The sequence below is a fragment of the Acanthochromis polyacanthus genome, chromosome 6 (genome assembly GCF_021347895.1).
Source record: "Acanthochromis polyacanthus isolate Apoly-LR-REF ecotype Palm Island chromosome 6, KAUST_Apoly_ChrSc, whole genome shotgun sequence".
In the NCBI taxonomy this organism is placed as follows: Eukaryota; Metazoa; Chordata; class Actinopteri; family Pomacentridae; genus Acanthochromis; species Acanthochromis polyacanthus.
This window is the reverse complement of record NC_067118.1, coordinates 41,838,689-42,055,140: the sequence shown is the minus strand read 5'-3', so window position 1 is coordinate 42,055,140 and position 216,452 is coordinate 41,838,689. Positions and strand designations below refer to the sequence as shown.

The 216,452-nt window shown below is 40.2% G+C and overlaps 10 protein-coding genes and 1 long non-coding RNA gene across 17 annotated transcripts; 4 read left to right on the top strand and 7 right to left on the bottom strand.

Moving 5' to 3' along the window:
• Positions 1-6,529: 6,529 nt before the first annotated feature.
• Positions 6,530-10,065, top strand: LOC127534505 (uncharacterized). Of its 2 annotated transcripts, XR_007942664.1 has the most exons (5): positions 6,530-6,555; positions 6,844-6,905; positions 7,671-7,831; positions 8,340-8,429; positions 9,256-10,065. It is a non-coding gene; the product is annotated as an uncharacterized LOC127534505 (long non-coding RNA). The 2 variants fall into 2 exon arrangements; XR_007942662.1 differs by lacking the exon at positions 6,530-6,555 and having other exon boundaries at positions 6,781-6,905.
• A 1,254-nt stretch (positions 10,066-11,319) lies between these two features.
• Positions 11,320-12,912, top strand: LOC110954318 (transcription factor HES-2-like). The gene is made up of 4 exons (XM_022198772.2): positions 11,320-11,572; positions 11,678-11,773; positions 11,893-11,980; positions 12,088-12,912. Exons 1-4 carry the CDS (start codon positions 11,483-11,485, stop codon positions 12,408-12,410), a joined length of 597 nt encoding a protein of 198 aa, XP_022054464.2. The 5' UTR covers positions 11,320-11,482; the 3' UTR covers positions 12,411-12,912.
• A 745-nt stretch (positions 12,913-13,657) lies between these two features.
• Positions 13,658-95,415, top strand: acot7 (acyl-CoA thioesterase 7). Of its 3 annotated transcripts, XM_022198801.2 has the most exons (10): positions 17,907-17,938; positions 18,841-18,944; positions 24,277-24,394; positions 28,075-28,231; positions 42,167-42,258; positions 42,576-42,690; positions 43,895-43,981; positions 61,431-61,547; positions 74,281-74,465; positions 94,916-95,415. In XM_022198801.2, the coding sequence occupies exons 2-10, from the start codon at positions 18,880-18,882 to the stop codon at positions 95,012-95,014; spliced, it is 1,035 nt and encodes a 344-aa protein (XP_022054493.1). In that variant the 5' UTR covers positions 17,907-17,938; positions 18,841-18,879; the 3' UTR covers positions 95,015-95,415. The 3 variants fall into 3 exon arrangements, with proteins under 3 accessions (XP_022054494.1, XP_022054495.1, XP_022054493.1); XM_022198802.2 differs by lacking the exons at positions 17,907-17,938; positions 18,841-18,944 and adding an exon at positions 13,658-13,965; XM_022198803.2 differs by lacking the exon at positions 18,841-18,944 and having other exon boundaries at positions 17,844-17,938.
• A 9,347-nt stretch (positions 95,416-104,762) lies between these two features.
• Positions 104,763-150,185, top strand: LOC110954341 (probable G-protein coupled receptor 153). Of its 4 annotated transcripts, XM_022198807.2 has the most exons (7): positions 104,763-105,264; positions 127,239-127,862; positions 130,798-131,227; positions 140,617-140,806; positions 143,031-143,060; positions 146,187-146,206; positions 147,204-150,185. In XM_022198807.2, the coding sequence occupies exons 2-7, from the start codon at positions 127,489-127,491 to the stop codon at positions 148,050-148,052; spliced, it is 1,893 nt and encodes a 630-aa protein (XP_022054499.1). In that variant the 5' UTR covers positions 104,763-105,264; positions 127,239-127,488; the 3' UTR covers positions 148,053-150,185. The 4 variants fall into 4 exon arrangements, with proteins under 4 accessions (XP_022054499.1, XP_051805222.1, XP_022054498.1 ...); XM_051949262.1 differs by lacking the exon at positions 143,031-143,060; XM_022198806.2 differs by lacking the exons at positions 143,031-143,060; positions 146,187-146,206 and adding an exon at positions 143,611-143,795 and having other exon boundaries at positions 104,764-105,264.
• Positions 150,186-153,689: 3,504 nt separating this feature from the next.
• Positions 153,690-155,134, bottom strand: her3 (hairy-related 3). The gene is made up of 4 exons (XM_022198774.2): positions 155,014-155,134; positions 154,817-154,912; positions 154,621-154,702; positions 153,690-154,485 (listed from the first exon to the last, which is right to left on the bottom strand). Exons 1-4 carry the CDS (start codon positions 155,059-155,061, stop codon positions 154,040-154,042), a joined length of 672 nt encoding a protein of 223 aa, XP_022054466.2. The 5' UTR covers positions 155,062-155,134; the 3' UTR covers positions 153,690-154,039.
• Positions 155,135-163,393: 8,259 nt separating this feature from the next.
• LOC110954321 (taste receptor type 1 member 1) lies at positions 163,394-168,982 on the bottom strand. The gene is made up of 6 exons (XM_051949260.1): positions 168,801-168,982; positions 168,248-168,545; positions 167,396-168,121; positions 164,875-165,078; positions 164,646-164,766; positions 163,394-164,322 (listed from the first exon to the last, which is right to left on the bottom strand). Exons 1-6 carry the CDS (start codon positions 168,980-168,982, stop codon positions 163,394-163,396), a joined length of 2,460 nt encoding a protein of 819 aa, XP_051805220.1.
• Positions 168,983-178,063: 9,081 nt separating this feature from the next.
• LOC127534500 (taste receptor type 1 member 1-like) lies at positions 178,064-179,397 on the bottom strand. The gene has a single exon (XM_051949764.1). The coding sequence runs from the start codon at positions 179,204-179,206 to the stop codon at positions 178,064-178,066; it is 1,143 nt and encodes a 380-aa protein (XP_051805724.1). The 5' UTR covers positions 179,207-179,397.
• A 1,005-nt stretch (positions 179,398-180,402) lies between these two features.
• Positions 180,403-183,869, bottom strand: LOC110954322 (taste receptor type 1 member 1-like). The gene is made up of 5 exons (XM_022198776.2): positions 183,854-183,869; positions 182,511-182,613; positions 181,878-182,193; positions 181,024-181,740; positions 180,403-180,670 (listed from the first exon to the last, which is right to left on the bottom strand). Exons 1-5 carry the CDS (start codon positions 183,867-183,869, stop codon positions 180,446-180,448), a joined length of 1,377 nt encoding a protein of 458 aa, XP_022054468.2. The 3' UTR covers positions 180,403-180,445.
• Positions 183,870-186,712: 2,843 nt separating this feature from the next.
• LOC110954323 (taste receptor type 1 member 1-like) lies at positions 186,713-187,645 on the bottom strand (the record flags this gene model as incomplete). Its single annotated transcript, XM_051949763.1, has 1 exon — positions 186,713-187,645. A coding segment is annotated over one exon (933 nt), but the record flags the coding sequence as incomplete, so codon positions are not given.
• Positions 187,646-197,103: 9,458 nt separating this feature from the next.
• Positions 197,104-201,313, bottom strand: LOC127534499 (taste receptor type 1 member 2-like). Its single transcript, XM_051949762.1, has 2 exons — positions 200,677-201,313; positions 197,104-197,156 (listed from the first exon to the last, which is right to left on the bottom strand). Exons 1-2 carry the CDS (start codon positions 201,311-201,313, stop codon positions 197,104-197,106), a joined length of 690 nt encoding a protein of 229 aa, XP_051805722.1.
• A 5,656-nt stretch (positions 201,314-206,969) lies between these two features.
• Positions 206,970-212,947, bottom strand: LOC127534498 (taste receptor type 1 member 2-like). Its single transcript, XM_051949761.1, is given in 4 exon segments — positions 206,970-207,165; positions 207,168-207,545; positions 207,829-207,924; positions 212,938-212,947. Coding segments are annotated over 4 exon segments (636 nt in total). The 3' UTR covers positions 206,970-207,013.
• Between the last annotated feature and the right edge of the window lie 3,505 nt (positions 212,948-216,452).

The following is a 216,452-nucleotide window of genomic DNA, read 5'->3' as shown; positions in this document are numbered from 1 at the left end:
CTCCTGCAGAATGAAACACTGTATTGATGACAGCAGTCACGGGGAAATCGATAGACTTGTTGAGCTGACAGAAAGGTTACGGTACCTCAAACAACCACGCTGCTCGAGTGCTGTGACCAAAAAGAAAAAGCGTCTCTGAATCCACATGTCAAGCCTCGAAGCAGACGGTCTACAGCAGCAGGCCATGAGGGGTTCCACTCCTGAAGGAAAATCTGAGGCTGTAATGGGAACATGTGCATGAGGAAAAGTAGTTCAAATTTTACTTTCAAAACCTGCTTTACAAAAGAGAAAATACTTCATAACTCAACCTCAAAATCATAAAAACAGATCCATCTTCAACTATGACTAAAAAAATTCAAGTGAGTTTATTGACTGGACTTCTCAAGGAGACCATAGGACCTAAAGGATAGAAGGTGTTAGTAGTTCACTGAAATAGTCTGTAGTAAGATTCTGTAAGGGTCCATAGACTAGGATGACGATCGGAAATTGCATTCTAAATTAATTTGGAAGTCAATTGCATCATCAGAACTGAGGTGAGATGACAGTAAGATCAAGTCTTGCTGCAGAGTTATGGACTAACTAATTGGATAACAGCATCCTGACTTCAGTGGGAACTGAAGAGCATTGCAAACCTCTAATTAGGAGGACACAAAACCATGATTACCCATTTCCAACTGGTAGGATAACATAAGATCTAATGCCATGTTTCTCAGGTCAAAATAAAAGGTCTGAATAGCTTTTTTGGCATGTTTTTCGATAATGTCGAATAGATAGATAATGAACTAAGGATTTGGAAGATATTAGTTGGGATATGACCTGGGGCCAAAACCATAACTTTAATTTCACTCTGGTTGATTGAAATTATGAGACATCTGGTTACTAATGTTGGGAGACTGTTCTTGAAAAAATGACCACATAGGTCGTCTGTACACGTCCTTATTACGACCGAGTGTTACGTTTTGAAGTTAAGCGACCTCTAGCAGTTGAGTAAATATCGACACTCCGGTGTCTCAGCTGAAACGTCACCATGAGCAAACTTTGACCTAACACTAACCCTAACCCTAAACATAAACCTAAACCCATCTTGCGAAAGTGAGGGAAAAGCCGTTTCGCGAATTAAATCCCATAATGCCTTCCTGTCCCTCGCAGGGGCGCCAACCTAAAAACGCTGTCATGGGTCGTATTTCAGGGGCACGTACGTAGGATCTGTGTGGTCGTATGAGTTTGAGGGCTTGTTGATGTTGGCCAGACAGTTGTGCAAAGAGGTTGATTTGAGTGGTCTCACCCATAAGTAGAATTGTGTATCATCAGCATAACTCTGATAAAACACTTAACCCCATCGGGGGGCATAGACGGATTGAAATGAAATGGGTCCAAGAACTGACCTCTGTAGAACCCTAGAAGTCATCAGAGTGCAGGTGGACTCTTAACAAAAAGTCCTTCAGTGCTACATGGAACATCTCAAACCATTTTTCTGACTGATTGAGTAGAATATTGTGATTGATCTTGTCAAAGGTCGCAGACAAATCTGAACGAATTTTAATGCTGTTTTCACCACAGCCTAATTGCACAAGTATGTAATTTGTAAATCCAAGGAGCGCTTTCTCACAGATTTGTTTATTTCGCTTTGTTTTTATCAAATGTGTGTTTTTGTTCAAGCAGTTGCAGAATTTGCTTGCAGACTAATTTTTCTCAGCTGTAAACGAAACGAGGAGCAGTTTCTTGAGAAAAAGTTGAACTGAGACCACTTTAAAGGATTCAGGAGCACAGCCTGGTGAAAAAGACTGGTAAATATTTAAAGTGGTATAATAGTCCAATAATGTGACAGCGAGTACAGGACACAGCATCAGTCAATACACTGAGAGAGATGGGAGAGCAGCAGTGGAGTGGAACAGATGTAGGACGGCTCGGTGTGGGGGTTGGGGAGGCTTGGAGGCGTTGGACATGATGTGGTCTGGTGTGGTACATTTCTGTTTGTTCTGGGTCTCCCTGATGATCAGTTTAGATTTCATTGTTAACAACAAGTCTATGGATTGTGGTTTTTGTCAGCGGTCCATTCTGGTGATACCACTGTCATGGTGAGGGGAGTATTTTCTTGTCATAGTTTTGGGCCCTTAATTCTCTTCAGTCATGGTTTGAATGTAATAACCAGTCTGAGTATTTCTGCTGACCTTGATAAGACCACTATGGTTCACAATGTATGCACTGAACAGAAAAAAACACCCTTCAATGTCAAAGTAGAAGCAGATCTCACCAAATGATCTAAATTAAGTCAAACAGTCGACTGCAAGTCTTGAAACCGAGTGTTATTTTCATCAGATGTATCTTTGGTAGTAAATCCAAGTGTGAATCTGGGTAGACACTGTGTTTTCACCATTTTTCTTCTCTATCAGCGAAATCATGAGTGAACAAAGTTTTTAAGCCCAGGCACACATTCTCAGATTGAGACCTGAATTCTGGCTCTACAGCTGGAGCTTTATTGGGCTCATTGTCTAACTGAGAAACATCTTCTCTGAGTTGTTTATCTCTTGAAGGGATCCTGAAGACGCTTAACTGCATCCACACAAAGACAGTCCATGATTTCTGCAAGCGACATGTAGTATCAAATCTGTCATCCACCCAACCTGACTGCAAATACTGTCCACAGTATAATTTACTGTATGAGCAGACTGTTTTCTAGAGTCACCCCAAACATGACCTGGTTCATTGGCCCTGTTCCCCTCTGAAACTACCCCAGATGATCACTGACCCACCTCCATGTTTTGCTGTAAGTATTAAGGTGGCTTCAGTGGCTTAATACTACAAGTATTAAGGACTCAGCTGCACTTTTTTGACACGTTCATTGTATTCTTCAGGTAATAAACCTTTAGTGGTACCAGGCATTGGAATGAACAAGAAACTGAAGAAAACAAGCATGGTCTAATCATTTTCTCCATGACTGTATGTAGTTGTGGTTTTACAGCATACTTTTTAATTTAGCTAGCTTGTATTTTTTTTACTTGCACCATTCCTCTGAGACACTGGTGGCCTCCCACAGTGTATCTTGGAGGGACACTCAGCTGAGCTTTAATCCCATTGTGGCGTTTGGGTTGTTTTCTTTGTCTACACCATGCGTTGCCTGGATACCAGCTCATCAATGTTTAGGTCTGTCAGATACACACCCTGCTAAAGCCCTCTGACCACACACAGGTGATCTACATTTAACTCATGTAGAGGCTTAATATGAAAAAGATGCATTTTATATTATGTCAAATTTGATCCTTTAACAAGATCAGTTCTCACTTTGACATCAAAGGATTGCGGTGAAGGCACTTTAATTCAGCGTTGTAGACAAATAAAACATGGAAGCTTCCTATAGGGGAAATATTTACCATAAGCAGTGAAAAGACAAACATCCAAATGACCGAGTTTGTTTTTATCCAACTAAATAATAAAATAATTAAAAAAAGAATTTTCAATCTCTGATATTATAAAACACAACATTTTTCAGTTTTCAGTTTGAATTGATGAAGTTCATCTTGCTTTGTTGATTAAATGGAGAAAACATAGATCATAGTTTAAAATACACCTTATTTAAAAGGTTCTAAGTAACACCCGGTTTGAGGGTCTGCTTTCAAACAGAGATATTAACGCTGTTAGATTGTTTGTAACAATTTAATTATAACTCCTCTCAAGCCAGGCTTTATGCACCTGCAAACTTCTTCTATTTTTCTAATGCATTTCAGTGATATTTTTATGTTTATTTTAATGAGAAGTGATTATGTTTCATAAATCCAATCTAGCTTTATTTATATAGCACTTTTACCAACCACTGACTGACCCAAAGTGCTGTCCATACATGTGCACAGAGCAAGGCAAATACAATATAAAAATACACAATCGATGCACTAAAGGCAACAGAAAATAGATCAGTTCGACTTTATTTCTGTTGATGTGAACTTTATCGAATGGAAATGGCTCGAAAATTCTCCAGAAGATCAAATCTAAGAGATCGTTACAAAGAACATCCAGCTGAAAACCCACAGTCCCATTAAAACATTATGAGAAAGAGTCAGAACATCCTTTTAAAACTGTTGCCTGTTGTGATACACTTTCACAAGTCTACGAGGAAAATATTCTTTCCAGGTACAAACATTTCACCAAAATATGAACAGATCTCTGTTGGCCTCAGAAGCTAGCAGTCCTTTTTGCAGAAGTGGCTTCTTATGTTGTGCAATCAAAAACCTTTTATTTGTGTGTCTGGATACCCAGAGGCGTCCTCCTGCTCCTCACCTTTATGTTCACTGACAAAAGGTTTTTTTTTTTTTTCTTCCAGGCACACCTCCAGCACAGCTCAGATCTCTTCCTGCCTTTTGAAGCAGCACTTTGAAACCAACAGAGTTAACCGCAGATCTGGGGAGGAAATGTTGGTTTTCTTGGTGATTGGGTTTGGCATCACAAGAGCTGCAGTCGGCAGCCCGTCCAGGTGACTTTTTTTATTACGTTGGAAATCAAATATTTTAAAATCCTGACTCACTGGCAAACACAGCCTTTTTCTGGAGGCCTTAGTGAGATCTTTAAACATCAGCACAGGGGCATAAATCACTTAAATAGCAAAGAGAACCAGATCTTAGATGTCAGAAGTTAAAAACACAACAACAAAAAACTGCTTATGGACACCTTAATGAGCAACCACTGAATGTAGATTTTAGCTTTATGGATTCATGGAAGGTGTGCTAAATGACTTTCATGTGACTGAGCTGCTTTTTTTTATGAATCTAAATCATAAGAATAACTGCAAAATGCCAATTTATGTGCTATTGGTTTATGTGTGTCACATTTATCTGCAGGCATTGTTTAAAAAAAGGTTAAATCTTGGTAAACGAAGCTTCACTTTCTCTTGGATGTCCCACAGAAGCAGCGCAGAATGCATTGCGCTCACATCACTGCTCTGTCTGCACATCGAGTAGAATGAGGGATGAACACTTTATCAACACATTCTCTTTTGCTTTTGGTGACTGTAAATCATTGTAGACGTGTTGGCGGCCATGTGTGGTGATCGAATGTGCGTAAATAGCAGCTGGAAGCGCTAATTTCCTTGTTTGAAGACTCTCAGCTCACATCACGCTGCAGCAAAAGTCACAGTTTCTCCCCCATCCCAAAGCTCTTGTTGATTCCCATGAAGTGTCGCTGCATTTCCAGACAAAGCTCCCTGTTATCCGGCCTGCACAGATGGGTTGCCGACGCCGAATTTGCTTGAAAAGACAAAAGAGGACTCTAACCGTAAGCGCAGAACAGAGAAGAACCCCCCTTTAGAACCCCTCCATCCCAGCGGGGCGGTGAGGGGCGCGTGCAGCAAGTGTGCCTCTCAATTTCAGACCAGCGCTTGGCTTCGTGGATGGACCAGAAGTTCACATCCACATGATGCTGACGTCCAAATTTAGACTCTGAAGTGTTCATTTGTTTGCACATTTACTCACATTTCAAGTTGTAGAAACATTCTGAAGACACATACAGGTGCATCAATGGTCCTAGAAGTCCAGATTTGATCCTATTTTGCCATAGAAAGGGAATAAACCGAAGTGCACGATTTGTGTGTGACTGGAAAGCTTTTATAGAGGACAAAAATATTACTTCAAAGACTTACAAGGCATCTTATTGTTGCACTTGTCTTTGCAAATCTATATAGATCTGATTATCTGCTGTTTTCTGCCGCAATGACCCAAATTATGAACGATGTGCAGAAGTGTTCCTTGTCCACAGTTTCATGCAATACAGACACACATCTTTCATCTCCATCACCAGGCTGAGCATAATGTTTCATCACCACCATGTAGTTTTAAACAAGCATTTCATGAAAGCTTGGACGCCAAAGTATCCAGGAGTCAAGCTGAAGGAGACAATTAGGATGCAGTGAAACAGGGGGGTTTCAGTGGCTCGTTTCGGTTGGACACTAACAGCATTAGAAGCATGCAGATGGGATACCCACGCCAAACCTGCGTGGAGATCATGTGTCGTGCGTGTAAAGTTTATTTTTAAAAAAGAACACGAGCATATGCAGCAGTCTCTCTCTCTCTCTCTCTCTCTCTCTCTCTCTCTCTCTCTCTCTCTCTCTGTGGGGGGGGGGGGGGGGGGGGGGGGGCGCATGGATGCGAGCTGGATGGATCCACGGTGGGATGCTCAGGAGGAGAGTGTGGAGGTGGGGTGGGGGGTGGGGTCGGACACGGAGGGTGGGGTGGGGTGGGGAGCTCTGTAACAGACAGCCATCTGGTCCCCGTGGCGCGTGCTGTGCGCGTGGTTCCCCTGAGTGCAGTGGCATTTGATGGGCTGTCATGTTTCTGTAGTTTTTATTCAAAATCTGAAAATCCCTTCTCTGTTTGTTTCGCTCTGGTTTGTTTCACGCGCTCCTGCAGTGCGCGATGCTCGGTGAGTAAACAGGAAAACATTAAGTCCATCTCTCCAAGTGAAGTTATATTCACAACGCTTCATGAGTTACAACAAGGATCGTTTTATGTTTGCTGGCCTCTATTGTGATTTCCAGAACATTCACCCACACTCTAAGAAATGATTCATGGGGTTAGTAGGTAGAGCTTAAAATTAACAGCTTTTTCTGCATAAGAAATTAAGTTTGCTACATAAACACATTATAATTAGTTGATAACTTATTTTAATAAGTTGCTCTAAATGAAAATACAAGAAACTGTCTTAACTAAATAATATATTGATTTTGAACAGACATTTCTGCCTTAGCTTAACATAGATGTGTAATCAGTTAGCACAGCTTAAAAATTTTGTAGTCTTCCTTAAAAAGCTGAGTACAAGGGATGACATGCCTGGGCATGTTTTGTTTTTCGACCACACCAGACTCGACACGCAGAGGAGCAGAAAGAAACGTCGTTCATAAAATTGTGAAACTTTAAGGCTTGGTAAGTACAATTTTGCTTGTTTTACAGCAGCAGGGTCGCGTTAATTGTTATTAATTTGCATAGAATTTCAGTAGCAGTTGTTTTAGCCCTGCAAAGACAGAAGACACGTTGATGTGAGTTGATGTGATGAAAATTTAACCGCGGCAGAAGCTGCATCGCTGGACCGTTTTACATGACGTCTAAATGAATGTAGTTTACCGTGTTGTTTAAAGTCAACGTCTTTTGATGTTACAGAGCTCGAATTATTTTCATGTGAGTTTTAGGTTCGTTACTTGATCCATGAACAGTCTGTGTCAAAGTGCAGTCAAAGAATGCGGGAGTGGAAGCGAACGTCATCGTGTGCAAAGCTTTTTTAATGACATGGTCATTAAGGGTGCATTGGCATGTAAAATATTTTTTGCCATTTTGGGTGTTAATTACAAACAGCACAGTCACTTTGGGAAAATATCTTTGATTTGAAAATCATTTTTAGATAGCAATGAGTAAAAAGGTCTTTTTCATTCAGAGTTTGTTAAGATAAGTTAAGACTACTAATAAAACCTACACATATTTTTGACTTTTGATTTCATAAAGATCACATCAGTTTTTGATAAGACTATAGTTAAAAACCTTAAAATATTTCATTGTTTGCCCAGTTCTTACAGCACTTTGAAAGCATTTTTTCACAGTTAAAAACAGTAAAAGTTTACAGTAATGCTCATGTGGCATATTTGAAGTGTTGAAAACATTAACATGTTGTGTCTATTTATGCCTTTTTCTTTACAGATAAACCAAGAATTCAGAAGGATCACCACTGTTGCCCTGGAAACCACATTTATGGCAAAGCTGGACCATTACTCTCCGAAATTGATGTCCTTGCTGTTCTCAAGGGGGGGGGGGGGACTGCAAAAACGAAGATTCAGCGCATCCGTAACATGCTGCTAGAGGTGTGAATGAATAAAATGTACTTCATTTCTTCTTTTTTTTTTTCAAAAAGTAATATTTATTTAATCAAAACTTTTACTTCTCAGGCTATCCATAGTCCTTTGCTGTTTGGTGTAACTTGAGTGAATGATGGACCTAAATTTTACAGGTTGCTAAAAATGCAATTTCACAAAGATTGTTCATTGTCTCTTTGATGTTGTACATGGTAGCTGTTTACAGCATTAGATTAAGAGAATAATGTGTTGGATTATTTTTTAGGGCTTAGTATAATATATATTGAACCTATGAATATGGAATAACAAAACAGAGACAAGGCAGTGTTTTTTTTTCCCACTTTGATTTTTCAAGATATTGCCCCTCTTTGAAATGATGTATTTATTTTGATTATCACTGGAATTGGTTCAGTTCAGGCTTCATAAACCTCATCCTTCTGTCATTTTCTTTTTTGGGTGTAATTATCAAAAACCAATCCTCCTGAAAGAGCACTTGTACATTTTTTTTAATTCATAGGATGAGTCTGTGGAGACAAGGAGAGAGGCTGCTATCCGTGGCTTGGTGGTGTACCTTAGGGAAAAGGAGGAGGATCTCTTCAGAGAACAGGTAAATCAGACACTACTGAACTTTGTGTTATAACTGCAACAGTTAATCAACTAATCAATTATCAAATGATAACTATATTACTTGTCAGTTGTTTTGATAAATCAATTGGTTTAAGTAGTCATTTAGAAAAAGGTCAAAATTCTCCGATTTCAGCTTCATAAATATAAATATTTTCAGTTTTTCTTGATTCTCTATGACGGTACTGAATATCTTTGGTTTGTGGACAAAACAAGACATTCGATGATGTCATCTTTAACTCTGAGAAACATTGACATTTTTCAACATTTTCTGACATTTTGTGGGCCAAAGAGAGGTCCATCAGAGTTAATATTTTTATTATTTTTGGTACAAGTTTAAGGTGACCCATAGATGTATTTTTTTAATGATAATAATACATTTTGGAAATGTTCAGAGCTTTATCTTTGTCAGTTTGAGTTCAGAATTTGATTAATTGAGTCACTTTTTTCTCCTGGACTGCAGTATTTGATGCAGCTGCTGTTCATTTAGAGCAGTGGTTCTCAACCCCGTTCCTCAGGACCCCATGTCCTGCATGTTTTAGATGCTTCCCTGCTCCAACACACCTGATTCAAATGATCAGCTCATTATCAGTCTTCTGCAGAGGCTTGATGACGAGCTGATCATTTGAATCAGGTGTGTTGGAGCAGGGAAGCATCTAAAACATGCAGGACATGGGGTCCTGAGGAACAGGGTGGAGAACCACTGGATTAATTGATCTTGAAAATAATCCTAAATTGCTGCCCTACTTTGTTAGTCTCATGTTTAAGTATGATTACTTAAAACATTTTTCTTGGTTCTGACCTACCAGGATGGTGACGAGGACATTACAAACGATGTAATGAAGATTGTGGTAACCAGAGGTGCCATGGTGTCTAATCCAGCCACCGCAACAATAATTCTTGAGGGAACAGAAGTCCTGGCGGACCTGGATGTACCCAGGGCCTGTGCCTTGCTCATGGGGCTGATATACGCTCTTAATCTCAGCTACCCAAAAGAACTGAAAAATACCTTTGAAGTGTTTCAAAAGATATTCCTCGAGCTGGATGATCTCAAAGCAAGCCCAAAGGTAATGTCACTGAAAAGTAAACTGCTGTTCTAAAATAAATGTGAAGGGTGAAGTTATCCATCAAAGAGTTGTTTGCAAAGTTGAATGTTGTTTACAGTACCTTGTGTTACATACCCTACAGAAGGAGTAAAGCTAAGTTCATTGAGCTTAAAATGCATGTAGCTTAAAATAGTGCACTTTTTGCAAGTTTGGCACAAAAATGCAAGTGACTTTGTTATCATTTATTTTGTTTTTTTTTTATTTGGGTTATATGACATTTTCAAAATGAGTGTAGTACACACAGAAAACAGTGTTCAGCTCGCTTCACCTATGGAGAAGCAGAAGCAAAAGTCTTTTTGAGTTTACTTTTTTTTTTTTTTTACACTTTTTTATGTGTTATTTTTCAATAAACATATTGCAAGTTTGGCACAAAAATGCAAGTAACTTTGTTATAATTTATTTTGTTTTGTTTTTTATTTGGGTTGTATGACATTTTCAAAATGAGTATTACACACAGAAATATGTGTTATATGTGTTATGTGTTATTTTTCAATAAACATATTGATTATATAACTGGAATTGTAATGTGTTATTTATTCCAACATAGAAAAATAAGTTAGTCGTACTAAAAAAATTAAGGTAACAATTTGCATGACTTTGACTTTTTTGAATAGAATGAAAGTAAAGAAATAAGTTAGAATAACTAGCTGGAGTAGTTTTTGCACAATTAAAATTAAGTTGGCTCAACCTAATTAAAGTTTTAGGGTGTAAAGAAAATTATGTTGTTTGTACTAAAGAAATAGAGTGCCTAACTAGAGTAGTCTTGTGGCATTTACATTAATGACTAAGTTGAAACAACTTAAAAAAATTGATGCAAATAGTTACATCAATTTTTTTATGTTGAGCCAGCACATCATTTTTTAGGGTGCACCCTCTGTTTTCACCCCCCACCCCTCCCTGCGTGAGGCGGTGGCAGCAGTGAAATCCACCCTACAGGTACACACTCCCCCCGGGCAGAAACAGCATAAAAACGTCATATGCAAAACTATTGTTGTCAAAATCTAACAGCAGATGTTATTTGAAAGTAGCGTGGCTTGGGTTTGTGATTGGAGTCTGCATCTATGTGGACACTGTTCCACACACGCAAGCCTGACCCCTATGCCAGCACTGCCTGTATTGCATCCTGCTGTTCAAAATGTGTATATATATATATATTTTTTTAAATATGCAGCATTATAAAAAGCATATACATAAATAAGACTTGGGCTGATTACAAACACAATAAATTACATTAGAACAACTGGGGAACCACAACAGCAAACTTGACAGCCAAACAAATCTTAACAACAAACAGTTCACACTGATTATTTGTTGTTGTGACTAAACTATTATGTTTAAAGTGCAGCTTGTTATATTTCATAGTTAAATTAGGAAATAAACGAACACCATATTGCCCAGATTTTGTTTCCAGTCACGCCTAAGCAATGCGTAATTACGCACCAAGTAACCAATGCAATATTTCAAAAATAAAACTGCAAATGACTCCATCAACTATATAAAATAACAAATCCAATCTATCAAAGTACGTATAATAATCTAAGGTTAACTTTAGAGTTAGCAGAACTGATATTTGGTGTATGAGCATTCGGTGTATCCAAACTTTAAGCTTCTTTACACACACATTTCTCCAGCTTTTTGACGCGCATTTAGTTTAATTTTGTGTATGGATCATAACGCAGACACGCCCTGCAGCTAGGCTTGGATTAAAGTAGAAGACAGATGGTTATCTTGCTAAATGTGATGCTTTTGTGTTGTTTTGATCGAACTCGGGGACAGTCCAAATCGTTTTGTTTCGGCTTGGGGGCGTACCCGTGACGCACGGAAACCGACGCCCCAGATCTGGATAAATACCGCCGTTCTCGACCGTTATAGACACATCTTCACCGATTTCGGTTTTGAACACTTCTCTGACACAAAGACGACGCTGAAAATGTCTCCAAACATGACCTGTGAAGCTCTCCAGTCTTTTCCTCCACGACTGACTGTTGCCAAACGGAAGGAGGCTCTTGAGCTCAGAAAGGTAAGCCAAGTGACTGAATTCTGCTTTATTATCTTGAGCATTTTCACTGGTTTCCTCTGTATCATGCAGTGAATGTATACTAACTGCTCCGTGTTCTTTTTACAGACTATGAAACCGCTGATGGAGAAGAGAAGGCGAGCTCGTATCAACGACAGCCTGAACCACTTAAAAAACCTCATCCTTCCCCTCACAGGCAGAGATGTAAGTCATTTAAATGTGTGTGTGTTTTTTTAATATATGCACTTGGCAGATGTAACCTACTAGTAAAGACAGCATGTATGCCCATTGAATTAACATTTGCTTTTATTTATTTTCTCCAGAAAACTCGCTACTCCAAGCTGGAGAAAGCAGACATCCTGGAGATGACTGTGAGGTTCCTCGGTGACATTCCACCTGGTAACAGCAAAAGTGAGTTCTATCTCTGCTTCTTTATCATTTTTTTCTACTAAAAACTGGATAAACATTAGATTTTTATGGTTTTGAACAACAAAACTAAATTTCCGATGCTTTTCCAGACTCTTCAGACAGCTACAGAGAAGGCTACAAAGCCTGCCTCCAGCGCGTCTCCTCCCTGCTTCCTAAAACCAGCCTGGACCAGGACGCGTGCCAGCGGGTCAACGACTTCGTGCAGCAGTCCATGTCTGCCACAGTCACCCCAACCTGCCTGAACTGCTGCGCTCAGAGCTCCAGGACTTTCCCTCAGATCCAGCAGAGGCTCCTGAGCCTGAAATCCAGCTTCAGCTCCAGACCAGAGCTCCAGTCCCGCAGCGCAGTGGCTCCCAGCAGAGCGCAGTCAGGCCCGCAGGCCGGAAGCGCCGCGATGTGGAGACCCTGGTAGACTTCAGTGGCTGCTCCTTCTAAAAGCCGCGAAAAGACTTTACTATGTTTGATGTGTAGAAAACGTATTGAGATAGCACCACTTGTAAATATGAACGGTGATCTACTGATTTGTTTTCGTCGCTGAAAACCCGGATTTCATCCTGATTACGCATCGAGTATTATATACTCCGGTTCTGCGCACGAGTCTTTTGTCATGAGTTGACAAGTTTAGACGGTCGTATTTTTTTTTAAATCTGCATGTATGTATACGGTTAATGTATTTAGTCCTCTCCGTGGGCTAAGTGATTAAGGGCCATTAAAACAGCCCTGTAAGACCCAAGGGGTCATCTTTGTATGAATTTGCACAACAGACATCAGAGTCCTGAGTCTGTGCAGATGAACGTCGTAGACATCAAATGTCTCAGGAAGTATCTCTGTTGGGATGTGTTATTTTTGCTATTTGCAGCAAATATTGTACATATTTTTTTATACACAAATAAAACTACGTTGTCGTGGTTACATCTGGTGTTGTGTCCTTTGTTCACATTTTATGGTGATTTGTCAGAATATTGGCGCCAACTTTCAGCCATAAACGTCTGTTTGATCCCCAAAAAATCCCCAAAATACAAAAAACTAAGCAAACAAACAAAAAAAAACCATAATTGCTGGAGAAAACAGTTGAAATAATTTACCATTTTCCAATCCTTCAGACAATTTTTTTTCTTTCAAATAATATCATGTATCTGTAAAATAATATTTTTGGCTCGTTTAATCTGATAAAAACTGTTTAATTCTGTCGCCAAATATGGCAAAAGCATAAATTATTTCTTAATATACAGTTCGTTGATGTGGATGTTATCTACAACTTTGTCCTCCTTTTTAAATAGCTAAGATGTAAATTCATTTATTTAGGGAAAATTTGACTTTTAAAAACATTTTATTTGTTTATTTTTATTTAATAATGTGTGAAATACTTTCCCCCCCATCTTCTCACTCTCTTTTCCATCCAATATTCGGTGCGTAAAAACTAAACCGGAACTGAAACCTGGTGCAGCAAACATAATGTAGTGTTTTTTAATAAGGAAATAACTTCTTGTTTAATTAACAGAGACCTGTAAACATGCGCCAGTCATCTGAGCACAATAAAAGCGGTGTAACTGGGATACATGTGGAGGTAAAAAGCGCACAGCAGCGTGCGTCATGGAACATGCTTGGGTCTGTTTGGATGAACGCGGTCTCTGTTGCCCTCTTCTGGCTGCTGCAGGAACTGTAATTTCTATTTCATCATGTCTGGCTGAGCCTTCCTCTTTAAGCCACTGCATGCAGCCTCAGCTCCATGGCTCCTGTTTGGCTTCATGATGTGCTTCATGTAGGATTTAGCGCATTTTCTGTGGAACACTTTCGCAATTCCAGTGACGCCTCTGAATAGTCTTCCTCTAAATGAGTCATTTGTTTGAGCCGGTGTGATCCGAGCAGCAGCAGCAGCAGGATTTCCTTTACATCACACGCGATCCCGAGAGCTTCACCATCACCACAGCCATGTGCGAGGCAGCATCATCCCCCCAGTTATGCAGGTAGGACGCATTAAACGGCACATTAGAACACATGTCCGGGCAGCTGAACGGGGCTAAACGACGGGAGCGGCGCGGTTACCGGCGTCTGTGCGTGAGAGCGGCTCTGGATGAAGATAACCCAGATAATCCGCTGCTGCCGCTCCTCTTATCACCGAACATTCAGTCTGTGGTGCTCGGTTGGGTTTATTCTCAGCTGCTTCATAATAAACAGTACGCTATTTTTCTGTTTGTTGTGGAGGTTCAGCCCGCCGGTGTGCGATGACCTCAGCGCCGTTAGGACACATCCGACCGGCCAAGGACGCGTTACATCCGCCTCCATTTGAAGGAAACTTTAATAAAAGTTTAATTATAGCGGTCACTTGTGGGTAATCTAAGCAAACAGTGAGTCTTGACTGGTTACCGGTGATTCGTCCTTTATTTATTTCCCAAATGATAATAACGAGAAGAACGGCACCGAGAACAAACAGCCGCCTGTTCCTCATAGCGCTGCAGTGACTGGTACCTACTAAAATCCCCTTTCAATGAGTGCACTGCATTTCCCAGAAGCATGCGGGGTTGTGTAGTACCGGTTCTCACCTGTAGGTGGAGTCACGGGTCTCCGTTGAGCTGCTTCTTAATGGAAGTTTTAGTGTTGTCATAGCAACGTGTCAGAACTGCCTGACAGCAACATTCCTCAAAAACAGACGAATCAGGAAAGGTCAGAAATGACACAAGGACCAAGTGTTTAGATTCTGGCAGTGATGCGGCTTATAGTCACAGCAATTTAAAGGCACACATGTAAATAATTGTACATGTATGTACAAGTGTCGTCTTGAAAACAGTGATTGTAACGTTTCTGTCGTTTTGCGTCTCATTTGTGTAGTTTTGTGTGTCATTCATGTTGCTTTGTGCCATCTGTGGAGCTTTATGTCTCATTTTTGTCACTTTGCACCTCATTTATGTTGTTCTTTACCCCTTTTATGTCCCATTTTTTATCATTTTCTCATGTTTTTGTCCTTTAGTTTCTCATGCTTTTGTCCTTTTGTTTCTCATTTTTGTCCTTTTGTTTCTCATCTTTTTCGTGTTGGGTCTTTTTGTGTAGTTTTGTTTCTCTTTTGTGTAGTTTTGTGTGTCATTCATGTTGCTTTGTGCCATTTGTGGAGCTTTATGTCTCATTTTTGTCACTTTGCACCTCATTTATGTTGTTCTTTGCCCCTTTTGTGTCCCTTTTTTTTTTTATCATTTTCTCATTTTTTTGCCCTTTTGTTTCTCATTTTTGTCCTTTTGTTTCTCATCTTTTTCGTGTTGGGTCTTTTTTGTGTAGTTTTGTTTCTCTTTTGTGTAGTTTTGTGTGTCATTCATGTTGCTTTGTGCCATTTGTGGAGCTTTATGTCTCATTTTTGTCACTTTGCACCTCATTTATGTTGTTCTTTGCCCCTTTTGTGTCCCTTTTTTATCATTTTCTCATTTTTTTGCCCTTTTGTTTCTCATTTTTGTCCTTTTGTTTCTCATCTTTTTCATGTTGGGTCTTTTTTGTGTAGTTTTGTTTCTCTTTTGTGTAGTTTTGTGTGTCATTCATGTTGCTTTGTGCCATCTGTGGAGCTTTATGTCTCATTTTTTGTCATGTTGCCCCTCATTCAAGTTCATCTTCATGTTTCGTGCCCCTTTTCTGTTGTGTGTCTCGTTTTTATGATTTTATGTCTTGTGTTTGTCCATTTGTGTCTCATTCATGTTGTTGCGTTGTGCCGTTCTTGTTTTGCTTCGGATTTGGATGACACTTTTAGGGAAGGTCAGAAATGACACAAGGAAAAAGTGATTAGATTTTGGCAGTGATGCGGATTATAGTCTGGATCCACGGATTGGTTAAAGATTTCTGTATCATTGCCAGATAGCAGCATGACGGCACTGTAACCATGACAACCAGTGAACAATTCAACTGATTGTGATCCTACTACAAATCCACCACTGAGGACTTATCCGTCAGAAATGACACAAGGAACAACTGATTAAATTGTGGGGGTGTTTCTGAGTCCCATCAATTCCTGCCACCTGCTACGTATAACGTACACATGCATAACACACGCCTGCACTCAGTGCAAGGTCATTTTGTTCATGGTACGTCTAGATTTCTACTGCTTGAATTTCCCTCAGTATTAATAATTATCTATCGATCTTAAAATTAGATGCATTTAATCTGTCTATCCACCCATCCATCCATCCATCCATCCATCCATCCATCCATCGTAGTGCCATGATTTCTGCCACAGATTTTTTTTTTTTTAAGATTTCATCCGTCAGAAATTATTTGGTTGATCAGCCTCGGTGGAGTGCTGCTGTGTCTGAGTTTTACAACATTCACTGTATTAGATGTTCAAATATGAGCAGTGAAGTCCTAACAGTGTAAAGTCAGTGCATAAGCTTCCAGGGATGGAGACTTCAGAGGTTTGGAGGTTCACTTTGTCCTGGGATCGTGTTTGACACGATGCTGCTTTCACCTACTTCCCTGAACCTTCCTTGTCTGAGCCAGAAAAAAGAACTCACACAGCGACCTTTACCTTCACTTCAAACAATCTGAAAAGTTACTAGTGACTGTATGTAAATATTAGTCAGTTGATTTGTGTATAAAAGGTTATTACAGTGGCTGCTGACTCAGCTTTTCGTTTGTCTGTAGCTGCTTTGCTGAAGCTACTTCAAAGGTGTGAGAAATCACATAATCCTGGGTTTAACTCCACTCCCTGGATACAGTAATTATATGCAGTAGTGAAAAAGAAAAGCACTACAAAACAACAATTATGACCCTGAAAATATAAGGCGTTCAGCAAGAAGTCATTTTAAAAGTCTTTAACTGGGGGATTTACACGTGCATTGTTTTTATTTTTTAAAACTAGACTGCACTCTGCTTCAGCTCAACAACGCTCATCATGTCTTCTTGTTAATATATTAGTTTGGAGTTGTTTTGTTCAGACATCAGGTGAATAGGTAGATGTTGATCACCTTCTTGACAGTTTCGGTGACAGCTCTCCTTCATCAGAAGCCTCTCACTGACAGCGTGTGATGTGTCAGCCGGCAGATTTTGACAGCCCCGACCAGGCGTGAACTAACCGTGACGTCACCCGTTGGTTTCAACGCCGAGAAAATGAAGCCCGGATTTTGCTACTTCCTGGTCGCCATCTTAGATTTTTTGGCGCCAGTGACGTAAAAAGCGTTATCAAACAGACTGGACCAGAGAGCTACTCGGGGCAGGACTAGTCAATGGGACTGTCTATCAAGTATAGCCACGCCCCCTGGCTCCGTTAACTTTAACGATTTATTACCGCCCGGCAAAACATCGTTTTCCAGGAGGTATTGTTTTGAGCTGCATGGTCTTGGTTGGTTGGTTGCTTGTTTGTCTGTAACACTTTGGTTTCCGTGCGATAACTCCATGAAATATTGCTGTAGCCTCACCATATTTGGCACACATGTGTACCATAATAAGATACAGGTCAAGTTCGAATTTGGTGGCCTTGACCTAATTTTCAAGGTCACAGGGGTCATCTTTGTAAATGTGGTTGCCGTGACCTCGCGGGGCGGTCCAAGTTTGGTAAAACTTCTAGTTTAAAATTCAGTATTGATTTATTTTAAGATCGGCCACCTGATCTCTTATTTTGACCATGAAAACTAACGGGAAAAAAATCCTGAGCTGTAGAACATCAGTCTATCAAATTTTATTTTTTCCGGTGATGAATTGGGGTCTATGGAGAAAAAGCTTTTTGGAGCCAACCCTAGCGGACGGCGTGATATTGCAAGTTTTTGACACTTCCGGGTGGGCTTCAATTTTGGAGGCAGATGCTACGTCCATCTTTATATACAGTCTATGGCCCCGACATGCCGCTACGGAGTGGGCGTGGCTGTCCCGGCGGATCCGGCCGCTCTGCTGAACGGCTGTCAAAGTCTGCCCGCTGACACGCTGTCAGTGAGACGCTTCTGAAAGCCCAGAGCTTTCGCCGAGAAGAAGGTAATCAATATTTATCTAATCACCTTATGTCTGAACAAAAGAACTAAAAACTAACATGCACTCTGCTTTGGTGAGCTACATCTGACAAGTTAAAACTTTTCTTTGCTGAGCTTATTGCTGGTATTTCACTTCCTGGATCCCTGTAGTTGGTTCAGTAAATCATTAATTACACACCTACATAAACTTTGCTCTTCTCTTTTCCATCTGATTCTCTTTCTCTTGGCTGCACATTTAAACATTAAATCACTGTAGGATGCATTCTGACAAGCAACAGCATTAAAACCACTCAACAAAAACCCCTGACTTTGCTTCAAGCCACCTTCTTTGCTGCATGTTTTTCTCCTAATTTAGCTGTATTAACTGCCCATTTTATGATTTTTTATCTTCTTATCAAGGATTTTTATATGTGTTTTTACTCTTCCCATACATAAAACTAGAAGTAAACACAATTTAACACATCTGAGCTCTGAAAAACTTGTAGTTTTAGAGTGCATTTTCAAACATCTGGCTTTGAATGTAACTTTATTGTCACTATTAAAAGGTTCATGGCTGTAACTCTGCTTTTCCTCCTCTGTTGTTCTCAGATTGCTCAACTCTTTTCTGCATGACTTTATTAAAATATATCTGGTTGATTGAACAAAAAAAACTACAAAATGCTTAACAAGTAAATCTACATATTATTTTAGTTTTCAGGAAATGTTCCTGCATTTTAAACAGTCTCTTTGAGGTGAGATTAGCTCCCTGGTGTTTTTCCTGCAGTGCAAACATTCAGTTCTGCATTTGTTAGATGGAGATGTGAGCGTGTTTGACAAATGCCTGACTCTCCTGGTGATGAAACATTGTGTGGCTAAAACGCAGTCTAATCATTGTTCATGAAGCTCATTCTCCTCCACATCTACCAGGGCTTTGCTGTGCTCTCGCTGTCGATCCTCTGGAGAAAAATGATGCCAAGATATGATTTTGTGAAGCTAATCGGTCGTTTTCGTCGCTCGTTTTGTCACTCCAGGTAAAGGTTTGTTTGTTTGAACACCCAGAAAGAATATTTTGATTAAAGTTTTGGTTGTTTCATTTAGTTGAAAGCTGTATTTTAATAGTGTAGCTGTTTGAGATGGTGCTAATTCTAGTAAGAAATCAGAGGGAATGTCAAAAAAGGGTTTTATGTGTGGATGCTGCAACTTTGTATAGACAGCTGGAAATGTTTAAAAGTTTGAAGTCACTTAGAAATGTCCTTATTTTTAAAAGAAAGGCAGTTTTCTTCAGTGGACATAGCATTAAATGAATGATAAATCCAGTTTAGACATTGTTAATGTGGTAAATGACTATTGTAGCTGTAAACAGCTGATGTTTAATGGAATATCTCCATAGGGGTACAGAGGAACATTTCCAGCAACCATCACTCCTGTGTTCTAATGCTACATTGTGTTAGCTAATGGTGCTGAAAGGCTCACTGATGATTAGAAAACCCTTGTGTTTTGTACTCGTTCCATTTATCTGACAAGAGAAATAGAAAAACACGTAAATGAGAGAAGTTTTTATTGGGAATTAAGCTGTATGAAAATGTGAGCAGGAGAGAAGCTAACAGAGCTTAGATCGCTCTGAAGCACAACAGCTGTCTGTTGGTTTCATATTGCTCTGAAAGGTTCCACCATCTCTGAACGTCTCCACAGAGCTCTGATTTTCCTGTTACTGTGGTGATATTACTCTTAGAAATGTAAGTCATCAACTGGATCTTCACTTCTGCAGGTGCTGGGAGTGCATGAACACTGTCATGTTCACTCTATAATCCGACAGCAGAACATCTGCCGTGTTTTGCTCGTGGCTCTAGAACTGGAGTACCAAACTCATTTTAGCTCGGGAGCCACATTCAGTCCAGTTTGATCAACAAAAAACAAGACAAAATGAGACAACACGAAACAAAGCACAAAAAAAAAGAGACAAAAAATTTGACAGAAAAGTTAAGAGAGACAAAAAATGACAAAGGCGAGAAACAAAACAACAAAAAAGTAGACAAATGGCACAAATGAGACAAAAAACACCCCAAAAAATGACACACAAATCCACAAATAAACACAACACAAAACGAGAAAGAAAGCGACAAAAACAGGAGACGAACAACAAAGTCAGAGAAAATAAGACCAACAACAAGACAAAATGTTACACAAATGAGACACAAAAGAACAATAAACAATCCAGTATTTTACTTTATGATGAAAACTACTTGTGAAGGTCTACAAATTGTTTTAAATTTACAGTTTCTCTGTAATTTTTACTCTTTACAAAGTCGTTCCGTGGGCCGGATTGGACCCTGTGGAGGGCCGGTTTTGGCCCGTGGGCCGCGTGTTTGACAGCCCTTAGCAGAAGCAGATGTAGCAAGTAAACAAACCTATGAGGCAGCTTCTTTTTCTGAATGACTCAGTTGTTGGAAGTAGCAGGAAATGAGAGAGGAAGGATTATGCAAAATGTGAGCTGGACGACCATTCATTTGTTTGCTGTAGTAGCTCACTGGAATTGTCACGGCTTGGAAAGCTCATTTTCTTCCAGCATTATTAGCAGCTTTTGGAACCAGTGACTTGTTAGTTTGATGTTAAAGAAATGCTTTTCCTACAGAGGAGGAAGCAGTTAAGGCTGACGGTTCCTGAAACGCAGCGAACATTCCCAGGGCCGGCCCTAGGACTTTGGTGGCCCTAAGCAATATTTTTTTGTGTGGCCCAAAAACATGCACAGGGCATCTACCAAATCACGTGCACAGCTTCTAATTGGGTTGAAACACACATGCACATGATTAACAGCATTAACAGATTTACGTTTTATTGGAATAAAGACAGGGACAAAATGCGAATCACACACTTATTGTGGTGTGGCCCCCTCCAGTGGATGTGGCTATAAACAACAGCATAGAGTGTTTATGCCAGCGGCCGGCCCCGAAAATTCCTCCTGAAGGACATTATTTAACCCTGAAGTGTTGCTTCTCATGCGTCACCTGGCAAATATGTCTGAGATGTGTCCTCTTCAGCTGTGACACACAAACCTCGGTGTGTGTCTGTGGGTGTGCTGCCATCCAGTTTGTCCAGTCATGACACGTAAGGTGGAGTCAGCGGTGACATCAGCAATATAAGAGGCCCATGATTTTAGACGTTATGAGCGTACAGATCATCCTACAGCAGGGGGTTGTGTTGGTGAGGACGGTTGTGTGTCAGCAGCGGGTAAACATGCGTTGCTTTATGCCTCGGAGGAGCAGGATAGCGGATGAAGTGGATAAGCAGGGCACATATCAGCTCAGCAGGTACTTTACTTCTGCACACATCTGGACTTCTTCCATCTTTCTGCAGACACTCATTGACATAAGACAGGGGTGTCCAACATGCGGTCCGCGGGCCAAAAGCGGTCCTTTTGATCATAAAGTAAAACACTATATCATTCAGTCCCAGGTGACTAAATGTTGTGTTCCTTTGTAGACACACTGTGATCTGGAAGTTGTAATGTGGAAATGATAAACTGAGGATGAATGTTGATGAAATTGAACGTATTTTTCTACAGAAATCCCAGGTTGTTGATGATGTTTTGGAAACCTGAACTATTTTGAGTTTGATGCATCACTAGACGCTAACCCACAACTAATCCCAACCCTCACTTAGAACTAATTCTACTATTAAGCATTTATTTTAGTCTCAAGGCTCAGAACCTAGAACATCTAAAGCTGTAATTTTTCCTCACAAAGATACAAGTGATGCACATAGACAGAGATGCAGGACACAGAGAATGACTCCTCATTTCTCTTTCTTTAACACACGCATAGCAGTTGTTACAATCCTAAGAAATCCTCTAATATGAAATTAATACACTGAAATACTGATTTTAGCTTTTAGAGATGCTGTCTTTGCCTGCTGATGACGTTGCTGTGCTGCTGTGGATTACAGTGTAATTTTTGAGCTGTTTTTTCTAAACATAAGTGTTTATTTTCCTGCTGCTGTCCTGCTCTTACTGCAGGTGTTAATCATATGAACCATCACACATTTAGAGGAAGTTCTAGAAGAAATCCTCCGCATTAAAAACAAGGAACATTAATTATTTCACAATGACATCAGCTGTAATCTTCAGATGGGGATTTTTTCTTTGTGGTAAACATGAGTAATGAACAGTCTATGGAAAACAAGCTTCCTGAGAACAAAACTAGATTACTAATGCTCTCAAAATGTAGACTTTCTTGCTTTTTATTCTACATTCTTAGCTGTGAATATTAACCACTGGATTAGTCAGACCACAGTGCAGATTTTTGTGGTTGACGCTTGAAGATTGTAACTGGTAGGACGGGTTTAACCCAAACACTGAAGAGCTGGACCCTTCTGATGCACAGCGATAAAGGCACCGTCTGTAGATAATGATGCTGCATGTGGACTACAGACTGTACATGATGTGAACACTCAGATATGTACCTTGTTTTGTGCACAGACCAGGACATTTGTTCCTGAGCAACTATCTAGAAGAACATCACAGCCATTATGTTCCCAAATAGTTCTAACAACAGCAAACATCAACAAACATTTCAGATTCTTTTCGTTGTTTTTTTTTTTTTTTCACAGATAAAATGTCCCCTGAGAAATACTTTAAAACCTGTTTCAAGGAAGCACAAACCTGAACATGTCAGCAGATTGAAATGTGCCTTGTAAATGCTGATTGTCGTAAACTGAAAACACACAACCACGTGCACATTTTACTAACCTGTAATCGAGCTGATGAACACACCGTCTGCCTCCTACAGCTCTCGTCTGACTCAGGTTTTTGGCTTTTTCAGGAATGGGTGTAAATGTAGAAAAGGTCACCAGAGGAAGGCTGCATTCTTGTCGTTACCTCAGCGAGCTTTTGTCGCGAAAAAATGTATAAATTAGTCGAATTAGATTGTGTTGTTTCCAGTCATCATTTACTGGTCCAATTTTCACTTTTATTGACTGATACTATTTATGTGTCACTTGGAAATGTCCTTATTTTTGAAAGAAAAGCATTTCCCCCCCATGAAGATAACATTAATGAGTGATAAATCCAGCTCTACACTGCAAAAATTCTAAATGTTACCAAGTGTATTTGTCTTATTTTTAGTCAGAATGTGTCATCCCACTCGATTTAAGATGAATTCACTTAACAAGTGACATTCCAGCAGATGGAGGGACTTGTTTTTCTTAATTATAAATAGGCGTTGTTTTCTTAAATATCATGTTAAGTCAAACAGTTCTGAAATTATCTTGCTATAACCCTCGTGTCGTCCTGCGGCTCACATTGACTCGTTTTAAAGTTTGAAAATGTCGAGAAAAAATTCACAGTAAAAACTTCCACATTTTTGGGAAATTTTTTAACATTTTTTGATGGAAAAAAGAAGAAAAAAAATGTTTCTTTAAGAACACTCTGAATTATTATTATTTTTAACCAAAATCCAGCAAAATTTGCTTGATTTTGATTATTTTTTTCCCCAAATGTTCTTAAAGAAAATATAAGTTTTACTGATAAATATGTAATTACTTTAGATATTTAGGATTTTTTTGAAAGATTTTTCTTAATTTTTTTTTAAAAAATTACAATTTTCTTGTTTAATTTTTTATTTCTTGCCAAATTTGGGGATTTTTTGAAAAATGAAACTTAACGGAAACTTGAGGAATTTTCTTCTTGAAGATTTTGCAAATTTCGATAGACTTGGGGAATTTTTTGCTGAATTTTTATATTTTTTTTCGGACAAGGAAACAATATTTTTTAGTGCCATAAATGAGGACAACAGGAGGGTCAAGCTTAGGTATCTTAACAATCCTGGTAAAATATAGCTTCAAATAAATTTTCCCAGCTAATTTTAAGATCTAAATATCATATCTTAATTCAAGAAATCTTACCAAGCCGTTTTTCACTTGTTCCATTGGCAGATTTTTTCACTTATTTAAGGTAAAAGTTCCTTGAAATAAGTTTTTTTTCTTGTTTTCAGAGGGGCATTTTTCCCAGTGTAGATATTATTTACGTGGTAAATGACTGCTGTATCTGTAAATGGCTGATTTTTAATGGAATATCTCCATAGGGGTACAGAGGAACATTTCCAGCAACCATCACTCCTGTGTTCTAATGCTACATTGTGTTAGCTAATGGTGTTGGAAGGCTCACTGATGGTTAGAAAACCCTTGTTCAGTTATGTTAGCACATGGATAAAAGTGGGAGTTTTCATGGAGGACATGAGTTTACCTCCAAACTTTTGAACAGTGGCGTATATATTTATAATAGAATACCAGAAACAACATGAAGTAAAAAAACAGGAAGCCACACATCCAGATCCACTGCCACGCTGACGTATTTTCTCTTTCCTGTAGGCTCATGCGGCCAGACGATGCCAACATCGCCGGAAACGTCCACGGCGGGAACATCTTCAAGATGATCGAGGAAGCTGGCTGCATCGTTGGAACGCGGCACTGCAACCAGCACAACGGGGTGAGAGACCACAAAAACATTCACCGTCTTACTGCACTGCACAGGACATGTTGTTGAATTTTCAACAGCAAAACATGCAAAATGCACATTAATCCAATATTAACCTTCTTAAGTCCAAGCAGCCTCTGGGCGTTTATTTGCTCCTGCCGCATTTTTACTCACATTTTTCTGAAGTCCTGCACCTCTAGGAAACAGAACAACCATGACTAGAAGTGGAGAAAACCCAGGAATGTTTTTTTGTGCAGCGTGACAAAGCTACAACGCTGTCAATCATAAAAAAGGAAGAAAGTTGAGCCTCTTTGATTGTTTATTTTTGAAAAGTTTACAAACCCTTGACTTAACATGTTCAAAATGTTTCCTGGAAGAACAAACAGGGACAGACCTTTCTGTTTTTTTATATTTATATTCAGTTTGTCTCCTGCCTGCTCTGAGTAAACACAGACTGCTGTTCATCTGAAAACTCTTAGAATTTTTGTCACATGACTGTTGGTCAGATTTAAGTCAGGTATGCATTCCCAGTCATACCAGAGCATATCTCCTCCTAAATTGGAAATCTACAAACACCCCATCTGGTACACTCTGGATGAGTGAAGTCATGTCTTTCTTAAGACTAGAGAAAATAAGGTACTCCAGACAAGATAATTTGAACAAATTTAACACAAAGTGGCAACCGTTCATTTTATTTTTTAACATTAGTTAGACCCACACTCCTCCAAAACTCTTCCTGTGAGTTTTTTTTTTTCATGTTTTGCTTTTGTTCTATTTTGTAATTTCCTTTATCTTTTATTGTATTTTTTTTTTTTTTTTTGGTTTTGCTTTCTGGGGATTTAAAAAATTGAAAAAAAGATGTACACATATGTGACGATCATTTATACAAAAATGTATTCATTGTTTGATGTATACATGCCAATAAACATATGGAACAGAGTCATACCAGAGTATGCAGAATTTTAGCTTTTTACAGGATCTGTTTAGAATAAATGGTATAATTTTGGCAGTGTTTAGAATGAACCGATTGCGATTTTAAGCTTTGATGAAGTATTTGGGGATTCAGAGAGAACTGTTTTATGTCAACACCCGAATAAACCAACTAAAATAGAAAACTCTTCATAGTGTTCAGATAATGAATACAGTAAATGTAAAATAAAACGACAAAGTTCCTCAGTTCACCTTGTTTACTTGAACGTCTTTTACATTTCTTAAGTTCAAACTGCACGGCTGAAATATTTAGCTTGCGTTTACTGTTGCCTCACCCTTTTCTTTTAAGATCACCGTCTTGATTTGACTTTTCACCTGGTGAACTTTAGCCGACTTTTGATTTCCTCGTCAGTCATTCAGCTGTCGTCTCACCTTCTCATCACATCCTGCTGATGTCTTGAATTTCATCGTTCAGATAAGACATTAAGAAAAAAAAACATTCCTGACTCTGGGATTCTGTTGGAAACTCCAGCGTACCTTTGCGGAGACACATAAATTTTTTACGTCAAGAATAAAAATCGTGTAAAACTTCTAAGTCACACTGAGTTCAGATTAGCTGTAGTATGTGTATGTGCAGGTAGAAGTTTCTAGTCACTGTTAGCGTCACACATTTTGCTCATTACACTAATCCCATCAGAGAAATTGTGAATCTGGGTCAACAAGATTCTCCTGTGATTCACTGATTCTGAAGTATTTTCCGTTTATGACAGCCCACAACAAACAACAGCATTGTGTTGCCTCACACTATGTATTACTCCAGTCCCTGCACCTTTCTTTCTTTTTTTTTTTTACGAATTTTATTCATCAATCAATATAATGTTGTTCCTAATTTGATCTCCAGTGGACCGCACCAGTAAAACCACAGCATAACAACCTATAAATCACAAGTTTTATATAGTATTTATATAGTATTTTACTTTATGATCAAAATGACAAAAAAAGGTGGACTTCCGGTCATGGCGGCTTGTTGAGGAGATGCGTTTAAGTCTGCGCTGCTACTTTCTAAAAAAAAAAAAAAAAAAACTCAATTCGTAAGCGCCATTCAGCCAAACTACAACACCAGCGTTACAGAAAATACCGATGCCACAAAAGAAGACAAATCGTGGCCAAACACAACAATCCAACCTTACTAATTTCGCTAAACTGACGGTTAAAGCCAAGCTTACCGCTACCAAGGCCATGGAGGCTAGCGTCGATGCTAACACCACCGCTAGCAATAGCCCCGAGGAACAGTCAGAGGGAGACACTACTACTGCAAATGAGGAGTCTGGTGCCTCTTTGTCCGTAATACTGGCAGCTATTAACTCCATGAAGTGTGAGTTCTCATCCAAATTTGATGGCATTCTCACTGCGATTGAAAATGTTAGGAAAGACATTACAGACTGTTCAGAAAGACTCGCACAGGCAGAGACGAGAATCTCAACAACAGAAGACGACGTGGCTTCGCTCCACGAGAAAGTGAAAAACCTAGAAGGGAAAAATAAAGGCCTGGAAGAGAAAGTATTGGACCTGGAGGCTCGGTCACGTCGCGTCAGTTCAGATTTTTTCAAAAGTTATTCCAGTTTCTGGCTCTGATAAATGATGTAATTTATGGAAATTTAAAAATCATAACATGCCTTTCAAATTAGTTGTCAGACATTAGATTTCTCATTTGAACGCTTGAATAAACAGAATAAAATATAATCTGCTAAATAGTGTGTAAATTCCCTGTACAGTGAATGTAAACTAAAAGACACACCTGAGAGAATTATTCTTAGTTATACTCAACCCTTTAAAACATTTTAAAGAAGAAAGAAAACATGGTTGATTTGTTTAATTTGAGACGGTTGTTGAAATAGAAGTTTCCTGTACAGTAGATATAAACTGAAACACACTAATAAACGTTATATTTATTTTTATTTCTTTATTTGGTAGGGACAGTGCACATTAATGAACGCCTATTTATAAAGCAGTGGGCGTAAATATGCCGGATTATAGCACAATGCTAATTTACATCCACAGTCCTTAGGTCAAAAGAACAAAAGACATAACAGTAAAACATACAACAATAAAAGGATATTGCAGAAAGTACACAAAGAAAAAACAGTGAAGCATACAATAAAACATAGGACAACGGGTTGCAATAAAAAGACAATATAATATTAAGCATTTCTTCTAAAATGATGACATCACCACAGTGAAAGCATGCTTGATTTATTCAGTTTGTCTTAAAAATATGTCGACCACGATGGAGCTCCTCAGTTCACTTGTTTACTTGAACATTTTTGTAATCTCTTCCGTTCAGACTGCATGCTTGAAATGTTTAGTTCAGGTTGCCTCGCCCATATTTGTTTTCTCCGTCACCATCCGTCTTGATTTAACTTTTCACCTGGTGAACTTTAGCCGACTTTTGATTTCCTCATCGTTCAGTTGTCGTCTCACCTGCTGCCGCGTTCTCAGCTGTCCATGTCCTGAATTTCAAGTTCAGAGAAGACATTAAGACAAAACCCTTCCTGAACACCATGCATTCCTGCTGCTGCACAGTGAACCTCTGCCTTAGGAATCTGTCAGTGAGATTTTTATCCACAGATTCACCACAGTCAGTCAGCTGATGAGCATCTAGAGGGAAATTGTCGTAAACACTATATAATACTAACTTCCACCTTAATGTTGTCAATGTATACAGTATTTGCATCGGTTTAAAGTTTGCTGTTCTTGTACAGGAACGCTGTTTGGCAGCGCTGGTTCGTGTGGAGAAGACGGACTTCTTGGCCCCCGTGTTCGTCGGTGAAGTCGCCAGCGTCACCGCCGAGATCTCCTACACCTCCAAGCACTCGATGGAGGTCCAGGTCAAGGTCGTGGCTGAGAACATCCTAACAGGTGACTCACGCTGACATTTACTTTCTGCAATTCTACAGTTTCATTTAACAGACGCTTTTATCCAAAGCGACGCACATCTGAGAGTAGATCCAACACAAGCAAGGATCTAATCAGGAGGAAACAACCTGGATAAGAGCCATAGAACAAGTTCAAGAGTCATAATAGGACTGTAGTGTCTACAGGGAGTGCAGACATAGTACGATTTCTTATTTTTTAATTTAAAGACTGAGAGAGACTCTGCAGATGGAGCAGAGTTTGGAAACTCGTTCCACCACCAGGAACCACAGAGGAGAAGAGTCCAGCTATGGACCGGCCCTGTTGTGGAGGTTAGATCAGGAGCATTTTGTTGGCCGAGCGTAGTGAGATGGAGGAAGTGTAGACCTGAAGGAGAGAGTTCAGATAAGAGGGAGCCGTTTTCATTCTAGTTTTGAATGCAAGTGTCAGAGTTTTGGATTTAATAAAGCAACAGGAGGCCAGTGAAGCGACCTGACCAGTGGAGTGACGTGTTCTTTTTGACTTATCAAACAGACACATGCGGTGTAGCAAAGGCAAAATTATTTATATAGCACATTTCAACGAGTCGATTCAAAGTGCTTTACAAAGACATTAAGACAGAAGATAACAATTATTAAAAGAAAAACAAAAGAAAACATTTATGAAATCATTTTAAAAAAAGGTCAGAAAAGTAAAAAGATCAAAAACAGAAGTTGGAAAACAAGGGCTGTTTAAAATAACTGTTATAAAATAAGAGTTAAAATAAGTTAAAATAGTTTAATCAAAAGCAGCTGAGAACAGGTACGTCTTCAGAATGGATTTAAATGTGCTGAGAGTTTCAGCTGATCTACAGTTTTCTGGGAGTTTGTTCCATATATATGGAGCACAGAAGCTGAATGCAGCTTCTCCGTGTTTGGTTTTTATCCCCCGCCGGCCGTAGGCACGGAGGGGGGTATTGGCGTGGGCACGTCCGTCCGTACGTACACATTTCGTTTCCGGATCATATCTCTGAAACTACTTGAGGGATTTCATTCATATTGCACCCAGGCCATCTCTATATAGTATAGATGTGCCTTTTGGGGTGTATGACCTTGACCTGATTTTCAAGGTCATAGTGAGGCACTCCAAATATTTTTTTGTTTCCGGATCATGTCTCACAAACTAGTTGAGGGATTTCATTCATATTGCGCACACTAAGCCTGTTGGTAATGTAGATGTGCCTTTTGGGGTGTATGACCTTGACCTGACTGTTTTTTTATTGTAGTGAAGATGTATAATTTTGTAGGTGTATCGTCCAGTATATATTATTATTTCTTGCACTTAGAGGTACTATATATAAGGCGGGGGATGTTTTAAGCGGAGCGTGTTTATTACTCTAGGAACTACTAGAAGACCTGATCCAGATGACCTGAGTGGTCTGGGTGGTTCATACTGAGTCAGGAGGTCTCTGATGTATTTTGGTCCTAGACCATTTAAAGCTTTGTAGACCAGCAGCAGGACTTTAAAATCTACCCTCTGAGTGACACGAAAGCCAGTGTAAGGACTTTAAAACTGGAGTGGTTTTAGTAAAGTCCAGATTTTACTTCAACAGGTTAATAATATGTTTATGAGTGTTGAATTAAAATGCAATTTAATGCGAGGGACTTAAATTCTGCCATTGTTTCCAGAGGTAACTTACAGGTCCTTGATGCTGTTCCACTTCTGATTCTTACATTATATGTTCAACAGTCATGATGGATTCCTGTTTCATGGATGACTGGGTTTGAACCTGTTGCCTCACCTGTGCAGCCTTGTTCACCTTTAGCCTCATTCACACCCACATCACTGCAGAACAAGGACACAAAGAATGACGAGCATTCGAGCACGCAGGTATCCAAAAGAACAGGAAGGCAGACAAACACACAAGCAGATACCATCACCCTCATACATATGGAAATACCTACCGTCTGTTGCGTTTGCTGCAGTCTTTTAATGATGGGTTGTTTTTCCAGATTTATTGGTTCATAACTGGGCCCATGAGGTGTCAGTGCCCATCACAGTTTACCGGAGCCCAAGAGGACATCTCTGTCCTGTTTGGTCACTGGTGCAAACCCCAAAAGATTCAGTTTACAACAACAGAAAACAGAGGAAAAGGCTCAAACTGGTCGCTCTTTAAAGTTTTCGTTTGATGAACATCAGTTGTCAAAGTAGGTTAAAGGTCAAAGAATTTCCTTCTTTTTTTATTGTTTTTTCTCCACCTTATTCTAATAATAGAATGAATTCCTTTTCATCTTTTTGTTTTATTATTAATACGGCAAAATTAAATTTGCATCAGATTTCACAGCCTGCTGCACCAAACACCATGTCCTCGTTATTTACACCACTTCTTTATTTACTGTGTTTATACAGAGACAACTGAACGCTCCGTGCATTCGTAGATTCTCATTCAATTTTATTGTTATTAGAAAATCTGAATCATAACTTTGGAAGATATTTTATAAATGGAGTCATGAATCTAATTTTCCATGTTTGAGAATGTACAGCAGATGTTTTTTTTTTTTTACATTTACTGACGTTTGTTTGGGTGTTCGGTCTGTCCTTTATGTTTAGAAAGTGTAATTTTATCTAAAACATAACCTGAGTGTGACATTTTGCTGTTTGACCAGTGGAGGGCAGCACACAACAAGCAACACATCAGCGATTCTTTCTGCTGCTTAGAACTTTTCGTCTGTGGTGAAGACGTCCAACTTCGTCGTCAGCTTTGGACACATTCAGATCTACACCTAGAGTCTCCATCAGAACTGGTTTAGAAGGTCCAAGAACCTTAAAGGAGAGGAAATGATGTTCCGTCGTGAAGCTGGATAAAACTTTAGTTCTTCCATCTACTGAATCTGTCTTTACTGCAGGAATTTCAACATCTGTTAGTGATTCCATTCCCTTTTATTTTAAATTAAGATACAGGCTGTGTGGTTTAATTAAGGCTCATCTTTTAGATTCTCGTCAAATGAAACTCTGTTCATGTACGAACACTGAGATCAGCAGTGGATCAGTCCATGAAGATGACCTCATTAAATATACTAAAATTATTGAACCAAAACGAATCAAGGATGGCCAGATTTAGTTGATTTCATATGAACTGATCTACAGCCATGGCCATAAGTTTGGACACAGCATGACTTCCTGTGTCTGTTTTGATGTCTATTACAGAACATAACTAATATTTTTTGACAGCACCAGTTTAATTAGTCAACAAATCAACAAGGGATATAATATTATCAATAAATTCCAACAATTGGAACAATTTTGTTCCCAAAACATAATATTAGAAGAAAATAACAAAAAAATGCAGTACTTTCACAACCGAATTTGGTAAGAATAACAAAATGACACCAAACTCTTTTGATGTTTTTTAAATATGAAACTTAATATAATTCTCAGGAGTTGTGTATTATCACCCAAACACTTCAGCATTTTGTGGTATTTTCTAATATTCACAAGCGTCATGGTACTTGTGTCCAAACTTATGGCCATGGCTGTATGAGGCCGCTTGATCAGCGGAGGGCAGCACACAACAAGCAACGACGCTCTCAGAAGCGTGAAAAATGAAACTCTGCCTTCATGAGGTGCTGCCCTGTGTACCGACGGGAATAGAAAGTACGAGCCATGTTGGTTTCCAGTTTTAGAGTACATACTGAGCTATGCGGTCTGTAAATCCTGTTTATTTTTAAGACTTATTTAACGTGTGCCATGTGCACCTAAAAGCATGCACACACGGTATATGTATGCAGGCTACGTCTGCACACAGAATAATCAGTCTGCTGAGTAAAGATGCAGCGGAGAGCACAATGGACTGATCTCTGAACCTTTAAAATCCAGTGAGACCAGTGCTGCAGACTGGAACAAACAAGTGCTGATTGTGCTGGAACTGCTTGAAATCACATAACAGTGGCCCTATTAGTTCATGCAAAAGCACTCACTGTATACAATTGAACTGTTGTGACAGAGTTTTGGCATTATTGGTGCAGTTTTTCAGCATAAAGAGCAAAACTTAAGAGGCTCTGTGCTTATTTTATGACTAATTAGAATTAAATGAAAGAGAAAGAGGGCGACAGACCGAAGAAGTCGAGCAAATCGTGGTGAGGATGACCAAAAAGACAGCAGCAGAGGGAACGAAAGTGGAAAAATAAGTGAGAGTAAGGAAAAGACAGAAAGAAGGATGAGGGAAAGGAGGTGTGAGAAACAAAAGAAGTATCCCCTAGACAGCCGTTGCCCTAGCAACAGGCTTGTACTGGTTGGTTGGCTGGTTGCTGGGCTGGAAGCAGGTTGACGGAGGCGGAGGGAGAGATGTGAGATGACAGGTGGAGAGCAGTGTACATGCATGCATCCACGCAGGCATCAGCAGGGACAGCCCCGCTACAGGAAGGACCCCGAAGAGGGCAGATGATGAAGGAAAACACTCGGGGCTCTGCTTGGCTCGATGCACATTACTGGATTTATGATTCAGTACATTTGTAATAGTGCGGGAATTATTAATAAAATGGAATCTGGGGTTTATTCCCAGATTGTGTTTATTTACATAGGAGGCAAAAACAACGTTGGAATGAAGCTTGCCTTGTAAAAACTTGCAGAGAAATCCTAATACATCTAAAATATTTGCACTTTCAGAAGCAGAAAGTCTACTGTTTTTCAATGTGTCCAAATTTCCAGCATTTTCAACTCTGCCCACTGGGGAAAAGTGCAAAACTGCGCTCATATAAACCAAAAAAAAACAAAAAAAACAAAAACAAAACGAGCATCTTGAGCTGTGGAGTCTGAAGTGTGGGTTCAGTGTCAGGGCAGTGTGGGTGGAGATGAGCGGAGATCCAGCTGGTGTTAAGAGCAGGCGTGGAGGTTCGATCCTCTGGGAAGCAAAACTTTGCTGCAGAGATCTCCCCAGAGGCTGTGTGGGCCAAACTGAACATCTGTAATTACCAGTGTTCAAATTATAGCACAAATGATCATGTTTAACACCAACGCGTCAGTTTAGGAAAATAAAACGGGCATCACTGTTAACCATCTACACTGAAACCAAATTACTGTATGTCAGGGGTGTCAAACATGGAGACCAGGGGCCAAAACCGGCCCCCCAGAGGGTCCAATCAATCTGGTCTGACAAAAAAAGTGTAAAAATTACAAAGAAGATGTCATCTGCAAATTGTTAATTTGTAAAACTGTAAATTTAAAATAATTTCTAGACCGTGACAAGTTCATAAAGTAAAATACTAGATTGTTCATTGTTCTTTTGTTGTTTTGTCTCATTTTTGTCATATTCTGTCTTGTTTTTGTTGTTTTTTCGTCAGATTTTCGTCGTTTGTCTCGTGTTTGTGTTGTTTTGTGTTTCCTTTTTGTCTTGCTTGTGTTTTTGTGTCTTATTTCTGTCATTTTGTGTTTCGTGATATTCATTTTTTTGTGATTTTGTGTCTTTTTTTTGTCTCGCTTGTGTTATTCGTCCATTTTTCCTCGCTTTGTGTCTCATTTTTGTAATGTTTTGTCTCATTTTTGTTGGTTTTTTTTGTCAAATTTTTGGTCAGATTTTCGTTGTTTTGTGTTTCCTTTTGTCTTGCTTGTGTTTTTTGTCTTATTTCTGTCATTTTGTGTTTCGCTTTATTCGTTGTTTTTTGTGGTTTTGTGTCTTTTTTTGTCTCGCTTGTGTCATGCGTCCATTTTTTCTTCGCGTCATGTCTCATTGTGGTCATGTTTTGTCTCGTTTTTGTTGTTTTTTGGTCTTACTTTTGTTGTTTTGACCATAAAGTAAAATAACGTGTCATTCCCTTCCAGATAGCTGTCACTAAATATTTTGTGCCTTTGTAGACAAACTCTGATCTGGAAGTTGTAAACGATAAACTGAGGCATAATGTTGTTGAAACTGAACTTATTTTTCTTAAGAAATGTCAGGTTCTTCATAATGTTTTGTAAAAAAAAGACAGTTCCTTAAATGTGAACGTTTTCAGAATGTACTTTTTGGAACTTAAAGGAAAAATTTGGAGTAGTGGTTATTTAATGGTTATTCTGCTGTGGTCTTACTGGTCTGGTCCACTGGAGATCAAACTGGGATGAATGTGGAACCTGGACTAAGGTGAGTTTGACACCTCTGCTGTACATGCTGTGTTTTCCAGTATCATAGTGGTTGAACAGATCAGTTTTTACCTCTCGATCTGAAATACGTCAGCCCCGACATCAAAAGGAGAGCTGGAAGAAGTGGGTCATACGTGACTTTATGCTTCATGTATGTGTGTGCGTGTGTGTTGACACAGCTGTTATCCAAATAAACATATGGATGTGCGATTTTATGGATCTATTTTGGTCCAAACCTCATTAGAACGTGCTCGACTGCGGTCGCACACGTTTGTGTTTGATAAATGTGGAAGAAGGTGCAGCAGGATGTGTGTGTCTGTTTGCACTTAGATGCATAATTTTGCCTGTGTGTTTTCTACATGCATGTGTGAGCGCATGTGTGTGTGTGTGTGTGTGTGTGTTTTCATCAGTGTTTGGCCCTTTAAAAGGTTCCTGCGGGGCCGAGGGGGAAGAGAAGATAACGGGAGCAGACATTATTTGCTTCTGTCATGTCGGCTTAGCATCAGGCCTCACACACTGTGGCCCAGTCAGACACGGATGCCAAGTGGATGTACCTGCACACATGCTCCGACACGACGCGTGCACGTACGCGACACGCTCACTCACGCGCACACACACACACACACACACACGAGCTTGTGCAGAGATGACCTGTGTGCTCACGGAGCCTGATATGCTGACACATTCAACACAGAAAAAGTCACACACCTACGCTTTCTCACACCCACACAGATGCACAGCGAACAGCCACAGTTCCCTCCCTGCTAAAAGAAGTCTCACACCGAGGCAGGCCTGGCACGGTTTCACGCCTTCTTCACCAGATCTGTTCCCAGGCGTCAGGCTTAAGATTGATGGACGGCTTGGACAGAAACACAGAAAATGAATTATGCTGTTTGGCCGTTGAATTGAATATGCGGTCTGTGTGTTCTTATGCACGGCTGTGGACATCGCAGCTTGTGCAGCCATGCATGTTTCTGCAGCTTTGCGCCCGTATAGTACGTTCTCATCTTGTGCATTTATGTTTTATTTCACGTGTTTCAATGTGTGCATGCGCGCTGGGGGAGGAGACAAGCGTCCAGGTTCCACAGTCAGTCAGGCAGCATCTCGTCAGGCAGGCCTCACTCACAGACCCCCAGGGTAAGGCTGCCGACTGTGGGCACGAGCCGTGATGATTGTCCCCGCGGGGGGGATTGCACATGCGTACTGACATACACATGCGCGCTCACAGTCAGACCTACACACACCACAGCTCACACAGATTTGTATGTACCCACGTATGCTCACACACGTCTGAAAATGTTCGTACGTACCGAGAAAATCAGAGGTGTGCACACGCAGACCAGAAGACCTGCACTGATAAAAAAAAGCAGACAAACACGTAAATACACGTGTTTGAGCTCAGCTATATGTGGAAAAAACTGCACACAAAATTCCCACAGAGGTAGCCCTTCTTGTATTTCATGCACACTCAGGCGCACATTTGCATAAACGCAGCATAAACAGAGCATGCCTCCTCATCACACACATGCATAGACAGAGCTGAGAGCGATGCATTGTGGATTGAGGCTTAAAATATTGTAGCATGACAGCTCCAGTCATGATCCTGGTAGGTCACATGACTGCACGTACAGTCGGAGCGATGCACGAAGAACGCTCAAAGTTACAACGTATTCTGGGTTTCTGCTAAGCTCTGCAGCTCATTTAGTTGAAAAGCAATCAGTCCTGCTTTCTGTGTTAAATCGTCCAGTTATTTAGCTGTCATTAGCATCTACAGCAGGGGAAAAGAGATGTGGTTTTTATGTGTTAACGCCTCTAAAAAGATGTAGAATTCACAAATACAGCAAGACCTTTAGAGATAAAGTATGAGGGCAAATCTGAGGCGTGTAACCAGAGATTGCTACACAATAAAGGTTCGTTGAGTACAACAGAGAGTTGCCTCTGGAGTTTGTCACCTCTCAGATCGGAATTTTGTGCAAGTTTTTCGCAAAATTTTCGGTAATGTTTAAACTGAAGATTCCTTTTCACCCAGAAAACACCGTCCCAAAACTCTGCCCCTGGCATGCTTTAGTCTGCTCCTATCAGGCTGTAACATCTCACAGCTGGACTGTAGTGCAGTTAAAAGTAATGGAGCCTTGGCTCGGCACAATGGAAAATCTGTGGTTTTGATCATGGGGATCAAGCACCGAGAACGATCCCCTCTGCACTGTCTCGGAACACGCTGTTCAGGAAGGAGACAAGAAAACGGGCTTTTGTTCCTGCTCCGAGGAAGAATTAAGGATAGTGAGTGGAAGATAAAGTGGAGAGCAGAGGGGCGAACGAGTAGAAAGACAGCAATAAATCAAGGGAACCGCTTGAGGTGAAAGAAATGGATGAGGGCGAAGTTAACGGAGAGGAAAAGAGGTTGGAGAAGAAAGGGAGGGAGGAGGAAAGGGACAACAGGAGATCAAAGATATCCGAGTAGATTAGACTGAGACCGTTCAAAGCCTTTCAGAGCAAAAAAAAAAGTGCATTTAGGAGTTATCAAGAATGCTGTGAAGCCATGATTGATGCCTTAAACTTAGATTAAAGGGACTGGATGAGGCTTTAAGTTGTGCTGGAGGGACTTAAACACCCATGTGAATGCTCAAATCAGTCCCCAAAAATGTTCTAATGTATAATTAAATACGACAGAGCACATCGTTTGGGAATTCTGCAGCCTATCATGGAGTTAAAAAGGACAGTTTTGCCTGTGTTTCTAAACCAGCTTAACAGCAGCTGCTGTTTTTTTTTTTTTTGTTCATATCTGATTTGCTGGATTCTGTATTCGGCTCAGAGTTAAATGTTTTCGGGGTTGACACAATAACAGATTAATTTTGTTTTTGTTTGTCCCCTAGCAGACTGTTATTGAACTCATATCAGTATTCTTTATTGCTGCTAGCATTAAATCAGTCGGGTAATTGTAGCTGGGCTGTCTGATAGGTAATATCCTCCGTCCCACCTGCAGCAGTCGTCTTGCATCTTAATGCATTCCCTGCAGCGCTGCATGTCGGTCACACACCTGTCGTCCTCCACACTGTAGAGAAAATGTTGTTCTTGTGGTAAAATTCTGTCAACTGTGGTCGCCAGAACGCTATGGCAAAACATTTTCCACATTTACAACAAAGAAATGTATTGATTTAGTTGATTTTACAGTTAAAAAATGTGCCTCATTACGTATTTTACTGTACAAAAAAAATGTAACCCTTAAGAATTTGAAATTTTACATGAAAATACTATATAACATAAAGATTGTGTAACTTATTATAACTACTACATCATTTTTCCATCATCAGTAAAAGTGTATTCAACATTAAATATGTGTATTTTTTTAGCAAAAATTGCGGTTAAAGCTGTCATAAATATTAACCCTCGTGTCGTCCTGCTAGTCAAAATTGACCCGTTTTACAGTTTGAAAATGTGGAAGAAAAATATTTTCACAATGAAACTTCTGATGTCCACATTTTTGGGAAATCTTTGAACATTTTTCGGTGGAAAATAAATGTTGAAAATATTAGAAGATTTACTGATACATGTGTAATCACTTCAGACATTTTTAGTATTTATTTGCAAGATTTTTACAATTTTTAAAAAATATTTACAAGAATTTTCTTGCCAAATTTGGGGGAATTATTTAAAATAATACTTTTAAGGAATTATTGGAATTTTTTTCCTGAAGGTTTTGCAAATTTTCAGAAATTTGGTGGAATTTTTTTTTGCTGAATTTTTGGAATTTTTTCAGACAAGGAAACAGTATTTTTTGGTGCCCGTAAATGAGGACAACAAGAGGGTTAAAGCATATGTTCATTATTAATGCAAAAGCACATCAACTTGACCAGTAACAAAGTGTATTTTTACTTGTAATAAATGCAGAAATTGCCATGTTCCTTGTTCTAAATATTGCAACATGTTTCCATTATTAGCACAACAATATGTACATCTATAGGTATTAAGGCATTTTTCCATTAAAAACTGAGCAGGAGTCGGGAAATTTTTTTTTTTTTCAAGAGAAAAAAGATCTAAAAAAACTCACTTTTCTCCTGACAAACCTATCTAAAGTGATTTAGTGTTTTATAAACTGCATCAGACTGTTTCAGAGTTTTCAGATTTTTACCGTCATGGTTTGACATTTTTTTCACTGTAAAATGTACAAACATTTTTTTACAGTGCACTAGAACACCGTCAGTTAAAAACAAATAAAAAGCCCTGCTGCTGCTTGGTGCCATTTGTCTCGGCTGTCATCACAGTGCCCTTTTACATCCCTGCTTCTAAAGCTGCCACCACATGAACTTGAAAAAGCAGCAGAAAGTCACCGCAGTCAGTCCGTTTATTGAACGCTGTGGAAATTTCACTGAGCAGATTTGTGGAACTTGTGTTCACGGTGGATGCAGCCAAAATCTTCCTATTCAGTAATTCATTAATCCTAACTAAGCAAGCCAGCTGTCCCTTCTGCTAGCTCAGAGCCATCATTTGTGCCTGAATTCAGTGTTCTGTAATCACACAAACCAGCACATACAATAAAGCAGTTTCTCAGTAATAATCGTGCTTTTCTGCAGGACTTTCAATGCTCAGACCAATTCCACATTTAGGAAATTATTTGTACATGTTGTATTTGCCTCTAATTTGTCTTCCCTTAAAGAAATGTATGATGTTGCAAGGATGCAGAGGAATATTATGGGATGTTTTAGTGGACATGCTGTGAAGGGTATAAGGATGACATGGTCACATATTGACATTGTGTTTATTCGATGCAGAGGGATTTCAAATTCAAAGCCAGTTCCCCGGCTCCATTCTGGTCAAAAAGGTCATAAGTCGGACTGGGAATGGTTCTTAGCCCGGCGGTTCATTCTGGTGCTTCGCCCTCTGTCTCTCTCTCTCTTTCTCTTTCCTTCCTGCCCTTCGTCCCTCCATCCTAAACACAGTTCACTTACGAGGTCCAGCAGGAGCTAATAATAGACTGGAGTCACTCGGTCTTTGGTTGAGTCAAGGATATGTAAATATGCCTCCCTTTCTCCTGTGGGCAACTTCCTGGTTGCTGGCAAGGGCGTGAGCCAATGAGAGGAGGAGGAGGAGAAGGGGAAGCGTAGTCGGCATGGCAACGAAGCCCGGCTGTCTGCACGGTTTTAACTCGGGTGTAAAATGCAAATGTTATTTCCCTGGAGTGGCCTGCCATAAGCCGCCACTCCCACTCTCTTCTCTTAACTTCACGTGTCCTTGTGCAAAGTCTCCGGCTGGTTTACCGGCGGCCGCGGAGCTCACACTGACCGCGCAGTCCTCCGTTTTCACTAAAGTGCTTTTATTTATGAGACGTCCTATTTTTAGTAGCATGTTGTTGCCGAGCGCATTCATGCAATTTAAATTACTGCGTGCTAAAGCGTCGTAAAACACGCGGGCAAGGCAGCAATTACAGAAAAGATTATTTGGTAGATTACAAATCGGTTCTTTAATTAGCATCTAATAAACACATCTGAATATCAGCCTCATGGGTCTTTATATAAACCCAGTAAGTTCATCAGATGCTGCAGCCACCGGTAAAAGCTCCTGACTCTTGGAGACGGTGATTTGATTCCAACCTGCTGGCCTGGTGCTGCCTTTAATCCGTTCACCTCCCTCGTGTGCCATAACAACGCCACCTCAAAATAGCCCCTCTCCCTCTCTGTTAGCAAATTAAGTGAAGAAGTGTGGGCAGAATAGAACAGATATCACTATGACAACCTCTCCGCCTGATTGCTATGAGACGTGAGTTTGGTCTTCTGATCTTCTGGTTCTTAACTTTCTGTGGGAAGGCAGTGCAGACGCTGCAGACTCTGCACTGTGCCCTGTTGGTTACATCATTGTTTTCACAGCTTTATTTAAAAGAAAATGTTAAGTACGATCCACTTAGATTGATTTTGTTGGCACTTTAACAAATAAGGGAAGTATTGTGCTTTATATTGTTTTGGAACAAACTGTTGTCTGTTTAACAGCTCTGGTGTTTGTAAAAATAGATTTTATTGTCAACTTCCTTTTGAATTGTGTTTCTTCCACCTTTGACACCAAGCTGGTTGCTTTATTTGGTCTTGAGGGTTAGCTTATGTAAATCCCATTCTTAAAATGAACAAGCTTTGAATGAACTTGCTGATTTCCACATAATTAAATGTCTTTCTCTAGACTTTATGCATTTCAGTTCGAATAACTGGATTTACTCAAACTAGATTAACTTGATTTATGTACCTTTACTTGACAAATCAGACTGTATTGAAAACGACTGGATCAACCCTTAGGAAGTGAGTTCAATGAACACGAACAAATGAAGTTAACTCAAGTAAATTCCTTTGGTAATTAAGTAAAAAAGTGAATTGAGTTAACTCAACTCAGGTTTGTTGAGTTGGAAGAAAATAATTATTTCATTCTTTATGAAAGCAATTTAACTCTTACAGGGCCATGTCTCTGGAGAAGTACATATACTGAAACATATACTAAAACCACCTAATCCATAAAAATATCGATCAAGTCTTGCGAGGTCGCATTGTCGTAGACATTCGCCATATTGAATTTCGGCCGGTACGTGGCCCCGAAAAGAGCTTCGTAATTGCAGCTTCATTATAGCGGCTCATACAGCTTTATCATTTGAAATAAGCAAATTTGGAGCCAATATTTATATCTTACCATTGGTCAACTTAAACATACGGGTGTGTGCATATTTTATGTTAATTAGCAATCATTAACAAGTCACACGTGTTGAGCCGAGAATGTTCGGTTTCGGCTGTGTGTACGAGTAAGCGGGAACTGAGTATACTTGGTCCCGGCAGCCAAGCCGTGCTAGACAACCCACGGCAACAAATTTAATTCTCTGTCAGGGTGGGTCTAGTTACCCTCCATAAGGCTCGAGGCTGGATGCTCCTAAAACTGGCCGGACCAATCACCATGAAGTGTAGAGTCAGAAGGCGGGCGTAACTAAGTGACGACAGAGGCGTGACGATTCTGACAGAAACAACCGGCGCACAATAAACAGTTATCTTTGGACTCGGCTTTGGCCACAGCCCTTAAAGATTTGAAGCTAAAATTCAACTTGAAAGATAAACAAAGGACGGCACTGAAGTGTTTCATTGAGAAGAAAGACGTATTTGGACTTATGCCGACGGGATATGGCAAATCCTTAATATACCAGTTGGCTCCGCTGGCTGGAAAGCTAATGGGACTTAGCCACAATCCGCCGGCGCTCTCGGAACTCCGTCAGCCTATTCGTTGTGCTGATTGGTTGTATATCTACCCAATTGCTGCAGAGTGATTTGATAGACAACCTTTTAGCCCGCCTCCATCCCTGTCGAGTGGTCCTAGACCCTTGTGCCTTCAGAACATGGGTCTAACGTGGTGAGGCTATGGTCCCGGCTTTTTAAGGGTTAATCATGTTGAATTTCTTTCCATGACTTTTTCAGTTCACTCAAAGAGCTATTTTTTAAGTGCATGCTACAGAGTCTGATGAATGCGCTGCTGTTTGTATTTAATCCATTTAACATAAAACGCTGAAAGTTCAGGATTTGCGGATTACGCAAACTCTTGTGTTCTGAACAGACACAAACGATTGTCTTTCGAACAAAGTCCTCATTTGTTTTCTGCCCCTTTGTTTGCAGAACAAATCTTCATGCAGCACCGATGGATTTGTTAAAAACTGGATTGACTTTTACTGGCGTATTAATAAAAGTGTCTGTTTTGACAACAGCAATTTCAGAATAATTTGCTCCATTGTTGCTTCGCTCGAAAGACGTGTCAAAACTTCTACAGGCACAAAACTGTCTGTTTATGGGACAAAATAAAGCTGTGACATTTTCCTCCTTTTCTCTGTAACCACAGGTGCCACAAAGCTGGCCAGCAAAGCAGCGGTGTGGTACGTCCCTCTGTCCATGCAGGATGTGGGCAGGATCGTGGAGGTGCCGCCCATCAAGGTACACGGAAGCTTGAAGTTTGGCATTTTACCTGTCAGCTCCTGTCTGCCTCCATGACTCTCTCCCCCTCATATGTATTTCAAAAACGATATTACTGGAAGCGGAGCAGAGCGAATCCACAGGAGAGGCCATCTGGTCAAGATAAAAATGTTGACATTTAACAGTGTGAAAAGTCCATTTTGGTTGTCTTTGTCTTAAATGTCAGTGTGTTTCAAGTCTTTACTTAAACCGGATGCACTCACGCTCAGACTGATGTTTTGTGGATGTATACATCTGTGCATATGCTCATACTGTATATATCTTTTTTATATATACAGTATGCCAGTGCAGAACAAGAGGAGGAGGGCAGGAAGCGCTACGATGCTCAGAAGATAGAGAGGCTGGAGAAAACAGCGAAGATTGAAGCGATACTTCCACCTCCAGCCAACCCAGGTACCGCAGCACCCACAGGATCCTGAATCAGCCTGACCATCTGTTAGGTCTCATGTTTACAGTGTGTTCAGATCAGAAGTCATGGTTTAGACTGAGAATACCTGTTGTACTTGTTGAACTCGGTGCAGTGGTTGTACTAATAGGAGAAACTTTGCATACAATAAATGTGTGTTTCCTGCTGCTGCATTTGTAACTCAGTTCTGCAAAAACAAGCCAGAGAATGAAGTGAAAATAGAGTAAATAATGTAGATTATATTGTTAAACACCAAGATAAAGCAATGATGAAATAATAATCCTGAACATTCCAGCTGCAGCTTTAACATCTGTAGGTGATGCATAATAAAAACATACCAGTTTAATCAAATATTAGTCATTTTTTTCCCTGATATAACTATATTCAACCGTACTAAATCTGTTAACTAATTCTCTAATTTTGCCACAGAACATCCATTAAAAGGTGTGTGACTTACTGATCAGCAGCTGGATCAATCTAGAATTGAGGGACTTCTGAAGTTCATGGGACATATCTGCATACATTTTTATTAAAAGTTAAAAAAAAACTAATGTTTTTATGTTCATTGTGATCATGTCTTTACAAATTCTATCGTTATTTATTATGGAAACAATCACTTATTAATAAAAATGACTGGATGTCACTAAAATGTCAACTAAATAACCGTCCAAATGTAGTAACAACCACCTTCTAATGAGCTAAACAATAATAAAATGAGCTGATTCAGAAATAGTTTTTATTTTATTCTTTGTATTAAGTTGAGCTAGTCATGACAGATATTTCTTTTTTGGTAATATATCAAATTTTATGTGGAAAATATAACAAATTGTTTTGTGTCCCAGAAAGTGTGGCTTTATCACATCGACAGCTGCTACTACATTATCTTTACAAATAAATTTCAATTTTACTCAATTGCATATATAATAATTAGGAGAATCTTTTTCTAAAATACCATGTGGTGTTTGGTTCCAGGCGACCATGTTGGTTTTAGGCCTGAAAACAGCAAAAATGTCAACTACGATACAAAAAGTCCCACAGTTATATATCGACCCAGGTATCTTGTCGGCACCATGCATTGACTTTGGCTGGACAGCAGTTTTTGTTGATATCAGCTTTCTTTTTGCAAATACAGACAGTATTTTTTTCACGTTCGTTTTGTTGAGTGTCCGTGTTTGTGTGTTGGCATCGCAGAACGGCACACAGTCGGCTTCAGCCAGCACAGTTTGATCCACTTGGTGGGCCCCCCTGACTGCACGCTACAGGACTACGTAAACGGAGGTGAGCGCGTTTTCTTTCTCACTTCTAGATACCAACGCACAGTTTGCTGTCCGTCTTAATCGCGGACAGCAAACTGGGTGGATGGATGGATGGGTGGATGGGTGGATGGATGGATGGATGGATGGATGGATGGATGGTTGGATGGATAGATGGTTGGATGGATGGATGGATGGATGGATAGATAGATAAATGGATGGATGGATGGATAATGGATGGATGGATGGATGGATGGATGGATGGATGATGGATGGATGGATGGATGGATGGATGGATGGATGGATGGATAAATGGATAGATGGTTGGATGGATGGATGGCTGATGGATGGATGGATGGATAAATAGATAGATGGATGGATGATGGATGGATGGATGGATAAATGGATAGATGGATGGATGGATGGATAAATGGATGGATGGATGGATGATGGAAGGATGGATGGATGGATGGATAAATGGATAGATGGATGGATGGATGGTTGGATAGATAAATGGATAGATTGATGGATGGATGGATGGATGGATGGATAGATGGTTGGATGGATGGATGATGGAAGGATGGATGGAGGGATGGATAAATGGATAGATTGATGGATGGATGGATGGATGGATAGATGGTTGGATGGATGGATGGATGGATGGATGGATGGTTGGATGGATGGATGGTTGGATGGATGGATGGATGGATGGATAGATGGATGGATGGATAGATAAATGGATAGATTGATGGATGGATGGATGGATGAATGGATGGATGGTTTCTCTTAGCAGTACTAACTGTCAGACAGATGAATACAGTGTGAATTATATTTTTCTATGCGATGAAGCTCCATTACAGTGAGTCTGGATGAGGGGTTCATCACACTAGAATGTACAGTAAATGGATTTACCCATGCAGGAGGTGCTGTGTATCTATGGAGCACTGAACTTGAATACGTGTGAAGTGAAACTTTATAGCTGCTTTGAGTTTCGTTCAAAGTTCGGATCACACCGTGTGACTGATCCGCTGCTAGCACACGCTGACAAGCCGTTTCAGAGCTCAGCGTTTCCAAGCCGCTCTGCGCCTCAAGTCTTCAGAACCTGTCAGGCTTCTTTGTGCTTCTTACACGTGTAAAACAAAGAGCTCGTGAGCAGCATCAGGCTGTTTCACCCTCTGAACCCCGAGCAGTTTCTGGGCATTTTCTGTTCCTGTCAGATTGTTGCTCAGCGTGAGATCATTGTTCCACTGCAATATGGAAACGGCACAGCCATGGACGGAGACAGAAATTTAAAATGCCTTTTGTGCCGTATGAAAGTTTAATTCCTTTAATGGACTATTTTACAAAAAATGAAAAGAAAAAAAATGGGATTGACATTTTTAAGTGCCCAGAGGTGTTAACAATACTTGAAGAAAAGTGTCATTCTGTAGATTTCCATAGATTTTATTACTTAAATTTATTTTTTCCCCCGGTTGAGCTGAAAAATACGGTACATTTTTGTCACATGGCGGTTGAGTCGGTAATGGCTCCTCAGTTGTGCCAAATATTTTAGTTTTTTCAGAATCTACTGAGCATGAACGGTTCATTTTTTGTGATTTTCACAATGACACTCGTCAAAGAAAAATGTCGTTCTGAATTTTAAGCTTAGATTTTGGTAATTTTTCTCAACAAAGATCACGTCACAGATGAGTAAACAGTATCAAGAACTATCGGAAAGCTCAAAACGCAACAGTTCTCTCTGTTTTTACAGCTTACGATCGTGATAAACGGTGTCATTTCTGCTGTTTCTCTAACACAACGTGCCTTTCCAACCTTTTGGGGTTTAGTGGTTTAATGTACACGGCAGAAACCCTTCAGAGGAGTGGATGAACATAGACGCCTTAAGCAGAGAACATACAGAAAGATGATTAATAGAAGAAGTGGATAGAAAGAGAGGAGTAAAGTAACAAGCGATTAATACTGTATGTATACAAAGTCAATTATTTACTTTATTCCTCATTCTGGGTTTCCTCTTTGTGGCCTTCTCATCAAGAAAAACATCTTTGGCAAAGATTTTCATGCCTGTAAGTATTCCTGTTCTCCTAAATGGATTGATGAGGGGTGAAAATGTGTCGTTGGGTTCTGAAATGTCCCCCGGTCCTGCCTGAGCTGCTGCTGGGGTTCTTGTAGTTCTGCATCGGCTGTATGACAGCGCTGTTATGAGCTGGCTGTAATGAGGAAGAACAGAATGACAAGGACGAGGCAGGAAATAAACAGTTGGAGAAGCAAGTGGAAAATGGAGCGTCGTCGTCCTAACAGGAGATTTATGATGCTGATGCTGTTTCCAATTTTGTGCTTGGAGCTCGCAGATTCAGGAGGATGACATTGTTACATGGTTTTCGAGCTTGTTAAAAATTTCTCACTGGGCCAGTTCAACCGTCTTTAGAGAGACTATTTTTATTTGGATGTTGCTTTAAAAAAAAAGAGCCAGTTTGAGGCTCTTTAAAAGTATTTGTCTTCTGCATACATTCACCAAAGTCCTTGAGGTGATTCACTGCACAAACAGCAGAATCCTTCAGAGATGTTTTCACTGATGCTTCCAGTTGTGCTTTTGTTGTTTCTCCCTGGGTGATTTTCTCCTGCTGGATTTGATCCAGAGTCGTAAACAACTAGATATTTTAAAGCGCTTTAGAGAAAATGAAACGCAGAGCAAACAATACGGAAGGCAAACTAAGATTAAAAGTAAAGAACGAATTAACTGAGTGCGCATCCAGATTTGATGGTTTAGCCAAAAATCTGATTATTTGAGGCCTCGTAAATACAACACAAACCTTTATTAAAAAAAAAAAACCTTGTGGGCTGCGTTTGTAACAAATCCCATATTTTATCAGCACAGAGCAGATGCTCTTTATCGGTTGAGGTATATTGTTTCTGGCTGGATGTTCCTGCCATTGCTATTGAGGTCAGCGTTGTAAAGAGGCCATCAGAGAGACATCACAGAGCGAGGAAGGAAAACAGAAGAGAGACGTTGACGGAGAAAGAGAGAGAATGGAATAAAGGAGGCAGGACGTGGAACGATGAGGAGGAGCGAGGTGTTGCATGGTTGCGTTTTTAATTTGGACAACTTGCTGAGAAAGTTGTCTAATTAAAAACCAAACGTGGAACAAGCATGCGGGCCATGTAGCTCTGTACATGCCGTCGCTCATTAGGCAGCGGTCTCGGCTCTCGGTCTCTCCTACTGTCTCTCACTCTCTGTCATTGGAGTAGAGTAAGCCGACTTCCACGCGACAAAGACGGGATATTCACTCACTGTATCTCCAGTCTGACGAGGCTCAAACCCAACAACACACATGCTTAGTCGAAACGCCGTCGACTGAGGTTTTATTACAAAAATGCAACACCACTTCCATTCTATGGAGTCACAGGAGTGCCACATCAAAATATAAATAAATAAAATAAATAAATAAATGTGGAAATATAAAGCCAAATAAATAAATAAAATGAAAAACAGAAAAGGTAAAAGCAAAGACAAAATTTTCCTATTTATTTATTTATTTATTTCTCTTTATATTTCCACATTTATTTATTTATTTATTTATATTTTCACATTTATTTTTATATTTATTTATTTCTCTTTATATTTCCACATTTATTTATTTATTTATTTATTCATATTTCCACATTTATTTTTATATTTATTTATTTATTTATATTTTGATGTGGCACTCTTGTGACCCCATACCATCCAGCCGAAGATTTGACAATTCAGTCACGCTAATGCCCGATAATACAGCGGTGTCAGTTTAATACCATCTTCCTGACAGCTGTGTGGGATTCCGTTCTGGGTGTGTGACAGTCGTTATTTAATTATTCAGCATCAAAAGTCATAAATGTCCTGTGACAAAACTTTTTTTTTTTCCCACTCTGCGGAAACCTCTGACACTGAAAACGAAAGCCTGGAAGTTTTCAAAATCCTGGAAAAGCAAAGCGGATCAGAAACTTCGACTGAAGCTCACCACTGTGCCCATTAATTCCTCCTTTTTTCTTCCTCTTCTGTCTTTTACTTTCCTCTTCTTTGTATTCTCCGCCGCCTGCCCACCTCTCCTCATTATCTCATGCTCTCTCTCTCTCTCACTCTCTGCTCGCTCCCCTCCTCCGTTCATGTGCTAAGGAAGCGTAACATCTGTTTCCATGGAAACAGCAGTTGATTGCCACAGGTGGACACCACTCACTGCGGTCTGATTAAAACAACTGAACCACAAGAAAGAAGAATTAAAAAGGCACACAGTCGTCTGCTGCGGTGTGTTTAGGCGGGTTAGATTCTGTTGTTCTGCAGAAATCACCGACTACGGAGTGATGGTGTGTGTTCCCGTGCCATTGCTTCATGCTTGCATCTTCCATTTTGTGCACACGCTTCATACTTCATACATCTACTGCTTGTGCACATGTGAGAGGAAGACGAACAGATGTGTGCTGATAAAATGGCTCCTAATTCATAGATGGAAAACGGGATGGGAGTGTGTGACAGTCGAGCTGGGGAATGCCGGAGCGCAGGACATCTATCAGTGTGGCTTTATATTATCTGTCCTCTGCTCTGATCTGTGCTCACTGAGAATATAAACATGTCAGCGCCGTAGAAGGAGGAATTCAGGGCGACAGGGATGTGTCCGCTGGAGCTTCTGTGATCGACCTGTGACTGTGTGTGTGTGTGTGGACTGCTTCCTTTGCCCTGGTAGCAACACCAGCATTGATTCATGAATAAAATAATGAATCTGCTACACCGGTAGTAGTTCCTAGTCAGTTAAAACCTTTGAACCAAATTCACTGTAGGAGTCACGAAACGGAAACGACATAAAGCAAAGCGGTAGAGATCTATGTTGAAATGTGGATGTGTGTAGAGGTCTGTATGACTGATAGCAGGACAGAAAACAAGCCATCTCTGAGAACTTCTTCATCTTTGTTAAGAGGGTAAATCCACAAATGACTGTATGCTAGAAGAAGTAAATACTGATCAAAAATGGAAGGAAACCAGATGTAAAACTGTGTCTAAACTAGGGCTGGGCGATAAATCGAATTAATTTGATTAATTCGCCTTTGTAAAACCTGACGATTTCAAAATTTGCCAAATCATAAAATCGAGGCGAGCTTAAATGTATAACAGTACAGATTCTTCTTCTGCCTTTCACGACTTGTGCACTGGTGTTTGTTTCCGCCTCTCATCTCCTTCCGCCAAAACACTCACACCCCCGTCATGGCGGACAGAACAGCAGACGAAGAGTTGGTCGCGAAAAAAGGGCCTCATGTTACATCGATTATATGGAAGTGGTTCGGCTTTGACAAGACTGACACAGAGCAAACTACAGTCATGTGCAAGGTTTGCAAAAGTACTGTGAAAACGAAGAGCAGCAGACCAATTAACCTCTTTCAGCACCTCCGGCAGAGGCATCCTAAAGAATGGGAAGAGTGCTGGCAGCTACAGGAGAGCGGCATGGCTACAAAAATCCAAACAAAAATCCATTAAAATCTTAATCGTCCAAGATGGCTAAAAAAATCGAGATTTTATTTTTTGGCCATATCGCCCAGCCCTAGTCTAAACTATAGGTAAACATGTAATCTACTGTACAGAACAGATGCGTGACAGAATCTGTCTACATACCTTTCAAAAAAGATCAAATAGTATTAAAATTCAACATATTTTCCTCTTGCTTTCATGATGCTTTTCAGTTTAAGCTCTAAGTTTAACGTAACCTGACTTTCTTCTTGTTAAGTGGCCCAAAAAAGCTTAAAACCCTGATCTGAAGATGACCGTTATCAATCTGGTGGTTGTCAACTTTCTTTGTAAGCTCAGATTTCACTCATAAGTTTCTGTGTGGTCGTGTTTGTTTTGAGCTTCTTCTGCACAAAACAATCCGATGGGGAACTGATTAGTTCAATGAAAAGGAGGAAAACAAAATGTATAACTGCACTTTCACTGCAAATGATGCAAGAGAAGAATGCTGATAGAAAACTGTTAGTTTTGTGAGTGAATATATTTATTATGAATTATTCTGATATGGCGGCTGCACATTACAGCTCTTAAGCTTTAAACTTCATTCATTTAAACATGTAGGTTTGATACTGTCCCATACTGAAGAATGGAAATCACCTAAAGTTAATGACTGAGTATTATCTGTGATAAATACCAATAAACTAATTACTTTTCTAGTCTGCATTCTATCAGATGCTGTACCGGCAGTGTCAGAGCAAATCACGACCAAGCACTTTATATTTTGCATCACCAACTAAATGCATGCAGGTTGCCATGGCAACATACGACATATAGCTTGCCTGCTGTACCTGCACGGCTTTAATTCAGTCTCAAGTTTGCTTTTATAACATAATCCCTCAGCATAGGATCTTTATTGCTGGGAAAGAACCGGTGAAGGGTGGCACTTCTCCCAACAGAACTTACTCTGGGGCAGGATGGGTGTGCAGCATCGGTTGCCATAGTGACCTAGCCCGGCTGAAAGAGAGACACCTTTGTAACATTAAAAACTCCAACTTTAGGCTCCACATTAACCCGTTAAGTGAGGGTCAAGTAAGGTGCCTTGCGTCGTGGTACGAGGCGGAAGTGTTTCCGTTGTTTGCAGGTGAAACTAGCGAGGTACCTGGACTGTGTTTGTTGTGTTTTGTGCCTTAAACCCCAGAGCTGTAAGGCAAGGCCGGCGCGCTAATGAACTGATGCAGAAACACGGCACAGCAGCTTCACCGTGTTGAAGCCAGCCATTAACTGAAGAGAGAGTTTGTTTACTTGTGCTATCAGCCGGCACAGAATCAATACAAGATCCTGGTATAATAAGGCTTGTGTTGAGCCCCGTGTGAGTATGTGGGTGAGTGTGTGCGAGTCTAATCCACACGGACACGCAAGTTGAACATTTTCAACAAGCCTCAATTTAAGGCAGGCTGTAAAGAAAAAAAGAGAAGGTCTGCGTTGTTCAGAAAGTTGCATTTTTATTCTGAAGGCGGAAATGTGCCTTCTGCCTCTCTCTACCTGCATATTCTTCCTTTATTCAGTGGAAACCAGTCGGAAATCAGTGTTTCTGTTGTGACACGGGTTCATCTGGAGGTAAAGGACCCGGGATGATGTAGGGCTCACACAGGACGGGATGGAGTGAAGATATTTATTATTATTCATGCTAAGACATTTGTTCTGCCATCTGGTGTCAAAGGGAGACGTAGCCAACAGCTTTATTTAGAATAGGATGAAATTAGTTCTCCTGCTTTCTGTGATATTAGCCTCCAAATACCACAAATTAGAGTGTTATTAAAGCATTTTAACTGCCTAAAATCATACTGAAATTAATGGTGGATTGTTTAAAAGAACACTGCAGTTTCCTCCATTTTCTTTCCTTAATGTTCAGGTCAGATGTTTCGTGGTAGATTTTGCTCCTAATCTTTCATTTGCCTGCAGTTCTTGTGCCGCTGAAATGTTTAGCCAGGCAGGACAATGAAACGCACTTTTCAGCCTGATATCATATTACGCTTTCAAAGGTTTTCCCCACACAAACCTTCACAGCAGGTGGCAGTAATTTTCAGATGCTCGTCCTTCCTGTCAGGCTGCACAGAGTTCCTATTACCTCCATCCTAATGGGTGAAGCTCTGGGCAAAAAACAGGCCTGAGTTAGCCTAGCCGCGCTAGACAACCCACGGCAACGAATTTAATTCTCTGCCAGGGTGGGTCTAGTTACCCTCCTTAAGGCTCAAGGTTGGATGCTCCTAAAACTGGCCGACGAATCACCATGAAGTGTAGAGTCAGAAGGCGGGCGTAACTAAGTGACGACAGAGGCGCGACGATTCTGACAGAAACAACCGGAAACAACCATAGAAACAAGGATAGACAAGAAGATGGCTGCGCACAATAAACAGTTATCTTTCGACTCGGCTTTGGCCACAGCCCTTGAAGATTTGAAGCTAAAATTCAACTTGAAAGATAAACAAAGGATAAGATAAGAAAGATAAATAAGGCTTCACCGAACTCCCGCATCCTCTGATTTCCGGCGCTCTAGGAACTACGTCAGCCTATTCGTTGCGCTGATTGGTTGTATACCTACCCAATTGCTGCAGAGTGATTTGAAAGACAACCTTTTAGTCCGCCTCCCTCCCTGTCGAGAGTTCCTAGACCCTTGCGTCTTCAGACCTGGGTCTAGCGCGGCTAGGCTAGGCCCGGGCGCCTGTTGCTGTCAAAATACGGTAATAATTGAAGCTGACCCAGATGAATGTATCAATATTTTCATCTCTGGTCTGAGTTTTAGGAGCTGGACTCGTCTGAAAAGTGATGGGACGTGTGCAGGTACAACACCTTTCCTCGCTAACCGGAGCAGCAGATGCTTCAGTGTTGAAATGAGCATTACAGATATTAACCGTGTTTATTACAGCTACGAAGGCCAAGTTGTACATTTAGAAAAGTAATCTGCTGGGGCAGATGACCTTTACCATCACAGCTGGAGGAACATTTTATCTGAAAGCTCTTTATCTGACACAGTTTCCATTACATGAGTCGTATCTCGGTGATTTTCTCGGGCCTGTGGTGTGCATGCGGCTTATTGTTAAACTGTTACCATGACAGCATTGGCAATTTGCACAACTTAAAGCCACAAATGCAAATTTGCTAAGGAGCTGCCCGGCGTTGGGCGAAGCTCACCTGGAATGGTAAAATGTACAAAAATTATGCAGCTTATGGGACTTTGTAAGAGGATGTGGGTGGGCTGCTGCGTGGCGGTAATGTGAACAAGAGCTGTTTCTATAGTAACAGCTCATTAGGAGGCAGTTTGAGCCGTTTGATACTGTCCATGATTAAAGCACGGGTTGGGGGAGCGGGGGGGATCGAGGAGGACGGAAAGAGACGGGGGATTGTCAGCAATAGATAAGGGGAGGCAGAGGACACGAACAAGGCAGGAGCAGGTAGAAGTTTGGGAAGGTCACTCCTGCTCTGATGTCCTTTGGTCCGTCACCGCCTTGTGTAGGGCGCTGCGTCTGAGCTGGTCTGAATTAAAAGGGCGATTAGAAGTTCGTGTGCAGACTTGATGGGCGACAAGAGCTGCCTGGACGGCTCCTTTCACTGTTCCTATGATGCCTGTTGTCGATGTGAGTGAAGGTTTGGGGGAAACGGTCACAAGGAATCTAATCACGGAGGTATTCTGCCCCGTGGCAAACTGGGCTCCACTAGGGACTTGGTTTGCTAATTGCCCTTTTTTCCCCATTTGGAGTGAGCTGTCTTTTCCTCTTCACACACCAACCCTCCCCTTCCCTCCCCTCCTGTCCCTCCCCCCTTGCCTTTCGTGTTCCCACCCTACGGCAAAGGGAGAGTCATAGTGTGCCATGTCATCCTGCGAATGTGTAACGCCGGGCCCAGGGCTGTCTTGGCCTTGCTTGTCCTCATTTGCAGTCTCACATTGAACCTCACTTCAACCTTTTACATTGACTGTACAAGGAGATTGTTTTTTGTTTTGTGCGGGAGTTGCATTAACGGTTGCGCTGATGGTGGTGATTAATGAAGACGAGCATCTTTGGACCTCAAGGACAGCGCGGCCCTTCGCCTGATTCGGCTCGACGTTTCAGTCGCAGGTTTTTTAATTCACTGAATAAAATCCTGCATCCAAGATGATCTCATGAGCGTTGTGAAATAAACATGAACCAACACTCGCTTTTGGTAGACATAAAATGAAATACGGGTGTACTATAAAAGAATGGGAGGCAATTCCAGTAGCAGACTGTGAATTCTGAAAAGAAACTAATATGTGAAACTAATGAGATTAAATTACCTGCATGTCAATGATATCTCTTATTGCTGCAGCTTTTCTGTTATTCTTAACAGCATTATTAATATTTCCTCCCTCAGTTTCAATGAGTGAATGAGTCCATAATCCCTAATCTGCCTCCTACTGGATGTAGTTTAATATTCCAGGTAATAATGTCTGAGTGCTCCTAAACTGGCACCCAAAGATAAAGATGAGGAAATTAAAAGGGTTGTTTGGAAAGTTAAGGGTTATGTGACAGTAGATTTGTGTGAGTAATACGTTTGCAGCACATACTGGATTATATTTGGCTATATTCAACATCTACTTAAGGTATTCTAGTGAATTTTTGCAAACCAATCGCTGATTTATACAAACAGTAGACAGAACAACAGGAACATTTAATTTTAGTTGTGTGTGTTTCTGTGCACAATGTTATTTATTATTCTTATTTATTAATTATTCTTATTATGTTGTTTACATTATGGTCGGTCTATATTTAAGGGACTTGAATTCCGTGGGATATATCTTGCATACATTTTAAGTAAAAATTTCGTAATAAAGTTTTTTTTGTTCATTGTGATCATGTCTTTATTAGGGCTGGACCCGAATATCCCGAATATTCGTTCGCTACGGCGGTATCCGGATATTAATTTTGATATCTGAATATTCTCGTCGTGTCTATGTGATCACCCCTTCCTCCCCACAGACAAAAAAATTTGGCGCTCGTCTCTTCCCTTCGCCTTCGGCTCATCTCGACTCATCCACCCGAATGTCCGGGTTGCTGCCGACTCTGACATCACGCTTCACTTCGTTGCATAAACACAAGACAAGATGCTGAAGACCTCCGCTGTTTGGGAATTCTTCAGTTTAACTGAAGACAGAACGAAGGCAGAATTTGGACCCGGGAGACCAGACGAACGGACCCGAATATTCAGGCCGTCTCCGCCACAAGCCCCGCCCCCCATCAGACGTTACGGGGCGGAACGAATATTCGGATATTCGTCTTTAATAGGGCTCGAATATTCGGAGGACAGAAACCACTATTCGGGCCAGCCCTAGTCTTTATACATTCCATAATTTTTTATTTATCAATTTTTCTTTTATTCTTAACATTTTTTATTTTTTTACAAAATCTGGTTAGAGCACACAGCTAACTTTTTGGTTGTTTTGAGTCATGTGGAATAAAATTAATTTACTAAAATATCATGATTTTAGGCTTAGATTTGGATAATTTCACTGACAGATTGACACTTCACAGATGATTAGTTCAAGAGCAGTTGAAATGGTGAAATGCTGGCAGTTCATTCTGCTTTTTTGTTGTTGTTTTTTACAGTTTTTGGTGCTAATAAATACTGTAATTTTAGCAGTTCTTTTTCTTTGTTGATTCAAATATGCCTTTCGGACCCACATTTGTTTTTTATTTTTTACTTCAGATGGTCAAAGATTCAAAATCCAGCCTTGTTCTTGCTTTTTTTTAAAATTAAAAACACAATTGACATATCATCTTTCAAGCTAAGGTGGAGAACTTTTTGCTAATTTCCATATTGAACAGAAACACCTTTATTATCCCTCATCATAATTGTGTTTCTTGCCAGCAGGCACACTGTAATCTCAGTACTATAAGTCTGATATTCTCTCTCTTTTTTCCCAGCAGATATATCCCTGTAATTACCAGCCGGTTGCTACCATTGCTTGACGTATGGTGCTGAGCAGGTAGCGGGTTTTACTCTGAAAACAGCTGCTTGGCTCGACTGAAAACAACACTTGCAGGACTTAAAACCAGAACTAAAACTACAAGATGTAAAAAAATCTAATCTGTACAGCTTGGAGTGACACTTTCAGTTTAAAATACATAAAATATATTGATCATGGCCGCTGTAATTTATACCGGTTGACTTTGTTTTAGTACCCACTTGCTCCTACTCTAAATTTTACAAGGTTTCATTTCATCTCAGCTTGCTGTCAGTGTTTTTGAAGCCAGGCTGGATTTGAAGCTCAAAATATCAGCGGTGAGATGTGAAGACGTTTCAGACGGGCGGCCGCTCTAACTAACTCAGGCTGGAAGGCCTAACGCTTCGATGTAACGCTGCGTTTACATCCAATTTCATCATCTCGTCCAGGTCGTGATCCATTAAGTGCTACATGCTCAGACACGACCATTGTAGGCTTTGAGGAGCCGCCGTGCCTCGTACCCGGGGGAAATGCTCAATCTTAGGTGAGATTCCATCAATTTTCACAACATGGTGGAAATGAGGGGAGTGGGGGGGGACAGGATGGGTTTTGGAAGAATGCTTTGTAACAGGCTTAAGGCAGGAAGTGGTACATGTCTTTGTCTACACTCAGTTTTAGCCTGACGTGCTGCTGTGGGTTTTCAGTCTGAAGCTAAACATCTGACTGATGATCACGTGTTAAAGTCAGATAATCTTGGAGCATACTGTTGGAAATGGACATAAATACACACAAATGTTCCTGTAAAATTACGGTAAAGTACCTGCAGCTGTGGTCTTCAGTGTTTTGCTGTATTTTTACAGTTTTATAATAGTATTTATTTAAACAGTTACTGTGTAGCTGAATCCAGCACTCTACAGGAGAATATGAGGTTTGTTTTTTTGATATTCTAACTGTAACTACTCTGATTTTTGCAGTTTCATGCCTTGTTTGTGTTGATTTTTGTGTGGTTTGTATTATGTGTCTCCTTTTGTGACATTTTGTATCTTTTTTTTGCCATTTTTTGTGTTGTTTGAGTTGTTTTGTGTCTTGTTTTTGTCATTTTGTTTGTTTTCTGTCTCATTTTTCATCTTTTTTGTATTGTTTTGTGTCATTTTATGTCTCGTATTGGTTGTTTTCTGTTATTTTTTTGTCTCGTATTGGTTGTTTTGTGTCTTTTTGTTTTTCATTTGTGCTGTTTTGTTTCTTGTTTGTCTTTTACTGTCTTGTTTGCGTCATTTTGTGTCTCGTTTGTGTTGTTTTGTCTCGTTTTTGCCTTTTATTTGCTGTTTGTCATTTTTCATCTTTTCTGTGTTGTTTTGTGTCTTGTTTTTGTCCTTTGTTTATCTGTCTCATTTTTCATGTTTTTGTGTTATTTTGTGTCATTTTGTTTTTCATTTGTTTTGTTTTGTTTCTTGTTTGTCTTTCACTGTCTTGTTTGTGTCATTTTTCATCTTTTCTGTGTTGTTTTGTGTCGTTTTTGTCTTTTGTTTGTTATCTGTCTCATTTTTCATCTTTTTTTGTTTTGTTTTGTGTCATTTTGTCTTTCATTTGTGCTGTTTTGTTTCTTGTTTGTCTTTTACTGTCTTGTTTGTGTCATTTTGTGTTTTGTTTGAGTTGTTTTGTGTCTCGTTTTTGTCTTCTGTTTGCTGTTTGTGTCATTTTTCATCTTTTCTGTGTTGTTTTGTGTCTTGTTTTTGTCTTTTGTTTGTTATCTGTCTCATTTTTCATCTTTTTTTGTTTTGTTTTGTGTCATTTTGTCTTTCATTTGTGCTGTTTTGTTTCTTGTTTGTCTTTTACTGTCTTGTTTGTGTCATTTTGTGTTTTGTTTGAGTTGTTTTGTGTCTCGTTTTTGTCTTCTGTTTGCTGTTTGTGTCATTTTTCATCTTTTCTGTGTTGTTTTGTGTCTTGTTTTTGTCTTTTGTTTGTTATCTGTCTCATTTTTCATCTTTTCTGTGTTGTTTTGTGTGCATTTGTGTCGTTTTGTGTCTCACATTGGTTGTTTTGTGAAATTTTGGATCTCATTTATGTAATTTTGCGTCTCGTTTTTGTCGTTATGTTTCTCGTATTTGTTGTTTTGTGTCTTCGTTTGTGTTGCTTTGCGTATTGTTTGTGTGATTTACTGTTTTGTTATTGTCCTTTTGTGTAAACTTTCTATCTATTTTTGCAACAGCCTGCTGTTAACTTTCTTGTTTTTGGCACAAAAGAAGCTAACATTTTCTAGGTAACCGTGTTTTATCAGACAGAACGCTGCTGCTAGAATTTAGCGGCATGTTTTACAGCGCACAGCAGGTTTGAGCTGAACAGAATGTACTCGTACATATGGGTATTTTTCTCAGCAAAATGAAATTAAAGCGATGCTCCGACCGTTTGGCATAAGAGGATGTCAAAGTAATTGCATGCTTAATTCTAAATCAACTCGGTGGGCCTGCTTTACTGGTGAATGCTGCATTTGGGAGCAAAGCAGCACATTCTGTTTGTACTCCCACACATTTGGCTGTCATAAATAGAGCCACACAGTGCAGACGGTAGGAACCTTTGGGAACCGAATCGGCCATCAGCAAGCACACTTATTGATTTCCTGTAACATGAGAGATACAAAAAGCAACTCGGAGGGAACGTCGGGGGCGACTGGAGTGTCTCGCAGAGAGTCTGACCGTCTCCAAATGAGCACACCATCTCCAGCGCACACACATACACTCGCGTTTTCTCCGAGATGAGAAGCAGCTGACATACTCTCCCTTTGCTCCTTTCATCTCCAGCCCACCCACTCCATACAAGATGTCCTACTTTCTGTTAGAGAACAACTGGCTCCTCTGTACGTGAAAGAAGCTGCCAGGGCTGCATAGGTGACATACACCCCCTGTCAAAAGTTGTAGGACAGGTTCTACTTTATTTGAATGAGACAGTGTCCTAAAACTTCTGACGGGGTGTAGGTGTAGCTCTGTGAACTCCTCGGTGTCCACTTTTGGAGTTCTGCTGCATTAGGGATGTCAACGTGTGTCTCGAGCTTTAATGTAATCAGTAAACTTTGATTTCCTGCTCATAGTCTTTTCTTACACTTCAGATCTTTTTATCCAGTTTTCCGTGTGAGGAAGTGCTCGGCAAGCTTTTTGATGATGGAATCTTTGATTAAGAAATGTAAAGCTTCACCCAGAATCTCTCTTTTTCTTTAATCAGATGCTCACCTCTCGTCGGCTTGAGAGGCGTCGGGTTTCACGTTTGTAGATTTATCTCGGATTCCTTTCACTCACATCGGATTCCACCGCAGTCACTGATAAAGATCGTTAGCATCACATTGTGACCACACGCTCCCTCTTCTTGGAACCTTTTCTGCAGAAAAAAATCAAAGATGCGTTGTACTTCTGTGTGGATATTATTTTACGAATACTATTGTATTGTTTTACACGGTGGTGTCACGTAGCAAACACGAGCATCTACTGTATCTGTGTGAGCTAACTGCAACCGTTTTAAACCAGACACCAAGAAGTCCTCATGAATAAACATGAAAAGTGAATAATTTATCAGTGTTCTCTATGATTGTTCCAAAAAACTCCGTACAGTATATCAGGGTTTTCTGATGGCTGAGGAAAATAACGCCACTCGGTTAAAGCAGGGAAGGAAGAGTTCAGCATTTCTGCTTTCTTGCTGAGGGGAAGATGAAAAGATTGATGCCATCTTTCATGTTTGCGTGGTTCATATGAAGCCGTCTCACTTAGTCTAGCATTGTAGGTTCCACTTCATGAAATATTCAGCTTCGTACTGTCTTCGTAATTCACATCCAAGAAAGAACCCAAAGAAGTGCTTCATAAAATGGAACTTTCCACTTGAATTTGTGCACAATAAAAATACTTTGCGCAAAAATAATTCGCTTTTTCCATATTTATAGAGCAAAACCGAGAAAAGAAAAATTGAGAAAAGCTGCCAAACTACCCCCACCCCTATCTGTCTGGATTGAAATGCATTAGACCTGCCAGGAAGAACACAAGGCTCACATTTCTCATATCAACCAATGGTACATGTCTTCTGACTTTATTTCTACAGCACAAACAGTACATGATCATACAAGTAGTTTGAATACAAGCAAAGAAAAAAAAACTTTGACTCTGTGTTCATTTTTGACCCATCTTGCATGCATTTCTGGTCTTTATTGAATAAATGTGAATAGAAACGTAACTGCAAAGGTTTTTTTATATATATTTATGCATGATTTAGTGTGTTACTTAGTTGTTATTTTGTGGACTAATTGCTGTACTGTTGTTGCATGAAGTTGGAATCTTTCTGCTGATAATAGTATTATTACCCTCAAAAATCACAGTAATTGTGATCTAAAAAAATGCAACACATTGGTCTTTGTTGGCAGATAAAGATTCATTGTTACTGGGAAGCAATGACTACAGCCACCTATTCCTACACATAATTATATAAACAACATTGTTAAACTTTTTAAATCATCCACACATTACTCGCTTAATATATCACCATAACAATCCGCCGGTACTTACTCTAAATACTGCTTTTAAATCCTCTTTAATCCATCTAAATTATTGTTGTTTTACCGTGAACATAAATTGTTGCATTCCACTCGTTTAAACATTAATTTAAATGCGTTTAGGCTCCTACAGAAAACACGGCTGCCTTCAAAGCATCTTAAAGCTCCCCAATTACCGTTTACCGTCCTGTCTGTTTAATCTGTGACAGGGTCTAAACAGCAGCACATTGTGGTTTTTCTCAGAGTAATGTCCAGGATTATGTGTTGGCCAGAAGCAGTAAGTTTATGGACTTTCTGCTGGTTGCCTGGCAACCTCCTCCTTAGACTTTTCTTGCAGGTATCGCAGTGTTACACCACTTCAGTGTTGGCACCCAGAAAGGAAAGTCACCATGTGCACGGCTGTAACGGCTGGATTGTGAGAAAAATGTAAAAGGGGGTCATTTAAAGAACTTCCTGATTGTGTTGATGCTCTGGTGAGGATGTACGGTAGATAACTGGAGTGTTGATCATGTGTTGCTTAATGTGAATCAACAGGCTTTCATTTAAAGATGTGAACTTGAATTATTAATAACGCAGCAGTGCGTTGAACGTTCTCAGCATCTGTCGGCTGAAAATCGTGCAGGATGAAAGTCCGTTGAAGCACTTCTGATTCACATGGGACTAATGAGTCTGAACGAGGAGCTCACGTTGAGGAAATGGCGAGCAGACTCATTCATAATTTAGCTTCAGGAGGATAGCTTTCTAATTGCATCAGGAAACCCATTAGCTTTTAAATCGAACAATCTCATCTCATTGAAATAGATTATATAGGGTCTCAAACAAGGCTAAGAACCCCTGTTATTTAGGCACTACATTTACCTGTACAGGCTTGTGTGGATTCAAAGTCTAACTGAAGATGGGGCGGCATGGCTCAGTGGGTAGAGTGGCTGTCTTGTAACTGGAAGGTTGCCGGTTCGATCTTCGGCCCGTCGTGCTCACGTCGAGGTGTCCCTGAGCAAGACACCTAACCCCTAATTGCTCCTGGTGGGTCGTGGTTAGCACCTTGCATGGCAGCTTCCGCCATCAGTGTGTGAATGGGTGAATGTGACATATCATGTAGAGCGCTTTGGATAAAAGCTCTATATAAATACAACCATTTACCATTTTAAGATGACAGGAGTGCTGTTTGAAGTCATCGGTCAGTGTTGCTTTCTTTATAAAACTAATTTTCACCTGCATCACATGATCTTCAATAGAAAGAGTAAAACTTTAAATGGGAGGGTTCAAACTTCTTGAGAACAACTGGATTGCTAACGAAGGACATAACTTCAAGGAGAAAGTGCATCATGTCTGTGGAAAAATGACATTCAGACTGTTCTCAGGTTGAAGCAGACAGTTCGTCTCTCTGGGTCATTAATGAAACACATTAATCAAGAGAGCAAATGTGAAAATAAAAAAAAAAATTCAGCACAAGACAGTAAAACAAAACATCTGTTAATCTTCCTGCTTAGCTAAAGTCAAACTGCGTTTTCCTGCCACAGGTGTGACCATGAAGCTGATGGATGAAGCCGCCGGCCTCACGGCGTTTCGTCACTGCAAAACCAACGTCGTCACCGCCTCCGTGGACGTCATCAACTTCCATCGCAAGATCCAGAAAGGTGAGAGTGACACAGAGAAAGACGGCTCAGAGCTTTTGGTTGGAAGGATGTGAGTCTCTCAGAAGGAGGCTGTGTCTGCATGAAGCTGTTTTTCTTTTTCCCATTAATGAACTGCGCTCTCTTAAAAGCCAATTAGACGATAATGTGGAAAACTCAGCGGTCTTTAAATTCGCTCTGAGACGGTGCTGCTTTAAAATTGGCCGAGCCGACGCTAACGACCGTCGCACTGCTGCTAATCAAGACCAGTTGTGTTTTGCAGAGCTGCCACCACATATGGAAAACAAACCACCACCATTGTTAATGATTCAACTATTTTCCATTGCAAAGCTTTGTCTGTTTACACTGTACTCACTGTATAACTCCACCTGCTGTCTGAGGCCCAGATCTACAAATGGACATGTTCTAAGCCTCTAATTTTGAACTTCATTCAAGAATTTTGACAAAAACCATTACACACTTAGCCTTCGACATCACAGTGGTTGGAAACAAAGTGTCCATTGACTGTATTTATACTGCTTTGCCGTGGTGAAAGTTGAGCTCAGGGGTAAAGGTTTTATTGCCGGCGCTGTTTGGACAGCGGGGCAGATCCAAAGCGCTTCAGGGACACTTCCTGTAGAATCAAATCCAAACATACTCTCCTACATATAGACATAAGCAGGGGTAATGGTTTCAGTGCAAATCATGCAGGACAGTCCAACTACAGCCGAGTAGAACTTCAGATCTGGAAGTGATGCCTTCTGTCTTGCAACACGGAGCATCGTAACATCGTATACCTGAGCGCAACAGTTTAAACTCCTGGTAAATATCACATTTGTACTCATGTTTTATTATTATCCCCCGCCTCCACGAAGTGGAAAAGGGGGATATAGGTTTGGCGTCCGTCCGTCCGCCCGTGCGTCCGTCAGTCCGTCCGAGATGAAGGGGACAACTTTTCTCTGAAACTATTACAGCTAGGATTACGAAATTTAGTGTGTAGCTTCACACCATGGACACCTTGATCAAGTTTGAAAATGAGACCTGTGCGATAATATTTAACAGAGTTATGGCCCTTGATCACTATCTTGGATATAGACTCATATGAAGGGGACAGCTTTTCTCGGAAACTATTACAGCTCGGATTACAAAATTTAGTGTGTAGCTTCACACCATGGACACCTTGATCAAGTTCGAAAATGAGACCTGTGCGATAATATTTAACTGAGTTATGGCCCTTGATCACTATCTTGGATATAGACTCATAGACATCACATGTGGCGGGGGATATTGATGACCATGTCGTCTTGTTAAATGCTAATGCTAAATGCATTTAGTTGGAGAATATTGGGAAACGGCTACAAAAAGCAGTGTGTAGGTAACAATCTTTTATCTCTTTATTAGATACACCTTGCTAGTACCAGCTCAAACCCTCTTCCTCAAAGATTTTGGTCCATGTTGACATGATAACATCAGATTGCTGCTGATCTGTCGGCTGCACATCCTTGATACCAATACTACATCCCAAAGGTGCTCCACTGGGTTTGGATCTGGTGACTGTGGAGGCCATTGGAGTACACTGTGAAGTTCAAGATGATTTGAGCTTCAGACGATGGTGCACTGTGCTCATAGTTAGCTACAATACTCAGGGAGGCTGTGGTGTTCAAATGATGCTCAACTGGTGCTAATTATCCCGAGGTGTGCCAAGAAAATGTCCCTCACACCATTACACCAGCGGTCCGTTGGTACAAGGCAGAATGGATCCATGCTTTCAGGTTGTTTACACCAACCATCAGCAGAAATCGACACTCAGCATACCAAGCAGCATTTTTCCAATCTTTTATTGCCTAATTTTGGTGAGTTTATGCAAATTGTTGCCCCCAGTTTCCTGCTCTTCTGTGGTCTTCTGCTGCTTCAAGGAGCAGAGATGGTCTTCTGCACGCCTCGGTTCTGATGAGCGGTTATCCGTGTTGCCTTCCGATCATCTTGAACCAATCTGGCTCTTCTCCTCCAACCTCAGGCATCAACAAAGCATTTTCACCCTGAAGAATTTGATATTTTCTCTTTTTCTTACCATTCTCTGGTTGTGAGTAAAAATCCCAGCGGATCAGCGGTTTCTGAAACAATCAGACCAGCTCGTCCAACACCAACCATCAGAATCACTTAAATCACCTTTTCTTCCCCGTTCTGATGCTGGGTCTGAACTTCAGCAGGCCGTCTTGTGCATGTCTACGTGTCTAAATGCATGAATTACTACTTGGTTAGATATAATAAAAACAGAAGTGGCCAGCGAGCGTTCATGTCCATTAGAATACGTTTGCTGCTTGTAGTTTTTCTTGTTGCAGTGTCTGTTTCTGTTTATGGGCTGAACATAATGCGATCCAGACAACCAGCTCTAACATTCAGATGTTATGATCACCTCAGGATACGATGTTAACAATAGACTGCCTCTCTTCCCGCTGTTGAATTATGGAGTGGTAGGAGCATTTTTTTATATTTCACAGCTCAGCACAACAGTGCCGGGTCAGCTCCAGCAGCTCTGCATATACAGTACATTTATTCTCAAACACAGGCGACTTTATTCAAGCATCATAATTCACTCAGTGTTTTTCCAGGGAGGTCTGAGTGAGAAGCAGTGAGTGGCAGGATGTTGTAAAACATTTAAAACGCACCTTTTTGGGAATTTCAGGAGCAGAAAACTCAACAATGCAGATTGTTTGAGATCCGGGTCCACATCTTTCGTCTGCTGCTGGTTGCTCCGGTTGCTACCTCCGTCTGTCCTCACAGTTTAGGTGGCGTTGACATGATTTCCCCTGGCTGCCACGGTAACTGGGGTGTTATGTCACCAGCAGATTTCCCATTTTGCTTTAGGTGAGCCGACAAAAATCTGACGAGGTGAGTTTAGGGAAATGATTGTCAAGTCTGGAAATGAAAAACCTTCAAAAAAACCAACCGTTGGCCTTGGAGAGTATAATCAGAATCAGAAGTAGTTTATTGATCCCTGAGGGGAGATTGATTACGTTACAGCTGCTCCCATTCAAAGTCTTAGAAGTATAAACGCTCCAAAAAATATCGAGATGAACACAAGTAGAGAAAGAAATGTCCTAAACATGCTAGCATAAGTAGAAAAATCTGTCTCGATTCACATATTTTGTCATTTTATGCTGTGTTTTCCTGATCAAACTGTATCTCCAGTCAGTTAATCATAGACAGAGTGATCCTTATCCTCAGCACATGCACCATAAAGCCGAGGTGTCAAACTCTAGTTCAGGAGCCATATTTAGTCCAATTTGATCTCTAGGGGGCCAGACCAGGCGTGAACTAACCGTGACGTCACCCGTTGGTTTCAACGCCGAGAAAATGAAGCCCGGATTTTGCTACTTCCTGGTCGCCATTTTGGATTTTTTGGAGCCAGTGACGTAAAAAGCGTCATCAAACAGGCTGGACCGGAGAGCAACTAGGGGCAGGACCAGTCTATGGGCGGGCCAGACTGAAGCCAGACTGCTGAAAGCCTCGCCCTAAAGGATCTGTCAATCATTCCAGACAAGACTGTCAATCAAGTATAGCCACGCCCCCTGGTTCTGCCAACTTTAACAATTTATTTAAAATTCAGTATTGATTTATTTTAAGATCGGCCACCTGATCTCTCATTTTGACCATGAAAACTAATGGGAAAAAAATCCTGAGCTGTAGAAAATCAGTCTATCAAATTTTATTTTTTCCGGTGATGAAATGGGGTCTATGGAGAAAAAGCTTTTTGGAGCCAACCCTAGCGGACGGCGTGATATTGCAAGTTTTTGACACTTGCGGGTGGGCTTCATTTTTGGAGCCAGATGCTACGTCCACTATATATACAGTCTATGGGCCAGACCAGTAAAATCACAGCATAATAACCTATAAATAACTGCATCTCCTTATTTTTCCTTTGTTTTAGTGCAAAAAGTACATTCTGATCTTTTTACATAACATCATGAACAACCTGACATTTCTGAGGGAAAATAAGTGAGATTTCAACATTATGCTCAGTTTATCATTTATACATCCAAACTTCCAGATCACAGAGTGTCTACAAAGGAACAAAACGACACAATCAAGACAAAATAGTACAAAAAATGAGACAAAAAGTTGTACAAAAATGTTACAAAGCGACAAATAATGGACAAATGGTACAAGTGAGACAAAAAGGAAACATAAAACGACAGAAGTTAAAAACAAACAACATAAGTCATAGAAAAAAACAAAAGCAAGACAAAATATTACAAAAATGAGACAAAAAGCTATACAAAAACGTTACAAAGCGGCAAAAAAGGACAAATGACACAAGTGAGACATATAAGTGAAACAAAAAGGAAACACAAAATGACAAAAATGAAAAACAAACAACAAAAACGTGAGGCAAACAACACAAGTCATAGAAAAAACAAACAAAAACAAGACAAAATGTTACAAAAAAGAGACACAAAATGACAAAAGAACAATGAACAATCTAGTATCTTACTGTATGGTCAAAGCAGCTTGTGAAAGTCATCCCGTGGTCCGGATTGGACCGTCTGGTGGGCTGCCTTTGGCCCATGTTTGACACCCATGCCATCAGGGTTCAGATTGAACATTTTAAAACAGCAGGTTTTCATGTGTTTCAGCCTTTCACAGCTGCAGAGCAGAAAGATGGGTTTCTACCATTTTACATTAATATTCTCTCAAAATCCAATATTTACAGAATAGAAAACCTGTCCAGTCACAGCCGCCAGAATGCATCAGTTTCTCAGCTGTAAGCCCAATAAAAGGGTGATTTTTATGCAGTTTAATATTTTTGCGCTGCTGATGCTCAGATATTTGAGAGTCCAGATATTAAAATTGAGATTCGATGCTTCTGGCTAAGAGGGAAGCCAAGGAAGCTTAGAAATCATAATAATGTTTCTCCACTGGATGCTACAAAAACAGGTAGACTGGTGAGTAGTGTATTACATCGACATAAGACCTTAGACCTGTGCTAATATGTTCCATTAGTGTGGCCTGCAGTATCTGGAAAAAGCCTCACTGATCGTTGACTCATTCTTGGAACAGCGAGCGTATTGCTTTCCATTATAGAATCAGGTCAGAAATACACCCCCGGTCAAAAGTTTTGAGTCGGGTTTTAATTTATTTGAATGAGAAAGTGTCTCAAAACTTTTGACAGGGTCTGTACGTTTTCAAGAAGAAAAACACTGTCTTGTAATACAGTGAATGTAAGGTCTGAACAACTGGTGAGAAATTAATAACATTAGATAACAAGCGCTAATGGACTGAAAAGTGCACGTTAATTCATGATGAGATACTATAGCTCCCAGAGAGAAGTTTAGCTCGTGTGTATTATTGATGATGTGTCAAAACAAATAGATGAAATAACCCTTCAGATACACTACTTTCAGTCACACCTTCTCTTTCAGTGCTTTTATTTCATTATTTTATACATTCTAGATTAATACTGAAGACATCAAAACTCTAAAAGATTACATGTGGAATTATGTTGTCAACAAAAATGTGTTAATGTAGAAAATAATACAAATAAATTTTTAAAAAGCATTGGATGAGAAGGTGTGTCCAAACGTTTGACTGGTAGTGTGTGTTAAAATGGAAAGTTAAGACTCTAAACATTAAACAGACTGAGGTTTATTTAGCAGTTATTTAAGGGTTTCTGGATCCTCAGAGCACAAAATACCTTTCCTGTCCAAATCAACAAAAAAAAATTTAAAACAGGGCAGGTTTGCAATTTATGATCCGGACGAGAAGACAGAAGATTAAAACTGTAGAACAATTAACTTTTAGGATGCTAACTTTTAACCACAACTGCAGTTTGCCTGACAAAGGTAAATAAATGTACAATCTCATAGGCATGATTCAGGTGCTTTTAACATAAAAAGTCTTGTTTAGGGAGTCATTCAATATATTCATCATTAAGATAAATTCTACAGTTTGCATTAAATCTAGGCATTGTGAATAAATTGTGATTTTCCCTTTTCCATTCACTAATATGACTTCCTGTTGTTTTGCATCTCACACCTCATTTGTCACCCAGTTTACTGTTTACTATATGTCAGCACTTGGAGCTCTCCAGAGACTTGTTATACTTCAAGAGGTCTCTTTTTGATTAAAACAGGCAAACAATATGCTGTGAGGTCCAAAATGCACAAACACGTTTCTGATTTGCTGTTTTTTATTACTGTTATTATGTTTATTGTCTTATTATTATTATTACCTGGTCTGCAACACATTTAATTTACTTTTTTTTTTTCAGACAGCATGCAGGTTTTTGCATTCTTCTGTAATGCTTATGTATTGATACTATAAAATATTAACAAATTATATTACAAGTATTGATGTAAAGCTACAAAACTGATATTTCAACAACTGCAATGTCAAATTGAACAATAATGTGGATTAATTCAGCGCTCAGAATATAAACCCGGGAGGTTTTATCTACTGATGCGCCAAAGGAGAGTTCAGTCAATGCTGTTCTTTGTGATCCATTACAGTCAGACAGCCAGAGGTGTAAATAACGAGAAAAGAGACGTTTCTGAATTCTGCATGAAAGGACATTTCAGCGAGGGGAGCTCTGAAGGTGGGAAGAGAAGTGCGAGGGAAAGAAATAAAGGGAACGGTGTGTCATCATCCCCACGCTCGCAACGCTGCTCTTTTTTATTCATTTTGAATTTAATTTCATTGATCAAACACGATTAGTACAGTCCTGACATTTCTATGTGCTGTTTGCTGAAAAAGGAAATGATGCGTGACTGCTGGAAAGACGGAGTGTTCGCTTTGTGTTTAGACTGAAGCCAAATGTTTAGATGGAAAAGTAACGGAGCTTTGAGCATTTTAAATGGACTTTTACTGTACACACACGGGGAAGTAATTACGCTTTTTGTTAGCCAGTAGGAGGAGTGAGAGGAAAATCCAAACTTTATTCATGTAGGCTGTAGTGAAATAGCAAATCTTAGACCCTCCAGAAAAACGCGGGCATAAATCCTTGATTCCGCGGGCTAAAATCCTTGATTCCGCGGGCTAAAATCCTTGATTCCGCGGGCTAAAATCCTTGATTCCGTGGGCTAAAATCCTTGATTGTGTGGACATAAATCCTTGATTGTGTGGGCATAAATCCTTGATTCCGTGGGCATAAATCCTTGATTCCGTGGGCTAAAATCCTTGATTCCGTGGGCATAAATCCTTGATTCCGTGGGCTAAAATCCTTGATTCCGTGGGCTAAAATCCTTGATTCCGCGGGCTAAAATCCTTGATTCCGTGGCCTAAAATCCTTGATTCAGTGGGCATAAATCCTTGATTCCGTGGGCTAAAATCCTTGATTCTGCGGGCTAAAATCCTTGATTGCGCGGGCTAAAATCCTTGATTGTGTGGACATAAATCCTTGATTGCGTGGGCATAAATCCTTGATTGCGTGGGCATAAATCCTTGATTCCGTGGGCATAAATCCTTGATTCCGTGGCCTAAAATCCTTGATTCAGTGGGCATAAATCCTTGATTCCGTGGGCTAAAATCCTTGATTCTGCGGGCTAAAATCCTTGATTGCGCGGGCTAAAATCCTTGATTGTGTGGACATAAATCCTTGATTGCGTGGGCATAAATCCTTGATTGCGTGGGCATAAATTCTTGATTCCGTGGGCATAAATCCTTGATTCCGTGGGCTAAAATCCTTGATTCCGTGGGCATAAATCCTTGATTCCGCGGGCTAAAATCCTTGATTCCGTGGGCTAAAATCCTTGATTGCGCGGGCTAAAATCTTTGATTGCGCGGGCTAAAATCCTTCATTCCGTGGGCTAAAATCCTTGATTGCGCGGGCTAAAATCCTTGATTCCATGGGCTAAAATCCTTGATTCTGCGGGCTAAAATCCTTGATTGCGCGGGCTAAAATCCTTGATTGCGCGGGCTAAAATCCTTGATTCCGTGGGCTAAAATCCTTGATTCCGCAGGCTAAAATCCTTGATTGCGCGGGCTAAAATCCTTGATTACGTGGGCTAAAATCCTTGATTGCGCGGGCATAAATCCTTGATTCCGTGAGCCAAAATCCTTGATTCCGCGGGCTAAAATCCTTGATTGCGCGGGCTAAAATCCTTGATTCCGTGGGCTGAAATCCTTGATTGCGCGGGCTAAAATCTTTGATTGCGCGGGCTAAAATCCTTCATTCCGTGGGCTAAAATCCTTGATTGCGCGGGCTAAAATCCTTGATTCCATGGGCTAAAATCCTTGATTACGCGGGCTAAAATCCTTGATTGCGCGGGCTAAAATCCTTGATTCCGTGGGCTAAAATCCTTGATTATGCGAATAAATATTTGGGGTTTTTATGCGGGGAAATTGCGGAAAGTTGCAAAGTATGCGAATAGTTGTGAAATATGCAAAAAGATGCGAAATATGTAAGAATTGGGGGAAAAAAAGATGATTCTTCTCCTAGATCCTGTTACTAGGCTACCACTGAATGAAAAAGAGCAATATAAAGATAAACAGACATACTACATGCCAGACACATCACAGTAAGTGCTGCCAATGTTTCATTTATTATCAGCTTAAGCATGACTTAAACATTCCTCAATCACAAATTTCTCAGAAATAAAACATTCTTTCTGCTTAGTTATACTTTGAGGCAGAGCAAAGATAAGATAAGATTGACTTTATTGATCTCACAAAGGAGAAATTTACTGTTACAGGGCTCTTAGGAACAAAAAACAGAGGAGTGCAAAAGTCACGAAAGTGCAAGAACAAGATAATAAATACCTGCAACACGGTTGATTTTCTTCGGTGCTCCAGAACGATGTTGCACGGGGTGCAAAAAGTTTCTCCCCACTTTGGTGCAGTAAATCTGGGTACTGTTTTGCCCGGTCTCTGGCTGAAATATTCGTAGGTAAATGTGATCTTTGAACATTCGCCATTCTTGTTTTTCATCTCTGAGCGCCGTGCTCTGCATCAGATTGTGCTTCTAGTGTGTGTGTGAATCCATGAAGTGATGACGTCAGGCCGGGCGTCACATAAAAACTCACTCACAACTCCATTTATATCGGTTATAGTTTTCTCATTTTATGCGGAAATTGTGAAATCAAGCGGGACCCGCATGTTTCTCTTTTTTTTTTCGTGGAAATGTGAGATTCTTGCGGGAATCATGCGCTGTTTTGTGGGGATTATGCGGCCTTTTGGGAAATAATTGACCCCCGCATAATCAGCGGCATTTTGGTGATTAATGCGGGAATTCATGCGATCGCATAATCACGTTTTTCTGGAGGGTCTAAAATCTGTGCACGGACTGGACACATCGGCCGTATCAAACAGCTCTTCAGAAATGGGACTCCACCAGTTGTTGACGTTGGCTGACCTTCACGGCTGCAAGATCGAGCCCAAGATCTGCTTTCTGCATGAATCAATAATTAATGATCGCGGTCTTTGAAAATCAGCCATCATCAAGTCTCATTTCTGTGTAATGTCACTGAGCAGCGCACGCTTCACCGAGCATAATCCACCCGCACCGCGGATGGTTTGTCTGAATGAGAACGGACTCGCTCCTGGCAGGAACACGCAAAAACTCTCAAAGGGCCGGACGACGAGGAAGAGAATGAACGGTCTCAGTGCTCTCACAATGCCACACCTCGTTCTGATTTCCAGTCGTTGGACTCGATCAGCCTTTTCTAGCTGTTCACTCGCTGGGATGTGATCGCTCACATGTCTGAGGATGACATAAGGGATGATGTAATCTCATGACATCCGTTTAAAAAAAGGCTAAGACTCACATTGGGAGTCAGTATTTCTCAGCACACACAGAAAATCTAGGAAGTTTAGTCATATTTAATACTCTTAGAAGCAGAAGAGCCTCAAGGGAATTTGTCACCACCATGGAGGAAATGTTTGAGTTCAAACATTTATTAGCATTCATAGAAGCTCCAGTAAAATACAATGAGGCTTTTTTAAGGTTGACTGAATTATGGCACTGTTCTAGTGTTTTATGCAGGACATAATTGCTGTTATTGTTGCATTTTTTTAAATTAGGAAGGCAAGGATATGATAAACCGATCTCTAAAAGTTGCGTTGTTCTAAATAGCTCCTTAATTTAATGTCAGAAATATTAGATCCTGCAATATCCTTACTATGTTTTTAACTGTGAATGATTTTAAAAAGTGCCTTGTTTTATATTGGACTAAAATAAATAGTTATTCCTTTATAATAAAATAAATTCTGCACCTATTGAAGTCTTGCAGTTACAAAAATATGTCTAAAAAATAAATCAAGTTTACTAATTAAAAAAAATAAATCCTAGAGGAACCCTGTTTTGAGTTGTTGGAAGTTCTTCAATTCTTCTCTGAATTGAGCTATTAATGGTTCATCCAGGAACCTTTCTCCTAAGGTTCTCCTGATTCTTAGAGACTGCAGTCATAAAAAGTACAGACCTAATCGACTCCCATTTCCTCTGCTCATTTTACGACTGCAGAGACTGACATTTTACGGTGGATATTGTTGAAATTAGAGGAAACAATGTTGGGCAGAGTCGTCAATGCCCGTTTATTCCAATAACAAAGAAAATAAATGTCAAAATAACAAAAGAGAACAAACAGCAGAGTTTGTAATGCAATATAATACACTTCCACATGAAAGAGTTACACAATGGCAACATTTACTTTTTGTTCTTTTTCGTCTTGGTTTGTAGAGTATTAAAGTGCTATTTTTTGTATCTATATTTTTGTGTGTAGTTTTTACGATCTGCTCTTCCTTTCTCTTGTGGAATGTGTGTTCCAGTCCAGTTTCTTTGCCAGAACCAAAAGAATATTTCGCTGGATAGTCTGCAGTGTCCTGGGATTCCTCTCAGTTCATTCTGAAGGTTCTATCCAAAACATTATATTCATAAAAAGACAGACTGAAGCCCAGAGGAACACCGCTGTGGAACACAACCGGAAACTGAAAAGGTTGTGTTATACAGGTAGTCAACATAAAACTCCTGGGTAAGGTTAAACCATCTAGAAAGAGACTGGAAACAACTTTCTGTGCCCAAACTCAGCTGCCTCCATCATGCACTGATGCTTTTGCTTCAGTCATTTTTCATATGCCAGCATGAGGTTGATTATAAGAAGGTCAATCTATAACTGAGGAACTTTTGAAGTCCATGGGATATATCTGTATACATTTTAATTAAAAGTTAAAAAAAATAATGTTTTTATGATTTTATGATCATGTCTTTACAAATTCCATAATTATTTATCTTGGAAAAAATCACTTATTAATAAAAAAAAATGACTGGGTATCACTAAAATGTCAACTAAATAACCGTCTGAATTTAATACCAACCACCTTCTAATTATGGAGTCACAGGAGTGCCACATCAAAATATAAACAAATAAATAAATGTGGAAATATAAAGAGAAATAAATAAATGTGGAAATATAAAGAGAAATAAATAAATAAATGTGGAAATATAAAGAGAAATAAATAAATAAATGTGGAAATATAAAGAGAAATAAATAAATAAATAAATGAAGAAATATAAAGAGAAATAAATAATAAATATAGAAACGTAAAGAGAAATAAATAAATAAATAAGTAAATGTAGAAATATAAAGAGAAATAAATAAAAAGGAAAATTTTGCCTTGGCTTTTACCTTTCCTGTTTTTTCCTTTTATTTATTTATTTATTTCTCTTTATATTTCCACATTTATTTATTTACTTATTTATTTCTCTTTATATTTCCACATTTATTTATTTACATATTTATTTATTTATTTCTCTTTATATTTCCACATGTATTTATTTACATATTTATTTATTTATTTCTCTTTATATTTCCACATGTATTTATTTACATATTTATTTATTTATTTCTCTTTATATTTCCACATATATTTATTTATTTATATTTTGATGCAGCCCGGTCTCACGGGGATTCGTGAAACTGTCACGTCAGTTTTTGTTTCGGTTTCGTGCGCACCAACACGATGTCGTCATGTTTTTCGTGCCGCTCACCACGAGCGAAACCCGCTGTGGTAATCACATCTGAAAGTGGTTTATACCGGCGGATTCATGACGATCTAAGCTGTCCATTGTCACAGGAGTGCCACATCAAACAACACGGTCTCACGGGGATTCGTGAAACTGTAACGTCAGTTTTTATTTCGGTTTCGTGCGCACCAACACGATGTCGTCATGTTTTTCGTGCCGCTCACCACGAGCGAAACCCGCTGTGGTAATCACATCTGAAAGTGGTTTATACCGGCGGATTCATGACGATTTAAGCAATGGCGGCCGCGGCCACGGCTGCAAACGCCGATGGACAGCTTAAATTGTCATGAATCCGCCGAATTTGCATAGGAATTTAAAGAATGCCCGGCGGCCGAAGCGGCGGCCGAAGCGGCGGCCGCAGCGGCGGCCGCAAACGCCGATGGACAGCTTAGATCGTCATGAATCGTCATGCTCGCTGCAGCTCAACACGAGGTCGCTTAGTTGAACTTTAACTTGCATTGTTGCACGTGAATGTTGCGTTCAAACATTTTAACAGTTGTGCTGTGAGGCTGTCGCGCTGCAGTTCTTTCTATCTTTGGAAACCCTGATAACTCTCTCCAGCAGCTTCCATTCATTTATTCTTGTCAAACTTTCAGTCAGACTCTATTTTCTGAAGGACAGAGCAGCACTAAGATTTTTGAAAAGCTGAAGTGCTCTCGAGAAGTGTTGTTAAATCGGGATGAAGAATGTCTTCTAAAACGGGAACACCTACCTAAATGTCCTTTTCCTCTTCTCCCCAAGGCTGTGTGGTGACGGTGACGGGCCGGCTCACGTTTACCAGCAACAAGTCCATGGAAATAGAAGTTCTGGTGGATGCTTCCTCACTGATGGAGGAAGAGAAAGGGAAATATCGTGCTGCCTCGGCTTTCTTCACCTTCATCTCCTTGGACAAGTTCCACAAGGCCCTGCCTGTCCCTCCTCTTAAGGTCAGTACCATCCGCTGTCTCTGAAGTCTGACTCAAAGCCTCAACATGGAATTAATTTTATCCTGTACTAAACTTTACATCCTTCAATAAAAACTGCATATATTGACACAGATCTTACTCTGAAACTTCTGATGTCCACTTTTTCAACATTTTTGGGAAATCTTTGAACTTTTTTGGTAGAACAAAATATCCAGGAAATCCAGGAAAATCCAGCAAAATTCGCTGGATTTTACTCTTTTTTTTATGAATGTTCTTAAAGAAAATATTAGAAGTTTAACTCATGTATATGTAACCACTTTAGATATTTTTAGGATTTTTTTTGAAGATTTTTACTCATTTTTTGAAAATATTTACAAGAATTTTCTTGCCAAATTTGGGGGATTTTTTTAAATAGAACTTTTAAGGAATTACTGGAATTTTTTTTCCTGAAGATTTTGCAAATTTTCAGAAATTTGGTGAATTTTTTCAGGCAAGGAAGCAATATTTTTTTGGTGCCCATAAAGGAAGACAACAGGAGGGTTAAAGTGTCCACCAGGTTTGGTCTATTTTTCATGCAGGCCTTGGATTTTTATCATCCCACTCTATCACCTGAATACCAATCTTAAAAGATTTAGTTTCAGCCGGTGATAAAGATTTAATGAAGAACTTGTTTTTGAGCAATATGGTGAATAAAAACTGCAATCGTTCAAAGGGAAAGTATCTTTACAGGCAGTCCAAATATAAAATAACATTCAGATCTGTGTTGTATGTGGTGAAATGTTAGAACAACCTGCTCTCTCTCATTGCATTCGGTTCTCATTTCACCTTCTGTTTCTTCTGCAATAGTAACATTCCTTCAGTCAATACTCTGATTTTTCAAAGGCTCACAGAAAGACGCTGTTCTTTTTACGGGGATTTTTGCATATCAGTCTCCTTTCATTGCGTTAGCTCCCTCGTCGTGCTGGGTATTATCCTTGAGCGCTGAATGGTAATTTCCCCACAGCATCCCTGGACGGCGATGTCTGCCTGACTCAGCGCTTATTGTCACGATGTAAAGCGAGCGTGTTTACCTGCCGACAGCAGAGAGACGCCTGCTGTTTGTTCTGGCTCGGCGGTGCAAGGTGATCCAAACCCTTGTTTGTATGCAAACACCCTGCTCACGAGCCATCTGTTTAACTCGTTTAAATGATTTCCTGGCATCATTCTCACACCCCTGATTTTCTCTGTGATGATTCTTTTACATCCCATCCAACTTTTGCAATGGATGAGGAGTCATCCTGTCAGCGAGGGGAATTTTAAACAGAGAGAATTAGCTTTTAAAATCATATTCCAAACACTAAATACTCGATTCAGGGGATTGGAATTGTATTGAATGAAAATAGAAAAGCGGCGTGTAATATTAAATTCTATAAATACTTTTTGACGAGTGGTGCAAGTATTTGTTGTTTCATTAGACAGCTGAAAAATACCTCAAACCAAGTCAAAGTCCAGCTAGTGACCGTAAATGCAGTTTTATTTCTTCACTTGCCACTGAGTTAGAATATTCCCTTTAGACGAGGCTGTGTTTGCTAGCATTTTTAGAATAACTGTGCTAATAGCATTGTAAGCTAACTAACAGTTATCTTTGTTGACATGACAAGCTAATGTCAAGGAGGCTCGTTAGCTTTAGCATTAGCTTTAGCGTCTAGATTTACCTGTATGACGAGCTAACAGCTGAATAAAACCCTATGCTCGCTTGTAATTGGTTAAAAACAAATAAATAAATGGCCAACCCACGAACGACGACGACTTGGAGCCCAACAAAGATTTGGAGAGAATGATCGAAGACGCTGAAATTCTGGATGTGATGAAACTACCCAATAAAAAGCGGAGTAGAGTCACAAGTGAGTTTGGTAGTGTGTTCACCATCAGCAGCGAGTTAATGAGGCTGTCGTCGCTGCTTGTTGAACATCCCACTCTTTCTGAAGGCTTTGGTGGAGTTGTGGACATTTTTGGTAACAGGACCTCATCTAAAATGATCTGAAACCATTTCTTAGATGATGAACAGAGGAGTTGTGGACATTCACGTGCCTGGTTAGGCCCTAGTTGACATGCAAACGGTGCATTCTTGTCTTTACCGTCATCCGTGACATCATGTCGTTTGTGTAAAGCTGCTTTTTAAGGTGACATTTCATAGCCACTGGTGAAATACATGTCTGTGAGCTGCTGGTCACACTATCTGATCACTGACTAAACTGTGGATGAACAATTTGTCACCAGTTTGAACGACTCAAAGCTTTTTGTTGACGGTTGAATATAACCCTATTTTTAACCACACCTGACGTACGTCAACGGGGTTACTGCATTCGCTTCGGTATCTGGCTGGGTAAGTATGTATGTATGTATGTGGGTGTGTATGTCCGGTCAGATATCTCTGCAAGTGCTGAAGTCAGGATAATCAAACTTGGCACTGAAGATCAGTCTAAGGTCCCCTGGTCAGTTGTGGAGTTAGAGGTCAGCAGATCAAGTAGGAAGGGAGATACGTAGGATGATCAAAATTGATACAGCGTATCATGCATGGGCGGGGTTCTGCCACCGACTGGGGGCTCGTCTAGTTTTAACTGCAATCAAAATAAATCAGAGATACAAAAGACCATTTGCACAATAATTTTATGTAACGTTACCATTTGTTCCATTGTAATGATTGAGAATAGTAACTCACCATTTAAATTTAGATTATTTTTTTAATGTGATTTTCTGCTTAACACAATATTAACCTGTCTCTTGATTTGGTGACAGATTTACTCTTGAGCCAAGAAAGGTCCGTAACAATGTTCTGTCTCAGTGGGCTGAGTGGGCAGCTTCATTATTCTCTCAAGTGCATACTTGTGCAGAATTCACAGAGCTTGCACCTGAGCTAATCATTAAACTTTAAGTATGTGCAGAGTACTGAATAAGCCAAGGAAATGCATTAAAAGTGAAGCCCAAGCAGCAGGAAGAAAGCTGCTTTCTGAGTTAACATTTACCCTCCTGCTTAAACCAAACATACATAACGGAGGTTATTATTAAAATAATGCCATATATATTCTGCAAAATACTGTTTAACTCAGTTTGATCTTTAAAGTCGTGGCTAGCACCAGGTCCTGTAGTGTTTCAAGTAAGACAAGCATGTAATGGAAAATTTGCAAGAAGTAAGCCGAGCTGAGCAATGTGTATGAGAGTGAAATGGCTTGTTATAGGTGAGCTGTCATGCCTCTAAGTGCTGTACTGACTCCTGTGACAATAAACATTCAGACACACTTAGAGGTGCAGCATTACCCTTAAACACCATGGCATGTTTGTTTGAGAGCAGACGTCTCTGCTGATGCCCCTGGGAGACAGAAATGTGCATCAAATGCTCGTCTCCTCCGCTTGGCCTTTTCAGAGGCTGCTGTCAGTTCCCCCCCCCATTTCCATTTCACAAAACCCGCTTTTGGTTTGCCCATTGTCTGCCTCTCCCTCCACGCATTCATTAACCGGTTTTCCATCTCTCATGAGCTGCTCATTGGCTTTGTTTAATGGCAGGGAATTGCAGCGATGATTAGAGTCATTGTAATTTCTCTGTTCACCTCAAATTTATGAAAAGAGAGGCTCAAAAAATAAATCTCCCGATGATTTTAATAATTCATCCTCCACACTATAAATGGAAATCTAAATGGAGCTCGGCCTGCCAGCGCTCTGATGCTTGTCAAATAAACAAGAGCGGGAATAGAGAAATTTGCGTGTGTGCATGTGTTATGAGGAAAAGGTCGGACAGAGATGCAGTATAGACGGACTTTGTGTTTGTGTGCACCAGAAACACAAACACAGCGTCTGCATGTGCAGGTTTGTTTATGTGAGAGTTTGGTGTACGTGTCAATGTGCACGTGCTTTAACAGATTACGGGCACAAGAGTGTTTGTATTTTTATACGAGTGAACGAAGGAGGCTAATCAGAGCTATTTCTGGCTTTTTAATTATTTACTGGGGCTTAAACACGAGATGAGATTGGATCAAAATGAGGCATTGTCCATCTGAACTCTACAGATGGCAGCAAACCAGGGCCGGACCAGTACAATCACATCATAACAACTTATAAATAACCACAACTCGAAATTACAGTCACAAGTATCTGGAACTGAATAATAGAGTATTTTATTTTATGATGAAAATGGCAAAATATTCAGAAACAAGACACGAAATGACAAAAACGAGAAAAAAAATGATAAAATGTGAGACAAGCGACTCGAAACAGAACGAAAAGAGAAGGAAATTAGAAAATAGTTACAAAGTGACAAAAAATGGGCTAACGACAAAAAACGATGCACAAAAGAACGAATAAAGCAAAACACAAAATGACAAAAATGAGACAAACAACCCGGAACGAAAAAAGAGACTACAAATTCGACAAAGAAGTTACAAAACGACAAAAATGAGACAAAAAACATTATGCGAATGACACAAACAGGACAAAAAAAATGACAAAAACGAGAAACAAAATGACAAGAAAGTAGACAAACAACACGAGAAAAACAACACACAAAACCACAAGCGAAACATAAAATGACAAAAACAAGACAAAAAACACAGCGAGACAGAAAGGAACAACAAACAACAAAAGTCTGACAAAAAAACAACAAAAACAAATCTAAATGTTACAAAAATGAGACAGAACAACAAGAACAATGAACAATCTAGTATTTTACTTTATGATCCAAACAACTCGTCATGGTCTAGAAATTATTTTAAATTTATAGTTTTTCTAATTTACATTTTACAGTTAATGTCTTCTCTGGAATTTTTACACTTGACAAAATCGTCCCGTGGGCCGGATTGTATCCTCTGGAGGGCCGGTTTTGGCCCACGGACCACATGTTTGACACCCCTGCAGTAAACCTTTTCATACGAGCCGGTCCCTCGGTGGACAAAAGAGACGTCTCACATGCAGGAAATAGAGTTTAACACGTCAATCCAATTAACACCCGAATTTCCCCTAACAGTGGAGAAAGGACTGTGAGAGATGGAAGTGCAGTAATGACATTAATTAGCCTCATAAGCCAGACGATAGCGAGCAGAACAAAGCTCGACAAACCCTCGTCCTTCCATTTTAACTCTACCTTGGGCCTCGACCACAGTGTAATATTCTCAACGGTCTTATTGGATATTTATTTATGTTGTCATAACAGATTTTCCTCTTTCAAATGAGAAAAGTTGAAAAGACAATTTTGAACAAACAAATTTTGAATTATTTATCAGCTCTGGCAACGCGGACGTTTTCTGAACAAACCTTATAAGGACAATTAGTGTAGCTGTTTGACTTCCTATCAAGTGTAATAAATGTTGTTTTTACTGTGTCTGCAAAATGTTCTTGTAAATATCCTCGAGTAACAGACACCCTCTCTTTATCTGAACGGTAGCAGAAGACTCCAAGAAGTTACTGCAAGTGGCCAAGATATTCTCCAACACATGACCACCACGTATTGCTTTCGTATAGATGAAACCATAGACTGTATGTAAAATATAAACCTGTCGACTGTGACGTCACCTATTGGTTTGTGGACTCCTGTTCTGAACCTTTTGAGTTTGGAATTTAGCCTTTAGTATCTTGGGTTTTTTTTAAACCACATGTACCAAGTGAGGAGGGGTTCTGAATCAAACTTCAAGGACTCTCCAAATCAGAGTCAGCTTTACTGGCAGACATACAGGGAATCTGAGTCAGGTGTTTACTGAACTCTCAAACGACTTGCACAAGATAAAACACACATGTATTTAAACAAAGACAGCAGGAAGAAATATGACTGTTTAACTGCTGTGTAACTATGTAACCATGATAATCTATCCCCCACAATGAAGCCCTGCCTTAAACATTTCCTGCTTTACAGTCTGTTTTACTGTAAATACGAACATAATTTACAAAGTGAACGTCATGCTGTATTAGATGAGAATTCAAACTAACAAGGGAGACCATAAACTAGTTCGGAAAATGATGACTGAGGTAACAAATTAAGTGAGAAGCAAGGCCAAGTTCTCCTAGACTTCTATGCAGTGTGACCAGATGAGTCGCCCCCTGGTGGCTGTTACAAAAAAAGCAGGTTTAAATCACTTTAGCATGGGTCTCGTTTTACAGCCCTTCAGATGTTGCTCATCTTTTAGATAGTATATTAATTTAACACATAAAATATAGCGTGTATATCGGTTCTGTAATCTGAAATCACACTTTTTTGTTTACTCTTGGACAGTATTTGCACTACACATAAAACGCTTTAAAATTAGTACATTCTTTACATAGAAAATTTTATATTTTTTACATTGATTATTTTTCTTTACTGGACATTTTTGCTTATTTGTATTTATGGTGGAGGGAACTGTACTCTTTTTTTCTGTAGCAACCAAATTTCCCCTCAGGGATTAATTAAGTAATTCTATTCTATTCTATTCTATTCTATTCTATTCTATTCTATTCTGTGTTCATTAGTGACCTTTAGAGGTTGATTAGTTTTGTTTTTGAACATACATAGGTTAGCTGTTTCTAGTCTTTTTGTAAAGCAAATTAGCTTAGCTTGGCAAGAAATTAAATTAAGCATAATTTCAAAAAAGGAAAAAGCTTTAAACTCCCCCAAACCTTTCTCTCTTCAAGCTGTAATAATAATAATAACTTTATTTATAAAACGCTCTCCGTCAAAGTGCTGTACACAGAAATAAAAATAATAAGAACAGATAAATAAAAACAATTAAAAACAATAAAACAGAACAATTTAAAAAAATGAAATTCTTCTTATAATTATTATTATTTTTTTGTTTTTCTCATAATGTTTATTCTTTGTACCGGCAGGATTCATATAAGGAGACATTTCAGAGTATAGCTCAGTGCTAATACTGATTGCATGTAGTGCGAAATATAGAAACTCATTGTAAGGTACTCTGCAAATCAGGACTGGCTATACTATATAGGGTTAGATTGTATTTTAGTGACATCAATATAACTAAAAGACACAAGTTATGGGTACGTTTGGCAACTATATCAGGATGTCGCATTATTCTGAGACACTGGAAATCATCCACATCTTGCTCATTTAAGGAATGGACTGAGCTACTGACAAAAATTGCCCTTTATGAACGAGTTACTTTCAATGTTAAGGGGAAAGAAGAACTCTTCAACCAGATGTGGGGGCCTTTTCTGAACTATATAGAGAACATGTCCGTGTAATTAGGTATATATAGCTTTTCTGTATGAGCAGAGGTCAATGTCAATTGTTATATGTTTGTAGGCATTTTTTTTCTTTGTGTTTGTTTGTTTGTTTGTTGTGTTCATACCGTAAAAGAACAGAGAGCTGAACTGTTATGGGAAATACTATTGTATTTGCAGTGATGCAGAAGTTAAATATGTCCTGCTGTCTGTGAAAAATACTAATTAAAAAAAGAAAGAATGTATTTTAGTGACACTTAACAAACTTCACTCTTCCACAGTTATTTTTACTACAGGTCTGTCATTCTCCCCAGATGTGGACTCTTTATCGAAGTGTTTGCTGAAGATGACCATCAGTTTGCCCCTTATTCCAAAACCAAAGCACTGACTTCCTGTCTGTTTCCGGTTTCTGCATGTTAAAGTCACATGAAACAAAGAAAAGCCACTAACCTTCATATATCCGTTCATTATCTGCTCTCTAACATGCTCTTAGTGGGCATTTTCCTCATTATTCCTGCTGAAAGTGTGTCCACTCTAAACCACTGATCCTACTTTAAACATATTTCACATTAGCACGATGAGATTCCTGTTTCTTTACCATCATTGACCATTTTATCTTTCTTTCATTGAATCCTGTTGAATTTAAATAACACCCCCGAGAGCTAAAAACAAACGCTAAACCTTCGCTAATTAAATTTTCATGACATCGTGGAAGATTTTGCCCCAGTTGTGAGCTAAAAATAGCCCCGATCAAAAGCGCTGCTCCTGCTATTTCTGACTGCAGGTGCTCCCCCCCCCCCCTCCCCCCCATTCTCTCATCCTCGATTTCTCCTCCAATGAGCTCACTTGCGTTTGCTATTTTTAGATTTTCCCGTTTTAGCTCAGCAGAGTCTGGGGAGCTGTGTGAGCGTATGTAGGGGGTTGTAGATGGGCTGTCACTAATGTAAGCATGCTGTGGGTCGTGCTGAAGTAGGGCAAGAGGACAGCGTGGACGGGGAGGATGTTGGGGAATACCTCGCCTTTCTGCAGCAGTACCCTTGAAAGGTCCTGGAATAATATATGTGCAGACTGGAGCAGCGCAGAAATCATCAAAAATTCTCACAAGCACCTTTGACTAGTGTCTGGATTTGTTGCATTTCTTATCATTTTAATAGAGTAGCTGTTTTTTTTAACCTCAAAGTTGGTGAAATGTGTGTTTTTTTCCCCACATTGTGTTTGGGCATGAATGAAAAGGTTGTTCAAACTAAGTGTGCAATCAGCAATCTTTCTGAACAGGCCTATGGATCAATAGCAGCGTTCATCCCTCGTGAACACACACTGGATTCGGTTCTTTTTACAGCTTCCCATTTCTATGTTCCTCTTTCTTCATTATATCTCCTCCTCCATCTTCCACTCCTTCTGCTTCTCTTCATATTTCCCACCGGCCCTCCCTCCCTTCCATCCCTCCTCACCCTCTTTTCTTCATCGCCCTCCCTTCCTTTCCTCCCTCCTCGCTGGCAGACACTCAGCTGGCCTCCCTTGACACGAAAACAAGCCCCGTCGTCATGGCAACCCCTTGTAGTCCACATGAAGTGATGCGCGTTTATTTTTAGACGCCTCCCATTGAAGACAATCGGAAGCGGGTTAGCGGGTGCGCTCGTGCCGGAGTCGCAAATACCTTGGACCGCGTGGCGATCCGAAGTACGACGCGGAGGCCACGCCGACGCTCGTTCTCACCACACCTCAGCCCCCGAATCTCGAGAGGAGCATTAATTATGAATATCGGGAGTTTTACGTGATGCTTTATTTATGAATACAAGGAGAGGTGGAAAAAAAAACCGAAACTTGTGTACACACTGTCAGACTTTTTTTTTTTTTTTTAGAAAGAAAGGCAGCACCTTTGCACCTGCCTCATCTGCATATTAAAGAGAACATCTTCATTTTCAGCTGGACTGAGGGTTTGGTTTTCCAATTAGCAAAAATCCAGTGAGTGCACAAGTAGGAGGCGTGTATGTTTAATGTGGACAATCTGGAAAGTGCAGTGTCGTTTTTGGTAACTGATTGGATGAGGATAATAGTGGATAGAAGGTTGTAAGTGGCAGGCTGCACTGTGAACAAACCAGTTCCATATACAGTTGGCCATAGAGGCGGTTCTCACCAGTGTGGTGTGAATTCACACTTCACCAGAGCTAGCTCAAAGTTCAGTTCAGAAACATTAAAGATGATGACTTCCTGCTCATACTTCACAATTTATGATTTTATTTTTTTTTTAGCTACATTCACAGTCCCACATCCATGTCCTTCTTTCTGGTACCGCTCTGCCACCCAAAAACACAAAGAAGATGAAAGAAAACATTAAAGGTCCTCATATGTAAGGGCTGCACAGTGGATCGGTGGTTAGCTAGAAGATCCCCAGCCATCCTGGGATCTTTCTGCATGCAGTTCCCATGTTCTCCTTGTGCATGTGTGGGCTATCGTCAGGTTCTCTGGCTTCCTACCACAGTTCAAAAACACGCTGAGGTTAACTGGTGATTCTAAATTGTCTGTCAGCGTGATTGTTTGTATCTATATGTAGCATTGTGATAGACTGGTGACATTTCCAGGGTGATGGATGGATGGATGGATGGATGGATGGATGGATGGATGGTTTACTTGCTTCTAGTGGTCCATTTAGTCCACAACCAGTCTGAACCTGGTGTTCAACAAAACTGCAGCCAACAGGAGCGACAATCTAACCTGTAAGCTCTGGAAGTGGTTTGAACTCAGATTTAACCTTCGGCTGTTTTTTTTTTTGTTGCTGTTTTTGTAGAATAGAATATTACTCTCCAGTCAAGTTTCGCTCAAATCTCTTAACGTTGGGTGTTAACACTCACATTTCTTGGATATGGTCATTCAATTCAATTTTTCAATTCAGCTTTATTTATATAGCACCAATTACAGGTCAGACTGTCTCAAGACGCTTTGCAGAATCTATATGCCTGAACCCCCAGAGCGAGGTTTACTGAAAACACCAGCATATTCCTGCACACCGCTGACACAAAGCGCTCATTTTGTGCCTTGTTTCTCCTAACTGATGGTGAGCCAGCACTTTTTGTGACATTATGGCCATAATAGTAGGACTGGGTGATATGGCCAAAAAATAAAATCTCAATTTTTTTTTTTTAGTCGTCTTGGACGATTACGGTTTTAATGGATTTTTGTTGTTTCTTTGCGGTCTGTTTGCTATGGCTAGTGCTAGCCATACCGCACTCCCGTAGCTGCAGCACTCTTCCCATTCTTTAGGAAGCCTCTGCTGGAGGTGCTGAAAAAGGTTAATTGTGCTGCTACTCTTCATTTCCACAGTACTTTTGCAAACCTTGCACATGACTGTAGTTTGCTCTGTGTCAGTCTGGTCAAAGCCGAACCACTTCCATATAATCGATGTAACATGAGGCCCTTTTCTCGCGACCAACTCTTCGTCTGCTGTTCTGTCCGCCATGACGGGGGTGTGAGTGTTTTGGCGGAAGGAGATGAGAGGCGGAAGCAAACGCCAGTACACAAGTTGTGAAAGGCAGAAGAAGAATCTGTATTGTTATATATTTAAGCTCACCTCAATTTTACGATTTGGCAAATTTTCAAATCGTCAGGTTTTAAAAAGGCAAATTAATCGAATTAATTTGATTTATCGCCCAGCCCTACATAATAGTCTTGCTTTTCCAGCCCATTCTTCTGTACATAATGGCCTGTCAGTCTGCTGTGCGGTAAACTGCTCTGGTTTGTTTGTATTTCCTAAAACTAATCATAGTCGTCGACTTTTAACCACCACCTGCCTCCAGTCAGACTGCTGCCATGTTGAATTCTCTTGGGATATACCATGCACACACCTAGCTTTTTTCTGTTTTGTTTTTTTGCACTAAAAATTAAAGGCCTCTCCATTTCGCTGCGACAAGTTTATCTCCATTTTTATTTGACAGTTTTGTTGATTTCTGATACACTTCAGTAAAAACATGTTGATGCTAGCTAGCCTGCATGACTCATACATGGCCATGGAAATCCTCTGTAACAGAGTAGACAAGAAGATTTTATATTATAACTGAAACTATTATAACTGAAAGCATATCCATATTCAGATTCAGAAAACTTTGTTTATCCCCAGGATGCAATTAAAAGAAAAAAAAATAAAAATCCTGTTCAGTAATCCACATTCATACAGCGTGCATTAGGATGTTTTTTTCTTATGCACTTCTTCATCAGTTTTTTAGCTTGTTATAGATCCCATAATTACCCAGCAGCTCCAGAAAGGAAAGTGTTACCTCTAATTAAAGTTGGGTCGACAGTCTTATAATGAGAACTTGCGGGTGTTGATTCAAAGTTAATGCAAGAACTTTTGAACTTCTTCACAGAAAACCTTGCTACAGTTCATTGAGAATTCCTTCTTTCTTGCTTCAAGTTTGCGTTTTAGACCTGCGAGTGATTCATTCTTTAAATCACTGCCAACCAATTCCTCAAAAGAAACCTCTGCGCTGTTAAATGAGTAACGACCGCGGCCCGTTGATCTCTAAAAATCATCGTCTGTCTTGAAAGTTGCTTGAGCTCTGTGAATATCTTGTTTTGTTTTCCTTAAAGTTCCCAGAAAGTTTTCAAAAAGGCCCACGAAAACACTCATTGTGATTTCTTTGTTGTAAAGAAAAACTGTAATAAAACACCAGCCAACAAAATGAGACGGAAATGGAAGTGTTTAGGCGGCATTTCAGTATTCTAGGGTGAAGTAAAGCATTTGCATAGAAGCATCGTCGCTGTAGTTGTGACAAAGCTCTGATTACTGAAGATAAAATGGCAGCAAAAGCATGAATCATGACTGGACAGATGGAGCTGTGGATAGAGGTCCGTTTGCCATTAAGGAAAAGCCAGCGACTAATTTTACGTCCACAAATGAAACACCTTACAGCTTTGTCTAAAATGTCATCCTCTGTGCCTCTCATTCTGTCTCTCTATATGTCCGGGCTCATGCTAGTCCAGATGGCTATTATTTGTCTTGAGCTGGCTGCTTACAGCTTGACGCTACTTTTGAGGCAGTGGCATTTGGCAGTGCCGCCGATGCCCCGTGCCAGCACAAAGGAGCCCCCCTTGGCATTTTTGCTGGCATTGTGTGAGCAAGTCCCTCTAACAAGCTCTGTCCCTGTTCCACATTCACGCCATGTGGTTTGCCACACTCCATTCAGCTGTCCACCTAATGCATGCACCAGGTGAAACCGCTGCTTCATCTCCAAGGTCTGACCGTGTCTTGGCTTCCAATGAAAGAGATTCAGATTGTGGCTTCATCTGAGTTTTTGTATTGTAATGATTGTATTTGATGGATGCTTGAAAAATTACGGTTCATAATGAATAGATAATGTGAGAGTCTGACTTTTAATGTGGCACCAAAATGAGGATGTGGTTTTAAATGGAATCCACTTGAGATTGTATATGTAACTTATTTTTTTAAATTCAAAATTTCAGCCCTAAATCAGAGATGTCAAAGTCATTCTAGTTCAGGGCCACATTCAAGCCAGTTTGATCTGAAGTCGGCCAGTCCAGTAAAATCATGACAAAATAAACGGCAAATAACCGCAACAAGTTTTTAAATTGTTTAAGTGAAAAGAAAAAGTACATGCTGGAAATGTTCTCATTTAAGGAATTCTCTTTCTACAAAACATTATAAATAACCTGAAGTTTCTTCAGAAAAATAAATTCAGTTTCAACATCATTCAGCCTCAGTTTATCATTTCCACATTACAGCTTTCAAAGGAACGCATTTAGTCACAGCTATTTGGACCTGAACGATAAAGTGTTTTACTATAAAAAAAAAGACAAAAAAACAACAAAAGCATGACAAAATATTACAAAAATGACATGCAAACAACAACACGAGAAATAAAATGACAAAAAATGAGGCAAATGACAGGAAACAAAACAAAAAATGACAAAAATTAGACAAAAACGATACACAAAACAATAAATAAAGCAAAACAGAAAATGAGACAAAAACACAAGCGAGACAAAAAAGAAACAAAATGACAAATACGGGAAACAAACAAGACAAGTCACACATAAAAAGACAAAAAACAACAAAATAAAGACAAAACATGACAAAAATGAGACACAAAACAACAAAAGAACAATCCAGTATTTTACTTTCTGATCCAAACAACTTGTCATGGTAGAAATATTTTAAATTTATAGTTTTACTAATTTACAATCCGCAGTTAATGTCTTCTCTGTAATTTTTACACTTTGAGGGCCGGATTGGACCCTCTGGAGGACCACTTTTGGCCCACGGGCCTCATGGTGGACACCTCTGCCCGAGAGTGTTACTGGAGGACATCAGACTTTTTTTTACTTTTGTGACATTTTTCAAAATGTTTAATTTTCATGTTGAAATTTACGGTCAGTGAAGTTATCATATTTGGTTAATTGCTTTTTTGTAGCTAAAAATAAATAAATAAATAAATTCCAAGAAATGTACTTTTCGTCACTTAGCACAACTACTCGACCTTAAAATGTGTGAGTTTCATCAGCTAACCACAGTTAGTTTTAATGTTTTGACCGCAAATATGGAAGAGGACCGAGAAGAGAAAGTTTGGTACGTTCCAGACCTCTGCTGATTGGTCAAATGCCACGATGTAGTGCGCTGTAATGTAGAGTGATCTTCGCTGATTGGCTGGGTGAAAGCCACATGCTTCTCGACCTCACTGAGAGAAAGAACCAACGCCTTATTCAATGTGTGCAGAAGTTACCAAATATGATCACTGGCCCGATGAAGGGTTCATATTCCACACAGGATGCATCAGAATTCTGAATTCTTAACTTTTCATCCAGCACCGTGGTAAAGTCCACATATTAATTTGTTCAAAGCTTTCGTTTATTGACTTTTTAACGGCATTCCCTTTGGTCACATTCACTACATATCCTCATCAACATTCCAGCAGCCTAAAAGAAGCACTTTGCCAATATTTTCATCACCATACGGCCGTGAAGATGTGAGCAATTAGTGCAAAGCGGTGTCACAAAGCCGCCAGTGTGGCTGCAGACTCAGACTGCTGTTCAGAGAGGAGCCATTGTGTTTTATGCAGCTGGAGTCACGAATCATTTCTGATATAAAGAGGAACATGCACTGTGGAGCACAAGAAACGGAGCGTGATTCTCTAAATGCACCTTTAGCCGATGCATGGTCAAAATGATTTGAAATCATCACTAAATGCTGTAAAATTAGTGATGCATTTACAGCGTGTCATGATAGAAATTTGTATCAGTTCAGCTAAGAAGGTAAAACCCAAATTAATCAGGTTTTAGGTCTGAGACATTTACAGCCGACAGCATGCGGTTATTGTCTTGAAATAATGTCAGAATATTCCACAAGTTAATGCAGAATGGAGATTTTTTGTTTAGTGTTCTGAAATGTAAAAAGAAACAGGAGGAGAGACTTTCAAGTTGAAGAAACTGCATAACAAGCATGACTGGGTTTTGCAGTGTTGATAGGTTCTGCATCGGAGAGTCACTGGTAGTGATACTGTAAAATCACAGTTATTACGCCGGAGCTACTGTGCAAATACCAATTAAACGCGGGATACTGAAAGGATATTTTGAGGCCAGCGCTGAATTGTCACATTGAGTTATGCAAATGCAATCAGCGTTAGCGTTAGCATATGCACGCGCACATGCAGCCGAGAAGTAACGCTCACAAAGTAAAAGCAGCACAAATAATGTGCACAACTGGACAAACGCAAATATTAAGGCGTCGTAGGTCTGTTGTTCTGTTTCATTTACATTATTTATGACTGTGAACAAAATGAGAGAAGAAGCCGTTTAACACCCAAAAACACATTTAGCTTGTGTTATGCTTAAACCAGCATTTAGAAGACCAGCTGACAGGGTTCCCACGCGTCCTGGAAATCCTGGAAATCCTGGAAAATGACTGACCAATTTTCCAGTCATGGAAAACATATGGAAAATGAGAAAAAAAGGTCAAATGTCCTGGAAACGGTTAACTTGTCTTGGAAAAATATTTATCCTCCCCCTGTCAATGCAAACGGGTTACAAGTTATGCGCATGCATGTCTGTTGTCACCGTGTTTTCTGGGCAACATTAAGGCACATAATATCTATAAAATAGCACTTCTCTGCTTGGAGCCGCAGCGCCCCATGTGACGCTACCAGCCAATCAAATTTGCATTCCCCTGAGTTGGCTGTAACTTGCGAGATGAAACACAACTCTGATATCGGCATAGCAGCGGCTTAACAGGTATGGGCCACGTTTCACGCAGTAGTTCACAGGTGTTTTATTGTCTGAAAAAAATAAGGGAATGAAAACAACATTAGGAATTCTGTTGTGTGGGTGGTGTGGGTGTTGCGACACCCGCACTTTTACTGAAACATCATTTCATCCCCCTCACTGCCGAGGTGTGTGGTGGCGTCCGCATAAACTACATCTTCCCACAACAGTTGAGGGTGCAGCTGAGCGTTTCATGTCTGAAATCAAACTTTCAGTCGATGACGCCGGTCAAACCCACAGAATACAGTCTGTGGTCAGCACAGATAAAGTCTATCGCGAAAAGTCCGCCTGCCTATGATGGTGACGTCACGGTGACATCACTCACTTCACCTCCTACGTCCTCCTACCTGATAACGTGTGTCTGTACCGACTGGAAAAGTCCTGGAAAATCATTTCGGGGAAAGAGTGGGAACCCTGGTTGAATTAAATTATGATGCAGGAAAGTCGGTGATTTCTTTCTTCTTGTCAGACCGGATAACACTGTAAAGGGCAGTTTATTGGAATAAGAACAGTAGCTGGAGCTATTGGATGTTTTGTTTGATGAGGTGAGATATAACTAAAAAACAGAATCTGGAAATACAAACCAGGGTATAAATCAGTTTATTAGTGAGAATGTAATTTGAGCCAATTCTAATAAAAAATGCCAGAATCCCAGAAGAGCAGGAGAAATTGTGCAACAGTAAAGGTTAGGCCATCAGTATGAATCTGTCCTTCAGCTTCTCTCATCTAAAATAAAGGGTTTTGTATGTATTTTAAGGTTGCACTCTGTAAATCCACTCATTTGCATCCCAGAGTTTTTATATTATACCCAGACACATTCACAAAGGTGTCCAAACGTGTCCACTAGATGTGTTTTTCCTGCATGTAAACGCGCTGCATCTGAAAGTCGCCCACTTGGTGGGCGTTTACTTGAGGTCAGTAGCCGGTGTTCAACTCTTTCTTCTCCAGCTATCCTGCCTCTGATTGGACAAACGCATTGACTCGGGATCTGTCTGCTCCTGGATTTCAAGTCGGACCAACATGGCAGCTCGGTTGCAAACTTTCTCTTTTATTACAAAAACAATTCAGCAAAAAGCTGTGCAGCAGCTGAATCCATCCTCATTTTAGTTCGCCGACGGCTAGTTTAGACGTTCCATGAAAGTTTCGTGATTGTTGGACTTTTGCACGCCGCACTGAATTTGCATAAAGTAGAAGTCGAGTCTACTTTATGCAAATGAGCTGGGAGGAGACGGACCAGATCACAGCTGGAAACGCACCGTAACTGGACCAGCATGCAATGCACATAGATAATGAATGGGATGCAGAAAATTGGCAGATCTAGTGGACATGGACCTTAACTGTGATAAAAAGTCACCCGTTGCCATCTAATAGATCCTTCAGTGTCTGTCTCTAAAATGCTCATCCCCAACAGCTGTTTGTCTTTGGTGAACTCAGCTATAATAGTTTTAATATTATTACCTTAATATTATTACCTCTGGTTAATTCAGTCTGACCATATTAACATGTTTTATGTATTTTGCTTTAAACAAATTGCTGCAGTGCTTCTGAACTCTGTTCAGTTTTCTAATGAAATCATACTTTGGTGTTAAATGATGGATGTGTTTGGTCCACGCATTAGCTCGGCTCGAGAAGGATGATTAATAAACGTCCATTTGGTGTCAAGATCCCAAATCACCTCGTCAGGGCTTTTATTAATTACCCTGCAGTGGCCGGCTTCCTGTGCGTTTTGCTGCTATCGGTCCGGTTAGAAATGTTTACTGGCTGAACGGACGGATTATTACACTTTATGAATGACTAGGCAGAGGATTATCCACAGGGTCAGGCAACACATATTATAATAATAGAGGTTTATGTAAATTTGAAGGAAAATGCCGACTTTTTATGCAGTGAAGTAGGAAAAGCACAACATTAGTGATTTGCTGTGGCAGATTACAGATATATGTCAGTGTGTTTGTCACATGTAAACAGAAAGCATAAAACCTGCTGCCCTCCACGACATAAAGAAAACAGCTGATATTATCGTTGTGCATGAAGGGCCTCTGCAGATATTTGATTTCATATCCACGAATGCAGATAAGAACGAGTAAATTAACTTTTGGAAAAACCGAGCGCCGTCTCTGTCCGTGGAATTTTTTCAAAAATGCTGCACCGTGTTCAGATGTGGTCTTTCTCTCTTTCTTTTTTTTGGAAGTCAATGAACTGGAATTATCCATTACTTTCAGCCGAATGGCGAAAGCAAAACTGGCTGAGCAGTATGCTGGCTGTTATATAACCTGCATACAACAAACAAACCAATACTACAGCTCCTCAACCTGTGCTGCACATAAGACATCCCCGCTGGTGTTGTGTTTGCAGCTTATTTTAATAATCTCATCGCGTTTGAGTCGGACCACCCTCCTCAGCCCCGGGCTTGTCCCTGGCGTGATGTTTTGTCATATTTGTTACCACCCTGCTCTCTCCTTAAAGTTAAGGTGCCATCTGTCAGCTTTGCACGCTGTTTCTCTGAGTGGCAGGTGCTCTTGAGTCTGCCAACCACCTGGTGTGTGCACAGCAAAGAGCCTCCATCTGAATATGTCATTAACGCCAGCAGTGCTTTTTTAAAAAGCGCACAGAAACATGTTACGCGCTCGTATACTCCGCTTTTGTTGCAGCCGATGAGGGAGTGGGAGGGCGCCATAAAAGTAAGTGTTGACACGGTCACCGGTGGTGGCGGTGTTGTTGTTTAAGTCGTGAGGTTGCCAGGCAGTCTAATTAAACCGCACAGACTAGCGAGTGCTTCCTCCCACGAAACAGCAGCCAAACTGAAGTGAAGGTAAAAAAAGATTTGTTCTTCACAGGATTGAAAGTGCTGCAGGGACAGAAAAAAAACAACAGAAGTGTAAAAGAGATTCATAGCAGCTGTAAATCCAGCGGGGCCTCATGGTGGAATCAGTATCAAAAAGGATAATTCTGTCTGAGACTGTTACTTTATTATGGAAGCATTTGACCTGAAAGATGAAACTGAAAATCTAAGAAGTGATCTCTTTTCTACCTTCACTGCAAAATCTCAAAATCTTACCAAGCCTATTTGTCTTATTTTTAGTCTAAATGTCTCATCCCTCTAGCCTAGCCGCGCTAGACCCATGTTTCTGAAGACACAAGGGTCTAGGGAAGCTCGACAGGGAGGGAGGCGGGCTAAAAGGTTGTCTATCAAATCCCTCTGCAGCAGTTGGGTAGGTATACAACCAATCAGTGCAACGAATAGGCTGACGGAGGTCTTAGAGCGCCGGCGGATTGTGGCTAAGTCCCATTAGCTTTCCAACCAGCGGAGCCAACTGGTATATTAAGGATTTGCCATATCCCGTCGGCATAAGTCCAAATACGTCTTTCTTCTCAATGAAACACTTCAGTGCCGTCCTTTGTTTATCTTTCAAGTTGAATTTTAGCTTCAAATCTTTAAGGGCTGTGGCCAAAGCCGAGTCCAAAGATAACTGTTTATTGTTTCCGGTTGTTTCTGTCAGAATCGTCACGCCTCTGTCGTCACTTCGTTACGCCCGCCTTCTGACTCTACACTTCATGGTGATTGGTCCGGCCAGTTTTAGGAGAATCCAGCCTCGAGCCTTATGGAGGGTAACTAGACCCACCCTGGCAGAGAATTAAATTTGTTGCCGTGGGTTGTCTAGCGCGGCTAGGCTATCATTCCACTTGATTTAAGACAAATTCACTTAACAAGAGACATTTCAGCAACATAGAGCGACTTGTTTTAAGTCAATGCATCTTAAATATCTTAAGTCAAACAATCTTGAATTTATCTCGTTTTAACCGTCGTGTTATCCTGGAAATGTGGAAGAAATATATACATTTTCACAGTGAAACTTCTGATGTCCATATTTTCAACATTTTTGGGAAGTTTTTGAACATTTTTTGATGGAAAAAAAAGAAATATTAAAAAATGTTTCAGAAAAAAAATTAACCAAATCCAGCAAAATTCGTTGGATTTTGGTAGATTTTTTTTCTGAATGTTCTTAAAGAAAAAATTAGAAGTTTTACTGATATATATGTAATCACTTTAGATATTTTTAGGATTTTTTGGGAAGATTTTTATTCATTTTTTGAAACTATTGACAATTTAGATTTTTTTTTTAATATTTTAATTTTTATTTCTTGCCAAATTTGTGTATTTTTTTTTAATAAAACTTTTTCTTCCTGAAGATTTTGGAATTTTCTTTTAAATTTGGGGAATTTATTGCTGAATTTTTAAAAAAAATTTTAGACAAGGAAACAATATTTTTTGGTGCCATAAACGAGGACAACAGGGAGGTTAAGACAACTAAGCTGGACAATCCTGGTAAAATATAGCCTAAAATAAGTTTCCCCAGCTAATTTTAAGATCTCAGTATTCTAAACATCAGATCTTATTTCAAGAAATCTCACCAAGCCATTGTTCACTTGTTCTGTTGGCAGATTTTTTCACTTAGTTCAAGGTAAAAGTTCTTTGAAATAAGGTTTTTTTTCCTTGTTTTGAGAGGGGCATTTCTGTAATGTTGACATCAGATTTTTTGCAGCATGGTGAGTGTTTGTTCCGATGATGTAAATTCTTCCTGTACGACCAGCTGGAGTCAGGAATAGCCTCAGCATCTCATCACCATCCTGCCATCAATATTGGACTAATCCAGAGAATTTGCTGGAGGTGACACATTCGGTACGCTCCGTGTTGTCTCTCGTGTTATTGAAATGCAGATAGAGGAATTCAAATGCGTCTGTCTCCTGGAAAAGTCTTGCACATCCCTTCCTGTGGTTTCACTCAACTTTGCTTGAATGCATTCTTCTGCATACTTTATGCTCACAATGCCGGGCCTCTCCGAGTTTCAATCATCTGTTTGGATCTTCACCAAGAAGATGAACGACATCTACAACAGCACAGTGTGTTAAATTCGATCAGAGCTTCTAATGACATGAGGGAAAAAGTTCCACTGCGCTGCATGCATAGATGATGAATGTGCCTAAATACAGTTCTTTTGTCTTTTTCTTTCTTCCTTTAGATTGAAGGAGAGGAGGAGCAGAGGCGTTTCGAGGAAGGCAAAGCACGCTACCTCCAGAATAAAGCAAAGAGACTGGCAGATAAGCAGCGCCAGCAGTGACGCCGCCGCTCACCGGAATTACCAACACAATGTTAACCCCACACCACATATACAGTATGAAGGCAAATTACAACCCTCTGTGATCGTAGCCTCCTGTCGAACCTGAACCTGTGATGATTTTATTCTTTCCTGTGCTGCACACCAAAGTGTCCACATATAGCTGTATGTAGAAGTAAGAGTACATATTATATTTTGGGGAGGTTTCTATGAAGACTGTTCATGATGGCTGTCAGCAGAAGGTGACAGTCTGACTGCGTGTGGAAGCAGAAGCACTATTTTGGTAGCAGAACCTCTGTGAGTATGAAGACTTAATGATCGTGTCAGTGCCGAGCGATAGTCTGAGCGCAGGGAAAATGATGAATAAGTGAGTGAATAATAATGAATAAAAGATTCCAGCATGAGTCTGGGGCTCTCGCCTCGTGTCCTTGCTAGTTTGATGATGGTGATGTCATTGTCTTGGGCATGCCTCGGCAGAGAGGGCACACGCTATCCATCTTTTCAGCACTGTCTTCCGCAGAGGAATCATGGGAGCTCGGGGGGTTTTGACTCAACTCTCCCACACCCCCGCCCCCTCCGTCCTCCCTCTCTGCCTGTCTGTCACACTCTGACTCCAGCTTTGCCTCACCGTGCTCTCCTCTCTGCTCACCAACACATCTCCATCCGTCTCCATTCTCTTTCCCTTTCTTGCTCCTCTCATTCACTCCATTTGTCGTTTTGTCTCCTCCTCTGTTTCATCTTCCTGCCATCTTTCTCTGTGGGGATTTTTCACTGCTTGATAAAAACCAGAACTGGCACAAAAAACACATGTCTCTATCATTTTATTTCCCTGGATTTTTGCATGCATATCTGCACAAAGGGTGAGAAATAAATATCCATACGGCCGCTGTAAGACTGAGGACGGTGCCTATTAGCCTGCCACGAAGGGTCGGTTTTCCGTTTGCATTTCATTTGATTCTCTGAGACTAGATTTGTCAGGAGGAGCAGGTACGCTTCAGTCCTGTGCAACAGATAGCAGGGGCTAATTTGAGATCAAAACCAAAGTGGAATAAAAAAGATTAAAGCCCAGCGAGAGGGCTCAGTGGAGAGACGCGAGCAGCAGAGATCTGAACCTCGGTGAAATGCCTTTTTGTTTGGACCTTTGTTCCTCCTCGTTCTGTTTTTCTTACGAGGACAGAAACTAATTTGTCATTGGATCTTCAAGGTTATTGTTTCTCCCTCTGTCCCTCCAGCCAGCTCAGCATGTGTGCTTTTCATTTCCCCCATGAAAATAAAGTTAGGCCCAAGCTGCACCGGGGGGATGTGTCTATTTTTAGCCCCAGTGAAGCAGAGGCATCTTGTGGGAGAAGGAGAGCACAGGGAGGGAGAACACAATACAGGGAGACAGGATGCATCTCAGATGGCAAAGACAAGACTTCTGGGAAATATGACCTCATTGAAAAGCATCTGCCTCCTGTACAACATCCGCGCAGGCTCGCCTCGCTGCCCCCGTTGTGAAAACATTCAGAAACTATATAATTTCTCATCATTCACGACAATATTCACCGCTGTCTTCAGCCATTTCAACTGGTAGCAGCTGGCTTTTATATGTAGCAAACACAATATGGTAACCATGGTTACGTATGTGGAAGAGCAGACTTAAAATGGGAGAGATGACATTATCAGAAATAGATGTTTCTCCTTCAGGTAGCAGCTTAAATGTCTACACTGCATCTCGTGGAAATCGTCTTCTTGCTGTGACTCATGACCCACAGTAGAAACTCGATGCACCGAAGACAGAAGGAGGACAGCGGAGGGGGTTACATGTCAAACTGCTTTCATCCACATTAGTGATAAGAAGAATAAAGAAACAAAGGCAAAAAAAAACCTCACTTCCACTCATGTCTTTGCATCTAAATTAGGGGATAGCAGCACTCTCTGTATTCCAGTGCAGGGAGACTGACAGGACTGCTTAGATGAATGATCTTCTGGTGCAGCAGAAAAACCATTAAGGACTCTGAAGGAAGGATAAATGATGAAGCGAGGCAGTGTTCAGAAAAAAACTATTGGCTTCCATTACTGAGCGACCTCCCTTGCATTTTTCTCCTCATCGTGCTCGCTGCTCAGGAGGAACTCGTCAGTCATTTTCTGGCAGCAGGAGCTTTGATTCCACTCACGAGACAAGACACAGAAACCTGAAGAGCGTGCGCGTTACACTTGAAGGTCACTCGTGCAAATAAGTCCGTCGATATTTGTGTGAGGCATCGCTTCTGCTCAGTTTGTTGGCAGAAGCTGCAGGTGCTTGAAGACAAAGGCCCCACACGGAAAAACGGTTTAAAAAGCTCCATGTTATCCTTTTTTTTGTTGAAAAAGTTGTTGTGTTTGCGCTTCCTGGAACACTTTCACAGAGCCGAGATGCGAGTCCCACATTCAGCCTCTCTGTGCTATCTGGGCTCGGAGCCAGCAGGGCTTTCCTTGCAGAGGAGTAGGTGATGGACTGTACTTTGTCTGGCCCGGTACCTCTTTTTCAGCCACAGCCGACCTCCCTGGAGTTACTGCTAAATTTGGCCTCCTCTGACTGTAAGGCGCACAAACTCTCCTGCACAGAGCCGTGACAGTCCAGAGGAGAGGTAGATGAGAGAGAGCGCATCAGTAGGACATTTAAAAGAGTGTTAAATGTTAAAGAGCTGCTGTTTCTGTGACGGGATGTGAGGTTGTGGTGATGGGTGAAGCAGGGGGCAGACCGGTGCCAGTGGGTCGGAATGCCTTCTGTTTCTTTTTACTTCCAGGTCATCTAACATCACACAGACTCTCCTGTCTTGTCCAGCACTAATAACTGACTTATTTAAAATATAGGCTACACCTGCATGCAACTTCATACCCAAAAGCATCTTACTATCATGTAACTTATCGTTAAAAAATAGGTTTCTCTGCTGCAAACCCACACCCTGGAAAAAATGCCCCTCTCAAAACAAGAATAAGAAAAATATTTCAAGGTTCTTTTACCGTGAAATAAGTGAAAAAGTCTGCCAATAGAACAAGTGAAAATGTCTTGGTAAGATTTCTTGAAATAAGATATATTTAGAATATTGAGATCTTAAAATTAGCTGGAAAAATGTATTTTAAGCAATTTTTTTACCAGGATTTTCAAGCTTTGGTGTCTTAAAATAAGCCGGATATGCTTTAAAAAGGAGTTTTTTACTCAAAAATAGATTTTTGCTTTCATGTAACCTCCTAATTTGAGATGTTTTAACCCTCCTGTTGTCTTCATTTACAGGCACCAAAAAATGTTGTTTCCTTGTCTGAAAAAAATCCAAAAAAATCTGCAAAAAAAATCCCCAAATTTCTGAAATTTAGCAAAAACCTTCAGGAACAAAAATTCCAATAATTCCTTAAAAGTTTCACTTAAAAGTATTTTTTTTTTTTAAATTCTTGTAAATATTTTCCAAAAATGAGTAAAAATCTTCCAAACCCCCCCCTAAAAATATCTAAAGTGATTACATATATATCAGTAAAACTGCCTAATATTTTCTTTAACAACTTTCACATAAAAATCTGCCAAAATCTTTCAAAATTTGCTGGATTTCGGTTGATTTTTTTGTGAATGTTCTGAAGAAACATTTTTAACATTTCTTTTTTTTTTTCACCCAAAAATGTTCAAAAATTTCCCAAAAATGTTGAAAACGCGGACATTAGAAGGTTCACTGTGAAAATATTTATTTATCACATTTTCAAACTTTAAAACGGGTCAATTTTGACCCACAGGACGACACGAGGGTTAAACTTATTTTGAGTTTTCTTGTAAAGTACAACTCAAAACAAGATAGTTTCAAGATTGTTTGACTTAACAAGATATTTATGATGCATTGTCTTAAAACAAGTCCCTCCATCTGCTGAAATGACTCTTGTTAAGTGAATTTATCTTAAATCAAGTGGGATGAGACATTCTGACTAAAAATAAGACAAACAGACTTGGTAAGAGTTTGAGTTTTTGCAGTGCAGGAGACTGGAGCTAATTGATGCACAGTGTAGTTCTTTAAATGAATTCATCCCCTTTCTGAATGATTTGCTGAAGCAGTCCTGACTCATTTTACCCTGACAACTTAATAATGAGCATTGTAATAAGTGTCTGAGATAAGAGTAGGTTTGAGGCAGCACCTGCAGAGTCATGCTGTACAGATGTAGCGCTGCTGTTCTCCAACGTCACGGTCTGAGCCCGTTTTCTGAATCGATGTGCGTCATTCACTTTAAATTTGCCAGATAATGCCCACGTGCTGCCTCAGAGAGACATTTTTGACTCATTTCTCTTCACAGGTTCTTTCATTTAGCTTCCATCCTGCTGGGGTTGTGCTTCATCAACAGGGCTCTGTGAGGTTCAAAGATTCTTTCAGCCCATGCCGTTTTAAAACCTTCCCTACGTGTTGAAAATACATTGCCATAGTGTTAATTTCACAGTTCCAGCTCAGAAGATATTTCTACAGATGCACAAAGTGTGATAAAGTTGTGTGAGCTGAATAGTTTTGCTTGTGATTCGGTTTGTTGGGGCTCCGTCAGCGAGTCGATGCAGCTCTGATGTGCTCCATGTACCACCATGACATGATCACTGGAGTGTAAAGATGGTTATATTTCTATTTGGAATATGCTGTCAAAGGAAAACTCTGTCTTTTTTTTATATCCTGGCTTGTAGCTTACGTCTATTTCCACTTTCATTGCTGAGGTCAAGTGACATCTTTAGAGGCAGCCGGTGGAATCCAGCAGGGTGAGCATCGTGAGTGCTCAGACGGCTTTCAGACACACTCCAGTCTATCCCAGTTTTTTTAAACCACTGAAAACCAAAATATTTTTTTTCTCAATGGCTTTCTGTCAGTTCAAATACACTTTTACTTATACAGTGCCAATTCTCAATGTACTTACAAAATGAGAAACCAAACAAATCCAAAGACTCTAACAGGAAGAACCCTCCAATCAGGGTGGCTGTCTGCTTTGGCCTGTTTAGGTGAGGTAGCACTACAGCAGGTATAAATCAGACAAACAATGCATAAGAGAACAACAAACACTAGGGAGCTTATTGAGGCAGTAACTGCAGATCAGAAATGTGGAGCTCTGCAGCCAGAGATTCCTAACCTGGCAATAGCCAGATTAATAATTGTGTAGTACTTGATAGTACTCCACAATATCAATCTGGGACCGCTCCATGTAAATCCGTTCAGAGGAAAGAAGCACGGATTGGACAATGCAACAGTATGTCCCGCCTCTGACAGGTTTGTTTTTAGCCAATCGCGAGATCTTCACAACGAGCGGAGCCAATTGGTAGATTAAACTCTTACCAAAACCCGTTGGTAAAAAAGCACAAACATCTTTACCATCCAGAAATGCGCAAAGCGCCTCTCGTTCTTCCTTCAAAGAAGCGATACGAGATTCAGCTAAAACTGACTTAATAGCAGCATCTACACGATCGTTGTCCTCCGTTGCCGTGTTTGTTTTGATCTACTGGCGCTTGGTGTCGTCTTCACACCCGGATATCCCGCCCCACACACGAATACTGCTGCGTGATTGGCCCGAACCAACTTGGTGCTGTACGAAAAGTGAAGGCGGGAGCGGAGCAAGATGGTTTCTTGAGAGATTTGTGAACTCACAAATATCGCGAGAAATCAACTTGCTGGCAAAGTTAAGAGATTCCTACAGAGGGGACAAAACACAAACTACAGCAAGGAGACGACACAAAGTTAGTTATGTGTGATGGTGGTTTATAAATGTATGGAGGGAGTAAGAGACGAGAGCATAGAGGAAGCCTGTTGGTAACCTGTAGTAGCATAACTATGGGATAGTTCAGGGTCACCTGAGTCAGCATTACCTACAAGTGTTATTTTTTTTTTTAAAAAGAATGATTTTAGCCTAATCTTACAACGTGTGGGGATGTCTGCCACACTAATAACCACCTAAAATGTGGTTTAGAACACGGCAAGTTAAGTTTATTTGTATAGAACCTTTCATGTCCAAGACAATTTAAAGTGCCTTACATAAAACATTACGAGGATTACAGTGAAGTGCAGATAAAACATTAAAAAGTACATAAGACACTGCATAAATCACAATAAAATCATGTACTGTAACTAAATTGAATTAAGGTGATTTAAAGCAAGCAACAGTCCAGATAAGTTAAAAGATACCGTGCAGATTTTGTGCATGAGTGAGAAAAGAAGTGTTTTAACCTGGATTAAAAGTGTCTACATTTGGTGAAAGTTTAATCTCCACTGGCAGTTTGTTCCACTTGTTTGCAGCAGAACATCTAAATGCTGCTTCTCCATGTTTAGTCCGGACTCTAGCCTGGACTAGACCCGAGTCCTGGATCTAAGAGCCCTGCTAGGTTTGTATTCTCTGAACATTTCACCGATGTATTCTGGGATTTGTAAACGATCACTAGAGTTTTAAAATCTATTCTGTGACTGACTGGAAGCCGGTGTAGAGAACAGACCTTAATTAAGACATTAGCCAACTATTAAGTTAGTGATTAAAATGTTAACGTTAAGACTACCAAATTATGATAATGCTGCATTCTTGGTAACTTCACGATTTGGCAATAAGCCTCCTTAATGCTAAATAAAACGTTAACATTTGAATTATTGAATGATCAAATTTGACTCCTTGAAGCAAAAAGGCCAGTGTCATGGTTTGCGGTTTTCGTTAGTTTGCTTCCTATTTCATTTTGAAATTCTCCTTCATTGTGTGTTTTCCCTCCTGTCTTCTGTCTCTTATTCAGCTCCTCTGTGTTTATACGGTGCTGTTTCTCTTCCAGGCACCGTGCACTCCTTTCCATTAATCTGAAGGTCAATGAATGTATCAACCTCATTTCTTAATGAGCACTCTGATCACTTTTCTGTTAAAGTCACGTCTGCAATCCTGCTAGATCGGATTATTTGTATTATTTCCATGTCACGCAGATCTTAACTGCTTCAAGTCCCATAAATGCATAGATGAGAGCTGCACACATTTGCACACATGGAACAAGAGCACTGATTATTTCTCATGAATCATCCCTGACATGGAGACAGGATCAATCCGGACAACGATCGTATGACGAGCCACGCTGCTTTTCTTCACATCAGACAGGTAAGCTGTCAGTCACAATTTATTTTCTTTCTTCAAGCTGTTTTTAGGAATTTTAGATGAGTCATTAAAAAGCTGAAATAATTAATGATGCCCAACATGGAGATGAGATGAAACAGGTTCTAACTTTTTGCTGCTGGTAGCTTAACATCATTCATGAATGGAGAAAATCGTAAATAAACTACAGTTTGAAAGGCGGCTATTAGTTTAGAGTCAGTCTTTTGTTTGTTAATCACATAATTGTCTAATCTGAGAGACCAGCAGGAGGAGCTTTAAAAGTGACCAACAGCATGTCTGAAAGACCAGAATGAGTTGATAAAACCAGCAATGTTTCATATCTTTTGTCTGAAAGTAGCGTTTGTCGCCATTTCTTCTGTTTACCTTCTGTTTCTGTTTGCTTTCCATGTTCCTCCGGTTTGTGCATTCAGTTTTCTAGGAACCTTTCCGTTTTTACCTCGGGTATTCCCCATGCCTCTGTTGCCCTTTTGAATTTCTGGTTGCCTTTTCTGCTCCCTGTGGGTCTTTTTGAACCTTTGGCAGTTATTTTTTTTGTACTATTTTTGTTTCTTTTTGTTTGTTTTGAAGCCTGCCTTTGTAGCTGCATTCGGGTAATCTCCTGATACCTCCACATGGATGTTTGGCATCCATGTTTTCCTCTGAGGAAGTCCAGCTTTCTCTCCAGTGCACCTCTCCCTGTGGTTTTGGAACAGCTTTTTTAAAAAACTTGGCCTTACATAATGTTATATTTGGTCATACAGGCTAAATTAATTTGACGGGATGTTTTTTTTGTTGCAGTCCCATGTGACTCGGACAATTAGAACGCAATCCTGGAGGCCTCAGTGGAGCTTTAGGTGTTGAGAGTATTGACTGGATGGGAAATTTCCGATACTGCCTCAGTATGTCTTGTTTTAAAGGCGCTGAACAGTCGGGCGGTGTAGTGTGCGGGGCAGATCCCAGGTGTGTGTGCATCTGTTTTAATGAAAGGGGAAGCAAAGGAGGCGGCGTGCTGCTCATCAGAGCATCCAGCAAATAAATGGAAATGAAAGTAATCCTTAGGATAGCTGCAAAAAAACTCCAAAACAACCCAAAGCAAAAGGGACAACTCTGTGCCTCTGCTCCCATGTAGGGCCTATTAGTTTTCTCACTGGGTACAATCTCAGCCCTGCGGGTGGAGAGCCGCTCTTACAGAATCATCCAGGGAAGGAGTCTTACATAACAAAGTCGTATAATGTCAATGAAAAGACCCGTTTAAAGGAGCATGAATAACAGGAGGAAATAACGTGCATCTGTGATATTAACAGGAGCTCATCTTTACAGTGTTAGCGAGATAAGATGAGATAAGATAAGCTTTATTGATCCCACAGTGGGAAAATTCACCGTGACAGCAGCTCCAAAAGAAAAAATACAAAGACAGTAAATAAGAAAAAACACACAGTGCAAAATTGCAGAGAAACACTACAAAAAAGGACTAGATACACCCCCTGTCAAAAGTTTTAGGACACTTTCTCATTCAAATAAATGAGAAAGTGTCCTAAAACTTTTGACAGGGGGTGTACACTGTAAAAAAAAAAAAAAGTTGTTCTTACAGTAAAATCCTGGCAGCTGTGGTCGCCAGAATGCTGCCGTAAAATTACAGTAAAACAGAAACGAAAATGTACTGATATTGTTGACTTTAGGGTTAAAAATGTGCTTCATTCCATATTTTACTGTAAAAAAAAAAAGGTTTAACCTTTAAAGATTTGAAAATTTACATAAATATCACAGCATTTTTCCATTAATAGCACAACAGTTACTGTATTTAATGTTTAATATGCGTATTTTTTTGAGCAAAAATTGCTGTTAAAGCTGTCATAAATATTAAGGCATAGGTCCATTATTAACACAAAAGTACATCAATGAACAAACTGTATTTTTTGCATGTAATAAATGCAGAAATTGCCATGTTAATTGTTATAAATTTTGTAGCATTTTTCCATTATCGGTACACCAATGAGAATTACTGTATTCTTTTTGAGAATCAAATGCAAAAATTAAAGTATTGTTAAACATATGACAGCATTTTTCCTTTAAAAACTGTGCAGGAGTCGAGAAATGTATTTTTTTCAAGAGAAAAGGAATCTAAAAAACACACATTTCTCTTGATTAACCTATTTACAGTGATTCAGTGTTAAATAAACGGCATCAAACTGTTTTAGAGTTTACAGATTTGTACCATCATGGTTTGACAGTGTTTCACCGTAAAATGTACAGTTTTTTTTACAGTGTACAAGAGGATGAGGTTGTATCAGTCATTGCACATAAGTAGGTGGAATGTATGTAAGAGGAAAAAGTGCAGCAGTAAACAGGTGGACCAGCTTATAATGTAAAATCTGACAGATGTTGGAATAAAGGACCTAAAATCTAAAATAATATATATAATATATGTAATATAATGAAAACTGTTAGATTTAGTGCTCATATAGTTTAGTGCAGAGGGCTTTTCTTCAGATTTTTCTTGAAATAAAGCAAATAAGGTGCATTTTTCATTCAAATTAGACCTTTAACAAAAACATGCAAGCGGCCGTTTTTTTCAAATTCACAGTAAATGTGCAACACGCAGCTTGCTCCCCCCCCCCCTCTCTCTCTCTCTTTCTTTCTGTCAAAATACCGACCTCTTTTCCATGAATTATTTCTTATTGCGGTTCACTCCCACGGCCACGGAGCGTCTGAGCCGCGGACGAGCGTGATTTGGTCGGGAGCGCGCCGCAGTCATGCCTCGTCCGTCGCTCGCCTCGTCAGTGTCGGAAAACAGGGGAAGAATTTCGCCTTTTTCCTGAATTCCCTGGGCGTTTTATCGCGACTCGCCGCCTCCTGGAAGAGAAAGTGACATTTTTTTTGTAAGTGAAACGGATCGATAATTTTTCATTTCTTCCCTCCCTCCTCCAGTCAGGGAGACAAAAGAGGGCAAAGAGAGGCAGCAGGAGTCCAGCTGTTCGGGGTTCAGCCTTCATTTCGCGGGTCCTTTCCTTTAACTTGATGCTGTCCACGCTACTAATGAGCTCCAGCTTTTTGGGGGGATGTAACCAAACAAACAAAAGAAAAAAAGGCCACTTTGACGGACTGTGAGTGTTTCCATCCCTCAGCCGGAGCAATGAGCCGCTAGGAGCCTGAAAAGCAGCGAGAGAAAGGTAAGAGCTGACAGCTGATGGAGGTAATGTCACTCATCTGCCTTCATAATGCATGTAAACAAACAAACAAAGAAAGAAAAATCAAGGCTTCGTCCAAACAGGTGGTGTCCTGCTGCACGGACAGCCCGGATTAAAAAAAAAGAAGTGTGTAAATGAATATTTGAGTCCAAACGTGACATTGCTGTGGAGCTCCAGTGCAGAGGTGTCCAGTATTATTATCACATGTGGCCTAATTAACTAACTTAACCCTTTGATGCACAATATGGGTCATAATATTTCCGTTTTCCACAGAATATGGGTCACTTTTGAAGCATTTTGTGCATCAAAGGGTTAATTAACTATGTGAGATTAGCATTGAATCTGTGTGCTGCTTAAACACTGTGAAAGAAGATGCAATAAGACAAGATGATGATCCAATTCAGCATAAAAACACAAATAATCCTGATGATGCTGTCATCACAAATCATCAAACTTATGCAAGCAATTTCTTGGAAATGTGCACATCCTTTCATTTGATCGGTCATGCTTTTCTCGTGCTTTTGCAGCTTTTTCGTGAAGATTCAGCCCGTGTGTGCTCTAATCTGTCATTTAAAACATGCATGTGGTTCTGGTTTACTCTTTTTCAACCTAAAATTAAGCAATGAAGCCAGCTTGTAAGTTTGGTTTTTGGACAGAAAAGTGTCGCTTCATAATAATTGCTGCTGATTGGACATTTGCAACTCCCACGTGAGGCCAAATTATTTACACATTTTACCTTTTAAACACCTTCATCCTGCTAAATCGGTGTGTTCCAGCACATTGTTGAACTATTAAAGAGGTAATAAAACACTGTGTTTTAAACCTGCATCGTAATTTATCCTGCATGTTCTGTGCATCTGATGGAGAATGAGCTTTCAGTTGAGCTTCACTTCCATCTTCCCCTCCACAAATGCTGTTTTAATACCTTCCCATCAGAGAAGCGTGAGTAGAAATAATGCAGAGAGAGGATTCCATGCAGTCACAGGTCAGGAAGTGGCCGTGATCACTTTCACCGCTCTGGGAAACTTCTGCAGCCTTAATGTGACAGTTGCTGCTACACCACAGAGCTCCACAAACGGGCCGCAGAGTTTCGGAGGGCATGTGTGACATTTTGTTTGTCACACGTTGGGCTCTGTCATTCTGTGACCGCGTTAGCCTGTGTTCACACTATTCCGGTTTTAACTCACCCACAGCACGTCTGCTGCCTCTCTCTGCACAGCATTATGTGGTAATGTGGAATAAATGGCAGTTAAAGAGACGATGCTTCAAACTCTGGATGCTCTACTTCACTAGTTTGAAATGAGTAACGTGACGCGTGGTTATGCTCTACGATAAGATTCGCCAAAACTACACGGCAGTCTCCAAGGCAAACTCTTTATTTCATGTGCCATATGGCGCCCAGTGATCCAGCTCCAGTCATAGCTGGAGGTAGCTTAACATAAACAGGAAGAAAGCCTCAAGGGTTGCATTTGTGATGGAAAATTCAGCTCCTTACTCCGCCACAAGCTGGTCACTCAGCTACAGCAAGCAGGAGCATCGAACAGCATGTTTTATTTTGGAATGTGAGCTTTTTTATTAGTAAGTTTGTGGTTCGCTGTCCTCATGATGCTGTTTGGGTAACGCTGGGGATTCATTGCTTCTTTGTGTGACTGGAAAATCAAGTGCAGGGAGGGGATTTGGTGGTCGATGCTTGCAGTTTTCTACTAACTGCATAAGAAAACGATGTGGGCCCAGCAACATGAGACATGTTCATCTCTGTGTGCATGTGAAGTAGCCTGAACTTGACCAGTAAATCCCAATCAGTTTGAACGTTTCTCTGACTAGCTGCAGTATGGATGTTGTTTCTAGAAGCAAATGCACATTAAAAATGTCTTGATCTTTATTGTGGTGAGAAGAGCACAACAGATTGAGCTCAACTGCACGGCAAAAGCAAGTGTTTTTAGTGGTTGTGGCTCAAAGAAACTTGTCAAACTATCTGGATATATAGGCAGGAAACACAGACTGTATATATAGTGGACGTAGCATCTGGCTCCAGAATTGAAGCCAACCCGGAAGTGTCAAAAACTTGCAATATCCCACCGTCCGCTAGGGTTGGCTCCAAAAAGCTTTTGCTCCATAGACCCCAATTCATCACCGGAAAAAATAAAATTTGATAGACTGATGTTCTACAGCTCAGGATTTTTTTCCCGTTAGTTTTCATGGTCAAAATGAGAGATCAGGTGGCCGATCTTAAAATAAATCAATACTGAATTTTAAATAAATCGTTAAAGTTGGCGGAGCCAGGGGGCGTGGCTATACTTGATAGACAGCAACAGAAGCCTCTGCGGTAAAATGTGGGCGGGATAAGAGAGTCCTCAGCCAATCCTGCCCCTAGTTGCTCTCCGGTCCAGCCTGTTTGATGACGCTTTTTACGTCACTTGCTCCAAAAAATCCAAAATGGCGACCAGGAAGTAGCAAAATCCGGGCTTCATTTTCTCGGCGTTGAAACCAACAGGTGACATCACGGTTAGTTTACGCCTGGCAGGAAATGTGGAGAAAGAAATCAAGTCAATGACAGGGAGTCATCAAACAGGGGAGTCAGGTTCTGCTTATGTTGTAACCACTTGACTGTGTTTTTACTGGCACCATTCGATGGGTATTTAATAAGCTAACGCTGTTTGAAATGCTTTGATTCACTCAGGGTGTCATGCACTTACACTTTGTATTGGCGTTTGCACCTTTACACGACTTCTGAAGCTCTGACATCATCCTCTAATCACACCTAATGATGTATTGAGGAGGTAAAAGTACAGAATTAGAGTCTCATGTTCACTGTATTGGTGCATTGATCAGGGAGGGCTGCCCAGCATTCAGACATATTCTGTTTTGAGTCGACAGCAGGAAGGTATTGATTGGATTCTATGGAGAAATAGCCTGAGCTTACCTCTTCTGACAGGAAACCCAAAGGTCAAGGTCGTGGAGCACCTCTAGACCTTTCTTTTTTCTGAGCCGGTAGAGTTTCACCGGCTTGGTTTAGAGGCTGCAGCTAGAGAACGGCCTGCCAACTCACTGCCACCCCGCTGTGCATTAGTGAAACGCTGTGATTAAACGGAAGGGGCATGCGCTCACAACATGTTATTGTTGTTGCGGTCCTTGAATTTGTGCGCTTGCATATTTGCTGCCTGTTGTCATCTGCTGTAAGTGGATACTTTACAGTGACAGCACCTAGAGAGAGTTACTCACTACGGCTTTACGAAACCGTGTCATCTCTTATAAACAAACCAGATCCCACTCAAGTTAATGGTGCTTCCAAACCAATGGTTCATTCAAACTTGAACGACGTAGCAGCTAATTAACGCTGAACTTTGTTACCCCGGAGCGGCTGAAACAAAACGGTGACATAAATATGAATATCTGCTGAAATGGATTTGAGTAGCTTTCATTTTTCTAATGTTTTTACCAAAGTTTGAAAGACTACCCAGGCTATTTTTAAGGATTCAACAGTCCTTAAAAATGGTTGTAGTGATTTAATAGTTCCACTGCAGAAAAGCACGCCAGCTAGCAAACTGACAAGTTTAAAGTTGTTAATTAAGGTGGTAGTCTACCCTAATTTATTAAACAACTTATTTAGTATTTAGTAGACAGATTTTTACTTCATCTAATATTTCTGCTCAAATAGAAAAAAAAGGACTCTTTTCATGGTTATCATTCAAGTATACAAAAATAGGAAAATCTGTCTACTTAAAACATACATAATAACATAAGGAGTCAGCACACCAAATTTGGTGCTGATAGCTGTTTTCCTTCTGAAGATATTTGTTCCACAAGATTTTTTGTGTCTCACCAAATCTGTTGCTATGGAAACTATAAAATGTGGCAGACTTTAGCTAAATGTAAAATGCTTCTACTAAATCTATCTTTCTTTGTGCCAAGTTTTGTGTTGATTGGTTGCATTGTTTGGAAATTATAACAAAATAAGTTGTTTAATAAATTAGGGTAGACTACCACCTTAAATACACATCATGTTATTTTAGAAACCATCAGTTTCATGAACTGCATTAAATATAATTGGGCAATTCCATTTCTAATCATCAGTAGCCTTTTACAGCTCTCATTTTTAACATAAACTATAGAAATTCAAAATAGTGTCACTAGTTGACATCTGCATTATTGCGTTTTTTAGTTCATCTCTTTGGGATAATTTCAATTTGTTTCATATTTCAACTCCCCTTATATTATTGTTTTACCTACTTGTACAATATTGCAGATTCAACATTAATGACGTGAGGAGAAATAATCGTGGACATTTCAGGCTTTTATTTTTAATAGATCCTGAAATGTTGCTGTACAAACTTTGTGCCAAAAATGTTATGAAAGTGGGTCAACTGGCTTTTTTTAAGTACTTGATGTATCGATCTGAAAATTCACAGGTATTATAAATATTGATATTTGCTGTAGTTTCTGCTTTAAAAATTTCAGGTAAAGCAGAGTTGGTCAAGCGGAAATTGTGACAACATAGTTCACTAAATTCCCAAGTTTTTTGTCGAAATTATATTACATTTATGCCAAGCAGTCTCACTGTACATCATAAAGCTGCTTGAGGTTTGTCAGTGATGACCATAAATGATGATGATTCTTAATACAGAGTACTCTAGAGTATTCAACGGAGTGATACTGGACACGGTTTAGCTCTCTAAATTACGATGTGATTGCTCTTCAGCAGATACTCGGCAGAATCCTGGGAAAAATGTGGAAATGATTCTGTAATTACCATTTTCTGTTCCATGTGTCTGATATAAGAAGTGAAACCAGTGCTGCTAACTGGGTATGGTGGTGTCAGCTGGACAGTTAAGCGTAATTTAAAATCATTGCTACACAAATAAAATTTCTGCATTTATAAAAAACACATTCACAAGAAAAATCTGCTGCTTCTGCAATCTTACGTTTGTTTGTTTTTTCTGCAGAATGGTTTCTGCAAGACTGATGCAGTTGCTATGCGACGTACACAATAAGACTGAGTCTGGTGAAGCAGAGTGGCTAATGTGATAGCGGTTTACCAATAGCTTATCTCATAAAGGCACGATAAGACATGTCAGTTATTAGTGACACAATAAGCCCTCTGGCTGTCACGCAAATGAAAACAGCTGTGACTCGTGGTCTGAGGGATTTTTGTGTGGTTGGAAGTTGAGCAGGTCACAGTTATCTGCTGTATAAAGTTCCTAAAACTCTGCTTTGCTTTGCTCCTTTGGGTTTCAGGAGAAAAGTGTGGAAACACTGAGATGGGACTGAGAGAGGGCTTTAATGTGTGAGCAAGGCACTCTGCATGAAGAAAGAAAGGTAGATGGTTAAATAATGAGGTCATGGAGGGGTGGTGATGACTCTCAGCCAGTCAGCGATGAGAAGGACAAGCTGCCAGTAGAGAGGAACAGAATTTCATTCCTGATGTCATTCTATCGTCTGTATTTGTGATGATGTAACCCCAGCTATTAAAATGCCCCGCTGGATGAAAAGACGTGACTGGGCTGTCAGTTGGAGTCTTCATTTCTCCCAGGAAAACAGATTTCTTAAAAAAGTTCACCAGTAAGTGGAGACTGATTGCAAATATTAGCTTTTTGCTTGTTAATCACCCATACCGTGGTGTCGTGGTCTTTCTGGACTACACTGGGTTAAAGTCGGCCCTGCTGATGATTAGTCACGCAAAAAGGATTCTCTCCAGGACTCTCATTGATAACTAGATAATGAGCCCTCAGTGGAGATGAGTAAGATTGATAGTGTTGTGCTCTCTGGAGGCCAGTCTAATCCCTCAAGAGGTGAAGGAGAGCTCTTCACCTGCACTGTGTGGGTAATGACGTAAACCATTGAAACTGGCTGAAAATATGATAAAAATATGATGCTTTGCATTTACTTTCATGCACATTATTTCCATACAGTCAGTTGATTAACTATACTACTGTGGTTCTCCATATTTCTATCCCTTTTTGAGGATGAAATATTCCCCAACTGGATTGATGGGAATGCCAGAAGTTTTCTTGTTGCCGTGTGACTCCGTCCTCACCTTTCACTGATGTCCAGAATTCAGCCTCTGGCTCCACCACCAACTTCTCTTTCAATCTGACTCCTGCAATTCAATTGGCATTCCTGTCAACTTTGTCACTTCTAATAACCAGCCTACATATGAATCCCACTGAGATGAAGCCTGACAACCTGCAAGCTGTCTTTTGACACATTGTTCTGGCTCTGAAAATCATCCAATAATGGGAAAATATCAAACTTTTCATTGTCCGGATGAGTGAACTGCAGCCGATTTCTGATCCAGACAGAGTGCAGAGCGCTGATTTTTATAGCTTGAAGCCCTGCATTCAAATCCTTAAATTGGCTGAAAATGTCAGGGAGACTATTAGGGCAAGCCACTTTTTAACAGAAAATTGTGCAGCGAGCAGTAAATTTCTCAAAGGAAAGAACCTCTGCTCCTCCTGGAGCTGCAAAAGAGGAGTTTGAACTCTGTAAAGCCGTTGGACTTTGCTTTGGGCAGATGGTGGTCATGGATCTCTGACTGATGCCATACTCCTGCTACTTTTCATCGCATTTCCTCTTTGGCTGCATTTCCTTTTCATTCTTTCTCTGCTGATCATTTTTAGGTTCACATTTTGGATTTCATGCTTCCACTGATTAGAAATCACTCCTTATCTCTGTAATCAGGCTACAGCAAGGCGTGGGTGTGTCTTTATCAGGCCTGTGTGCCGTTATGCAACCATTTGATGCGCTTGGAAATATGGCAAAATATACAATATTTTTTTTGTGCTTTATTTCATATTAACTTAATTTATCACTTTTAGTGGGACCTTTCACTACTTCAGAAAATTCAGAATGTTCGTTTCGTGTACCATATCGCTAACACCTGAAATGACTCAGAATTAGGGCTGGGCGATAAATCGAATTAATTTGATTAATTCGTCTTTTTAAAACCTGACGATTTGAAAATTTGCCAAATCGTAAAATCGCTTAAATATATAACAATCCAGATTCTTCTTCTGCCTTTCCAGACTTGTGCACTGGCGTTTGCTTCCACCTCTCATCTCCTTCCGCCTAAACACAGAACAGCAGACGAAGAGTTGGTCATGAGAAAAGGGCCTCATGTTCCATCGATTATATGGAAGTGGTTCGGCTTTGACAAGACTGACACAGAGCAAACTACAGTCATGTGCAAGGTTTGCAAAAGTACTGTGAAAACGAAGAGTAGCAGCACAACTAACCTCTTTCAGCACCTCCAGCAGAGGCATCCTAAAGAATGGGAAGAGTGCTGCAGCTACAGGAGTGCGGCATGGCTAGCACTAGCCATAGCAAACAGACCGCAAAGAAACAACAAAAATCCATTAAAATCGTAATCGTCCAAGATGACTAAAAAAATAGAGATTTTATTTTTTGGCCATATCGCCCAGCCCTACAGAATTGTATCATCTTACAATATTTCCATCATAAAAGGCTGCATTGAAAGTACATCAGATTCCAGTAAGTCTGCCTCTGTTTAATGACGGATTATATGCTCCTGGTTGTGGGCGTCGGCAGGTTTGCACAAATATGCTTAGATATGTTCCTCGACTCTTCACAGATGATTCTCTTCAGCTACTTTGTGCTGGAGAGGTTTCGTTGCTCCGGTTTAAAACACTCCAAAGGTGTTCCACTGGATTCAGTTTAGGAGGCAGATTCAGCCAGGTCACAGTGTTCTTTTTCTTCCCTTTTAAAAACTTACATAACTAGTTGCTGTGTGTTTGGGATCATTGTCACGTTGGAAACTTACTTTCCTGCCAAACTTCTTGAGACTTGGAGCCTGGCTTGGTTATGCAAACTTGGATTCTCAGTGCCATTTATAAATGTCCTCTTCTCTACACTTTTTGCACTCACGCGGCTTCATATCAGCTCTTCAAAGTTTCGCTGTTGGTACTTTGCAGCCACTGTGGTAGTCGTGGTCAAGTCGGCGCCAAACATGATGGACTCCATGTGATCCAAACGCACCGAGTTTAGTCGAATCTGACCAAAGAATCGGCTCCAAATATTCATTAGGCTTCTTTTCATGTTCTTTGGCAAAGGTTGACCTTGTAGTTTAGTGAGCAGTGCTGCTTTATTCCTGACTTAATGTCCTTCACACTGTCTGAGCTGTCCCTGGAACACGTTTCACCAGATAATCCTGGTGCCAAGTCGGAAGCGTTACCATCTGTTTTTCAGCACAAGGTTGTATGAGTTGTAGTAAAAGGCCACCACACCTTCTGTTATCGTGAGCATCTCGTACTCTTTCCCATCTTTATCAGGGCTCACAGTCTGGTTCTTTTTTGTTCCGGTCATTCCTGACCAGTAGGGTCAAGTTTAATTCTTCACAATCCAGGCCAAAAGTGAGAAAACCGTGATGTTCGCTGCTCGGTTTTTTTTATTAGAAGGTCCAAATATAATCACTTTAATTTTAGCTTCCCTTAAGAAACACGTCTTTCTGTTCAACGGCAGATAAACTCTCTTGTGTATTTGTTGACGGGCCTCCTTCACTCTCATTTGCAGTTCAATCCCGCTGTAATAACAACTCCCAAAAAAGCATGAATACGTCTCTAGTAAATCATTTTCTGGCCGGATGGTCGTCTGTTCTACACAGAAAGCAAATTGAAAGTCTGCAAAGTGAAGCTTTTTCTATTATTCCTTGCTTCAGTCAGGATATTTGTGTGTGACTTCCTCCAGGCTGATATGTGAACAATTTTACCACCGGAAAATGTAACTCGCTGCCGTTAATAAATCGGTTTGTATTCCATCAGGATAGTACTACTGTGTGTAACCTGTGACTCAGCGTCAGGACAACATGTGACCTATAGGTGGAGCACAACTGAATATGACACTTTTGTATGTTTACTGTCAAAATCAAGGCCAGGTTTTCACATGAGAAGCAGAGCATCCTGGCTTTGTGTCTAAACAACAAGAATCCCATATTAAAGACATAAAAACACTGTGGCTACAGTAATAATTTGCATGTAATGTTAATAAAGTGAAACTATCTCAGTGAAAACCTTTAAAAATGCACCTGAATTCTCCACCTGAGCAAATGTTTGTCATTTCAGAAGTTCATCTGCTCGTCACAGGAATCCTATCAGATGCCAGTTTATCAGAATTTTTTAAGTTTCCACAAGTTCAGCTGTTTTCAAACATCATTCTGATCCATGAAATTCAAATGTCCAAGCGACATAGCAGTAAGCAGTACACATTTTAGGACTTTAAGGCATTTTCATGCAAACAGAAACACACAGCAGACTAAGTGGTGTGATTTTAAATCAGGCTGCGTCTTGTGAGCCTTCTGGGTTGAGACAGAGGAAGCACAGACAGTGGTTGCCTTTGAAATCCAGAAATCCTGTTCATTTGTTGATACCACACCAGAGTCTCTTTTAGCTGCAGAGAACAAATGTCCAGGATTATAAACAGGAATATGAGTTATCAGTCAGCATAACTACATAAAAAGAACAGACTCCAGCCACAGAAAAATAACAGGATGTTTAAGAAATATAATTGAAATAACTATAAATCAGACCTTAGTGCAGTAGCCTTAGTTATTCTTTTAAACTGATGTTACCCATATTAAAGCTGTGGAGGACTGTACCTGGACTGGGCATGAGTGTGCAAATGTGTTCCAAACACAACACTGTGTAAGCATCAGAGATGGAGTAACAAACAGTGAGGCTGTGCTCTGGGCGAAGCAGCGCTGCCTCCCAGAGCAGACTGTTTTCCTCTCTGACAGCTCCAGGGATGAGTGGCCGGTCAGGCAATAAGGAGCCATGCATCACACCTGTCAGCGGGGAGCTTAGAGACGTGGTCCACTCCCTGGTCTACTCCACCGGTTGAGGGATGTGGGTCAGCGCCACACACAGCCTCCACAGTGCACCACACCCAGCACACTGACCGACATTAGGATGAGCACGGTCAGAGATAATGGAGATAGAATAACAGACGTAACCTTGAAAATCATCACGTTCCTTTGAACCGCTTTCTGTGTAATTACTGGTCTGATCTCACTCAGACACGCTGTCATCCATTTTGGCTTTTGTTTTAACAGATGAATCCGTCTTTATGCCTGCCAAAATCTGTCTGGGCACACTTGTCTGTTCCTCTCTGTATCTCGGCTGATAATAGTTTGAGATGAAGAATGAACAAGTGCTCGGTCTCCTCCTTCACTGGTCAGAACTGTGACTCATAGGGTGATAAGTTAGTCATCCAGGAGAAGAAAAGATTCCTTGTGCAGCAGTTTTCACAGTCCGTCCTCCATGCTGATGGCATTTCTGTTCATGTTTGTGAACAAACAGCCTGTCAGCCTTTATGGCCACGCTGACAGATACACTGTGGTGGGAAATGAGTTTTGTTGTGCCTGGAAAGAAAAGCTGTGCTGATACGCAATCTGTATTTCAACACATGCACGATATATACACATAAACAACAGCACTGTAGTATATACAGCCTCATACAAGCTAACAGGGGTCATTCTGCTGCTTTCTACTATTTTCTATAGTTTATTCAGTGAAGATCGATACATGAGTTGATCATTCTAATGTAGCTTCAACTAACAAACTGATGAAAGAAACGCTGAACGTTACAATACGTATTATTAGATATTTTAGCAAAAGTTGATCTGATTGGTTTGTTTCCCTACGATCCAAAGCCTTAATAAATCATCAGTGGTGCACAATCGCTCCCTTGCTACCACAGCTTGCTACACTCAAAGGCACAATATCTATCAATTAGACTTTAAGCTAAATTGATTTTTTTTTTTCAGCCCAGAAGCATGATATAATTATTTGGAACAAAGTATTTATCTCTGTTAGTGTCAGAGCCTCATTTGATGGCAGATTTAATCAGGTCAGAATGTTCTTTATTGAAGCTGCTGTGATGTGATCTTTACGTTTGTACGTAGACGGTTCATGCAGGTCTGACAAAATGCCAGTTGAATCATCGTTTCTGTTTTCCAAATCTTCCGTGTACCGGCTCCACGGTGAATCTGTGCCACTCGTTTAACATTCAGTATCTTGATGTTAGAGAGAGAAAGTCTTTACGGTGTGTGTGTAATCGTCAGTGCTGATTTCCTCGTGTGGAGGACAGATTGGGCTCCGAGGCCCAGGGCATTGTGGGTGATCGAGCTGTTAGCTCCGCTGTGGTGAGGATGCCCGTCAGTCAAGTGTTTAAATAAAACCAGTGCTACCACTGCTGTTCCTGTTATATCACTAATGTTCCCACACCACCGCTGCACCAGGACTGCCACTTAATTATAGGGTGACCCAAAAGTTTGGAAACAAATGAAAAGTCTGTAATCCAAATAATATAATGTTATTTCAATAAATCAGCACCACAGATATATTCAGAAGAGTCACAGATTAGTGTAAAACAAACATATTTCGACATGTTCATGTTTGTTTCTTATACAAAGTTGTGAATGTTTCCACCACCTGGTTACACTGGTATCTTCTGGAATGTACCTTCATTCATGCTTATGAAGGTTCCTCAAACTGGACAGTAAATGTTGCCTCATAGTACTTTTGGATGTTTAAAAACATTAAAACTGTCAGATACTTTACCATCAAGAGTTTAGAAATCTGACACTGATGGCCTGCATTTTGAAGTTCTGCTCCAGCATACCTGGACCTTATGCTTCTATTTATTGTCTTCCGAGTTATTGCACTCGGCAAATACTATGCTTTTAAGTTATTTTATTATGCTGTAACAAAAATGGGTAAAATAAGAGTGAATTCATGAACCCCCAAACTGAAATAGACACTGCAGTTAAACTTTGTTTCCAAACTTTTAGGTCACCCTGTACAGCAAATAATACTTCCTTTAAGCTGTATCTGTGACTTATTTAATTGGGGCTCTATCTAACGGTTGTTTTCATTGTTGATTAGTCTGTCAGTTATTTTCTGATATGTTGTTTCGTTGTTGTTTCAGTGCTTCCTAAAGCCAAAGATGACATCCTCAAATGTTTTCCACCCAAAGATATTCAATTTACTGTCATAGAAGAGTATAGAGGCCAGAAAATGATTAAATTTAAAAAGCTTTAATCAGATCATTTGAATTAAACGATATATGTGTAAGCCCATTAATAGAATATCAGAAAAGCTGGCAATATTGTAATCATTAATTCATCATTGCTGCTCTTATTCTTATTCCTATTTTTCAGTCTTAACAGTTTTACAAACACCGGAGTAGATTACATCCACCCAGATTAAACAACGGAGCACGTCCGATGCATGTTCTGTGGTGATTGTTACTAATAAGGTTAATAAATGTGTGGATGAAGGATGATCTGCAAAATTCCTTTTCATTTACACTATGGGCTTCTTTTCGCACTTCAAACTGCTGTAGGTTGTTGTAACAACAAACTGAACTTTGCAAATAGACCCACTCAGATTCTGTTGAATGTACTAAAATAAGCCAAACACAAAAAAAACACTGTGCAGCGAAATTGTCCCTTCATTTTTTCATATTCGTCTTATATTTTGGAGGCTTTTCTGGCTCTCTTCAGCCCATTTTTTAAGTGTGACATCGCCATTCTCAGTTTTTTCTAGGTTTTCCTTCAATATAACCAAAAGAAAAGTCAATTATAACAACTAATGGGGATTAAACTGAACTTTCTAGACTAAGAATGACTAATTTTGTAGTAATCCAATCATGTAATCATGTTTACTTCATGTAGTATTGTAGGAATGACAAATCCTGCACTGTTACGCTGCTTTTGGAGGATTGTGCAGTTCAGTGCTAATGAAACAGGATGTTCTATATGGAGCAAAAACAGAATTACCATGTACAACTTTGAAGTAACATTTGCCTCTTCATTAAACCATCCTCTGACCTTGACCCTAACCATGACTGGAGCGTCACGTGCATCACATTTAAAGAAAAGTAAAATTATCCAAAGTTTTGAAGAATTGTACATTATTTGTGGTAATCTAGAGTTAGGGTTTGTTTTATTAGCACTGATATGTTGTTAATGTAAGATGAGGTGAATGGATAGGTCAACAAAACATCTGACGTTTAACGCAGAAAGCCTTTGTTTCTTTTACACTGAATCTTAACCATGCCTTTGTTGCTGTGACCATGGCAACAAAGTCTCTCTTTTAACTCAAGTCAGAATAGGAGCAAGTAATCTAAATGGTCTTTAAGGTTAAACAAAGTAGTTTAAATCAATTCACTGGACTTTAAGAAAGTTCCTTGAAGACGTTTCACCTCTCATCCAAAAGGCTTCTTCAGTTCTGGTGGTGGTTGGTGTTGCCTCAGCTTTTAAACCTCTGTGAGGTGTGTCCAGGGCTATCATTCCAACAACCAATACCAAAACTCGTCTGACTACTCAACGATGGTCGTTGTGAGTATCGGTGGGGGTCGTTGAAATGCACAGATGTCACTGAGCCCTCGTGTGCTAATGGTGGTCATTAGCATGAGTCTGCTGAGTAGTTCTTTTGGGGAGTTTTGAAAGGACCTGATTGTAAATTGGCGAAAGATGATGTCGCAACCCCCACCCCCACCCCCACCCCCCACCCGCTTCTCTACTTTCAAATGGATGGCTTCTTTCACTCCTCTCTCAAACCATCTGTCCTCCTTGTCCACTGGTGTCCTGAAACGAGTGTCCTTCTTCCTTAAGGTGAAGGAAGACTGCCGAACACCAATCACCACCAGAACTGAAGAAGCCTCTTGGATGAGAGGTGAAACTTCTTCAAGGAACTCCAGTGGATTGATTTAAACTACTTTGGATAACCATGACATGGATGAATGAGAACCTACACAGACATCTTTAAGGTTAAAGAACTTGTTGTATGTTCTGTTTTTTTCTCATCCAACCTGCGCACGATAGAGGAACATGTTGAAAGTTTACAGTTTGACACTCAAACAAAATTGGATGTTAATGACATGATCAAAATCTAATTTGGAGTCTTGGCTGTTATGCTGTGAATCGTATTGCAGTTTGCAGGCATTGCAGACACAATTAACCGTGACTGTATTCCAATTTTCCGATCTCTGAATATACGCTGAGAAATCATTTTGAAGGTGGTGTAACATGAGTGCTCGGGTGCATTTTAATCGGCTTTTCTTCCGTTTCTCTGCCCTGTTGTGTGGTGCTTGAGGAGGCTTGCTAGCCTAATTTAATTTTAGAACGACAAAGACTTCCATCAAGCACGCATGCACATAAACAGAGCTGGTGAGACAGCAGAGCCGAGTGTCAGTCAGGCTCCTGCTCTCCATCAACACATCTCGTTTTTGCACATGTGAAAAAGCAGCAAAGGTTAATGAGCTCTAAACGTGGCAGAGAAGGATAAAGACTGGAAGGATAAAAATGAGAAAAAGGCAAGAAAATGGGATTGAAGATGGTAGTGTCTACGGATACGGGTCCGTGTCCGTAGCCTGTGGCCTACAGATACGGCACTTTCCATTTGCCAGACAGATATGGACCCGTACGCGAGTCTCGCGAGTCAAGAAGCTGCTAACCACTGCAAACTGTTGAAAGGTAAGCAAAGGTTAAGGTTAGGGTCAGTGTTAGGGTCAGGTTTAGGGTCCGTACCTGTCGTACCGATGCTACGGGTCTGTACAGCTAGCGTCTCCCAGGAGTCACGTGACCAGATCTCGCGTATCTGATTGGCAAATGGCAAGTGCCGTATCCGTAGTCCACAGGCTACGGGTACGGGTCCGTACCTCTAGCAACAACCATTGAAGATGACATCACTAGTTAAAAATATCATCGATGTTATTTGCTTTACATGTCCACAGTATTTCCAGCTGATCCCAAAGGTAAAAAAAATAAAAGTACACTTGCTTGTTAACATCCTGGAATAACCCTGTTAGACCTTGAATGCAATTTCTTGCATTTAATTGACGGTGTCCCTTATGAGTCACCCGAGCAGAAGTTCTTTAAGTTCATTCTCCGCTGCTGCCTTCCTATGTCGGTAAATTACAAACGTAGCTGCGTAGATAGAATGGGGAATTGTTTTGGTCTGTTGCAGCTCAGTAGAAACGTGACTTAACTTTAATATGCGGCTCGCTGTAGAATAAGTATTGTTCTCTCTTCTGTAGCTTCATGGTTGCATCCTGGAATATCAGAATCAATTTTTAACCAGGTCCTTTCACTGTGACTAAAATGTGTTTTTTAGTTAATCCTGTAAATTTATGAAAAGAACAAGAAACCAAATTCCAAATTGTGATCTGTCTAAACACGACATTCAGACTGTACCCAACATTGTACCTAACAGATACCACTTACTCAAACAAGCAAACAAAATATTCCCCAACTGACATGCAAAAGGGGGCCAACGTGCACCGACCATCTGGGCCTATTTATTCAGAAGTAATCTGATCAGATTTTAGGAGATAATTTGATCAAACCATGAAAACTGGTTGCTAAAGGAATATGTAATCCAATCTTGGTTTCTAAGAAAATGAAAGGGGATATTTGTTCTTTCTGTCTCCTCAAACATAAAAAAAAAAACGCACTGAAAGTAACGTCATGCTTTCTACACAGGAAAAAATTCCCCTCTCAAAACAAGGAGAAAAAAATGATTTCAAAGAACTTTGACCTTGAAATAAGTGAAGAAAATCTGCCAATAGAACAAGTGAAAAATGACTTGGTGAGATTTCTTGAAATAAGATGTGATATTTAGAATAATGAGATCTTAAAATTAGCTGGGGAAACTTATTTTAAGCTGTATTTTACCAGGATTGTCAAGCTTAGGTGTCTTAACTTTCCTGTTGTCCTCATTTACGGCACCAGAAAATATTGTTTCCTTGTCTGAATTTTTTTTTTACAAACTCAGCAAAAAAAATCCCCAAATTTATAAAAAGATTTGCAAAATCTTCATTAAGAAAATTCCTTAAAAGTTTCCCTTAAAAGTTAAAAAAATCCCCAAATTCAGCAAGAAATAAAAATTTAAAATAGAAAAATCTATAAAAATTGTAAATATTTAATATAAATGAATAAAAATCTTCCAAAAAAATCCAAAAAAAATCTAAAGTGATTCCATATATATCAGTAAAACTTCTAATATTTTCTTTAAGAGCATTCACATAAAAATCAACCAAAATCCAGCGAAATTCGCTGGATTTTGGTTGATTTTTATGTGAATGCTCTTAAAGAAACGTTTTTTTTTTAACGTTTCTTTTTTTTCCATCAAAAAATGTACAAAAATTTCCCCAAAAATATTGAAAATGTGGAAGTCTTCACTGTGAAAATTATTTTTTTCCACATTTTTAAACTTTTAAACGGGTCTAATTGACCCTCAGGACGACACGAGGGTTAAAACAAGATAATTTCAAGATTGTTTGACTTCACGAGATATTTAAGATGCGTTGTCTTAAAACAAGTCCCTCCATCTGCTGAAATGTCTCTTGTTAATTGAATTTATCTTAAATCAAGTGGGATGAGACATTTTGACTAAAAATAAGACAAATAGACTCGGTAAGATTTAGAGTTTTTGCAGTGTATTCCAGCTGGTCTCTGTTACATAGCCAATAATCTGCATTTTGACATGTAAATCACTCCTAATTTAAATTTTATAACCTTCAAAGATCTGTATCTAGATCAGGATGATCCAGTCCGATGTTGCTTTAAAAAAAGTTGCACCAAAGTAAGATATATTACCTGATTCTTTCTAAATCCAAATCATTCCAACTTTTTGAGCAACTGGGTCCAGATCGCTTTAAGAGTTGGAATGTAATTCATATATTGCACTTTTTTTCTGTGAGTGCATCACAAAAAAGCTCATAAATTATATAATGTCATTCTAAAACATTCCTAGAGCCTCAAAATGTGGAATTTACATTTGTGTGCAACTAAATGGTTTTGCATTCAGGTCCAGTATAATTTCTGGCTGAATTTCATTCATGTGTGATGTATTTTTTGAATGAATGAAGCGCCACATTTATGAACTGCACTGGAGTTAAGATCACTGTACAGACGGCAGAAGCAATTTCTCTAAAGCTTGACTCAGAGATTCTAATCCGATTCACTTTTCATGAAACTCAGCAGAAAACCTCCATGCACAGCACTGACTGTGGATGGAAAGTAAAGCAAGAGGGACAATAAATTTAACTACAAATGGATGACAAAACAGCATAATGTGTCTCAGTAAGATATTGGGAAATGTTGTGATATTGGAACAGCTTCAAAGCTACCTGGCATTGATTCTCCAACTCTCAGGAACTCTACTGGAGGTTCCCAAAAAGATGTTCCTTCATCGGATGTTTTGATGGCAACGCTACCTAAACTATGTCTAAACCGATCTATTGATTAATCAATAATGATCACCTGTAGTGTAAAAGAGATGCTTGTATTGATGATTTTACTGCACTGGAAAAAATGCCTCTCTAAAAACAAGAAAAAATAACTTACTTCAAGGAACTTTTACCTTGGAATAAGTGAAAAAATCTGCCAATAGAACACGTGAAAAATGGTTTGGTAAGATTTCTTGAAATAAGATATGATATTTAGAATAATGAGATCCTAAAATTAGCTGGGAAAACTTATTTTAAGCAATATTTTACCAGGATTGTCAAGCTTAGACGTCTTAACCCTCCTGTTGTCTTTATTTAAGGTACCAAAAAATATTGTTGCCTTGTCTGAAAAAAATCTGCAAAAAATTCCCCAAATTTATAAAAAAATTGTAAAATATTCAAGAAAATTCCTTAAGTTTCTCTTAAGTTTCATTTAAAAAATCCTCAAATTTGACAAGAAATAAAACTTTAAAAAAAAACTCTAAAAATTGTAAATATTTTTTAAAAAATGAATAAAAATCTTCCAAAAAAAATCTAATTCTAAAAATATCTAAATTGATTCCATATATATCAGTAAAAGTTCAGAAAAAAATCAACCAAAATCCTGCGAAATTCGCTGGATTTTGGTTGATTTTTTTGTGAATGTTCTTAAAGAAGCATTTTTTTTAACATTTCTTTTTGTTCTCCAACTAAAAAATGTTCAATATATTTTGAAAATATATATTTTTTTCCGACACATTTTTAAACTTTAAAATGGGTCAATTTGACCCACAGGACGACACGAAGGTTAAAACAAGATAATTTCAAGATTGTTTGACTTTACAAGATATTTAAGATGCGTTGTCTTAAAACAAGTCCCTCCATCTTGCTGTAATATCTCTTGTTAAGTGAATTTATCTTAAATCGAGTGGGATGAGACTTTTTGACCAAAAATAAGACAAATAAACCTGGTAAGATTTAGAGTTTTTGCAGTGTGAAACTCCAGCCTGCATGACCTTTCTTTTGATTTTGACCTTTTGGTTGAGACGTTCATCTTGTCAAAGCAGGAAAAGCACACGTGTTGACAATGATAACTGTGATATTCCAGCTCCAACAATAGCAGAGTCAGTGTTCATTTCTGTGGAGCTTTTCAAGTCTGCACCGACTCTGCAACTGGAGAAGAGATAAGCAGAGATGAGTGAATTTTTCTGGACACGTGATCCGCAGTAGACTCATTTAAAAAAGAGAGTCACTGTGACACGGTGTGGGGAAGATGGAGAGGAAAGGTGAGGTAATAAACAGAGAAAACTCAGCTGCTGCATCCCTGGCAGCAGGCGTTGAGAGATATGTGAGAAGGTGAAATTCGGTTTTATCAAATCATACCACAGCTTGTGAGGGAGATAATGATTTAGTCCAACACCTGAAAAAGCATCAGAACTGAGACAGTCACAAATACCACTGCACAATTATTTGGTTTGCTCTTTTTTTTTTTTTTTTTTTTTTAGCTGGAAATAGTTCTCGTTGTCATTAGAATCCATACAACAGTTCCTTCATTGGCAGGCCAAACAACGTTACCTGTGCAATCCACTGTGCTGCCGCTGGGACTCGGTTGTCTTCCCTACATCTGTCTTTGTTGTCACTTCTAAAAACAAACCAGATTTACTGCGTTCTCCTCGTGGAACCAGTCGGACTTGGGAGGGATTTGCTTCAAATCGCGGGGGATTTTGTAACACTGCTGCAGTGTTTAGTGTTTGACTCAGCTGTGGTTTCTGTCCACAGTCAACAGACAGACTGGCTCAGTTCACCCGAACCACCCAGGGATTCCCGGATCAAAGCTGTGAATCACTCCTTTCATGTCCCAACATGGTGCAATGCCTTTTATTGTGGCTTTTGAGGGCGTGAACACATTGATAAAGTGGAATCTTGCATTGTCAGACATTGGTTTTCGCCATGTTGCCTTCATTTGATTTGAAATGTGGTGAGAGAGAGCAGGGGGAGGACATGAGGCAACGGTCCGACCACCGGGGAGTCAGACTCATTTTGTCTGTTTTGTGTGCGTCATGTGCATAGACTGTATATAAAGATGGACGTAGCATCTGACCTGGAAGTGTCAAAAACTTGCAATATCACGCCGTCCACTAGGGTTGGCTCCAAAAAGGTTTTTCTCCATAGACCCCAATTCATTTTTGGAAAAAATAAAATTTGATAGACTGATGTTCTACAGCTCAGGATTTTTTTCCCGTTAGTTTTCATGGTCAAAATGAGAGATCAGGTGGCCGATTTTAAAATAAATCAATACTGAATTTTAAATAAATCGTTAAAGTTGGCGGAGCCAGGGGGCGTGGCTATACTTGATAGACAGTCTTGTCTGGAATGATTGACAGATCCTTTAGGGCAGGGGTGTCAAGATCCGTTCCTGGAGGGCCACTATCCTGCATGTTTTAGATGTTTCCCTCTTCCAACACAGCTGATTCAAATGATCAGGCTCGTTATCAGGCTTCTGCTGAGCTTGATGATAAGCTGATCATTTGAATCAGCTGTGTTGGAAGAGGGAAACATCTAAAACATGCAGGATAGTGGCCCTCCAGGAACTGAGTTTGACACCCCTGCTTTAGGGCGAGGCTTTCAGCAGTCTGGCTTCAGTCTGGCCCACCCGTTGACAGTTCCTGCCCCTAGTTGCTCTCCGGTCCAGCCTGTTTGATGACGCTTTTTACGTCACTGGCTCCAAAAAATCCAAAACGGCGACCAGGAAGTAGCAAAATCCGGGCTTCATTTTCTCGGCGTTGAAACCAACGGGTGACATCACGGTTAGTTCACGTCTGGTCATGTGCCCTGTTGCCCTGTTGCTGTTATTTTTCATTCTAACTTTAATGTTTGGTTTGTTAGGATTCACACTGTAACATTACATTTGTGTATTAAACCGATATTTAAGCAGATAAAGACAGATCCATATCTAGTCAGTTTAACTTAAACACGATGCATTCGGCTGTTCTCTACTGTTGTTCCAAGTTTAGAGCGCAGAGGGAAAAGCAGCGTACAACAGTCAGTCCAGACTGTGATCTGCCCTGGGTTCATTGTGTTATTCTCGGCTTTCCAAACATGAGACACTGCCGCCTTTTGGCATCATTTCCAGTACTATGCGTAGTGATGTTCCATTGTTTCATTCATGCCAAACTGCACCGCATCGCTTCATGCTTGGAGTGTTACTGGAAGCCTAAGTGTGGTCGCTCTGCCCAGGCCAGAGTAGTAACGTCACCGGAGTTGGTTGCTTTCATGTGATTATGCAACTTCTGGAACGAGCAGAATATTTTCCGATGTGTTGACAGAACCGTCCCGAGGAGCTCCAGCGCTGCCCTTTAACTTTTGCATCAGCAAGACTAATTGGCCAACAGATATTTGTAGAGAAGAGCGAGAAAGGAGGATTAGATCAGTGGAAGTGAGAGCAGGGCGGCGATGACACAGCTATCCTCATTTCCAGTGTCCCCTCTCAGGGGTCTTGCCTGCAGCGAATCAGAGTTTGGACACGCCAAAAGACGGGAAATGGATGTGACAACACTTTCCAGCTGAGCCGAGCGTTTTTTTTATTACACAGAGAGGCGACCAAAGTTATCCTCTTCTGATGATTCTCTCGCCGGAGCTGCATTATGCTGGAAGTGACTCTTTTAAAGCCGTTGCCCACAGTTTCTGGTGTTCTTTTGAAAGCTGCTTGTAACAAGATTCTGTTATGTTTTGCCATCATGTTGATGTTGAACGTTAGTGGTAAGAAAACATCAGTTTTTGTCGGACTGTAACTGTTCATGAGTCTCTGTGCCTGCAGTAGCCTTTGGCATTATAGTTTCTTGGAATCAGTAATTAACTAAATTAGATTTTCTTGGTCAAAGGTCAAGGTTTCTTGACCTTTGAAGAGAATAGGAGAATAGTTTCTTCCCTGTTAAAAGGGTGTTTTTCTTGCCACTGTCGCCTTTGGGCTTGCTCTGGGGGTCAGGCATATGGGTTTTGTAAAGCGTCTTGAGACGATTTGACTGTAATTGACGCTATATAAATAAAATTGAATTGAATTGAATTGAATAGGGAGGTAATTCTGTTTTAATTATGGATTAACATACTGATTAACTGTCATCAGAATGGATTTGTTAGCCTGTAAGTCATCAAAAACTGTTTGACAGACCTCTCAAATTCTCTCAACTTTGATTATTCCAGAAATAGATCTGCTTGTTTACTGTCAGATTTTGTGTTTGTTCTCATTGGTATTATTGTTTCGGAGTGATCATTCTGGATTGCACCTCATCGTTTGTTTATTTTGTTCATTTTCAGTCTCATTGTGTTGTAACTTCAGATTCTCGTCTTTTAGTGACATCATAATAAAAATGCTCCGTCTTTGGCTCCCTGAATAGCTGTGACCATTAGAGATGTTTGGATTCACATGAGTGATTCACTTTTTCCTGTAGAATAGGAGTTGCTTTATGCTGTTCTCAGTCATCGTCTGGCCTGCAGCGTTTTTAAAATAAGCCCTTCTGACTGATTACTGTTCTGTCTTTGCCACACAAAATGGATGACTTTCAGTATTAACGGTAACACTTAAACTGTTGTGATTAACGTAACCCTATTAATCCACTGATGAGGGATTATGTACGGTGAAGGATTATTTTAAATTGCACTGGCTAATATAATTTTCTTTACGTCGTCGCTCCCTCTGACTCTGACCGCTCTGTGCTCCTGTCTTCTCTCTGCAGCTTCGGGTCCGCAGGGCTCAGCTCAGCCGTCCTCCCCCTTTAACATCCCACTGTGTTGCACCACGACCATGTCCTTTCCCCACCGTGCCCATCCCATGGAGAGTGCACGCCCACCCAGATAGGATGCCTGCCTCGCTCGACGCCCTGCATCCCCTCCTGCCCGTCACCACCACCTCCTTCTCCTCGCGTGTACCTGCTTTTGGCAACAGTTCCTTGCGGCCCCCCAGGCTCTGCCCTGCCCCGCTGCAACATGGTGGATGAGGCGCCCACCATGAAGGATGACGTCATCAACGCCAACACGCTTGCTTGGCTGGTCTGCTCGGGCGTGTCCATCCTGGCCAACACTTGGAGCATCCTCAGCGTCAGCGCCAAGCAGAAGAAGTGGAAGCCGCTGGAGTTCCTCATCTGCACCTTGGCGGGAACACACATCCTCAACATGGCCATCCCCATCACCATGTACTGCGTCATCACTCTGCGGCGTCAGCACTCCAACTATGAGTGGAATGAGGGCCTGTGCAAGGTGTTCGTCTCCACCTTCTACACCCTCACCCTGGTCACCTGCTTCTCCGTCACTTCGCTCTCCTATCACCGCATGTGGATGGTTCGCTGGCCGGTAAACTACAGGTAAGACTTACTATGCTCCTAGTTTTGGGAGTTCCACTGGCAAAGGATCGTCTCATCCAGATTCTAAACTCACATCTTGCAGTATTTAGACAGGTAGAACACTACAGAAAGTTTAGCCTTTATTTACTGTGGTTTTCACACGTCTGCTTGTGAAGTTTCAGCATTCAAACCAACCATTTAAGCTGCATCTGCACATTCTGTCTCTCACAGAGCACAATCTGCAAGTTTTAGGAAACAACTATCTGTTTTACTAAAGGTTTATGTTGTATATTCCTGCAGTTTTAAATCCCTTTCTTTTTTTTCGTTCAACCATCTACTAAAAAACCTACCTTTTGCAAAAGTAATTTTAAATGCTAACTGTTTGCAAAGCTTCCAGTAAACCATTCTGGCATTTACGGTGCACGTGTTGGACGTCTTCCTGCATTTCTGTGCAGATTGCTCAGATAAGACGGGGACATGGTAGAACCTGTGTCACTTGTCAGCCCGTTTATTTCAGTGTTTGAGTGGGAAGCTGTGTATCGGGTGAAATCTCCCTCCTGCCAACATAACTCCTTGCTGCAGTTATTTGAGGCAACGCTATGTAAAACCCTGTAGCCTGAGCATCCGCCAGCTTCTACTTTCACTTGGCTCCTCGCGATATTAGTAAGCAGCACCGAATAATAAAAAAGAGCAGGTTCACCTCATGTTAACTGCATTAACACCATTTTGGTCTTGTTAGACTCTCAAGACATCCGCGGTTTGCACGCTTCTTATGAGAGAAGATGTGGATGCTATGGATGTATGCACCAGTGCTGCTTTAATTCAGCATGTCATGATGATTCTTAACAAGCAGCCAATATTTTTTCTAGTATATTCCTGATATTATGATATTGACGACATGCAATGATTAATATGAAGCCCAAGATCGTCTCCTATTGAAACACACCTCAGAGGTCTTGGCTTTGGTGCATTTCAGTTGTTATATGCAGATCGCCATTTTCTGGCCATCAGGCACAGAAAAATCATTCGCAGTTGAATGCATTTCTAGAGCAATACTGAACGCATATGAAATCATCGCTCATGTCTGCAGATGCACATACAAGCTAGCATGTGGGTTGTGTTGGAGAAGCCAGAGTCGTGGTGACGTCGCTGTTCTGCTGCAGAAAAACAAAGACTGATTGCGCTTTTTTGTGGCGTCGGGCCTGCAGATGCTCAGCCTCCAGTCAGCTTGGCCAATTTCGCAGATAAGCAGACGTTCAAATAAGATATGCAAACTTCCTTTCAAATCTGTGCTCGATCTTGCTATCTATATTGCTCGTGCATCTGCCATTATTGGCTGATGCCCACACGGTGATATCAGGCTTTACACAAATGCTTTTATCTCCCTTGTCTGTTCCCTCACTCATCCGACGACGTTCTCTCTCTCATCCCCTGTCTGGAAACATTCTCCTCAGCGGCTTGTCTTCGAGTCACTTTTAACAGTGATATGGCGGAGTGATAGCCCAGGTGATGCACCGTGTAATTGGTGTTCATCTTCCATTTAAATCGCTCCACATGTGCCCTGCTGAGCCAGCATGGCTGCCCTGTCTCTGACGTTAACATACACTGAAGGCCTGAATTATGAATTCCAACCTTGTACTCCGGCAGCTGTTCTCATCACCCTGCGCTCGCTATCTCTTAGGAGTTTTTTCCTCTCGCAGTGCTCTCTCCCTGGTAATAGATTCATGCAGCTTGGTGACGTAACCTCTGCATGCACCCCAGGCACATTCAGGAAAGGCTAGCATTATTACTCATTGTGACAACAAGACCTACTTGTCTTTGCACAGAGCCATAGTGCAAAGATAGAGGCTACCACTGTCCCCTGTGTGCTACTCATATTGTGTCATTGCGTGTAAGCTAATGCTTTACACGGTACAAATATTTTCTAATATTTTTTTGGCTCATTTTGTATGTGAAAGCATATATTCTTTTTCTAGCCTTTGCCTCCCCCAGAGGATTTTCATGAGAGGATAAGCGACATGTGCTCTGGTTCCCTTGGGGGAAGCAGATTGGGTTTGCTGCCAAGACTGCTCTGGGACAACTGACACTTAACAGAGAATTAACAGAGCATTCTTTTGCAGCACAAAAGAAGCAGGAAAGACGTATTAACTGCAGCATTCTGTGTGATTGTCCCCGTTTCATCGGTGTTTAATGGATGGAGGCCAATTTATAAATGCTGGACCGAATAGTCTGAGTGTACGTGTTCTAGAAGCTGAAAAGGATTGTTCTTCATGTGTGATTCGTTCCTGATATTTTGAACAACTCAGCGCTGCTTTACATGCAAATGTTCAGGCAGCCCTTCGTCAGGTTTTGCAAATGAAAAACACCAGTCGCTACTTGCCATATTTTTAGACGTGTGTGTGTGCTGTTGCTGCAAACCTTGAAAAGTGCCACATCGCCAGAGGACACATTCAGCAAATTGCTCAACTGTACAATTACTTGGAGATGAGAGGAAATAGAAATCCCTTTGTGCTGAAATAGACCTAGATGACAAATAGACCGAGGGACGTGAAAAGCAATCTTTCGCCATCGGCAAAGAGTCGATTTCCCCCCCACGTTCATCTCCAGTTTAGGAAAGTGATGACCGTGTGGGCTCATGTGTTTTTTCAGTTCGTATGTCCCAGGTATAAGTTTGCCATTTTAGGGAATGTACAGCATTTTTTCCATAGCTTGTGGTCTAGTTTTACAATTTTTCTGTCTCATTTCACATTCCCTCACCATCAATCAAAGTAAAATGACACTGCAAGACCTTCTTATCTTAATTATTTTATGTGCCACACTGTGAAAGCACAAACTATAAGTATTGGTGGTCATTTTTTTTGTGGCCACACAGCAGCTAAAGGTGAAATCTATTTTAGGTGAGGGTCTGACAGCAGCTCAACTGACTGTAGGCAACAATCTGTGCCTCTCCTTCCAGGTTGAGTAACACCAAGAAGCAGGCGGTGCACACAGTGATGGGGATCTGGATGGTGTCCTTCATCCTGTCCACGCTCCCAGCAGTGGGGTGGCACGACACCATCGACCGCTTCTACACCTCCGACTGCCGCTTCATCGTGACGGAGATCGGCCTGGGCTTCGGCGTCTGCTTTCTGCTGCTGATCGGCGGCAGCGTGGCCATGGGCGTGATCTGCATCGGCATCGCGCTGTTCCAGACCTTCTCGATTCAGGCGGGCCACAACGCCGACAAGAACAAGTTCAACGTCCCCACCATAGTGGTGGAGGATGCTCAAGGCAAGCGCAGATCGTCCATCGATGGTTCGGAGCCTCTCAAGACGTCGCTGCAGATCACCTACCTGATCAGTGGTATCGTCTTCATCTATGACTTCCTGACTGGCTTCCCCATACTGGTGAGTTCACTGCCAAAACAAGATTGTAGTTAGACATCGACTGATTTGGGTTTTTCCGGCCCGATACCAATGCTGACTATTGGTACCGAAGACTGGCCGACAACCAACATTAGATGCAGTTTTTTAACAGCAAGTGACAGCAGTTAACTTGTCATTCATAGCTAGGCTTCTTTAAAAATGATGGCTAGAACTGAGTATGTAAAATAGACATAGGAGTAAATTCGCACGATCTTGACTGAGATTGATCAGTTTGTCTCCTGCAAATACTTCTAATGTATTTTCTTAATCTTTCTCTGTTCTATCACTTTTATTGCCCACTAAGGTCCAGATCTTAAAGCATGATCAGTTACTGTCTTCCAGACTCAGTTTCAGGTTAATTTGTTGCTGCCTTCTAACTTAGCTGCTAGCCGTTAGCGTAGCCTTAGCAACTGTGAGAGTCGCCAATTTCCTGGTTTGTGGTTCGGTGTTTGCTGTCTCTGCTTGGGAGACATTTCTGAGACCACAGAGTGAAAACAGTCCGATGAGAGAGGAGGCTGCGTCAGACCTGAATTAGCGTGTTTAGTTTATCAGTACTCGTTAAATAAAAATACAGATACCGATAATGACAAAAATGCCTAATACCAGCCACAATAATCGACCAGGCTGATAACTGGTCAATCCCTACTTCTGGCAATATCAAATAGTCCACAGCTCTGACTGAAAATCAAACCATGGACTCAATAATATTGGCAAACAAGTCAAACTCTAGATGTGGCTGTTATTTTTCTGGATCAGTCGTGCCTCAGTTTGTAGGGTTTCGTGCATATTTTGGCCTAACTGACCCTAATTGAATTAAATTTTGTACTTGCATGCAGAAATGATTATAATTCAAGTTAATTTTAAGGTAAAGTAAGTTCTACTCTGAGAAAACAGCACATTAACTTACAGTAAGCTCAGACTGATGGAAGCCGTTTCCATGACCTCTTCACCACTAAAACTGTTTGCTGAATGCGAGGAAACTGAATCAGGCCAAAACTGAAGACAGAGAGACAGCGGACTGGTTTGATTAGGGTTGAATTGTAAGATTCGGGTGAAAAGAGCCATACGTACCGCGGGGTTTTGTGATCTAAATGAACTTTCTGTTCATCCGAGGCTGTAAGTAGGTCAAGCTAGATGGGTTGTCTTCATACAACACGGTCTCACGGGGATTCGTGAAACTGTTACGTAAATTTTTTGTTTCTTTTTCGTGCGCACCAACACGATTTCGTCATGTTTTTCGTGCCGCTCACCACGAAATGTTTTTCGTGTTGCTCACAACGAAACCCGCTGTGGTAATCACAGCTGAAAGTGGTTTATACCAGCGGATTCATGACGATCTAAGCTGTCCATCGGCGTATACTGCTTGTGTGATCGCGTTTGCGGCCGCCGGCCGCCGGACATTCTTGAAATTCCTATGCAAATTGGGGAAAAAAAAAAAAAAAAAAAAAAAAAAAAAAAAAAAGGTAAGTGTACCACCGGGTTATGGTTATGGTTAGGGTTATGGTTAGGGACGATGTCATGCAAAATATAGCGTTGGATTCGCCATGGTTTTACATTAAAAATATAATACACACATTCGTTTGAAATACGTTCTGGGTGGCACGAAAAGTCCGCCGTTTAAAATACATTGGTGCGCATTTCGTGGTGAGCGGCACGAAAAACATGACGAAATCGTGTTGGTGCGCACGAAACCGAAACTAAAACTTACGTGACAGTTTCACGAATCCTCGTGAGATCGGGCTGCTTCATATATGTAGTCTATAGTGTGTGGCAGTGGAAGGATGAGATGCTGGGGAAATGGAAAGATAATAAAAAGAATGATGTGTTGGACCACAAAATTAGAAAATGAGGTGATCAGTGGGATCATGTTCCTTCTGCTGCAGGCTTTAAGAACAGAGTGTATCTTCCTTCCACCACCTTTGGGGGAAGTGATCCTTGAAGTGTTTTATCAGCGAGTGAAGCTCTGTTTCACTGTGTCGCCATTTGGTTTGCAAATTCCACCCTCAGGTTCTCATTTATTTTTTAACAAGTGAGTTCCCTGGTTTTCTATGAAGACTTGAGAGCCTACAGAAAGCTCAAGGCTGACTGTTTGTGATGCAGCCAAACCAGCCAGCCCGTGCTCTTGAAGGCAAGTCAGCTCGGTGGAGCTTTTTCCTGAAGGTAAACGAGCCTGGACAGTTTTTATTTTTCCTCATACCAAGTACGCTCTACTCATGCTAGGGCCGGCTGGACTGCAACTGAGGTGGATGTTTTGTTAAATGTGGATTGACTTGTATATGGTGTTTCTCTGTTACTGGAGGCGGTAGAACATTATGTGAATCAGAATGTCTCGGCATCGTTTCATATTTAATACATTGCCTTGGTTGTTATCATTTGTGCAGGCCTGCTGTTAAACTTTTTTCTACGTTAATCAAACGTTTTTTAATTAAGAGTTGTACACCTGAGGCAAGCTGAACAGCAACTCATCCAAGAAGCGCTGCTATTTGCGAGAGTCTTTAGTGCTAATTCCAGAGCGCAGAGCAAGATAACGGGTTCTTTAGTGCATGTTTATTTGAGAAATGTACTTTAATGTTGTTATTTGAAGGGTTTTTAGTTGTTTCTGACTTAGAGGGAGACTTGTGAGGAGGAAATCATTGGTGTGTGATATTTTAAATAGCTTCTACTCCTTTAGTCCCAGTAATATCCAGTAAGCAATAGAAGTCTATAATAATCTTTCCTCTGATTCTTATGTGTGAATTCTGCTCGAGAAGATACATCTATGAGGGTGCTAGGTTTTTTTTTTCAAGCTTTTAAAGGGATCTTTAATGAGGCCTTGAAGCCATGCAACCGTTTTTTTCTGTGGGATTATCCAAATCTGCAGATATTTGTGAGTCTCTGCCCACCATTAGCTGAGCTATAACCAACTTTTCCTTTCCCGCTAAAACAAAACGAGGGCGCCTCATTTAATCTCTGATGATTTAATTGCTGTTTTTATTACTTTGCCTTGATACCAAGTCCTCAAATGAATCCACTTTTGGAGCGTGTGTTGCACGTCTCACCTCGTCCATCCCATCTTCCTTTGTTTTCTGTCTGCGTCTGCACAGTTAACTTCTCCCAGAAAAGCAAAAAATGCCTCTTGTTTGGTAATAGTTTCTACCAAAAATGAATGTGAATAAAGGTGGAGGCTTAATGAGCTCCATTGTTAAATCCCTCCTGATGAGCTCACAGGTCTTTAGGCACAAACACCTGCTGTTTGTTGTTCAGAGAGGACACTGGGAATTGTTTTTATGAATTAGTGCTTTTCAGAGTGAGCTAAAACATGCACATGTGAAATGATACTTCCTTGCAGCTACCCTTGTAAAGCCGCTCTTGTATGGTTTAGCAGAATCAAGCCTCTGTGCTGAGATGTTTTGGTTCAGGATGAAAGCTGAAACTCCCTTCTTGTTGCTGGAAGTTGATGAGAGAGTTTATTTGAAGCGACAGAAGTAGACATTTTTACAGCATCCCATTCTGTTTCTTTATGTGAGCGCAAAGCAGAGAGGGAGGTATAGTTCTGCCAGAAGATAATATTTCAAGTGCAGCGACAGAAACAAGCAAAGGCCTGTTAGTCGTCTTTATGAGCAGACGTAATGAGCTATTTAAATGCATGGAAAGCTGGAGCACATGCAAACGTACATATTTGTTTTGAACTGTAGGGGACAGATGATTATAGCAGAACAGAATCCCCACTGTTTAGACATTATAGAAGCAATAAAAAAACCTAAATGCTAGTATGAAAAGGTTTTTAGATCTTTTCTTATGAAATATTTGCTAAATGAACATGTACACACACGAGTTCTCCAGAGACATATTAGAGATAAATTGCTTCTCAAAGAATATGTAAATCCTCCTAACATTATTATTTGAATGTTCTGGGAAACCATCTTTATAATAAATGTGTGTAGTGTATTTGATTTAAAGAGGAGGGTCATTCCGTATGAAATCAATCAATTTTAAGAAAACTTCCCACCTTCGGATTCAAAGGTCAACATTAAACATAGAAGGGTTTATAGAAGCAAGTTGTGCTTGGGGTCAAAATTCAGGGAAATTCCTCTAATTTCACATGATGTCTTTTATTTTTTGATACCACCTATCCCACATGCTGATACTGACCTTTGAATCCCAAGGTGGGACAGATATTTGTGATTTTTAGCTGTTCATATTTCATGCATTACATACCATAGCACTTTCATTTTATACAGATCCAATCCTTAGATAACCAAATTATACCACATAAAATCTCTAATGGATATGATGATCAGTTTTTGTGTAATGGGTGGACAAATGTAGCAGTTTACAAGTTCGTGATGGATAAAATCGCAACTTTGTCATTCTCTGTAACATGCAATTATAAATATAAAGCAAATATTTTCACATTTCTGAGGACTATAGGTCACTGTGAAATGATTCTGAAAATTTCAGATCTGTATCTTTTGTTGTTCAGAAGTTATAGAAGTCTGAAAATGGTGGAAAATTTCAAGTCTTAATTTTGGCTGCAATAATAGGGTACCCCCTACCTACTTCAAATGGCCATAACTTTGAAACTAATGACAATAAAGCATTCAAATTTTGGATTTTCCCATCATATATATGTAGATTTAGAGACAGTTTTTATCCTAAGGCGGTGCGGCTCATGAACATTAGCCTGAAGAGGCGCTGATAACTCTTATTGTTTGTTGTTGGTGTTGTGTTTTAAATTGTATTTATTGTTTTTATTGTATTGGCTTGCAGAGAGTGTGCCGGGGGCAAACTATTTTCCATTGCTTGTGGTACCTTGTACCCTAATGTATATGACAATAAACTAAACTGAACTGATATAATGTACTAAATCTATGTAAAAACTTAACAAAATCTGAGAGGGTCAGGTGGGGACCACTGGTTGAAATGATATGGAATGACCCAGGATGAAGTACTTGAAACCTAAAATTCGTAACAGTCTGTTCATGATAACATCTTTACCTCTCCATTACTCATAAGCTCTCTAAAGAACAAAATAAGCACCTGACAGTGGAAAATACAGCAGGCATAGCAGTGTTTTAACCCATTCAATCATGAGATGTTGCACTCTGTGATTATGAGGTAAAGTGCAGGAAGAAAACCTGTGTTTAACTCCTGTGTCTTTAGTCGTGTCCTCTGTCTGTGGCCGGCCGTGCTGTTTCTATATCGGGTCGACGTCGTACGGGAACGAGGTCAAAACATGGTCGAGTCTTCACAGCTTCATCAAGTCTGTCAGTAAAGTTGCTGCATTGTTGGTACTCGAGTTCAAGGTACGACAGGAGGAGGTTACGCTGGAGATAATGAGTGTGAGTTAATCAGTCTGATCAATGCCTCGGCCCGATGCATTAGAGATGACGATGAGACACCGAACCTGTCAGCTGTAATGATCGGATAATGTGCTCGGCTGTGGCCACTGAGGGAGGTGACCAATATTAGCTCTAATGTTTGCTGAAGAAAGAGGTTGTGCCCAAAATAAGGTCACCTTTCCATTAGCTAAAGGATTTACTGGCCGGTTTTGTTACACAGTTGATATTAGATATTCAAACTTTGGTTTTAGCTTCTTTGTTTGGCAGGACAAACACTGAAGTGCTGAAATTATTAATCAGCTCGACGAGTGTTTTGAAAGGCAAGTCCTACTCGCATTTTAAACAAAGCTGGTCTGAATCCACAGCAGAATGTAATGGGTTCATCCTGTGCCCACGTTCCACCTCTCCACCAGGTTTCATGACATTTAGCTCCGTAGTTTTTGTCTTATCCTGCTGACAAACGCACCAAATGCCACTAATTGAACATCTAGTGACTCAACTGATATGAAAGAACTTTCCAGTTGTTTTGAAAATCAGTTAAATCCAGCAGAAATATCACAATTTGCTGTTTTTTTTCATTGCATGCCAATGTAAATGTAAAAATCTGAACCTTCGGTTTCAAAGGTCAACATTAAACATAGAAGGGTTTATAGAAGCAAGTTGTGCTTGGTGTCAAAATTCAGGGAAATTCCTCTAATTTCACATGATGTCTTTTATTTTTTGATACCACCTATCCCACATGCTGATACTGACCTTTGAATCTGAAGGTCTGACAGATATTTGTGATTTTTAGCTGTTCATATTTCATGCATTACATCCCATAGCACTTTCATTTTATACAGATCCAATCCTTAGATAGCCAAATTATACCACATAAAATCTCTAATGGATATGATGATTAGTTTGTGTGTAATGGGTGGCCAAATGTAGCAGTTTACAAGTTCGTGATGGATAAAATCGCAACTTTGTCATTCTCTGTAACATGCAATTATAAATATAAAGCAAATATTTTCACATTTCTGAGGACTATAGGTCACTGTGAAATGATTCTGAAAATTTCAGATCTCTATCTTTTGTTGTTCAGAAGATATAGAAGTCTGAAAATGGTGGAAAATTTCAAGTCTTAATTTTGGCTGCAATAATAGGGTACCCCCTACCTACTTCAAATGGCCATAACTTTGAAACTAATGACAATAAAGCATTCAAATTTTGGATTTTCCCATCATATATAATGTACTAAATGTATGTAAAAACCAGGTGGGAAGTTTTCTTAAAATTGCTTGATTTCATACGGATTGACCCAAAAAATAAGCAAACAAACTCATTATAAAATCAGTCGCAGCACTCCTGACATCATTACAAATACGTGCAATCGCTCATTTCCAGTTCTGCAGTTTCATTTAGCAGACACTTTTATCCAAAGCGATGTATATGTTTGAATTACAGTGTTGTCAGTGGCAAATGATGCACATTATATCTGTCCTGTGTATATGTCCTGGCAGTATAGGCGGCTTTTACAGTTACTTAACGCCACAGCGCTTTCCGGCACATAACAGCCGCTAACATACAGGACTGGATGTGAGAGATAACGCACAGGAGGCGCTCAGCTAATTTGTGGGAAGTGCTTGCTGGGAGCACTTTAGCTTGAATATCAGATGCAGATTTTATCATGCGGGTCCAAACTTAAATCACTTTTACAGCAGTCCCTCTGTATAAGGGTTTCAGAATCTAAACGACATCAGCTCCCGTTTCATATTCATGCCACTTCGATGCGATCCCTGAGATGTAGCTCCAGGCTCAGGCCATCATTTTAATACATTGCACAGAACTTTGTGTGGTCTCTCGGCTGCTGAGGTGGCTGTTTGATGCTGCTGCTGCGAGTAAACGTATTTACGTCGAGAGCAGGCATAAGATGACACCCATTCTAAGTGATGTATCTGCTTTCATTCACTCTGCTTGTTTTCTCTCGTAAATTACAGCTTCAGGTGATCCTGCAAAAGGAGCCTAATGTCCTTGCTGCCACGTCGACAAGATTTATTATTAGAAACTTTGAAAGAAAACAGCCAAGAAAGCAACGCTGGCAGAAAGCAAAGCTGAATAAATATTAGCGTTTAACGTGATGCCACAACAGGGAATGTATTCGATTAATATCAATATTTATTGTACACAAAGATCAGAAAATCACAATGCCATTTATCCGAACGGGTCTAAGCTTGTACCACTGAGACCGGCTGAAGCAAAGGTGAAAATCACTGCACCCTAAAACGTGACTGCATGTCAAATATCACTGCGTTTGATTCACTTGTGCCGGCAGCCATCACACTGAAGTCGGGTCTCAAATGGTGCTTTTCCACCAGCACCTACTCGACTCGACTCAACTCGGTTTGTGAGGTTTTCCTTTAGGACGCAATACCTGGAACCAGCTGGTGGAAAAAATGCCCCTTTCAAAAGAAGAAAAAAAAAACCTATTTCAAGGACCTTCTACCTTGAAATAAGTGAAAAAATCTGCCAATAGAACAAGTGAAAATGGCTTAGTAAGATTTCTTGAAATAAGATATTTAGAATATTGAGATCTTAAAATTAGCTGGGAAAAGTGATTTTAACCTTTATTTCATCAGGATTGTCAAGCTTAGATGTCTTAAAATAAGCCAGACATGCAAAAAAATAATAGCAGTTTTTCACTCAAAAACAGATTTTTGCTTTCATGTAACCTCCTAGTTTGAGAGAGATTAACCGTCCCGTTGTCCTCATTTACAGGCATCAAAAAATATTGTTTCCTTGTCTGAAAAAAATCCTAAAAGTCACCAAAAGATTCCCTAAATTTCTGAAAATTTGCAAAACCTTCAGGAAGAAAATTCTAATAATTCCTTAAAAGGTGCATTTAGAAAAATCCTCCAAATTTGACAAGAAAATTCTTGTAAATATTTTCAAAAATTAAGTAAAAATCTTCCCAAAAAATCCTACAAATATCTAAAGTGATCACATATATATATCAGTAAAACTTGTAATATTTTCTTTAAGAACATTCACAGAAAAATCAACCAAAATCCAGCGAATTTTCACCAAAATATGTTCAAAAATTTCACAAAAATGTTGAAAATGTGGACATCAGAAGTTTACCTGTGAAAATATTTTTTTTCCCACATTTTCAAACTTTAAAAATTTGACCCTCAGGACGACACGAGGGTTAAACTTATTCTGAGTTGTAAAATTCAACTCAAAACAAGATAATTTCAAGATTGTTTGACTTAAGATATTTAAGATGCATTGTCTTAAAACAAGTCCCTCCATCTGCTGAAATGTCACTTGCTTAGTTAATTTATCTCAAATCGAGTGGGACGATAGCCTAGCCATGCTACACCCATGTTTCTGACGGCACAAGGGTCTAGGGAAGCTCGACAGGGAGGGAGGCGGGCTAAAAGGTTGTCTATCAAATCCCTCTGCAGCAGTTGGGTAGGTATACAACCAATCAACGCAACGAATAGGCTGACGTGGTTCCGAGAGCACCGGCGGATTGTGGCTAAGTCCCATTAGCTTCCCAACCAGCGGAGCCAACTGGTATATTAAGGATTTGCCATATCCCGTCGGCATAAGTCCAAATACGTCTTTCTTCTCAATGAAACACTTCAGTGCCGCCCTTTGTTTATCTTTCAAGTTGAATTTTAGCTTCAAATCTTTAAGGGCTGTGGCCAAAGCCGAGTCGAAAGATAACTGTTTATTGTGCGCCGGTTGTTTCTGTCAGAATCGTCACGCCTCTGTCGTCACTTAGTTACGCCCGCCTTCTGACTCTACACTTCATGGTGATTGGTCCGGCCAGTTTTAGGAGAATCCAGCCTCGAGCCTTATGGAGGGTGACTAGACCCACCCTGGCAGAGAATTAAATTCATTGCCGTGGGTTGTCTAGCGCGGCTAGGCTAGTGGGACGAGACATTTTAACTAAAAAAAGGACAAACAGACTTGGTAAGAGTTTAAGTTTTTGCAGTGTTGTACCAACTCATGAGACTTCTCTGTGAGCTCTAACAGATGCTGGTGTTTGCTGAACCCGCACAGGTGGTGAGTTTCGCCAGCCTGAAGTTCGACCGCTCCTACAACTGGATGGTTCTGTGCGTGCTGTGGTGCTCCATCGCCCAGTCCATCCTGCTGCCCATGTTCCTCTGGGCGTGCGACCGCTACCGGGCCGACATCCGCATGGTGTGGGAGAAGTGCGTCGCCATCATGTCCAACGACGACGTGGACGAGGGTAAGCTGCTGTCAGGCGCCTCCCCCCCCCCCGGTCCTGCCTCCTTTTCTTTCCCCTTCCTCTTCACCTGATGATGGGAATATGGATGTCCGTTCCTGTTTCCTCAGACGGCTCAGGGTAGATTAGTAAGAACGTGGAGTTTTTTCTAACCCTAACCAAAGCTAAATTGGCTAAAAAGAGAACGTTTTAAGTTTACAACGCTCCAAACAATAAATATCTTTAACTGAAACTGCAGATAGTTTGCTTTACAACCCCATACGTGATTCCCAAAAGAAAGATTCATGTGTTCAGCTCTAGACTGTTGTAGGAATTTATGGGCCAGAAGAGTTTTATTTCTTATTCTGACAAATAGTTAATGTCAAAATATTGGGAAGCAATTGTGCAGGAAAGGAACAGAGGTTAGTTTGCAGCTGAAACACCTCTGCTTTACAGAATAATTCCTAATAGAAACATCCTGCAGGAACCGTATGGTGCGATCTCTGCAATTTGTCAGACTTTAATTAATTTGCAAATTAGCAGCTGAGACGTGATGTAATTCATAACATTTTTCAATTAAATCTTTAGATGGAATCCAGAAGTCATGATAATAACCTCATATGATCATCAGGACTCCGTGTAGGCTAAAATAAAGCCTTTAAAATGAATGTTCTTGATTAGAAAATGTAATGTATTTATCATTATTTTGGGCAACATGAATACCTTTCTAGTCTGGACTGTATTTAGCCCGGGGGTCAAAATAATGATTCATAACTAAATTATAGTAAATGATCACATCATTTATTGCTGTTTTTACACCATTTGGATGAATATTACACATCATTTAGGCTGTTTGTATGTTTCTTAGACACAAAGTTGCGGTTAATTTAGGTTGTTCAGAGTGAATTTCTTGTGTTTTGTTGTAGCTGCAGGTCTGAAATCAGTGGTCAAATGTTATCATGTGACCTATCAAGTGACCTTTGTTGTCAGGAGATGAAACTGAAGTGACAAGTGTCTGTGTAACTTAAGTCTCTCTGCTAAAATATACCTTCTGTGTTGTTCTACATGTTGTGTACTTTCTAAAATGCTTTGCTCTCCCATGCTATGAGATTGATGTCATAAAAAAAACAGAAATATTGCTGGACAAAGGACATATTTACCTTGCAGCACTTTTGTCTTTTTTTTTTTCCACTCTAATGCATTTAAACTGGGCAATCTTCCTCTGGACGTGAGAGGATGATAAAATAAATGGTCCCCCATTTATTTGTTAGAATCCAGAGCGAAAACTGGAACAGCTGCAGTGAAGCTCAAAAGCACTTTCATGTCATTATGATGGTCATATTTCCCTCGAGTCACAAAAGGATACAGACTATGGAGTCACAGGAGTGCCACATCAAAATATAAATAAATATATAAATAAATAAATGTTCAAATATAAAGAGAAATAAATAAGTAAATGTGGAAATATAAAGAGAAATAAATAAATAAGTAGGAAAATTTTGTCTTTGCGTTTACCTTTTCTGTTTTTTCCATTTATTTATTTATTTATATCTCTTTATATTTCTTTCTTTCTTTCTTTCTTTCTTTCTTTCTTTCTTTCTTTCTTCCTTCATTTCTTCATTTATATTTTGATGTGGCACTCCTGTGACTCCATAACAGACAAGTTTTTATTATTTTTCCTGAACGCAGAACTGAAAATGAAATGATTTGAATGTATGCTTTTATTTCTTTTTGTTGGTTGTGTTTGGTTTATTTTCTCGTTATTTGTGTGATTCAAACAAACCGCTGGTCAGATTGTCGTGACTTAAAGGCGAGTAAATATCTGACTAATAGATAAGAGAAAGAACATCTTTGATTACAGAAATCCAGGGTTTTTTTGGGTTTTTTCAAAGGGCTGAAAACATTTCACCAGCCAATCACAGACACTTCGACAAAATCTGGTCCCAAAATTAGGTCACATGATAATCATAGGCAGGTTGGATCTCATGCAAACTGATGACAGAATGAACAGTATATCTTTCTTTTTTCTTTTATTCTTCTTTTTCCTATTGGCGCTGTTTAAACTCGACCCGATCTTGAACCCTTCTCTCCTGTTTCTAACCCTCCGAACCTTTTGATCCTCTCCCTCTTTTCGACAACCCTCCCCCCATAACTGCTCATTGTCCAGCAGGAAACCGCTAAAAACGACACAAGGCAGTCCATATTCTGTGTGATAATTAACACTGCCAGTTCTCTGCTTTTTTTCCAGAGGGCTTGCCATGTATAAGTCATCACAGTTGTATGTATAAGGATTGTTTCCTGTTTTTTCCTGAGCTATTGACTTGCATGCCGAGCTGCCTGTGCGAATAGCTACTTCCATCTTTCATCCTTTTGGCCAACATTTTCCTCAAGACCAGCATTTTACACCCTCTTCCAATTGATCTGTAATGAACATAAATGCAGTAATTGGGAAAATATACTTGGTAGATGGGTATTTATACGCTAAAAACACTTGATATTGTGTGTATGACATTGTTGTTGCCCTGTAAAGATTTTAAATGCAATTATCTGGCATTGTTACTAAATTCAGCTCTAACCAGGGGCCTTTTCACCCCCTCACTAAACATTTACATGAAATTATTGGTAATTTGCTGCGTTTTTTTCCCTCTCTTTTTAAAAAGAAACAAATCTAAACCTGATATACCTGAGCAAACCGGTAGGAAAAGTCAACAAATCGGAGAACAAATTGAACTTGTCTCTCTTATCTATTCGTCTGTCTGTCTGTCTGTTTTGTGTATTGAGTCCGTTGTTCTCTAATCCTGACGCTCGTGCTTTTCTGCACTTTGCAGAAAACAGCCAAGATGGAGGAATTCATGCCGACTTAATATATGACAGACCATATGACTATAGCTCGGCGCCTGAAATCGTGACGATAGACCGTAATGCCAAGTATGAGTTCTCAACCTTAGAAAGGGGGGTTCTGCAAGGTTATCCATTGAGGGAACAACAGGAAGATAAAATGCAGTATTTGCAGGTATATTTTTTTATTGATTTTCTTCATTTCTTTTACTTGATCAGTTGAACTCTTTTTACTTCATTGCTTAATGTGCATGGTGCAACGGCCTTGTGAGCCTTTCCAACATCTTGATTGAATTTTCTGGAACCATTTGATGATGCTATCTCTCCCAGAAATGCCACAGATTTTTCCCTTTCTTTTTTTTTTTTTATTTATTTACGTGAATCAAAAATACACTCTGGCTGACTAATGTTTGGTAAATATGACCATCAGCAGTCCCATCAACACATTAGACGTGCCTCATTTGTCCAGCAGTGTGTTGCGGTGGCCGACAGGTGCAAACACAGAAATGATCCAAAACCAAAAACTCACAAACACAGAAAACACATGCAAGAAAAATATGCTGCAACAGAAGCATGCTGCAATCACAGAAGCGATGCAGAAGCAGACTTGCAAAATCACAAAACAGATGCAAACGAAAAATGCTGCAAATTCAATCCACAACGGAAGTGCACCAGACAAGAAGAAGGAGAAGAAGAAGAAAAAGAAGGAAAACATACCTTTTCACACTGAAAGAAGTTGCACCATAGATATATCATATCTATGAATTGCACGCCTTCTTTTTCTTCTTCTTCTTCTCCTCCTTCTTCGTGTCTGGTGCACTTCCGTTGTGGATTGAAGTTTTTCTCTTGCGGTTGTTCTGGGGGTTTTGTGTGTGTTTTTATACCGGGCTTTGCAAAAGTTCTGTTACACTTGTTGAGACATTCACGAAAATGAACACAAAGATTTTTTGGTGCAATAAGATAAAACTTTTGGGTGGCCACATTTCTGATTAATATTATCATTAACACATATATTGAAATATTTGGAAAATAAAAAATTATCTTATTGCACCAAAAATATCTTTGTGTTCATTTTGCTTGCATTTTGCAAGTGTAACAGAACTTTTGCAAAGCCCGGTATATTTGCAGCATTTTTCGTTTGCATTTGTTTTGTGATTTTGCAAGTCTGCTTCTGCGTCATTTCTGTGATTGCAGCATGTTTCTGTTGCAGCATATTTTTCTTGCATGTGTTTCACGTGTTTGTGACTTTATGGTTTTGGATCATTTCTGTGTTTGCAGCGCTTTTGCCGTTTGCAGCCCGTTTGCACCTGTCGGCCACCCTACGGTAGTGTGTCCTAGCCGTGGACCTGCAAGCAATTCACATTTTACATTTTGTAAGAGGGTAAGAGTTTAGTAACCGACTTACCTTCTGCATTTCAGGAATCCCTCAAGGCTTCAGGAAAACACTATAAACATCTACTAACGTTCGACCCAAAAGCATTGTGTCCATTGGATCCAGCATCCATCCCAGTCAGATGCAGAACATTGAAATGCTCATTCCCAGCCTGCATTAACAAACAAAGCTTGTGCTAACATGCAGCCTTCTAGGACAATTCAGCCAAACTTTCTGTTCGGTTTTGATTCCAATGCTGACTAAATTGTGTTCCAGTATGAGATAATTGGCTTGATATCGATCAGAATAAGTGATTAAAGTGATTATGAACTACTAGACTTGGCCTGGAAGACTGTGGTGAGAAAAACCTTTAGAATCAGCTAATGCAGCCCACATAACGTTAACTTTAACAAAGCATCTTAACGCTGTGTCATCTTTGTATTAAACAGTTAAAAGGGGGCAACCTGAAGCCCCTGCTGTTACATTTGTTGAAAATAAAATCACTGAAATTGGTCCAGCATTGTAATGGACATATCAGTGCTCCTATGGAGTTAAATTTTAATCCAATCTGACTTTCTAAGAAGTCTTGAAACAGAGATGTTTACAGTAGCTGTCACTTCATCGCATCAGATCATTACTCCACCCATCGTTCTTGTGTCAGATACTCCTTTTCATATTTCGATAGATGTGTTTTCTTATGGAGTAGTATCCAGCTGTGTCGTTCCTTGCCGTACGTGTGTGACTGTGAAACGAATAAAGTGCATTTTTGATTTCAGTTACAGGACGACTGACTGAACTCTGGTACAGTCACTTTATTTCTGTTGCTCCTCAAAGGCCCTCAAAGTAGATCACGAAGCAACAAAAACCCCCCCAAATCATAATCAAGTAACGCCTACATTTGAGAACTGCCGCGGCACCTCTCAAGTGGTTTTGATTACGGAATAAAGTCGCTTTGGCTTTATTGGCCTGTTGGCTCCCTCCCTCTCTGTCCATCCTTCCAAGTCTGTCCTGCATCTAAAGTCATTCTAATGCTTGTGCTGCCCTCTGCCGTTCCCACCTAACACATCCAATGCTACTGTATCGTCTGCTGTTTGATTTCTCCTGCATTTACTAAAAGCCACCACAGGGGGGCAGGCTGGTATCAGTCTTGAGGCTCTTGACGTCACCTTACCAAACCCTCTCTCTCTTGCATAGTTGTCAGAACAGAATGGAATGTGAGTATAACATGTAGGGAATCATCTACCTCTTACAGTTTTCCTCTCTAGATAGAGGAGGTGCTGTTTGTTAAAGAGTTTTTTTTTTTTTTAAGTCCATGCATTTCTTGAGGGATTGATTTACAAATTAAAGTTAAAAGCAACTCAAAGTCTTATACAGACAACTTTTATGTGCTACATGTAGGATTTCAAGCAAACAAAACGCTTGAATCAGGCTTCCAAAAGTATTCTTTCTGTGAATTATGCTTCAAAAAGTTCTCGGGCATCACTTAGACGCAAGAAGCATAACTCCCATTTACTGTAAAGCCTCATATCACTGTCCACAAAAACTTTAATGTCTGAGGCAGTTGAAGAAAAGCAGAGAGCAAAGCTTTCGTCCATCCTCACAGCACAGGTGGCGCCGTCTCACCTGTAGAAGTCAGATGGTGGCAGGTCGGATCAGTAAAGTGCATGAGACAACAGTTCAAAGTCACATTTGACTGCTTCTTCCACGTATACTCCGTGAAAGGAGCAACAGTGCTGAAGTTCAAAGCTTCCTCTCCAATTTTTCTTTGATTGTAGCCTATTTACCTGACCTGGCACCGTCTGGTTTCTACAAGTGTTGATGGGTGCATCATCCTGGAGCAGAAGCATTCCAGCTTGAAGCTTTGCTCTCCTTGCAAAGAAAATGATGCCAAAACATTTGAGGTTTTGTGAGCAGTGTTTTAAGGCTTTATAGTGTACAGTTATGCCCCAAAATGGAAGTTAGTCCTTTGTTTCCATGTGAGGCAGAGAACTTTTTGAAGCACTCCTGTTTTTACACTGATCAGTTAACGCTGTCACTCAAGAATCCTACATGTATCACTCTTTATACCTGATAGTGTAGGTAAATCTAAAGCTCTATTAATGATACACAATATGCAGCTTACTTAATGTTTGTGTTGCTCTAGAATTCAGTTTGAATTCAGGGCAGACTCATGTCTATAACTGAGGGCTTTGGTCTGTGTCTTGCGTCCAGGTGCCCCCTACAAGAAGATACTCCCACGACGAAACCGACATGTGGACCAGCGACCGGATCCCCTCATACCTGCACCGATGGGGCTCCACCGAGGACATGATAGTGAGTGCCCACTACAGCTCCACCTTGCCGCGCCACGAGAGGCGCAGGAGCAGCCTGGTCTCCTACCACGAGGAGAGCCACCATCACCACCACCCTCACCGCAAGCGGCGGCGCTCTGAGGACAGCATGCACTCCCTCAGGCATCTGCCGCGCGTGGTCTGCGGCGGCGAGCGCTACGAGGACGAGCTGCGCTGCTTCAGCCGCGACGAGGTGATCAACTTTATAGACGAGACGCCGCTGCCGAGCCCCAGGAAGAGCCCGCGGCGCACGTCAACCATCTCGCTTATCCCCAACGTGTACGAACAGCACACAGTCATCCTCCCTCACTTCCCGCTCACAGACTTCGAGCGCGAGCCTCAAGCGCTCAGGCGGCTCTCGGAACACAAAAGGAGCGGCAGTAGTCGGGGAAACTCGCCCGAGGGTTCCCCCAAACCAGACAGACCTGCCGGGAAGAAGAGCCCCGGGGCTTGTGGCTCCGGGAAAGGCTGCAGGGAGCGTCCTCGAGACGGGAAGCAGCAGAGGGAAGGGGGCTCACCTGGGCGCAGCCAGCAGACTTCAGGGCACTCCGGCTGCAGGCCCCGGACAGGTGGAGGTGCCAGAGCCGGAGCTGCACCCGAATGGGGACACCAGAAGCACCTGAGCAAGGCTGAGAGTAAAGGAAGCACAAACAGTTTTGTAAGCACGCCCTCAGCATCGTCCTCGGGATACATCACCTTCCACTCTGATTCTGTAGGCTCCACCACCTGAAGTTCCCGTTATTCATGTCAGCATTAGGACTGGAAACCGCTGGAACATCAGTGGTTACAGAGAAGTGACATGCTGGAATATATCGGCCTTTTATTTTCTACCTGTGCCACTATTCAGTTTTACTATCAAGGACCAACAAACAGCTGTTCTGCTAAATGGCCTTAGGAGCTTTGGACATCATTTCTGAATGGGCCTTATGTTGATTTAGTGCGCAGGCTGGTGAAAAGGTTGGGTTTCTCTGTAACTCAGCTTCCACATCACAAAATATCCACTGAGGACACCTCCCTCCCCCCAGCACTGACACAAAGAAACTGTTTTTATTGCTACATTCCTAATCTGGTTTGGTTGTTTGATATTGTTTCTTACAAAATTCTCCAAGATTTCAGAGGCAGTTGTCAGGGTGGTGTGTTTCTCTTTCTTTTTTTTATTACTTTAAAAACTTGAACTCCAGTTGTACTTTATTTGGCCAGTAATGACTGTGTGTTGTTGTATGGACACAAACCTTCCTGAATACTGCCCACAAACCTCGAGCTCGACTTGAGGATTTGACACATTTTACATATTTACCTTGCTTTGATCATGATGTACAATTTTTCTATTGACATTATTATTATTATTCACGGCACACATGAGAAGCTTTTTTTTTTGAGCACCCTACATTGGAGTAAATCGAGAGTGATGACCCCAAACTCTGAAACGCCTGATAGTTTTACAGTTACTGTGTGAGATATTGAGATTTAACGTGACGAACCCTAAATCCTTAATGAAAATGTGAAGTCATTTTTTTTTAAAAAGAAGCTCGACATGTCATGTATATATGAAGGATACTGGGTTTATGGTTTTGGTGTTTTCTGTTTAATTGCTTCGAACACGTCCTCCCAAGTCTTATTTTTCCAACGTTTGTTTTAACTTTGGGGATGCTCACCACAATCAGTACAGACCATCAGATGAATATGCAAACGGTGCTTTATCCTGATCGGCTGAGCCTCTCAGTCTGACCTCATGTCTTATTGGTTTCAGTAGAAAGATTTTTTTCAAGCAACCAGCTCAGAGGGAACCCAAAACTGGTCCAAAACTTTAGCTTTCCGCTGTGATGTAGCATAACTTGAATGCTGGTTTCAACACACATGAGGACCATTATTAAGAAAATAGACTGCAAATTCATAACTTATGATAAATTATTAGCTTCTGCAAAAGACAAGCACGATATATTTGATATGTTATCTCAGTGGCCCGGTTGGTAAAAGGTCGACACATGCCTTTTCTTTTTGGCTAAATTTAACAATCTGGTTTTCATTCATGCACACCAACGGCACAAGCATCAGGAGCAACTGGAGGTTCAGGATCTTGGGAGGTTTTATTTATGAAATGTTGCTTTTTTTTAAAAAAAAATCTGATTAATCCAATCCTTATGAAGTAACACGAATTATATGCAAACATCTCCAGAGGGATGCTGCAGGGAAATTCAGGTTGATTTCTATATTTTTATCTAACATCAAAGAATAAAAGGTCAAGAACAAAAGCTGCTTTAGTTAAACCAGGAGATAAAATGCCCCATCGTTTCTCACTGGACTGAACTTTACAAAGCCCACAGTTCCATTTTTACCAAAGTGATCATTTCCGAACAGGAGTGAAAACTCTTCACTGACTGAAATAAAGCAGCAGGTAGCAGACAGTAGCTGCTAAGGTGAATGTATGTAAGGAAATTATGAGGGCAAAACGAAACGGAAACATCCCCTTTGACAGCCTTATTAGTTGTGAAATTTTATTTTTTAACTATTACCATCCAAGTAATAAAGTTGCACGTGTTTTTGCATATATGTTTTGAATCATCCGCCGTCGTTTAAGTGTTTCATTTAACGCTCATGTGTCCGTGCACCTTTCACTGTTCAGTTTGACCAGTTAGCAGGAGCTTTCTTTGGAAACAGAGCACCACGTTCCCCTGTCAGACTTTTGCTGTGTGTCATAGATCGTTTGGGATTTTGTTGTGTTTGCAATATTAAAAATATAATTTTGTAACATATTCAAAGATTTATGACTCAAATATGAATGATGTTCAATGTTATGATTTTCTTGTTCAGATGATGACTTTGTTTTAAAAAAAAGATACGACTGATTAAATTCACAACATGATGTTTCAGAGTGTGTTTGTAGAATTCTGCAGCAGATGTACTTTCTTTTTTACTGTTGCACGCTTGTTTGCTTTTTTCCAGGTGTTCCAGGCACTGATTTTCTTCTTTTTTGTCTCCAAGGCCGCAGAAACTTGAAGCCCAGCAGGTCCCAGGTGGAAAACAAGGTTTGTTGTTTTGCTCAGTGATGTGAGGTGGGATTGATAGGTCTGCATCATTTTGGCAAGAAAAGATAAAAACATAAATCTTGTTTGGAGCCATTATTTAATGGAGCTGCATTTTTTCTTCCGTTTTTCTTTAAAATGTCAGTTAATGGAAACTTAAATTTTGCATAAAAAACATTTTGCACCACTTTTTTTTCTGTTTGCATCATGCTCATCCATTTTTTTTTCCTAGGAAAGAGACAATAACGTAAGTCTTGATTGTATCTAAACTGTTTTTCATTGTTTTCCTCTAAGACTTGGGTCAATGGAAACTTATTTCAAGTTTTGAGTAAAAATAGTTTGTCACCATTTCTCAATCCTTCTGTTTGCATCATTCTTACCCTTTTTTCCCAGAAAATGGTCAGTAGCTTAAGTCTTTATTGGACATATTATTTAATGAAGCTTTTTATTTCTGCGTTTGCCTTTAAAATGTGAGTTAATGGAAACGTATTAAAATATAATTTGGCACTACTCTTCTTATGTTATCATGCTCACCCTTTATCCTGGGAGAAGGTCAATACTATAAATCTTGATTGGAGCTGTTATTTAATGAATCTGCATTTTTTTTCCTGTGTTTGCCTTTAAAATGTGACTTGATGGAAACGGACATCAAATACAGTTTGCCGTCTCTCTGCTGTTTGCATCATGCGCATCTTTTTTTTTTTTCTAGGAAAGGAACAATAACATAAGTCTTTTTCTGCTTTTGCATTTAAAATGGGACTTAATGGAAACATATTTCGTACAGTTTTCCACCACTCTTGTTCTGTCTGCATCAAGCTCACCCTTTTTTCCTGGGAAAAGGTTAATCACATAAATCTTGGTTGGAACTATTATTCAATGGGCCTGCACTTTTTCTCAATGTTTTAATGGATATTTATTTCAGTTTTGCATAAAAATACATTTTACTGCAATTTTCAACCCTTCTTTTCTTCTTCTTTTGTTTGCATCATGCTCACTCTTTCTCCTAAGAAAGGATCATAAATCTTAAGCTACACTTTTTTTCTGTCTTCCTTTAAAATGTGAGTTACTGGAAATGTGTTTAAATTGTGAGAATACAGTTTGCCACCACTCTTATGTTTGCATCGTGCTCATTCTCTTCTTCCCAGGAAAGGAACAGTAACAGAAATCTTGATTGGAAACATTATTTAATGGAACTGTTTGGTCTTAAAATGTGAGCTAATAGACACTTATTACAATTTTGTGTAAAGGTAATTTTTTCAATCCCTCTATTCTTCTGTTTGCATCATGCTCACGCTCCTTCCTAAGGAATGGTCAGCGACATAAATGTTGATTGGAACTATTACTCAATGGAGCTGTGCTTTTCTCTGTATCTGCCTTTATAATGTGAGTTAATGGAGCTTATTTCAGCTTGCCGCTTCTCTTGTTCAGCTTTTGATCGACACCGAGTTCTTCAATTCAAACTAAGAGGGGTGTTGTCTCTAATCAGCTGATTGTTCAGTGCAGACCAGTGTTGGAGGAGAGGTCAACAATGAGCACGGACACGGCTCTTCCTGCTAGCCAAAAGGTAATTCCACGGTGTTGCTGTGGGTCCTTCTGGAGGCAGCCTGGAGCCAAAAGCCTCATCTACTGTGTGCAGTTCACACTTAATTATGGGTCTCTGGGTGAGTCACGTACTGTGTGTTTTAATTGCACGAGTGAAGACGTGACAGCAGACCGTGAACCTGGACACATTTACCAGCAAACTGGGCAAAGAAGTGAGGCGTCTGCAGCGCACTTCATCCACGTCTGGTGTCTTAAGAGCGCTCCACTGGGCCCAGTTTAATGCTAATAAACTATTCTCTGCTGCCCTTCGCTCCTCAGCCCTAATGTGCGTGGCTTTTATAGTGCAAGGAGCAAGGCTACTGAAACAATGCTGGGAAGAGTTCATAGAAATTCTTAGAAAAAGTTGAAGGGCATTCAGTATGGAAGTCACGTGGCCTTCTCCTTTCTTGTATTAAACAAACTCCTCTTGTGTTCCTGAACCTCTGCTGGTCACATCAAAAGAGTGGCTTTGACTTTGTGGATAGAGGAGGTTAAGAAGATGTACAGAGCGGGGTTATGAGCAGAGCAAACAAAAAAAGCTTCGAGAGTGATACTTGAGTTTATTTCTTGCTTTTGGGGCGAAAAAAATCTCTAACCAAGCAGCAGCTTCTTGTCCTCAGCCCTCATCTGTGAGACAGCAGTGTCTTTTCAACGTGTGAAAGAACTGTGGGCGTTTCAGCAATTCTCCTCGCTGTAAGGTGCCATCCTCTCCAGAGCTGCTCTCCGAGAATGGAGAGACACTTTACGACATCCATGCCAAAGCAGCGGAAGAAAACTATTGGGTGCGTAAAAGGAGGAGGCTGGTGAACGGATCTGGAGTTTTGTGCAACAAGCCAACAGGGCACAGGTGCAGTCTGTGTGGCGCACCAAGCTTGGGTTATATAAAAACACTGAAAACTGTCCTACTTCAGCATCCTGAAACACTACTGATGAAATGGCAATTGCACATAAATGCTAATGCACATAGTTATATGGTGGTACTGAGCATCAGCATAGGTGCATACTAAGCTCATACATGTCATGCACTTACATACTCATATGTGCATGGTAGTAAATATGTATATGCATGCACATAAATGGCAATATGCATAGATTAACAAGTGTCAGTATGTGCATGACAGTTTGAATGTGGAAGGGATTCAATTTAGGCCTAAACTGCTTCATATAGCTACAACTGCACTAAAATATGAAAATAAATAATCCAAAAAGCTGCCCTGTATAGTCTAATCTGTCATTTCCATTTTTAAGTTAGGCTCGTTTACATGAATTATGTTATTGTCTTTAAACATTAGGCCTCACATGCACAATATAGTATTGTATTTATTTGAAATTAATGAGGATTACAGTAAATTTTATCAAGTGGTTCCGGATCTGTGAAGTAACAAATAAACGGGCTAAGTACAGTTATGTGAACTTAAGGAACTTAGAACTGCTTTATTTCAGGATTTTTCTCGACTAAACTCGCCCCTCTCCAGGTCCACAGGACCCCAATAAGAGAACTCAGCGTGTAATTAGTGGTCTAGAGCAGAAAATTGTCGCGCTGTCCGACAAGCATCTGATTTGCCCGCCACTGTTTCGCTACTTACGCGTGAAACCAGACAAGAATGGAAAAAGAATCAAAGTCAAACCCTGCACTCTGCTTTATCCGTTTTTTCTTCACGTGTCAACACCACAAAATGATTCCTGAATGGCGTAAATTTGATGTTTTGCCCAAGAACAAGAAAAAGTTTGAAAACGTGTAATGATGAATTTACGAAATTCAGAATGTTTAACTCTTTATAACAACAAAAGCACTCATTTGTTGCTCCAAAGGCCCTTAATCATGAGACCCACGATCTGTCATGTTTTCACTTTCCATCTTTTCTCAATATATGCCATTGCAACATTAATACACAACTCATTGGCTATAATTCTTCATGCATATTGTACTAAACAATGGATGGAAGGTTAGGATCTAATCATTGTGGGGGGAAAAACAAAACAACCTTATTTTTATTTTTATTAAGAAAATAAGGCATTTACAGTATAAGTAAAAACATCGTGTAAATCTATAGTGCAAATATTAACATTCAATCAAGCTATAACTCAGGATATTGACAGTTTTTCGTCAGCTCTACCAGGGCCGCCACACACTGTGCTGAGTGTTTGCAGCTTCGTGCCTGTGGCTGACAGAGTGGACCTTTTTGTTGTGACTGGAACTGTTCTCATTAGTGTTGCGTGGAGCAGCGTGTTTGTCTTCACTCGGGAGAAAAGGAGACGAGTTTGCGCTGTGTCGTTTCAGAGCTTTAGATCTGACCGTTTTCCCCTCCTCAGGTCCGGCTGCAGATGGGAGAAGCTTCCGCGCCTCTTCCCGTGCCTCGGACGGCTCCAGGCCGCTGTCCAGGGTGCTGGAGACGTCTCCTCCGCGCCGAGAGCGGCAGAGCTTGTTGGAAAGCTGCGTCAGCATCCAGCGGTCGCTCCCGTTCAAGCTGTCAGCCATCAGCAGGTATTGGTTCACGTTTGCCAGGCAAGTGCGAAAGCCAGAGTGGTATTCAGAGAGCTCGGAAGCAGCCGCAGTGACTGGAAGCAATGGAAAGACAAAAGTGAGAAATGTACAGAATATGCGCGCAAAGATGCGTTTGGAGCAACGGTAAAACTATAAGTTAAGTATCTGAACAATTTCTCGCTCTTAACATGAAGCTAACTGTAACTTACAGCTCTGGATCTTTTGGAGGTTCCTTAGATGTTTCACGGTGAGCTCCAAGATGTCGGCCTTTTCCAGTTTGCGTTTTCGAATCTGAGAAAAGAGGCAACATTCATTAGACAAAAATCTCTCCAGATAATCGGCTCAATCATCCATTGCGAAAATTAAAAATGTTCCGATTCTAAAAATCCCAGTCTGCATACTTACACTGCTGCTGTAGTAGTTCTCCAGGAGAGATTTTAATTGGTCCAAACACTGGTTTATTCGAGCTCTTCGTTTCTTTTCCATGAGTGGTTTGGAAACCTGTAAGAAGCAGTAGACGTTACTATCACAGTATTTTTATTTTTTTTAGCACCCAGTGATGTTGTCTCCACTTAAATCCAGTTCCTCTTTATTCTACACACCTTGTTTCCAGAAATGGGTTTGGATTTTTCCTCTGTCGTCGCCACCATTCTCTTAGTCCTTTTAAATGTGCTTTCCTTGAACTTAATCTCTTTCCTTCTCTGGCCCACAAATGAAGGAGTGAGTGGATTTATATAGAGACACCCACTTAACATCTCAATGCAAACAGTCCCGCCTGTTTCTTGCGCTCAAATGAACAACACTGGCGTCACTTGACAGCCAAAACCAACCAAAACGTTTCACCTAAGAAGAGACAATCCAGTAAGTCTGTGCTCTTCAAATATTTTAAAATGTGGAAAACTTTAGCATTTATTTTAAACCCACATTACCTGAAATGATTTATTATTATTGGACCTTAAGTAAATCTTTCTCTTTTATCAAAAACTTATTAACAGAAGCAGAAAATTCCTTGTTTCACGGAGACCAGAGAAATGAAACTACCTACATCTTGTAGATTAGTTTGTGTGTATAACAGTGCGTTAAGAAAACTGCTCCTTTGGCATCTATTTTATAAGCTCTATATGATGAATTTAGACCATAAACCACACATCTATGTGGGCACAGCATGTATGATGTCAGCATTAAGTACCTAACAGTCAACGTGTGGGGCAAAAAACTACCGAGAAGCGTAAAAATAATAAACATAATCATGATGGTTCTGCTTGGTGTGCACTGTGGCCGCTATTGACTCCTGTATTCAGCCTTTTATATGTGAGTTTCACGCCACCAGGTCGAAGGCAGCACCGTGGTAATTCCCTTCGTGTCTCCACAACATTTCGATTTTCTGGTGGCTGCTGATAGTAAAACTTGTGCACCTGCAAAATCAGATTACAGAACCAGACGTACTTTTATAGGCAAACGGTGCAGCTACAGTTTATGAATGCACATCAAACACACAGCAACGAAAAGCACGTAGGATTGTGAACAGATTTACCTTTAGGACACTTTTTACACTTTTAGGATTCTTTGGCTATTGTGCGTCACCGGTTTTTGTCTTCATAGCAGGCTCAGTGAGGCACCGAGGAGAATCGAGGGCCGCCCCTTGTCCTTGGTCCCTCGCCTCCCGATTTTCCACACTGCTTCCTGAAAGGAGCTGAGGCTTGGGAAAGTCATAGCAGCTGAAACAATGCGTTGACCATTGGCTCACTGCAGCCCACTGCGCATCTTGTGCTCACAGACGAACAACCTGACAATAATAAAACAGGAGTGAATGAAATGGAGTAGCAGAGTTTAAAGCTGCTGTTTCAGGGTAGATGTGTTCAGATCCAGATGATTTTATAGATGTTTTTAAAGTTGGTTGAACATTTCAAGAGCTAAAGAAGGAATTGTTGTGGGAGAAGCATTCAGAGGTACCACACTAGGACAGTACTCTGTTACAAGTCCTGCACTTAAAAGTTGGCACATTAAAATGCTTTTCTCTTAAAAATGACTTTAAAAATGGGAAAAACTGCATTTTTCCCCTCAGGCAGCTAATTCATTGATCCATAAATCATAACTTTACCTGTATAACCTTAAAACATGTATGCTTTGAGTGGACAATCTCAATTTTAAGTGACTAAAGCTGTCAGAAAAATGCAGTGCAGTAAGTCATGTAGTCCAAGTATAAAGAGGCACAAAAGGCAAAGATTCCAGTAATACCTAGAATGAAAAATACAAGTCCTACGTTTAACATTTTAACTGCATCTTCACATATTTTCAAGCTGGCACTTTGAACTCTTTTTTTTTTTATCTTTATGACCATAAAACACCAAAAACTGTCATTTTTTCCTTCACTCAGCTAATTAATTAATTGACCGATCATTTTAACTAATTTAACACCTGAATAACCTTAAAACATGTCCCCTTTGTGTTGAAAATCTTAACTTTTAAGTGAGTAAATCGACAGATAATTGTAGTACAGTAATATGGACTTACAGTAGATGGACTTTATTAATCCCCCAGAGGGAAATTCAGCTGTTTACAGCAGCTGGATATTCAACAAAGGGGGCAAACAACAAGACAACACAGAATATCAGGGCCGGGTATAAAGTGAAGGTAAGATAAAATAAAAATATAAAAGTATAAAAATTAACTAAATATACAAGAATAGACAATAGTGATACAGAAATGTGCAAAGAATGTGCTTAGCTGTGCATGCATGTAAGTAAGTAATGTAGTAAAGTCCAAGTAAATAGTGGCACAAATACCTAATATGCATATTTGATGCATATTTGAGTAAATGTTCTGAATTTAAAAGTTCTATACATGTTCACATTTTTGAAGCATGGCACTTTGAAATGTTTTTATCTTAAAATGACTTTAAAATACCAAAAACTGTCATTTTTATCCCCCTCAGTCGGCTAATTAATTAATTGACCGATAATTTTAACTTATTTAGCACCTTAAAACATGCATGCGTTGTGTGGAAAATCTTATGTTTAAGTGAGTAAAGTTGTTGGATAAATGTAGTACAGTAATGTAGTTTAGTCCAATAAAGTGGCACAAAAGGCAAAGATTCAAGTACATGCATACGTGACTAAACAGCCTCTGTGTCTCCAGTGAACTTCAGATGTATTTCGGGCTGCTTAAGATTTATAAGAGCTAAACAAACAAACAAAAAAAAAACCTAGAACTGTGCATTTTGACTAGTGGTGAAGGACGTATTTATTTTTAACCACATCTACACATTTCTGAAGCTGGAACTTTGAAATGTTTTCACATAGAAAAATGACTTAAAATATCAAAACAGCTAATCTTCTATCAGTCAGCTAATTGATTAATTGACCAATCAGTTCAACTGCACTTGTGTAAGCTGAAAAATCTCAATTTAAAAAGTAGCTAAAGCTGTCAGATAACTGCATTGAAGTTTGTAGTTGAGTAAATGTACTTAGTTGCATCTCACCACAGGGCTTTAAAGGCAGACATTACTGTGACATTTTTCCTTCTATCAGGTCTTCTTACTCTGATTCTTGCTGCATAAAGGAGGAGAATGTTTGTGTTCAGTCTGATGAAAAGAGGCCAATTTCTCTAAGCTCTCCACTCATCTTTTCCTTTTCCCTCCACTTCTAACCAACAGAGCTGCTCTTCTCTTCATTCTGCCGTGGAGATAAAATTCTGTACAATCTGTTGATTCATTTAAAAGTTTTAAATTAGCAGATATAGAAGCAGCGGAGGAACATTGTTGAGATATAAATTGATGGATCTCGAAGAACTAAATCACAGCCTCAATCACTCAAAGAGTCTGAAGCCTGGAGTTGTCGGTGTGTCAGGAGACACTAATTGCGTAAAAGGCGAAAAATTGAGGGCCACAGTTGTGCTGCTATATTCTGAAGCATTTAATCGGTATGAAATCTGGCCGGGATGCTCTGGTGTAAGTGGGCTTTCTTGGTGTCCTTTGTCCCGTCTGAGCGCCACATTATCTCCGTTTTTCACGCTTGGGTTTTAACACAAGACCCGTGGAGGGCTGATTTCAGCGTGGAGTCGTGGCATCACAACAGTCGCCTGTCTCGTTATTCTGTCCAACAGGGCACAGATTTCACCGCTGATTTCTCGGTATAATTTCAATTAGTGTCCCTCTGACATCAGAAGAGTCAAGGAGGGAGATTTGCAGACATGAGAACATTCAGGTCTGCAGTGAAGGAATGCAGCCGGGCTTTAAAACTGTTCCCCTCACTCCTCTATAAGGCGTTCTTCCATCATCTAGCCTATCCATGAGAATAGCGCAGCGAGGAACTTGTGTCCCGAATGGAAATAATAATGCAAGTGCCATTAAATGACAAGTTAAGTGTATGTTTATAAAAGGAATCGGGCCCTTTGCTCCACTTTCACTTTTCAGCCTCGGGTCATTCATTAAGCCTATCAGACCTTTGTCATGGATTCCTGCCGGAGGGGAACCTTCAGTGCTGCTGCAATAATTGGACTATTGGGGAACTTGTTAACAACAATTAGTGAAGCAATTATGTAATTACTGCAATAAACTACTTTCTTCCAAGAGAGAAAGTGAGGCATTTGCAAGCCAATGGTTAGTATGTCCAGCAGAGGCAGAAATATCGGATTTAGAGGATTTCAGATGACAGAGAACTGACATTTTCGTCATAAATACAGAATAGCATGTTTCAGCAGCATGTAACATTCTATTATATAAACAATATATTTGCCTACTGAAGACTTATTTTACGCATTTAAAGATCTATTGAATGCCAAATTGAATATATATCTGTATATATGTTATTTTATGTGCAAAATTCGGCTTTGTCCTCCATTTTTTCAAATGCATTGTCAGGCTCTAACGAGTCTGCATGCCTTTGCAGAACTCCTCAGATAAATGCACACTCTGGCCTATAAATTGGCTCACCGTGAGCGGAGCAAATCGATGAACCGCCTTCCATTCAGTCTGACCCGCGGCAGCGCTGGTGTGACCGAAACGCTCATTGTGAGCAGCGAGGCCACATTTAGAAACCAGAGCAGGTACAAGGACAGGTGCACTGGAAAGCAAAATATTAGAAATATTGAGAAGGTTTTGTGAAAAGCCACGCGACGGACCTGTTGGCGAAGCTCTGATCAAACATCAAATAGAAAAAAAAAAGCATCATGAATTTCTATAGACTGGTCCCCGGGTTATTTAAAGACTTCTTACTTTGGTTTGGGAGCACAATGGCCGCTGTTTGCCTGTGTGTGCCGGGGTTAGCGCATGAAAGGAGCAGAGGTGCACATTAACATCGCTTAAGGTTTTCTCAAGGGCCGGGATGAACTGACTGGAAAGTAACTTTATAACTCGCTGGAGGATGAAGCCTTTTGTCCAGCTCTGAAGTGAAAGACACAAGCCCCGGACAAAAGAGGAGCTCCTTTGTTAAACACTAAAGCGCATGGGTATTGATGCGCCTTGAATTGCAAAACATCTGCCATTTACTCTGGACGACCAGAGACGGATTTGAATGAGAATAACCAAGCGGCCTTTTAGCGCGCAGCCTGGAGTCGTGCGTAAAACAACAGTCATATGAGCAGCGTGGATACTGAGCATTTGGTTGGAGATTAAAAACATAGAGGCGACTTTTCTGCTGTTGTTTTAAATCACGTGACCACAGTTCTTGCATCTCATTCCTGATAAATCAACACTGTCCTCCATAACTGCTTTTTTTTCCTGTTTTAATATTTCTCCATTGCAATATTAAGTTTGGGATTTTGACTATGAAGACCAGACAGACTTTCTGCTGATACCCTGCAGTTCATTTTTAGCATATTTGCTAAAAAAAAAAAAAAAAAAAAACTCTGTTGAAAGAAGTTTTATTAAGTGGATGGGAAGGAATTCTGCTATTTAGTCATTTAATTTCGTATTCCCACAGACACAGTGTTCCAGAATCATTGCGCGCAATTCTAGGCATAATTACTCGTCATAAAATGCTAAAAGTGCACCAATGGAGGTAGATTTGGGGGGGGGACGCCAGATCTTTCAGATTAAGCCCCTTAACTGGTGAGGGATGTATGGCTTTAGATTGAAAAGAAGACAACTTTAAGGCAAATCCCATATGGCCACCAAGCGCAAATGGCCTCCATTTAAAGTGCGTTTTGTTTTTGCTTTGGGCACGAAAAGGATGGCCCGATTGCTGGCCAAGTTTTTTTCCCAGGGTTCTCCCTTTATCTGACCAAAGTGGAAAATTGAAAGGTACAAGTGAAAAGCCACGGGGCGTTCCTGCAATTCTCCTCGCTCCATATTTTGTAAACCAGAAATATGTGTCCCATAGCACAACTGACCTAAACACAGTCACAAAGTCTTTAAAGGTAAAACTAACCAGGGTCCACAAGCCATTTCTAAACTACAGAAATGTTGCTGTGGTGTACTTTTTGGGAATTTAGATACAGATTGTTTTAATATTTGGATTAATTCACATTCTAAACAGCTCATCTCCCTGTGGTTTTAATGAGACTCATTTTTTGTATCAGGTAAATATACCAAAAGTGCACCAAGGTGCTAAAGTTCTGCGTGACATCGTGTGTGGCAATAACGCTGAAATTGGTATGAAATCGTCAATTTGTTGGTGTCAGCGTTCAGCTCTCCAAACGCGCCATATGCCATGCTAAGTGGCACCATTTACCAATTCGTTCCTAGTTTCACGGTCCGTCCTCCCCCTTTTCCCTGCCAGGAAGCTGAATAGCGGCAACAAAGTGGCAATTTACCGTCTGGAATTGGCGCAGACCCCCTGCGGCACCGCTCTTTCCGTTGCACTTCGCGGGGCACCCACAGACCCACGGGGCGTCGCGGCGTGAAACCTTCAGATGGACTCTCAGGTCAGCTTTTCTCTTTCACTCGTGTGTCTGAAGCCAAACTGACAGCACGAAGTAAACCTGTCATCCAGAGGACCTGGGGTTCGTCTCAGAGGAAGTTAAAAGAGAAGTAAAAGAACGTGAAGTCACAGATAAACTTATTATGGGATGGCAGGATGGAGGCACAGAGTGAGAACAGCGTTGGTGAAAGCGGGTAGCATTCAAAAAAAGGACTGAATCTGAAACAGAAAAGGTTTTCAATTAATCTGTGAGCAAATAAACAGTAAGAGCAGGCAGCTACATGGAAACTAACAACTTTAAGGTCAGATGTCACTGATAAAGAGGTCTAAAATGCCTCCAAATTAAACGTCACTCTCAGGAAATTTTAGGCCTCAAAAAAGTCCAAACAAAACTAAAAAATAAGGAATAAATCACAGATTATAACGAGTAAGATCAAAGAAAAATCTTACTATAATTTTACGTGTTAACCCTTAAAAAGAAAGGGGCAAAAACAGGCCTAAACTGTAAATAAAGTCCACCGCAAAAGTATTTTTGAAAATGGTTATTTATTCATTTGAAGCATTATACACTGCAGTAAATCAGAAAATATCTTTATTTGCTTTTTTAAAGTGTTATTGCTCAGATGTTTCCTGTTTTGTTCAATGATAAATAACTAGTAAATTATAAATAAATGATAATAATCAACATTATATTGAACATATTTGAAATTATTTTATTCCTGAATAAGGAAAAAAACAGGCCCAAAATGTATATAACCACATAAAACAGCTGAATGTTTAGAAATAGTCATTTGTTTCTGTTACAAAGTGAAACCGTAGACTCAAAGATAATCACACAATAAGAGGACAGAAAAACTGACAAAGGAAAAACAACCAGAACACCATTACATTAGTGTTATATTAAGCTTTGCATTTATGTGATAATCTGCACAAAAGTCTGCATTCACCAACTGTAGCTCTAAAATCGGTACACTTGTTGCATTAATAATATTTTCAATGCAATTTTTCAGTCAAATAATCTCATGTTTATATAAAGGATAATATCCACAAGCAGAATGGGGCTTAAAGTTAGTACTGAAGGGGAAAAAATCTGTTCAACAGGCTTTGGTTTTGTGTTCTGACATTAGGGGACAGTAAAGTTCTGATTATAATGATGTCTGGTCTATAGGAAGCATCACTGAGAAGTGGCGCCACCATGTGGTGAGATCAGTGTTGCAGCAACTGAGACGAAAACTGACATTATGCAGCACATGCAAAACGCAGTGACGGTTCAATGATGAAACAGTTGTCTAATAATGATAATGCTATCAATATGTCACAGATTACAAATAAGAGCTTTCAAAGACTTCAAAGAAGGGCAAATATTTTTAATAATTAATGCAAAATGTATTTTTGAGATGGAGGCCATGCAGCACTCTTGGAGTTCATTGACAAGGCTGGCCCAGGACAAGCAGAAGTGGAGGAACTTTGTTGCTGCCCTACACACCACTTGGTGTAAAGGATGATGATGATGATGATGATGATGATGATGATGATGTATTTTTTAATTTGAATGATTTCACTGCTTGACCAGCGGAGAAAGAATAGTCTGCTAAGAAGAGACATAAAATTGCTTGAGATAAACCAAAATAATGACTTAAATGCCATTTTAAAAAAAAACGCTATAGGTAGTACACATTCTCATTTTAATGCAATCTGAGTAAATTAGCAGCAGAAACAAACACAACCTATTTAATCTGGACTGCATTTACAGCTGCAGATATCAGACATCTTTAGGAACATGTTGTCCCCGATCACTTCAAAAAAGCTTTTTATGGAGTACATTCCAGAATACATTTGTGAAATTAAACCGTAATGTCAAATGGGGAATGAGATGACTATTTAATGCTATGTATGTTAAAAAGCGAAATTATTCAGAAGTATTCAGAGCGCATCAGCACGTAGAAGAGAATATAATTTCTTTCTTGTCATTGCAAATGTGAAACGAAATTAGTCTATAGTCTTTTGGTGCATTAACAGGTAGTAGAAAGTGCTACTGTGTGCTCAGGTACAGACAGTTAGTGTGATACATGTATGTTGTTGTGATATATGTCATACAGAGATGCATGTTTAGCAGCTGCAGCTACTGGCTGATAGTTTTGGTGTAGTTCTGAATGAGACCTTGGAAGTACTGCTGCGTATTTTTCTGGGGTTGAAATATAATAATGTAGCATTTTGGGAAAAAATACCACAACAGAAAGGAGTAGAGACTGGAGAGCACAGCCAGGGCGTTAAGGATTGGGATGTATTTGCCTCGATAAAGCGTGTAGACAGTAGCAAAGATGATCCATGTGAGGATCAGCAGCAGGAGGCAGAAGGTGATTGCTTTGGCCTCGTTGTAGTTTTTTGGGAGATCTTTTCCCATGTAGGAGAAAATAAAGCAAAGGGAGCACAAAGATGACAGTAAGACTATAGAACCATATGTTTCTACAAGACTGATTTTACAGCTGAGTATGATTTTTTCTGGGTACCACACTGTCTCGTTGTAAGGCTTTGGAGGTCTAGTAGAAAAGCCAATCAGAAGGGCGAGAGCCTGAGTGACAAACGCCGCAGTGATGACCAGCCACTGTCCGTGATACTTCATCCACCAGCTGTGGAGTTTGGGGAACTTGGCGGCTATTTTGAAGATGCACACGATTTGAAAAGAGCGCACCACAAAACACGAGAGACAAACAGTGTAGAACAAGAAAAATGGCAGATACCTCAAGACACAAGAAGGAACTGATGGCTGGCCAAAGTAAAAGAAAACACTGATGCTGCACAGACTGAGGCAGCCTAGAATCAGGAAGCACATCGGCCCCCCAGCAGATCTGACAACAGGCGTGTTGTAGTTAACAGCAAAGAGAACAGATACAGCTAGAGTGAGGCCCACCAAGGCCCCGGCCCCCAGCATGATCAGTATGGCCCCGCTGTCTGTAAACGGTATGAACTCCACCAGACGCTGGTTGCAGGACGTACTTCCCTCTGCAGACCATTCTGTGAGCTTGCAGCTGATGCAGCTGTAGGGATCCTCTGTTTTACATGAGAGATGGAATATGTTAAGGGTCACTTCTGAAAGATCTTTTCTGTGTAGAGAGGAAGAAGTGTTTGCAATCTAGATGTTCTTGTAAAATTAGCTGTTTGTATTGCAGAGGAAGCAGTAATAAGAATCTGTTGAATATTAGCAAGAAACTGGTTGATTGTTTTGTTAAAGCCTGGAGGCACAATTTATCACAGAGCCATCCTTCATTCATTAGGCTCTAGATGAACTTGCTATCTGCAATTAGTTCATGTTAAACCAACAATGGAAGCAATTTTTTTTGTTCACTTTCTTTATCTCATATGTAGTAATTTACCTGTGCTGTTGATGTAAGTTCCATTTGGACAGATTTCACAGGTGAAGCAGCATTCATGGATTCCATTTGGCTTTTTTACATATCCTATGGAACATTCTGGGGAACACAGTGAAGTCGGCACCTGGGGAAGGAAGGCGTTTATTTAGCAAACATATGTCTTGATGATGCGTGATTAGGCCACGCATCCCTGTAGAAGAGCTAAACGAAACAAAATATGCTAACTACTTACTTCTCCGTTGGTGAACCACTTGATTTTGGTGTCGTTGACAAAGAAATGGAACGGGTGGAACTTATAGGAGCCGATCTCCTGCACGTTACCATGGTGATTCCAGAACACGATGGAGTAGACCCCGAACATGATGTCGCCGGTCTCGTCAAACTGAATGTTCCTGTTCAAGAGCGTAAAGTTTGACCTCTTCAGCTCCGCCAGAACCTGTTAAAAGCACATCAAGTGTAAACGGCCATTACTGCTTTGTGTTAAAAATGAAAATGTAATATGCAGATGAAACAGATGCACATTCTGTGAAATTTCTTGATTTTAGTGCCCGTGCAATGTCTGAAGTTGAAGTAGAGAGTGCACTGGTATTGTAGATCAACAAATGTGCTGCTGATGGCAGAAATATGCTGCGTCATGTGTGGGCTCATATTTGAGTAAAATCAAACTATACTAGGGGTGTCCAACATGAGGCCCGTGGTCCAAAAGTGGTCCTCCAGAGGGTCCAATCCGGCCCTCAAAGTGTAAAAATTACAGAGAAGACCTTAACTGCAGATTGTAAATTAGGAAAACTATAAATGTAAAATCATTTGTAGACCATGACAAGTTGTTTTTATCATGAAGTGAAATACTAGATTGCTCATTGTTCTTTTGTCGTTTTGTGTCTCATTATTATAACATTTTGTCTTGTTTTTGTTGTTTTTGGTCTTATTTTGTCCGACTTCTGTCATTTGTCTCATGTTTTTGTCGTTTTGTTTTTCGTTTTTGTCGTTTTGTGTTTCCTTTTGGTCTCACTTTTCAATTTTGGTAGTGTCTACAGATACGGACCCGAAGCCTGTGGTCTACGGATACGGCACTTTCCCTTATCATAAATATTAATGAGACGTACATGAATATTAATGAGTCGGCTGGTGAACGTGCTTTGTGATTGGCTGGTAAGCTATTCAGTGACCTTAACGGGTCCGTACCTCTGGTACAGATGCTACGGGTACGGGTCCGTACCTGTAGCATCAACCTAATCCGAGTGATGAAGGCGCTTCCGTGATTCGAGGTGAATCTGCGTGCCGAGCCTGTCATGTCAGTCATCTGCTGTTCTCTTTTCTATCATGCATAATGTCTTATAAATATCATTATCTGACTTTTTCACGGACAGCGATTTGGGGGTTGAAATCAGCACTACTATTAAAAATAGCAAAACTTTTTATTCACGTGACCCTGTTCTAATAAAGCACAAACAGCAAACAAAACAAATGGCAGAACTAACAGCCAGCAAACTACAAGTATTTTTTACCTTCAAAAGTAGCGACAGACTATTACATATTAACAACCTAAACAAAACCCTGACGTATTTTCTACGTCTGTCAACACAGACACTGCACGTCAGTCACTTTAATGTTAGCGGACTCTGTTGAATGGCTAAGTTACATAACCACAAACAAATCTCACAATATCACAGTAAATCGAGTTTGTGGTTTTTTTTTAATTCATGCCGAATTAAAGAGCTGCTCCTCACCATTCACGAGTGTTTGTTTCATATTCGACATCCTTAATTTTATCTTGTAAATTAGCGTCCGAAATTAAATGGGAACATTTGCAATGGAGTTCGTCCACCACTGAACGCGGTAAACTAATTAATAGGAACTGGACTTCAAACAATTTATACACGGCGTCTAAAAGCGTAAAAGCTGCAATGTCTAAAGTGTGAGAGGAGTATTTTTGGTTAAATTATACAATGTTCGCCGTCAAAGTCATTCATATAAACTGCCTGTAATGTGCAGCAAATAGTAGTTAACCATCGCCAGCTCTTCAGTGACCTTAACGGGTCCGTACCTCAAGTACAGATGCTACGGGTACGGGTCCGTACCTGTAGCATCAACCTTTAATTTTTGTCATTTTGTGTTTCGCTTTATTTGCTGTTTTGTTTGTTTTTTGTCTCACTTGTGTTGACCGCTTTTTGCTTTGAAACTCTAATTTTGTGGGGATTTTTTTTGGTCTCGCTTGTGTCGTTTGTTCATTTTTTGTCACTTTGTAACTTTTTTGTCAAATTATTTGTCTCTTTTTTGTTTTATGTCATTTGTCTCATTTCTTGGTCTCATTTTTGTAACATTTTGTCTTGTTTTTGTTGTTTTTTTGTCTGACTTTTGTCATTTTGATCATAAAGTAGAATACTGTATCGTTCAGATCCAGATACCTGTGACTAAATGTTTTGTTTCTTTGTTTAATTTCAGGTTGTTCGGGATGTTTTGTTAAAGATAATTCATTAAGCGTGAACATTTTCAGTGCTTACTTTTTTGCACAAAAACAAATGAAAAAATAGGAATTGTAGTTACTTATAGGTTATTATGCTGTGATTTTACTGGTCCATTCCACTGGAGATCAAACTGGACTGAATGTGGAACCTGAGCTAGAATGAGTTTGACACCGCTGAACTGCACTAAAGTATTTTTTAAAAGTTTTTCTTTACTGAATCGGCCTCTTTAAAATACAGTAAAATCTATGCTGCAAATGTAAATACAGACCGGCCTTCAGTACTTACCTTGTGTGGGTACACTGTCGTATTTTTCTTACATTTGCCGTCTCCACATTGTAAGGTGTTGTGTAAGGCGTGAGCGACGGCGTATATGGCTGAATAAACAGGAAACGAGTACGTTGGGTTCTCACTCAGAATATCCTCAGCATTCAAATGACTGCAGTTGCACTCCTGATTGCAAAACGTACTTTCCTCCACGTCTTCCCAACGCCTCTGGGACTTGGTAGAAAAGATAAAGTCCCTGAAACCGGGTATTGTTACCACAGGCTGAGATACCCCAAGAATAGTTCCAATATTTTTGATTCCTTCTAAATGGGCAAGCCTTTTACTTAAGGACCAGCTTTCCCCTGCAATCCACACCTTGTTGGTGATATTCAGTTGTATTGCTGCCTCGATGAGAGAGGCAGCAACCAGTTCTTCAGAAAAAACAATAACTGCGTTTATCTGCTGTGCCTCTATCTGTTTGAACATTTGGGAGTAATTTGTGTCGTCGTTAAGGCCTTTGGAGAACGCCAGGCAGATCTTACTGTCCTTGATCCTCTTAATGAACAATTCCAGTCCATCAGTTCCAAAATCATTGTCACTGTATAGGAAAGCAACCCAGCGCCACTCGAAGCGTTGAATCAAGCTAACAATCACTTCTATGACGTCTTGATTGGGGAACACTGTCCGCATGAAAGAAGGGTATTTCATCTTTTTTGAAAAAGCAGAACTAGTGGATCCGTAGTTGACCTGTTGAAAGATCAACAGACGAATTTAGAATTTTTTTCTGACACTTCACAATAACAATGGTGTCAAGTGACAATAAAATATATTCTATTTGAGTGTTTTTAAGATCTTATAAGTGAAAGAACTTACCATTGGAATGAGATCCGCCATGAAGAGCGGGGCGACGGTCAGGGCGTGGGTGCTTGTAAAAGGACCAACCACTGCTATCATTCCGGACACATTCTTGGGATTTTCACCCCAAGGTTGGATCAAGTTATTCACTGAGATGAGTTTCAGAATTCCTGAGAAGCTCTGCGTATTTGAGCAGTGGTCAAATATGTCGTAGCCGAGGGACACATTCGGCAGGAGGGTGGTGGAGTTATTGATCTGCTCTACAGCGAATCTCATCAGCTGAAACTTTCGATAATTTGAGAGGCTGAAGGGTTGACTGAGGATGAGAAGACAGGAAACAGGGACTCTCAGTGCAGCAGTTTTGTCTCAGTGCTTCATGCATTATCATTTGTAAAGGCTAAAACAACACTGTACAGATATGGAAATTACAACAGAAGATTAACGAACAAAGACTGAGGTCAGACTTAATTTCCACAGCAAATTTAATCATGTGGCAATAAACAAAATAGATTGTTTTTCTACTAAGTAAATTATTGTCTTTGCTTTGGGAAAGATTTATTAGAAAACTCACCTGGAGCAGTCAATGGCTTCTGGTCTGGCTTGACGAGTAAGTCTCCTGACATGATGGATATCAAAAAGTCCACCAATCCAGTAATCTCCTTCCAGTTGAAACTCTGAGGTTGCAGCAGTGCAGCTCGTCAAGGCATGTAGAAGAGATCCAAGCAGGCATAGAGAAGCTACAAAGTGTTTCATTGTTGCAGCTTCCTGCTGCCACTCTGTTGTGAACTCTAATGGGATTTGCCTTTAGTAAGTTATGACACACTGGTGACGGTCAAGCCTCTTTTTTTTTTCCATGCGTGAGTTGTGATAAATGTATACCTGTAAATGGTTGGAGGAGTTTTCACAAATCAGTATGCAAAAGCACCTAAAGTGCTGCTGCAACAACAATCACCATGAGTAAGCAAACTTAACACATCCGGCTTGAGTAAATTACTCAGTCACGCTAAACAACACAGAGCCCCTTCCTTCAATGTTACACATTTACTTTAAGTTTTAATTCAATCTGTGACTAATATGAGAATGCACATATCATGGTGCTGACTGCCTTGACTCAACAACTGTCACTTTGGTTGTATTGGGACCGAATGACTTGTAGCTGGATGCCTGGTACCCCATATTCACATGGTACCCCCACAGGATCCCTCAAGCTCAAGGGACATGGTTGTACGCAATTTCCAAATCCACAAAAAAGCTTGACCCAAGCCCTGCCTCACCTTCCTGAGGAGTCAAATGGTTTAACAGGACTTCCTCGAGGCCAAATGGTAAATGGTCTGTATTTATATAGCGCTTTACTATACCTGAAAGATACCCAAAGCGCTTTACGAGATACGTCACATTCACCCATTCACACACTGATGGCGGAAGCTGCCATGCAAGGCGCTAACCACGACCCACCAGGAGCAATTAGGGGTTCTGTGTCTTGCTCAGGGACACCTCGACATGAGCTCTCCGGGCAAGACAGCCACTCTACCTACTGAGCCATGCCGCCCCAACCCAAAGTCCGTCTCTTGAGCCTCTCTCTCTCGGGTTTCTGATTCCAGAACTGCTGCAGCCTTTTTGGCCGACTAGTATTTGTCTGCTGCTTCAGGAGACACATACCAGCCAGGCCTGAAAATTCTCCTCCTGCTGTCTGATGCCTTCCTTCGCTGCCAGTGTCCATAAGTGGGTTTTTACCTTTACATTGACACCACAACAGGTACCGGTGACCTTCTGGTTGCAGCTCCTAACAGCCACTTCTGCAACGGAGACTTTGGTGATGTCCCACTTGGATACCATGTCTCAAACCTCCCCCAGGATGATGAAGAAACTCTTCTGGAGGGGAGAGTTGAAGACCACACGGACAGGGGGCTCTGCTAGATGTTCCCAGTTCACCCTCACCCTCCATGTTTGGGTTCACCAGGTCTGCCCAGCAGCTTTCTCTGCTGTCAGATCCAACTCACCACCTGATCAGCTGACAGCTGTCCCAAATGTCTGAGACATAAGGCTACAGGCTCTGCAACTTCATTTGTTATTTTTAAATTTTCACTAACTTCCACAACCAATTTAATTAATAAATGAGATTTCGTCCTTCATCAAACAATTTTCATTTAGCGCGTGATGCTTGTTCACTTATTGGTACTTTGCTTGAATAGCAACTAAAACATAATAAGGCTGTTAACCACCACCCCTTGTGGTTACAGTGAATGCTTATAACCTGAAAGAACATGTGCATAAAGTGTGATTTCACAAAGTATGTTGAGCAAGTATGTATGAGATGAAACCGGAAAGAGTCACGAGCAAACACGCACAAATGAGTTCAACCCTGTGGCACCGGTTAAACTGACAGACCACCTATTAAATCATCCCTGCTCAGTTTAACATTGAGCCACACAAGTCATTTGAAAGAGAAAAATTTGCAATCACACAACAGAGGAAAGTGACAAATGGCCTGGACTGTCAGCTAAATTTGAATTCAGGTAACCACCTGTTGGAAGGGCGGAAGTCCTCGCTGTGCTTGGTAGGAAGGGAGAGTAGAGTTAATAAGAGGTGAATCAAATATGAGCTTTAACTGTGACTCAGCATTAAGGCCAAACATCCTCACTAAAACAACAAAGTAACACCAAAAACATGATCTAATTAAAGACCAGTTTACTATCAAACTAGGGCTGCACATTAGGCGTAGTGGTTAGCACTTTCGCCTTGCAGCAAGAAGATCCCCGGTTCAAATCCTGGGGTGGACCTGTGATCTTTCTGCATGGAGTCTGCATGTTCTCCCTGTGCATGCGTGGGTTTTCTCCGGGTACTCCGGCTTCCTCCCACAGTCCAAAAACATGCTGAGGTTAATTGGTTACTCTAAATTGTCCGTAGGTGTGAATGTGAGTGTGATTGTGTGTCTGTATATGTAGCCCTGTGACAGACTGGTGACCTGTCCAGGGTGTCCCCTGCCTTCACCAGAGTCAGCTGGGATAGACTCCAGCACCCCCCATGACCCTAGTGAGGAAAAAGCGGTGTATAGAGAATGGATGGATGGATGGACTATCTAACTGACAGTCGTTCAGGCAGAGCCCCTTTCAGCTGTGTTTAGTGCTGAATGGCGATGGAGAAGACATGTTTGCACTTTTATCCTCTAAGATGAATCACTTGATGATCAACCGTGTGGCTGTTACTGTGGCATTTTGTTATTAATTGCTATGATTACATATACTTTGTAGATTTAGTGGATGGTTTCCACTTGTCTGATGTCTACCATTAGGTCAAGGCTGTGATGGCAGTCCATAAGTCTCTCTTCCTAAAATGCCTTCCAGCTCCTCCTGGGGCATCCTAAGGCATTTTAAAAGATAACCAACCTCTCCCGAGGGTCTCTTACTAAAAGAAATGTGCCCAGGGGTCATTTTTATGAGACTGACCTGCCTCAACTAGCTCCACTTCAGTTCATTTATACAGCAAAAATCCAATCATAAAGCACAGATCAGGTTAGGATCAGACTCGCTGTTCTCCCAGTCACCTCCTCCAGGTTTCTCCGCATTTGCTGACCTTACCGCCTTCTCATTTTCTAACTCCAACACAAAGACAATCAGTCACTGTCTTCTGAATATCTCAACCCACGACTGCTGCCTGTCACCCTGTGGTTTCAAAAAGTAAGAGTTCAGCTCCTGTCCTAGAATTTAGTTCTGAGGTAAACTCAACCTTGATGAAATGGATGTTTGCAGCTCTAACTTCTTAAACAAAATTTCCCAGTTTTGCTAAATTACAGATAAAGACGAGTAAAATCACAGAAAAAGGTTTTCATTTCATAGTTAAGTGTAAAAGAAAGTCAAACTGTCAAAAATGTCCATATGAAAAATCAAAAATAGGATGTTGTTCATCTTTGTTTGACCACAAGATTACATTATTTACAATGTATTAAAATGAGATAAATATCTAATTATTTTAATGATTTTTTAAGTAGTTCTTAAATGTTATAGAACCCACTGTTTCTTAATGTTTTGTTTTTTTCTAGCCCTCTTGCTGGTCCCTTTACAGTGGAAATGACACATGTAAAACACATTTTGTTGATTTTGAGAAGTTCATTATCACTTTAGATTTTGAAAATGGAAACTTTTTTTTTATTGCTACAATGTATAACGTTAATATGAATTAAATGTTGACTGTATAGTTGGTCAAATCTGTCTATCCCAGCAGGTCAAACCCAATAGGTTTACCCTCAGGAGTTTCAAAGTTAGCCCTACTAAATTAAGTTAAATGTTGATGTTTACATATACTTAAGCAGTGCGAGTATAGCCTGCCATATCGGATGTTTATGTGTTGAGATCAGTGTCACTGCAGTTTTAAACGGTTGAGAAAAATACACACATCAAGGTTCATATTTTTATTGACTCATTCATACTGTTGTATAACTTCATGAACTGTACACATGGATATATGCATTTGCACAGGACTTCATTTAATGTAGGGAGGCTGTAAACACAACAGAGAGGAATATAAACCACCTTTCGTCAAAAATGACAGCTTCCAATCAGAAGCTGCCACGTCACAACTTTGACAGGTGGCCCCGCCCCTTTTAAACCGGAAGTCCCGCCTTACCACGTGCTCTTTTACAGGAAGTCCCGCCTTACCACGTGTTATTTTAGAATGTGTTTTTCCTGGAAGACCCTTCCCCTCGGACGCCAAAGTCAGGTCTAAAGTGTCTCCCTAACCCTCAGCGGCTTATCTATTCGGTGCAGATGCGCCCCTCCCCCTCCCTCCCGGGTCCGAACTGTCAAAAAGTATTTTATCTGATCTGGAGCAGACGCGTCCCTGTAAAACAAAAATTTCAGCATTCTTGTCCATCCACCCTATGACAAAAGTTTTTAGCATTCTTTTTGACAGAGAAACCCGTGAAATCAAATGTTCTGTATTAGCTTTTCTCCTATCTCGCCTTTCTGCGCGCTACCCCTGCGACCTGTCACTGAGAGCTGTCGTGACCGTGTGAGCGCTAGATACCTCCCCCAGCTACACTGACAGGAAGCCCCTCCTTAATCAAGAGGGTTTATCAGCGTAGCAGGGGAGAAGCGGGTTTGTTAAACAAGCAAGCAAGAATCTTTTTACACTCTCTAAGTTAGTTAATTTAAACACAAGACACTCAACAAGAACTAACAAAAACCCTTAGGGCCCTGTGTGTGTGTGTGTGTGTGTGTGGGGGGGGGGGGGGGTAGGTCCGTTTTTGACTAATTCTGATTTTACCTTTATATTTCACCTTAAAAGCGGTTGATCTTGCTTTGCTTGGTATCTTTCTTTCAGCACAACCTCACTTGTGTGATTCTATAATTATTTATACATTTTGATATAATGAATGGACACACTTGACCTAAAATAGCAGAAAAAATACAAAGTCTGAGTAGAAAAAAGTTAGATTTTTTTGCTGTGGACACCATAAACATGTGTAATGAATCTTTTTCAGAACTTATAATGTAAATATAAATTGTTTGTCATAAAATAATGTACAAATTTAGCAGTTAACACAGTTATATACCACTATTTGCACTAAAATGCAGGAATTTTTTAGGCGTTTTTGCACAAGTATTTCCAAAATCATGAGGAGTCACAATAAAATTTTACATAAATGAATTTGTACCATTCCAAAAAGCTTTTTCTGTCCACCATAATCTATACAATGACAAAAACAATAGAAACAGGCTTTAGGACCACAGGGAGAATCCAGAGTCCTGTGTAAAACAAAAATTTCAGCATTCTCGTCCATCCACCCTATGACAAAAGTTTTTAGCATTCTTTATGACAGAGAAACCCGTGAAATCAAATGTTCTGTATTAGCTTTTCTCTAACAAAGAAAGAACTAACAAAAAAAAACTCAGCAATTTAACTGTTTGAAATATACCAATCAGAAAATAAAACTTTAGCAATTTAACTGTTTGAAATACTCGATCAGAAAATAAAACATTAAAAATTTAACTTTTTGAAATATATCATTTGGATAAATAAAACATCAACAATTTAACTGCTTGGAATATATCATAAATAAAAAAAACATTAACAATTTGACTGTTTGAAATAGATCAATCAGAAAATAAGAACCGACAGTCTTTTATCCGGAAAGTTTCAATGATGTAGAAATCAACATATAGTTTAAACAACAGTTGTAGTTCTTGCCATACTGCTGATTGTTTGTCAGAGACTCCTGCTGAGAGAGGCTGCAGTCAGGCTGACTGATGGAACTAAACACAACTAGCTGCTCATTCGTAAACTGAAATGAGGAGACCAGAATAAAGGAGGCTGGAGGTGCAGCCTACATCCACAAAGCCATAATTCAAGCTGTGCATTCATTTAGGACATAATTTAGATCACTATTAGGCACCGGACTGTTTTACTGTGGCTGAAACTCTGAGGTGCTTTACAGGCCCTGAAGTAGGTCTCTTGTTTTTTTTTTTTTTTTTTTTTTTTTTTTAGTTGTTGTCTTTTCAGCAACATGTTTTCATATTTCTGATTGCTGGCAGGTGTTATGTGATAAATCTTGCTATGATGAGCAGAGTTGAGTAGAATACAAAACATTAGCAAAAATGTAATGCTTTTCTTTTTCCTTGAAAATATTCATTCCATTTGCCTCTAAATAGCATTTAATCAGATATAAAAGTTGGAAAATGGCTGTAATATGAAGTTGAACCGTAGTACAAAAAAACATTAAATCCAGTTATATTTGAAGATACTGATTCTATAAGTGACCCGAGAAATATACCATTTCATCTCAAACTATGTTGAAGTTTACATTTTTGATCTGCCTCAAAAAACACCTGAGACTTAAGTTGATAATGCAGCTTGCATTTACAAGTTAATTAGAAAATGTAACTAAAAGAAAGGTTAAGAACCACTAACTCTCTTAGGATCTTGAAATATCCAGGCTTATTCCATTGAATATGACGGTGACACATCTCTTAGTTGAATCACTGATCGGCAAATATCCTCTTCTGTCCTCATGCACACATGCAGGAGTGTGAACATCCCATCCAACAACGGACCTTCTTCATTTAATTATTACAGAAATTTCAAAAAGCTTTTATGCATTACTTATTTTTTAATACTTATTGTGTCCAGTAAAGAAAAATACTTTGCTGTCAGTATCCCCATTTCATTGTTTCCCTCTATAGTGGCAGTGGCATGTGCCATGTACTAATAGAAAAACACTGCAGCAGTTTCCAGCAATGATGTGATGCTACATGTAAGTTCTTACAAAACTCCAGGTTACACATTAGCAGGAGGTTGGGTTCAAAGTTTCTGTTCAGTCTTGTTAAATTTTGTGTTTGTTCCTTATTATAATCGAATATATCAAATGTAAAACACAAATATAATGACTGTAATGACATAACATTCATTTGCAATAACATAAAAATGAAGAACTGGTAAATTCGTTCTTTCTCGGATAGTTTGGTTGATTCTTGCATACTTCCTATCTTCCTCGTGAAAACTGTCAAACGAGACCAAACATCACGTTATTGTCTCTTTCCGTTATTGAGAAATATGCCGGGGGAAAGAAACGTGAGTTTGTAGTCAGTGAAGTTGGTTAAATTGGTTTTAAGAGAAGCAGAGTACTAGAAGTTGGGCCTCACCCAAGGAATTATGAAGTTGCTGAAAAGACAACAACTAAAAAAAAAAATAAAAAAAAATCAAACAAGAGACCTACTTCAGGGCCTGTAAAGCACCTCAGAGTTTCAGCCACAGTAAAACAGTCCGGTGCCTAATAGTGATCTAAATTATGTCCTAAATGAATGCACAGCTTGAATTATGGCTTTGTGGATGTAGGCTGCACCACCAGTCTCCTTTATTCTGGTCTCCTCATTTCCGTTTACGAATGAGCAGCTAGTTCTGTTTAGTTCCATCAGTCAGCCTGACTGCAGCCTCTCTCAGCAGGAGTCTCTGACAAACAATCAGCAGTATGGCAAGAACTACAACTGTTGTTTAAACTATATGTTGATTTCTACATCATTGAAACTTTCCGGATAAAAGACTGTCGGTTCTTATTTTCTGATTGATCTATTTCAAACAGTCAAATTGTTAATGTTTTTTTATTTATGATATATTCCAAGCAGTTAAATTGTTGATGTTTTATTTATCCAAATGATATATTTCAAAAAGTTAAATTTTTAATGTTTTATTTTCTGATCGAGTATTTCAAACAGTTAAATTGCTAAAGTTTTATTTTCTGATTGGTATATTTCAAACAGTTAAATTGCTGAGTTTTTTTTGTTAGTTCTTTCTTTGTTAGAGAAAAGCTAATACAGAACATTTGATTTCACGGGTTTCTCTGTCATAAAGAATGCTAAAAACTTTTGTCATAGGGTGGATGGACGAGAATGCTGAAATTTTTGTTTTACACAGGACTCTGGATTCTCCCTGTGGTCCTAAAGCCTGTTTCTATTGTTTTGTCATTGTATAGATTATGGTGGACAGAAAAAGCTTTTTGGAATGGTACAAATTCATTTATGTAAAATTTTATTGTGACTCCTCATGATTTTGGAAATACTTGTGCAAAAACGCCTAAAAAATTCCTGCATTTTAGTGCAAATAGTGGTATATAACTGTGTTAACTGCTAAATTTGTACATTATTTTATGACAAACAATTTATATTTACATTATAAGTTCTGAAAAAGATTCATTACACATGTTTATGGTGTCCACAGCAAAAAAATCTAACTTTTTTCTACTCAGACTTTGTATTTTTTCTGCTATTTTAGGTCAAGTGTGTCCATTCATTATATCAAAATGTATAAATAATTATAGAATCACACAAGTGAGGTTGTGCTGAAAGAAAGATACCAAGCAAAGCAAGATCAACCGCTTTTAAGGTGAAATATAAAGGTAAAATCAGAATTAGTCAAAAACGGACCTACCCCCCCCCCCCCCCCCCCCCACACACACACACACACACACACACAGGGCCCTAAGGGTTTTTGTTAGTTCTTGTTGAGTGTCTTGTGTTTAAATTAACTAACTTAGAGAGTGTAAAAAGATTCTTGCTTGCTTGTTTAACAAACCCGCTTCTCCCCTGCTACGCTGATAAACCCTCTTGATTAAGGAGGGGCTTCCTGTCAGTGTAGCTGGGGAGGTATCTAGCGCTCACACGGTCACGACAGCTCTCAGTGACAGGTCGCAGGGGTAGCGCGCAGAAAGGCGAGATAGGAGAAAAGCTAATACAGAACATTTGATTTCACGGGTTTCTCTGTCAAAAAGAATGCTAAAAACTTTTGTCATAGGGTGGATGGACAAGAATGCTGAAATTTTTGTTTTACAGGGACGCGTCTGCTCCAGATCAGATAAAATACTTTTTGACAGTTCGGACCCGGGAGGGAGGGGGAGGGGGAGGGGGAGGGGGAGGGGCGCATCTGCACCGAATAGATAAGCCGCTGAGGGTTAGGGAGACACTTTAGACCTGACTTTGGCGTCCGAGGGGAAGGGTCTTCCAGGAAAAACACATTCTAAAATAACACGTGGTAAGGCGGGACTTCCTGTAAAAGAGCACGTGGTAAGGCGGGACTTCCGGTTTAAAAGGGGCGGGGCCACCTGTCAAAGTTGTGACGTGGCAGCTTCTGATTGGAAGCTGTCATTTTTGACGAAAGGTGGTTTATATTCCTCTCTCACAACAGAGCACAAGATGTCAGCAACATTTCAGAATTGTAGCGCATGCATCTCTTGTTGCAATTTTTCTTGTTTTATCTTTAGCTTTGACAGATTTACACGTGTATCAAACTAAAACTAGAGCTAAAACTAAAATCAGCTTCTCGTTAACATGCAGTTACTGGATGCAGCTACTGGCTGATAGTTTTGGTGTAGCTCTGAATGAGACCTTGGAAGTACTGCTGCGTATTTTTATGTGGCTGAAAAATAATGATGTAACATTTCGGGAGGAAATACCACAACAGAAAGGAGTAGAGACTGGAGAGCACAGCCAGGGCGTTAAATATCTGGATGTATTTGCCTCGATAAAGCATGTACTCAGTGGCAAAGACGATCCATGTGAGGATCAGCAGCAGGAGGCAGAAGGTGATTGCTTTGGCCTCGTTGTAGTTTTTCGGGAGATCTTTTCCCATGTAGGAGAAAATAAAGCAAAGGGAGGCTAATGATGACAGTAAGACTATAGAACCAGATGTTGCGATAAGATCGATGTCACAGCTGAGTATGATTTCTCGAGGGTACCACACTGTCTCATTGTAAGGCTTTGGAGGGGCACAAGAATAGCCAAAAATAAGCAAGAGGGCCTGAGCTGTAAACGCTACAACGATGACCAGCCACTGTCCGTGATACTTCATCCACCAGCTGTGGAGTTTGGGGAACTTGGCGGCTATTTTGAAGATGCAAACAATCTGAAAGGAGCGCACCACAAAACACGCCAGACAAACGGTGTAGAACAAGAAAAATGGTAGAAACCTCAAGACACAAGAAGGAACTGATGGCTGGCCAAAGTAAAAGAAAACACTGATGCTGCACAGACTGAGGCAGCCTAGAATCAGGAAGCACATCGGCCCCCCAGCAGATCTGACAACAGGCGTGTTGTAGTTAACAGCAAAGAGAACAGATACAGCTAGAGTGAGGCCCACCAAAGCCCCGGCCCCCAGCATGATCAGTATGGCCCCGCTGTCTGTAAACGGTATGAACTCCACCAGACGCTGGTTGCAGGACGTACTTCCCTCTGCAGACCATTCTGTGAGCTTGCAGCTGATGCAGCTGTAGGGATCCTCTGTTTTACATGAGAGATGGACAGACAGACAACAAAAATAATGAACAAAGATCGATGCTTTTATATTGTACATGCTGTAAAGATGTGTTTTTAATTGAAACTTGTTATTTTTAACAGTAGTGACTATCCAACAGGTCATTTCAGCAACAGTGCTAATATTACGTGATGACAGTGACTGTTCTGATGTGCAGTTAAAGACAATGGTATAGTACATCAAACAACAGGTTATTTTACAGTCATTGTTTACTTCTTTAGCTCTGGACTTCTTGGCATGTCCGTTGGTCAATGGAATGGAAATGTAATAGTTTACCTGTGATGTTGATGTAAGTTCTATTTGGACAGATTATACAAGTGAAGCAACATTTGTGGCTTGGAACTTGCTTTCTTGCAAATCCTGTAGGACATTCTGGGGAACACACTGAAGCAGGCACCTGGACAGGATATTTAGCAACAAACACAATGTAAGTGAAGCAAAGGAGTTCTGTACAGGGTGGAGGGGAAAACAAAAAGGAAAGTAGTTGGTAGATTAAAAATGTATAAATGTAACCATACTAATAGACAAATTCCATCCTGAACAGAAACTATCACTATAGATATTCAAGATTTTGCATTTTTAGTCTGTTACATATGCTGGCCGACAGGTGCAAAAGCGCTGCAAACACAGAAATGATCCAAAACCAAAAACTCACAAACACATAAAACACATGCAAGAAAAAAATTCTGCAAGAGAAACATGCTGCAATCACAGAAACGATGCAGAAGCAAAGACTTACAAAGTCACAAAACAGATGCAAACGCAAAATGCTGCAAATATATAAAAACACACACAAACCCCCAGAACAACCACAAGAGAAAAACGCTGCAAATTCAATCCACAACGGAAGTGCACCAGACACGAAGAAGAAGAAAAAGAAGGCGTGCAATTTCTTTCAGTGTGAAAAGGTACGTTTCCTTTATGTTTTACTTGGCTAACTTGGCTGGCATATTTTACAATATTATCGAAGAGCAGCATAATTTCTCCTTCTTCTTCTTCTTCGTGTCTGGTGCACTTCCGTTGTGGATTGAATTTGCAGCGTTTTTCTCTTGCGGTTGTTCTGGGGGTTTGTGTGTGTTTTTTATATATTTGCAGCATTTTTCGTTTGCATCTGTTTTGTGATTTTGCATGTCCGCTTCTGCATCGTTTCTGTGATTGCACCATGTTTCTCTTGCAGCATTTTTTTTCTTGCATGTGTTTTATGTGTTTGTGAGTTTTTGGTTTTGGATCATTTCTGTGTTTGCAGCGCTTTTCCCCTTTGCAGCGCGTTTGCACCTGTCGGCCACCGTAGTTACAGCTCTTGCAAGATGCATATGATATACATGCAACTAAAATGTAACCTTGTGCACGCAACCAAAACAAACCTTATTCTATCATCACACATGGAAAACACTGTATTATGTCGTAATTCTGCACATATTATAAGAAAACACTAACCTCCCCGTTTGCGAACCACTTGATTTTGGCGTCGTCGATGTAGAAATTGGCTGATGAGTGAAATTTATAAAAGCCAATCACCTGCGCGTCACCCCCGTATTTCCATAGAATTACGTCATAGGATCCGAACCTGGGGTCACCGTTCGCATCAAACCGAATGTGTTGGTCTAAAAGTGTGAAGTTTGACTTCTTCAGCTCTGCCAGAACCTGATGTGGAAACACAAAAGTTCAGATGACTGTTATTATGAAGATGTTGATTTTTAAAAGCATGACTGTGGAGGAAAGGACTGCAGAGGATTTTGGGTGTGGTTTATCAGATTGCAGATTTGAACCACGTCTTTTTTGACCCAGATTGATTAAAAGATCCTTTTTTTCTCACATTTCCAGGCATACAAAAACTGGAAACCAGATGAAATGTTTGCACGCTGGTCCCTAAACTGAACATGCCCTAATGTTGACAAAACCTGATCCACATCTCTACCTTCAGAAGTTATTACATTTAAAGAAATCAGAGACACAAATAAGCAAGATCTAAGTGCAAAAACAGCTTGTATGCTTACCTTATGTGGGTACACTGTGATATTTTTGTCACATCTGCCGGCTCCACATCGTAAGGTGCTGTGCAAGGCGTGAGCGATGGCATATGTGGCAGAATAAACGGAAAAAGAGAACGATGGGTCCACAGCCAGAATAGCCTCAGCATTCATGCTACTGCAGTTGCCAACCTGATCCTGTCCTCCTGCGTCTCTATCAAGAGGCTGGCTTTTGGTAGAATAGATAAAGTCATTGAAACCAGGTATTGGGAACTCTGGCTGAGACACCCCGAGGACAATGCCAATGTTTTTGATTCTTTCCAGCTTCTGAAGCGGTTTGTTTAAGGACCAGCCTTCGTCTGCTATCCACACCTTGTTTGTGACATTCAGTCGTATCGCTGCCTTAATGAGAGCTTCAGCTTCCAGTTGTGGAGAGAAAACTATTATGACAGTTACATTCAGCGCCTCAATCTGCTTTAACATCTGAGGGTGATCTGTGTTGTCGTTGAGGCCTCTGCTATACGCCAGACAGATATCGGTATCCTCAATCCTCTTAATGAACATATTCAGTCCATCAATTCCAAAATCATTATCACTGTTCAGGAAAGCAACCCAGCGCCAGTCAAAGTGTTGCACGATGTTAACAATCACTTCTATGACGTCTTGATTGGCGTGCACCGTCCGCAGGAAAGAGGGGTATTTTATTTTGGATGAAAAAACAGAACTAGAGGCTCCATAAGTGACCTGGTAAAGGAGCAATATAGAAATCAATCATTTTCAGTGCCAATAAGTTCTCAAATATAAATAAAAAAACATGAAACAATTACATTAGTATTCATTAGTTAAAAAAAACTGTTAAAACACATTATTGGCAGGTTTACCATTGGTATGAGATCCGCCATCAGCAGTGGGGCCACTGTTAGGCAAAAGGTGCTTGTAAACGGACCTGCCACTCCTATCACTGTGGAGTTTTGGGACTTTTGTGCTTGTTGCCGGTGTGGTTCCCCCCAAGGATGAATCAACCCACTGACTGAGATGAGCTTCAAAATGTCTTGGAAGCTCTGCGTATCTGAGCAGTGGTCAAATATCTCGTAGCCGAGTGACACGTTGGGCAGTAGGTTGGTGGAGTTATTGATCTGCTCGACAGAGAATCTCATTATCTGAAACCTCCGGTAATTTGAGAGGAGGATGGGTTGACTGCAGACAGAGACACGACAGCAGGGAAATGACATTTCAGTTGCTGCTGGTGTAATTTACTGGAAGGTGTTTGAGTGTGGCATCTGGGCATCTTATGTGGAAACGTTTTGGCTCATTACTTTCAGCACTACTGCTACTGTTTGTGAAAACTCAAACTGCATTGTCATTCTTAGAACTATAATGTGGGTATAGACGTTTCTAAGCAGCCAGCCTCGACATCACATACGACAACTTTGCTAAAACAGCAATTAGCTGGTCTGAGTTTGGGTTGTTTTCATCTTGAGAAGGCATTCACCAAGATTTAATAGAAAACTCACCTGGAGCAGTCGATGGCTTCTGGTCTGTCACGACGAAGAGAGCTGCTGGCAGGATGAATGTCAAAGAGTCCACCAATCAAATAATCTCCTTCCAGGTGAAACTCTGAGGCTGGGACGGTGCATTTAGTCAAAGCATGCAGAAGAGATCCCAGCAGACAGAGAGAAGACAGAACAGATTTCATTTTTCTAATTAGTGTTTACCAATCTGGTGTGAACACTAGACGGCATTTGGCACTGCTTTTACAAAGTTGCGAGACACCGGTGATGGTTAGACCTCATCATTTTCATTCACGGGGATTTAATGACACGTCTGGAAATGGTTGGAGGGGAATTCACAAATAAGAATGCAAAAGTATCTAAGCACTGCCTCCGTGTGATGCAGGGTTGAACAATCATTAGTAAGCAGGCTTTAATGCTTCCTTGTGGAGGTTTATTCCTTTAGCCAAAATGAAAAATGGTTTTTAAATTCAAGACAAACTTACTGACAATGACAAAAGTGCTGTGGACAGCTTCCTTTGGTACAATATTTGGCATACTTTCCTCCACACCAGTACAAGATTTAAAGGACTAACTTTGGTTTCCAGGAAAAAAAAATGTTCTTTACTCAATTTTTGCAGTGAATATAATGGTGCACATAAAGACAAGACTAAGAGTCTAGTCCATAATGGCATCTTTTTAGGCTTTACTTTGGATCTGTAATACTTTTAGCTTAATGCTAACATCAGCTTGCTAACATCCTCACATTGAAATGTTAGCTTGCTGATGTGTAACGGGTATACTATTTACTATGCTGACAAGTCTCTACTGCTTTCAAATTACCACCAGACACAGCGGAAGAACAGTTGGATTTTATATTTGCAAGCATTTACTCATAAACCTGCATATTGGAAAAGTGACATGTTGAGTTTCTGGTGGGACTCGAGGAAACGTCAGTGGCCAGAGCTGTCAGAAACCCTCTGGGAATCTTCAGTGGGTCAAATAGTTGTAGTAGTATTTCATACTGAATCAAAGTAAGGCCAAAAGAGCCTTCCCATAGCATAGCATAGGTACAATTTGCCTTTTTTAAATCTTTTATTTATGTGAGCAGTGTGACTCTATAGGGACAGCAATGGGGGTCTGTTGGTCAGTCTATTCATAGAGCAGTTTGTCCACAACTTTTTTTTAATATTGTGAAGATAACTCCTACTTCCACCAAAACAGCTTTGACCCTTTGAGGCCTGGACTGAACATCAGGCATCAAGACATCAACAGCTGGTTCCTTTTGTTCTCCATGGATAGCAGGCCAAGTTAAGATCCTGAACTTTGTCATGCATCCTCAAACCATTCTAGATAAGTTTCGGTACCCATTTCAAATGCCATCAGCCCATTTAACAGCCATCATTACTGCTGGACTTTCCCATACATATGCGCCTGTTCCACCTGCTCAGTATGCATATTATCACATCATTTGATGGAGCTACGTTAGCCTATGATGGTAAACTGGTAAACTATAAGGTAAACTGGCCCATTTGTGTCGGAATGATCAACAGAGATAATGTCAAAATTGAGTGTTTTAGCTGTGTAGCAGGGTGTATTATCCTGCAGACGGAAGACACTTCCATTACTGTTGAAGGAATGTACATGGTCTGAAACAATGTTTAGGTATGTGGTATGTGTCAAGGACCGGTCGTATTGTTTCTTGGGTGTGTCAAGACCACCCAACGCAGCACAAGACCTGTCATTTTCTGATCGTCATCTAGCCATCGCAGTTTCTTTTTCTCAGAGTCTCTCGGATCCTTACACTGACCCATTCACTGTTTTGAAGGTTTGACTTTAACATTTGCTATCACACTGTGACATAATGAGTGAAGTGGATCTGACTGAAGAATACGAAGGTGATACTGTAATGATTTCACATGGTAGCGCTGCTGTAAAACTTACTCTGCTTTACTGCCTATTTTACTCTAAGCGGGATTGTAATTTACAAAATGCACACCATGCTGTATTTAAAAAGTCCTGAAACCAGTGATTGTAACCATAAACTCATAAGGTAAATGTTAGCTGAGGTAACAGGGTGATATAGAGAAGTTTTCTCATATACTTCTATATATTCTGACTTCTTTTTGCAGCCAGAGGAGTCACCTACAGAAGGAGAAGGCAGGTTTAAGGCACTTGTATATTAGCTTTAGCGCTGAATATTATATATTATAATAATACTGCAAAAACTAGGTTGTATGCTAATATATTTCAGACACACCTTAATAAAGTTTGTTTGGAAAAACAACAGTTAATCAATGACCTGCTTTGATCCATTTTCAGAACAGTTTCTGAGGGTTCAAATGCTAAGTCATAGCTGTCCTTGTTAGCATTATGACAAGCATTTGAAGTAGTGTCCTCTTTAAATTTGGTGATGTGATCTTACTTTATAGAATGTACAATACCTCATTTAATACAGGAAATACGATACAGAAAGTCCAAGGAGTAAAATCAAGCTATCATTGTACATTCATGTGTCTATTAGCAAACAGGCAAATACATTTTCACAGGACAAAATGGATCAAATTCTGTATTCATTTGCATGTAACTGCCTTGTTCAGGAAGATGACATGTCAACAAACGAGGTGATGAATCGGGGGTTATATTTAGGTATTCAGCATTATGACAAAAAAACAAACCAAATCAGTCTTTATTTGTTGCATACATCACTAAACAAGTAAATTACATTGAGTATTGAAACACACTGACATTGTTACGGCCTGTAATTGAGCAAATTAGTTGCAAAATGTAAACCCAAATTAAAAGAGATTAAAAAGTAAAAATCAAAAATTTGCGTATTAAAGTCCGACCTATTTTCAAGAAAAGGACCAAGTTACAGTGAAACTAAGATTAATCTTAAAATTCAGTGCATCCAGTCTGAAAAAGAATTTTTCCAAAATAAATTTCAGTTTGATATGCAAACAGGCACAACAAACTCACAGAAAACTGCTGCTGCACATCAAAATTAGAATAAATTAATAATGTAAATAAATAGTAACCTCTCATTTTAAACTCCGAAAAGAAACAAAGGAAAAACACACAACAACTGCATTTTACTCTTCAGACTTTGAGTGTATTTTAGGACATAGGTCGACCTCATAAATGATTTAAACTTTACGTTTGATTCAACTTAACGCTCCCCTGCAGACATGTTCAAGAACACGTTAAAATAATCTACTTTAAATTGTTTAAACTGCATTTTAGTATCTGGTAGGGATCCTTCTTTTCAAGATTCAAGGTTTAATGGTCTTAAAACATTATCAGATCCTCCTCTGCCATCGAAACATCCTGAATTTGAATATGCAAATATGAACCAGAGATACACAACACCTCTGACATGACACTTCTTTTGTATGTGCGATGCAGGCTTTAGCTTTTCAAACAGCACTCTGAACAAGCATCGGTGAAACTGAAGAAGCTTTGAACATGTTCTTGTCTTCAGAGGTACTTTAACCCATAGTAATAGTAAAAACAGTAGCTCACAGATCCTTATTTCAGAAAAAAAAACCATTACATTTTAAAACTGATTCATTAAAGTTTATCTCTTATATAATTTTCCATTTATTCTTATGAATCTGTAAAAACATGCAATCAAATGAGATTTTAAAATGTTAATTTAAAGGATGTCATATAGTGGACATCCTCTGGAGCCCAGAGCTGCACACAGTCTGTTTTAACCAGAATGAAAATAACACTAGAAGCACACATTCTCTCTGCTTTATTCTGCAGGATTTAATTGATCAAATGCACAAATGTTGGAAGAGCTAATAGTGCATTAATTAGTTTAGGTTTTGAAACAATTAAGTGCAGAAATAAATGTTTAAGGCAGTTTAATGTAAATGTTTAAATACCTTTCTAGCAATGAAGCGGCAAAAACTTTGTAGCTATAATTTTCTTGCTAAATAATCTGAATACATTGAAAGTACACAATTGCAATCAGAATCCACTAAAGAAAAACGATAGGAAAGAACTGATACCACTCATATTTGTTAGTTAAATATGAGGCCGGCTGGGTAGCTAGTTAACCAGAAAGATGTCCTCTGCCTGAAGGTAAAAGTTACACGCACATTGAAAGCTCAGGATATATCATTTGTTTCACAAAAACATGAGTGTAAAATATCCAATATATAGTTTAATATTATTGCTACAGACAGACTAAATGTAAAGTGATTTTTTGAGACATGCAGCTACTGGCTGATAGTTTTGGTGTAGCTCTGAATGAGACCTTGGAAGTACTGCTGCGTATTTTTATGTGGCTGAAAAATAATGATGTAACATTTTGGGAGGAAATACCACAGCAGAAAGGAGTAGAGACTGGAGAGCACAGCCAGGGCGTTAAATATCTGGATGTATTTACCACGATAAAGCATGTACTCAGTGGCAAAGACGATCCATGTGAGGATCAGCAGCAGGAGGCAGAAGGTGATTGCTTTGGCCTCGTTGTAGTTTTTTGGGAGATCTTTTCCCATGTAGGAGAAAATAAAGCAAAGGGAGCACAAAGATGACAGTAAAATCACAGAACCAGATGTTGCGATAAGATCAAAGTCACAGCTGAGTATGATTTCTTGGGGGTACCACACTGTCTCATTGTAAGGCTTTGGAGGGGCAGAAGAATGGCCAATAATAAGCAAGAGGGCTTGAGCTGTAAACGCTACAATGATGACCAGCCACTGTCCGTGATACTTCATCCACCAGCTGTGGAGTTTGGGGAACTTGGCGGCTATTTTGAAGATGCAAACAATCTGAAAGGAGCGCACCACAAAACACGCCAGACAAACGGTGTAGAACAAGAAAAATGGTAGAAACCTCAAGACACAAGAAGGAACTGATGGCTGGCCAAAGTAAAAGAAAACACTGATGCTGCACAGACTGAGGCAGCCTAGAATCAGGAAACACATCGGCCCCCCAGCAGATCTGACAACAGGCGTGTTGTAGTTAACAGCAAAGAGAACAGATACAGCTAGAGTGAGGCCCACCAAGGCCCCGGCCCCCAGCATGGTCAGTATGGCCCCGCTGTCTGTAAACGGTATGAACTCCACCAGACGCTGGTTGCAGGACGTACTTCCCTCTGCAGACCATTCTGTGAGCTTGCAGCTGATGCAGCTGTAGGGATCCTCTGTTTTACATGAGAGACAACAAAAACAAGATTAACTTCAGATGCATTTCAGCAGTGATAGAGCATGCTCTCCTTATATGCGCTCATTTCCTGCTCTGACGTGTGTATTGATCAGAATGAAAATGGAATCAACATGAAATGAGCGTTGAACCATCTCAGGCTATAAAAACCTGAAGAACAATCAGACACTATCCCCCTTCAAGTCACGACTGACAGCACTGCTTTTACCCGTGTCCTTCCTCTCATTAGTTTACCTGTGCTGTTGATATAAGTTCCATTCTGACAGATTCTACAACTGAAGCAGCATTTGTGGATTCCATCTTGTTTTCTCACGTATCCTGTAGGACATTCTGTTGAACACACTGAAGTAGGAACCTGTACAAGACAATTAATTAGCATAGAGGTAAATCTAAGTGCAGGAAAGCCAGTACTGTAAAGAGCATGATGTTTTGATAGTGTGGTTTGCTATTTGTAAAGGAAATCTTTGTGAATAGGTGCAGTTATTCACATACACACCTACCTATGCAGAGGAGAGAAACCCAAAAGTACCACCAGAAAAACTACTTACTGTTCCGTTTGTGTACCACTGAATTTGCGAGCTGTTGATAAAGAAATTGACTGACGGTTGAAAATGATAAAAGCCGATCCCCTGTGCTTCACCGCTTTGATTCCAGAAAACTATATCATAAGCTCCGGATGTGGGGTCGCCGTTCTCGTCAAACTGAATGCTCCGGTTTAAAAGTGTAAAGTTTGACTTCCTCAGCTCCGCTAGAACCTGAGAGTGGAGCACAGCGTTAAGATCACTACCAAGGATTTCACAGTGAGTTAATAGGTCACAAAGGCATATCGGAGCCGTATACAAATTACATTGTTACATGGGACGAATGAACTGTTTTTAGACTCACCATGTGTGGGTACACCGTGATATTGCCACTGCATTTAACAACGCCACATCGCAAGACCTTGTGTAAGGCGTGTGCGATGGCATAAACGGCAGAATAAACAGGAAAGGAGAACGTCGGGTCAATGGAGAGCACATCCTCTGGACTGAGGCTACTGCAGTTGCAAACCTGATTACAAAACATGCCTTGTCTTGTGTTTTCACAATGCGGTTGGCTTTTGGTCGAATAGATAAAGTCATTAAATCCAGGTATTGGTACCACTGGCTCAGACACCCCAAGGACACTTCCAATAGTTTTGATTTCTTTCATCTTGGGGAGCTTTTTGTTCAATGACCAGGTGTCTGTTGCTATCCACACCTTGTCAGTGATGTTTAGTTGCACTGCAGACTTAATAAGAGCTTCAGCAGTCAGTTTTGTGGTAAAAACAATGATAACCTGTATCTTCTGTGCCTCGATCTGATAGAACATCTGCGAGTAATTAGTTTTGTCGTTGAGACCTTTGTTGTACGCCATGCAGATCTCCGTATCCACAATCCTCTTTATGAACAATTCCAGTCCATCATTCCCAAAATCATTATCATTGTTCAGGAAAGCGACCCAGCGCCACTTGAAGTACAGTACGATGTTAACGATCACTTCAATGACTTTTTTGTTGGAATTCACAGTCCGCAGAAAAGAGGGAAATTTAGCTTTCTTTGAAAAAGCAGAGCTGGCAGCTCCATAACTGACCTGTCGAAGGAACGACAGAGACTGTCACTATTCTGTTCCATAACAACTTGCCAAACAGAAAGTTTAAGGTGGTAGTCTACCCCAATTTATTAAACGACTTTTAACCTCCGCCAAGGAGGTTATGTGACATCTGGCGTTTGTGTGTATGTCTGTCTGTCTGTTAGCAAGATAACTCAAAAACGCCTGGGCAGATTCAGATGAAATTTTGAGAGGATGTAGACTATGGTAAGAGGAAGAGCTGATTTAATTTTGGTGGCAATCCGGAAAGGATCCTGGATTCTGGATCACTTTGAATTTTGTAGTATGTTTTAGTATGTGGTCCAAAATATGACAAAAACATCATAGGTTTAGCCTAGCCGCGCCAGACAACCCACCGCAACGCATTTAATTCTCTGCCAGGGAGGGTCTAGTTACCCTCCATAAGGCTCGAGGCTGGATGCTCCTAAAACTGGCCGGACCAATCACCATGAAGTGTAGAGTCAGAAGGCGGGCGTAACTAAGTGACGACAGAGGCGAGACGATTCTGACAGAAACAACCGGCGCACAATAAACAGTTATCTTTCGACTCGGCTTTGGCCACAGCCCTTAAAGATTTGAAGCTAAAATTCAATTCGAAAGATAAACAAAGGATGGCACTGAAGAGTTTCATTGAGAAGAAAGATGTATTTGGACTTATGCCGACGGGATATGGCAAATCCTTAATATACCAGTTGGCTCCGCTGGTTGGGAAGCTAATGGGACTTAGCCACAATCCGCCGGTGCTCTAGGAACTACGTCAGCCTATTCGTTGCACTGATTGGTTGTATACCTACCCAATTGCTGCAGAGTGATTTGATAGACAACCTTTTAGCCCGCCTCCCTCCCTGTCGAGCGGTTCTAGACCCTTGTGTCTTCAGAGCATGGGTTTAGCGCGGCTAGGCTATCATAGGTTAGTATGTCGTCCAACAAAGCAAGGTGTCCAGATAGCTCAACTGCTTAAGAAGGTGATTCATAAACAGAACTGTCAGAGACGCAGGTTCAATTCCAGCTCATGATCCTTTACTGCGTGGGTTTCCTGTTTTCCTCTCTATCCTTGGCGGAGGTCTGCACTCTCTGAGTGCTTTTCTAGTTTTGTTCTAATTTCTAAACAATGCAACCAATCAACACAAAACCTGGCACAAAGAAAGATAGATTTAGTAGAAGCATTTTACATTTATCTAAAGTCTGCCACATTTTATAGTTTCCATAGCAACAGATTTGGCGAGATACAAAAAAATCTTGTGGAACAAATATCTTCAAGAGGAAAATAGCTATCAGCACCAAATTTGGTGCTGACTCCTGATGTTATTTATGTTTTAAGTAGACAGATTTTTACTTCATCTAATATTTCTGCTCAAATAGAAAAAAAATGACTCTTTTCATGGTTATCATTCAAGTATACAAAAATAGGAAAAATCTGTCTACTTAAAACATACATAACATTAGGAGTCAGCACACCAAATTTGGTGCTGATAGCTGTTTTCCTTCTGAAGATATTTGTTCCACAAGATTTTTTGTATCTCTCCAAATCTGTTGCTATGGAAACTATAAAATGTGGCAGACTTTAGCTAAATGTAAAATGCTTCCACTAAATCTATCTTTCTTTGTGCCAAGTTTTGTGTTGATTGGTTGCATTGTTTAGAAATTAGAACAAAATAAGTTGTTTAATAAATTAGGGTAGACTACCACCTTAAAGCTGTTCCAATTTGTAAAAACCTCTATTAATACATATTTTTGTTACTTGAAACAATATTTGGTAAACTTACCACAGGAAAGAAATTCATCATAAGGAGTGGGGTTACAGTGAAGGTGTCGGTGCTTGTGAAAGGACCAACCACTGCTATCATTCTGGACACATTCTTGGGATTTTCACCCCAAGGTGGGATCAAGTCATTGACAGAGATGAGTTTCAGACTCCCTGAGAAGCTCTGCGTATCAGAGCAGTGGTCAAATATGTCATAGCCGAGGGACACGTTCGGCAGTAGGTTGGTGGAGTTATTGATTTGCTCTACAGCGAATCTCATCACCTGAAGCCTCCTGTAACTTGACAAGATGAAGTGCTGACTGTGAACAGGAAAAGAAAAGCAGAGGTGATTTGAATTAAATCGTCACTTTAAGTCAGGGCTGTCAAACTCATTTTAGTTCAGGGGCCGTATTCAGCCCAGTTTGATCTGAATCAGAACATTACAACCAATAAATAAACAAGACGTTTTACCAAACTCGGACCGCCCGGTGACACAGATGACCCCTGTGACCTTGAAAATGAGGTCACAGTCACCAAATTCGAACCTCACCTGTGTCTTATTATGGTACACCTGTGTACCAAATATGGTGAGGCTACATCAATGTTTTATCGAGTTATCGCGCGGAAACCAAATTGTTACAGACAAACAAGCAAGCAAGCAAGACCATGCAGCTGAAAGCAATACCTTCCGGCAAACGCAGTTTTGCCGGGAGGTAATAACCACAACTCCAGATTTTCCCCTTTGTTTTAGTGCAAAAAAGTACATTTAGAAAATGTTCACTTTTACTGAGCTATCTTTTTTTTTTTTTTTTTTACAGAACATCATGAACAACTTGAAATATCTTTAGAAAAATAAGTGAAATTTTAACAGTGTTATGCCTCATTGTATTATTTACTCATTACAACTTCCAGATCACAGTGTGTCTAACCACAAAAAAACAGATTACAACCCCAAAGAGAGAGAATACAACCACAAAAAGACAGAATACAGCCACAAAAAAGAATACAGCCACAAAAAGACAATACAGCCACGAAAAGACAGAATACAGCCACAAAAAGACAGAATACAGCCACAAAAAGACAGAATACAGCCACAAAAAAAGAATACAGCCACGAAAAGACAGAATACAACCACGAAAAGACAGAATACAGCCACAAAAAGACAGAATACAGCCACAAAAAGACAGAATACAGCCACAAAAAGACAGAATACACTGTATAAAGTTCATACATAAAAAATAAATAAAAATGGGAGTGCATGAAAAATAGGGTTCCACCAAACCAAACGCAGTCGTACTGAAGCTGCTGACTCACATTATATCCGCAATGTACAACGTCTTTAAATCTTTTCACAGTAAGGATTAATTTTTACCTCTGTCGTTTTTACATTTTGCAAAATTATCCTGAGGGCCCGATTGGACCCTCTGCTGGGCCGGGCCTTATGTTTGACACCCCTGCTTTAAGTCCTGTGATCCCCACATGGTTGTAAATGTTACATGAAGTAAAGTACAGATTTAGTGCTGTAGAGCAGCTTTGACAATGCCACAAGTAATTAAGTTAATTAGAATTGGGATACATGTTGTTTCATCAACTAAAAATAGAGATCTGCAGTGTAAAAGAAAACGAGTATGATCAATTATATGAAGATTTGTTGGAAAACTCACCTGGAGCAGTCGATGGCCTCTGGTCTGTCCCGATAGAGACTGCTGCTGGTGTGATGAATGTCAAAAATTCCCCCTATGAAATAATCTCCTTCCAGCTGAAATTCTGAGGTTTGGGCCATGCATTGAGTCAAAACATGGAGAAGAACTCCCAGCAGACACAGAGGAGCTAGAAAATGCCTCATCGTTGTAGTTAGTGTTTACCCATCTGATGTTGACCTTCTTGAGATTAGCGTCTGTTTTTTAAAGCTATACAATCCCTTATGGCAAGCTTTGAGTGCTCATTTCACTATTCTAACTGCATGACTTCAAGTGTCATAAATACATATTTTAAATGGTCGGAGGACAATTCACAAATCAGTATGCAAAACTACTAAGCTATACAAGACTCCCTGCCATGAGTACAGCTAGTGGATGTGCTGTTCTTATTTTTAAGTTGAACTACAGTTTATTTGATCATGAGGATAAAGCGGTGTATAGAGAATGGGTGGATGAATGGATGATTCAAAATAAACCGCTTCAGTAGACTAAATTGAAAGTTTTGTCCCCAAAGCCTGTTCAAGAAGAAAACCCATCACTGTGATGACACAAAACTGCAAGAGCTTTATGACCATCCATCCATCCATTCTCTATACACCGCTTTATCCTCACTAGGGTCATGGGGGGTGCTGGAGTCTATCCCAGCTGACTCGGGTGAAGGCAGGGGACACCCTGGACAGGTCACCAGTCTGTCACAGGGCTACATATACAGACAAACAATCACACTCACATTTACACCTACGGACAATTTAGAGTAACCAATTAACCTCAGCATGTTTTTGGACTGTGGGAGGAAGCCGGAGTGCCTGGAGAAAACCCACGCATGCACAGGGAGAACATGCAAACTCCATGCAGAAAGATCCCAGGCCCAGGCTGGGCTTTGAACCAGGGATCTTCTTGCTGCAAGGTGAAAGTGCTAACCACTACCCCACTGTGCAGCCCCTTTATGAGCATTCTTTGGTCAAATGAATCCAAAATAAATCAGTTTGGATCAGATGGGAACCAACATTTTTAGCGTGGATCCTGCTGTGACTACCACTGAAAATACAGTCAGGTTGTCAAAAACATCTAAAAGGCTGGCTTGGGCACACAGGAAAACTAGAAACTGACACTTGACCCAGTAGACCTGAGGACTATGAAGCTTATGGATGCTCATTAAACATAATTTATACAGTGATCAAAAGACTTCACCACAAGCCTCCAGAACAGTTTGGAATAAGGGTCTATGGGCCGATGAAACAAAAATCAACACCTATCCAGCATATAGAAGAAAAGAAGGAGGAGCTCATGACCTAAAGCATCTGGATCTGTTGTAGTTTGGGCATACGTGCCTGCCAGTAAACTGGAACACTGCAGCTATGGGTGATTTCACAGATGACAGAAGCAGCAGGATAACATACAGTACTGTATATATTCATGTGTGTGTAGTTTAGATTGAATACTTCAGGTCACTGTCTTGCTGGAAAACTGATCTTTTCATAAGTCGCAGTTCTCTTACAGACTGCATTATGTTACCTTACAGGATTTCTTTATGCTTTGCCTGCTGTTGAGAAGTATTGCCTCATTATGATGCTTCCACCACCGTGCTTCACCAAAGTTAAAGGGGAACTTTGTTTTATTTCAACCTGGGGTCTGTTTTCATGTCATTTCATACATGTGAGTGATGGAGAAATGAATTTTTGACATAGCTCCAGTATTTAGCCAGGCAGGCAGCTTAGCAGCTCAGGTAAGAAAGCTCGCTAGAAAGCAAATCTCGTTCCAAAATCGCGTGATAGCTCGCGAAATCGCGCGATTTCGGAACGAGATTTGCTTTCTAGCGTCCTGAGATTTGGATACAGACCACAACAAAGAGCCGGGTAATGTGGAGGTTTTCGTTCACTTCTCATCTCTAGTATGTAGTGGGACACTCGTTGAGACTATCTGAGCTGGTCAGTGTGGGGAAAAAGCACGTTAGGGCGGACTTTGACGCGGGGGGGAGCAAGTTGCCCCATACTTTTCGCTAGCTGAGCTGCTCGCTGAGCTGCTAGCTGAGCTGCTAAGCTGCCTGCCTGGCTAAATACTGGAGCTATGTCGAAAATTTATTTCTCCATCACTCACATGTATGAAATGACATGAAAACAGACCCCAGGTTGAAAAAAACCGAAGTTCCCCTTTAAGGTGTTTGAGAGGGATAGTGTGTGTGTGTGATGATGTGCAGCACTCTGTGTCTAGTTTGAAGACCAAATCCTCAATTTTGGTCCTATCAGATTAAAACACTTTCTTCCAGTTGACTTCAGAAATCTCACGTCGCTGTCTAACAAACTCTTGCTAAGATTTTACCAACGCCAGCTTTTTCCTTGTCCTTCTCCATAAAGCTTTGACTGATGAAGAACAGGCAGCAGTGGTTGTATGCACAGTCTCTCCCATCTCAGCCACCGAAGCTCCATCAGAGGAGTCATAGGTGTCTTGGTGACCTCCATCACAAGTCTTTCTTGTATGGTCTCTCAGTTTTTAAAGACGGCCTGCTCTAGGTACATTTATGCACATGCCATATTCCCTCTTTGTCTTCATGAAGGATTTAAATGGACTCCAAGCATGTTTGTATCCATTCCCTGACTTCTGTTTTCCATACCTTTTCATTGAGCTGTTTGGAGTTTTCTTTCATCTTCATGGTGTAGTTCTATCCAGGAGTACTAATTCACGTGTCACTGGGCCTTCCAGATGCAGGGTTCTTTATACCACAGTCACTTTAGACATATATCAATGCATTTATATGTTCTCTAGTTTACTAACCAGTTGGCTATACTTGTGTTAAATTAGGTGATCCAGTTTATTATACAAATCTATTTTCATGTGGAAATTAAAGAGTTGTTTTTTGTAAATTTTTTCAAGAATTCAATTAAATGGGAAATGATTTGATGTGGAAAAGCAATAAAAGGGGAAAACTTCCAAGGGGGTGAATGCTTTTAAAAGACTTTGTATACATCCATCTATTGTCCATTCACCACTTCATCCTCATTAGGTTGCTGGAGTCTGTCCCAGCTGACTTAGGGTGAAGGCAGGGGACACCTGGACAGGTAACAGTCCATCACAGGGATACATGAAGAGACAAGCAATCACACTCACACCAATGGAGAATTTAGAATTACCAGTTAACCTCAGCATGTTTTGGACTGTGGGAGGAAGCTGGAGAACCTGGAGAATACCCACTAATGCAAACTCCATGTAGAAAGATCTCAGACCCGGGACGTGAACCGGGGATCCTCTAGCTGCAAGGCGACAGTGCTAACCACCGAGGTACTGTGCAGCCCATAGCATTATAAATGTGTTTTATTGTTTACAAGTTTAAATAATTAAAATATATGGCAGTGTGCAGATAAAACACCTGGCTTATTCCATCCCAAAACACCAAATATTCAGGAAGGTGGTTGCAGCACCATCTTCAATTTTACTGTGGGTGCTGGTGGTGGAAGATCATGATAAAAAAGCTTTGTGTGCAAAATTACAGGCTTATACTCCCAATAATTTTTGAGTTATGGCATTTTCAAATTTTAATAATTCAGTCCAAAATGCCCTCCCCCCAATCCTCGCCTGGAATTTTTAGGTTTTAAAATGCTTATATCTCTGCTTCTGGGTATCACAGAGACTTGAAATGTTTTCTCCAAGCTCTCTACATGTTGGTGATGTCCTAGAAACAACACACACACTCAGGAGAAGTCTCTACAGAGCAGGGGGGCTTGCCCAAAATGTATAAATTATTTGTAAAAAAAACAGTCGCGAGTGGTTCTATCTTCCAAAGCCAAATTGAAAATGGTGCTGCAACCCCCATCTGTGAATTCAGACGGAATTGGTTACCTGGAAAGAGCGACCAAAGATGATCCCTTCATACACTAGGCAGCTTTCTGTTAACCAGTGCAGAACCACTTTGCTCTCTTCTTGCTTTGCTGCACAAATTATGCATGAAGGTATGAAAGTTAGACCAGGTTTCACTGAAACTGTCGATAATTGACACAAGAAAATGTAGCCTTGATGTTTATTGTGACAACATTTTTCCCTGAGATATGCCTTTTGCAAATTTGTAAAACAAATACTTGTCAAAGTGAATCTTTTGATAATCTAATGAAACATTTTCTGCCATAGAGGTGAGCCATGAATGACGGCACGGAAGTCGAGATGAGGTTGTAAGATCGCATGGGATCACAAGCAAATACACACAAATTCTTTAATTAATTCAACCCGGTGTCTCTGGTTTATGCTAAAATGCAGCATCCTTTTACAAATGAGTTCCGCATGATCGAACCTTTGGCCACACTGAGGTCATTGGACAGAAGATCATTTGCAATCACTCTGTGTGTGATGGTGATGGATAGTCAGACAGTGACCTGAAGTATCACCAAAGTTTGAGTTTGAACTCCTGGTTCTGCTTGAAAGGAGGACATGGGGCTGAAGAGATAGACAGGAGAGAAGAGAGGCCAACTGGGGTGATGTAGAGGCTGCCCAAAAAAATATAGGTTAAAAGGGTTTTGGAACTAATGGGATGGGGTAAAGTACTTTACAATATGTTTTGGAGGTAAGTAATCGTTGCTGTGAAATATTTACGCTTTACTTTTAAGAAATCACTTGCTAATCAGTAGTATGGCTTGCACTTTTTGTTTTTCGTGTTTGAAGTTTGACTCTTCAGGTGTGATGGTCCTTTCTTTGAATATTCAGGCCTTTCACTCGGCCAACACAACATGTTTTGGTGAACTTGTACTCCATGTTTAAAGAGAGGAAATATATACTTAAAGCTGTAAGAGTGCTGCATTTAATCAGGACGTTCTCACTTTGTCTCTTACTGACTGGGATTTCACGATTAGAGTCCAGTTTTGAAGCATAATTTTTCAGTTTCTGGAGCAAAGCTGTAGTAGGTGAGTATTACAGGCTGCGTCCCCAACGGCCAGCTACTTTTGGACGGACAGCTCGGTCAGAATCGGAGGTGCGACGAGTAGGAAATGATGCACAGTGGCTTGGTGGTTATCGCTTTCTCCTTGCAGCTAGAAGATCCCTGGTCCACATCCTGGCCTTACCAGGATTTTTCGGCATGGAGTCTCAATGTTCTCCCTGTACGTGCGTGGGTTTTCTTCGGGTACTCCGGCTTCCTCCCACAGTCCAAACATATGCTGAGGTTAATTGGCGATTGTAAATTGTCCGTAGGTGTGAATGTGATTGTGATTGTCTGTATATGTATCCCTGTGACAGATTGGTGACCTGTCCAGGATGTCCTCTGCCGCCGCTCTAAGTCAGCTGTGACCCTCACGAGGAATAAATGGTGTACGGATAATGGACAGATGGAATTATGCCATCACCCTAACAAACAGCTGAGCCATCCATCCACACCTGTACAATAGACACTATTCCAATGGATGTGTACATTAGTTTTTGCACTAGCAACTGCATTCTCTATTTTTTGCACTGTATGATCATCTAGCAATTATCATTTTGAGCTACTGTGTTTATATATTCCTTTCTAGCCCGTAAATATCTGTATAAATTGCGTTATGTTTGCTTTTATTAGAATTTTTTCCCCTTGTCGTTCTTTCTATAGTTTCTTTTTTAATTATTATTCTCTTCCCATATTCCTAGGCTGACATCAACAGCCGAAATCAAATTCCTTGTATGTTTTGTGCATACCTGGCCATTAAAGCTGATTCTGATTCTGATTAGCCTTTCAACAGCTAACACAATGTAGCATTAGAACACAGGAAATGGAAATGTTCCTCTGTGGCCCTATGGAGATATTCCATTAAAAATCAGCCGTTTACAGCTACAATAGTCATTTACCACATTAACGATGTCTACACTGGATTTATCATTCATTTAATGTTATCTTCATTGGAAAAAAATGCTTTTCTTTCAAAAATAATGACATTTCTAAGTGACTTCAAACTTTGAATGTCGTGTATGTGTGTCAGATTTTTGTCAAAAATTCTGCAGAGTTGTCCCAAGTGTTTTAAAATGAGAAAGATTGGTGAAGTTATAAGTAAATGTAGTGCTCCTGTGTAATTTTATTTCAACTTCTCCCCACATTTATTTACGTTCATTTTCATTTAGTTTATTTTTTGTTTATCGGGAGATATTGTTCACTTCTTAGGACACACATTAAATCCCATAATAAGTTGGAAGAATAGCTATCATGCTCTAAGTACATAAGCACAGAAATGAAGAGCACCTATATAGTACCTTCCATATCACATTTTTTGTGAATGTACGCTGTTTCCTCTACATATTTTGCAATCGTGTTCTTTTCTTCTTTTTTTTTTGCACCCTTTATTTGGTACTAACAAATGATTTTTTTTTCTGGCTCATTGTATCCGCTGACTGTATTTGAGCCAAACAGTGTTGTTGATGATGAGCAAACTTCCTCTTGACCACAAATTTACATTAAATCCCTGTCTGGTGTTTGCCAGGAGGAAGCCTTTATTATTCAGGGGTAATGAGTTAAATCCTCCACACACGAATCCAGCTGCACAAAAGACCAAACATCCGCCATTTACAGTTTTAATCTCAGTACAAAACATAATTGCACATAATTCTTCATTTATATGTTAATTTTACTGAAAGGAGAAATCGATGAGGTCATTCTTTATTAACTTTCTGGCCTTGTGTGGCACAAACTACTGTGAAGACACCGCTTACCTCTGCACCATCATATGTGCAGCTGAACTCTTTTAAATGTGTTGCAGAAGGTGCAGAGTATTATTAAACAAAGCTGCACAAAATTTGCATTAATAACATTTCTGAACGAATGAATGATTTATCTTTTTCAGCATTATAATTTAGAAAAAGTTTTCATGTCAGCACATATCAGACAACAAATATATTTCATCAGATACACCCCCTGTCAAAAGTTTTGAGACGGGTTCTAATTTAGTTGAATGACAAAGTGTCTCAAAACTTTTGACAGGGGGTGTACATCCGTGACAAGTCAGCGTTTGCTCATAAAAATTGCACATAAGTCAGACTTTAAAGTGAAGAACTGCCTTTATGTGGTCAAATGCATGAAATAGCAACCCCCATAAACCAGAAAATAGAACGCACACCGTCATTTTGTGTTTTTATTGAATCATACTTCCTATTAAAAACTGCTGTACATGCAAATCTGTATGTTACAGTTAATGCCAGGCTCAAGATCATTACGCTTGTGCACCTGAATGTCCTGAAGTTGTTATGAATAGTTAAATTTCATTTCAGAGTGGATGTTTTAAGCATACTATACGCTGAATTTAACAGTTGCACAAGCCAGGATCTAGTCAGCAATATTCACTTTGGTTCAAAAACACAACTCATCACAGCTACTCCTTTACAAATTGTTTTACAGAACAATACATATAAAAACATATTTCCACTATTACCATTGGCTGACTGTATGTTTTTAATTGCATATGCGACACAAGAGAATTACATGAAGGCAAAGTTTCAGGATTTTGCTTCTTAATGCATTCCTCAGTAAAACTAATGAATAACCATTTAAAAATATCTCACGTAATTAGATTCCAACACAAAAGTAAGATGTTTTACAGCACTATATAGTTTTCAACCATCTGCTCCATAAAGCTAAATATATTCAGTCCTCTGTTTAGTGGCTGCAGCTACTGGCTGATAGTTTTGGTGTAGCTCTGAATGAGACCTTGGAAGTACTGCTGCGTATTTTTCTGGGACTGAAATACAATGATGTAACATTTGGGCAAAAAATACCACAGCAGAAAGGAGTAGAGACTGGAGAGGACAGCCAGGGCGTTAAATATCTGGATGTATTTACCACGATAAAGCGTGTACTCAGTAGCAAATATGATCCATGTGAGGATCAGCAGCAGGAGGCAGAAGGTGATTGCTTTGGCCTCGTTGTAGTTTTTCGGGAGGTCTTTTCCCATGTAGGAGAAAATAAAGCAAAGGGAGCACAAAGATGACAGTAAAATCACAGAACCAAAAATTCCTGTTATATTAAAGTCACAGCTGAGTATGATTTTTTCTGGGTACCACACTGTCTCATTGTAAGGCTTTGGAGGGGCACAAGAATAGCCAATAATAAGCAAGAGGGCTTGAGCTGTAAACGCTACAACGATGACCAGCCACTGTCCGTGATACTTCATCCACCAGCTGTGGAGTTTGGGGAACTTGGCGGCTATTTTGAAGATGCAAACAATCTGAAAGGAGCGCACCACAAAACACGCCAGACAAACGGTGTAGAACAAGAAAAATGGTAGAAACCTCAAGACACAAGAAGGAACTGATGGCTGGCCAAAGTAAAAGAAAACACTGATGCTGCACAGACTGAGGCAGCCTAGAATCAGGAAGCACATCGGCCCCCCAGCAGATCTGACAACAGGCGTGTTGTAGTTAACAGCAAAGAGAACAGATAAAGCTAGAGTGAGGCCCACCAAGGCCCCGGCCCCCAGCATGATCAGTATGGCCCCGCTGTCTGTAAACGGTATGAACTCCACCAGACGCTGGTTGCAGGACGTACTTCCCTCTGCAGACCATTCTGTGAGCTTGCAGCTGATGCAGCTGTAGGGATCCTCTGTTTTACACAGCAGATGAACAAAAGACAAAGTTAGATGCATTTCATCTGTTTATGTTTATGTTATGATAAGCATGCCTTATTTTTTTAACTTTGTAGTCTTATATCCTAGAAGTTACTGTAATAATATTACTAATTTACTGCTGTGATATTTTCAACAATGTGCAGAAAAAAATAGAATCAGCACAAGTGTTAACCCAAATGAGATCCCTTCAAATCAAGAGTGACAGCACTGCTTTTACCTGTTTCCTTCCTCTCATGAATAAGAACTTACCTGTGCTGTTGATATAGGTTCCATTTGGACAAATGTGGCAATTGAAGCAGCATTTGTAGATTCCATCTTGTTGTCTCGCGTATCCTGCAGGACATTCTGGGGAACAAACTGAAGCAGGCACCTGCACAAGACAATTAATTAGCAGAGAGGTAAATGTGAATGAAGGGAGTACTGTAAAGGGATGGGGCAAATGAGAGAGAAGTAGCAGCAATTATACAGATTTTCTCATTTCTAAATGGGTTTTGCAAAATTTAAACATCATTACATGTTATGCTCACCCTTTGATGCATCACGTGTGTCAAAAATGACCGTGGGTATCATGACCCATGTTGTGCATCAAAGGGTTAAGACATCCCTGCAGTTTGCCCAATAAACACCCACCATATTGATGTTGGAGTTATGCAGTAATGGGAAAACCAAAGCAAACTATTTTTAATCGCCACATTCTGTATAAATGGGAAAACTATACTCACTTCTCCTTTTGTGTGCCACTGAATTTTAGTGCTGTTGATGAAGAAATTGAATGACGGAGGAAAATCATAGAAGCCGATCTCCTGCACATCACCGCTGTCGTTCCAAAAAACTATATTGTAGGATCCAAACATGGGGTCACCGTTCTCATCAAACTGAATGCTCTGGTTTAAAAGTGGGAAATCAGACTTCTTCAGCTCTGCTAGAACCTGATGTGGACACACAAAGATTAGAATACTTGGATCAATTCAGAATGGACATTGGAGGTGCTGTTTTCGATGCACCTCGACAATTCTAAAGAATTCTTGACATATTTTACCTTTTGTTAATGTTATCAGTCTAGAGGCTCGAGCTAAACACGATGAATGTATGAATGACAGATTCAGGACAGAAAAGAGCAAGAATTTCAATAATTTTCAGCCTTCAAGATAAACTAATCAGAAACAGGAATTACTGTGCTCTTACCATGGTAGGGTTGGCTGTAATGTTCCCATTACACCCTTCAGCTCCACATTGCAGTGCCTTGTGTAAAGCATGGGCGATGGAATACACAGCAGAATAGACGGTAAAAGAGAATGACTGCTCTGCAGCAACGATCTCTTCAGCACTGCAGTTGCAAATCTGATCACAAACCGTCTTCTGCTCTGTATTTTTGCAACGCGTCTGGGCTTTTAACGAGTAGATAAAATCGCTGAAGCCAGGCACTGGAATTATTTGCTCAGAAACCCCGATTACAGTTCCAATATTTCTGATTCCTTTTGTCTTGGGGAGCCTCTTGTTTAAGGACCATGCATCCCCTGCTATCCACACCTTGTTGGTGACATTTAATCGTATTGCTGAGTCAATCATAGCTTCAGCGATCCATTCAATTGCGATAACAATGATGACGTTTATCTTCAATTCCTCTATCTGTCTAAATATTTTGGAGTAATTTGTTTGATAATTGACACCACTGGAGTACGGCAGGCAGATCTCAGTGTCCTTAATCTTCGCTGCAAACACGTCCACGACATCTTTTCCATACTCATCATCGTTATGCAGGAAAGCAACCCAGGGCCAGTTGAAGTGTTTCAGAATGTGAACAACCACGTCTATGATGTCTTGATTGGGGTGGACTGTCCGTAAGAAAGATGGAAAATACAATTTTCTTGAAAAGGCAGAACTGGCAGCTCCGTAACTAATCTGTTGAGAGAGTAATGGAGAAATTGTCATGAATTTGAACAAATGTGAAGTTATATGCTGTTTGATTGATTGATATGAAATAATTTTTCTTCCTTTAATATAAAAATGGTAAAGAAATAGAGATCAGTGGCAGATTTACCAAAGGAATGAGATCCATCATGAAGAGTGGAGCCACAGTCCGAGTCTCAGTGCTGGTAAAAGCTCCGATCGCTCCGATCACTTTGGATCGTTTCATGTTTGGTTCACCCCAAGGTTGGATCCCATTATTGACTGAGATGAGTTTCAAAATTCCTGGGAAACTCTGAGTATCTGAGCAGTGGTCAAGTACCTCATAACCAAGAGATACATTTGGCAGTAGTTTGGTGGAGTTATTGATTTGCTCGACAGTGAATCTCATCAGCTGAAACCTCCGATAGTTTGACAGTATGAAAGGTTGACTGTGGGGAGAGAAGGACCCAGGGTAGGAATTAAGATAATAAAACAGTCAACACTATCAGTTTTGGGATCTCTGCAAAGATATGAATAACTAAAGAAGGATTTTGTGCTACAAGCAGGGAAGACAGCGGAGCAGACCTGATGTCTTCCAATGACTTTGACATTATAGAAATTAATTTGATTGGTCTAAGGGAAATTTGGTAGCAGCTCCAGCTATTTAACTGTTGAATGAGTGTTAATCTATTGCTGCATGTGCTTTTCATTAGTTTTTTGTTTCAGAAGAATCCTTAGAAAACTCACCTGGAGCAGTCGATGGCTTCTGGTCTGTTTTGATAAAGAGGGCTACTGACTTGATGAATATTAAAAATTCCACCAATCGAGTAATCTCCTTCCAGGCGAAACTCTGAGGCTGGAACAATGCATTGAGCCAAGGCATGTAGAACAGATCCCAGCAGACACAACGATAAAAGAACACGTTTCATTGTTGCAGCTACCATTTAGCAATTTAACACAAACTCTAACGCAATCTGTTCTCCTCTGTAAGATGTCAGACACTGGTGATATTGAAGCTTCCAAGATTATTTCCATCTATTTGTGGATGCATGAGGTATCATAAAGACCTATAATGGCGGGAGGCAAATTTACGAATCGGTATGCAAACATTGGACTGCTGCTGCGGACTGAAATACAGATTAATCACAACATTAACACCACCTACCTGGGACTATGACAGTCACTCTCAATTGTGGAGGAAGTATCAACCTTTACTAAAGCAAAAGCATATTACAGTAGGATAATGTAAACATGCTGCATTACAAGGAGAAGTCCTGCATGACAAACCTGACTTAGGTATATGTACAAAAGTTTTATCAGCAATAGATTGACTGTTCTCCACATTGTTCCTGTGTGTGAAGTCCAGTGGGGAAAACATAGTCTGTTTATATAAAGATGGACGTAGCATCTGGCTCCAGAATTGAAGCCCACCCGGAAGTGTCAAAAACTTGCAATATCACGCCGTCCGCTAGGGTTGGCTCCAAAAAGCTTTTTCTCCATAGACCCCAATTCATTTTTGGAAAGAATAAAATTTGATAGACTGATTTTCTACAGCTCAGGATTTTTTTCCTGTTAGTTTTCATGGTCAAAATGAGAGATCAGGTGGCCGATCTTAAAATAAATCAATACTGAATTTTAAATAAGTCGTTAAAGTTGGCGGAGCCAGGGGGCGTGGCTATACTTGATAGACAGCAACAGAAGCCTCTGCGGTAAAATGTGGGCGGGTCAAGAGAGTCCTCAGCCAATCCTGCCCCTAGTTGCTCTCCGGTCTCCGGTGATGACGCTTTTTACGTCACTGGCTCCAAAAAAATCCAAAACAGCGACCAGGAAGTAGCAAAATCCGGGCTTCATTTTCTCGGCGTTGAAACCAACGGGTGACGTCACGGTTAGTTTACGCCTGGGGGAAAATGGTGAAAAAGCACATCTGTCATGGATTTCAGCCAGCAGTTCTATATAAATCTATTTATATTTCCTATACATTGTGGTTGTTTGTGTGTATACACCAGTCAGTCACAACACTAACAGGCGAATAAAAACATTAATTTTCTTGTTGCATTAGCGCCTGTCAAAGGGTGGGATATATTAAGCCGCAAGGGATGGGTTGGAAGCAGGAGAAAGGATGAACCACAGGAATCTGAGCAACCTTGACAAGAGTCAAACTGTGATGGTCAGATGACTGGTGTGTTCCCAGTATGCAGCGGTTCATGGCAAAAGTGAACCGACATCAGGCTCACATGCCCCCAGAAACTCACTGATGGACTTTGGGGCAACAGGTGGTCCATTAGACCCACATAATGTGGCACAAACCAGAAAATAGAACACACACACACGACCATTTCATGTTTTTATTGAATCACATTTACAGTTTGAAAACTGCTGTAGATGCAAATTTATATTACAATCATGCTAGATTTGAAATAGGGCTGCACAGTGGTGTAATGGTTAGCACTTTCACCTTGCAGCAAGAAGATCCCCGGTTCAAATCCCGGCCTGGCCCTGGGATCTTTCTGCATGGAGTGTGCATGTGTGGGTTTTCTCCGGGTACTCCGGCTTCCTCCCACAGTCCAAAAACATGCTGAGGTTAATTGGTTACTCTAAATTGTCCGTAGGTGTAAATGTGAGTGTGATTGTGTGTCTGTATATGTAGCCCTGTGACAGACTGGTGACCTGTCCAGGGTGTCCCCTGCCTTCAGCTGAGATAGACTCCAGCACCCCCCATGACTCTAGTGAGGATAAAGTGGTGTATAGAGGATGGATGGAAACTGCTGTAGATACAAATTTATATTACAGCAATGCTAGATTTAAAATAATTAAGCTTGTGTTTATTATTACCAAATATCCTGAAGCTTTTAAATAATCATATTTCATGTCAGAGTGTATGTTTTAAGCATGCTTCACATTGACTTTAACTGCTAATAAGTTTGAATGCAGTCAGCAATATCCATACAGTGCCCCTCAAATCAACATTACTATTGGTCTGTATCTTCATTGTTTTAATATAATGAACTTTACAAATTCACACACATCTTTCTGCATTTATTGTGCAATATTCCAAATGTGTTTTCACAGGAATAATGACAACCATATATTGTAAGAGACTGAAACATGATGTCAAGCTATTTTTTATAAAACAATAGGCTACATTCAGAAACATATTTCCATTATTATCGTTAGCTGGCTGTATATAATGCTTGATCAAAAAGATGACATGCTATATGAGATACAAGAGAAGTACATGCAAGGAAAGTTTCAACATTTTGCTTCTTAATACAAATGAATAACCATTTAATAATATCTCACACAATTAGTTTACAACAAAATAAAACTCAAAAAGTCTCATAGCAATATACACTTTTATCTACACTATCTGCTCTATAAAGCTAAATATTCTCAGTCCTCTGTCTACAAAAACCCGTATTTCGTCGATGCAGCTACTGGCTGATAGTTTTGGTGTAGCTCTGAATGAGACCTTGGAAGTACTGCTGCGTATTTTTCTGGGGCTGAAATACAATGATGTAACATTTGGGCAAAAAATACCACAACAGAAAGAAGTAGAGACTGGAGAGCACAGCCAGGGCGTTAAGAATGCTTATGTACTTGCCATTATAAAGCGTGTACACAGTGGCAAAGATGATCCATGTGAGGATCAGCAGCAGGAGGCAGAAGGTGATTGCTTTGGCCTCGTTGTAGTTTTTCGGGAGCTCTTTTCCCGTGTAGGAGAAAATAAAGCAAAGCCAGCTCAACACTGACACTACAATTAAAGGACCATAATTTTTTGAAAGACTGTTGTCACAGCTGAGTATGATTTGTTTCTGGTCCCACACTGTGTCATTGTAAGGCTTTGGAGGGGCAGAAGAATGACCAATAATAAGTACGAGAGCCTGAGCTGTAAACGCTACAACGATGACCAGCCACTGGATGTGATATTTTATCCACCAGCTGTGGAGTTTGGGGAACTTGGCGGCTATTTTGAAGATGCAAACAATCTGAAAGGAGCGCACCACAAAACACGCCAGACAAACGGTGTAGAACAAGAAAAATGGCAGATACCTCAAGACACAAGAAGGAACTGATGGCTGGCCAAAGTAAAAGAAAACACTGATGCTGCACAGACTGAGGCAGCCTAGAATCAGGAAGCACATCGGCCCCCCAGCAGATCTGACAACAGGCGTGTTGTAGTTAACAGCAAAGAGAACAGATACAGCTAGAGTGAGGCCCACCAAGGCCCCGGCCCCCAGCATGATCAGTATGGCCCCGCTGTCTGTAAACGGTATGAACTCCACCAGACGCTGGTTGCAGGACGTACTTTTGTTTTCAGACCATTCTGTGTGCTTGCAGCTGATGCAGCTGTAGGGATCCTCTGTTTTACAGGATACATGGACAAACAGACAACAAAGATTAACTTTAGAGAGTCTAGAAACAGCTGTTTTAGACACCTAGTCTGTGATACAGCATGTTCTCCTAATATGAGCTTTAACTTAAACTTGCCTGAAGTTTAACAACTTGCATTCACATACCCTGGATGTAACTGTAACACGACGACTAATTTATTGTTCTGGCATGTGCAGGGATCAGAATAAAAATGGCATCAACATGACATCAGCGTTTTATCCGTTTCCTTCCTCTCATTAGTAATAGTTTACCTGTGCTGTTGATATAAGTTCCATTTAGACACATGACACAACTGAAGCAGCATTTGTGACTTCCTTCTATTTTTCTCTTGTATCCTGCATCACATTCTGGGGAACACACTGAAGTAGGAACCTGTAAAAGACAATTAATTAGCACTAAAGTAAATGTAAATGCAGGAAGGGAGTACTGTAACAGACTGAGGTAAATCATAGGGAAGCAGCAGTCATTATGTAGATTGCTGAATTTGTAAATGGGTTTCGGGCTGCCTAGTGGTTAGCACTTTCACCTTGCAGCAAGAAGATCCCCGGTTCAAATCCCAGCCTGGGATCTTTCTGCATGGAGTTTGCATGTTCTCCCTGTGCATGCGTGGGTTTTCTCCGGGTACTCCGGCTTCCTCCCACAGTCCAAAAACATGCTGAGGTTAATTGGTTACTCTAAATTGTCCGTAGGTGTGAATAAGAGTGTGATTGTTTGTCTCTATATGTAGCCCTGTGACAGACTGGTGACTTGTCCAGAGTCAATAATGGATGGATAAATCCATCCATCCATTCTCTATACACCGCTTTATCCTCACTAGGGTCATGGGGGGTGCTGGAGTCTATCCCAGCTGACTCGGGTGAAGGCAGGGGACACCCTGGACAGGTCACCAGTCTGTCACAGGGCTACATATACAGACACACAATCACACTCACATTCACACCTACGGACAATTTAGAGTAACCAATTAACCTCAGCATGTTTTTGGACTGTGGGAGGAAGCCGGAGTACCCGGAGAAAACCCACGCATGCACAGGGAGAACATGCAAACTCCATGCAGAAAGATCCCAGGAAAAGATTTGAACCGGGGGTCTTCTTGCTGCAAGGCGAAAGTGCTAACCACTACGGCACTGTGCAGCAGATGGATAAATGGATTTTGCAAAATTTAACCACTATAAATGCACATTCTGTAAAGACCTTCCTGAAATTTGCACTCCAGATATACGCACCACAGCTTGATATTGTCAATATTGGGGTGATGCAGTAATGGGAAAACCAAAACAAACTATTTTTAATCACCGCATTCTGTATAAATGAGAAAACTCTACTTACTGTTCCATTTGTGTGCCACTGAATTTTAGTGCTGTTGATGAAGAAACTAGACAACGGAGGAAAATTATAGAAGCCGATCTCCTGCACATCACCACTGTCGTTCCAAAAAACTATATTGTAGGATCCAAACATGGGGTCACCGTTCTCATCAAACTGAATGCTCTGGTTTAAAAGTGTGAAATTAGACTTCTTCAGCTCTGCTAGAACCTGATGTGGACACACAAAAATTAGAATACTTGCATCAATTCAGAATGGACATTGGAGGTGTTTTTCATGCTCCTAAGCTGCATTCTCAGCTCCATTTTCAGGGGATTTGTCTTTTCTCCAGGATCCAATTACGTTGTTTTGTTTCCTAAATAAGTTTCTGATTAACATGTCATTGGGATTTCTTGGATTGCTTTCCTGCTATCCAACTGATCATGTAGTGGATGAAGCAGGACTGGTCACGCTGGTAATCCATAAAGTGGAGGAGAAGCTTCAAAGATGGATTGTATTTTAACCCAAACCGTGATATTTTCCAAAACCTCCCCAAGTAGTTTTTGGCGTTAAAATAATCAAATTCTGAAACTGAACCTCAAATTCTTGGATGAAAATCCTGCATTTAAGCTCATGCCACCATCACCATCTTCATCTACTTCACAGAGATTTTGTGGCAACTGGAAAATGAAGATGTTTGCTCCTACGTCATTTAAGGCTGGGAGGAATTAAGCTTTTCTTTAAACTGTAAATGAGAATGCAGTTTAGCTGGAAAGAAGAGTCCTCATCAAAGTCAAAACTTTAGACGATACCAATTAGAATCTTTTGTGCTTTTATTGCCAGTAGAAAAAGTAAGTGAGCCCTTAGCATTTAATAATATACTTGCTTTGGTAGCAAGGATTCTTGGACTTTCTTTGTTTGAAGTCATTCTGTAGTAGACTAACTGTGATGTTTTGAGCCATTGTCCTGTTTCACTGGTTAACTTCTGGCCTCACCAAGCAGACTGCCGCCCTGACTTTATCCTGATGGACACTTTGATAGACTTGCAAATTAATTTCCATCTTGATGATGGTGACCTGACCACGCCCACAAGCATCAGAGCATGCCCATATCATGACGTTCCCCCGACTGTACTTGATATGATGCTTTCCTGTTGGTAAGCACTTATTCTGCTATTCATAATGCAGCATGTTCTTAACAAATGATTCACCCTTACTTTACTCATTTCACAAAACATTTCCCCGGCACAGCATGCAGTGATGTTTGTCTTTTTGTTTTGGAAGAGCAGTGGTTTCCTGGTTTGTGTCCTGCCATGGACATTAGACTTCATGCACCGTCATTAGCATCATGAACAGAGACTCTGGGGTTCTTCTCTTTTCCGCATTGATTATTCTGCATTGTGTTTTTTAGCTGAGCCTTCAGCAGCTAACTCAAGTGTCTTTTAATCAGTCAAAGAAGTGCCAGTCCACACTTCAGATCTTGGATAGATTATCGCTTTTGCAAATGATGTTGATGTTATTAATCTAGAGGCTCATATACACCCCCTGTCAACAGTTTTAGGACACTGTCTCATTCAAATAAAGTAGAACCTGTCCTACAACTTTTGACAGGGGGTGTATTTCATCATATGGATGTGATCAGGGCAGGACTCTGATCATACATGTAAAGTTTCAGGCAGATTGGAGCATGTTCAGGGCATTTACACAGCATTTGAAATTTCATGGCGAAGGATCAAAATTCCAGAGGCTGCCACGGACACACCCTTTGACTCTGGAAAAAGATTTTAATAAGTTTGGATCATTAAGGCCTCCTGTATGTACTGACCCAATTTGAGGTGAATTGGAGTTTCCCCCTAGGAGGAGTTCTCTCTCGAAAAAAATGAAAAATGGGCAAAATCTGACATTCAACACAAAATAGCTCACTTCCTGTTGGGTTTGGAATGTGGCTGTCACTGACTTTTTTGTTCAGCCTGATGTGCTGCATATGTGTACCAAATTTGGTAGATACACCCCCTGTCAAAAGTTGTAGGACAGGTTCTACTTTATTTGAATGAGAAAGTGTCCTACAACTTTTGACAGGGGGTGTACTTTCCCCAACCTATACACTATACATGTTAGAATGATGTATTCAATGCAGACAAGAAAAAGAATTTCAATTATTTTTAGACTCTAAGGTAAACTCTTCAGGATGAAACAGTAAAAAAATCAGACAGTAAGAAAATAAAGGAATTACTGTGCTCTTACCATGGTAGGGTTGGCTGTAATGTTCCCATTACACCCTTCAGCTCCACATTGCAGTGCCTTGTGTAAAGCATGGGCGATGGAATACACAGCAGAATAGACGGTAAAAGAGAATGACTGCTCTGCAGCAACGATCTCTTCAGCACTGCAGTTGCAAATCTGATCACAAACCGTCTTTTGTTCTGAATTGTTGCAACGAGTCTGGGCTTTTAACGAGTAGATAAAATCGCTGAAGCCAGGCACTGGTATTATTTGTTCAGAAACCCCGATTACAGTTCCAATATTTCTGATTCCTTTTGTCTTGGGGAGCCTCTCGTTTAAGGACCATGCATACCCTGCTATCCACACCTTGTCAGAGACGTTTGATTTAATTGCTGTATTAATGAGATTCTCAGCGATCCATTCAACAGCAAAAACAATAATGACATTTACCTTCAATTCCTCTATCTGTCTAAATATTTTGGAGTAATCTGTGTTGTTGTCAAGGTGTTTGGAGTACGGCAGGCAGATCTCAGTGTCCTTAATCTTCTTTATAAACAGGTCGACGACATCTTTTCCATACTCATCATCGATGTACAGGAAAGCAACCCAGCGCCAGTTGAAGTGTTTCACAATGTGAACAACCACGTCTATGACGTCCTGATTGGGGCGCACCGTCCGTAAGAAAGATGGAAAATTCTGTTTTCTTGAAAAGATAGAACTAGAAGCTCCATAACTAACCTGTTGAGAGAGTAACAGAGACATTACCATTATTTTAAACAAATGTTTCATTGATTGATATGAAATAATTCTTGTCACTTCATTAAAAAATGGTAAAGAAATAGAGATCAGTGGCGGATTTACCAAAGGAATGAGATCCATCATGAAGAGTGGAGCCACAGTCCGAGTCTGAGTGCTTTGAAAAGCTCCGATCGCTCCGATCACTTTGATTTGTTTCATGTGTGGTTCACCCCAAGGTTGGACCTCATCATTGACTGAGATGAAATTTAAAATTCCTGGGAAACTCTGAGTATCTGAGCAGTGGTCAAATACCTCATAACCGAGAGATATGTTTGGCAGTAGTTTGGTGGAGTTATTGATTTGCTCAACAGCGAATCTCATCAGCTGAAACCTCCGATAGTTTGACAGTATGAAAGGTTGACTGTGGGGAGAGAAGGACCCAGGGTAGGAATTAAGATAATAAAACAGTCAACAATATCAGTTTTGGGATCTCTGCAAAGATATGAATAATTAAAGACATTTTGACATTATAGAAATTAATTTGATTGGTTTAAGGGAGATTTGGTAGCAGCTCCAGCTATTCCACCAAATTTTGAATCAAAGCTGTTGCTTTCAATTAGTTTTTATTCAGAAGAATCTTTAGAAAACTCACCTGGAGCAGTCAATGGCTTCTGGTCTGATGCGACTAGGAGTATCATTGACTTCACTGACTTGATGAATATTAAAAATTCCACCAATCGAGTAATCTCCTTCCAGGCGAAACTCTGAGGCTGGAACAATGCATTGAGCCAAGGCATGTAGAACAGATCCCAGCAGACACAGCGATAAAAGAACACGTTTCATTGTTGCAGCTACCATTTAGCAATTCAATATGAACTCTAACGCAATTTGTGTCTACTGTTTATAAGTTGTCAGACACTGGTGATAGTGAAGCTTCCAAGATCATTTCCATCTATTTGTGAATGCATGAGGTATCATAAAGACCTACAGTTGCTGGAGAGGAATTTACAAATCAGTATGCAAACATTGGACTGCTGCTGCAGAGTTCCTGTGAAATACAGATAAACACCACCTACCTGGGACTATGTAGGTCACCCTCAGTCATGGCAAATGGTCTGTATTTATATAGCGCTTTACTATACCTGCAAGGTACCCAAAGCGTTATACGTCATATTCACCCATTCACACACTGATAGCGGAAGCTGCCATGCAAGACGCTAACCACTTGTCTTGCTCAGGGACACCTTGACATGAGCACGACGGGCCGAGGATTGAACCGGCAACCTTCCACTCTACCCACTGAGCCATGCCGCCCCCTGAAAAGTATAAACCTTTCATCTGCAACAGATGTTGCCTGACTGACATTGTTCCTGTGTGTGAAGTCCTGTGGTGAAAATGGTGAAAAAGCACATCTGTCCAAACTTGTCACGGATTTCAACCAGCAGTCGTGTGACATTGAAGCCAAGGGCGGATCCAGATTAATTTTAGTGGGGGGGCACAGTGGTGTACAACAGATATTTTGAGGGGCCACTGAAAAGTTGTAAGAAAAAATGAAAGCTGCTACTGACCTCTCACTTTTACAAAGTATTTTTCATGTTTTTTTTTTGTTTGTTTTTTTGGCTCTTTAACCCAGTAGGAAAGCTGTATATGACCTTTTCATTTTGGACTGTTAACATTAAATTATGATGGACTTGTTTCCTTTTTCATGTGAATTACAGCATTATCAGCTGCAGCATCTGCCAGTTATGTAAAACTGGTAAGCTCATCCACAGCATCCTGAGGGCAATTAAGTGACAAATATTGTGCAAGAACAGCACTATTTACAACCCTGTCAATTTCCACTTCTTAGAATGTTTACTGACAATTATCACACCTAAAATAATAAATAATATTCTGTACTTTTAGCAACTAGTTCTCAGCTGTAAACCAGAAACATCACTGTATTCTAATCAGTCTAAATCAAAATGAGTTCTACCCAATACACAGTGAACAACAACAATCTGTGCCCTTGATCTGTGGTAAAATAATCTGAAATGTTCTGTGCAGTAATGTACATTTTAAAATACAATAAAATACAGTAAGTAGCACTCTGTACATTTAGTAGTAAACCTGAAAACAATAATAAACAGTAGTAATATTCCATATTCTTTTAATAGTTCTCAGCTCCTATGAATTCCCAATCTTCTCTGTTCCAATTGTTCCAATTTCCCTCCTGGCCCCCGGTCCTCCTCTCCTCTGTCATGGTGCCGTAATGCTGCGGTCGCTCGGCCAATCACGTCGCTCGCTTGTTCCGAATTCTTCTGTCGAGTTTTTGGCAACCAATGGGAGAGCCCCGATCGTTCCAATTTGGTCACATGACTCGGGATTTCCCTAACACCACCGCGGCAGTTCAAATCGGCCCGCTGACGCTACTTTACCCGTTTAAACTCATTTATTTCTCTCTTTTAAAGGAAATAACCGCGCAGAATCAAAGTTTATGACAGACAACAGTCAGAATGACTTTCCTGCTGTGTGTTTTTAACCCGCTGTGGTGAATTAATGGAGTAAAGATGCAAAAATAATGTTAAAAATCGCAGTGGAGTTCATAAATTAATATTAATTGCAGTTTTATGAATGTGCCAATGTACAATAATATACATAGACACTGTATTGTTTAAACCAGATGGATTAAAGCTGTTAAACACTTGAATTCAGCGTCTGATTACATCTTAATGCACCACTTGACATTAATATTATTGTTAATATTAATACTTATATCCTTTCTGATCAGGATCAGTTCATGTGCAGCTAAAAACCTAATCACTGATCTATTGATCTGTCTTCTTCTGCTTTAATTAAATTGCTGGTGTCAAAAATATGCTGTGCTTTATCATTAGAACTGATTTTATGTGTATTTATTATGAAGCACTTCAAGCAGATATTCTGCTGGGTCCATCAGAACCATCAGAACATCCAGAAATCACTGATGCATCCAGTAGTTGAATTCTTGTTGATACCACTGCATTCCTTCTGGTTGTGTCCCGGTATACAGATCTCCATGAAGCTGCTGGAACCTTCTGGATTAAAACCACCCTGTTGGCCTTTCAGTTCAGATGTTGAAGGCTGAAGACAGATTCTGATTTATGACAGTTTGTTGTTTGGTTCCTCTGTCTGACATGATCATGAATGAAAGAAAACTCTGCATCTTTTTGCAGCTCAGTAAAACACGTTAACACAAAGGTCAGAGGTCAACCTGATCATCAGGATCTATCAGTTGGATCCTGAGGTCTGAAGGCCAGCGTAGAACATGTTAGACAGGTCCCAGTTCTGGTTCCAGCAGGAATAAATTAAAAACACAGCATGAAATAGAAGAAAGAAGAAATAGAATAATAGAAGAAAGAAATGAATGAAATCAGAATCAACTCTGCAGGCCCAGTTTCACACACAAATGACAAATCTGACTCTGGTGAGTCTCAGCTCTGAGTGCAGTAATCAGAGAAATAAACTAAGAACTGCAAATAAAGGAGAAAAGAAAGAAAGTACCACAATATAAACACATAAACAGCAGCATTTACGGTGTCTGTGTAAAGTGGGTTACTGAGAGAGGAGTGGTACATTTAAAGTAGTATTAATAGTACTGGTAGCAGTAGTAGTAAAAGTTAAAAATAAGTATTATAACTGAGGAGAAGGTGAGGACATCAGACTGTATAAATGTAAAAGTTAAATTCCTGACATGGAATAAGAGTTCTAGTAAAAGCTGATGTTCATTGAGAGGCAGATGGAGTCTAGAGGTTCTGGTTCTGGTTCTGCACAGTCTCCTGGAGGGAAACAGTCAGTTAATACAGTAATAAATCAGAGTACATGCACATTGCTGCACGCACAGAGTACATGTACATTGCAGCACACACACAGAGGACATGTGCATTACTGCGCGCACACACACAGAGTACATGTACATTGCAGCACACACACAGAGGACATGTGCATTACTGCGCGCACACACACAGAGTACATGTACATTGCAGCACACACACAGAGGACATGTGCATTACTGCGCGCGCGCACACACACAGAGGACATGTGCATTACTGCACACGCACAGAGGACATGTGCATTGCTGCACACACACACAGAGGACATGCATATTACTGCACACACACAGAGGACATGTGCATTACTGCGCGCACACACACAGAGTACATGTACATTGCAGCACACACACAGAGGACATGTGCATTACTGCGCGCACACACACAGAGTACATGTACATTGCAGCACACACACAGAGGACATGTGCATTACTGTGCGCGCGCACACACACAGAGGACATGTGCATTACTGCACACGCACAGAGGACATGTGCATTGCTGCACACACACACAGAGGACATGCATATTACTGCACACACACAGAGGACATGTGCATGTGCATTACTGCACACACACAGAGTACATGTACATTGCAGCACACACACAGAGGACATGTGCATTACTGCGCGCACACACACAGAGGACATGTGCATTACTGCACACACACAGAGGACATGTGCATTACTGCGCGCACACGCACAGAGGACATGTGCATTGCTGCACACACACACAGAGGACATGCATATTACTGCACACACACAG

Bases quoted from the DNA above. Each gene is read 5' to 3' on its own strand.
- LOC110954318 (XM_022198772.2), top strand. From the start codon at position 11,483: ATGTCTCCAAACATGACCTGTGAAGCTCTCCAGTCTTTTCCTCCACGA. The intron at 11,573-11,677 runs GTAAGCCAAGTG...TTCTTTTTACAG, and splicing joins AGGCTCTTGAGCTCAGAAAG to ACTATGAAACCGCTGATGGA. The intron at 11,774-11,892 runs GTAAGTCATTTA...TATTTTCTCCAG, and splicing joins TTCCCCTCACAGGCAGAGAT to AAAACTCGCTACTCCAAGCT.
- LOC127534499 (XM_051949762.1), bottom strand. From the start codon at position 201,313: ATGCATCTAACTTTGTCTTTTGTTCATCTGCTGTGTAAAACAGAGGAT. The intron at 197,157-200,676 runs GTTCTGTGATTT...CTATCTCTTCAG, and splicing joins TAATATAACAGGAATTTTTG to CCCCATGTCCTCCTTTCAAG.
- acot7 (XM_022198801.2), top strand. From the start codon at position 18,880: ATGATGCCAAGATATGATTTTGTGAAGCTAATCGGTCGTTTTCGTCGC. The intron at 18,945-24,276 runs GTAAAGGTTTGT...TCTTTCCTGTAG, and splicing joins CGCTCGTTTTGTCACTCCAG to GCTCATGCGGCCAGACGATG. The intron at 61,548-74,280 runs GTGAGAGTGACA...CTTCTCCCCAAG, and splicing joins CCATCGCAAGATCCAGAAAG to GCTGTGTGGTGACGGTGACG.
- LOC110954341 (XM_022198806.2), top strand. From the start codon at position 127,489: ATGGTGGATGAGGCGCCCACCATGAAGGATGACGTCATCAACGCCAAC. The intron at 127,863-130,797 runs GTAAGACTTACT...CTCTCCTTCCAG, and splicing joins CGCTGGCCGGTAAACTACAG to GTTGAGTAACACCAAGAAGC. The intron at 131,228-140,616 runs GTGAGTTCACTG...GAACCCGCACAG, and splicing joins TGACTGGCTTCCCCATACTG to GTGGTGAGTTTCGCCAGCCT.
- LOC110954322 (XM_022198776.2), bottom strand. The intron at 181,741-181,877 runs GTAAACCTGCCA...CTCCTTTACCAG, and splicing joins TGGCGGATCTCATACCAATG to GTCACTTATGGAGCCTCTAG. The intron at 180,671-181,023 runs GTAAGCATACAA...TTTCCACATCAG, and splicing joins TCACAGTGTACCCACATAAG to GTTCTGGCAGAGCTGAAGAA.
- her3 (XM_022198774.2), bottom strand. From the start codon at position 155,061: ATGGTGGCGACGACAGAGGAAAAATCCAAACCCATTTCTGGAAACAAG. The intron at 154,703-154,816 runs GTAAGTATGCAG...CTCTTTTCTCAG, and splicing joins AGAACTACTACAGCAGCAGT to ATTCGAAAACGCAAACTGGA. The intron at 154,486-154,620 runs GTAAGTTACAGT...CATTGCTTCCAG, and splicing joins CCTCCAAAAGATCCAGAGCT to TCACTGCGGCTGCTTCCGAG.
- LOC110954321 (XM_051949260.1), bottom strand. From the start codon at position 168,982: ATGAAACACTTTGTAGCTTCTCTATGCCTGCTTGGATCTCTTCTACAT. The intron at 168,546-168,800 runs GTGAGTTTTCTA...TCTCATCCTCAG, and splicing joins GAAGCCATTGACTGCTCCAG to TCAACCCTTCAGCCTCTCAA. The intron at 164,323-164,645 runs GTAAATTACTAC...CATGTAAAACAG, and splicing joins AACTTACATCAACAGCACAG to AGGATCCCTACAGCTGCATC.
- LOC127534500 (XM_051949764.1), bottom strand. From the start codon at position 179,206: ATGTACTATACCATTGTCTTTAACTGCACATCAGAACAGTCACTGTCA.